The sequence below is a fragment of the Mesoplodon densirostris genome, chromosome 17, assembly GCF_025265405.1.
Source record: "Mesoplodon densirostris isolate mMesDen1 chromosome 17, mMesDen1 primary haplotype, whole genome shotgun sequence".
Classification (NCBI taxonomy): domain Eukaryota; kingdom Metazoa; phylum Chordata; class Mammalia; order Artiodactyla; family Ziphiidae; genus Mesoplodon; species Mesoplodon densirostris.
Genome location: NC_082677.1, coordinates 65201204 through 65454677, shown reverse-complemented (window position 1 = coordinate 65454677; position 253474 = coordinate 65201204). Strand labels below are relative to the sequence as shown.

General features: G+C 41.1%; 1 protein-coding gene across 7 annotated transcripts; it reads right to left on the bottom strand.

The window, feature by feature from the left end:
* Positions 1-44340: 44340 nt before the first annotated feature.
* On the bottom strand, positions 44341-197899 carry MBNL2 (muscleblind like splicing regulator 2). Of its 7 annotated transcripts, XM_060079564.1 has the most exons (10): positions 197678-197899; positions 145699-146475; positions 98304-98468; positions 89923-90123; positions 86521-86784; positions 79443-79496; positions 78658-78811; positions 70071-70165; positions 48986-49037; positions 44341-47130 (listed from the first exon to the last, which is right to left on the bottom strand). In XM_060079564.1, exons 2-10 carry the CDS (start codon positions 145870-145872, stop codon positions 47003-47005), a joined length of 1287 nt encoding a protein of 428 aa, XP_059935547.1. In that variant the 5' UTR covers positions 145873-146475; positions 197678-197899; the 3' UTR covers positions 44341-47002. The 7 variants fall into 7 exon arrangements, with proteins under 7 accessions (XP_059935547.1, XP_059935548.1, XP_059935550.1 ...); XM_060079565.1 differs by lacking the exon at positions 79443-79496 and having other exon boundaries at positions 197678-197897; XM_060079568.1 differs by lacking the exon at positions 48986-49037 and having other exon boundaries at positions 47017-47130.
* Between the last annotated feature and the right edge of the window lie 55575 nt (positions 197900-253474).

Below are 253474 nucleotides of genomic sequence, written 5' to 3'. Positions count from 1 at the left end.
TCTAGGAGCATGGACTTCAGTAGTTGCAGCACGTGGGCTCAGTAGTTGTGGCTCATGGGCTCTAGAGCCCAGGCTCACTAGTTGTGGCGCACGGGCTTAATTGCTCTGTGGCATGTGGGATCTTCCCAGACCAGGGCTTGAACCCGTGTCCCCTGCATTGGCAGGTGGATGCTTAACCACTGTGCCACTAGGGAACTCCCAAGAACAGAAATTTTTCAATAGGCAATTTTCAGCAGACAAAAAAAAAAAATCCATGAAGGAAAGGCTTAATGATTAAAATATAGGGGAGGAAAAAAAAAAGAAAAACCCTGAAGAATCTTAAGAGCTTGAAGGTCCTGAGGAAAATAGCTCTAGTGTAATTTTTTTAATATAGAAGACCAGGCACAATGTTGTTTGTATACCCTGCAGTTTCCCTTTACTTTTGGGAAAAAAAAAAGGGATGAATCAGGATTGATCATTGATGGTAGCACTTTCCGTTCTGTACATAGTTCAGAAGTAGGCACATGACTCAGTTCTTGCCATTGGTCTGGGAAGAAGGCTGCTAGGCTCGGGGATTTCTGGGATTCTGACAAGAATGAGTTAATATCCCCATTTTTGACATCATTTGCTTCCTGCTTAGCACACTGAAATATGAGTATGTGGCCACCACCTTTGGGCTGTGATACCTTATGTCTGAGTTTGAAAACCAGCAAGCTTTGGATGGCTAAGAAGGAAGGGAAGAACCTAGTCCTGGATGACAACATTGGAATGTCAAACCTATGCTGGAAATGCCCACCTTTGGACCATGGTGAAGTAAACAGCTAGTGTCCTTTGTTTTATGTTTGTTAGTTTAAGTCCACTAGGTTTTCTGCATCTTGCAGGCAAATACATCTCAAGTGTTACACAAAGTGTTGGGGATTTGAGACAAAATGGTGTTTAAAAAGATCAGCAAGGGGCTTCCCTGGTGGCACAGTGGTTGAGAGTCTGCCGGCCGATGCAGGGGACACGGGTTCGTGCCCCGGTCCGGGAAGATCCCACATGCCGCGGAGCGGCTAGGCCCGTGAGCCATGGCCGCTGAGCCTGCGCGTCCGGAGCCTGTGCTCCGCAACGGGAGAGGCCCACGTACCGCAAAAAAAAAAAAAAAAAAAAAAAGATCAGCAAGCGTTTATGAGCACTTTCATTCTACTAATGAACTGCATGGTATTTCCAAGACATTATAATATTTATTGAGCACTTACTGTGTTTATTATTCTAGGCCCCGAGGATACAACAATGGACAATTAGCCAAAAGAGCTTGAATTCTAGGAGGAGGTACAGACGTTATAAACAGAAGAGGCAGGTATTAAGCAACTGATTACACATTTACATTATATAATAACAGCTATAACTATTGCTAATAAGGAGGAAAAAATCAGGGATTACACGGTGTGTAATAAAATAAAATATAAATAATAGAATATTACAAAATATATAACTAAATAACTGAATAAAATTACAGAAACACTTTTCCAAGTACATGGTAATAGTATGTATCATTTATACATGAATTCCTAGAGGTCAAGAGAAACATAACAACCTGGAGTGGGTTTGGTCAGGGAAAGCTGTCTGAGAAAATTAATCTGGAGCCATGTTTTGAAGGAAGTGGCCAAAGAATAGACTAGGTGAGGCAGAAGATGAAAGAGCAAAAGAAGAAAGCAGGAATGAGGTAGAGTGAAATAAGGGGAATACAGGATCACTTGATTCCTTAACTCCCTGTAGCAACGCCATTCTAGGGACAACTATCGGGAAAAAATCAGAAGCCAGAAGTCTCAAAGCAACGTTATAAAAAGTATGAAAATAATATAGGAAGAAACAATACAGAAGAAAAAGTAGAAGAGTACAAAGGTACATATGAAATTAAGGCATTATTCAAAATAATGAATAATTTATAATGTGGGTGTCATGAAAAAATTGTCATAAGGGGTAATTATGGACTTGAGGACATCATGAAGGAGGGATTCACACTTTCACAAATAGAAGCAGGAAGAAAAATGAAGAGTAGCAAAAAATGAAAATAAACAGGAAAACAATTTTTGCTTATAGTTATTTTTTTCATGGTAGCTGTTATTGACATGCATTATGTAAAAATGAATGGAATTTGATTGAAAAGAAAAATTTCAACAGACCAGTAATATATAGAGATAGTCTTTTGGTAAATAATGTAACTTAAAATGTTTTTTGTAGAATGCCTTTTTGTACCTTGCCATAGAAAAATCTTTTCAATAAAGAAGCTGCAAGGAATAATAAATTATAGCTTAGTGATGCATTTTGGAAATAAAAAAACACATAGATGTACCAAATGTAATAGTATAGCAACAATAAATAACCTGTAATAAAAATCAGAAGTTTGTCAGACATTACATGGTTTTTGGTCAAATATAATTGTAGTAATTTTTCTAACACTATTTTCTGTACAAATACAAGAACATTTAAAAATTAAGCTATAGTAGGCATATGAATATCTTGATATTCATAATAATGTAACTAATTTTTTACATTAGTTACATTATTATGAATAATAAAAATGTTTTGCCATTTCCAAATCACTTTCCCACATATCCAAGAAGCTTTTTGTTTTTAATAAAAAATTTAAAAATAATTAGGAGCAACCCTACTAATATGTGACATGAAGATGCTGAACTAGCCTTACTGCTCCTTCCTCCTAGATGGCTGGAGTAACATGGAGGGTGAAACACCCTGCAATGAAGAGCACTATGGGAAAACCCAGGAATGAGGGTTTTTTTGTCATTTTTAAATTGTCTGGGACTAGAAGAGGGCAGTGGGGATGTGGGCCTGGGGCAGTAAGCAGCCATCCATGCTGTGGGAGGATAAAGCAGGAAAAGAACTGTTGAAAATCTGCTAGTGCTTCTCCTTACCGCTGCCTTGGGGAAATCAGTGCCTGCCCCTGCATGCATTGTGACTCTGAGCTCTGGGCCATGTAGACTCCATAAGGAAATCAGGGCTGCACAGAAGCCCTGTGCTTGTGAGGAGCCATGAAACTGCTTGGCTCCCAACCAACTTAGGGCAGTTGCCCACCAACACCTCCTTCTCTAACTTCCCTGGCAGCTGATGAATCACAGCCTAAGGACTGCTCCTCCTGAGGTTGCTTCTCTCTGGGGAAACAGAAGGTGAATTCTTGATCTAAGAAGTGATTGGCTGTGATTTTCTTGGGTTTAGGGTTCTTCACTGCAGAGCTCATTTACTCTCACCCCTGAGCAACTTGGCTTGTCTCAGACTGGGGTCCGGTAAAATGATGCACCATCCTTGTTTACCTAGGACTGCCCTGGTTTTAGTCCAGCATCCCAGAAAACCCCTAAGTGCCAGTGGGTCATCCTCGGCCTATCCTCAACACATTTCCAGAGGAAAATGAATGCATGTGCAAATTAGATTATTTTGAGAAGTACAGTTATTTCAAAAGACAAAAAAAATAGTAGATTATGGTTTCCATCAGAAGCATAAACATTAGAATGGACCACAATTTGTAAATTAGCCTGATAAACATATTAAAAAAAGATAAGGGATAATGTTAGCTGTATGAAAACAAACAAACAAAAAGGAACCAAATGGCCATATTACAAATGAAATATATCATAGGTGAAATAAAGAACAAGAGAGATAGGATAAGATAGCAGAAGAGACACAGTAAGGAGCATGTGAGAACCTTGGAAGACCAGAGTTCATGTCCCAAAAGGAAGAAGGGAAGTGCAGAGAAGTAGAAAAGGGATAATGGAGAGCAGACATAGAAGTGGCAGTGTACAGATAATCCCGAAAAGAAAGAGAAGGAAAAATAAATGGATGACTTTTTAGAGAAAGGAAAGTGTTAAATTTCCAATAAATGAATGGATGGATGAATGAACACATAAAATACTTCAGATGGAAGGGCCCATGCAGTATCAAAGGAGAATGATATGGAAAACCCACACTAACAGGTTATAGGGAAATTTGGGAGATCCAAGACAGAAAATTCTAAAAGTTTACAGTATGAAAAATTAATATCAAATTAATATTGAACATTTCAATAATAGCATAAGAAGCAAGAAGAACAATAACATAAGATTTTCAAAATATTGAAGGGGAAGGACTTAGAAACTGAAGTTTTATATTCAGCCAAAGTGCCATTCAGGTATGAGAACAGGAGACAGATAATCTCAGGTGTAGAAAACCTCAGAAATGTTGCAGCACAGAGATCCACACTGAAAACAGTGCATGAGTTCTTGAGGAAAAGGTGGTAAAAATCTAGATGATATTGCACGAGAAGAGATGATCAAATATTTTAGTAAAATCAGTTGTCTTTAAAAATATCTAAGATGAAAGAAATGTCTAAGAGAAAATACATCCATAAATTTTCAGAATTAAAAGTCTAGATAATATCAACCTGATGTGGGGTACACCAAGAAGTTTGAGAACTTGACAAAGGTGTTCCTGTCTTATTAAGGGGGATGTTTTATATATACATATATATATAAATGTAATTATACATATATAATGTGTAATATGTATATGTGTGTGTGTATTCACAAGAAGAAAAAAGGAAGAATAATATTAAAAAGTTAAAAATAATAGAATTTTCAAATATTGAAAAAATAAGATATTCAGAGTAGATCCTGAGATATCAATAATTATTAAAAAGCCAAACTCACCAGTTAAAAGGAAAAAAAAGGTCCATTTACATGCGGTTTACAGAAGGTACACCTAAAGGATAAGGACATACAAAAATTGAAGGAAAAGTATGTTAGAAGTCCTATCAGGCAAATTATTAAAACAGGCAAGGGAAAGCCAGTATAGTGATATTAATATCAGATTTAAACTCATTTAATTAATTAATTAATTTATTTTTGCTGCGTTGGGTCTTCGTTTCTGTGCGAGGGCTTTCTCTAGTTGCGGCGAGCGGGGGGCCACTCTTCATCGCGGTGGGAGGGCCTCTCATTATCGCGGCCTCTCTTGTTGCGGAGCACAGGCTCCAGACGCGCAGGCTCAGTAGTTGTGGCTCACGGGCCTAGTTGCTCCACGGCATGTGGGATCCTCCCAGACCAGGCCTCGGACCCGTGTCCCCTGCATTAGCAGGCAGATTCTCAACCACTGTGCCACCAGGGAAGCCCCTAAACTCATTTTAAGTCAAAAGTATTCTTAGGTATGGGAAGAATTACTATATGATGATAATAGATTCAATACACCAAGAATTTTTACCATTATTTTACTAATAAAATAGCATCAAATTATATAAAGCAAAAACTAATATAACCGTAGGGAAAAATGGAAAAATCCACTGTCATATTCCCTATAACCTAGCAATTCTAACTCGAGTTATATATCCAAATTCACTCTTGTGTGTGTTTAACCATAGCCATGTACAAGAATTTTTAGCAGCTTTGTTCATAATAACAAAAACAAAAAACAAAATAAAATCCTGGAAACAACTTAGATGCCAATCAATTGGAGAGTAAATTGATGTATCATGGTATGTTCACAGTAGAGAATTTTATATGATGGTCAAAACATGGATGATAGTAATATGCAACAATATAGATGACCTTGTACTATTTACTAAAAATAAAGTAAGCCCCAAAGGTTGCCCATAGCATGATGCCCTTTTAACAATGTTAAACAACTAAAGTTTTAAAAAATATACTTTTTAGAAATGCAGTTAGACTATGTAGAAACAAGAAAAAGGGAAATGGTGAACACATGCAAAATGATGAATGTATTGAGTAGAGGGAGGCAAGGCATTGAGATAATGGGGAAAATCTGGTAGTTTTTTGGAACATTTAGGGCTTTTATTTTGGGGGGTAAGTTCACAGGTACTTAATTCATTATTTAAAATGACTAAAGAAATAATAAAAGTAGATCATGCATGAGTCAATAATAAGAATGTGTCATGGATCAAAGATTATTAATCCATATTATATGCCAGAGTTAAAAACAAACTGTATATAATGACTCAAATTCTAGAGATTCTAATACTTTAAGCTAGGAGCGTTGGGAGCAGAACAATAAAAGACGTAGAACAATAGCCTTGCCTTTAAAGATGTGAGGTACACTTTTCTCTCTCTCACTGTGATTATTAAACCCGCCACTCCCCAAACTTGGCATTCTCAAAGCGTCTGTTCCAATGTGAATGAAAGTGGAGGGAGTGGGCAAAGGAAGAGGGGCTGGGAGGAGGAGATGGTATATAATTTATCCAAATAGCTCTAGTAACTTTTCTAAAAACAAAGTATTATATGTCCTGCTCTCTCCAGTGAATTCCTTTCTTATCTTCTCGGAGCTTCTGACTCTGACTCTTGACCTATCTCATGCCATCTTACCTTCTAGCACATACACATTCATTTCATTTCATACTCTTATACTTCGGAATGCAACTTAGAGGAATGCAAAAAAGAACCTGGCCTTTGACTTCATACAGACCTGGTTTCACATGCTGAGCTCCTCCACTTTACAGGGTGAGTTACTCAACCTCTGTGAGACTCAACTTATCTGTAAACTATAAGAACTGTGTTTATTAGTTTGTGTGGCATGTGATGCAGTAATCCCTAGGCATAAAAAAAAGTGAAGTTTTTGTCAAATCTATACATGCCTAAATGAGGAACCATATGAGTTCCATTCCAAAGTGTCATAATTAGTGATTTCTAGGCAATAGTGTCAGGAGACTTTCCATAATATCACATGTAAAGAGGAACATTAAACAGGGCCCTAAAAATGAGCTTTAGAACTGACATCTTCAGCACCACACTCAAGTGCCAGGGTGAAGAGGTTTCATAAGGCAGTATTCATTCAACAGATCTCTATCAAGTGCAAACTATAAAATAGGCACTGTTCTAAATGCTGGAGATACAGCAGTGAATAAAGTTGATTCAATGTCTTTCTCCCATGGAGTGCAACAGTCCAGTGGGGGAAGACAATGAAGAAGTAGATAAGTCAAAATAACCAGGTAAAATTAATGTTTACAATGTATTCTACTTAACCCAATCTATTTAAAATATTATAATTTAAATATATAATTAAGATAAAAATGATTAATAAGGTGTTTTACTTTTTTTTCATACAAAGCCTTTGAAATCCAGTGTGTATTTTACACTTAGAGCATTCAGACTAGACACATTTCAAATGATCGATAGCCGTATGTGGTTAGTGGCTACCATATTGGACAGAACCGTTCCAGGTGATAGACGATGGTGGACTGTTCAGGGGAGCAATGGAGAGATTTGAGACATTGTTTTGTGGTTGACGCTGACAAGCCTAGATGATGGTTTGGATGATGGGGTGATAGAGAAAAGAAATCAAGGAGAACTTTCAGATTCTTGGCCTGAACATACTGGTCTGTGTGGTTGGGTCAGATTTTCAGAATGACTTTGCTTTGGATCCTTCAGATTTTTACTTGGCTGATTCCTTCTCATTTCCCAGGTTTCTTCTCATATGTCACTTCTTTAGAAAGACCTTTCTTAACCACACAACCTAGAGTTATCTCCAACCCTAGAACATGCTTTTAGATTACTGTTTTCATTTTTGTATGCTCATCGTTACTACCTGAAACTGCCATTTTGATTATTTGTTTATTGTCTGTTTACTCCACCAGACTCTAAGCTCTTCTCTCTTTTTCATTGTAATCCTCGGTACCTAGATCAGTGCCTAGTACAAAGCTTAATACATGTCTCTTGAATAACTGAAAGGAATTTAGATAAACAAATTTTACTTTTTTACCACAAACTTACGAAGATCAAAATAGAATTAAGAAAATTCCAAAAGTCAAAAGAGAGTTAAGAAGATATCTGTGTTATAGAAAAAGCAAATTCTTATGACTTGACTTGCATTATGCTGTTTGGTTTCTAAGATTAGCATTCAAGACCACCTACTGTGTGCAAGGTGCTGTGCTGGGAATTAAAGGTGGCTTCTTCCTTGTCATATGCATATATAAACTAGCCATAATGTTAAAGATTAGTCTTTGCTTTGAAAAGGGACTTATAAAAAGTGTAGGTACAGGATTATTTAGGATACATTTCCATGTATGGTCTATTCTCTGACATCTTTTTTTTTCTGATTTATGTTTAGTTTGTGAGTTTCATAGTTCTTGTCACACTTGTGACAGTTGTGTGGTTAACCTGATGGCTTTGAGTTAGGACATAATTTTCCAAAATAACTTTTTCCATTTGAAGTAAGGGCAACTGCTAATCTCTTGCTGGGGGTTACAGTATTCTATCTTTTTACACAGTAGGTGAAATATTCTTTTGTCAGAGATTAGTCAGTTCATATAGACATGGATACTGGAGATAGAATTTCCCACTCACCGCTTGTGACCCTGAGTGTAACCCTGAGCAGACTTCTGTCTTAACATCAATAGCACATTATTGCAGTGTCTCCTCTGCTGACTGAGACAGGGACAGTGTTTTGTTCATTTGAATGTTAGTAGCGTTCAGCACATTGCATAAAACATCTCAGGAACTCATACAACATTTGCAAATACCTGTAACTGCACAATTGAACTCTAACTTTGCTTCTGAAAATCCTGTATTTAACATACAGAGAAGATGAAAACAGGGGGAAAAAATGGAGAGTTTCTCAATATCAAGGAGAGGGAGATATAAATATTTCTCTAAAGCTCACCTTATCCCCCAAAGAAACTTCCAGCTCAAAAGGAGAAAGTCCACAACAGGCGAGGTAGGCATCGATCTGTGGGTTTGAATGTAGAAGTGCCAGGAAAATTTGAAAAATCACCTCTTGTATCAGCTGACTGCTGCCTGAAATTCTACGCTTAGGGTTTTGGTCTTTTGATGGTTTTTTTTTTCAATTATAATATAAGTGGCAGATACGCAGTTAAATTGCACCATTGTCCTATAAACTTTAGGACATTCATCTATGCTTACCTGGCAGGAAGAGAAAACAGGGAGAATAAAATAGAAGAAAATAAGTTAAGTCAGTGCATAAGTCATGGCATGAATGTGTGCCCAGAGTGAGCATGAGCAGGCCATGGGAATCCATTGTATTGATATTTTGCATCATATGCTATTTTTTTAAATGAGAAGATTAATCTCTTCACATGGTATGACATGAACAATGCCAGCCTTAACAATTACTAGATTCTTAAATTTGATTCAAATGCTTTCTTTTTTTCAAGTGGATATGAGAATTTTCCAAACTTTGGAGCTGTATCTTTCATCTGATTCCATCAATTTCTCTTCTGCTTCTCACTCTATTGTGTTCAACAATAGTTTGGGGCACCTTGGGGAAGACAGATGAGAGCCACAGTGGAAGGTCCATCCAACTGTTCCTCTCAGCAGCCAGCCAGTTATCTTGTCAAGGAGAGTTATTCATCCTGCTTTCCAGGGTTATTGCCTCAAAACTCAGCTTCCTGCTTTTGCAGAACAGTATATCCTCTTTTTATTATTACCCTAATTAATGCTTCTCACACAGCTTCACAAAATATTAGCACTCAGTGAAAATGAACCACATCAATTGGCTGCACTAGTTGAAAAAGAAATCTTGCTACCTCTGCGCAATGGCGCTGATGGCCAAATTGATTCCAGTCTACAGTTGAGTGAGAGAATCTCAGGAAGACATTTCAGGGGTATTAAACCTTTTCATTTTCCTTGGCATACTGGGTAGTTGAACAAAGTTAAGCCATCCTATAATGCAGGTTGTTTTGATTCCATTCTGTTTGGGACCAGTCTCTGGCATTTATAGGGTTTTTTTTTTAAATAAAGATTTTGACTGTTTCTCATACAAACTAATATTGTTTCCAGTGAAAATATTTATATATGTAAATTATCTAAGAAATAATAATCTGTTGACATACTTAGATTATATGAACAACAATTAGCTCCAGGAATGAAATTAAGTCAGTTCTGCACTGCATACTGACAAACTAAAAGGAGCTACAGTGGGCAGTTTATGGTGTTGTCAGGTTATGATTATGGTGCTCAAAAGAAAGAAATCCATGTAAAATACTTGCAAAAGGAGACCAATCAATAGCATGTGTTACTAAAATTTTTATGCTAAAGGCGCAAAGTTTCAAAGGGCTCAATGCTGTCTGGATATCAGGACTGTAGACTGTTTTAAGCCAGGGGATGTTCTATCTGGATCTGTGACTGATGGGCTAGGGGTGGGGCTGAAGCTCAGTAAGACATTTAATCGTGGCTTGGTGAGTCACGTCTGTATGGGAGCTGGTCTGTATATAGTAATACCCCTCAAACCCTGGCTCTCCAAAAGTAGAAATAGAGAACACTAAGTCATTCAGGTCATCTACCTATTTCGTTTTTCCACTTCACTCGGTTTCGGAAAGCACTGAAGTACATTTCATAAATTCATAGAAGATAACCTTAAACAAAAATTAACTATAGTGATACATCTTCTAATTCCAAGAGTCAATGAGATCTTTCCGAGAAACCTTAACCTTATTTGTCCAAAAAAGTATTTATAGAAACTGTATTTCACATTGGAATACGTCTATGTAATAACTTTCATCATGGCAGTCATACTTTGTCTTGCTTCCTGTGTGAGTGTCTGTAGGCGAGGTGTGCCCAGGTCCCACCCAGGTCTCCCCAACTAAGAATCTGGGGGACAGAGGGGCAGGCATGTGCTTACTGGGAATACTATACACGTTGAACAAAATCCTCTAGATGATTCTGTCATGCCCTCATGGTGAAAATCAATGTAGCAATATTAGTTCTGCATTTTCGAAAGGAAAAATCACACGTTAAGAGATGATCCTGCAAATTGCTACTGAGGATATTGAATAAGAAGATTACCTACCCCAAATCCAGAGCCTAGTTTAAATTCCACGTCCCCATGTGTCCCTCAAACTAGAATTAATCTCTCTTTCTATATTCGCCAAACACTCCATACTTTTCTTTTGATACGTACTGTAATTTTTCTTGTATTATATTTATTTTATCTCCATCTGTCCTCTCAGCTAGTATGTGGACTCATGCATGTTTGCGGCAGGGGAGATAAAGGTGGAGAAGCTATAATTTTTTCCCTTATCTTTCTAATCTTTATATTGCTTTGGCTGGTCAATAGTATATATTCAATAAATGTTGATTGGATTGGATTAAATATGAAATATTAAGTGGTATTAAAATTATGATCAAGTTCAAAATTATTGAATTATTATATTGTCCTCTCTATTAAAAGATGTCATAGCACTAAAATCAATGGTGTTTTAAAATTTTGAACTTAAACTCTGAACCAGCTAAAATCATAACAGGATGGATTTTTAAACAATATAATTCTTCAAAAAGCAGTAAAATAGGCTTAATTCACAAGACTCATAACTGAGTCACATCCTTTAGGTAATCATTTGCTAATTTTCTAACCAAATCCTAGTACTTAAACACAAACAAACTCTGGATCTGACAGAATAGTGGAAAATACAGAAAAGCTCCCATTTTCTATCTCATTGCATGTAAAGTCATTCTTAAAAGGAATCACATCAGATTCTGTTTTAATAAAAAATAGCCAATAAGAAAATTCTAATTAGGTAAAAACATAAACAAGCAATTATAAAACAAATCAGCAAGGCAAATGAGTTTTAAAGATGTGAGTCATCAAGGTTAAAATAATATTAGGACAATTTATAAAAACTTGAACAGCCTTTGATATAGTTTTGTCTGTGTCCCTTAAAATTTCAGGATCTTTTATTGTTGTTTAGAGATCAAGGACATCTGAATAGTAGGACTTGGACAAGCTGCCTAAGGAAATATTTATTATGATTTTAATTCCTTTATTAAAGACCCCCTCTTTCTTTCCAGCCTGAGGTCTGGCGTAGACAGGATACGAAAGCTTAGTGGTGGTGCTGGGCACAGAAACTCCACAGGGACTCAGACTAGAATAGCCAGATGGAGAGTTCCCTGGCAGTCCATGGTTGGGACTCCGCGCTTTCACTGCTGAGGGCTAGGGTTCCGTCCCTGGTCGGGGAACTAAGATCCCCCAAAAATAGAATAGCCAGATGACAGCAGACAGGGTAGAGAAAAATGAAGGCCAGTTTCCTCATTGTGAGTGCACAGTGGGTGCCTTGGTTGGGGCCCTTGGCCCCATAACTCTCATGAATTACACAATCTGATCTTCTGCACAGAAGTTTTCAGAGGCACAGTTGAGTGTGCTAAAATGGCATCCCAGGATGTTTCTGTGCGCCCACAAGCCCAGCTTATTTCCAAATGTATTTGGGAAAAATCAAAAACAGGCTTCCTTAGTACTAGAGAGATATAGTAAAAATGCAAATGACCATCTTGTATCCATTTATATATTTCTTTGGGAATATTCGCTCAAGTCAGGCTCCTGAGGACCCATGTTTACAGCATATGAGTTCTCTGCTCGTAGCTCGTTGGCACACCATGTCTAGCTCAGAGGCAGTCAGATTTGTTTCCTCCTGGGACCTTAGAATTGGAATCTGCAGCTGGGCACTTGAACTAAGAAGTGATGGAAAGCTACACTGAGGAGACCTTTTTTGGGGGCTCTATATACAAATAAATCAGCAGAGAATGCCAATCTACAGAGAAAAGCCAAAGAATGAAGCAGATGCATAAAAAGAGGTAGAGAAAAAGCAGTGATGACCTGCTTAGTTCCAGAGGTGACAGCTCACTCAGTTTCTGAGAGGTTTCCTGCTTATGAGGAAATCCAGTCACATTTCCTGCCATTGCCATGTGAGATGCCTCTCCCACTCCAACGTTATACTAAATTTTCCTTTTCCTTAAGTTAATATCAGTGGCTTTCTATTGCTTATAACCCGAAGACTCCTGACAAAGACAAGATTATTCCATTAGGATGTGTTCCCTTAAGCCTCAATTAGGTTTACATTGGAAATGAACAGCATTCTGCTGTCAATTTGTCAGCATTAATTATATGTTATGGCCCAAGCACTGTTCAGAGCCTAATTGCATATAGCTTGTGACAGCGACTCTTGGAGCTGCTGCATGTTGGTTAGTTAGAAGTTCCAGCTATATTCCCTGGAGAATATAGCGTGTCCTTTCTGTAATGGAAATATTGTCTCTCATGCATGTTAGTTTTTGCATTAATAACAAAATGCAACACAAAAGCTCCAGGCAATAGCCAGGTCACGCAACTTGAGGCCTGGGATGCAGCTTATCTCACAGACCCAGGCATAGAGGCGGGGCGCCAGCTCTCCAAACGTGGATAGACGAGGCAGATTTGAGTATTTCCTGCAGCTATTTATATAGAGGAGGTGTTGTGCTTCAACTTAACCATTTGTTCATGTACTTGTCTTCTGGAGAAACTAAACAATAATATGAATTTATCTAGTTCCGCCGTAAGACAGCACCTGGCTTACCCAGAAAACACTTGTAGTGTCTCTTGTGAATACAGGGAATTCCTTGTTGTCCAACCTGAGGTGAAGGGCATGTAAGGCATGTAGGGTTATAGCCTAAGTCGTATTTGTAAACTTACCATCATCTCTAAAATAGCTTCATATTTAACTGTTAAATCAATTTGGAGGCGAAACTCTCAGACTATTCCATTCATCATCTAAATTTGAATACTTTTGAGAATAAAATGGGGTGCTGTTAATAATAAAGCTAGGACACCAAGCATAAATTGGGGCTGCCACAGGCAAACTGTATGATATAGTCACCCTACACTTGGCCTTTGTATTCAAATTTCTGAGTGACTTAATTTTAACATAGTCATGTTGGTAGCAATGATAAAAATCATCTAGCTAACATTATTACATTAGACATAGTGCTGTTTGTTTTATTTATTTTTATTTTCACAACTGGTACGTTTGTTTTTGTTTTGTTTTGTTTTTTGGCATGGTTTTTGAGCACATCAAATTTTAGCTGCCATTTTGGAGACTTGCCCATACTCCCACCACTGGTCACTATCTGTATAAATGGAGGCATCTCTGGGGCATCAGTTGCTTCACCTTTAAGATTAAGTGGATTATATTCCATAAACCTAAAGTTCCTCTCAGCTCTTAACAGTCTATAATACACTTTTTTTTTTTTTTTTTTTTTTTTAAATTTTTGGCTGCACCATGCGGCTTGTGGAATCTTAGTTCCCCGACCAGGGATCGAACCTGGGCCCTCGGCAGTGAAATCGCGGAGCCCTAAACACTGGACTGTCAGGGAATTCACACTTAACAGTCTATAATCAGTGATATATACATCTAAGAATTCTACTTTTTTTTGGAGACATTTTGATTATTTTGATTCAGGTCACTCCTTAATACAAAATAGAAACTATGTATATCCATGGATAATATTGTAAATATGTTTTATACACATATAGTTAGTATGAGAGTAATTTTTTTTTTTGGCTGCATAGGGTCCTAGTTGTGGGATCTTTGTTGAGGCATGTCGGATCTTTCATTGCAGCGTGTGGGCTCTTCGTTGCGGCATGCCAGCTCCAGGGTGCATGGGCTCTGTAATTGGGGCCCCCGGGCTTAGTTGCCCTGAGGCATGTGGGATCTTAGTTCCCCGACCAGGAATCAACCCCACGTCCCCTGCATTGGAAGGTGGATTCTTTACCACTGGAGCACCAGGGAAGTCCCTGAAAGTAATTTTAATGATGCATTTATGAAGTTGTACTGACAGCATGCTGTAGCATCAAGCCCCTGGACTAGGATCTAACCACTTATTTCCTCTGTGAAAGCTACTTAGCCATCTGGATCCTGAATACCTTCAACTATAAAATGGGAAGAAGAATAGCTACTTTTTAGTGATACTATGAGGATCAAATGATGTGTAGTACGTTAAAGTATCCTCTATATACCAGATAAATAGATGCATACAATCCGTAAAGGCAGTCCTTGTTCCTATTAGAATGTTATTGAATATTATTGAATATCTGTATCATTAATGTGGACTGCTAATGGACCTTTCTATTCTCAATATTGGCTTTTACTGTTAGAGGCATATTTACATTAGATAAAAGTACATCCATAATTATATACTTGATTAGAGTCAAACATTCCTGGGCCCAAATACCTTCTCTCACCTTCTCAATATATGACCTTGGAAAGGTTACTTAGGCTCACAGAGTCTCTGTATTCTATCTGCAAACGATGAATGAGTAATGTATATAAATCACATGGCACAAGGCCTAGTTTATAGTCAATAATGTGAACTATCATTATAGTTAAGATAATATTGGAGAATAGAAGTCAAGGTCTCCATTTAAGGTGGGGAACAGAGATGTTTCCATAAGAGGAACTTTATATAGTGCGTGTAGACTACGGAAGTGTTTAAACGTGAAGAATGACAGTTGAGACAACAAACCCACAGACACTTCGTCAGCACTGTTGTTCCCACTAGGCAGATCTCATTCACGGTCATCGTTGAGCCATCTGTCATGGACTGGCCACAATGCTATGACTCCTAAGAATTCAGATTTACAGTAGGGTTGCAATATGTTTTCCTATGCAGGGCTTCTGCCAGTGAAATCAAAGGCTTGGATTGATGAACTCTGCACACAGTGTTAAGTTGCTCTTAATCATTTTATTGATGAGGCAGAACAGTCTGATGAGTAATAAACCAATTTCACCTGAGCTCGACCTGCTCCTCTTGTAAACACTATTTTGGAGGAACCCACTCCTATAATTTGTTGATAAGAAATCAAGTACAGAGTGTTGATGATCGCATTTAGAGAATTATATCTGTGATATTAATGAGGACAGGCAACATGCATGATGATGATGATTTACCTAACATGCATCAGAAACAGACTTGACAACTTGATTTTACCCTCATTGTCTCAATTAATTCTAATTAAATAAATGCATGACTTAGACAAAGGTCAAAAGTTATCATTGCTTAGTAAAGATTCTGAATTTTCTGGTGCCAAGAAACACTTGCCTCCGGTTATTTTCAACTGAGTCTAAAGCTTGCTGTACAATTATTTTTGAGGAGAAGGATCTAGATTTAGTAGATTTTTGGCCAACTTCTGGTTCTTGATTTATGGATTTGGCAGTTTCTTAAGGTCCTTGGGTTTATCCCAGCTCTCCTCCTGCCTGAGGTGGATTAAAACCCCCACCTGCCTTCATTCCCCAGGACCCGGAGCTCTGTCAGGATCTGACTGCCCTGTGGACAACCCAAACCTCAATTCCTACCTTCCACTCTGGGTTTCAATTTCTTCTCTGTTTCTGTATCCAGTGATTTCCAATTCCATCTTCCAATTTTAGCTTTGGTGTAATTATATTTGATATATTTTATCCAACATTTATAAGTGTTTGGAATAAGACCAAGGACCCATCTGCTTAGTTTCCAGGTTTTGGTATAAAGAGGATTTGACTTCTCCTGATTTTCACATCTCCCAGAATGCCACATCTAATGTTTGTCATGAACAGAATTGGCATGAGGACACTAGAGCCAGGATCTAAAATCTCAGAGTCCATCGCAGTATGGCAGGTTATTTGAGAAAACAAAAGAAAACAAAACAGTCTCCTATCCTAAAATATCTAATATCTGGAATAAAAGGCATAAACCTTAAACTCTGATGGCGATGAGACTGCAAATTTTAAACTTTGAGGAGTAACTGGGATTATTTGTTTTACCAGGAATAAGCACAATAGGTCAGGTAGTATTTGAGGAAAGTTCAAGGTGAAACTTGTAGAGTGTTGACTTTTGAGTAGGACTGTGGTCACCCCAAGAAGTCATACCGACATCAGCGCAACCTTCCTGGACCCTGGAGCACAGTCAGGGTGGAGATGTATGTTCCCCCTTGCCATGTCAGGTTTCCTATCAGTAAGTCACACTGTTCTTAACTTCTTAGGTTCTACAGACTTTAAGCAAGCTTTTTATTGGATTACCTTAATTATAGTGCTTGGTACCTTAATTGTGTCTTCCAACAAAACATAAATTGGTGTAAAAGCATTTTGTTTCCTTAAACACAAACACTCACATTCGTACAGGGTTTTCCCATTCTCATTTTCCTGCAGGTTCCGGTTGGCTGCTTCTCCGAGGCTTGGTGACAGCGCTGGGCAGTCTGAGTAGGACTGTGCTCTGACAGGGACTGATGGGGCCCTGGCGCAGCAAGATGCGCACAGAGTAGCAATACTCTTTTCTTTTCTTTTTCACGTTCAAAAAGCGTCAGGTTGCATTGTGAATAAACGCATATTGGAAGGCTATTAAAGGAGGTGAGCACCGCTTTGCCCCAACCACGTCAGTTCACAGGCTCCCTAGAGGAAAGCTGGCTGAAGATGGTTTCCGGATGCTGAGACTTCCGGCTTAAGAGTCAGGCCTTTCTCTGTTCTGCTGCCTCTAAGAGCACCGAGAGAAGGGACTAGGGTAGACCACGGTGAGATCTTCAGACGCGGCCACTGTCCCCTACCCGCTAGTCCTCAGCACTACCTTGTCAAAGAGGCAAGTTAGGAGACAACCCAAGTGTTCATGGACAGATGAATGGATAAACAGAATACGGTAAATCCATGCAACGGAATATGACTCAGCCACGAAAAAGAACAAATTGTGACACATGCTAAAAAAGGGATGAACCTTAAAAGATTATGTTACATGAAATAAGCCAGACACAAAAGGACAAATATTGTACAGTTCCACTAACATGAAATACCTAGAGTAGGCAAATACATAGACATGGAAAGTAGACTAGAGGTTACCGGGGTTAGGGGAAGAAGAGAATAAGGAGTTGTTGTTCAGGGGGTACAGAGGTTCTGTTTGGAGTGTGAAACATTTTTGGAGATGGCTGGTGGTGATGGTTGCACAATATCGTGCAAGTAATTAGTGTCCCTGATCTGTACATGTAAAAATGGTTAACACAGGGGCTTCCCTGGTGGCACAGTGGTTGAGAGTCCACCTGCTGATGCAGGGGACATGGGTTTGTCCCCGGTCCGGGAAAATCCCACATGCAGCGGAACGGCTGGGCCCGTGAGCCATGGCCACTGGGCCTGCACGTCCAGAGCCTGTGCTCTGCAATGGGAGAGGCCACAACAGTGAGAGGCCTGCATACCGCAAAAAAAAAAAAAAAAAGGTTAACACAGCAAATGTTATATATATTTTAACACATATACACACAGAGGTAAGTAAAGGAGACCATCACTTCGGGAAAGATGTAGAAGGTATATTTTTCTCTATTTCTCTAAGTACAGCTGTATGTAGTTATATAAGCTGTAAGGACAAGATATATAAACCATAAGCCTCTGAATGGTAGAGAGAAAAAGGCAACCTCCTAGGGGTCTTGAGATCCAAGGAATGACACTGTTGTGAGTTCCGTGGGCTTTCTTTTTGCCTCATGTATCCCAGACTGGGTGCGGGAGAACTCAGAAGCTTGGGAACACCAACAGTTGCTGCCAAAAAAAAAAAAAAAAACCCAAAGAAAAGTCAACTTGTCATTGAAGATGCTAGTGCCAAATTTAACGTGGGGGTAGGGTGGGGTTGGAGCAGACAACGGGGTGACTCTGCGCCTGGACCTAAAGTTACCGTACGCTTACACATATAGATGGAATCTAAAAAAAAGGTCATGAAGAACCTAGGGGCAGGATGGGAATAAAGATGCAGACGTACTAGAGAATGGACTTGGGGACACGGGGAGGGGGAAGGGTAAGCTGGGACGAAGTGAGAGAGTGGCATGGACATCTATACACTACCAAATGCAAAATAGATAGCTAGTGGGAAGCAGCTGCACAGCACAGGGAGATCAGCTCGGTGCTTTGTGACCACCTAGAAGGGTGGGATAGGGAGATGCAAGAGGGAGGGGATATGGGGATATATGTATACGTATAGCTGATTCACTTTGCTATAAAGCAGAAACTAACACACCATTGTGAAGCAATTATACTCCAATAAAGATGTTATAAAAAAAATAATAATAATAAAAAAGAATAGCGCCTGGGATTGTTATGGCTACAAAACCTGCTGGAAGTTTGTCAAAGACAACATCAACTCCCCTAAACTCCCCCCTCACTGAGACAGTACAAAGCCTCTGCTTTAATCTGAATGTATTCAAAATGTTACCTCTTCACTCACTTCTAATTTTCCCAGAAAAGTTTCAAAGACTGGTTTGTTACCATATGCAGTGAGGGACTCCTTGGTTATCACAGCTCCATACAATGCCTGTAGAGACCTAGCAACCCATGTAATTATATCCAAAGTGAAATTGGTTACTGGGGAGAATTTACACCCAGAACTCTCAGGAGGCCAGTACTTTTAAACAAAGCCTCAGGAACTTCTAAAATTCAAACTATCATCCTTGATGAAGTTTTGCCAACTTTGGATCCCGTGAGAACAAAGTTCAACACAAAAGGGGACTCCAGACCCCACCTCTTTACTTCTCCGTGAACAGTAGGGTACAGAGTGAGCTCAAGTTGATCCTCATTTGTCTCCCGCATTGTCTTTGTTGCACTGGACAGATCACTGAACTCTGTGCTTTCGTCTTCTCATCTGTAAAATGGGAATGTTAATAATAATAAAGATTCTTCTAAAGAGTAAAAGTCAAGTTAGTTGCTTATAGCTCCCATTATATAAAAAAAAAAAACCTTGTAAACTCTTAGAAAGCAGGAACTGTCTTCATCTTTAGAATATTCCAGAAAAATCTGCTCTGCTGCCTTGTAGACACTCAAGGAAGACTTCAGTGACCAAAGCAGTGTTCAGCATGAACACTTAGCACCAGCACTAAGTACTCTCTGAGCTATTGAGTACCTGGAACTACTCATCTTCTCATCCCTGGGAGCTGGAGATCCACACTGCCTAGTCACAGATCCTAGTTTTGTCAGCAGTCTAGCCACTCTCTCATCCCAGGCTGGAATATCCCAGTGGCAGGGCCAGTGGGCACAGCTCTTCATTAAAGGCTCTGAAAAACAATTACATCATTCCTTATTTTTATATCTCCCTGGGAGGATATGAGGATTATCTTGGCTTCCTCAAATCTAATTAAACCATGAAACCACCTTATAGAATGGACTGTTTATCCTTATCTTGCAAATTATGAAACCTTAGGGGTTAAGTGATTATGTTAAGTTTACTAATTTAAGCATGGGGAAGTATAAACAATTCAACACTTACTCCACATTTTATCCACTGGGTTCTACTCTCCTGGCGCTGAAGAAGAATCTAGCACTCATATCCTTTATGCTTGTTTTTTTCTTCCTGTAGTTATCTGAGGGACTTTAATTCCCTAAATCACAAGGTGGTAGGTAGAATTTAGAGTAGTGTAAGAAACCTGTAAGCTAAGAGATCACTTTTTGAGGGGGGTCTAGATATTTAATTAAGAAAGCCTCTAGATAAGGACAGATAACAGAATTTCCTTAATCTATACACCAGTTTCAATTAGGCAGTGGTTAGTTCAAATGCATTTATAGGACAACCTAAGTCAAGAGTTAATGAAATTTGTCATTTATTTTGCCTGCTCTAAAATGAGAACCATACAACTTCATTCTTGGGTATCTTCTCTTGGTTATTTACATGAATTATTTATCTTATGTCTGGAAATTTAATACATGTCATAGTGCTGCAAATTACACAATCCATCTCAGGTTTTGTAGTTTGCTGTCTAAATGGGTAATCAATCTCAGCTATTAGTTTTATTTATTAAATCCAGCTCAGGAAGTAAAAGTTTGACCCCATTTTACACTGTGCTGAAAACATAGATATGGTTAGTCCAAGATGTTGGATGTGGTGAAGGTAAAAAGAAAACCAGTTGAAGTGAAAGGTGGATTGATAAATACCGTGCTGATTCTGCATGGCAGGATCCTGGGAGGAGATTCATCTACTGCTTCCTTTAAGGCAGAGACCAGAACACACTGGCTAGTAGGTAAAGCACTGAATTAAAATACGGCTTCAATCGTCATTCTGAATCAGTGAAACAAACTTGGGCAATTTTAAGAAACGAACTCTCAGAGGTACAAAACGGATCCGCTTCCTCTTATCTGATAATTAAAAAAAATAATATTGGTTTCTATCCCAGGATCCTTGAATAAAGTGTATTGGAATGTTATACTAGCTTAGTTACTAAGTCCGGTGACAGACTGCCACGACAAACAGATAGTGAAATCCTTTCTGAGTTGGTTTTTGTATGACTGCCTTTCATTTGAAGGGAAAAATGCAGAATAAAGGAAGGGAAGGTTTAGACCCCGTGACTATGCATCTGAGCTCAGGGAGGAAGAGGAAGGAGAATGGGTCACACACACAAAAAAACAATTCAGAAACTTCAGGACACACTCAGGTATTCACACCTCCCTGCAGCCCCTCACCCCTTCCGCTGCCTCATACGAGGACATGCTTTTCACTCAACTTTTTAAAACAGTCCGCAATTTTAAGCTTTCCAAACTGCTAAATAATTAACTTTTATTAAACAGAACATTATGTAGAATCCCATGAACTTGACCACTAGGTAGTATTGCAGACAGAGACAGGATGGAGGACCACGTTAGCTTTAAGGCTGTTTTTATCTCAGTGTTCATAAATGTCCTTTGTCAGGCAACAAGGCCTTTGTGTGCACTGCTTCACTCTGCCTAGAACATTCTCTTTCCTCATCCTCCCTGCGCTCTTCCTATTTAACTCATACTCAACTTTCAAATTTCAGTGTACAATCCTTTTCTAGGGAAACTCTGTAATTCTCCAGACTATCTCAGATTCCTTTGTCTCATACACTTTTCACAAGACCTTCTTTCACAGCAGTGAAATTTATATTTATCATGAAATTATTTTATTGATATCTGTCTCCTCTAAGGGAAAGTAAGCTCTATGAGGTCAGGGTCCATGCTTGCTATTTCTCATCATTTTGCCTCTAGTTTTTAGCACAGTGCTTAGAGCATAGCAAGAACTTGATTAATGTTTTGAATAAATGACCGAAAAGCAAGAGCAATTTTGCTTTTGGATGAAGTAAGAAAAGGAACTCAAAACACAACTTCTGTGTCTTTCAGAACCACTATGGGTTTTGAAGTTCTTGTGACCAGTATGAAGAGGCAAGTTCTCCATAGAACACTGGCTCAGGGATGACTGTGAACTTCACAATAAAAGTGTCTGGCTAATTTGGAAATAACTATGAAAGATGTTTGGATGGTTGGTTCATTATCATGTGACAAATAAATAACTGGCTTTAAAATTAACAATGATTTTTTTATTATTTGGTTGGAAGAAGGAAAGAAGAGAAAATTGAGATGGACCTACTGGGCATCTTGGCTAATTATAGTCACATCATTCCTGCTTTTTTCCACCACTGTAACATCTGCTGACCTTCCGTGACATATTTTATTGCTCTAGTGCAACAAGAGAAATCAGCAAGTCTACCGTCTTAGGGAGATTAGAAAATAGGACTTCCTTTTGTTCCATGACCTCAACCCCGCCTTGTGGCCTTTAGTTCCTCTTTCCTTTGTCAGGGAAGGTATTACCTTTGGGTTTCCTCTTCAAAACTGCGAAGGAAATTCAAGATTTAGTTCGTTTTCAGCTTGCTGCTTGGCTTAGTGACAAAACTCAGCTATAGTTTTATTTATTTATTTATTATTTTTTTCAGCTATTGTTTTAAAGATCAATATAAAGTTGAGAGTAAAAATTGAGATCTGAGTGAGAAGCTCTTTGTGTTTCCTTTTCATCTCATCTGCAGTTAATTCAATACATGTTTGTTGCAAAGCTATGATACAGAAGGCGCCATGATTTGTGTTAGCTGATTAAAAAAAAAGATTCGCAGTCCAATGGGAGAAGCAGAGCTGTAGCTAGCAATATAAGACAGATAGTGATAAGTATTAGAATAAGAGTACAGAGAAAGTTCTATGGGAATACAAGGGAGGACAGATTAATTTCAATTTAGGAATTTTTGGAAGACTTTGTGAAGAATTTGGACCTTGAAGATGGATCTTTAACGATGGGGAAGATTTCAGTGAGCTTAAAGAGAAAAAAGAGGATCTTTTAGGCAGAAGGACACAAGGGGAACCTAGACAAGAAGGTAGGAGAGCACAGGGAATGCTTTAGAAATATATGATAATACTGTGGGGCTAGAGTTCCCAATGTTTGGCGATATAATGAGTAGTAAGGTTATAAATGCAGATTGAATCTATAGAGTAGGCTTTGAATGTTATGCAAGACAGTTGCAACTTTATAGATAGTGTCTGTTCCAGAAAGGTTACCTTTATCAAAGTTTTAGTAAGTTTTAGTTTAGAATGGTTTAAGATAGCTGGAATTCTATTCTGATGAGGTAGTGAGAAATAAGGAGGCAGGTCAGCCCAATTTCTTACATCTTGTGTTAGTCTCTAGGGGTTTTTGGCTCTAATTTATCTGAGATGGGTACATGGGCTTTGTTGGTGGGAAGGGGGCATGGGTAAATGATACTCAGGTTGCATCAAAATGTATTATCTGCAAAAGAGGCTGGCTGCCCTGTGTCCTGGTTGGTAATGACTCTGGATCCTCCAGCCTCAAGGAGGGCGATGGAGGACGAACAATGCCTCTTTCCACTGACTTGCTGGCCTGCATGGCTTCTTTTTCAAGACTCAAAGCATGACTCAGCATCACCCATTGATTTTGAAGTTCATTTCAGCTTTGTAGATTTTGTTATTGGCATTTCCTCCCATAGTCTGGCAATAGGATGTGTGACAGTCTTTGTTTTCATTTCTTTTTCCCCCCCAGTGTCCTATATATATTAGTGTAAAGTTGAGAAAGGCTAAGTCTTAGGCTGCTATCCAGAAGTCATGTCCGACTGGAAATGAGCACATGATATTCTGAACTTCCTTTTGGTGATTTCATGGTTCAACAATAAGAGAAATAATAAGAAAATCTTGATATATTTCTTGTCTGTGATTATTTTCAAAAATCTGACAAGACCAAAGTGGAGTTGGAAGATCATCTGGGCCACTATTGTGGTATCCAGAGGGGAGGGATCAGGGAGCGAACTCAGGTCATCGTAGTAGAAATGGAGAAGAGAGGATGGACGTGAGATTTGTCAAAGGGGTAGAATAGGTAGAGGTTATTGTTGATTGGATGTAAGAGCTGAGAAAAAGGGCAAATTTGCAATATTACCCAGGTTTCTGGTTTCAGTGACTGAGCAGATAGGTGAAAGTGCCACTCAAAAAAATGGGGAATGTGAGAGAAAATAAAGACTTTTATGAGACCAGTCATGAACTCATTGTGGATATGCTGAAGTTGACATGCCTGTGAAGCTTTTCAGTGCATATACAAGCAGTGGGAGGAAAACACATGGGATTAGAGCTCAGAAGATATATCTGGCCTAGATTTGATGGTCATTAGTCTATTACAGTTTATACCAAGGAACTGAATGAATTTCCCAAGGGTTATGAAAATAAGAAAGCCAAGGGCAGAAGCTTTAAGACCATAGAAGGAAAGACCAGGACAGCTCCCATTTAGGAAAATTTAAAATGTTCAAAAGGCTAAAAGAAGGAACAGGGTTCCTACCTCAAGAACTGGACATTTCTGCAGAGAAAGAGCATCCAGATTTGAAAAAAGAAACATGCAGACATTTTAAGCAATGAAAGACATTGTCATTAGAATAAAAATCAACAGATAGATTAAAGAATAGACTAGATGCAGATGAAGAGAAAATTAGTGGATTGTCAAATATGCCTGATGAAACCACACAGAATGCAGAACTGAGAAATAAAGAGATGGGAAATACAGAAAAAGAAATGAAGAGACATAGAAAATGAAATGAGAAGCTTCAAGAAAATGAAATGAGAAGCTTCAATGAAGAGCTAATAGAAGTTCCAGAAGGAGGAGTTTAAGAGCATTATGGAGAAGCAATATTAAGAAGAATTATTAAAGATGTTTTAAAGTTAAACAAAAAAGAAGCCTGAGTTTGAAAAGGCACACAAGCTCAGTTAAGATAAATGCAACAAATCTGCATCTAGAAACATTATATTAAAATTATAGGACATCAAATGTAAAGAGGAAAAAATATAAAGCTACAAGAGGCAAGACAGATTATGTGTAAAGGAACAAATCAAATCGACAGTTGTAGGATCACTGTGATCATAGATAACAGAAGGCAATGAGATATTTTCAGAATGCTTGGGGCAATTACATTGTATAACCACTTAAATGTCATTCAAGAAAAGGCACATATTTTTATTCCTTTCTAAGGAAGATTACCACCTACCAACTCTTCTAGCAGGAACTTCTAAGGGATGATACACTTTAACTGAAAAGAGCTGAACCTAGAAGGAAGGAGTAGGAAACTCACATGCAGAAAATTGACCTTTGTCTGAGTTGGCATTGCAGACCAATGGGTAAAAGATACTTGACTCAATAAATGGGGCTGAGGCATTCCATTCTCCTCAAGGGAAAAATAAAAATAAATTTGGGTCCCTGCTTCACTCTGTATACAAAAATCAATTCTCAGTGGAGTAATTTGAAAGGCAAAATTATTATAGAAAAAATCTAGGAAAACATCTTTATGGCCTCAGGGTAAGGAAAAATTATTAAACCACAGAGAAAAGGCGTTAATAAATTTGACTATGTTAAAAATTAAAAACAAATCTGCCCCCACCCCAGTAAGATTGGTATGTAGAACAATTTTCAGAAAATTCACGTGGCTAGAAACTTATAAGAAAGTGGCTTAACTGTACTAGTAATTGGAGAAATGCAAATTAAATCCCGGTGGGATTAGCAGACTGTCAAAAAATGTAAATTGACAATATTAAAAGTTTTAGAAGTTTGGCATATAGAAATGTAGACAACTAATGTCCATTTGCAGTAATAAATGAATATTGACAGTATTCACTAACTCAGGACAAAAATTGTGGTGTATTTATACAGTGGAACATCATATAGGAGTGAAAATGAGTGAACATAAACTGTGTATATGCACAGATAATTCTCACACATAATGCTGAATGAATAAAGCAAGTTGCAGAATAATACATACTCTGGCACCGTTTACACAAAGTTAAAAAACTCAAAACAATGTTGCATGTGGCTAAGGATACATACATGATAAAATTATGGAGATGCATGGGAATGGTATAGTTCAAATTCAGGAGGGAGAGTTATGTGATCTAGAAGGGTTCACAGGGGTTTCACCTGTGCTGTAAATACGTTATTTATCAGGTTGTGAGGTAGGTACCTGGTCATTTGTTGTATTGTTCTGTTTGGCTTTTTATGCCTTAAATTTTGCATAATGCTTTTCTAAAATGAAAAGAGTAAATCAGAGGTGAGGAATTGGAGATGGCAAGTGAAGACCATTCTTTCTACTTCTCTTTTTTTTTTTTTTACTGGGAAGGAAAGAAGAAAAGAGATTGTGTTCTATTTCTTTCTTTCTTTTTTTTTTTTTTTTTGCGGTATGCGGGCCTCTCACTGTTGTGGCCTCTCCCGTTGCGGAGCACAGGCTCCGGACGCGCAGGCTCAGTGGCCATGGCTCACGGGCCCAGCCGCTCCGCGGCATGTGGGGTCTTCCCGGACCGGGGCACGAACCCGTGTGCCCCACATTGGCAGGCAGACTCTCAACCACTGCGCCACCAGGGAAGCCCTGTGTTCTATTTCTTGACACCAAGTGATTTGGAAGAATTCAAAAGTTTATGCTATTTTGTAGATAAACTGACATGTGAAACTGCAGAATTCTGAGCTCAAATTCAATATATTCAACTTTGTGAGGTAATTTTTATTATTTGGACCACACCGTGGTCTAATCATGCACAACTTGGAATTATGTTGAATTAAATCATTAGAAAGCAAAAAGCTCAAAATGATTTTTTTCTTTGTATTATTTCTTATTCTGTAACTAATACAACTTTTTGAGAAGAACCAATAGTATACATATAGAAAAATGATCCAAATTGAAAATACTAAATCATTGAAAATATGTATGAAGATCATTCTTTCAAAGAAGCTGAAATTTGATGATATGAAGGTCTCTTAAAACCTGTGCTCTAAGTGTAGATGGTTTGTGGTCAGATTTCTTTGTTTATGGTTTCAATTCCGGACACTAAACTAGGTATCTTTACATATTTTGTTTCATTTATTCATCGTAAACCTTTCAAAAACGAAAGAACTCACCAACAACATCCATATCTCTTTAATGAGATGGGATAGGTATTTTTAAATGTGTGTTAAAAATTATGTGCTTTAGTTGTGTCCTCTTTAGAACTAAATCAGACATTTTCTGAGTAGGGTACAGCATGTTCAGTACTAAAGGAAAACCCCTGCTTGGAACAAAGGTGTTACTGAATAGCTCTGCCAGAGACCTTTATTTCAAAGGCGGAATTTTATTTCACAGGAAATGTGAATATGAAAGTATTTTACGAGTAATTAGCTTTTAAAACAGCAGGAACTTCATTTTCTTCATTTATGCTTGGAAGCTAGACATGGAATTTGTGGGGGGTTTTGTGGCTTGTGTGAAATTGTTAGAAACATGCCATATTGTAGCTAAGAAACATACCAAACTTGGTCTTCACCTGAGACAGCCCCTGTAGCATGGTCTTGAGGAGGAAGTAAACCTGGAAGATGAGCAGCCGCCGTTCTCAGCAGGTGCTGTCCCAGTCTGGGCCCCCAGCCCCGCTCCCTGACACATTCATTCTCGTCTCCAGTGGAAAATTTAAAAGAATTAGCAATCATAATAGCATTCACTAACTGTTCGATCTTGCTGTCCCCATTTAGAGATGGTAAAACTGAGGCACAGAGAGGTTAAGGGTCTTAACAAAGGCTACAGTGAATGAGTGGCCAGAGTCAAGCTTTAAACTGAGGCAATCTGATTTCAAAGCTACTCACTTAACTGTCATGCTACATGTCTCACCGTATTTGAAGACATTGAACTTGGCCATTAATGTGAGTTACTATCTCACACTAGGAAGACTCTATCGTAGTTTCTGTTACCGCCCCTGGTAGCTGTTATCACTGGTAAGTTGGGGCTTAGATCTTTACCCTCAAGCGCTGTGCTGATGCACATATTCTGCTAGGTAATGCCAAATAGTTTTCTAAAATGATGATACCAATTGAAGTTCTCAACACTGTATGAGAGCACGTCTTGTTCTACATTTAAATTTTTTGCTGACCTGCTAGGTGTGAAATGGTATCTTGTGTTTTTAAATTGCATTTCCCCTAATTATTGATACAGTGGAGAATTTTTCACGTCTTTGGGACATTTGTATTTCCTCTTCTATGAAATGTCTGTTCATGTCTTTTGCTCATTTTCATAGTCTTTTTTTTCTCATATTGATTTATAGGAGTCCTTCACCTATTCCAGATACTAATCTTTTATCTCTTATATGTGTATCAAATGTCTTAGTTTGTGTCTTCTCACTGATCCCCTTGATATAGAAATTCTTAATTTTAAAGGAGTTAAATTGATCAATCTTTTTCCTTTATCATTTTTGAGCTTTTAATAAACATTTAATGTATCTTGCCCTACCCCCAAGATGGTAAAGGTATTCTTATGAATTTTCTTCTTAAAAACTTATAGATTTGCCCTTTACATTTAAGTCTTTAATTGGAATTGATAACTTTCATGATGGTGGGAGGTAGGGATCCAATTAAAAATTTTTTTTATCCATTGGATAACCAAATCTCCAAGTACCATTTACTGGGCAGTTTCCCTACTCACATTGATTTTCCAAGTCCCTCTGTCTCTCTGTCTTGAGTCAAGCTTTCTTATAAGTGTGGACTGTTTCTGGCCTTTCTATTTTGTTCCATGGGTCTACCTTGTATGATACTTTATCAGTTCCACCTTGTCTTAGTTGCTACAGTTTTATAACTAGTTCTGATGTGGATTGGGAAAGTCCTTTACCTTATTCTCCTTTGGGAGTGTTTTGGTATTTTTAGTCCTTTGCTTTTCCATATACATTTTAGAATCAGTTTGTCAGTTACCATAAACAATGTTAGTATTTTGATTGGATTGCATTAAAGCTATAGATTAATATGGGAAGGAGTGACATCTTAATGATATTGTTTCCCATTTGTGTACATGGGATATCCCTGTTTATTAAAGTCTTTCAAAAAAGTTGAAAATTTTTCTCAAAAAGTCTTTGTACATCTTTTGTTAGATTAATTCCTAGGTACTTTATGCTTTTGTTGCTATTGACACTGGTATCTTGCTTAAAAACTTATTTTCAAACTGCTGTTAGGTACAGTTATACAATTTTTGTTTATTGTGTGGCAGAGACAACCTTGCTTATCATTAAAGGTGTTTCCCTTTCTTTCTGGACACACATCTTTCTTCTTGGCCTTCCTTCCAATTAGGTGCGGCCATGTGACTGACTTCTGACAAATAGAACAGGGGGCAGCTATGCTATACCCCACACTGAGGTCTGGCCCATAGAAACTTCCTCTCTGCCCCCCCATCCCTTCCCTCTAAGCTGCTGGATGTTGGTGCCAGAAAGACTTGGGAAGCCGCATGTTGAAGAGGGTGGCATCTCTATCCGTTGGGTCCCCAAGTGACTGGGTAGCATGGAGGCTCATCTCTCATCTGCTCCAACTAAATGAGCTTTACATGATGAGAAACAATTATTTTGTGAAGCCACTGAGATGTATCCATTACAACAAATACGATTATCTTAATTAATGCATATTAATTCTAATCCCAGCAAGTCAATAAGGACATTTATTAATCTAAATATTTACCTGTTGATTCCTTAGTATTTTCCACATAAATATTACATCATTTGTAAATAACGAACTTTGCTTGCTTTCTTTCCTATTTTTTACAGATTTTATTCTCTTTCTTGTATTACAGTACTAGCTAAGACCTCCTATACAATGATGAATCAAAGCAACAGTGGTTTGTAAGTTGCCTTGCTCCTTATAGTCAAGGGAGTTCTTTTAACATTTTGCCATTAATTGTATGCCTGGTAAAATTTTGTATATATCCTTTATCAGGATATGGAAATTCCTTCTTATTACTAACATATCAAGAGATTTTTTTGGTCATAAATGGATGTTACTTCATTTAATGATATATTTGCATCTTTGGGAAGATCATATGTTTTTCTTCATTAAACTGATCATGTGCTGTTATATCTCTTTTCATGAGTGACATTCACCATAATTTTAGCTGAGGCTCAAAATTAATAAATCAACATCCATTTTAAGAAGAAGATTCTCTACATTATCTGTTGGTTTCTATTTTAGGGAAAATTTCTGTTACATTTATTATTCTCTTCTTTATACTTTTTTGGGACTTATGCTGCTTTTTTTAAAATTTAATTTAATTTTTTTTATACAGCAGGTTCTTATTAGTCATCAATTTTATACAGATCAGTGTATACATGTCAATCCCAATCACCCAATTCATCCCACCCACCCCCACCACCCCACTGCTTTCCCCCTTGGTATCCATACGTTTTTTCTCTACTTCTGTGTCTCAATTTCTGCTCTGCAAACCGGTTCATCTGTACCATTTTCTAGGTTCCACATATATGCATTAATATACGATATATTTTTTTCTCTTTCTGACTTACTTCACTCTGTTTGACAGTCTCTAGATGCATCCACGTCTCTACAAATGACCCAATTTCATTCCTTTTTATGGCTGAGTAATATTCCATTGTATATATGTACCACATCTTCTTTATCCATTTGTCTGTCGATGAACATTTAGCTTGCTTCCATGACTTTGCTATTGTAAATAGTGCTGCAGTGAACATTGTGGTGCATGTGTCTTTTTGAATTATGGTTTTCTCTGGGTATATGCCCAGTAGTGGGATTGCTAGGTCATATGGTAATTCTATTTTTAGTTTTTTAAGGAACCTCCATACTGTTCTCCATAGTGGCTATATCAATTGACATTCCCACCAGCAGTGCAAGAGGGTTCCCTTTTCTCCACACGCTCTCCAGCATTTGTTGTTTGTAGATTTTCTGATGATACCCATTCTAACTGGTGTGAGGTGATACCTCATTGTAGTTTTGATTTGCATTTCTCTAATAATTAGTGACGTTGAGCAGCTTTTCATGTGCTTCTTGGCCATCTGTATGTCTTTGGAGAAATGTCTATTTAGGTCTTTGCCCATTTTTGGATTGGGTTGTTTGTTTTTTTAATATTGAGCTGCATGAGCTGTTTATATATTTTGGAGATTAATCCTTTGTCTGTTGATTTGTTTGCAAATATTTTCTCCCATTCTGAGGGTTGTCTTTTCGTCTTGCTTATGGTTTCCTTTGTTGTGCAAAAGCTTTTAAGTTTCATTAGGTACCATTTGTTTTTATTTCCATTACTCTAGGAGATGTATCAAAAAATATCTTGCTGTGATTTATGTCAAAGAGTATTCTTCCTATGTTTTCCTCTAAGAGTTTTATAGTGCCTGGTCTTACATTTAGGTCTCTAATCCATTTTGAGTTTATTTTTGTGTATGGTGTTAGGGAGTGTTCTAGTTTCATTCTTTTCCATGTAGCTGTCCAGTTTTCCCAGCACCACTTATTGAAGAGACTGTCTTTTCTCCATTGTATATCCTTGCCTCATTTGTCATAGATTAATTGACCATAGGTGTGTGGGTTTATCTCTGGGCTTTCTATCCTGTTCCACTGATCTATATTTCTGGTTTTGTGCCAGTACTATATTGTCTTGATTACTGTAACTTTGTAGTATAGTCTGAAGTCAGGGAGTATGATTCCTCCAGCTCCGTTGTTTTCCCGCAAGACTGCTTTGGCTATTCGGGGTCTTTTGTGTCTCCATACAAATTTTAAGATTTTTTTGTTCTAGTTCTGTAAAAAATGCCATTGGTAATTTGATAGGGATTGCATTGAATCTGTAGATTGCTTTGGGTAGTGTAGTCATTTTCACAGTATTGATTCTTCCAATCCAAGAACATGACATATCTCTCCATCTGTTGGTATCATCTTTAATTTCTTTCATCAGTGTCTTATGGTTTTCTGCATACAGGTCTTTTGTCTCCCTAGGTAGGTTTATTCCTCGGTATTTTATTCTTTTTTGCAATGTAAATGGGAGTGTTTCCTTAATTTCTCTTTCAGATTTTTCATCATGAGGAATGCAAGAGATCTGTGTGCATTAATTTTGTATCCTGCTACTTTACCAAATTCCTTGATTAGCTCTAGTAGTTTTCTGGTGGCATCTTTAGGATTCTCTATGTATAGTATCATGTCATCTGCAAACAGTGACAGTTTTACTTCTTCTTTTCCAATTTGTATTCCTTTTCTTTCTTTTTCTTCTCTGATTGTCGTGGCTAGGACTTCCAAAACTATGTTGAATAATAGTGGTGAGAGTGGACATCCTTGTCTTGTTCCTGATCTTAGAGGAAATGGTTTCAGTTTTTCACCATTGAGAATGATGTTTGCTGTGGGTTTGTCATATATGGCCTTTATTATGCTGAGGTAGGTTCCCTCTGTGCCCACTTTCTGGAGAGTTTTTATTATAAATGGGTGTTGAATTTTGTCAAAAGCTTTTTTTTTTTTTTTTTTTTTTACTAACTCCTTAATGTGGATGTTGACTTATTAATTTTGAGGCTTTCTTTACTAATATAAACATTTAAGGCTATACATTTTCCTTTATCATTTTATTTACATCTTTAAAGTTTATATATATTTCATTATTGTTCAGTTCAATATTTTCTAATTTTCATTATTCTGTTATTCAGAGGACTGTTTTAAAATTACTAAACAAGTGGAGTTTCTAGTTATTTTATCATTAATTTCTAACAATTGCATTTTTTATCAGAAAAGTGTGATTGGATATGCATTATTTGCAATTTATTATTGAGGCTTGCATTAATGGCCTGGCAAAGAGTGAATTTTTAAAAATGTTTCTTATGTGCAAGAAAATAATGAATATTACTTAATTTTTTGAGTTCTCTGTTTATTAGGTCAAGCATGTTGATATGATCTTTAAGTATTTCAAATATTTCCTTATGTCACTCAGTTACTAAGCAGATGTATAAATTTTCTTTGATGAGGATTTCTCATAGTTCTATCAATTTTGCTTATATTCAATTTTTGCTTATGTGTTTTGCATTTATTTTGTTATGTGCATACCAGTACAGAATTGATTTTCTGATGAACTGATCATTTGACAAGTCCTTTTAAAATATCCAGTATTGCTCTTGGCTTTAAAATTTATTTTGTCTGGTATTAATGTGGTTATACCAGCTTTCTTTTGGTTAGTTTTTCCTAGTTTCTCCTCTTTCATGCTCTGACTTCCCAACTTTCTGTGTATTTATGTTTTAGAAATGCTTATAGTAAACATCACATACCTAGGCTTTTAAAAAAAATCCAGGCTGGCAATAATATAACAGAGAGTTCAGTGTATTTATATTTATTGTCATTAATGATATTTGCATTTATTTCTACTCTCCCGTTTTGTGACTTTTATGTATTCAATATTTTGGGGTTTTTTCCGTTTCTTTCTTTGTATTTCCCTTTTTCCACCTTCTTCTGGATGGGTTGAGTTTTTCTGTTTGTTTGTTAATTTTTTTTTTCCATTTGGTAGTTGTACTCGCCATGGTTACTTTAGTAGTTAACCTAAAACAGTGTTTTTAAAACTGTGAGTTGTGAAAATAATTCTGTGGTTATTGACCAGGACTTTAAAAAAGTACATAGAAGAGAATGGTAAATGGAATAGTAAATGTCTAATTAGGGAAAATGTTGTTTTCATGACAATATTGTTTCATATATATGTATATTTCATATATATGATTATTGCATATATACGTATATTGCCCTTAAAACAGGGCTTGTTATTACTGCCTCTGTTAGCCACACTGGTCCACTGGTTTTATTTTCAATCATTCTCACATAGCTGGACAGCAGGGCCCTGTAGAACCATACTGGAGTCTGAAGCAAAAGAAAAAATGTGTGCACTTTTCAGGATTTGTTCTCATATACAAAATATATATGCTTTTTAAAATATCCTCTCCTATTGTGGACCAAGTGACAAAAGTTAATGAAAGGTCAACAGTTTAAAAACAAGATTCTATAGAAAGCCCCACGTGGCCCAATCTGATGTCAGGCCACTGTCTCCCTTCTAAACCCACCCGGCAAGGACGTGCGGGCCGATGGGAAAGGCCAGTTCCCGCTGCAGAGTGACGCGGGGTGACATGTCAAACAAACAGCGACAGACAGTCTTGTTCACAATTTTGATATTTTGTTCATTATGAACTTTTCCCCATTAGTTTTGATTTTTAAAATATTACACTAACAATATTCTTTATCTGGATTACTGGGTCTTTTACTGGCCGCCTGAGGTGGGCGAGTAAACACGAATCCAGCCGTGCTGACGGTGCAGGCGCTGGGGCTCCAGCTGCAGGTGCACTCTGCCTGGGAAAGGTCCAATCTAGTTTTTGGTCTCCTGTGCCACGTGGAGACTCCAGTTTTCTGTAGTTGGGCACATGCCACCAGGCAAAGGGTAGAGTTGGAGCTAGCTCACGTTAAACTATTCCCATTTTAAAAAAAGAAAAATCTCTGAGCATTTCTTCCTTTCTTGATAGCTCCACAGTGCATTTAAAAGGATTTTCTTTAATATTTTATCCAGTTGTCTTGTTATTTTCCTCCAGAGGCTCATTCATTGTATTTATTCTATTGTACCCCCTCCCCCACAGAAATGGAAGTCTAGAAGGTTCATTACCACAAGATATAAAAAGATGAGCGGTCTGCTGAGTTCAACCAGTGTCTGCTGACTAGCCGCTGGTTTACCTCATTCCACTGGGAGGCAACCAGACTATCCCAGTTAACCTTGCCAGGAGCATGGCTGACAGGCTGTCCTCCTAGAAAAATGATACATATAGAGGAATTCCTTTTAAATGGCCAACTTTTCAAAGTCTGATTTTTTTTTTCAAAGGTGGTTAATGCTTTTATGTTCCAGGCACAGTTCTAAGAGTTCGGTGTATGTTAACTCACTTAATTCTCACAACTACCTTATGTGGTGGATACTATTACTGATCAGCTCCTTTTTACAGAGAAGGAAAACAGGACTAGAGGTTCACTCACTTGCCTGTGATCACACAGAAAGTGGAAAGTCAGGATTTGAACACAGCCAGCTTGGCTACCAGTGCCATACTCTTAACTTCTATGCTGTAGGGCCTTCACTTGTCACAGGATGTGGTGCGGTTAGCCCAGACCAAGGATCAGCAAAGGGCTCCCTGACTGCCCCAATTTCCTGTCTCCTACAGCGGCTCATGTGGGTAGAATATATGAAAGTGATAGTCCCTGTGTCCTCAGGTAGTCATCAACTCATGCACTAAATATGCTAATTGATTTCTGTAAAGATTTTTACCAGAGCAGAATCACCAAACATGTGGCTTTTATTCAAAACATATTGATGACTCTTGGAGGAGTTGAGATAATCTCAGTATTATGTGTATGTGTTTCTTAATTACTCCTTGCTGTCTTAATGGGTGCTTTGGTCAGTAATGCATGTGAACTGCACTAGTTTCCAAGTGTGACCCACTTCAACTTGTAAATGCCGTGACTGAGAGGGAGGAATCACTTCAATTATTTTGAAATGGCTCTGATGGGTGGAGTGGAGTTTTATACTCCTGTGCTTTATTTAGAGCCAAAACTGGCTCCAGGATCATATTTACCAAATGCACACTGAATACTCTTTGTTTTAACCTTATATGAAGATACTTGGCTTCCGTAAGAACCAATTTGATCATTTTTCTGGTTTCTTTTCAAAGAAATGCTGACAAAGAGCTCAGTAATATAAAAGACTAAGGGTGAAACTTTGGACCAAGTGAAACATGACTTTTCATGCCTTTTAAAGGCATGCTTTAAAATAAAAAATAAAAGCTATGTTTCCTCTGAAAGTATGTGAAAATCTGCCATTTTTGGAATCCACAATAAAAAAATACTTCAGTTTTGATTTCTTTCTTCCTCTTCTTTTTCTTCTATGATTAACTGAGTACTCTCTCAGGCGAGACACTTTTACAGGCAATTACTTTTCTTTATCAAAAGGAATCAAATTGCGACGTTGAATATATTTCTTGCATCAGTTTGAAAGGAACTCAGAGCTTGGGCAGTGGAATTAGTAAATGGTAGAGTTGCCTTTCTGTCTCAGTTTGGGTTTTCTGGGAGGCAGACTCTGAGGTGGCAAGTCCAATCCATGGAGAAGGGAAGGAAGCACGTTTGGGCCAAGGGAGAGGTTGGGCCATGATTCAGTCTCAACAAAAGCCTCAGCCCACGCCCTGGGGAGCTGGGGAGCCCGGTGCAGTATTTGCCCTGAGTTGGGCCAAGCTGGGGGCCTTTATACTCCTGTGTCAATCAACTGGACAAGGGCTGTGCTGGGGGAGGGAGCGAGACTTTGGACAAGGCAGTTCTCTTTAGTCAGTGCAATTCCAGAAGGAGGCTGGCAGGTGCACCTGACTGCTATCACCCCTGGACACTGGGGAGTGAGTGCCTCAGCCCGAACGGGGAGCTGACTGCAGGCTGCAGCAGCCACTTTTCATGCTTTGAGTTGTGGCTGTCTCGTAGAAGGCAATGCCTCTTCCGTTTTGTGTGCCTTTCATTCCTCCAAGTGTAGAACCCCTTTAAGGGTAGAATCTGCATTCATTCTAATCACAGGCCACTGTGTTTCCATTCCTGTTGCTTCTCATGCTTCTTGCTTTGCCAAATACTATATATACAACTCCTCAGCTTCCATCTCAAGAAACTCCTCCTTCAGGGAGCCTTCTGTGACATCTCCAGCTCTCAGTAATCTCCCATGGCAGTCACTGGCTATTTAATCATTTGGAATTTATCATGAAATACCTCAATACGTGTATTTTGTTTTCAGCCATATGTATCTCTAGCTAGATGGTAACTAGATTATGATGATTTCAGATTATTTATAATCTAATAAGAATATATGCTCTCTTTTTTTAATGTTTTCTAGCATTTTGTAATACAAAAATATTTGTTAAATGAGTGGATCTGCAGTTTGTTTAGTTCCTTAGCCAAGAATGTGGATCGGGTATAGGCAAAGTTTATGAGAAACTATTTGAATTTCATAATTCTATACTTTCACTTATGTCTGTCTCTTCTGACACCATGGTTTTACTAGTCATTCATTCAAACAAATACATATTGAGTTATGTTCTTAGACACTGTTCTAAGCAGAGGGGATATGGTGGTGAATAAGACAAGGGCCAGACATCACAGAGCTTAAATTCCAATGAGATAACTGATAATACAACTGAAACAGATGAACAAAATAACTACACAGTGTGACGGGTGTTATGATGGCAGTAAACATAGTGGTGAGATGGAATCAGCCACTTTAGATCAGGGCTGAGGTGATATTGTCTTCAGAAAGAAATGATTCTGCCATGGCCAGAGAGAGAAGACAAGCACCTAAGGCATAAGGAATAGGAATTCAGGAGGCAGAAAGGACTCCATGTATTTAAGAAACAAAAAAGAGGTCTGAGGGATTGGACGGTAGTTGGCACAGCAGAATACACTGGATGAAGTTGGAGATGTTGGCTAGGGTAAAACGTCTCAGATTTTATCATAAGAGCAGCGGAAAACTAGTGAATACTGTTTGTCTTGTTTTGTGTGTGTGTGTTTAACTAGGAGATAGAGGTGTTTGTAGGGCACACATCTGTAAGAGTATAATAAGCGGTATGTTTATGTATATGTGTGTGTGAATTGCACATAAATTATCAATTAAAAAAAAAGGCTAAAAAAATTTTGCCAACCATGCTAGAGGTGAGATTGAATTACCTTTCTGTTCTCTATATTAGAAATGGCATCACAAAAGTGTTATCATAAGACGATGGGGATACAGTCAAAAATGTAAACAAAACATAAGGCATGTCAAATGGTTAATTCATAAAATGGCATGTTTTTCATATTCTTTTTCTATGTATTCTCATATTTAATTCTATATTCATTTTTTTGGATTCTTTTTCTTTAAGACCCCTCTTCCCCAAGTTTTATAACCTTCAGACCCCACAAAACCTGGAGTGGATCCACCTTTGATTGGGACGATGCTGTGATCTGATTTTTATTTTATGAACGTACTGGCTGCCGTACAGAGAATGGATCAAGAAAGGACAGGAATAAAATCAGAGAGACTCCAATTTGTATCCAAACAATCACAATTCTTTGGAGTTTGGGTATTGAAGACGGCTATCAAAATGGTCAAGTGTTGGCAGTGGTTTTCCTTCATTGTTTTCTAGAGTCAACAGAGCCTTTAAGGGGGTGGCGCTGGTTAGCACCATGTCACTTCTCACACTCTAATGTGTGTATGAATCACCTGAGCGTCTGGTTAGAATGCAGGGTCTCCTTCATTTGGTCTGGGGTGGGGCCTGGGATTCTGCATTTCCAACAAATCCCCAGGTGCTCCTGTGGAAGTTCAAGGACCACATCTGGCGTAGTGAGGTAGTAAAGCACTGTGGATCCAGAGTCAGGCAGCCTGGGCTTCAACGCCCATTTTTCTACAAACTTTGTGACTTTGGTTAAGTTAGCTAATCTTTCCAGTCCTCAGTGTTCTTATCTATTAATGGGTGTGCTAATAATAGAATCAACCAGAGAGGGTCATTGTAAAGATTAAATGAGATGATCCAGACTAAGAGGCTATCACAGTATAAGGGCACAAAAATATTTGATATGATTATTCTTGATGTAGTTATAACACTTGGTCTTCTTAGCCAAGCTTGGCTAAGACTTCCTATGAATGATTACCGAAATTTCTCATGCATATAGAAAGAAAGGAAAAGCCTTTCTCTGCAGTATGGATTAAGAAAAAATTAATTCAATCAATAAAAACTTATAAACAATGAAATATATTTGCAAATCAAAATTACCAAGTAATGGACTTCCCTGGTGCTGCAGTGATTAAGAATCCACCTGCCAACACAGGGGACATGGGTTCAAGCCCTGGTCCGGGAAGATCCCACATGCTGCGGAGCAACTAAGCCCGTGCGCCACAACTACTGAGCCTGCGCTCTAGAGCCTGCGAGCCACAACTGCTGAGCCCATGTGCTACAACTACTGAAGCCTGTGTGCCTAGAGCCTGTGCTCCACAACAAGAGAAGCCACTGCAATGAGAAGCCCACACACCGCAACAAAGAGTAGCCTCCACTCGCTGCAACTAGAGAAAGCCCGCATGCAGCAACGAAGACCCAACGCAGCCAAAATAAATAAATAAATAAATAAAATAAAAAATTACCAAATAAAATAAATATTGAGACCAGTGAAGAGTGGGCTAAGCTGCTGATTAAATCATAGAATGTGGCATCTAGAATAGAAGTTAGAGATCTTATAGTCCAACTGGTTGATTCTACGGACAAAACCAAAACAAAGCAAATGGAAGAGACCTAAGGGGTCATGACTCTGGTCATCATTTATCATGTAGGTGGGATCTTCTTATTGAAAAGACAACAGAAACCCTTTCATTGATATTTTGATATCTATAGAAACCTATCTTTATTTAGGTTGTCATTGTTGTGACAGGTCGAACTGTGTCCCTCAAAAGGACATGTTGACATCCCAACCCCTGGTCCCTGTGAACGTGACCTTATAGGGTCTTTGCAGATGTCATCAAGTTAAGATGAGGTCATCAGGGTGGGTCCTAATCCAAGATGACTGGTGGCCTTATAAGAAGATAATGTGAAGACAGACACACGGGATGAGGCCCTGTGACGATGGAGACAGAGACTGGAGGGACGCAAGGGACGCAGCTGTGAGCTAAGGAACGCCAAGGATTGACGGCCCGCACCGGAAGCTAGGAAGAGGCAGGGAAGGATTCTCTCCATAGACCCAAAGGGATCTCAGCCCTGCCAACTCCATGATTTCAGACGTTAGTCTACAGAACTGGAGAGAATTCATTTCTGTTGCTGTAAGCTACCCTCTGTGCGGGGCTTGGTTCCAGCAGCCTTGGGAAACTATAGTACTCTTTATCCTTTCTCCATTTTTTCACACGTTTATTTTTCCTCTTCCGCCCCACAGAAAGCTCCTTGAGGGTAGGAACTGGATTTTGCCCATGTTCCTGTTCCTTGAACAGCTTAGCAGTGCTTAGTCAGGGTTCAGTGAGCATTTGTTGAATTGAAGTAATTGAAGGCTTCCCCAGAGATAATGCAGCTCATTATTTGTTATTATAAACCCCCTATAATTTGCCTGTCAGCTTTGGACACTGTCATCGAGGACATAGAAGAGGTGCCTCTTAGTTGCCAAGAGATATTTGGATGGAATGAGGAAATAAATACTGACAGGGAAACCCAGGAGTGTACTTTAATATTATTTTAAGAAGAGTTTCTAATATTCGCTGAGAGTTTGCTGTGTGTCAGACTCTGTTCTCGGTGGTCAGTGCACATTCTTTCATTGACTCATCATAATGTCTAGGTGAGAGAGATCCTGTTAGACCCAGCTTACCGATGAAAATCACTGAAGCTCAGAAGCTGTGAAAAGCAGAGTTGAGAGTCAAACTTGGGCCATAAGACTGTAAAATTTGCTCTTAACCACTAGACTATTGGGAAATGCAGACGCTGATCATTCCTTTCTGCAGAACTGAGAGATCCTCAGCTTTGTGTTTATGGACGATAATGTGTATAGATTGCTCTCCATATAAATGTGTGTGTGAGAGTGTTGCATGTATATTTATTCTGTGGTATGTTTGTTACCTCCATATATACAGGCCATCAGGTTCCTCAGACATATTTAGAACTTATGAGCCAGGTTTCCTAAGCTGCCACACTACCTTTTTTTTTAAAAGATTTTTTTGATGTGGACCATTTTTAAAGTCTTTATTGAATTTGTTACAATATTGCTTCTGTTTTATGTTTTGGTTTTTTGGCCTTGAGGCCTGTGGGATCTTAGCTCCCCGACCAGGGATCAAACCCACACCCCCTGCATTGGAAGGCAAAGTCTTAACCACTGGACTGCCAGGGAAATCCCTGCCATGCTACTTTGAGTATACTCTTCTCCCTCTGTAAAGCCACAGGTTTTATATTTAAGTGAGTGGGTTTCCACCTTTGTGTGCATTGCAGCACTTAGTAGAGGAATGCAGAGCCCCAGCAAGGAGAGCACTTTGCTCTTGTTTTGCTTTTGTACTTTTGTGGGGTGACCCTTTCATTGGAAAGAAAGTTTCTCTGGCGAAAGAAAAGTTAGATTCCCCTAATTTAGATCATTTTAGTTTACACAGGAGGATTGATAAATAAACTTCTCCCTTTGTTTATATAAGCCCAAGTCCTGAAAAGACCCAAGAGCAAAGTTATCAGAGAAAGGAATGACTGTCTGGACACAGTTGGATTTTAGGTGTGTGTGATCCATGTGTGACCTTTATCTAGGAAATCATTCTCTCTGGCTTATGTGACATGTTCATCTTTTTAGGGGCTGCTTCATCATGACTTAATGACATATGCCTATTGGGAAAAATTCAGTGACTTTCAATATTTTTTATTTCAAGAGAATCATATTGAAGTTTGATTTAAAAAACTGGATAACACTGGAGAGATGGTGCAATGTCACATTCCCTCCAGCTGCCTCTGGTCCTAATAAAGAATTAGGCTCTGTCCTAAACCTAGAATAGTACTTTGCAGCCCAGAGCTACGAAATATTTCATAAGTTGTATTCTTGCGATAGGGAAGAAAACCTGTTTATATATCCTATGAAAGGATTCTTATCATGGCTTCATCTTAAACCTGGATGAATGGTCTACTCTGAATTCTTTTCTGAAATTTGGGCCTGAAAGTTTGCCACAAATAAAGCTCACATCAACATGACCGTAGAGTTAGGACAAGCCAGGGCTTGAGAGTTCTGCTGCTCTATGTGATCTTAAACGAGTTACTTAATTTGTATGTGTCTTGATATCTCATGTACATTACAGGTATAATAACTCCTTCATGATGCTAAGGATTATGTCAAGTATATATGAACAAAACAAAGTTACTTACTTTTTTTTTTTTTTTTTTTGTGGTACGCGGGCCTCTCACTGTTGTGGCCTCTCCCATTGCGGAGCACAGGCTCCGGATGCACAAGCTCAGCGGCCATGGCTCACGGGCCCAGCTACTCCGCGGCATGTGGGATCCTCCCGGACTGGGGCATGAACCCGTGTCCCCTGCATCGGCAGGCAGACTTTCAACCACTGCGCCACCAGGGAAGCCCCAAAGTTACTTTCTGATTATACCCTATTTCATGAAAATAGCTATATGTTTTCACCAACTTTGGAGGGGATTTCTGAAATAGTTTTATTAAAATATAGGCCACGTAGCACATATGACATTTACATGGGGAACCTAAAAGGACACCTCAAATGGGTGGGCCATCATTCTTCCGAGTCGCTGAAGCAGAGGGAGAAAATCACATGACTGTTGGTCATGCATTTGAAATCCCCTGGACAGCTGTGGATCTAGTCACCCTGAGGGCAGACTCGGGAAGGTAGCGTTGATCTAGAATCAAGCTGCTTGTCACAGCAGAGCCTCTTGTGTATCTTGATTAAGACTCTCTGTAGCCATTAGAACTTACTTATTAGTTATTAGTACTTCTCCTCAACAACTGGGGTGAGTTTCTATATAGAAACCTATATGGACTATTTCGCACAGTGCTCGACACGTAGGCTAGTCCCTGGGGAATATTCTCAATCCCAGTCCTTCCCCATCCCTGCCACCCCCCCCCCCCACCAAAAGCATGGAGGGAAGTCGCTACTGTGTTCATTTTGTATGAATCGTTCTGATTCATAGTGACTCGGTCATTTCTATGGACATAGCCCAGTCCAACAGCAATGGTGGCCTAATATTTCCGAGACCCTAGGATATTTGGCAGGGAAGAAGAACTCATTCTTTAGCGAGCCAGTATTTCCTTCTCACGGACTCAGAATGTTGAACTATATTTTGGTTTGCCTGGCTGCCCCTTAAAGCTTTAAAGTATTGCAAAAGAACTGTGGTTAATAATAAACAGTATATTTCTGAGTCTGAGACATTATTTTTAGTTTGGGCTTCCTAAAATTAAAATAACACCTTCCTATTGGCAGATAATTATAGAATAATTGATTTTTTTTTTTTTTCTGTACGCGGGCCTCTCACTGTTGTGGCCTCCCCCATTGCGGACGCACAGGCCCAGCGGCCATGGCTCACGGGCCCAGCCTCTCCACGGCATGTGGGATCTTCCCAAACCGGGGCACGAACCCGTATCCCCTGCATCGGCAGGCGGACTCTCAACCACTGCGCCACCAGGGAAGCCCAATAATTGATATTTTATATTTAAATATTTTCTGTGCTGAAGAGGTGAGTTCGTTTTATCCTCTAAGGTTTAAATTTCTCTTTTGATTTTGATGTAGTAAGTACCGTAAAAAGTCAGTCTACTGATGAAAATTACACTTCATAAACCAGGTGTGAAAATTTTTGAGTACAGTTTGTCTTAGATTTTTCACTTAAAATAAAAACTTATTCTTGAAACTTGACACCTTGAACTAACTTAATAGAGAATGTTTTCTTGTCAGGAGTGACCGACGGAATAGCAACTTTTCTTCTGCTTTTACAGTAAAAGAAGTTGGTCTCCCAAACATATAGCCAAGTTTTCAAACATCCACAAAAGTGTGAAAGTATTTTTACCCTTGGAATTCCTGATGGCACTGTTTAAAAATACAAGTGCTTTATTTGTATATGCCTGGTCTGTTGAATGTTTGTGTTGTCTACCCTTATAAGGGGTTTCATAATCACTCAGAAGGCCTGAAGCTTTGAACCTGTCATGGAGAAAATCTTCTTCTCTCCGTGTTCCTGCCTTGGCCCATAGAGGAGGTGACTTCTGCCAACCTCTGCATGACAAGGACTGTTCCCACCTTCCCTGAGAAATATCATGGGCCCCAAAGGACAGAGAAAGGAGAAGACTGAGAAGGTGCCCCGCACCTCTCAGGAGGCCTCGCTTTGTTGAGCACCTGCCCTCAGGTGTGATGCTCAGCTCTTGTGCCCTCCTCAGTCCACCCAGCCAGGATGTCCACGTAGAACAGGTTTCATCATTCTGCTTCTATCTGCAGCCTAAGGTCTAAGACACGTTGCTCAATCAGGCTCTTACCTGAAAGCCTGTCTTATGGATTAATGGGCATTTTCTTGTCTGTTAATTAACTGCCGTTTTGTTCCCCATTTGGTTACTGATCTCTTCACATCTCTTCATATTCAGGCAGAATTCTGAAGATGAGGGCTGAGTGATGGGATTTATTTTTATTTCTAATTTCAAAGAATACTAGAAGTAGTTCAAAAATGAGCCTTGTACAGGGCTTCCCTGGTGGCGCAGTGGTTGGGTGTCCGCCTGCCAATGCAGGGGACGTGGGTTCGTGCCCCGGTTGGGGAGGATCCTATGTGCCGTGTGGCGGCTGGGCCCGTGGGCCGTGGCCGCTGAGCCTGCGCGTCCGGAGCCTGTGCTCCACGGCGAGAGAGGCCACAGCAGTGGGAGGCCCGCGTACCGCAAAAAAAAAAAAAAAAAAATGATCCTTGTAAATTGTTTTTCTTACTGTTAAAACCCCCAAAACTCCAAAGCCTGCTCTTCTTTGAAGCTGCGAAATGTTATCTGTATGAATGTAAAAACCATTTGGTTTGACTAATTATCAATCTGTCTCAACAACAAAAAAAAGGAGGATGACTAGAAATCCTTTTAAATGCTTCTTTTATTTCATTGGTTGTACATTGGGTGAGTGAACTGAATATTACAACCAAAACATAGAATTGATACAAATTAGACTCCTGTTTACACTGTAAGGTAATGAATGAGGGAATTCTTTAAGTGTTACAGAAAGATTTAGTAGAAATGTTACCAGTGATATGGCTCAAAGAATATGTAGGTGAAGTGCTGTTATATCCTGAAAACCAAGAGTGAAATGTAGTTCCCATACAAGTGGCGAGTTCATCTCTTAACTACAGTATTTGTTGAATTGCTATCATCATGTCTTGGATATTGGTGATTTTGTTCTGTAATTAAACAAAGCATTTAAGATTTATTCATCATAGTCAGACTTCTGAATATAAACAAACTTTTGGCAAATAATATTTATACAGAAAAATAGTTTTAGATCCTCTCAAATCCCAGAATTATTCTATAAAATTACATTATAAATAAATAAAAAGCAAAATCTGTTGTACATATATTTGTACATCTATGCATTTGCCTTGCCTCCTCCTTATTGTAAATGGCATATTTATGACTCTTTGCATATTACAATCACAATTCTGGAAAATGGATATCATAGTAAAAATACAGTCTTCTATATTCGCTTGGGGGGGTATAGGTGATGTTTTTGATGCTCCATTATTAAAGGGCTGAAAATAGTTGTGTGCTAAAAACTTTAAAAATCAAAATCATGAAACAAAAGAAAAAAAAGACAATGTTACAATAATTAGTCTACAAAAATATTTCAGTGATTCCCATAATTTACCTTTTAGTAATGTATACTATGTTTTCAATGAGTTTAAGTGAATTAACAAAGAAAAAAAGAAAAAAGAAAATAAGTTTGAATGTTTTAGGCAAGTTGTAGCATAACTACATTGTTATAGTTGAGAAAATTACAAATATCAATAATACATAAAGATGAAACTACCAAAGAAATACAAGTTAGATACAATAGTTTCCCACAAATTAAAACAAATGCAACAATACAAGCACTATGTAAGATTACACTTAGAATGTGATTTTTTTTTGATAGGGTTATCAAATCTACAATATAAGATAAATAGTCATTAGACTTTGACCAACATTAATTAAAATGGCAGATTTCTTTTTCCTCAAACAAAAATGATATGGTTGGTGCATCTAGTTTTCAGAACAGGCGGTGGTGCCAAAATTTAAAATATTTTACATTCAATCTCAAAAGTCAAAATACTTCAATCACTAATACGTTCACAAAGAAAATGGATGTTTTAAGCAATTACACATAATAGTAATTCATAACAGCTGTTTCGTTTTTTAAACAATAATTTAAAAACTATGTAGGTACTGTATAGGCTATGTGCAACATATAAAATGTGAAATATGAAATATTTGGTACGATAGTGCTTAAAATAAACTTTAAAACAAACTTTCTGAACAAAATTTAATTGTATCGCTATTACCTTGAAGATCAACCAAGTATTTAAAAAAGTAAACAACATTAAAATATGTTTCATCCATATATAGTATATATATATGTATGTGTATATATAATATGTATGTACTTGTATTAAAGTTTTTTATACTTTTGAGACATAAAATATGCTTTAAGGTGAAAGAATTAAAAGAACTATTTTTTTCCATGCTGTAGTCAGTTACAACCTTTTAATCCAACTTTTGAAATGCAAAACAGTAATGGATTTTTTAAAAAGTGAAACTATCTACTTTTTGTTTACATAGTAATTTAGATTAAAGTCACAGTCAAATTTTCAGTGACTAAACTCAAACTTACTTAAATTAGAATATTATACAGATCTCCTCACCTACAGCTTCCTTGTTTGTCTAGGTTTTTAGTTCAGAAGAGTTATTCTGTAACAGGCAACCGGATGGTGAGTTTGAAAGACTAATCCTTTTGATTAGACTGTTGGCATGGGCCTCTCATTCTTGTCAAGCTGGATGAAGTCTGGCAAAATCTAGGCACTTCTACAAAGTCTCTCTTATAAAACAATTTTAAAAATATACTTGTAAAATAATACCTTCAAGACTTTGTTTGGTGGGGTATGAAGATCATACCGTGCAAAGTTTCTTTTTCAATCTAGTTAATGTTATTCTAGAATCACATGATTCAATGCGGCATCTCCAGGCAAACCAAATACCACACTTTGATGTGTCCCCAGTACTTGTGCTTGAATTTCCATTCAAATTTTAGACCTGCAGGACAGGTAACGGTTTTACTTCACTTCTCATCTTTGCTGCAGCATTCGTGTTGTCAAGAAGTGAAACATAGCTTTGATCCAGTAGGTAAATGAAATGACAGTAATTGAAGTTAGAATCGAACCTGCCCTTGGAATAGGTTTTTTTTTTTAAACTAATGCTAATTGTTTATTGCTAACTTTGAAATATTCTGAGTCAAAATGAGTAAATTGGTTGGACTTTCTGCATCAGCTATAGTTATGGAGATAAGACAATATTCCTAGGACAGAAACTATGTTTAGAAACCCTTTAAAAGTAAACTTTATCCTTTATGTCTTTAAACATCACAGCTGGTCTCAGGTAGTTAACTATCTTAGGTTGGAATATACTAAGCATACCATATTTAATACTCATATATGATATAGCAGCACTAGCTTCTTAGAGTTGTGGTCTGTCCAGAAGAACTAAATCTTTATTTAGCATGCAGTTTGTGGCAATTCTATTGAGGAGGAAACAGGATAGTATGTACAGTAACAATGTTTAGTTATTCTCAATGCAGATTCTTGGCATTCCATTCCGTTTCTGCTGATTATTTCAGAATTATCTGTTAAAGAAAAAGACAAGTGTGATTTAAACATCCTTCTTGAGGGAAGATAGCTAGTTTAAGTTTTACTCTTTGAAGATAGACATTTAAAAATAGGAAATTTCTGCAATTTCTCATAGTTTTGATGCAATTATAATTTTGCACAATCCCCACCCTTCATGCCGAAAATGTTTACACTTAAGCACTTCTGCTATGTGGCCACTGTAAAGAATGATGATTCAAATGCACAGTATTTTCTGTAAAACTGTGACTGCATATATATGGGCATGCAGTGTGTTTAGACCTTAATCTCTTTTTTAAGTTTTGGCTTCATATCTCTTTATTATATGTTCAATTCTCATTCAATTAATATTTGCTAATGTGATCAGGAAGTCTAATCAAAGGATTAGTTTGTACGTGAAAGGTTCTTTGTAAAGATTAAATACAAATATTTAAAAATGTGTAACAAATTAAGTAATACTTATCTATTAACTTGCATTTATAATTCAAAGATATGTTCCCATCAAAAGTAATTTTGTTCCCAAGATACAATAACAATTAGTTTCAAATTCAGGAACCGTTTAAATGTCCCATATTAAAGAAAAAAGAAATAACATTCTAATAAAGCTGTTAAAACAGTCTTAATAATTCCAAAAGCACAGATAAAACTAAACTATCAAATGCAAGTTTGATATAAGTTCATTTCCAACTCCATGACTTTGCAAAGGACAGGGAGTTTGCCCTGTGGACCCAGTCAACTAAATGTCAAGCTTAAAAGCCAAACATTCTAACAAACATTCTAACAAAAATATTTATTCTTTGTGCGATGCTTTGACCAAACTTTGTGCAATTAATAAACAAAATGTTTTTTTATTAAATAGCCAAGAGTCTTTGTTTTCGAAATAACCAGTAAATATTCTTTATGGTCAAGGTCAGCCAATATTCCTACACACTGGGATCCAATTCCCAATAGAAGCCTCATTTCTACAAGTATGATTTCTTATCGCATTATGTTAGAATTTAAACATGTGGATATTTTTTACGTTAAGTGGGTATTTCTGCAGTTAATATAAAACAGTTTTAGTACGTACACTTAATTTCTCCCGTGAAATAAATATGAGTATGCTTTATTTTATTGGAATATACAGATATGTATGGAATTGATAAAAATAGAGGAAGAATTCATGTATGTTAAATATTTATACTAAATGGAAACTCAAAACTTTGGATAAGATCAGATCATTTTTTTGTTTTTCAAAAAGTTCTAGGAATTTAAAATTAATTGGGAAAAAATATCTCACATACTGATATACAAATAAAAATAATGAGATATAATGGTTTATATCTAAATATTATCATACTGTTTTTGAACAGTCATTGCAAATAGCTAACATTCAAATTCTTCAGATGGCTCTATTATAGCTTCATTTTTAGATTTAGATATTTGATTATTAAATAGGAATTATTCTATTTCATCCCTTAGCTTCAATCTTGTCTGTAAGTTTTCCAAATAAGAATGTTCCCTAGGACATCAGATCATGTTTTTCTTTTTTCTTTCTTTTCACTTTAGCAGAAGTCTCTCTAAAATATTTATGGAAAACAAACTTGCAATTTCCTAAATTGATATATATAATAATATATGTTTTAGAGCATATTCACATTCTTGCTTATTAACTGAAATGAAAATGCCATATAGGATGAAAATTCCCAACCACCTGGAAAGAAAAAGTATCCTACAGAGAGCCCAGCAATGGGCAAATCTGTATTACAGAAATTAGTTACAATGCTTCGGACTTGAATTTGACAAACAGACGTGTTCGACCACCCAGATGTAATTGAACTGTAAATCAGCCCTGAAGTTAACTAAAAGCATTACCTTGGCTCACCCAGACTGCTTTGGCCCTCTGCTTCAGCCTACACACCATCCGCTGTATGGATAAAGACGTAAATAAAAATGACCTCTGGTACTACTGAACTCTCAGCCGCACTGCCTCCTGGCATCTAGGCCAGAAAACTCTGGCCATACCCTGGTCTATGTGTTGGGCTATCTTGAGGACTGTATGTGTGATGTTAAAAAATGAATTACACCCCCGCCAGCTGTGCGCTTCAAGAGGTTTAAGAGATTTGATCTTAGATGGTAGGAAAGCTATGGGTGTTTTTTGGTGGTAGCATTTTTCTCAAAAATACCGTTTGATTATTAAATTTTTTCCTGAGAAATATAGCTTGTTGGTACAGTCTGAATTAAGTGTACTCTGGGGTGAAATATGTTTTGGAAGTAGAGACAGATCAGGAATGCAGATGAGGACCAGTTACCAACTGAGAGCCTCTTGATCACTCCTGCCCCTTTGATCGCTGCTTCTGATGTTAGAAGGCACATGATATTACAGGTCTTAGGGCCCACGGGGAGGGGAGGACAGTTTCCAGCAGGAAGGAACCTCTGGAGGGAAGAGGAGGGCCAAGTGGGCGTGTCAAGCGGGAAGGGTGTGGAGAAGCTGTTTTGAGGGAAAGAGGGCTCTTCTGTCTAGTTTTTTTTTTTTTTTTTTTTTTTTGCTGTACGCGGGCCTCTCACTGCTGTGGCCTCTCCCGTTGCGGAGCACAGGCTCCGGACACACAGGCTCCGCGGCCATGGCTTGCGGGCCCAGCCGCTCCGCGGCATGTGGGATCTTCCGGGATCGGGGCACGAACCCGTGTCCCCTGCATCAGCAGGCGGACTCTCAACCACTGCGCCACCAGGGAAGCCCTGTCTAGTTTTTGATACGGCTTTTCTTTAGTCAGATTATATTTTTAATTCACATCAAAAAACCATAATTTAAAATAAGATGAATAGGTAATCTTGTGTTTCCCTGTTGCTTCTCTTTGGAGATTCTCTTCCACACCCATTCAGTATGAACATATACAATAGGTTCTATATATGAAAACTTCTTCAGCCTCTATTGTAATTTCAATGGCCAGGAGGATCAAAAGCTTCAGGAGGTACCTGAATATTTCAATATAGACACAAAACATATATTCCTAAAAGAACAGGCTTACATGTGGTCCCAGAACATGGGCTCCAAGTCTGATATTGACAAGTCCTAGTCCTGAGCTGGTCTATTTTTAAAAAATGGTTAATTAAACCACAGTTCACCAAAGTGACCTCTATAGACTGGCTGTCAGTGGCATCCTTCCTGCCCTGCACTCATCAAAACTGAGGCTGATATCCAAAATTCCTTCCTCAACCTCCAGGCACTGCAGCCCATGCTTTTTTGGAAAGGTCAATGGAAAACTCCCCTGGGGACTGCTAGCATATGTAGAGGTCAGAGAAATAGCTACTACACTAGGTCCCCTAAAAGTCCCCTTCCTGAAGCATCGTTATTGTCTCTGTTTTAATTTTAATAGATACTCCCCTGATTTTCCAGGAGGTACTAAGAAATTTTTATCAAAGCCTTAAGAGCTATGTCAGTATTGCCAGTCATATTTCACAGACATGGAAAAGGCAGCATGAACAGTGTCAGCTGGCTTGCACAATATACCAAGTACTTGTGCAAACCAGCATGAGCTTAGAGATGTCAGCTCACTCTGCTCCCTGGCATGGGAATCCCCTCCAGGGTGTAGTGACGGTCTGCAATGGGACCAGGAGACAGTGATTCCAAAGAGCAGGGCTGTGCCTCTCAGGGTGCCAGTGGAGGTCAGTGCTCAGAACCCGTCTGGGAGCTTGGGAATCGGGAAAAGGCGAGGCCATGGGGTAGGGCCTAAAGCAAACAGAGCCTGGAGCACTGGATGAGAGTCAGCAATGACTGTGTGCAAGAACCAGGTGCAGAGCAATTGCTGATGGGCCTGTGGGCTGCTAGGCTCCCTGCTAAGTCATCCCTGCCTGGGTGGTCAACCACATCCTACCCTAGGCCTCCTCCAGACGGATGCTGCAAACATGTCTGCTTATGACAGCAGAACCCCCTACCCAATCAGAGTTCCACTGCTTCACCTTCTAAGGAGCCCTGGCAAGCTGTATCATAGGAAAGAAATTGAATACACTGAACAAGTTGTATTTCTGTTCATCTCTCTGATAGACTAGTCCCTCAAATAAGAATTATTTTCTATAACAGAATCATGATGAAGATGGGGATTAAATTATTAAAATAAGATTCTAGCTAACCTTTTATTGGTAAATCAAAATCTTGAACTGAAAGCATTATTTTCAATTTCTTTTTCCACTCAAAGGAGAACACACAAAAACGAGAATAGCTGATGCCCACCAAATCGGTGATTCTGTTTTTAAGACAAAGACACACTTGATCTCAAAAAATGACTGCGTTCATAAATCTTCCGCGGACCCTCTAGTTTTAACAAGAGTGTCTGCAGGCAAAAATATCAGTTGGCTGTGACAGAGTCTACCAAGCAATGAACATCTCCTTCAGGTGGTTGGATTTAAGAATGTAAAGATTCTGCTTAATCCACATGGGTAAATTATTCCCATATGAGCCCAGGACACAATGAGTCTCATTTTTATTTACTGAAGACAAAATATGAATGGCCCCAAAGAACATCAGATGGGTTGCTTCCCCACCAACTGTGTTATGAGCAGCCATTTAATAACCCCTGCATCCCCAGTGAAATGCCTACCGTTGACTCACAGTGCAATGGCAGTCAAGGTCATCGCAAAGAGGACCGGGTTAGGCACTGCCTGAATACTAAGCCTACTGGGGCCAGGCAGGAAATGTGCACAAGTGGGTGGATCAGCCTGGAAGTGTGGCAGATGGAAGGGCCCGTGCCTAGAAGGAATGGAGCAGCAGGTACTCAGCTCCAGCCACCTGTCACCTGCAGAAGCCTGGGCTCTATAGTGCCTGACCTTTCCATCTGCCAAAAGAAGCTGGAAATTCAGCTGCTGATTCACATTATGGAAAACAACTCTGTATGGGTCAGATATATCTTTGGGCTGAATTCAGCTATGAGCTGCCAGTTTGTGTTCTCCTTGAACCTTACTTTCTTGAAGGAGATATCCACTAAGCCTGGATTGCTAGCTTCCTGAGCCAGGCAGTAGCCAAGGCTGAAGGCATCATCCAGGGAGGCGGTGCTGGTGATGGTGGGCAGGGTCAAGAGAGCAGGTCTAATGGGGAGTCCATCCTGCAACTTTCAGACATTTGGCTTTCACCCAAAGGAAGAGGGTACTTGACCCACCGCTACCTTCTGCCTAAGAAGAAATTACTGACCCTCCCTTGACTGATTCACCAGATATGAAATATACATGTTGCCTTATCTTTTCCAAGATGATGATGGATTCAGAATGAGCCATCCATGTGCCCTTACCTTTGGTGTGCACTTGAAAAAGAGCCGACCAGAGTGAGAAATGGTTGAAAGCAAAATAGTCTGTGCAGAGGCTGAAACACTGAACTTGAAAGCATGAATACCACAAACTCAACAGCGGAACTAACTAGCGCTCATGCAAGAGGGTTCAAAGAAGACAAATCAACATATAATTTCCTCAGTGCTTCACAGGTATCAAGTATTAATACTTTCTGAGTTTTCTACCTTGTGGCTGATCTCCAGGAAATGTACATATAAATAATTTTGGAAATTGTGAGCTTCTAGATGACTTCTAGACATGTTCGCACTTCTTATGTAAATGTGTTCATTGCAGACATTCAGAGATGTCAGATGAGTTATCCTTTAAAATGCTAGTTCAGTAATAAATTCAGTAAGAACTCTTACTGCTTGGCTTAAATGATAGAAAAAAAAAACATTTCAGTGAAAAGACCAACTGTTTCTAGGGATCCAAACCACGAGAAACAGTTAGAAAAGAGGGCTAATGAATGTTTTAGTTAAACATTCAATACTAACTGTCTTTGTAACGTTGAGTTTGGAGAGGTAGATATAATATACCTTATCAAATATCTGTGTGGCCTTGCTGAAATCTGAAGGAATCTCAGTGGATCTGCATACCACTAGCATAAGAGCTCAAGCACACATTTCCAAGCAGGGCTGTTGCATTAACTGGGTCCACAGTACAACCTAATTTCGTAAGGACAGGGGCACTGTCTCATTCCTCTTTAGATCCCTAGTAAAAAGGATGGGACTGGCTATATAGGAGGCACTTCTTAATTACTGGTTGCATGGATGGCTGAATAAGTAAGAACTTACCGAGGCATAATGCCGCAATGTTGGCATCTACAGAAGACCAACAGACCTCTCACAAGCAAGAGGTTGCAATGGAGGCAGGAAAAGAACCCCTTGGAGAGTTTCCATCTCTTACCCTTTCAGAGCAGCTAAGGCTTCAGGAATATCCAAGAAAAAGAAACATTCATCCCCATCCCCCCACCCCATGCTCTATATAGATAAAAGGAAAAATATTACAGGCTGGGGGCAGAATTACTCAGAGGATGGAAACATGGCAGATAAACAAAAATGACCCCTGAAGAAAACTTCTGGACTTAGAATATTTCTTAGAAATCTCTTCGCATGGTGACAGGGACCTGTTTCCTCAGAAGGTAATTAAAGAAAGGGATGTTTCACTGTCTCCTTAAACAAAACTTATTATTAATCTAAAAATAGACAACTGGATGGAATTTCCTAAAAATATGGCCAAGCTAAGGAGGCCAGCCTGTTGCTCACCATCCCAGTATCTTTGTCTTTATTCACAGTATTCTTCTTGTTCTGTCACTCATGTGGCTCTTCGCTACTTTCCACTGGCGTTCCTCCGTCCTCCAGGCCCTGCGTTATTTAATATTCTCTGCATCTTCTCCCTAGCCCTCCACACGTCTTCTCCATGGAAGCCTCTACTGTCTGAAATTCCCTGGTTTTGTCTGAGAGGTGAAACTTGTATTTTGGTTGAAGCAAATTATACAAAAGCAGAAAGACATTTGTACATCTTTGGCTGCCAGAGAATTCTGTACTTAATCCTAGGGTAGATTACTATAGATTAGCATACTATGAATTATTAACATCGAAAGCAAATGCCTTTGGTTTCTTGGTGGACATATGTTATCAGAGTAATTCTCATGTGTTGATCAATGAACACTTTCAAGAACTTTGACTTATTTCATGCCTATTTGTAAATTTTGTTTTTGAAGATTTTTTTTGATGTGGACCTTTTTTAAAGTCTTTATTGAATTTGTTACAGTATTGCTTCTGTTTTCTGTTTTTGGTTTTTTGGCCATGAGGCCTGCGGGATCTTAGCTCCCAGACCAGGGATTGAACCCGCACCCCCTGCATTGCAAGGCAAAGTCTTAGCCAGGGGACCACCAAGGAAGTCCCAGTATTTGTAAATTTTAATTGTATGAAAAGTTCAAAGATAATTAGAGCTGCATGAAAAGACCCTTTGAAAACCAGTCACATTCATTATTTGAGCGGTATGTTTTTCCAGGGCAGGGCAGGGTCTTCTGCCTTATTTGACTTGTTTTTCAAGTGGAGTTTTATTTATACAGAAAAGGCATACACTGGGTTGTGGGAGAAAATTCTCAAGTGTGACAACCAGTTTCACTCTTGGGAAGAGCAACCTGAGCTTGGTGGGAAGGCCCACAATAGTTAGCAGCACTTAAAGAGTACTTCAGTCCAGATTATTGTTTTGCCTTCTGTCATTAATATAAAGTTTACACTTAAAACTCTAATTCTTCTATTTTCAATGACATATCACTTTGCTGATGACTCACGACTGTCTAATATTTTCCACTCTACGATATTTGAACAAAAAGATTTTTCAGATATACTTTCTAAGAATTATCATTTAATATACTACTAACTGAGTTTTTGTATAAAAGGCAATAACACTGGCCTCATTGAAAATTACTGACGAGGGTCCACACTGGCAATTTATATTATCTGGATAAAATACATATATGGAACTTCTTGATTTGGGAATCTACACCTCAGATCATCTAAAAATCCATACATCATTCATGGGTGACTCTTTCTCCAAAATGATATTTGTGAGGAAGAAAGGAAAGGCGTTTGAGAGGAGAGTTTTTATTCCTCATGCTTCCCCTTGTTGCTATAGCAATGTTGAAAAGAAAATCGCATTCAGGAGTTTTGTGTGCTCATTCAGGAAGAGAGGGGCTATGAGACCACGTTTGCTCTGCAGGTGCCGGAGCAGGTCGAAGTAAAACAAAATGCTAGATTGGAAGGGCCACACGACAGCCAGGAAAAAAGAAATTGGCAAATCAATTATAGCCTCCAAGGCAAATGAGAAAGAGGGTGGTGTGAATACATCTGGTGGCCACCCAGGACCAGGTTCCAGCGTTTATCTTCCTATTCATCCTCTGGCATTCTTGGCTCCACGCCACACATCCCATTCCTACTCCACACACCTTCCCCAACAAACATTCCAGTCACGCAATTAACCGTAGACTGTGGTTCCTCTACCCTCAGCTGGTGGAGAAGGTGAAGGACTTTCCTATCACACGCTGTCTGGGGCTTTGGGTTAAGCATATGCTTTTGGCATCTTTCTTGAATTCTAAAGATGTAGAAACATCCATGAACATGGTATTTAGCCTCTTTCATGCTGTGAGCACAATATTATCCTTGAGCAATGTCACCAGCTAAATAAACTGTTACAGGCCAGCCTGGGGACCTAACCATCAAATCCACCACTGTCTCCACAGGAAAATTACTTGAGTTCCAAACCAAGGGCAAAGGGAATTTTGAACAAACATTTTTAAAATTAGGGACTGTATGTATACTAAGGAAGGCTAAATTCCTCTACTACATCAAGAAATAATATATAATAATTGGGCCACACTATTTAAAAATACTGTAAAATATTATAGAAAAGATAATAAGATATTTTTCTAAAAATATTAAGTTTAGAATACGTGCAGTGAGACATGGAGCAAGCAAGGCTGTCTGGGATTAGACAGTCTGCCCACATCTGAGGCTACTTCAGGGAAGGTGACCTCTGGACATGAAGGGAGAATCTAAGAAAACATTTTTTATACCTTTAAAAACCAGTTTATGCAGCGACTGAAAAGAAATTTCAAAAGCATTCCTTTAAACCTGTTTTTTTCAATATGGGGTTTTGCTCCCAGTAATAAATTGGAGAATCAGGCCAAGAAAAATCACAGAAGCAAGATCCTGCTGGATTCAACATTAAGTCCCCAATCCTGCTCAGTGCCCTGCTTTTGTATCCACTACCATTATGTTAGACTTAGGATCCTGGGCACATCTTGGCTGTAGTATTCATTTTAACAGTGGAGCAGAATGTATAATTCAGTCTGCTAAGAACTGGCTTTTAAGACACCAAAGGCAGAAAAGTAACCAAATGCTGGGATTCGGTAAAAAGAAGGGTAAGTTAACGTCATGTGCAGGATATGAAGTGTGTCTTTGTGTATTGTAGTCATCTTACACATTTCTCAAATTGATAGGATGACACTGCCATTTAAAAAATTTCCAGCAAAAGTAATTTTGTTTTGTTTTCTTCCTTTTTAGTTCTATGCCTGGGTGTTTGTGTATGTGTGTCAGAGAGTGAGAGAAAGATGAACAAAACCACTCAATGTGTGTAAAATAATGGTGCAAAGGAAAAATCCAAGAGAGTCCTAGAGTGGAATTTCGGAAGGCTTGTTTGTGCCACCAACCAGCTTTGTGACCCTTCTGGGCCTTAGTTTCTCACTCTGCTTGTTGGCGCCTCTGCAGTGTGGTGGCTAGTTAACCAGGTTGCCATCTGTCCTCCCTAATAACTCCTCAGAAAGTGCCCTAAATATCCTGGTATAATAGATGGCAAAATAGAAACCAAAGGAAGAAAGACAGCTCCTCCATTCTCTCTTATTTCTCTATTACTAACTGTCCTCCCTCAGAGCTCAGTGCTTAGGCCCATTCTTTCAGCTTCTCTACTTTTTGAGATGATCCTTCTTATATAATAATTACTTTGACTGTAATTACTTACATGTTGGTTTATTGCCTGTCCCCTTGACAGTGTAAGAGCCACAAGAACAGGGACTGTTTTGTTCATTGCTGTATTCCCAGAATTTTGAATTTCACATGACACATAGTGGGCTCTTTATAACCATTTGTTGAGAAAAAGTATGAAGACGCATTGCACTGGGTTAACAGTGGGCTTTTGTTATGGCCTCAGAATAGACTCAGCTTCTAGCCTGCATGGTTCACTGAGGAAGAATTTGCATTTGCACTCAGTTACCTGTTTCATGAAAACAGAACTCTTAAAGGAAAACACAGCAACAATAAAGAATTTTTAATGTGAAAAGAATAATTTTATACTATGGATGAAAAGAAACAAAAACCTACGTATAATTAGGCATCCTTCTTTCCAATCCTAATTCTTTCTTCTTTGGAGAAATGTCTACTCAGATCCTTCACCCAATTAAAATATTGTGGTAAAATAGGCAGAGCATAAAATTGGCCATTTTAACTATTTTTAAGTGTAAGTGGCATTAAGTACGCTCACACTATTGTGCAACTGTCACCACCATCCATCTCCAGAACTTTTCATCATTCCAAACTGAAACTCTGTGCCCATTAAACAATAACTCCTTCTTCTCCTTTCTTGCCAATACTTAACCCCTCCTTCCTTCTTTCCCTCCCGTCCTTCTTTTTATCCTCCCCATTTTGGGCTTCACAATGGAATTTTCCTGTTTGCGTAGCTGAATCGTCATCGATTCCTTGGGATACTTTGGAATCGAGCTCTATGGTTTTACCTACAACTGAATTAACCTCTAGTCACTCCTTTCACAGTTGCCTCCTCCAGGCATCCCAAGACATTCCTTCTCAAGTAGAATGAATCAAGTAGTGATGTTCGTTTAACCTGAGATATATATGAGGGTAAGGTTCTGTGAAAACAGTAGAGAAAAACAGTATCTCTCTTTTAAAATTATCGTTTAGAAAAAAAAGAGTCCTGGATGAAAGGACTCCTCCTGGTAGACTCTTCTTTTACAGAAGTTTCTTGCCAGTTTACCACCCTTGGAAGGGTGAAATGGTGCCCTCATTCATCTACTTTCTAGCTCTTGTTTACTGGACTGAAATTTGAATTTCCTTGTTGGTCTCATCAACTAACCATATTTTCAGACATTTCTGGTATCGAACTTGGATTTTAAAAAGGTTTGCTTCTACTGGAACTTTCTTCTTAAATGGTGAAAACTTTGTAAACCAATAGTTAAACTCAGTAGTTAGCAGTTTTTAAGGGAACCATATAAAGAACTTCACCCCAGTCCTACACTGACCATAAGCTCCAATCTAATTCAAATATGGTGGAGACACAAGAGAACAGGATTTGGAGATCCGTGAACCTGAGTTCTAAATCTGTCCAGCCACTTCCAACCTGCTTGAATCTTAAGCACATTATTCTTTAAAATTTGCTCTCCTATGGAAAATGGATGAGACACTACACAGAGTTCTACTGAAATGTTAAATTAAATAATGTATATAAAGTGTCTGATATGTAGTAGTGTTTTTTGATAAATGTTGGTTCCCTTCCCTTGGTCTATTTATTTGAAAATTCATAATCCTCAATAAAATTTGGTTTCAGCTTCTACTTAAATAGGCATTCAAATAATAATTTTGGGCATATAAGTATTATATGATCTGTATGACACTCCATATGTGTTGATAATAGATTTGATTTTGATGAGATTAGGATTTTCTAAAATGTCAAATGCACTTCCCTTTCTGTGTATGTACATCTTGACCTGTCACTGACAACTCAATAAATATAGGCTGAACTTCTTTATTGTTCATGAAAGTCTTGACTGTCATTCATATTAACCATTTTTCAAACTAAAATCTTTTATTATAAAAGCATCAACATCCAGTACCATACAGTGATCAAAGTCTACTGCAATAGAAAGTTACATCCCTGGTGGTCCAGTGGTTAAGATGCCACGCTTCCACTGCAGGGGGCACGAGTTCAATCCCTGGTCTGGGAAGTTCCACATGCCACGGGGTGTGGCCAAATAGATAAATTAATTAATTAAATTAAATAATAAAGAAAGAATCCAGTTTTAAAAAAAGTTACATCCCATGGGAGGCAGCATCTCCCACTCTTTAAATTTAGATCCAGTTCAAACCCAGCTTCTAGACCTAATAACTGTGTCACCATGGGTAAGCGATTCAACATCTTTTATCCTTAGTATTCCTCTTCTCTGTAATGGGAATCAAACGTTGTCCCTAATGCATAAGTTGTTGTGAGCCTTAGATAATGTACTTAACAAGTGCTTGGTGGTAGTAAGCAGATGCTCCTGTTATCCTGTGGTAATAATTCACTGATTTTAATTTACTAGGCTATGCCACAAAACACGAATATGAATATTTTGACAAGGTATAGCATTTACTAATAATTCTTAGATCACTGGGCTTAGAGCAAACCACTATTTATGGCTGCTTCTGCACACCCAGTCTTGTCTAATAAACATCCATACTTCAATTTTCATACCTTCACCTCTTCTCAGATAGGTTCACATAACCAGCAGGAAAAATGAGGGGACTTAGGTTATGAGTTTATGTTAAAAAAAAAAAAAAGAAAGCAATTCTTAAACACAGTTTTCCAAGGCAAAGGAATACAGTGGGGTTTTCTTCTCATTCTTCACACACACCTTAGATCTCCCTATTTTAACTTCTTTCCTCGTTCAAGGCCATCCTTAATGTTACAGGGGTCAGAGAAGACCAAAGAAAAGAAGATGAACAATAGAAATTGATTCAAGCAATTCCTTTTCCCCTGGATCTTCATAACTAAAGTGGTTCTCTGGCCCTTTCAAATATATCGGGATAACAATGACAAGAATTGAAAGGATGACTAATGGAAGAGTTATGAACAATATTTTGAGAAAAAGAAGGAATTGAGTTTAACATCCTTGGGTATCTTTTTGATTCCTCCAAAACCTTTCTAAGTTTTAAGGAGGAAGAAAATCTGTTGACTGTTCAAAAAAATGTATAGCTAGCATATTCATGCTGGATTGTGGTTTGAGGGAGGGAAAAAGGACTAAGCATGGTGTTAGGAGATCAGTTTCTAATCCCTTATGTAACCTTGAATGAGTCACTTAACCATTGTAGGTCCTTTTCCTCATTATAAAATGGAAGGTTAGGAGCTTGGGGAAGTTGTATATCTGGTTTTGCTACTTAATAGATGACCTTGCACAAGTTTCTCAGCTTCTCAAAACTGCAGTTTCCTTATCTGTATATTAGGGAGAAGAATATTTCCTTACAGGGCCATTTTGGGTTTTAATGAGATAATTCGAATAAAAGCTTAGCATGATGTCTGGCACTTGGTAAGAGCTTACTAACGGAGAGATGCTTGCATTATCTTTGTGCTGTCTGTATGCTCTATAGTACTTTGGGGTCCCTTTAATGATCATTTAAAGCACTTTCTCAGGAAGGCAGTGTGGTGAAAGGGAAAAAACACTACCCTAGGCAGGACACAGACAGTTGGGTTCTAGTCCTGGTTCTCTTATTATTTATGTGACTTGGGTAAGCCACCTTACTGATCTGGGGTCTTGTTCCAATTTATAATGTAACTTGCATCATCATTTCCCTTCTCTCTTATTGTAGAAGTATGGCATGGTTGTAGTCAGTTTGCTCTTATGACTTATCGCCTTTCATAACTTTGATGTAGTTAATGCAGGTCTTGGGTCAGACCTTCAGTGCCTGAGGCAACAGTGACTATGGGAAAATGGGTGACATTTTACAGCATTCAGCTTAATGATGCTGCTTCCAGAAATGCATTGTGGTGAATACTGAAAAGTGTCTGTATTTGACTGTAGGAAGCTCATCGACATAAACTCTGAGAACTTTGGAAACTCCAGAGCAAGGAAAGTGATGATAATACTATAATTTGATCACTGAGAGTTAAAACAGACAGACCAAAGGTTTCAGCATATTAGACGTGATGCCGAGGCATGATGGAGTCTAAGTGCTAGACTAGCTGTAGTTTTTCATAAACCAGTGTCAGAAAATACCAGTCAACAAATTTCTCCTTTATAGTACAAATAAAAGTGAAGAAGTGTCAACAGGAGCCATTCTATTTGTGTAAGTCATCGGGAGAAATGTCTTGTAGAAGGTTGATGTGGTGGCGAGCAGAGAGCTGGTGAATCCACAGGTACTATAGAAACTGGCAAGAGCCACTGAGAGAGTAAAGGATCAAAATGCCTCCCTGAAGTTTCTTGATTTTCTTAGTTACAGTCTGTCCTGCTTCATATCTTCAGGTTCTGAATTCATGGATTCAACCAACCACGGATAGAAAATATTTGAAAAAAGAAATTCCAGAAAGTTCCAAAAAATAAAACTTGAATTTGTCATGCGCTGGCAGCTATTTACATAGCATTTACATTGTCTTAGGTAATGTAGAGATGATTTAAAGTATAAGAGAGGATGTGCGTAGGTTATATGCAAATGTGCCATTTTATGTAAGGGACTTGAGCATCCATGGATTTTGGTATCACTCGGGGTCCTGGAACCAATGCCCCACAGATACTGAGGGACGAATGTATTCATCCTCCCCTCCCCACATTTTCTCTTTTCTCTCTATCCCAGTTTTATCACTTCATCAACAAAGTAGATTCCTTACCAGTTACCCTGAGCCTGGCCTATGCCAGCTCACACCTACCCACTCACTTCCGGTAGATGAGTGTTTGCAAGTCTCGTTTCGCATTTTGCTGCCCTGCCCTCAGCCTGCCTTTTGACCTCCTCAGTAACCTAACCTCTCCTCACCTGCTCAAGGAGATTTTCTAGTCCTGCCCACGTGTGTCTTCCCTTCACTCCCTCACTCACTGCGGTGTGGCCTTTAGTGCGTGTGAGCTACACTGTCCCCCCCGCCCCACCTTTAGATCTGATGTAGTAATAGCTGCTCCGTCTGCATCTTTTGTGGGATAAAGTCCGAAACTTATTCTGAAACTCCTATCTGAGCCGTGAAGGCTACTGGGGAAGAAGGTGGGATAAGGGGGAAGTATTGACCTCGGGGTCAGAGTCTTGAGGTCAAATGCAGGCCTTTCTACTGATTCTAGCCATGGCCACATCTGAGCCTTGATGTCTTCACATGTTAAAGAGTGAGAATAGGGCCCATTTGGTAGGGTTAAGTGTGAGAACACACGTAAAGCATGATGCTGGTGCATTTATAATGCCAGGTTCCTTGCCCCTTACCCCACCCCCAGCTCCACCCCTTACCCCACCCCAGCTCCACCCCTTACATATCACTCTGGTCAGGAATGACCTCACCTGTTCCTTATCTAATTCCGACACATCCTTCAAGACCTGCCTCTGCATTTTTATACACAGTAGGGTGTATATGTTAGTCCCAAATTCCTAGTTTACTCCCCCCTCCCACTTAGGGGCAAGGCTCTGCTGTGGAGCTTACTTCCCATGCAATAATGTTTGAATCCTTGACTATTTCACTTTGTGACATTGTCTGATTGCCTCGCATCTCTTTGACTAGGCAGTTAACTCCTGGGTACCCTTAGCACCTCCCCACACTGGTGGCCTCTAGAATGTTCAGCAGACTCAGACAGGTCTGACCTTGGAAGCCACTGACTCCTGTGATGTGGCCCAGAGAGAATGCTGGAAGAGGCTGAGAGGCCAGACCTCACGCCAGTTTGTCTTTGACTCATCATGGCGTCATATCCAGTAAGTGAAGTGACAGGCCAGCTTTGTGTCAGGAGACGGCAAGGATCTCTCCTCTCCATCCACCCACACAGCAAGGCTGGCAACTTCCCCAAACATGCAGGTAGAAGTGTGGGAAGGCAGGCAGCAGTGGCCAAACTTGGGGAGATAGATGCCTATAGGTCAAAAATTTTCTCTGTTCATAGCAACTTTTTTAAAAAACGAGACCCCATTCATCTTTCAATCCTTGGCAATGGATCCAAATTCCTGCACTGTGCCTAGTCTCTCTTTCCTTACAAATCTAGAGCTGGAAATAAACACACATATAGGATGAACTGTATATTTATTCCTCTCAAAAGAGAAAACCTACAATTAGAAAAATGAGCATGATTTTATTATGGTCAACAAAAGCCAAAGTACTACTGGGAATATAACTTTTCAATCTAAAAAGATTCCCCCAAATTCCATCAAAATGCAAAAGAGGATGGGATTTGAAGTAAAATAAGTAGGACGATCCACCAGGCAGTCAAGTTCCACATAAGGACCCTTGACATTTTCTCTTCAACTGCACAAAATTGGAACTGATATTATGTCTTTAGGTGCTGTATACAAAAGAATTCTACCCAAGTTTCTCACCATGAGGTGTAAATTATTCATGAAAAATGAAAATGTACTAGATTGCAACACTTAACATAACTTAGCCTTTCCTTGGAGAATCTGCAAATACATATATTAATTAAACCTCATGGTAGTTCTGCAAAGCAGCTGCTTCTGAGGCAGGAAAATAAGAGGCCTTTTTTCTTCTTATTTTCTGCTTTCTTGAAGAGAAAAAATAATCTGCCTCTATATGGTTCTCACAGATCCAGCTCCACCTAAGACATACGGAGCGACCCTCCCACCTCTCCTCTCCACCTTAAATATCTTTTTTTTTTTTTTCACCAGACTAGCAAGACTGGATTCCAGTGCCCCAGCCATGTTGCACCATGGAATTTAGACTCAAATTGCCAAGAAGCTTTAACCAGTGGTGTTAACTGAATGCAAATGCCGCCATTTTTATCGTTTTGATTTTTTTTATTTGAAGAGATATACAGCAGGCTCCAGTTAATCTCCCTCTCTCCCCTCCTCTGTCCCTCCACCCCTCTTTCTCTACACACACACACACACACACACACACACACACACACACACTCCCTCTCTCCACAAAATATTTGATATGGCGATTCTGCCTCATTTGAGGCAACCAGATCCGTTACTGAAACGGAACCTTCCTCTATAGTTAGAATGTCAGCACAAAGTTAGAGAAGGCCGAACAACGTTAGCAGTATTATAATGCTGAGATGGATGTCTCAGCCCGAGCACTATTTACGGGCCCTGGATTTGGACAGTTGCTATCCAGGCCCTTTCAGAGCACAACATACTTGGGGCCCAGCTGCTTTCTGTCGACTGTTCTCAGGACCCAGCAAACTGCGAGAAAGGAGTGGTTCACAGTTTGATCATCCATACAGCGAGGCCAGTCGCTCTACTGTGTATCTCAGGGGAGGGAACTAACAGGGATCTATTCCTCCCACGCTGGAGCTTTGCAGAACCCATATTTTTCTTGTGAAAAAACACAGGCTCCAAATGGGTCAAGTGGTGAATAGTGGGGAATGTTTAATGCCTCCTACATTTGTCTGAATATAGTCCTAACAGATGGCTTTGAATAATAGATGTTTTAGAAAACTCTTTGAGATGAGAGATTAAGTAAAACATGACCTTACCTTTCTAGACTTCTTGGCTAGGATGGGGTGATTTACTGTAACTTTGTATATAGAAGTCCAAGAATCTATATACAAATAGCTTTGAAGTTGTGTTCATGTTTATATGTGAGAAATGAGTAAAATCTGATGCTCTTAAACTTTTCTCATCTCCCTTTAGTAATTTGTAGCAGGCCTGATAAAGCATAATATAGGTATCTGGTTGCATGTAATTATTTTGTCTGGTAAGATACCATTGAAATTGTTATTATATATATATATATATATATATATATATATACTAATCAGGTATGTCTGGAAAATGGGGATTTTCTGACTTACCAAATATCCCAATAAATGGAGGGCTAGGAATGTATAATATGTTATTAACTAATTTTCAATAAACTCTTCCTAAGGCCAGCTTTCTGTTGAATGGATTTAATCTTTGGAAGAGGATTCGGAAGATGTGATAAAACCTTGAGGTCATAATTAAACACCAATCAGCACTTTTTGGAGATGTAGTTAGTGTTGTTAACATATTGTCAGAATTATAATTGATTTCACCAGCTTTAAAGGCACTGCGTGGGATGCTCCATTAAAATATTCCTAATATCCAGTATGTAAGAATTTGCCTTCCTAGCAAGGACTCAGGACCCAGAATGAATCAGATGAATAACTGCCCTCCGCATCCACATAGCTCTAACTGTGCACACGTGGACAACGCGTATTCACTCCAAACCTGAAGGGACCCTTTCTTCCAGGCAAAGGCCTGGGGGTGTTTGAGCTTTTGTGGCTCTGATGTCTCATTCGGGTAGGGAGTGGGGAGCCGCATATTAGGCGCAAGCGCCCTGGAGGCATTTGCCCAGGGAGTCCACCCAAAGGCCATCCTTGAATTCATGTCCTACAGAGGCAACTTCCTGTGGTTAACCTTTCATGTCAGCCCAAATCTCTTCTTCTGCTACATGACATTTACTTGGACAGGTTTTGCCATAGTATGAAACCATTTTTATGTTTCTCTTTGGCTAAACGTGACCCTCCCTATGTAACAGGCAAAGGCAAGGCAAAGTCGGCCACTCGCTGGCTGCCACTTCCCCACTTCAGGCTCTTGTGAAAGCCTCTCCACAGTCTCCGCAGACTCTCCTGCCTTGACTCCATCTGCCTGCTCTTCTCAGAGTTGTATTCAGTCACTTTCCTGCTTGAAAACCTTCAGTGGCCAAATAAAGGCCAGTGAACCCTTTACCCTGTCATTTCAGGTCCTACACGCTCGGAATCAAACCTATGTTGTAGCCGCTCGCGAAAACTGGTGCTCTGGCCAACGGGATTGTTAGTTTTTCTCTGCTAAGCTTTACACTTCCCCACCTTTGTTGTGTATCAGCACTGTCATTCCATCTATCTAATGATGATGCTTTAAGGAACACACAGATAGAGTCCTTGTGGAATTCAGAGGATAGAAAAAAGAAATTCTAGCTGCAGGGTTCAGGGAAAGACTCAGAATACAAATTGTATTTCAATTGGGCCTTCAAGGATGTTATCAGGTAAGCTGAATAATCTCTGTATATAAATGAAGAAACTGTAAGATTTAAAATATATTTACTAGGAAATTATTTTCTCCCCTTTTGAAATAGAATGTACTTTTGAAGTAAAAATAATAAAGCAATGACAGGATAGAGTACCATAATAATTCAAGTTAGAGGGATTTCAATCTGCACTCTCATTTTATTAAATAAAATTTCTTATAATGTGAAAAAAAACTAGATAATCCATATACTAAGCTGCTGACCTCTCCTCTCTCACTGTACACTCTAAGATTAAATTGGCTTCGATATAGGCATCTATAGATGTATATATACATCCTGACCTTCTATTAGCGGACTGAAATTGACTGACTTATATAGTACCTGGGTTTTCATTTCTGATTTCCCTTGTCACGATGCTACTTGTGAGATGAGTGGCAGAGGCTGGGAGTAAAGTCCAGGGCCATGATTCACACAAAAGAAGCCCATGAATCTGCTTCACAGGACTAATGACTAATTCCTTTTCACTTCTCGTCTTAGTTCTCATCTTACTTGTACAGAAATTATTCATAATTTTCAGTCTACTCACTGGGTATAATATAACATAGACTATTAATAAATAGTTCTATATGATAACTAATATATATCAACTATGTATATGGTTTCTAAATGTGACCTGGCTATTACATAACTAGCCTGAAGCTCTGCTCAGATTCAGTTCATCTCCCTAGCTTGGAATTCACCTCAGTCTGAGCTGCATTAGCAGAACTCCTTCATTTTTCCCTAAAGCAACAGAGCTTGCTGCTATTGAGTTTCACTTTAAAGACAGTTTTACCTGTGGAAGAAGTGACTTCCGTTCATTTATAATTATAGAGAGAGGCAGTGTAGCATGGTGGTTAAGAGCAAGGCCTCTGGGATCAAACTGCCTGGGTTTAAATTCCAGCAAGACCATTTATTAGATGTTTAACTTTGGCTAAGATAGTTAACCTTCGTTTCAGTTTTACTGTCTATAAAATGGGGATGACAGTAATATTTATAACACTGTAGTAAGGATTGAGTGTATCCTATACATATGTACTCTTTCTCATATGATATATATGATATGATATATAAAAATATGTAATGTATTATATAAGAGAGAAACCATTTAGAATAGTATCTTGTATCTATAAGTAATTTGTTAATAATAATATTATTATTATTAGGTGTAACTTGTATATTAAGGCCCAAAGACCTTAATTGAAACAGGAGATAGCTGTTGGTAAATTTGTTGATTGTATTTTTGTTTATATATCTACTCCCAGAGCTAAATAACCAAAAAATAATTTTCTATTTCCCAAAAGTATTTGGATCTTGTCGTCATTTAATTTCAAACTGCAAGTCTAAGTTCAGTTAAAACTTTCATGGCTGTCACCTTGATTAAGCCCTGAGGGTAGAATTAATAGATTTATTTCTGGTTCAACTTGACTCACCATGGGGTAACATGTGAAGGAAACCTGGGCTGGAGGAGCTGTCATGGGATGTTTTGGTCTATGTTCGTTCTTCTCTGAGTGACTTGTATCTTATTACAAATACTTGTGAGATTTGAACTATTTGACAGTCTAAGTTGATCAAATGAACTGAAAAACTGTCAAAACCCTACCGCATTTTGTGATAAAGACAGATGGCTCAGTGACGGGGAAGAAGGGAGGATGCGTATCATGCACTGAACTCTGAAGTCATTAGCACCACTTTCTACTCTGTTTGTGTTTACCTTTATAATCTCATGCGCTGGGCTTAGCACAGCAGCTAAGGAGCCATAGGTTTGTTGAATCTTAGAGCTGGAAGGGACCTCGGAGGCCATCTAGTTATAATCTTCCTTTTACAAGTGAGGAAACAGATTCATTTTGTTTAAATGACATGTAATTCACATGGACATGATTCAGTGTGAGTTGAAAGGGCGAAATCTTAATAAGATGAAAACTTGTCATTTCACAGCCATCAGAAATCTCTCTGAATTCTGAACTCTTGGGCATTAAAAGAATTTCCAAGTTCTTTTGTAGCTGCTTTGCTCTTTGAAACTTGTTGAAAATACATTAAGAATGTCATATCTGAAAATTTATGTTTACTACTATTTCTTTTTCTGTTGTGTTCATGTGCAAGCAGACCTTCACTAAGAGTCATCACTGAAGTGCAGTCCAGCAACGATTACACCTGATAAACTGCAAAATGCCGAATCTAGGATTCTTGAAGCTACGGTCAGGTACTGCTGTAATTATACTTCTTTGAATTTAATTGAAGTTAACTTGTTAGTTCCTTTACCAATCACACTCTGCTGAAAAGTGATATATTTTAGCTTCTGAATAGTTATAATTCCCCTACCCACATACATAAACCTACGCATACGTATGCAATCTCAGTTTTTTCTACCACGTGGAGCCAAAGAATCATTAGGCTGGAAAAATATTTATGATACATGATCAAGAATTTATCATAATAAAGGGACTTATCCTAAAACTCCAAAATAGTTCTTTATCTTGACTTCCGTTCCATTCCCAGGAAAGAGCTCTCTGTATTAGAAGTGCTTAACTTGCCGTAAAGTATAACGTTACATTCCAATGTAACGAACACTCTGTTACGCTTGAAACTTGCTTTCTGATGAAGGGACTTCATATAAAACTTCTGCCCCAAATCACAAAAACATGGTTCAGGAAGACAGGGCTTAGACATAAAAGAAACCTTTCCAGTTTCCTTACTAAGAATGACCATGTGAAAAGGGGTGCTTTGAACCTAATGATGGCAGGACGCACACTGTCTCTCCCTTCTGCCATCCCATCATTTAAACAAATCTTCGCAGCTAAGAAAGTGATTTGCTGTTCTTTGTTCTATCTGTTTGGAAGCTGAGCTGGCTTTCCTTAGAGGGAAGCTGGCATGTTGAGGTGGCGAGTGAAGAGCTAAAGCGTTGTCAGCAGTTGGTATTGCCTCTGAGGGCCCGCTTGGCCTCTCCTCCCTCCCTCCCTCGATCTTTTCTGCTTTATCACACCTCAGAGGGCACAGGAGGAGCTCAACGGGATTTTACTTTTATTCCTTCATACAAGTGCACTCACGCCTATCTTTTCAGCAATGAAACCTATAGCTCTGGAATCACTTATTCACTAGAACTGGGAAAGAAGCGTGACTCAGCCCTTCTGCCTGCAGAATGTAGTTTGGAATCTGCTATTTATGCCCAGACATGATTTCTTCCAATTGATCCCGTTAGCTGGGACTTTCCCTCCACCTCCTCCTATATGTCTTGTCATCTTTTATCAGTACAGTTGATTTTATTAAAACAAAAATCAAAACAAAGCAAAACGGAAAAGAACCCACTACACTCACAGCAAAACCAGAATGGCTCTTCTGTGAAGGGAGAGCATGCGCAATTGAGTGTTTTTCCAGGCATGTGAGAGTTTATGCTTTTACACCTCTCCTGGGACCAGAAGCACACGTTTGCAGGTTGGTTGGCTGGGGTTAGGGTTACAGTCAGCCTGTGATGACAGGAAACAGCCAGCTGGCCCTCCCTAAGAAAGAGTCCATCCGAGGTCTCATTGGTACATGAGTTAAACCAAAAGAATTACACGCCCCTAATCAGTTATATCCAGCCTTTGTGAACTCGGTGGCCCGGTACTCTTCTTCCAGGACCGTTTGTCTCTCACTTGGGAACCAAGCGAGTTTGGGAGCACATAGGACCCAGGTGAAATGTTAACAAGAATCATTCAGACCTCAAATTTGACACTAAGGGAAAAGGGGAGACTTTTCTAAGAGGAGAGTTTTCTTTTCCTCCACAACTGATAATAGGGTCTCGGAATGAACTGAATCCAAATACAGCCAGGTCTGAAGCACTCCCAGGTGAGCTTTTCTGATTTTTCTGTGACAATTCACAAAGCCCTGGATGCGTAATGCTGCCCTGAAAGGAATGTAAGCCTGTCAGGTTAATCACACAATATTAGGTACGGAAACGAACAGCGCAACACGAAACACAGCTACATCATTATTTGCAGTAAATGTTAACTCTAAATAAGTGCAACCTGTCCACAAATGCTGGCCATAAACTAATCAAAAAATAAAATAAAATAAAATCTGATGGGTAAACATGAAAAAAAAAAATTCTCCCTGAGAATTTTTTTTTTTTTTTTTAACTATCAGCACTCATTTAGAGTTTGGGATTTGTGAAAGAAAAGCTTTAAAAGGAGCAAACCTGATTGGCTGTGGCTGCTGCTGCGAAGGGGGCACTTGTTGCAGGAGCTGTTGCCGCAGAGACAGTGGCTGACGTAGCGCTGTGCATCATGGGTACTTTCAGGAGGGGGACCATGGGAGCAATGAACAGGAGGGTGTAGCGTTACGGTAACAGAAGTGGCATTTTGGCATATGGTGAATATCAGAGCAGCAAGCCATCATGGGTTAAACCAGCAGATGGCATGCAATCACAATGCAAAGCAAGGAAGCATATGGGAGAGAAATAAAAAAAAGGGAAAATAGCTTATTACAAGTACAATTAAAGGAAGTTTTAAAACATCATCAGTGATTCCCAGAAAGGCCAAAGCAGATTACTTTGGTTGATGTATTTATAAACCCTTTTACCTCCAGCACTAGATCGTTCCCAAGTCAGAGTCTACAGTGCCTGTAATAAACGGTGCTCCCCAAAACGCGGAATTGTAATGTCCAAATGAAGTAAGACTATGCAATATTCACTTTTAATCATCATTCTAAAACATCAAAGCCTCGATAATGTAGGCCTAATTTGGGTTAGAATTTTCTTGGAATTAATTGCAGTTAAATTGAATGTTTTGGGTCGATTGGGGCCTGCCTGTTTGAACTGGAATTACTGGGGATTGTGGTTTATTTGGGTCAATAAACAGTAGAGCAGAAATCATGGCCTTGATGTAAATTGTAACACAGTCACTGTGAAACAGCCAGACAAATTTTGCCAATATTTATTTTTCTTTACTCTAAGTGGAACTAATCCATATGTCCTTAAGACAGACTTTTGTACCAAGGCACTGGAATGTGTGGGGATAGCTTATGTATGTACTATTAAAAGTTAACATCTAAGGGAATGGTAAGGTACAAATACTCATCACAAATAAATCAACACAAAATTAAAAAGGCAGTTGAGACATTTGTTTTCAAAATACATCCATTTATAATTTTTTAAAATAAATACTTCTGGGAAACTCTGATAACTCTAACACACAGCAAAGAGGAGATAAAGGCACACCACATGAAACTTTAAAACATTGATGAAATTAGCCTGCCTCTCTGATAAAGTAAGCTTTTTTTTTCTTATGCTAAACCATATAAACTATAAAGAGAAACAAAATACAGATCATTAAAAAGCAGACTCGTACTTGTGGTTTTATGTCTTGCAGTGGTTGTTCTAGTCACATTAAGATGGTCATTGTCTTCAGTATACAAGTACATTTTGAAACCTACACATTAACTCTAAAGCCAAATAAGCCTTCAGATCTACCAGTTCCTACAGCATTTCTACGATCTTTGAGATAAATCTCAATCAAGTGAAGGTATTGTACATAATATAAAAGACAAATAAAAAAAGGTTGGAACCTACCAATACTGGTAGCGGGTGTCATGCACAAAACTGACCCTGCATGTCATGCAATGGTAGGTGGAAAAAAGTGAATAAAGGGAAAGAAACAGGTTAGCGGTTTAGAGTTAACATTCAAAGTGAGATTGAAGCACAACCAGAAATAAGTAGGGTTAGTTAACACAGTCTTTTAGAGTCATTCACATGTTCAGTGTGGACACAAATATATCTGACTTATTTTAAGCCAATATTATTCATTACTTTTCACACTTTTGATTCATCTCCATCGACATGATTCTAGTAAGAATGACATGTGATAATGCAGCAGTCACCTTCCTCTAAGACCTCACAGTATCTTACAGACATTCTCAAGTTCATCCTCCAAGGTAGGAAGTGGGTATTTTACAGATGAAAAATCTGAGGCATAGTAACTACTCCAAGGTCATGCATCGTGGGAGTCAAGGCTAAGGCTAGAAATAGAATTCTGTTCCTAAATCCAGGTCAGGTTTTGTATTCACTAAATCACACTGACCTTATTGAATTAAAAGTTTGCTTGTTTGATTGTAAAATGTTTTGTGTCAATAACAATATGAAAATAAAAACAGTAATTAAGATTCCATATCCTCTAAATCAAAGGGTTGCAGGTCAGGTGAATTTTAGATTACTGCTTGAAAGCCCTCAACGTAGGAAGACTGAGGTTCCCGTGATGGGATGACCGGATGTGTATGTGACCTATTTTCTGTTATGAGATTCATTATGACAAAGGAGCGGTGGCTAGCAATAAAATCTAAACACTGTAGAGGCAAAACAGCACTGAACTGAGGCTGGGATAGGACCAGGGCTAGGGGTTTTTGGTGTGTAGGTGGGTAAGTGGGAGGGTGGGAAGGAGAGAGGGAGGGAGGGGGGTTTTCAGCCCTTCCTTGGGAATAGCTGCCTTACCTGTGGGTGGTCTTATTAATGTACTTGAATCAGAAAACTGACCATGAATATAACATATGTTGTGGAATACTGAAAAAAGAATTGTATTGAAAGGAATTAACTACTTCTGGTTCAGCTCCTTAGAGTGAAAATCAAGGTAATGTAAGGATTTAGATAACTGAAGATTGGATGTCATATGGGTGCCAGAGAAGTAGTCTTTAATGAAGGTAGGTGTACCCACTTAGGGTTTTAGAACTGCCTTCTGAGGTACTGGGTGAAGAATCTGAGATGTGTAGGTCTTTATTCTCTCTGCTGAACTGTTCATACCTGAGGGAGACTTTTTGCCTGATCTGCATTTTGATCAGGCCAACGTTAACTAGTCAGGAAAAGAGGCTATTTAACTGGGCCACTCCTGGATTCTTCAGCAAACATGTGCTAATATATCCAACTGAAAACACACACACAAACACCTCATGACACCCTATCTTTCTCCAGCCCTATGTTTCTAAACTTCTTCACAATCAAACTTCTGGAAAGTTACCTACACATAAATTTGCACTTCCTTGACCCCATTTATTCTTCAATCCTCTCCAATTTGGCTTTCATTTTCACCTCTCCACTCAAACTGCAAGTCATCAAAGAACTCCGTATTTCTGCAATCAGTAAGAACCCTTCCATTCTGAGTCATGGTAACATTTAGCACTTGTCTACTCTTTCCATAGTAAACCACTCTTTTCCCTTGGATTTTCTGATAACACAGACACATATGCAAACACAGACACACACATACACACACACATACACACACACTCTATCTCTATATACTAGAGATTTTCAGGGCTCAGTCTGCTTCCTTTTCATCTACTCTATACTTTTCTTCTGGTATATCATTCACTCCATGGTATTATTCAATTTAGGATTTAAATACTATCTACAAGCTCAAGGCTTCCAAATTTATGTATCCCACCCAGATAGCTCCTCTGAGCTCCAGGTTTTTCCATCTAACTGTTTATCTGGCCTTCCTACTTGGATTTCTCACAAGCATCTCAAATCGAACATGTCCAAGCATTGACCTTTCCCACAGCATCTGTTTCTCCACCTCAGGAAATGCTAGATGGACATCACCATTGATGTCGTAGCTCTAGCCCAAACTGAAAGTTCTCCCTGACACCACTTTCCCTCGTGAAATTCCCTGGTCCAACTCACCAATAAGACAAAGCAGTTCTGCTTCTAAAGTGCATCTTGTGTTTGTCTGTTGGCCCATCTTCACTGCCACTTCTTGTGGCCTGATCACCATTTTATGATCTGGGATCGGCTATGCAGTAACATCCTAAGTGGTCTTCCTGCCTCCATTCTCGTCCCCCCCCCCCTTTAGTCCATTCTCCATTCTGCTGGCAGAGTAAACCTTCTCCAATACGGGTCTGTTCACTTCTCTGCTGGAAATGATTCATTGCCTTCTCATTGCTTTTAGGATAAAGGTTCCCATGGTCTAGTCTCTGACTATCTCCCCAGCTCATCCTATACCCCTCCCCTGGCCCCCATGCACCAAGCTCCAGACAGATTAGCCTTTCATTTCTTTGAAATGAACTCATCACACTTTTGTCCTATGTTTGGGCTTCTCACAAGCTCTCCCCCCTGCCTAAAATCATCATTACCCCACTCTTCATTTTCCAGGTCTTGAGGTATATGTTGCTTCTTTAAAAAACTGTTCAATTGTTCTTTTACCTACCTTCACATGCCACTTAAATCAGTTTCCTATTTTAGACCTTACTGAACTCTCTACTTTTTCATTCATTATACTCATAAAAATGTTTAATTATATATTTCTATGGCTATTTATTGAAATCCACCTCTCCTCTTCCACTGTAAACTCTGGAGGGCAGGGTTCATGTCTGTCTACGTCTATGGGGCGCATGGTAAACAGTCAATTGTGTGAATGTTCTCAGCCACCAGTGAGAGTGTGTTGGGAGCAATTTGTTCCTAAAATTTATTAAAGTACCCAGTTTGTGAATGATTTCAAAGTCAACCATGGCTGGATTCAAAATTATCCCTATAAAAATTCCATGTTATTCTCTCGCATTCCAATGTGGATGGGCTATCTTGGAGCACTTTCCTTTCTTGGACACACCTGAATGTCACTGGGTTGCAGATCATCAACAGCAGCTCCTACAGCCACACTGGGCTAGGACTGGAACCGTCCTTTGGCTTCAGTTCAGGATGTGCCTGAAATGCTCAACCAAAGCAATGTGATGAGCATCTCTCTCTATGTGGCCTAAAAGTGATATGCATATCGGAAACACAGAAGTTTTGCAATGTGTGGCTGTCTTACTCAATGGCAGGGTCTGGTCCTGATCTTCTTTCTAAGCCCCATCTCTGCCTTTTCGCCCCACTCTCTCCTACCCCCCCCCCCAAACACAGCTCCTTCAGTACTTTACACTGAGCTACAACGGGCAACTTGTTATTCCTCAAGTACACTGTTCCCAATCCATGCTCTTCCCCCTGCCTGGGATGCTCTTCCTTCACTGGTAAAATTTTCCTTTCAAAGTCCTAAGCAAATTTCTCCTCCTTTGGAAAGTCTTTCTTTCTCCATATCCTTCGTCGCCACCACCTACTGCACGTCCGATGGCCAAATACATTGTCTCTTGCTTCCTCATTCTCAAATCTCTTTGCCCACTCCCTAAGGTAGCCCTTCACGCTTTGCATTATATTTGGTTTTTGCCATGTTTTGAACACCGTTGTATGCCCCTACTGGCTTTGGAACCCAGAACAGACTATGTGTTCAACAGTGGCTTGCTGAATTCAATAGGATAAATACATTTTGCTATGGTTATACAGATAGGGTTTCCACTAAACACTGACAAATCTTTCACCAAGGTGTGTGATAAACTTATGTAATAGTATGGTTTCTGATCATTAGGCAGTATTTTTGCTAGCACTTCCCTGTTCTCCTTACTCTGTATTTCCAATATAGTGAAATAAATCAAGGAGAGAGTCAGTAGGTCGTCTTTGCTCTGACCGGCAGAAGCATTTCACTAAGGCACTAATTCTATTAAAAAAGACTTCTCAAATGTTTTCTGCTTCAGTTGCACAAACATTTCAACTCTAGAATCTGCGAGTAGAATTATCTGGACAATTCCATGAATCATATATTCCACTTTACGGCAAAGGCACAGCCTCAGTTTTCCCATCTGCAAAATGCAAATAATTACGCCTGCCACTTGGCGGAACTATCTTGAAGGATAATGAGATAAGAACACTTAGAGGAACTCAGAATAAACCTGTCAGAGAAATGCCAAGAATTATTATGCTGCTATTTCTGTGTGTGTGGTTTTTGTCACTTTCCTAACATAGCAAAGAAAAAGTATAACCACTAGGTTAAAATAATGCCTATCAAAAAAGGAAAAATCCCACCCACTGCAAATGTGCTAGGGCATCAACCAGGGTGATAATTATATTAGCATGGGTTTGGAGAAGAATCCCATATTTTGCGTAATATTTTAAATTAATATCTCCACAGCCTGGAGGCAGAATTCCTGAAATTCAAAGTCACATTGTATCAATGGGAGAATTTTAGCAGCATATCAAAAGCTTCACTGTGAATGACCTTTCAATAAAGGGTAACTTCCAGGAGAACATAAAATGTTTTTTTGTTTCACATTTATGATAATTGTTAATGTAAAGTATTTAGAGAAAAATCAAAATCCGTCAGTTTAAAAGTAATGAGCTCCTCACTAAGTTAAAAAAATTATTTTTGAACATCATCACTTAATTTTCAGAGTTTAAAACAACAATGATTAACAAAGAATGATTATTATCATTATCATTTTAAATTAGGTTGAAAATGTGGCTTATGAGAAAGAGTGCCTGAAATAAAAACTAGAGCCAAAATAAACACTGAATTTTCTGTTATGGATTTAACTGGGGGAAGGACTATGCTAATTTCCTTTTAATAAAATTATCCTTTCATCATTTAAGAGAAACATGAAAACTTCATAGAAGTTGAAATACCATTTCAGAACATGAGATCCACATGTTTGTTCATTATGATATTTATGTCATGTTACAGATGGAAATACTTCTAATCCACAGAATTAAGGGGGCTAGGACCCACTTTTCCGCTCCCAAAGCCCACTCTATGGAGAGTTGCTGGACACACTTGAACAGTTCTTAAAGAGTCCAGCAGGGGGCGGAAGTGCACAACCACAGCACCCAGAGCAGCCTTTGGGTCCTCAATACAAGCATTTCATCAACTATAATCAGGCCATTGCAAATGGGACGTTATTCGTTCTTGCTTTGGAAGTCTTAAAATGGTTTCCTGGTGAAATATTTTTAAATGAGAATTCTTCCAGCGACTTAACAAGTCAGCCATTATTGAATTGAAGTGTTAAATATGAGTTAGAGGCCTTCAGCCTTTTGCATGGCTTAGCTCCAGGGTTTCAGAGGCATTCCCAGGAAATGGTAGTGGCATTACTACCCAGTCTTCAGAAACAGACTTGTCCTTTTCTGTTTTTCCTCTCAGTATATTCTTCCACGATTTTTTTCTCTTGAAATATCTAGTGACAAGGTCTATCAAATAAGACACTTGTAGAAATCACACAGGACCTTCAGATAAGTTTACCTTCTAGTAATTGTTTTATAAACATGCTATATCAAGTGGATTACAAGCACAATCACTGCTGTGCTATAACTGTACTGAAATGTCACTAATTAAGATTGTAATAGGACAAGATTGAAGCCCCAATAATTACTGATTTGGAGACACATTCTACAGGTCTATGAGTCTATTTATTTTAAGAGAAGAGCAGAACTAAAATAAGAAAACTATATACTAAGAACCACTTTACTAATGTAATTTACATTTTTTACTACAATATAAATATTGTTAGGTTAATAATTCATTTCAAAGTGTAGATTTTATATAAAGAATAGGATAGAAATATTTATTCAGCTCCCTCCTATGTTAATTCCTGATATGCTACAGGATTTAAGAAAATGGATAATAAACGTGAAAAGTCCACCCATGTGGATTGGGATCAGTATGCTTCTTTTTTTTGATAAAATTGTTATTCACCTATATTGACCTTCAAGTCACTGTCATGGGCTGAAAATTTTGACTTCAAACTAAGAACTCAATGGACAGCCTTCTCACTAAAGCCTAAGTCACTCCCTGGTTCTTTTTTATTTTTATTTTTGACACTCCAGCAAATTTTATTTTGCAAATATTATCCCTTCTTTCAGCTCAGACTAAAAGGTCAAAACCCCAGTCATTTATGGTGACTCTTTGTGTTTGTATATGGTGTATGTAGGTCTGTGGTCAGGGAGGTGGGTAAAAAAACAGAGGAGGGTTGGCGTGCATTGTACTTTTGTTTCTTCGCTTTTATCTGATGTTTTATGCCAAGCTCTAAAGGAGGACTCTGGCCTCCGCCTATGGAGGCTGGCTGGTGTCATGTCATGTACATCGAACTGGTCACAGGGAAACTGGGTTCTAGGTTTTTTTCTCTTTAGTAGTGCCACCTTGGGAAGTCACTGCACATTTAGGGGGCCTCAGCTTTCTCATCTGTAAAACAATCAATTGGATGAGGAGATCACTAAGAATCCTTTAAACGTCAAGGTTCTGTGATTAACAGAATTCATTTCTTAGTAGGATGACAGAGTTAAAGCACCCTAGCACCTAATATTATCAGGCATTGGCTTAGACACCTAATATTATCAGGCATTGGCTTAGACACCTAATATTATCAGGCATTGGCTTAGAAACCGAGGAGAAGCGTTCTCTATATTTGTGAACTTGGCGGAAGTTGAGAAGGATGGCAAAAGAGATAGAATGGATGTAAAAATATGAGTAGATGTTTGCTTTAATTTGAATAGCCTCTTGTTTTGTTTTGTTTTGTTTTGTTTAGTGCTCTGAATAGGAATAGGAAAAAAAAAAGGTTAGTATTTACTGGAATTGCTATTTTTAGGTCATTCAGGGTTAATGACAAATTTCCATTGTCACACATAAGAGGTCTTACTTACATAAACCATTTTTACACAGCTTGTGTAAATACAAGAAACCAAAAGCCCTAACTGCTGTTTGCTTCTCATGGGTTCAAACTGTCACTTAACTCTATAAAATATTTGGCTTTAGAATCCTAACAGTCTTTAGCTATTGTCCCAAGCAAGGTAAATTATCTAGATAGCTAGGACAATGATGAGTTTCAGGCTGTATTTATCGTACCTTTAAAAGCAAACTAGATGCCACCAAACAGCTTAAAGGAATGAGAAGAAAGCACATGACCGGAGGGCACACGGACACAGGACTCGGAACTGTCAGGGCACGTACCTGTCGGAATGAATGCTGTGTGTTGCTGCAGCTGTGCACTGGTGAGAGCCTGCTGGTAGTGCAAGACGCTGGGATTAAAGACGGTGCTGGCACCGTTGCTTTTTTCAAGTGCTTGTCTCTTTGGTAAAGGATGAAGAGCACCAGGAGGAAAGGCCTATAAGTGAAGAATTGGATAAGATATGTATAACTCAAAGTGAACACACCTTCAGCGTCCACAGAGATCATCAATTGCAACATACTTTAAAAAAATGACAGCTAAGGAGATGCGTCTGCCATGCACCTTAATTTAAACAGCGGCAAAGTCGAATGAGTGAGAGTTTGTTACCGAGAGCAAAGCATGATTTCTGTAATCCAAAACGGTAGCATCTTAACTAAGGAAAAGAAAAGCTATCAAGCAACAACAACGAAAAATGACTTCAGCTTTTAAAATGAGTTAAACTAGTCTAAGGGGGGAAGGAAGCATTTGTGTTATTATTAATACCTATTCTTTTCCTTAACAAAGTGGCAATTTCTTGAATTTAAAGGTTAATTAGAATTATAATGAGCATTTTTCCAAGCCAAGTAATTTAAATTTGCTTCACTCTTTTGGAAAAGGTATTAAAATTTGTTAGGATTAATTTATTCCACATATTACATATGAAAATGAGATGGCTAAACACCTTATTGAATTTTTTTCATTAATTAATAATAATGATTGTTTGCAACCAATATTTTACAAGTAATACAAATCTCAGATGGTTCTCTGAAAAGCTACATGCAAAGCGAAAGGTGAAAGGTCAAAGTACCAGGTCTACAGATGCTTCGAGAGGTCGCTTCATTGCTTTGGCAGTCGACTGAGTCTTTTAATAACAGGCAGCGAGCACATGATGGCAGTGGGCCAATGGGATTCAAGCGAATTAACATACAGGTAAACAGCAAGCAGAGGTGCATCATGGGAACGGCATTGCATTGTGGATAGGTGAGAAGGAAAAAAATATTCTGAATGCAATATACAACGTACAAAACACTAGGCATGCACAACAACAAAAATGTTCTCTAAAGAAATGAATATTACACCTTAAATTAGTATTGAAGCAAAAATGCATCTACTATACCTTAGTTAAAAGCATATAAGAGAGTAAAATATAGATGTTTGAAATTCAGGAAAGTTAATTAAAACAGCAGCTTGCATACACACCATAAGCATTTTTTACATTGCTTCAGGAAAAAATGCAAAACTTTTAAGGGCCACAGGATTGAAGAACTTCTGATAAGTTAGTTTTCAAATATAAAATAATGAATGCACTACGTATAACATCCAAGTTATAAGATCCAAGTTGAAAAAAAAGATAATATCTTTAACTATTACAAAAATAATTTTTAATGAAGATCTAGCCTAACAAAATGAAGCGGCAAACTGAGACAAACAATTCAGGCAAAAAAATATTCAAACACAAGATTATTTAGGCAAAACTGTTTGGGTTTGGATCTTAATTTTTTTGTCTGAATTATGTGGATGATTGTCTCAGTTTTTCTCTTCACTTTGCTAGTGTGGATCTGGTAACGTGGAATAAGGTTCCAAGCTTAACAAGTTTTGAATTTGCATAGTAGGTTTCTCAAATTTCCTGCTTTTATTCCATCATATGGTTTCTAATGACTAACTTATCATCCATTCTGTTTTCCACCACATTTGAAATTTTAATTCAATTTATCGCAAACAACTTACCAGATTACACTAAGAAAATACCCTTTAACGGGTATTTAGTGTCCTCAGGTATCAAAATAATTTATACTTAATGATTCTAGTCATACTTTTAAGTATAATCCGTGACTAACCCAGTTAATGAGATGTGGGAAACTCTTGGTTAGAACAAGTACAATAGCTAAAAATAGCAAACAGCTAAAAGATAGCAAAGAACTGCTTGGACTGTTAGAAGTCAGATAATATCTTTAACTTATAACCATACTTGTGGGCAGATAGTTTCATTTAAACAGCTGAAATAATAATAAATAGTGATTGATTTAGACCATGATGAAAAAATTTTCCTGTTCCTTGATAACTGTTGCAAAAGAAATCTAAAAAATTTATGATGGAATTCTATGAAAATAAAGAAATCCAAAGGAATAGCTCCAATGCAAACAAAAGAAATGAAATACCCATTTTCTATGTTTAGCACAATAGGTAAATCCCTAAGGTTTGCACAATAAATACAAAATGCTTTATTCTAAAGTTCCGAGTTACAGCTATGGCATTTGAAAGAAAATGGGATAGTATTTAACCCTCAAAATGGGAAACAATGAATCATATCTTCCTTGGCCAATAAAGAGCTGTTCATCATCATTTGAAGACTCGGGATTAAAAGTATGGAGGTGATAGGAGGTAAAGGAAGGAGCTAAGGGTGGAGCGGGGTGGAGACTAGCAATAAAGCGGAAAGGATTCTAGGTAGAGGAGAGGCTTAGAATGGCCAGTGGAGAAGCTGCTTTGGAAGGCAGTCTGGATAGAGGCCAACCCATAATATGAAATCATCGTTCTTCAGGTAGAATTGTGAACATTTTCAAAACCCAGCAAGCTTCACAATGAGAAAGGTTCTTTGAATATTCTTTCCTCAAGTGTCAGTTTGCCATGATGTAACTTTCATGACACCATTTTTGTTTAAAATCTTTCATTCCTGTATCATTTTACACTGCTAGGTAATGCAGTTTTTAAAAATTAAAAAAAAATTTTTTGCTTATATTAGTCTGTACTAACTACATAAAGCTGCATAGCCTGTTCTCATAGAGTCCACTAACAACGTTAACTGGATGGTTAAACTCAAAATCATTTTGGCCTCAACGTTCTGGTTTCAGTTCTTCCCTTCACTTTTCCAATCTTTGAGATTTATAGAACAAATCTGCTATCAGGTTGATCTTTTCTGATATGCTAACTAGAAGAGTGATTGTGTCTCCACAGGCTGGTATTTATGAACAAAATTTTGATTTAACAGAGCATCATTTAATGAAGTCTCCAAGTAGAAAAAAGAAATATTAAATATTTCTCCTTAGGATCGACACCTGAAAGGTTACTGTTCTCTTTCTTTTCAATCTTAGTTTGATGAAATACAATTTTGACAGAAATTATAATAAACTAGGAATTTAAAGAAGCTGAGAGCCCTAAACTGAGCTGGACAGTGACAGTGACAGCATTTCCCTGTCTACCACTCCTTATTTGGGGTTTTCTTTACTAAACGCAAATATCTTGTCTTTTCAAGGAAACACTAAGGTCTTGGAGGGTCGAGTGTACATGTTAATATCTTGCACACCTCACACTTTGAGGCACATGTGTAGAATGTTTTTAAAAAACTGTATGGATGAATAATCATGTTCTAATGTGGCTTTGTAGTACACAGATGTTCCGTTTTAGAGGGTATTATGTGGCTGCAGGCATATGTTTACCTATATTGAAAGATCTTCAGGCTTAAAATAGACCTGAGAGATCCCCAAGCCCAGTGCATCTTGGGAGCTTCCTTAGTCACCTATGCAGAGAACGAGGTTCTCTTTAATTGAGCCCCTACTGTGTGCCAGGCACTGGGCACCCTTTCTTGCTGGCTTCACCAACATTTCTGATCCTTTGCCCCTCCGGGCTTTCTCCAGCCTTATATACATTCAGCCAGGCTTTTCATTTTCTGGCTCAAGGAGCAAGCCAACTTCAAGCCAAGGCAAGCCAACCAAGGGCCCAGCATTAGAGGCAAAGACCAAACCTGAGGAGTCAGGAAATGCTGACGACGGTAATCAGACCTGCCACTCGAATGTGGAAGAAAAGGATGTGGACAAGTAGGATGGGATTCAAAGTTCCTGTACATGTTTTCTTGAACAACTGGAACTTATCTAGCTGATGGCAGCTGGTCCTGTTTCCTTTTACAAAATAAGTATCTCCTGGTGTAGCCCCATTTTGGTGTGTGTGTGAAGAAAGACTGCTGACTTGAAGGTCAGATACCCTTTGTGTTAAAATTACCAAAGAGAAGCTCGCTCTGGCTTATTTATTTATTTATTTATTTATTTTTGCGGTACGCGGGCCTCTCACTGTTGTGGCCTCTCCCGTTGCGGAGCACAGGCTCCGGACGCGCAGGCTCAGCGGCCATGGCTCACGGGCCCGGCCGCTCCACGGCATGTGGGATCTTCCCAGACCGGGGCCCGAACCCGTGTCCCCTGCATCGGCAGGCAGACTCTCAACCACTGGGCCACCAGGGAAGCCCTGTCTGGCTTATTTTTACATTTGAAAAATTCTGATGAGGATGATGCTCATGTTTTAAGAGGCAGTGCAAAAGAATAAGGCTCGAAAGGAAAGAGATGGCTCTTTTTCTGGAATCAAAGCTTTAAATTCCTTTTCAGGGTCCAATTAATCCAAAGAAGGGGAAATCCCGGCAATAATAAAAATTGCACTGCAGAAATTCTTGGTGTTCAGATATGGAACCCAGGGGAATGGAATACTAATATCTTCTGACTGCAATCATCACTCCCATTTGTTCTTTTAAATAAGGAAATAATCGTTTTTCTTCAGTGTACAGAGTAATCTTGCTACGAGAATAAGAATACTTTGACTTCATCCAACTGCAACTAGACTGGTTTCAAATGAGCCTCTCACTTCAACTAAAAAGACATGACAGATTCAGTAATTTTCATGTCACTGTCAGAAAGAAGCTGACGCTTTTGTTCTGAAACTACATTCCTTTGGGTTGTCTTTGACGGTGCTGCAAGATCACCTGAAGTATCAGAACTCCAAAGCTGGGCACAGGGTAACAATCTAGAAAACTATGGTAACTAAATATACTGACATCCACTGCAACAACGTCTGTGCATCTTGATGAAAATGATGTGAAAATGCACAGAAAGGCACATGGAGGAGTCGAATCTTGATTTAAAGATACTGGGCTGTTTGTGTAAATGGCCATTTCTTCTCTTATCTCCATCAACCCAGGTCATCTACCATTGACATACTCTAGGTGCACTGTTCCTTCGGTGATTGAAGAACATATTGACTGCAGATGTTAGAACTGGTACTTCTAGGTAACAGCCGGATAAATCAAGGCTCAGATAAATTCAGGGCTCAGCTGTAAAGGTCACTATTAGTACCAGTGTTTTTTTTTTTTTTAACAGGTATTTGAGGTATAGGGACTACGTTTTTCATAGTCCCAGAACCTCGTCTCATATCCCAGTGGCCAGAGATGGCCATCGTGATCCAGGCTGGGCCAATCATGGCATGCTATTACTCTCCCCACAGGACAACCACCAAAATGACCCTGGTGGCTCTTTTTTTTTTTTTTTTTCCTAATTAGAGATGGTATAGATACTATTTTTGTCTCTTGTCAGGAAATGTAAGAATGTGTCCCTACAGGTGTCCAAAGCCATGGTCAGTGTTGTCTGGAGAAGCTGATCTTAGAGAATGGAGCTGATACACCAAGAGAAGCAGAAAAAAAGAAAAGAGAGAGACCTACTGGTTTTCAAGTTTCTGGATCCATCTACCCCTGAGCCCTATTTTACCTCTCCTCTCTTGGAGGGCACTAAATGATCTAGTAAAGTTGTTGTCTCTTGCAACCAGAGTTCTGATTAGCCTTGGGGGTATCCTTGATACCTAGTTATGATTTATAACATTCGCTTGAGGTAAAAACGTGTTCTTTGTGCCCAACGATCAACACACCAGTTAGAATAAATCTGGGCTGGCCTGAAAGATTGATTACAATGAAAAACATTTTACTTCTCGGTCGGATGAGATCTTCACTAAGTGGATGGTAAGATGGATTCCACACTGCAGAAGTATATAGAAGACCTCATTTGCTCTCTAAAAGAATTCCTTTTTCATCAGCATTAAGTGACCAATTGATTCTCATCTCCCCTACAGGTCCCTCACCCCCTGCACCTAATTATAATCAGTTTTGAAAACCACTCTTTTATGAGAACAAAAAGGGGAGAATTTATCTATATTGTCCTGACTCTCTTATGTGGATGCATACATTCCCACATATATAGAAACTCACACACAGAAAAATTACTGTTATGTCCAGTGATGGAAAAACACTAAAGGGACAAGGACTCTGAGAAGAAACAGTGAGAGAGATGAAGGACTCAGTGCCCAAGATTCTTGGAAATAAGCTGAGATTGGAAAGGTGTGAATAAGCACACAGGCCACACTAAGTGGTGATGACGTTAAGGGCAGGCTCCGTGCCTTCCTCTCTGCATCCCTGTTGCTTATCACTGGGCCAGGCCTTATAAACATTTGTGGAGAGAATTCCCTGGAGGTCCGGTGTTTGGGACTCTGTGCTTTCATGCTGAGGGCCCAGGTTCAATCCCTGGTCAGGGAACTAAGGTCCTGCAAGCTGTGTGGTGTGGCCAAAAATAAAATAATAAAAAATAAAACGAATCGTTCTCTAAAAAAATAAAATAAAATGAATCATTCTCTAAAAAAAATTTTGTGGAAAGAATGTTGAGTAATATGAACTTGGTGTATAACAGCTACCCTTGCATTCTGATCAGGCATTAGTGTATGAAGTGGTGGTCGCTAGTTAGAACAATGTGTTTTAAACTATACCTTTCATCCCTGAAGCCGTATCTGTCTTTCTTGAGGGATGACTGGCCGCTGAGTCTTTCCTGCCCCTCCTCCACCCCGGACCCCATTATGCATTTCCCTTGTGTCATGGAGGAGCATTATCGCTTTGTCGCTAAACTCCAAGCTCCCCGAGGGCAAGGAAAGCTGCCTAATTTATTTTTTCCAGCCAGCAAGTGCCCGATGCACGGCAGGTCTCATTATATAATATGTTTTGAATGAATGGACGCCCAGTGCCTATCATGTATTAAAACAGATTTCTGTCAAGCTAGAGATCTCACATGAAAACAAATTAATTCTAAAGGCCAGTGCGATGGTTCTCAAACTTTGCTGCACACTGGGATCAACTGGGAGCTTCTAAATAAATAAAGGAAGAATAAAGAAAGAAAGCCCCTGCCCAGGCCACATCCAAACTAATTAAATAAGAAACTTGGGGGAAGGGACTGATGTTAGAACCTTTCAAGATCCCTCAGGTAATCCCAGAATACAGCTAAATTTAAGTGTTCTAGGGGCTTCTCAAAATGTTACTGTGTATACAAAACACCTGGGGATATTTTAAAATTCGAATCCAGAGCCCAAAGGTCTGGGGTGGGGCCTGAGACAGGACAGTGACTCAGGGACCTGAGGCTGGGTTCCAGGGCTTTTTTTTTTTTTTTTTGCCAAGCACCAGCCCTACAGCTCCATCTTCAGCTGTTTCATGACTTGATGTTCTGCATAAAATTTCATTTAGGGAGAGAGAGTTCGCAGCATGGCCTTTGTGAGAAGTGACAGAAGAGGGACAAAAGATGGGGGTAGGGAAAAGCCGGGCAGCTGGGGCCGCCAGCCGAGGGCTCCTGGCTCCCGACTGCTTCTCGGGAGCGCTGCGGGTGATGCGCAGCCGCCGCCGCAGGCCTCTCGCCCTGTTTCCCTCTCTCTCTATCTCTGTCTGTCTGTCTCTCTGTCTCTGTCTCTGGGCCGCCTCCCTGGTCCTTCCCGCTCTGCGAGGAGCCTGGGCCGGTCCCGCCCGTGTCAGGTCTCCGAGCAGATCTGGGCGTGGGGAAGGGCGCTCGCACCCGCCCCGCGTTCCCTGCGCCCGCCTGAGGGATTTACTTATTGTGCTGCAGAAGGGAAGGAGGGAGGGACAGAACAGAACAGAACAAAACAAAACAAAACGGGGGCAACCGAGACAGGACGTAGGCAGCGGAGCAGCGGGAACAGCAGCCGTCCCCCGCTCCCAGCGGTCTGGGGAGCGTGCGCGTCCCCGCGCGGAAGGCGCGGCTCCGGGCTCGCGGGCCGGGGTAGGTGCGCGGCGCGCGCGCCCCACTTACCATGACTGTGGCCGCGGCCGCGGCTGCCTGGGCGGCCACCGCGGCCTGGTTGGCTTGGTGCTGCGCAGCTTTGATTTTGGCCTGCAAGTGTGCAGGAGGGTGAAAATATTTGCATTTCTCCCTCATGCAACGCCCCTTTATGTAATCCATACAAACGGTTACGGTGTTGTCGTTTGTGTCGATCATGGTGCTGTCGGCGGGGTGTGCAAAGCGGCAGTCAGTCTCTCCCCGGGCACAGTTTCCTCGCTGGAACTCCCTGCAGACCTAGGACACGGGGAGAAGAGCACACGATGCAGAAGGAGGCCCCAGGGCCGCCGGGAACTACCTCTGCGAGCGCAGCCACGATGTAAAAAAAAAAAAAAAAAAAAAAAAAAGAAAAGGAATAAATGCCTTTCCTTTCTTTTAATGGTGGCTTTTGTGCCATTTACAATATAAACATTTGATTATCCAGGATTCAAGTAACTGGAATCCCGGGCAAAATAATTTGAGTTTTACTTCGCCCTCTCTTCTGGGGTGAGAATCTATATTAAGAAAGTCAAAATCTGCAGTTAAATCAACAAGGCCCCCATTGTTCTTGGGATTTATTTATTTAGAGAAGGAAAGGAGGGAGGGAGGGAAGGAAGGAAGAAAGGAAAGAAAGAATAGTTTATTATATATATATATATATAGTAATTTGGAGATTATCTATGTGTGTGTATATATATCTATACACACACACGTATATAAAATTTGGGCGTCTATATATAGCCACATCTTCTTCTACCATGACAACTCTGGGATTTTATAGGCTTTTTACATGGAGGGATTATTTCACCAAAGATCAAGCCACAAGGTCATTGCTGCACAACTGCTAAAAGAATAAGGCGACGTGACGAACTTGTTTCTCCTTTCTGAGGATGGGGAGTGGGGCTGGAGTGAACGTGAATACTCCCGTTTTCCCATAGGTCTATCCTGCTCCACAAAGATAACGTATGCTTATACTCATAAATTAGGAGAACTACGATATCTAAGACACCAAAACTTTCATTTAAGTCACAATATTATTATTTCTGACAGCACAGAAAGAAGGTAAAAATACAAAATAAAACGGAGAGAAATATGGGAAGAGATAAAGGGAAAGAAGTAAAAGGAGGGAAGTAGAATAGAGTTTGAAGTGTGATGTATGGTTTCTTTTTTTTTATTCCTTAATCCTTAATTATCCTAAAATCTCAAGTAACTGTGCAATGCTCCATCCTCTGGGAATTCTTGTGGTTCAGGAGTTTACTGTTTAAAGAAAATTTTCTTTGGAATTTAAAGAGTATTCTTAACCTTGCCCTAAATACCGATAATGTCAAGTAACACAAATAACATATATACATAATAGTTATATTTATAAATATCATTATCAGGGAAGAATTACTAGTAAAATTGTAAGTTATTTTCTTCTCAGGCTCCACATCCAAAGTTGATGTGCTCAAGCGGTGGTTCACATCTTTATCATTAGTGACATTACAGGAAGGGTCACTGACATGACATTCAAGCCTTGTGAGAGTCAAAAGTACTTGGGAAATACAGTTTCACTGACCAGTGACCAAGCGAGTGTAAAGGGTAAACAGATAAATCACAAAATTATTCATTGTTTCCTTCTACTTTGGATATTATCCAACATTCCATCTTTAGCTCATAAAATGTACAAAATAAAAATTACTAAACTGTTCCCACAGATCCTGAGTATGCCTCCCTCTGTAAGTGGAATGACTCCAGGCTAAGACTGCATTGGGGTGTAGAGTAGCCATCAGGCATTTACCAAGGGGCTCTGTGTGCAGCTGACTTCATTCCTGGTTTGAAATGAATTGCAAGCTGCTTTGCTAAAGTCCTCGTGAATCAGTTTTACATATGTCTTTGTCTACCAATCCTGTTGGGAACGACAACTTGTTCCCAACTCAGCTGATTTAATTTGTTTTCTAAACCACACGGTCACGTACTGAACACGAAACCTTCATGGGTCCACCAGGTGGAGCCCCAAACACTTTTCCAGTCCCATGAAAGGTCTGTTCAATATTCACAGGGTTAGTCTTGATCAAAACAGTAGCGATGGGAGTTTATTGTCTTTTCATTTGGGGATCTATATACTCCAGATGGAAGCTGGTATTAGGTGACATTTTATCATTTTCAATATTTATTGTGCAAATATTTAAACAAATGCACATTGAAAGAACATTGTCAAATGATCCAAGGCAAAGCACAGTGTACATCCTAACCATACATATATATCACCTAACAACTAACTGGTGGTTGAATGAAAGGAACTCTTTGAAAAATCTATCAGACTCTTTACACACCCATATAAAATGCTCTATTAAATGTCATAGGATACAGCAGTTAAGATAAATGGATGAATGCCCTAACTGATTAAAGAGAAATTTTACCTAGTAAAGTACAGGTGAGTTGGTTTGACTCATGACTTAAGAATTATGTTTTATAAATATATGAATTTTTTAACTTTTTATTTTATATTGGAGTATAGTTGATTAACAATGTTGTGACAGTTTCAGGTGTACAGCAAAGTGATTCAGTTATACATACACATGTATCTATTCTTTTTCAAATTCTTTCCCCATTTAGGTTGTTATATAATATTGAGCAGAGTTCCCTGTGCTCTGCAGTAGGTCCTTGTTGGTTATCCATTTTAAATATAGCAGTGCGTACCTGTCAATCCCAAACTCCCTAACTATCCCTTCCCCCCACCCTTCCCCCACCCAGTAACCATAAGTTTGTTCTCTAAGTCTGTGTTTTCTTGACTTTTGTAGATCACTTGAATTTAAGTTAAAGAAAATATCTCAAATCAATAATTAGATTTTCCCAGGCTCCAGTTCCCCCTGTTTACCTGTACATAACTGGGGCTGATATCCTGGAACATGCTAGAGCAGCCATACTAGTTCTTCAAAATACTGAAATATGATCATACCACTTGGTCAGTAGTCATAGTCCTACGTCCTCCCACCCCTGTCCCTGAGTGTCTCCCTTGTCCTGGCTGCTGGCCTCCTAACCTGCCCGTTACCAGACCTTTCTAGGATCCAGCAAAGGTTCATGCCTGGCACAGCTGGAGCCCTTGGGAGCCATCTTCGTGGCCTGCATAGTGATTGATTCAATGTTCCATTGGTTGTTACATATTTTGCCCCTGAACACACATTCCACACAACAGATTTTTTGTTTGTATTAAACTTATTCTTTTCCCACAGACTAATTTCCTTTATACTTGACCTTAAATTCAAACAATAGAATTACGAATGCATGGCTTTTAGGTGAATGTGTGTGCATGGCTGTTTTACAAGACTGAATTAATATCTTACAAGCATTCACTTACATAGAGGTATAGTTCTACCACAAATGCATCTCAAACCACAAATATAATTGAAGTACCTCCAGTTTGTCAGTCCTGAGAAGTTTCTGAGTTGCAGTTGAGCCCGGGACAGTGACAGGTGGACTTCCGGGAACAATAACAGGTGTGGTGGGTAGAATTTCCGTTGGGACTAACCCAACTCCAGGGGTTACCGGTGCTAGGTAAGGAGCAAAACTAATTGCCGTATTTGTCCCTATTGCGGGACCTACAGGAAAAGTGGGCTGTTAAAGGAAGATAACACAAGACAAAGGTTCCTTTAGAATAAAACTTTAAAAAATCACCAGCAAGTGTCATTTGAGCAAAATTCATTCATTGCATACAAGACTCTTTGTGTTAGTTGCATAGATCAGTGCTGAACTGTGAAAATTCATTAAGCTTCTCTGTTTTTTGCTTAATAGAAATGAAGTCCATACAGATCCTCTCCTCTCCTCCCCAAACCACACAAACACTTGGGAGAACATGATAGAAACCGAACTACAGGGACCAGGTTAAACTTTTATCCCCATGAAAGTGTTCTCTAGAAAAGGATAATTTCACTCTAATTGCTCATCATTCCAAACTACTGAGTGTTCCAACAAGAAGGCAGTAAAACTTAGGGAATGCTGACTCATAGTCTTTGATTTCTCCGACGTGTCTCTCAAAGGGAGAGGAAGAAAGAAAAACCCTTGACTATAGACTGATTTTCAGACTGACCAAGTTTATACACTCTCAAAAAGTGGGGATTATTTGGTATTTTATTTTGCTCAGATTTACCAGTATGTTTCCATATTCTATCACTAGCATATATAACCCCAAAATTCATAGGCAGCTTACATCTAGACCTGCTATTTCTTGCTCTAGCTCAACTATGTCTAGATCCAATCTTCCTTTCCTGAAAGGTTGGACAGAAGGGCTTGAACTTTTCCATTGGCCATTAAAAGTTGCTTTGGGGGCTTCCCTGGTGGCGCAGTGGTTGAGAGTCCGCCTGCCGATGCAGGGGACACGGGTTCGTGCCCCGGTCCGGGAAGATCCCATGTGCCGCGGAACGGCTAGGCCTGTGAGCCATGGCCTCTGGGCCTGCACGTCTGGAGCCTGTGCTCCACAACGGGAGAGGCCACAACAGTGAGAGGTCCGCGTACCGCAAAAAAAAAAAAAAAAAAAAAACAACAAAAAAAGTGGCTTTGGTTTCCTAGGTCACAAAATCAACACAGCAGTGATAAGGGCATAGAGTTCCTTACTAAACTTCTCTATCACTATACTCTTTGTCCAGGGATAAGAAGAAATATATTAGAGGGTTGAAGAGATGATTGTTTTCAAAAGCTTCACCTGAAAATATGCCTTTCAGAAAGGAAATAATGCACATTTAAGAGAACAACAAACTTGGCTTCACTTTTAAAGAGCCAATGTTAAAAATGTACATTTAAGAGAACAACAAACTTTTGCTTCACTTTCAAAGAACTGATGTTAAAAACTTAAGATGCTAAAGATTTTTCTTAGAATAAACTTTGCACTGAATTGGATCTGAAGAGTTTTTGTTTGTTTTGTTTTTAGTTATTGGATGACTTTTACCCTATTTATTTTTAGGATATTTTAGGTATTTGCAATCACATGTTAATGCAATTTTCTCATATTGAACTATGTGGTTGACCATGTCATGCTACTTCTCTATTTGTACATTATGGGTAACATTCTTGTTGTCTATTTATAGCTCTGAGTTGTTGAACATATGGGAAAAATAATAATCTGTGTGTATTAAGTTTTTTGTTGACAGCAATAATGGAAAAATATCTTTGACAAACGATGATGTTAGCAAGCAGTGAATTATTGATAGTTTGTGCGGGGAGTTCCTGGAGAGGCTGAAAGGCTTCACTGAAGTGGCTGGTCGGGGGAGGGACGGAAGAGGTGATTCTAATGGTCTTAGAGGGCTGCTGCTGCACCCTCACAAGGGGCTCTTAGATCTTTATGGCTCTGACATAAACTTCACTTTGGGGGAAAGTTGCTTCATGAGGTCTTAACATGGGAAATTGATGGCAGTTAGGATTTTTTTTCTTCCTTGACTTTCTACAGAGTTTTATACATGAATGTTTTCCATTTTCAACCTATTTGAGTCATAATTATAGAACGTTGTGGTTTTCAGTAACTGTAGCTTTTATAATTTAGTACTGTTGAAAAGAAGCCAAGTGATTTAAATGGTATAAGGGCTCTATAATGTTAGGATTTAAGAAAATCAATTCTGAAAGGTCATAAATCACAACAGATCAGTGATTCAAAGAACCAGCTATATCAGAAATGCCTGAGGGGAATTTCATAAATAGAGATATCACAAATTCTGACTCAATATGTCTGGGCAGGGTCCTTGAGATTTGCATTAAAAAAAAAACTTACTACATGATCTGATGTGGAGCCCAGTTTGGGGACAACTGTCATAGATGAGGAGTGAAAATAAATATTAGGAAAAACCAGTACGACTGGTGTCATTTAATCTAGAGGCTAATGATCGAAGTAAACATTTAGAAACTAGAGCTCTCCTCACATCTCCATTTTTGACTTTCTGTTGAAGCAAATTCCCAACCTCCTTCCCTTTTAGATAACTTGAAGCCCAGGTCAGTGTAGGGACACACATTCAGGTTGTACCTTGACTGTCAATGGGCTGTCAGAACCTCAAAACCCATTTCCCAAAACCTTTTTGGATATCAACAAATCTCTCGCCATTAGCCAAGTTTTGTTCCTTGTTCATCTAATTTAATGGTCAAAAATGAATGTTGCAGTTTGTTTTATTGATGTTAGCTGTACTATAGGTCACAGAGAGTATTATTTAAAAGTAAAAATACAAATATTAGACAAAGGGAGACAGGAATTCGAAATCCTGAGCTCGGCCAGTTATTAATCTTTACCCTGGGCAGGAAATCAACCTCTCTGAACTTTAGTTTTCTCATCTGCAGAAGGGAAGTAAAACTACTCAGCTTAAAGACTTGGGCTGAGCAAGGTGTTCGTTCTTTCTTAGAATACTTCGCATGGTTGGAACGCAAGAAATAGCACCTATCATTAGTAGTGTAAAAATCATTATTAATAAAGGTTTTTTTTCCCCCAAATTGTCCATTGATTCTATAACAGGAATGTAGTCAGGATAGCAATATAATACTAGAGGTATAAAATCTTACTAAATGATAGCAAATATCTTCTTTATTTTGAAATATAGGTTGGGAAAGTATATATTTTCTTTCATGTGAAAGTTAAAAGTTCATAAGCTTTATGAAGATAGATTCAATTAGATATTTTCTCTTTTTTTTATCTAGAGTGTTTTTTTGTTGAAGTTGAATAGTAAAAAAAATACAGTTATGGTAATTTTCAGAGATGGGCACTATATTATTTATTATTATTATCATTGACAGTAATACCTTACATCTGTGAAAGGTTCGGCTGTTTTCAAAGCATTCTCACACACAGTGTCTCCTTTAATCTTCTCAATACTCGCGAGAAGCAAGCGTGGCAGCGAGAGCTGCACAGTCTTCAGGTGAAAGCAATTTAGAGTAGAGACCACGTGGATTCCCCAAGGTCAGCACTGCCCAGGCAGAGTCAAGGCAAACTACCCAGCACCCCTGGCTCCCAGTCTGGGGCTGTTTTCACTCCTCTGCACTTACTAGATTTCGTTGGTCATTTCTTAAAACAGAAGAGGGAACAAAACCACGAGTTGCCCTTACAGACATAAGCATACAGAGTGAGCATTGGCGGGGAGCCGTGTCCCACAGTCAGCCAGGGCCTCCCGCAGGCAGGAGGTTAGGGCTGCCTGGAAAAGTGGGTCTCAGACCCTGGATTCAAATTAAGGTCTCCAGGTGGAGTTGAGGCTGGTGTCTGAACTTGAGTCTGAGTTGGTAGCTAAGTAAGAGAAGGGCAGGTGACTCTGCTTCTGGAAGGCCATGAGCTGGGGCTTGGGAGAAGCGGCCCTGCGGTTCCCGCAGGAGGGCTGTTGCCAGGTGGTCTGAGACGAGATCCATTTGGTCCTCCTCATCTCTCAGCACTAGCTGCAGTGAGAGAGGCCAGAGGACAAGAGCTGCAGAGAGTCTTCGGGAAGAAAATCGTGTCCGAAATGCCGGTCTTGCCACCTTCGCTCTGGGCTTCACCCCACCTGCCTGTGTTTCTCACTCTCCACTCTTCCTTATCAGTACCTTACAGCAGTGGGTCTGGGTTCAAAGATCACACACTCACATGTGCACACGTGCTCTTTAATATTTTGTAGTGGTGACGAAGGATCAGGGCTGGGGAGGAATGACTAAGTGGCCCGAGGTATTTTATGGCTCTAAAATGTAGTCAATTGACTTTTTAAAACAAGACCCTGAGAGCTCATACATTTAGAAAGCTCTGACTTCAAAGGGTAGGTATTTGGCACTCAAACTGAAAGGCCTAAAACATGGCATCTCTTAAGGCTTCTCCCTTTACTCCCGGAAGCACCTCTGGAGCACAGAATACTCAACGCTAGACCTCACCCCCAAGGACTGGATTGCATAGGCTCTTGCATAGTCCTACTAAAGGCTACCCACCTGCTGCTTTATCTTGAGTGTACGTGGGAAGGTTGTGTGGGAGGTGAGGGGTTGGGGGCAGTGTGCTGGGAAGGGAAGGGAAGGAAGAATTGCTGTTACACTCTGTTAGGAATTGGAGAAAGAAAAACTGCTAGGAGGAATAAGGTGAAGGAGACTTTTGAAATGTAATGAATTTGAGACAGAAGAGGAAAAAATAGATTGCATTTTCATTCATTCAGTAAATATTCATTGGTGGTACAGACATGGTGCCAGAACACTGTGTCTACATTTATTGAACTTAAACCCTAATGGGGAAGGACAAAGAAATAAAATGACAATTCATTTTTATGGATAAGCAGAAATGAGGAGGCCTCACTGGTAATGACAGAGATTGGTGGTGGGTCGCAGGGGATAGAGTTGGAGTCCTTATGAATAAGATGAAGTTAAAACGTGAAGAGTAGTAGGAAACTTCCGGCAAAAGCAAAGGCCTTGAGGCAAGCAAGAGCTCTGTGTGTTCATAGAACTGAAAGTTTGGTTTGGTCTCAGTGGATAAAGGAAGAGTGGCCCAGAATGAGTTGGTGAGCTGGGAAGGGACCTGATCACAGATGACACTATAGATCAAGTCAAGGTTACATGTTTAGGCTTTGTCTCCAGTGAAATGGGAAAGCATTGAAGGGTTGTAAGAAAGGGAGTGATATGATGCCTTTATGTGTTTAAAAGAGTCCTCCGGTTGCTATGTGCAGGATACATTGGAATAAAGCAAGAGTGGAACTTGAGAGATCAGGAGGGAACAGCTTATAAAGTATTTTGAAATACTTGATGGCGGCTCACACGAGGGTGCTGGGAGAAGAAGTAGATGGACTTGAAGGCACATATGACAGGATTTGCTGATGAACTGGATGTGAGAGAATCTGCTTGGTTTTGGTTTGAAACTGCTGGTTGCACATACTGAGATGGAAGTGTAGTAGAATAAAAAAATGGGTCTTGATCATGTCAAGTTCCTGTGAGAAATTTGAAGGTGAGTCCAGTAGGAAGCTGGATACCTGAACCTGGGACCCAGAGGAGAGGTTTGGACTGGGAACGTGCATTTGGGAGTTCTCAGCCTGTAGATGATTCAGAGCCACAGAAATGGAAGAGACTATGAAGGAGAGGGTAAATGAGAGAGGAGTCCAGCACTGGGCATATCAGTGTATAGCAGCCTCAACATATAATAGAGGAAAAGAATGGGCAATGGAGACAGAGGAGGAAGGAACGATCAGAGAGCGAGGGGTGCTCCGCAAAGGAGAGATGGATTGCATGTCACTAAGAGGTCGAAAGAGTACAATAAAAGCAGAAGTGCCCATTGGTTTAGCAACATGGAGGTCACTGGTGAGAGATGTCAGCGGATGGGTTCAGGGGAGATGGGAGATAAAGGGAGTGGAAAAACTATGCATTTCTCTTTAGAGAAGTTTACCTAAGAAGGAAACCTAAAAATGGAGGGATACTGGCTACTTTATGTTTATCAATTTCTTTGTCTTAAGCAATTTCTGCATGCATTAGTTTCCCGTGGCTGGTCTAACAAATTCACACAGACCTGGTGGCTTAAACAATATGCATTTATTCTTTCATAGTTCTGGAGGCTGTAAGTCTGAAATCAGTTTCACTGGGCCAAAGTCAAGGCTTTGGCAAGATCATATTCCCTCTGGAAGCTCTAGGGATGAATCCATTCTTTGTCTCTTCCATTTTCTGGTGGCTGCTGGCATCCCTTGGTTAGTGGCTACATCACTCCAGTCTCTGCCTGTAAGGCCACATTGCCTTTCTCCTCTTCCGTATGTGTGCCAACTCTCCCTCTGCCTCTCTTCTAAGGATGCTTGTGATTGCATTTAATCCAGGAGAATTTCCCCATCTCAAGATGCCTAGCTTAATCACATCTGCAAAGACCCTATTTCCTTGTAGGGTGACATTTACATTTCCAGGTACCTTTGAGGGCCATTATTTGGCCTACTACCTTGTATTAGGTCACTAATTCATTCCTGAGACTCTGAAGTGATTTGTTTGTAGAGTTAATGATTTTTAAGTTTATTACATTTTTTGTTCTAATTTTTCTTGCGATTTAAAAACCTCTATTAAAATACTTAAATGTAATATTCCTTCTTCATAGAGTAATCTGATTATTGTCTTCTAACTAATATATGAGACAATACATAAACATAACTTTCAAAGAAAATTCAACTAATAGTTTATAACAGGAATGGAATTTTCTTATTACCATTGCCATTATTGGCTACCAGGGTCAATCCTTACAAATTCTAAGTAAATAAAAAGTGAATGATTAAAATGATATAATGCACTGTTGCTGTGTTGACCTAGGTGGTTCTAAGTTTATTCCCATAGACGTCATTTAATATGTATAATTAAATTATTTTAGCATTTAGGTAATTTAATAAAATAATGTATATGTGTGTATCAATAAAGAGAACCATAAATTATACATGTGAATGGTTTTAAGTAGATCCACTTAAACGCCTGTATTTGGTGTTAAATGTGTGTTCAGAACTCTACCTGTGTTGTCCTTACATCTAGGATAACTCCTTCTCATCCTTTAGGCTGTACTTATTTAGGGCTTCCTCCAAGCAGCCTTTCCTGCCTCATCCAAAATCATAATTCCCTGGGCCTGAATCTTATGTTGCCTTTTCCTTGAGTCTCTCTACACCCACAAGACTGTAGCTGATTTATCTTGGAGTCCCCTGCACCTGCACTTTTTTTTTTTTTTTTTTTTTACTCCGAGCAGAGCTGGTTCCTGGCTACTTTGTGCCGCTATTCTTGGGCAGAAACCTGGAGACAAGCAGAATTGACAACAATCTGCCCAGATTCTCTCCCCTCTTCCTGGACCAACCCTACCTTCCCTATCTCATCTCATGGACGCACAACAAGAAAATGTAACTCCCTGGTAGCTATCCCTTTTCATTTAGCAGCTTTCAATGACATAGAATTTTCATACAATAAAGACTGATTTTTAAACAATCATCTCTTGTGTATGTACCTCTTTTTTAAAAAAGAGCAAATTTCACTCACTTCACTGGCTTTGTTTTTTAAAAAATTAGCTTGTTTTTGACAAAAAATTTACAAGTGCAAACAAAATTCACTAAAGCCAAAAAATGCACTCCTCTCCCTCAGGGCCTCATTCTTAGAGCAATTTCCAGACCTTTAAGGAAGTACTTTCAAACACTGTGAAATCACTGTGAAATATGACACAGTACGTATTCGTAGACTGAACTCCCTGGGCGTTTAATCCTGTGGGCCTTGTCTCAGCTCCTGCACCCTTTGCAGGCCTCTGAGACGGGAGGCGTGGGTGGCTCAGGCAGCTCTCCTTCAGGCCTCTGCCAGGCTCCAGGGGGAGCAGACTGCAGAAAGCGCCCTGGTCAAGATGTCTGAGGTCCAGGCTCAGCTCCACAACTGATTAGCTGCAGGACATTGGGTAAATCCGCTAACTTCTGTGGTTTCATTTTCCCCTTCCTTAAAATGATACCATTGAACTAAATAATCTATCTGTTGCATTGCTAATAATGTTTTAGGCATCAGAATCTCTTCTTTGCATAGATCGTCAATTCATACTCTAAATGAGAACGTAGAACTATTGCCCTTCTAAGATGGCTCAAATATGGAGGTTACTGGTGAGAAAGAGCTGGAGTGACACAGATTTCCCAGATATTGATTAGAAATTGTCTTTGCCTACAGTTTCTACATGCGTTTTTCCATTTAAATAATATAAAAAACCCTGTTTTCAGCATCTAGTTAGCTTCAAAGCTATTTGCCTTAATGGTAGCCAAAGAGACAAAGTAGGGGGACACCATTTTAGGTCAACCTGGCCTTGCTGGTACCAACACTTTAATCATCAAGCCCATCATGAGATGCAATGTACTCACCACTGGATGAAGTGGGGTTCCTGGAAACATAAATTGCATCTGCTGGGCAAGCATTGCTGCTGCAGTTTTTTGCTGGATCAAATTGTTCCTCCCGTTAATTTCGAGTTGAGTTTTTAAATGTGTTGGAGGGTGAAGATACTTGCAGTTCTCTCTTGAACAACGGCCCTGGAAGAAAGAGTTTGGGTCTTAGGACTGTCATAAGTAGCTTTCAACTCTGTTGTCAACCATTTCACAATCATTCCTTATATACGAAGGTGTGTATCTGTGTGTGCGCACATGTGTGCACATGTATGTTGGAACATACAAGGGGTGAATCAGGCATTCGATGATTATCAGCCTTGCTCAGACCTGTTGAACAGAGAAGCATCCTGAAATGTTGTTGTTTTTAGTGGATTCTAACTCTGACAAAAGACCCTAAGGAAACGTGACTGCTGAGAGTAAAGTCAGACCCTTCTAGGCAGTGTGGAAGGCCATCAGAGGAGCGTATTTATTGTGACTTATCAAAAGGAAGCTTTGAACTTGCTAAACGTTGGTTTGTGCTGGAGTGATGACAAAATGTGAATAATTATGCGCCACATTTGTGCAGCGGGGAAAGTAATCAGAAGGTCTTGAAATGTGTGCTCCAGGGTGGCTGAAGACACCCCTAAATCGAATGATTGAAGAAGAGGCGGTGGTAGAATAGGAGCGGACATTTCTTAGTAACTGATGCACAGGTGAAATTTCCAGGCATGAACTCAGATAATCACCTGCAACGGAGCAGTTTGCTATAATACATGAAAGCTGCAGCCCATGTCCCTGCCCCAATCCCGTGACAGTTGTATAAAATTAAATGTCACAATATGAGGTAGTGAAGAGTGTTTACAGCTAAAGTAACATCGGGATGTTAAAGTTGGCAAAGTGAAAAAAAAAATTAATTAGGTGACAGGTGTGCCTAAAACCAGTCTTGAAGAGTAATCACAAATGGTAGTGTTTATACTGAATTCCCAAGTTTTCAAAACTACCAATTGAGAGAATCATGTTGATGTGTGAATTATGCGATTTCTGGAGAAAGAATAACGAACTGTGTTAACCAGTATGGAGACTGTCATTCCCTAAAGAATTAGTCTTATTTGCAACCAAGAAAAGAGAATATGGGTTTGTTTACCAAATATAAAAGTAATTTTAAAAAGCAAGCTGGGTGGATCTGGGCAAACACATTTGTTTATAGTCAGCCTAATTCTAAACATCTGGAGTTCACATGCTGCCCCCTGCTCGTTTCAGCTGCACTTGTGGTGGCGCAGGCTCCCTCCCAAATGTCAGCCTCCTACACGGCCGCGGAGAAGGGCAGACAGGGGTCCTGGGCTCAGCCTCGTGCTCTGCACTCATCAACCCACGTTAGCAGCATGAGAGGCTGCGCCGCCCTCTGTAGGGAGGACACAGAGGCGGGCACCGGGGACCCCAGAAGGAATCGGTCACGTTTCTGCTAAAGTTATTCTGTAACAATGGGCAAGGTCAGCATGTCTCCTTAGGCTCAAGTTCATATTGTTGATGTTTCATTCAGCATCCTAAGGGAGGAAACAGACATCTTGGGTCAAGTACTGGAAGGTCCACTGTTAAAATCCTGGCAAACTGGACCCACAATTTAAAATAATCCACTTTGTTGTACACCTGAAACTAACACAACATTGTTAATCAACTGTACTCTAATATGAACTAAAAAGTTTTAAAAAAATAATCCAAGTCAAAGCAGTCTAGAAATCTCTTTCTCTCTCCATCTACTTCTGTCTACAGATTTTTAAGGTAAAGTTTTAATCCTAACTTTACTTTGCTCATTGTTTTGTGATGTCCTAGGGTCCCTCCAGCCCTACCAACCTGCTTCAGGCATGTCTTATTTTTACTTCTCTTTCTGTCTTCCCTTGACAATTGCCCAAGTCTCTGGATTTTCTAAAATAAAATGTCCAAGAAAGCATTCAGATTGGGCCAGCTCCTAGAGCACAGGAGTGTGACCAGTCTCTGGTCTGGCTGCCTTATGTCAGGTGTCCAAATACATTCTTATCATCTATTGTGGGAGCTGGTCACGGGACGTGGCTACTGCCCGTCATCAGGGGTGGAGGAGAATTGAACAGAGTGACATTTCTTGTGTAGAGGATAAGTCTCTCCAGGCTTCTCTCTGGCAAGCTCAGTTCAAACTCTCTTCAAACACAGTCAGTTCACTTGGAAGATGACACCCAGAAAGGCTCATGTATACAGGGTACACGTATGGGCCTATGTGTACAAATGTACAAAGGGCCTCATGCAGGGATTTGGGAAAGCAGAGTTCCATAGAATGGAGTTGGAATTTGTGAGACATCCACGCTTCTACCAGTTTGGCTATTATATTTTACTCGTTCATATAATTGTCAATTTGATCATTAGTCTTCTAATGTAATGCTTTGTAGCTTCAGGTAAAAATTTTGATTAGGCTAGAAAAATATGTTTTTTTTTGTTAATGCTGTCATCTCTTGATACAACTGGGACTCTTAAGGAACTACATAAACTATTTTCAGCCAATGGAACATGATTGACAACATCGAATTAGTAATTTATTGATGGAACCTTCTTTTCCATGAGAATTAATACAATTTCCTACTGTTCTTACTTACACACTTGGAGTGAGGTATATTATTGATTACCCATGTACCAGACAATTTATACATGGTTATCTCATTTTCTCCTTATAACAGCTGTAATGATCCCTATTTTACAAAACAGCAAATGTACTCAGAAAGATCAAGAAACTTTCCAAAGTTTATATAATTGGTAAGTGGTAGGGCTGGATTTTAAATCTAGGTTTATCTGACTCAATTACCTCACTGTACTAACCTATTTATTAGCAACAGTTAAAATCCAGGGAGGCTAAAAATCTAGCATTCTCCTTCATAGAATAATAGGCTACTTAACACAATTTAAAATATAATAGAATATATATGAGGACTTGGGAGTGGAAAAAGATCATTTGCCTGGGTCTGTCTGTCGGAAGGGGGTCAGAGGTGTGGTTAGGCTCACAGGCTCTGGAGGCAGATGCCTGGGCACATAAGTTGGCTCTGCTTTTTCCTACCTTTGTAACTTCGAGCAAATTACTTGAATTTCTTGTATATTGGTGTTTTCATCTATACAATGAAAATAATTATTGTGTTTCCCTCTAAAGGCTGTTGTAGGATTAGATGAGCTAATACAGGCACAAGGTGTAGAGAATGCCTGGCACGTAGTAAGCACTGGGGAAGTGTTGTCAGCATTACCAAAGAAAGGAAAGATATTCGTATGTCATTTTCTTTACAGTAAATGCAGGATTACAGATTTAGTTATGTTTTGATTGGCTTTTTGTTCCTTCTCTAGAGTAGCTTTTCATTTCAAAACATGATAAAAGCAATCAGTACTTAATTATACTTATTCAAATATCTTATATTTAAAATTATTTTCAAGTCTACAGGATATTTCTGCAAGTATCCATATTTGAGGAGAGAGCCCTGGAACATAGTTCAGTCTAGCATCAATATTTTGAAGGGTGTTGCAGCACAGATGTATGAGGCATACAAATTCAAAGCCTGGGAAACTCTAGGCAGCAGAATTTTAGTAAGGGATACTATAGGACTGTAAAATCCTAAAGGAAAAGTTACTGTCAAAATATAACTATTTGACACAGTAAACAATCGGTAAGGAAGTTTTTGTTAAGGCGTAAGATCTGTCGGGATACACATCATCGCACAAAAACTGTTGATTATCAAAGCAAGTTGTCATAACCCTATGGGAGAGGGCAGTGAGCAGAGATGTAAAGCATCTTTGTATACCATTGTGAAACAAAACAGAAGTGTCAAAAATAGCGTCTCCCAATTTTAGTCCAAGAAATGAAGATGAAAATGTCTTGGGAAAGTCTTCCTGTGGCTGCTAGGATTGTTCTTTGTTTTTTGGTTTTTTTTAACTCTTCCTCCCTTGGTTAAACACTGTTTCCGAGAGATAAGAGAGGTAGGGTCCAGCCCCTGGAGAAGGGGACTGGCACAGCTTCTGTGGGATGGAGTGGGAGGGCACCATTCCAGAGTCTTTGTGAAGAATCTTCTAGAACTGGAAAGTGGGAGCCCTGGAGGAGTCTAGGCAGATGGTCCCACACCAGGGTCTAATGTGGAGATTGCAGCCCTCAGGGGCTCCGCCCACTCTGGGTGGGATGCAGCAGGTTTAGAAACGACAGGTGGTCTGGATCACACTCACCATTGCTCTTGGTCTATTTCCAGGCTAGGGTCTCATTCCTTCCTTCATTCAACAACTATTTATTGAGACCTTGCTGTGTACCAGGCCTTGTGCTAAGTGCTAGTTAACCAAAGGTGCGTAAACACAAGATCTGCTACCTCCTGCCTGAAGCCTTCAATCAGGTGGTGAAGACGGATATTAGCCAAACAGTGACACAGATAAATGTAGAATTACAAACTGTGGTCCCTGCTCTGGAGGGGAAGGCTGAGGGAGAATGGTGGGAGAGGGTCAGAATCGAGACTGGTGGCAAAGGAGGGCTCTGAAGAAGTGACATATTTAAACTGAGACCTGAAGGATGAGAAGGAACTTGGCAAGAGAGTGAGTGAGGGCTAAAGTGTGTGTGTGTGTGTGTGTGTATTTGTGTGTTGAGGGGGAGAATACAAAATGAGGACAAAAGGAAGAGGATGTGCTAAGAGAACGTACCATCTGGGGGCCTTCTTGAACTTTCTCAAGGCTGGAATACGGAAGGGGGTGTGGGTTGCAGTGGGGGGATGATAAGAGATAAAACGGGAAGAAGTTGACTAGAACCAGATAACAAAGAACTTTGGGAGTCAAGTTAAGGGCTATGAACTTCATTGCCACTGAAAAAATTTTTTTTTAATGTCTCTCTCTCTGTTTGTTGCTTTTTTAAAAAAATTTTATTTATTTATTTATTTATTTTTGGCTGTGTTGGGTCTTCGTTTCTGTGCGAGGGCTTTCTCTAGTTGTGGCAAGTGGGGGCCCCTCTTCATCGCGGTGCGCGGGCCTCTCACTATCGGGGCCTCTCTTGTTGCGGAGCACAGGCTCCAGACACACAGGCTCAGTAGTTGTGGCTCACGGGCCTAGTTGCTCCGCGGCACGTGGGATCCTCCCAGACCAGGGCTCGATCCCGTGCCCCCTGCATCGGCAGGCAGACTCTCAACCACTGCGCCACCAGGGAAGCCCGCCACTGAAAGTTTTGAAGCAGGAGAGGAGCAAGATCAGATTTATGTTTTACGCTACGTATAAAATCTTACCCTGATTATTAGATTTTGTATCTCTAATGTTGTTATGGTTTGCATTGTTTGGAATCCGCTTATTTAAAAACAATAACAGAATTCTGATGTAGTTTACATAGGATTTGTGCACTTCATTCTGCTTCCCAAAATAATCTCTACTCCAGGAAAATTTAGTTTAGGGAGGATGGTTAGAAGCAAGTAAGAATTTCAAGCTGAATTAAGTTTATTAAAATAAGCGACCATGAAAGATTCTAATGCAGAATACCCATGTTGATTCTTAACAGGATGAGGAAAGATGCTGAATAACTGTAATATGTACTTGTCAGAACAACAGATCATAGCTATCAGAATTACATGGTCATTACATTGCACGATGTGGAAGAGAATAAATGCAGCTTTGGCTAAGAAAAAATTTCAGAATCAGGTTGGTGTGAGAAAGGAAAAGCATAATTGGAAAATGAGGTTTTCCAATTGCTTATTTTAAAACCAGGAATTTTTAGAGTCTTTCCCTAGTATGCTCCTAATTGAAAAAGCCAATTAAAATATGGAAGCAAAAAAGAAAACAGATTAATTAGGAGATTATTAAAGGGATTAACAATAGGAGTTTGGCCCATAGGAATAGCTAACAGACAACTATATCCCATTAGTTTAGCAAGGGAAAAGCAATAGATTTTATATGATCTGCAATTCAAACTGACAATAGGCCCCTGCTGTATGACTCGGGGATAATTTAAGTTGTTTCTTAGTGTGGGCCACGCCATTGATAGCAGACTGCAAATGCCCTTTTGGGAAATAATTCCAGTTGAGGCCCAGGGTCACAGCCTGATCCACTGAATTCCTCCTCTTCCCGTTGGGTCTTGTCTGCTCACTGCTTTCAGCATGTGATGGTGTTTTCAGGGAGCAGGCCTGGCTGTGGAATGGAGAATCTGACTCTAAGATTGGGGGCAAATGGTATGCATTCCCAAAGCGGCCTGCTGGGATGCTCTGAGTCCAGGAGCCTGCTTGGGAGGTCCACGGAAGCCACTGAAGAACCTCTCAGATTCCCTCGTGTTCCGCACACGTGAAACCAACTTAGCGAAATCCTGATGTCCTGGAGTCACATTCCTGAAGCCTGTTCTATCTTGGAACCTTTCCTGGAGAAGCAGTTTAAACCAGTGGTAAAGGGAACAGTCTCTGGAACTGGACTACTTGGGCTCAAAATCCAGCTCTGCTGTTCTTGCCATGGGACCTTGTGGCCTCCAGTTGCCACATCTGTAAAATGGGGATAACAGTAGCTCCCCCCTCATAGACTTTGGTAAGGATTAAGATTTAATGCATATACAGTGTTTGAACAGTTCCTGGCACATAGTAAGCCCTCTATAAGTTTTTTTTTGTTTTTTTTTGCGGTACGCGGGCCTCTCACTGCTGTGGCCTCTCCCGCTGTGGAGCACAGGCTCTGGATGCGCAGGCTCAGCGGCCATGGCTCAAGGGCCCAGCCGCTCTGCGGCATGTGGGATCTTCCCGGACCGGGACACGAACCTGTGTCCCCTGCATCGGTAGGCGGACTCTCAACCACTGCGCCACCAGGGGGACCCCAGCCCTCTATAAGTTTTTATTATTATCCTCTTCCTCTTCCTCATCATTATTAATATTACCAACACCCTCTCTGCAGAGTAGATAAAAATACATGGTATTAAAAACAACCTTCCTGGGGCTTCCCTGGTGGCGCAGTGGTTAAGAATCCACCTCGCAATGCAGGGGACATGGGTTTGATCCCTGTTCCGGGAAGATCCCATATGCCGTGGAGCAGCTAAGCCCATGCACCACAACTACTGAGCCTTCACTCTAGAGCCTGTGTGCTGCAACTACTGAGCCCACGTGCTGCAACTACTGAAGCCCGCACGCCTAGAGCCCATGCTCTGCAACAAGATAAGCCACCGCAATGAGCAGCCCACGCACTGCAACAAGGAGTAGACCCCGCTCACCACAGCTACCGAAAGCCTGCGCGCAGCAACGAAGACCCAATGCAGCCCAAAACCAAGCAAATAAATAGATAAATAAAATAAAAATAAAAACAATCCTCCTGATAACTAGTTCAGTTTCTGTATCACGGTGCTTCTCTCTGGCCTGTCTACCAAACTCTTTAACACTATTCTTGTTCTCACAATCAGCACCAGCCTTGGCCGTTTCTCTCTTCGGAAGAACCTCAGATCTGTTTCTCTTTGATATCTGTCCTACTGAAACTTGCCAGGCCTGATGAACATGGCATGACTAATCCAGAGTTTAAAGCAGCTATGCATTATAGTGGGAAAATCCTGGAATTCTGGTTGTGGCTTCATCCCTAAATGGTTAGATTAACTTTTGCAGATAATGTATAACATTCTGTGCCTCAATTTTCTTATCTGTCACATGGGGGTGATCATGTTCCCATATCTCAACTCTTTCCGATGTTTGTGAGAGCTCGAGAGACAGCCACAGTTGCTCTGAAAAAAATCATAATTTGCTGTACGTGGTCAATTCTACATCTATTTCCCCTTTGAATGTCCCTAATCTAGTAGAAGGAGAAAGCCACATAAAGCAACAGTTACAGTGGAGGGTGACACCTGGGAGGTATGTTGGCAGCAGTCCCAATATGTTATGAGAATTGTGAGCAGTCTGTGTGACAGGCGGGGCATGAAGTGTATCAGCAGACGTGGCAAATTAAGTCAAAATCGATTAAGTCTAGGAGGATTTATTAAGTACCTACAGTGGAAAAGTCAGTCAAATAGACCACTGCTTTGGTCCCTGTGACATGTAAAGTGTTTAGCAGATGTTTTCTAAGTGACTAAACTGGCTGGGGGGATCAGATGCCCACAGCCTCCGTTTCTCTAGTTTCAAAATCTCTCAAGGTTTTTGAAAGTGGGAAAAAGAAAACAAAACCCAGAGGCTTTGGTTTGAGCAGGTGAGGTCCAGCCCTCTTCCCCAAGGCTGGCGCTTTTCCCTTCCTTACAGGGAGCTGCGAATGCTTCTGAGTCTGCCCTCTCTAGGTTTGCATTTAGGGCAGCCTGTTATCCCCGGAGAGGCTGGAAGACCTTGGGGCCGTCACCAGTGCTCTAGGAGCAGATCTGTGACTCGTTATAGTCATGCCAATGTAATTGCTCTATTCCTTCAAGCACTATTGTGCTGTTAAGACCTAATTTGTGACCGTTTAAACAGACGAAACATAAAAATTAATAAATGGGGAGGAGAGGCAAAGAGGGTGAATTGTTTGCAGTTTGCCATTTCAAATCATGTTTCAATTTTTTAATGGATTTGGCTGCCTGAGAAGTTTAATTAATCAATCAATTAATTTATTAACATTAAGACTCAAGTTTATTTATTTATTTATTTATTTTTCAGTACGCGGGGCTCTCACTGTTGTGACCTCTCCTGTTGCGGAGCACAGGCTCCGGACGCACAGGCTCAGCGGCCATGGCTCACGGGCCCAGCCGCTCCGTGGCACGTGGGATCTTCCCAGACCGGGGCACGAACCCACGTCCCCTGCAGCAGCAGGCGGACTCTCAACCACTGCGCCACCAGGGAAGCCCTCAAGTTTATTTTTTTATATATGCTTCAAAATGTACTGAGCGTGTCTCCTTCCCTTGATTCTCCAATTATGTGAAGAATTCTTTTTCACTGTTTTTCTCTTCGACTTCTTTTCTCTGTCCTTGAGCCTGGGCAGTTTAAGTGTCTCAGACTACTTACGTGTCTTATGATGGGAAAGAGCTGTTTGTCAGTTTGACTGAGGCGCCAAGCCCTGTCTTTACTGGTAAGGACTATCCATCTTGTTATCTTTATATGTTAACTGAAAATGTGCCAGTTAAGAGAAATCAGTGAGACCAAAAATAGTCCCTCCATTTTCCAGAGGTTTAAGGAAACTGATTTCCAAGCATCAGATGCTTCATTTGAAAATTATTTTATTTAGCTAAAAGATTAATATCTTCTTCTTGTTGGTGTCAAGCTGGGAAAGGCTTCCAGGAGGAGGTGGGAGAAGGGGTGGGTGAGGTATGGATGGGGCATTGGGAAGGGGTGGACAGGAAAGGGAGCAAGATGGGGGAAAAAGACCAGGAAAACAGGGCCAATCAGGTGAAGAAGCGCTGGAAGGAGATGGAAGCGTAGAGTGTCCTTTCCAGGGTGCATTCAGTTTTAGTAACAAAGGAAAGCACATTCCTCTTGGGCTGGTGTGTCTGAGCAGCTGCCGGAGGAAGCTGCACTTGATTCAAGAAACACAGCCTGGGGAGGTACGGGCAGGCGTGGCCCCTGCGTCACTGCAGGGCCAGTTCTGCACGGCTTAGGGGAGGATCAGCTGAGCCGCATTACAGAGCAGAGGTGAGGGGGTTAGTGTCTGTCTCCTGAGGGCAGGAGCTGTGGGCCTCCATTCCTTTATTCATTCAGCAAACATTGTGGAGCATCTGCTCGAGGCCAGAAACTGGGGTGGAATTGCGCACAGGGTACTGAGATGTGATCTTACCCTCAATAAAAATAGCAAAGACTTATATAATAGTGCACATATCATGTACCAGGAGTTTCTAAGTGCTTTTGGTACATCACACTCTAATCTTCAATACAAGTGCTTAACAGAGGAACTGTTAATATTCTCACTTTATGGGATAAAAGGGAGGCACAGAGAGGGGAAGTGACTTCCCAGAGTCACACAAGTAGTCAGTGGCAGAGCTGGGCATCTGACCCAGGCCGGACGGCAGCCTGTGCTGTTCACCCTCTGAAGAGCCATTTTTAAGAAACTGAAAATCCCATGCAACGTTCCTAGTACACGTTAAAAAGCATTCTTCACACATAATATCTTATTACAGCTTCACAACATTCTTGTAATATATTACTCCAATTTAAAGGGAAGGAAAATGAAGCTCCGAGAGATCTGAAGATACTTTCCAAGGCCAAGTTGCCAGAGTCAACCAGGCTGAATTCTGGGCCCCCATTACTAAAAAATGTGCCCTCCCTTGCCTCTTGCTGTCAGTGGGGGGAAGCTGCAGGGTAACATACAAAAGATTTGTTCAGAGCAGAGTGGACCCCTTGCATAATAATGAACATTAGGGAGGTGACGCAGGACGATTGTGTTGTGGGTTGAATTGCGTCTTCCTGGAGAGACGTGTTGATGTCTTAAGCCCCAGTTCCTTGGAATGTGACCTTATTTGGAGATAGGGTCTTTTATAGAGGTAATTAGATTAAGATAAGGTCATCTAGGTGGGCTTTAATCCAACATGACTGGTGTCCTTATGAAAAGGGAAAATTTAGACCCAGGGACAGACAATGTGAAGAGACACAGGAAAAAGATGGCTATCTCCAACCCAAGGAACGTCTGCAGCTGCCAGAAGCTGGGAGAGAGGCCTGGAACAGTTCCTTCCCTAGACCTTTAGAGGAAGCACCGCCCTGTTGACACCTCGGTTTCAGACTTTGAGCTTCCAAAACTGTGAGAGAATAAACTTCTGTTGTTCTAAGCCACCCGGTTTGTGGTACTTGTTATAGCAGCCTTGGAAACAAGTACAATCACTTATAAGAAATGCTAGGTGATGTATTTTTTTTTCATGAGATTGGAGGCTACAACCAGCAAAACACTATGCTATCTTCTGACACAAAGATTTGGTTCTGCGAATGGGTATTCTAATTTTTTTCCCCGAACTCAAGTAACAAGATCCCCTTGTCTTATCAAAAACAAACTACAACAACTCCCAAATCCTTAACAAGTACAATGATTTTCTGCAAATGAAATTTGGTCAGCTTAAACACTATGAGATTTTTCACATGGTAGATTTAATAGGAGAGATTTATTTTAGTAAAAGACAAAATGTTTCACTAAAGAACTTATCAGTAATGCATAAAGGCCTACTGAGTCTCTGAAAATCCCATTTTCAAAGAGAAATGTTGGGATAATTTTTATGTCCTGATTACAGAGAAAGACTCGATGAAGATTGTCCTTGATATTAAATTTGTATGGAGGAGGCGGATGGGGGAAGGGGGGAGGAATCACTCAGTCAAGCAGGGGGGAAGTCAAAGAAAGTGTGTAAATTTGGCTAGCATTCTGAAGTTGCTTTTAAAAGGTTGATATGCGTCTCTGGGAAGTGAGGCCACCTTCACAGGTACTTGGACACACCAAGCGACGAGGTTAGATGCTCTGGGTGCAAGGACGAAGCCTGCCGACTTCAGCCCAGGTCTGCCCTACTCCCACCCTTCTGACCGCCTCACCTATTCAGTCCCTCCCGGGCTCCCAGGACAGATCCTAAACTGAGGCTGGCTGTTTGCCCCTGGCTGATACCAAGTCAGGCCCCCTGTTTTGATGGCTAGACGACTGCTCTGTGCTACGTCCCCACTTTCTGCTTACCTCTTCACCTTGTCTGCCTAGTGGGTGTCCCAGTGGGTACCACAGGGTTTCTCTCTTCACTTCCAAGTTCAAGGGCTGAGAAATTGCCTCACTCCAGGCTCCCTCCTCGGGTCAGAGCTCTGCTTGGCCTCTGCATCCAGAAAACCCTGCCCACAGGCTGGGCCCTGTGACCCACCTGCAGACCCATCAAGGATCATCTACCTGGATTTGTCCTCTCTGTCACCCACCCTCAGCTGACACTCTGCTTATTTTTCTCAGACTTCCTGCTGCTGAATATTTCTCCGGGATGCACCTAGGAGGGTGGACACACAGTCAGCGGCTCAGTCAGCGTCTCTTTGGTCCAGGGAGCAGAACTAGCTCCACACTCTGGAGCCCCTCTGGTCAGATTCAGCCAAGCACTGAGATATGACATTATTCCCTTTCCCTCTTAGGACTGTTTGTGGAGGAAGCGTTGTCCCTCAGCAAATCCCAGTGTTCCACATTAGTGGCTACAGGTTGGATACTTAAGCTCCTCATAGCCCAGCAACTGCGGTCAAATTTATTTATAAACTGAATCAATCCATTATTAGAGGGTCCAGTGTTTTGTGTTGTTGTTTTTTAAGAGAATTACATATATGGTAATAATACTTGGTAACATTGGTTGAGTACAAATAAATACTGATATTATTATTATTATTATTATTTTCTGTGGTACGCGGGCCTCTCACTGTTGTGGCCTCTCCCGTTGTGGAGCACATGCTCCGGACGCGCAGGCTCAGCAGCCATGGCTCACAGTCCCAGCCGCTCCGCGGCATGTGGGATCTTCCCGGACCGGGGCATGAACCCGTGTCCCTTGCATTAGCAGGCGGACTCTCAACCACTGCGCCACCAGGGAAGCCCTGACTACTTATTATTAAATACATACTAGGCACTGTGCTAAGTGTTTCACCTGCATTGTCTCAGGCAAACCTATCAGAAGGGGAGGTGCTATTAATATCTCCATTTGATACATGAGAGAACCGAGACCCGGCTAGATTAACCACCTTGTCCCAGGTCATACAAGGAGCAAAAGGCAGAACCAGGATTTCCACAGGGTTACTCCTGAGCCACTGCTCATAGTCCCTGTACTTCTTTCACATGCTCACATACAAGTGACATTTACTGAATGCTTATGATGTGCCAAGTATGGTGCTAAGAGCTTTACAGGAATGACCTTGTTAGTGTTCATTATAAGCCTCTAGGATAACTCTTATTTGAGTCCCCATTTTGCAGAAGTGGAAACCAAGGCTCAGAGAGGTTAAGTAACCTTCCCAAGGCCACACAGCAAGTAAGGGGAAGATCCAAGATTTGAACCGATCCAACCTGGCTCAGCCAAAACTGCCATCTCCGAGAATAGCAATTATTAATTCCAACGATATGCCTGGCACTGTGCTAGGCCCAAGTGGATACAAAGGTGAAAGATAAATTGTTCCTAACTTTAAGAAACTCTAGATACATAGATCTACAATGCATAGACACATGAATGGAAGAAAGGGAAGAAACCATAGTAACGAGTACTATTTGAGTTTAATATTAGCTGAAAGGATCCATGTAGTGTTTCATAAATCAGGCATTCTTACAAGTCCAATTCAAGTGATTGAGTACATTTAATAAATACGGTTGAATTTTAACACAGCGAACTAATCATTGAGGGGAACGATCAAAGTAGACCCCTGCCAGCACACCTGTAGGTCTTAGGGCAGAAGGAGGCACCACTACCAGCCCTAGCGGCCACCCTGTTTGGGGAGAGCACAGGATTTCAGCATCTGCAAGTGGCGCACCTGGATATCACGGAGATAAATGGATTATGCATATATCAAACCATAGTTCAAGACTAACACATGTACGTTTTAGGCACACGTCTGTGCTTTGCTTATTGAAAAGGCCTAAAGCCCTGGATGAGGCCAGTTCCCCAGGAATAGTCGGTGGAGGTTGGGGCACCCTGCACCTCCCTGGATGACCCCAGCGTGGAATGTCTGCCTGGCCTGGCGTGGCAGAGTTGAGCAGGGCAGAGTGGACACTTTGTGGGATCCACTGGGAGTGCATGCAGTTGTGAGCTGTTTTTATAGGACTGGTATTTTTTTCATTTTTATCTACTCAATTTCACCTGGTCACTTCTGTGATCCTAAGGACAGGGGAGCAGGGCGAGGCACACAGCCCAGGGACTCTCTCTCACAGGACCACCCGGGATTGAACCTGTGGCTGGTGCCTCATCTCTTCACAAAGCCCCACATCTCCCACGTGGAGTCATCTGGCCCTGGATACACATCCACTCCATCTCCTGCATTGTCCCTCCCTTTCCATCCCACTGCCTCCGTCAGGCCAGTGAAGCATCGGATGTGGCCCGATGCTGACATGAGACCACTCACCGACCTCCCTTCCTGCAGCGCCCTGCCCTTTGCTCACTTGGCAAACGCTTGTCTACTGTGTGCCAGGAAGCACTCTCGGAACAGAGGCTGTCTCAGTAACACAACTCACAGATACCCTGTCCTCATGGAACTCAGCTTCTACTTAGGGCAAACAGGCAATGAGCCGTATGTAGCATAAAAATGAGGAAGTTGCAGGGTTGAATGTGTCAGGTTCTGCGGGGGAAGAAAGGTGAGATAAGTAGGATGAGGGGGGCTGAAGTGGGGTGGATTGCCCTGTTAAGTTCAGTAGGCAGGGTCAGCCTTCCTGAGAAGGTAATTTTGGAGCAAAGACTTGAAGGAGGTAGACAGCTGGGCCTGGCCTGACTGAGGAAGCTCATTTCAGGTGCAGAGAACAACCAGTGCAAATCCCCCAGGAAGGAAGTGTGCCTGGAGTGTCTGAAGCTAATGCATCCGGAGGGGTGCCAGGAGGCCAGAGGCCCTGGGCACCCAGAGGCAGGGCAGAGTTGAAAAGGAGGTCAGAGATGCAACAGGGTCGTGCTGGGCCCTGTAGGCCACTTTAAGGCCTTTGTTTACTTTGAAGGAAATGGGGGTTTTGAGCGGAGGAGTGACATGAGCTGACCGCTATTTTCGAAGGGTTGCCCTGGCTACTGTGTTGAGGATAGACAGTGGGGGCCAGAGGCACAGTGAGACCAGTTATGCTGCACAGTCGTCCAGGGGAGGGACTGTGATGGTTTAGACCAGGCTGGTGGCAAAGGAGGTGGTGAGAAGTGGTGGCTTCTGGTGATATTTTGAAAGTAGATCCAACAGGATTTCCTGACATGCTGGATATAGAGATCAGGGTAGGGTTTTGGGATGATCCACCTTACCGGAAAGGTGGAACTGATGTCATCTGAGATGCAGAAAGCCATGGATCAAGCCAGTATTGGGGAAATCGCAGGAGCTGTGTTTTTGGACATACTGAGTTTGAGATGCTTAGAGCATATTGAAGTAGGCATGTCAAGGAGGCAACTGGATATAGGAATCTCAAGTTCAAGAGAGAGGTGTGGGGTGGAGATGTACATTTGGAAGGCCTGGGCATCTGAAAGGTATCGACAGCCATGAACACACCTCAGTTATGGCCCCGGGTGCATCAGTCTCCCTCTGAGAACCTCATGGAACACCATTCCTTCCTGAATCATGTCCAGATGTCCTTATCTGTGAGCAAGGCCTCCCATGTTGTCAGAGAGCGAGCTTCCTTTCCAGTCTCACCCCTGCTGCTGTCCCTCTTGCAGCCTAGAGCCACATCCAGCGGGAGCTGGGACACCCGAGTCCCCATTGCCTCCCTGGTTCCTCTGTGACTTTGCTGAAGCTCTGTCCATTCCTTTCTTTTCTTTCCTTTTTCAAATTGTTCAAATTCCACTTCCCCTCCAAGGCCCAGTTTAACTGACCTTCCTCCACGTGAATCATTCTCCAGCCTCTTTACTTTTGTGCGTTTTTGCCTGCCCTGGGCTGTTTTAGCAGCCTGCACCGCTCAGGGGTACATCACACCTTATGCCTGCTCTTATCATCAGGATTCTTGGGACCCAATCTCAGGTCTTATTGTAAGTTTCTCCTGAGCAGAAGTGCTCTCCTTTGCCTCAGAATAGCCAAAATGTAGAGCCCAGTGCCCCGCAGAGGTAGAGCTTGTACACCATCAATGTTTGCTTAACAAATGAACCTTGGGGAGACATGGATTTTTTCAAGACAAGACCCTGTATACCTTGCGGGATGAGATCTAGGGGACAAACAAGTATAAAACTTGAAGACGATTTTCACTGATTTAGAGGCCACTTTGTCCCACTTAAAGATTCTTAAATAGTACAAATACATCCTGGAATCTAATAAAAGCATATAGAGTAGGCTTTTTTTTTTCCCACAAGGACAAAAATACTATTGCAAGTTAGTTTTAAAATGACTGAATGTGTTTCCTAAAATGAAAATACCAAGAAGTATGTGAATTCTTACTTTTACCAATAACACAAACAACTACAAATTAATAGAAATGATTTACATATATAAAAATTTCACAAAGGTTGGCTATATTTCAGACATTTTACCTACGTTGACCCTGATTCTCACAACCCTGGAATTTTGTATCCTTACCTTCCTGTTACATATTGAGTGAATTGAGAGAAGTAACTCACCTACGTTACATAGCTTGTCGGTGGACACAGAGCTAGTAGGTGGTAGAATCAGGATTCTAACTTAACTGTCTTGAAAGCCAAGGGCAAAATTACTTGCGTCCTGTCATCTGGCCTCCTCCCTTCCACCTAGAAGCCCTCAGACCTACAGTTTCTGACCTCAGTGTCCAAGCTGCTGATTGCCTTAGTAGTGGAAAAGTATCATGGCATGATGCTTCCAATAATCACGTTCTTAGACAGAATTCACTACCATTTCCAGACATTCATTCACTCAATGCATATTTCATGAGCACCTCCCTCCTCTGTGTCAGCTACTGTTCTCAGCGAGGGAGAGAGAATAATGAGAAAAACAGGCAAAAGTTCCTACTGTCAATGGAGCTTACATTTAATGAGGGAAGACAGACACTAAACAAGATCAATAAGTAAAATCTATAGTGAGTGTGATGGGGATAAGGGCTATGCAGACAACGAAACCTAAGTGAGATAGGAAGTGTGTGGCTGGGGGACTTGGCGGCTTTTGTTAGAGTGACTGCAGGAGGTCTCAGTGAGAAGCTGCCAGTTGAGACCTGACAGAGGCAGGGGAACAAGCCTGGTAGATTCTGGTAAGAGGAGGCAGGAGTGTGCCTAGAGTATTCTAGAATAGCCACCAGGGCAATGTGGCTGGAGCAGAGTTTGTAAGAGCAGTAACTAAGATGGGAGACGTGAGGAGGGTGAAGTGACCAGAGCACGGTGACCAGGCTCATCAGAAGGACTTTGGCTTTTACTCTGATTGAGGTGCAAAATCAATGGTGGGTTAATGCACTGGGCGATATTACCAGAGGTTTCCACGTTCTTCACATATTTTTAGAATGTATTAGCAACTTTAATAAATTATGAGAAAGTGCATTATGTCAGCCTTCCAATCACTAAATATTGCTGAGCTCATGCAGAGCTCCATATAGCACTGCCCTTGTGACCGGGAGCAAGGCAGGGAAAGCACAGAAGGCTTAAATGCAAGAGGCCCAGATATGGGGCTGGTGGAGAGGGGGGACCTATCTCCAGCCCCCAGACCTTTCCCACTCTCTTCCTTGAAAGGAAATGGGTGGCGATCCCCGCAGCCTCCATCTCAGCCTTAACAGCCAAACTGCTGGGAACAGATCAGGCCGTCTTCACTCCCGGCTCTTGGAGCGGAGCTGCGGGGATAAAGCCATCCATCAGCAGCCTGCAGATGCACCTCTAAGAAGAACAGCAGTGACGTGCACCTATGCTTCTCTTCTATGAATCAATTTTTCAAGTTATTGCCAAGGATGGCTCATTTCTAGATTGTCCTCACGTGCCATAGGGATTTGAAAATTAAAAACTTTTCAATGATTCAACTCAACACTAAGGGCTAGTTCTTGGTCATAATTAGTTGGTTCCATTCAAATTAGTACTTGGTAGAAGCTCTCATCCTCTCTTCAGAGAAATGACACGATCAAGATCGGCACAGAGGAGAATGATCTGTAATGACCGATGGGGCAGGTTATGCAGAAGAACTGTTGGTGCCTGGGAGCTCACGGGAAGGGGCTTCACCGAGATGTGCGGGCCTAGGAAGGCACTGTGGGCGGAGGACGCATGGATCCCAACCCATCACTACCCGCCTAATAGCATCTCAGCACTGGCTGAATTCCGCCAGCTTTTCAGGAACATCAGAAGCAAACAAGGAGAGCTTCTGAGTGACCACCAACATACGCACGGTTAAAAAAGAGTCATTTCTAAGACACAAATGCCATTTCAAGAAATTGATCAACAGCTTTTTCCAAGTAATGCGATCTCAGGTTGCTATTTTTGCATTTCTGAAAACTTTTCCTTTCCTCTGAACTAAAAAATAAAATCTCATAAAGAATAGCTAGAAGTGGGAAGCAGCCGCATAGCACAGGGAGATCAGCTCCGTGCTTTGTGACCACCTAGAGAGGTGGGATAGGGAGGGAGATGCAAGAGGGAAGAGATATGGGAACATATGTATATGTATAACTGATTCACTTTGTTGTAAAGCAAAGACTAACACACCACTGTAAAGCAATTATACTCCAATAAAAATGTAAAACAAACAAACAAAAAATCCAAGAAGAGTCATGTACCAAAAAAAAAAAAAAAAAAAAGAATAGCTAGAAAGCAAAGCTTCAGTATGTGAACTGGCTTGTTCTCTTAAATTTAATTGTAAAATGTTATTAAAAAGTTGGGGGGCTTCCCTGGTGGCGCAGTGGTTGAGAGTCCGCCTGCCGATGCAGGGAACGCAGGTTTGTGCCCCGGTCCGGGAAGATCCCACATACCGCGGAGCGGCCCGCATACCGCAAAAAAAAAAAAAAAAAAAAAAAAAAAAAAGTAAAAAAAGTTGGGAAGTATGGGGGATGGGAATCCCTCTTGAGAGCACCATGCTCTCATAATTATTGCTGTCGGAGGACTCCCTTTGGATGTTTTCCCTATCTTTATATAGTTATAATCGCGCTGACCAAATCATTTCATATCCCGATTACGCTCACTGAGCCTATCCTTAGCGTGTTTGCTCCTCTCTGCTGATGCGGAGTTTCATTTACGATGCCTGCTCTGTATTACCCTGAAAGGACGTAGCACAATTAACTGAACTATTTCTCTCCTTTTGATTACAGTTTTGCACTTTCCTAAATAATCTTGTGACAAGCATTTTCACACGCATAGTCATCCTCCGTGCCCTGGTTTTCTTTCTTCAGATTAAGTGGAATTATTGGATGAAAGAGGATGGATTTTTGCATGGCTTACTATATCTTGAATCAGCGTATTTTTAAGTGAAATCTTATCTGAGCACTCAGCGTATCTAGATGTTTTTCTCAAGAACTAATCATATTACATTGATTTTTATCAGACAATGAGCATATGTTTTTCTTTTTGCCTCAACTGCCAGGAAACTCAGAGCTAAAGTTCAAATCCAGTAATGAGTTCATCTCAGGTGACCTGTAATAGTTTCTTTTGGATTGATAGTCTACTTTGTTGTCCCTTTTAAAAACAGTGATGCTGAATTCTTAAAGTTCCCTCAGGTTCCTTTTAGAAACAAGGTGGTTAGAAAGCTCACTCACGTACGCACGCAAACACACACAAACGTGCCTTTATTGTACCTGAACACAAAACTTCTTTATGTAATTAGCATCATAACATCCAAATTCTTGGAACTGGAATCTGTGAGATGATCTAGTGCAATCCCCTCCTTTTACAGTAGAGACACTGGGCTAGAGAGAGAACCTGACCGGTCTGGGATCACAGAACTCCCTGCAGCTAGAGCCAGGGTTAATGGGAACCCAGGCCTTTTCACGCCCAATCTGAGCCCTGAGCAAAGCGCGAGGAGCTGCCTACTGATTGGCTGTACCTTACACCTTGACGCTCTTGCCAGGGGCTCAGTCATAAGCGCCTCTCTCCATGTCACTTTCCATCTCTCTCTCTCCCTTTTGCCACCATTTCTCATCGCCACCATCCTCTGTGAGGCACATGCTATTCCATTCCTAGATCCCCGATTCTGCTCACTCTGGCCCATCTCACGCACTGTCACCGTATTAGTTTGCTACGGCTGCCTTAACAAAGTGCAGATGGGGAGGCTCACACCACAGAGATTCATTGTCTCACAGTTCCGGAGGCTAGAAGTCCGAAGCCAAGGTGTTGGCAGGGCCACGCTCCCTCTGAGGGCTCCAGGGGAGGATCTGTTCCAGGCCTCTCTCCTTGATTCGTAGATGCCTGTCTTCTCCCTGTGTCTCTGTGCATTGTCTTCCCTGTATGCATATCTCTGTGTCCAAATTTCCCCTTTTAATAAGAACACTAGTCACATTGAATTAGGGCCCACCCTAATGACCTTGCTTTCTCTTGATCACCACTGTGAGGACCTTCTCTCCAGACAAGGCCACATTCTGAGACACGGAGGGCTTGGACTTCAACATAGGACTTGGGCAGGAGTAGAGGTGGGGTGGAGTGGACGGGTGGAGGCGGGACGCCATCCAACCTGGAACAGTCGCAAAGGTCTTTTTTTCCCAAGTTTTCATCTCCCTGCTCAAAGTCCTTCATGGTCCTGACTTGCCAAATTAATTCTAAATTCCTCACTTTGGCGTTCCAGTTCTCCCTTGACCCAGTTTTGACATATCATTGTTATTTCATCTCTCCATATGCCCCATATTCCTCTACACTGCAGTCCAGCTGCATTACTCTCAGATTGCAAACACCCCACACTCTCCTGCCCCCAAGCTCACTCTCACGCAGCTCTTTCTGCCTCCAATGCCCTCTTCCCCCACCTTCCAGGCCCATCTCAGGTGCCCTCCCGTCCGCTGAGCCTTCCTAGTCCCCCTCAGCCATGTCTCTTCCTCCTACAGGGCTTTGCTTCATGTATCTTGGTGGCAGTTAAGGATTATGACTATTGTATTACAGTCACTTGTGTGTTCCCTCCTGTAACCTGTATCTCTCTTAAGTGTAGGAACGTATCCATCCTTGCATCCTTCCCAGTGTCTTTTCTTTTCCAACTTCCCCCACAGTGGTTGCTGGTACCTCTGATGAACACATAGATGGCAAAAGATATATGTACTCTTCTACAGAGGGCAATAGTGACGTGTCAGGTCACCTAAGACAGCTCCTCTGTAACAGTGTGCAGACTCAGCATGATGTATAGAATAGACAGTGGAATACATAAAATAAGGGTTGGATGTAAAATCTAAGATTGTTGGTATGTGGGCTTGGCTGGTGTTGAATGGGAGATTATTTTTATTAGGAAATTCCCTTTGTCCTCATCATTTTCCCCTCCCAACAGAAAATTCCATGAAGTTCATTTCTGAAGCAAAGTAAATATCCAGATGGCCAGAGCAATGACCTTTCTCTAACGGAGGGGATGGATTTGTTATCCGGCCAAATGTTTGAAATTCTTCCACCGGCATGCCTAATTGAGAGAGATGTGTTAATTACCCTTATGTGACAGCTGGTGGGCCTTCCTAGACAACTCTGCGAGGAGTATTGATCTGGAGTCGTTGTCAGTGACTGTGCTGTGGTGATATAAAGGTAAGGCCCTCACAACAGTTTCTGAATGGGCAGGTCAATGTGCAGGTTCTCTATGAAGTGGAGCCTGCAGGCATTAGGGCAGCTGGCCAGTGCTTGTCAGGAAACAAAAGCACCAGTGTAGCTCTTCAAATGACATCTGAATGAGTGGCACAGGCAAACTCCCAAAGATGTAATCCCTATTATTATAATAGCTCTATGGCTCAAAATGGGCTGTTCTCAAAGGGAAAGACAAATCCAGAAAGTGAAGATGAGAGTTTCTTTTTACCCCCTCCAGCTGTGAGTCAGCAGCGTCCACATCATCGACTGTTATTTAAGGGAACTGAGTGCACAGCTCTTGACTCAGCACTGTGGACACTTTGAAGAGGAAGCAGAAAATATGATCCTTGCCCTAGAGGAGTCACTGTCTTGGCATTGTGTGGAAAATAATTCAATTCTCCAAAGTCTTTTACAGATCCAAGATCTTGGGAGTCTATGATCAAGAAAGAGAACTATTTTATCTTTAAAAAGCAAAAATGTCATGAATGTTCTTTTGTCTAAAAGGCAATTCATATTCTCCAATATAATTTGCTGTGTTGCTTCTACATCAAATTGCTCAGTTTTTGTACCACAGATCTGCACAAGAGAGCTTTTGGATTTATTTTCCCCTTTCCTGTTGCCAACTAAGTATTTTTTTCTTTTACCTGGAGTCATGTGAAATATGGGATGACTTGACTTCTCTGAAATCAGATATAATGGCATGTCTGCTTCCAAAGTAACCATTTTGTTGTTCATTCATACGTTCCTGGAAAAACTATCTGATTTTGGTTTAGTCTAGGGAAAATACATTCAAGGTTTTTTTTTTCCTTAAAATGTGTAGAAGAAAAATATGCATCTCTTTTGAGCAACTGGAATCAATTTAAGGTTTTGGCACACACCATGGAAAAATCAATGGAAGTTAAAAGTTGACAGGCAAAGTTTGCCTCTGCAAGTGTCAATAAACTTGTGTCCACTAAGAAAAATTAAAAAAAGGATCTTTGACAACCAACTAGGATGGCAGGTCAAGTAATCAACCAATATAGTTTTATAGAAGATAATTATACACTGGATGCTGGGAGGTGGAACCCATAAAATTTAGGCTTCCTTTCTATCCCTCAAAAGAGTTTTCAATTTAACTAGGGAGATAACAAGAGCATTCACAGAACAATAAATAAATAAGATGTCATGTTGATAAAAAGAATCAAACATCTAAAGGACTAGGCATGCTGGAGGAACTCATGAACATTGAAGATCTAACCAAGGTTGAGTCTCCCTACAAAGTCCAGACATCCTGTTGAGAACCCATCCAAATCTGCTTCCCACCTAGACAAGAACTCATAGTCCTTGAGCCTTGTTCTTGTTGCTTGACAACTGACATCAGGCTCTACTGAGCCCCAGGAGACCAATGTCCAAGACTCTCTACTTCCCATGCATGTTTTTTTTTTTCCCACATGGAAGGTGAGCTAATAAGTAGGACACCTATTTTTCTCTTTTCCTTTCTGGTGCCGGGAATTCCTTCAGGTTTTTCTGGAAGCATTTGCTGCTTTGTTCCTTGCTCAGAGGGAGCAAGTTAAATAAGGATCACCAAAGGCTGAGCTTCCCATTTATGTCCCAGGCATTCACACTGGTGGCCCAGGGCCAGCCTCTCAATAATATCAACAAATCATGGCAATGTAATGTAATATGTGTCATGTAAGTTACAATGGTGGCAAGAGGCCATCATCAGTTTCGTCTCAGATGGTAATTAAAGGCTCCATAAATATGGGTCTTGGGGAAAGGAAAGAAAGGAGTGGTACTGGGGGAGAGAGTGAGAGTGCCCGGCAGTGTCAAGTACTGCGGAGAGGTCAGGTAAAATCCAGAGTTGCAAAAGTGATCTTTGGATATGGCAATTACATAGTTATTGGTGATCTCATCAAGGGCAGTTTTGGTGGGGCTTTGAGAACAAAAGTCAGATTGCAGTGCAGTGAGCAAGGCCTGGAAAACGGTGAGAAGTAAGGTTGGACAATTCTTTCACTGAAATATCCTAGTAGATTAGGTCCTTCTGGTCAGAGATGTCGGAGGAAGAGGAGACAAAATGATGTTTAATGTTATGGAAAATGTCTCTATTTCTCCACCCTCCTCTGTGTGAGTAGACAGAAAGGACCACACGCAGACTAGCCGTGGAAGGTGCCCAGCCAGGGCACTAACAATGCGCTCCATGCTTGGGGCAGAGAAAGCCCCACTGGAATCCTGTTTTGGTTTTGGTTTGTGTTGTTTTCCCTTAATCTCTGCGTGTGTGTGTGTGCGTGTGTGTGTGCGCACGTGTGCGTGTATGTGCGTGTGTGAGTGTGTGTGTGTGTGTGAGTGTGAGTGCATTTGTTCTATTCCTTTTCTGTCCCTTCTTCTCCCCCCACTCTTGCTCAGATCCTCTTAGAAATGTTAATTACTTTTGGGTAACTTTCTGTCAAATGTCTTGAACTTTTCATGAGAAATCCACCATAAGAATCTGACAAAAATATATAGAAAGCCTGCAAATACATGACTTGGGATTTTTGAGGTAATGATTTAGGCTTTTAAGCAGTTAACCTAAAATTATATCCACTTAGTATTACCTGAGCACTGGAGACTGATCCATTTTCTGATTTGCTCACTTTGCCTGGTACATGGGTAAGTCTCAGAGTTCACTCTTATTTCCAAGTAGTAGATTGTAATTAGCTAAGAAGGAGTTTTCCTATTATAGTAATTTCCTAATTATGCATAGGGACAGTAGAAAGAAAAGTTGGGAATAATAGTAATTCATCTAAAAACCTATTTTAACCATTAGCTTTAAACTCAACTGAAGAATTTAACCAAAATTCCTGATAAGAAGTAAAGGAAGGAAACTAACAGGAATTCTACCTTTTAAAAATGTCTGTGGAGGTGATAATGATCAGTTACTTGCTTAAGGGTGGGCTTGCAATTTAAGAGGCAAGAATATGGGCAGAAAGCCCAATAGACCACAGAACAGTGATTTTCAACCCCCCCTTTTTTAAGCAGCAGATTTCCAGTGAAGCCTTATGTAGAAAACCAATATATAAATCAGTTATGAGGCAGAAAAATCAAATAGAGTTTCTCTAAATTAGCAGAGCTGGAATCTCTCCCACTTTTCCTCTTCTTGGGGACTGTCCTGGAGGTGACTACATAGGGCTCTTTATTTTAATTCTCTATGGTAATGCATCGCATTTGTAAGCATTTAATCGTTTGCAAAGCACGGCCATTTTCATCACATCACTTCATTTTTATGAAAAGTCCATGAGCTAGGCAGACTAGACACTGGCATTATTATTGCCATTTTGCAAACAACTTGCTTAAGGTCATCTAGCTTCTCAATGGTAGATCTTCGATCAAAAACCAGGTCTTCAGAGCTCTTCTACTTTGGTACACTGTGAAATCCTTCACTTGTCAGCTCATGACACTCCTGTTCCAGGTCAGGGTATATTTAAGAATTTGGATAACATACTAAAGGACAATAGCAAATATTATTAAATTAAAAATTAATAAGTAAATACACCTGTTTTCATACGTTGGACCTATGTAAAACGGTACATACATTTTTTAATATAAGTTTTAAAATCATAGTTGGTATAGGCAATGAGCGAATAAACTCCTCCCTCCTTAGCCCCACTAGGTCAGTCCCTACAGAGGTTAGGTGAATAAAATATGTGACAAAGCTTTCCTCCCTGGTAACAGAACAGCATTTTCTAAATATGACTTTCCAACAGAATTAATCAGAGAACTTTTGGATTTTTATTTAAAAATTTTTGGGGGGCCGTGCAGCATGGCATGTGGGATCTTAGTTCCCCGACCAGGGCTCGAACCTGTGCCGCCTGCGGTGGAAGCGCGGAGTCTCAACCACTGGATCGCCAGGAAAGTCCCAGAGAACTTTTTGAAAATGCAAATTCCTGCCCCCTTGATCGAAAATATAAGTCAGTAGGTCCGGATTAGAGCCATTCTTCAGATGTGGGGTTAGGTTTGTAAAACACAGATAAAATCCTACAGTGGATTCAGCTTCCCCAGTTACTTCCAGAGAGTGGGCTAGAAGTTTTGGGAGAGGGCTTTTCAGGTCACAACGGTATCATTTATTCAATTATAGCATTAAATTCTATTCCAGTGACCTGAAAGAATGAGTGCATATCCAATTATGTCTAATTTATACCCTGGGACGTGCTGGCTCTGGCTCAATGTAAAATCCTGGCAGAATTGCAATTTAACAAGCTTGACAGGACACCAACATTGCTATGTCGTTTCCAAACCCCATTCAGTGGGAGCCTGCATGTTCCTATAATGTTCGGAGGCAGTATACACTATTCTTCTTCTTCTCTCTGTTTATGTAAGGCAAATGCTCAGCAAATACTTTACCGGAAAACAAGAACCGGTTAGAGGGAGCTCCTGTGCAAACAGGGCGCTTTGCCACCCAAAGCAGTGGCGCTGAGACAATAGATACCGCGTTGCCCTTTGTGGTTCCAGCATTTAATGGAATTTAATATGTTCTTAACAAATTTGACATGATTGAAAACATCACAGCAGCGGCCTGGGCAGGCTAGAGTGGACCATCGGCAGGCAGGCTGCGGTGCGCTTGGGCTGGAACTTTCTCTGCACGTCCTCCACACTGAGTCTCTGATCGTGGCATCCTCTGGTGCCAGCTGTCCCTTTTCCACCTCTTCTGGTGGCCCCTGTTTGTGGGCACGCCCCTCTTCTCACAGCAGAGCAGTGAGCTGCCGGACTGGGGTCCCGCAGGGTCCAGTTTGAATCCCTGCTCTGCTACTCAGGGGCCGTCCTTTCAAATCCCGGAACCCTTCTCTTCAACCACAAAATGGACAGAATAAGATCTCCTCCATAAAGTGATTGTGGAGCTGGCTGAGATAACCGCACGCATTTGCGGGGCACACAGCGTGTTCTCTCAGCGTCCTCTCCCTCTGGCCTTTGTTCCCCTTTTTACTCTCAGCCTGCCAGCCTTTCCTGCGGACGTCCGCTCCCTTCCTTTCCAGTCTATTCCCGAAGCCGGCAGAGTCCTGACCCTGAGACATTCAGGACTCACGCCAGCTTCCTGGGAATGCCCCTGTCTTCACTCTGGTGACGTTTTTGCACCTGTTGAATTTGGACTGAAGTTCTCAGCATCAGTCTCGACTCTGCCACGGACCAGCCATGGGACAAACGAAGCTCTCGAAGCTTCAGTTGCCACATCCACAAAATGGGCACAAGCTCATAGGGTTGGTTGTGAGGATTAAGTGAAATAATGCTTTTAAAGAGCTCAGCATGGTGCCAGGCATATAGCAATTCTCTGTCCCCATAGTGAGCCACAGTCTCTTTTTCACTTGAAATTAGTCTTACGCGCTATTACCAGATCACACGTCGTAAACTTCAACTTTATCCTATCCAGTTGTCTCCTGCTCAAGGAACTCCAAGTCTTTCCTCACCTGATCCCAGCCCACAACCAAAATATCTTTAGGGAAAACTATGAACCACTCCGTTTGACATTCAGACCCTCCATGGTACAGGACACCCCGCCATATCCAAGTGATTGAGATTCTTTTCCCCTCATTTGCCTGATCAGAACAATGAGGTACTTCTGGAGGAAAGCTCTTCATACAGCATTTGGGAATTGTCTGTGGCTTGGGTCAGAGACTGAAAGAAGGGGGAATGGCCTAAAAGGAGGACCTTTGCTTAGGCTTTCCAGTTGAGAGGGGCTTCGTGAGGAAGAAGCCAGTGGAGATGGCTGCGGTGCCAGGGAGAGACAAGCTGAGGATGGGCTGGGGAACGGCTGCAGGAATGTGGTGATGTCTCTAAGGCACCGCCTCGGAGAATACACTGCGTTACAGTCACCTCATGAAGAGCTGGAAAAGGTCCAACAGAAGAAACCTGAGAGGAGCAGGTGCAGCTTAGTGTTCTCCAGCCTCTGAAGAGGTAGGAAGAGCCTGCCTGCCCTCGTTTCTAGGGGACCACAAGTAACCTGGAGCAGCGCAGGGCTCATCACCATTTGCTGTTGATGAACTAGTACAGGCTGGGGGCGTTTTCTGCAAACTAAGCCCCTTTTCTAAACTGGTTACATTGTTAAATTGGCCAGTGGAGCTGGCTGACTCGTAGAGCTTCCTTCCCACAGGCCTGGGGGAGAAGTCAGTGCCAAGTGAAGCATGATACAGCGCTTCCTATAAGTAACTCAATCCTCTCACACTGGACACAGTGCTCAGACACCAGGGTGACCTCAACCCCGAGGCATCTGAACTGACATCCTGCCACTCAGGCAGCACCCCTCTCATACCTCAGGAGACCACACTCAGCCCCATTCCATTCCATCACTTCTGCTTTTCCTTCTGAAATGCCTGAAGTGCTCACACAATGAGGTAACGGGAAACCAGAGAGACCTAAATCTATCCAGAAAATAGAGGGATCTAGACCCAAATCCCACCTCTTCCACTTACTAGCTCCGGGATCCTGAATCGTTTATAGAAGCTCTCTTTGCCTCACTTACCTTATCTGTAAAATTAGGGTGTCTATCTTAACGATACGTTATAAGGATAAGTGCAATAATGAATGCAAAATGCCTGCACCGTACATAGCATGTTGCAGGTGTCAAGAAGGTTTCACTCTCTCCACCCAATACACATGTGAATGTTTTTATGTCTAGGCAAATATCACATGTGCCCGTGGGCCCGATTCCAGTCTCATCTCATTGAGGAATTGTCACTTAAACTTCCTTTCCCAGTCATCATTCTGAAGTCCTTCTTACTTTAATGGCTCCACCACTAACTTGGGCATATCAGCTGCTGCTGTTACTCATCTGCTCAGACACTGATGTCTTCTTTGGCCAGTTAGACAGACTTTCCTGAAGGGGAAGGCTAGTGTCAATGAAAATTCTGTCTCATCACTCCAACTTTCTCCTGTGTCTAGCATTGTTATAAGTGCTCAGTATATTTGTGTGAGTTACAGAGTGAAGGAGAAAATCCCAGGCAAGGATAAAGGCCAGTGGTGACCTGTCTTTTTAATAAATTACAATCCAGTAGGTGCTGAGCCACCACATTTTGGAAGCATTTCAATGGTGGTTGGTGTGGAGGGATAGTGGGGTAAAGATATCAGAGGTGAAGAATAAGTTGGAGAGAAAGGCAATTTTGCCAGTTATAAGAGGTCAGTTGGGAGGTCAAGTGAGATGCATGGAGCCCTCCCCCACTCAGGATTAGACAGCAGATTAGCCAACTGCCCTCGTTACTGGCTCCCAGGCAGTCATAATCTCTCCTACTCACATTAAACGATTCAAAGAATGCTGACGCAAAGATTTCCTTTGAGATGCTGCCCCGTCCTCACTTTAGAGCAAAACTTCACATTCCCCTTTGTTTTCTGTTTGTGTTCATGTTCTCTATATAATGGAGGAGACAACTATCTGTCTACCAAAATCTATTCCCTTCTTCTTCCACTGTAATAATCTGTGGTCGGGTGTGTGGTCATCTAGCCAGGGCTGTACATCCAACCTCCTTTGCTATAAGGGGTGGATGTTTGGCCAAGTTTTCACCAATAGATCGTGAGCAGAAGCGACGTGTGCTATCTCCAGGTTGGGACCCTTGAGATAGTAAGTGGGCTTCCTCCATATTTTCTCCTTTCCCTTAAGGCTGGTTGGAACTTGGATGTAGCAGTGATCCAGCCTTGCTCATGCAGATGCTAAGACTCTAAGGCCTAAAAATTGCAGAGCCATGATATGGAAGGAACCACAGCCCTGAATGACTGTGGAACACCCATCACATCCTTTATGAGAGAGAAATGTTTCTTGTTCACTGGTCTATGCCATGTGTTTAAAAGCTATATAATTGCTGGGTCTCTTATTACAGCTTAGCTGCAGCAACCCAATGGCAGCATATATATATTATACATTATAATATATATTGTATATAAATATAATCTGTAGATACTATACAACATGATATATTAATATAACGTGTGATATAATATATAATATATAATAGGTACATTATATATGTACTTATAGAAATATATCTCTTGGAATATATTTTAAATACAAATAGATAATAGTATATAAAATATTGCAACTAGCCTTTTTTCCTACTAAATAATCTGTTTTGGAGATTTTTCCAATTCAGATGTGTATGTGTTTGATATAGATGATAGACAGACACACTTCTGATGTATTTCTTAGTATCAGTGAGCCATAGTTTATTTAACCAATTTCTTTCCTGGATTACCCTATGGACTAGTTTTGTGATTGCTTTTACTTTTCACTATTATTACTACTGACATGAACACCCTTGAACATGCTTCTCTGTTCACATAGATAAATATTTCTCTAGTGTAAATATCTAGAAATGGGATATTGAATACTATGAACATTTAAGAATATAATTTATTATTGTCCTCTTAAAAGTCTAAGCTAATTTATACTTCCATAGCCTATGAGAGTGCATAATTCTCTATAACACTGTCAATGTTAGCAATCTTTAATTTTGCTCAGCTAATGGGGAAAAATAGGGAGAAAAGATTATTACAGAAAGAATAAAAAGATACCTAGAACAAGAAAGATAAAAGTAGCTGGAGTCTAGTATGATAAGCTACCAAAACATCCCATCAGTGATCACACTTTGTGGAATCCTGAACCACTTGTACTGTTTCAACGATCACAGCCATTGTCAGTCCTAATCCTGTAACTCCTAACATCCCACTGCTTTCCTGCTGCCTTTCTCCCAAACCAGCTAGGTTCACGACAAGTTACACACTTCACTCTGCTCTTATACTACACGCTAGGTTATCATGACCGTAGGTAATTATGAGGCTGAGCTGCAATGCATTAGTGTGTTTGTCCTAACATTTTAGCAATATAAATAAATGCTGAGGAGGACACTAAACTGCATCATCGCAATAGCTGAAGCCCCACTGCAGCTGTCAGGAACAGGCAAGCCATTCTGTATGTGTATTCCTCTAGTGCTTTTTCAGCCCAAGCAGGAGGAATAAAACTTTCCCATTTCTCTTCCCCAATCCCCAACTTTTTTTTAGAAAAGTTGATTATTGCCGCTATAATAGGTATTTGCTAAATATTTACCAATATATGCTATTGTGCTAAGTCCTTTAAACAAGACCTTATTGGTGAATTATAGACAGAAAACTATCTCTGGAATATAAGCAGGCCTGAGATAATTAGAGAATAATTGTGCAGAAGGAAAGGCCAGATTGGTGTGACGTGGAGGGAAGAAAAGCATGGGTTGACCTGAGAGCAAGTCCCAAATGGTCCCAGTTTATGTGATGATTTTATCTTATGTGATTTTGCGTAAGATACTGAATCGTGCTAAATCTCAGTTTCCTCGTGTTTTATTTTCTATTTTTAAAATTAATTTATGCATTTTTGGCTGTGTTGGGCCTTCATTGCTGCTCACGGGTTTTCTTTAGTTGCAGCGAGTGGGGGCTGCTCTTCGTTGCGGTGAGTGGGCTGCTCATTGCGGTGGCTTCTCTTTTGCGGAGCACGGGCTCTAGGCGAACGGGCTTCAGTAGTTGTGGCACGTGGGCTCAGTAGTTGTGGCTCGCAGGTTCTAGAGCACAGGCTCAGTAGTTGTGGCGCACAGGTTTAGTTGCTTCGCGGCATGTGGGATCTTCCCAGACCGGGGCTCGAACCCATGTCCCCTGCATTGGCAGGCAGATCCTTAACCACTGTGCCACCAGGGAAGTCCCTCCTTGTGTTTTAGAAGAGGCACATTTATTGAGTGCCTAGCATGTGCCAGCCTCCATTCTAGGTGCTTGGGATAAAGAAGAAGGCAAAATGAGGTTCCTGCCCTCAAAGAATTTACATTCTGGGGACGGGGGAGGGGAGAGAGACAGACGCCAAGCAAAGAGAAATATTGATCTATTCATTTATTTAAGAAATAGTTACTAAGCCCATACTTTGGCAAAAGACTGTTCCAGGACTTGCTTTAAGAATCTGCCTTCCGGGGACTTTCCTGGTGGTGCAGTGGTTAAGAATCCACCTACCAATGCAGGGGACACAGGTTCGATCCCTGGTCCGGGAAGATCCCACAAGCCACAGAGCAGCTAAGCCCGTGAGCCACAACTACTGAGCCTGCACTCTAGAGCCTGTGAGCCACAACTACTGAGCCCACGTGCCACAACTACTGAAGCCTGCATGCCTAGAGCCCGTGCTCTGCAACAAGAGAAGCCACCGCAATGGGAAGCCCACTCACTGCAACAAAGAGTAGTAGCCCCTGCTCGCCGCAATTAGAGAAAGCCCGCGGCAGCAATGAAGACCCAACACAGCCAAAAATAAATAAAATAAAATAAAATATTAAAAAAGGAATCTGCCTTCCAGATTTACATATAGCAAATTTAAGAATTACATATAATATATTGAAAATGGCTGGTACAGTTGACGATGTATATTGATTATGCTCAGTAAATGGCAGCTATGATTGTTACTATTTTCTTTCATTTGTCTGCTTTTTTCCTTTCTAGAAACATTTGGTTTATTTTTTCTATACATTCATTTATTTATTTCTGAGTGCATGTATGTATTTATTGCTGCTCCCTCTACAGTTTAGTATTTTGTCTTTGCATCTTGTTTTTGGCAGGTATCTCTTCTTTGGAATGGCAAGCAGAGCCTGTTTTAACTTCACCTGCACCAGATCTTTCGGAATTGGGAGGCAGGGCACTATAGGAGAATTCTCAGCTTGCAGCCTTCTCCAACCTGCAGCAGGGCCTTTAGGCAGTGTCTTATTCTTTATTGTTACATAATGGTTTGATGGATGGTTCTCACAGGGTCTACTCTTTAAGCAGAGAATGATCCAATAGGGAGACATGGAAGATGGAGACATATGAAATGAGGCAAAAGGACAGGGAGGGGGGTGAGTGAGAAAACAGGTGGCTTCATGGAGTTAGACAAGGAAGATTCAGAGAAGGTGTGTTCTGCCCTCTCATCCACCACCACCACCTCCATTCTCCTGGTCAAGTCTGATGAGAAGCTTCCCTGATCTTCCCCAGTGCCCAGTCTGAGTTGGCTACCCTACAGTGCACTTCCAGGGCGCATATCCTAGAGTTTATTGTGCTCTAGAGCACACAGTCACCCTTCCTGGTATGTAACATCCTGTATGGAAGTTGCCTGACACTCATCTCTGACTCCTTCCCACCCCCACTAAACTCTCAGCAACTTGAAGGCAGGATAGCATCTTCACTGCTGGATCCTCTATGCCAAAGACAGAGCCTGGGACATATCAGGCTTTAATAAATACATTTGATGAATGAATGAAGGCAGAGATAGAAAGAGAAGGTAGAAAAGTTAACAGGGCAAAGGTCTAGAGGTAAGGCACAGGTACAAAATGAATCTCTAGAAGGCGTGAAAAGCAACTTTGACCTTCAAATAGTAACACTCATTCAACAGTGTTAGATAGAAAGGCCAAACAGAAGCTCAAAGAAAGCAGGTCTACAGAGAAGATCCTCAGAGTGAGATGCCCTTTCCTACCAGAGAAAATGAAATTGGACTCTTGGCCTCCGAGATCTAGTTATTTGTCTCTTCATCTAGTTTATGTTTAACTGTTTCAATGGACCTACTGTTTAAATGACAATGGGTCAGGTTCACACCATGCCTTATCCAAAAGCCTATTTTGGCTCCATGAAGTCAGACTTGATGTTTGGGGCAAAAGACCTGGAAATCTTCTGTAGGTCTAGCCTTCCTCATTTTCTAGTATATATATTGAAATGTTCAAATAGGCCATCTCAACTAATAATAGTCTTTTTTTCCTCTTTTCAGCACCTTTTGCAACTACCTCCAAATTTAAATGATAGAGAAAAACTGATGGAATCATCTCTACTATCTTATTAAACCAGGCTTCTATTAATGATGATTCACTGAAGTGTCAAGAATAGATACACTGAAAACTTCTCGAGCATATTAATGTGTTAAGCATCATACCACACTTAGCTGCTGATATAATTTTGAGTTTCCTCTGGAGGAAAAAACAGTTCTTTTGGATTCTTTTCATAAACAGCACCTTGAAAAAAGCTTTCAGATACTCAAAGACATGAATCTTGCTTCGTTCCCTTGTGTATATCTGATTTAAAGGTTAATAAGTAATTAGGGAACACAGTCATCCAAAAATTACCAATTAATATGCCATAATTTTCATTAAAAATGCTATTAATTATATTTTTGTACAAATGTCCTGAACTAATAAAAAGTTACCTAAAGCGATTCTGAACCTTTCAGGGAGAAAGAGAAATTAATCCATATCAATCGCTTTTTAAAGTTGTGTTTTGGGCTTGAGAGATCAAACAAAGGAGTGTCTTAGTTATTTAGTGTGGATAGAATCTGACAGGGTTCCATTGTTTATTTTGTATTGAGTCATTATTGCTCAGAAAACCTAATAAGATATCTCGGCAGATGTTTAATGTGGAAGTTTGACAAATAACAGTTCTTGGGGTCTTATAACGTAAAGCAACCCTTTATAAATGAGATCAAACTTTTAAACTATCCAGATATATTTTGTTGGTTTCCTAGGAGACTGTGAATGGAAAGTTATGGTTAACTGATTAAAGCATGTTATATATTTAAAATTTGTTCTATACTTTAAATGATGGTATCAGTCACTTATGAAAAATCCACGGAATTCCAAAGTTGAAGAGTTCGTGATAAAACTTCTACCATCACTCTAAGGACGCAACTAGATTTAACTTTAACAGTTTTACAGATCCCCAAATTCTTCTGTTCTCACCGTCTTATCGCGTCACCTCCTGTCTGAATGCAACATCTATTTCCATTGTGTGCATTATGACCGGCTAGTGTTTGATAAACATTAGAATTGGGCAAGTTGCAGCTCTACACCATTTTGGTACATAACAAATTGTAGTGGGAATATTTATCGTCAATGAAATGAACCAAGTGTGGTGTTAGGAACTATACCATCAACTCAGACACAAACTGTTGATATTCCATTGCATCATAGATATTTACTGGTTGTTAGGCAACCAAATATTCCAGCACTGACACCGGGGAAAATTTCTCTTGCTGGGCTTGGCCATTTTAGTAATTAGTTCAGCATGGGACTGTCTCATAGTATCTCTGGCATATAAAAGAACTTTTTAAAGGACATTTACTACAAATCCCAGGCTTGCATTATTTGAGCAGTTCCTGAGATGGGAACTCTTATCCTACCAGGCACGTTTATTAATTTTTTCCTCATACTAAACGAATACCTGTCTCTCTACAGACCTTATACATTGGCTCCACTCTTTACCTAGAGCAAGTTTACTTCCTCTTCAACATGCCAGCTATAATATTTGGAGAAGGCTATCATGTCTTCTCTGAATCTTTCTTTCTGCAGAGTAAATATATCCGATTCATTCCCTTATTCAGAATTCCCCATTATCTCACATGCTGGCTGTTCTCCCCTCTCAATGGCACCATAATATTTTAAACTGGGACTAACTAGGATTGGTTGTTGTTTTATAGTTTACAGTTATGACTAATGATTTATAGGCTGTTGTGTGGTTGAACATTGCAATTAAAATTGGCACAGGAATAAGAGGTCAAGGCTATAGAACAGGTGCCTGTTTTTATTTTTTTTAAAATCCTGACTTGGAAAATGCTACCAGTGAGAAATCACAGCATTTGTGCCTTATTGGAACCTTGGAAGACAAATGGAAACTTTAAGTAAGACCTTCAGGGATGCCTAATAGATTTATGCAGCATAAGAACAGTTTCAGAGTGTGGGATGAGATCATTTAAAGTAATATTTTCTAAATTTGGCCGTGCATATGAATCACTGGAGAGCTTCTAAAAATACGGATTCTTGGGATCTGTACCCAGACCTACCGAACAGGTGCCTCTAAAAGTTCCCAAGGGAAAAGCATTTGGGAGCCATGGATGTAGGGTACGCAACATGAAGATCAGTCCTTCCTTTGAGCTAATTCTACCTACCCTATAAAGCTGTCTTCTGTGACACGTTTTCGCTGCCTACTACAGCCAATTACTCTCTCTCTTTTCTAAAAAAGCCTCTTCTTCTAATAATTGGTACCAAATAGTTTGGTATTTAATTGTTAATTTTGCATGGCTTTTTGTCTCCGTTATTTTATAAAATCCCTCAGGGCAAGAACTCCCAAGGAATATGGCACAATATTGAACAGAGCCATTGATTGACTGGTGAGGAGTTCTGGAGGTAGCAGAAGAAGTTAGAGACAAAAGGGAGACAGATACTGCAGGGGTCTAGCTGGAAAAGTTTAAGATTAGGGAGATTAAAGTCTTTCTCTTTTGAAAGAAGTATCTTCTGCACTGTGCTGTGGCCTGCTCCCAGATGTAAGTGATAGAGTACACAGATGTTGCTTGATGTCTCCACCTCCATCAAACCTGATCTTTGGAGATGTCAGACAGTAACCCACAAGACTATATTATTATTATATAAATATGGCCAGAAGGCCTATTATTTCCAGTGTTTCTAGTCCATCTGGAACACCAGACATAAATGAGTTCTATCTCTTTTGGTGCAATTCTATCATCTGACAAAGTCAATAGTGAGGGTACAGTAGGTCCTGATAAAAGTTTCAAAATAAAGATGAAGGGGTTCCTTAGATAGTTACATAGGCTTTTTTTTCTTTTTTAAATATCAAAGACATGTAAGACTTCAAAATTCATTCAAATTAAAAATCAAATTTGAAGAAATGATGCTTACATGAGATAAATACATAATACAATTAAAAATAAAAGAATGACAAGCTATATTTGGAAAGCATGAAGAAAAAAAGCAGGGGTGGTACATTTGTATTAAAGAATAAATTTGACAGAAGGTCAACTGCATATTGATACAAGTAAAACCATAAAAAAGCCACAAGTCATGGAACACTAGGCACAGAATAGCATAGTGTCAGGCCATGAAAAGCAAAAGTTGCTAGAAATATAAGGAAACACATGAGTTGTATTAAAATTTCAAAATTACATAACTCTCTGGTAGGTCAAGGAGACAAAAATAAGCAATTAAGGACATAAAGCACATGAATTATTGAATGTTTGTATAAATATCTATACACTGATATAACTTTGCACCTAAAAACAGAAAATGAATCTTACAAACACTGATCATGATCTGAACCATAAGATATTTCAGTGCATTTTTAAAGTAAAAATTGCACAACTCCATTATCTTAATAATAAAATATTACTAGAAATTAATATCAGAACTTTAAAGGAAAAAAACCTCAAATTACTTGGACATTTTAGAAATAGTCACATAAATAATAAACGAGTTAATAAGCAAACTAGAAAATAACAAATGTGAGAACGTTGTTGAACAAAAACCTATGAGATGGAGGCAAAGCTATTTTATGTAGTGATTCACAGCTCTAAATGCTTTTTGAAGAAAAGAATTATGAGAAGACACCTAAACAGTCTACATGGGAATTTAGAAAAAAAAAAGATAAAAGAAATTAAGGAAAGCTAGTGAGAAAGGAAATAATAAAGTAGAAATAAAAAAAATGAAACATAATAATGAGAAAAAAATAAGCCTATCTTTTGTAGGATTGATAGCTAAAACCAAGAACATGTTCTTCAAATAAAACAGATGAATCTCTGGCAAATCTGGCAAATTTAATCAAAGAAAAAACTAGAAAGAAAAAATATAATAACATTTATAAATAAATTATTTAAACTATTTAATAATAGAGATAAAATTAAGGCTTATAACAGAGTAAAATAAATTAGTGATTAAATTGAAAACTTGAGTAAAATAAATAATTGAGAAAAATATAAATTAAGATGAACTTAATGAGAAGAAAATCTATAAAGAAAGAAGAAATTGAACCACTTATCAAAAAGTTACTTTTACTTCAATTAGAGATTTTAGAAATTTGGGGGACATAGGGCTCTCTGAGAAAGGAACACTTTCTGCAATGTAGTTAAAGAACTGGGTTTAAACGCCATGTAAAAATAACCTAAGTTTTTAAATTTAGGATTGAAATTGGTAATAAAAAATAATTCTGAAAAACAAATGATCCAATAGAACTTTCTGTGTAAAACGTCTAAGAAAAAGTTCATGAAATTCAGGCCAATCTCAAGACTTGACCAAAAGAAAACCAAAAGTAATAGGAACTTCAATCATACAAGGCACATTTAGAAGGGTTTTCCAGATAAGCAGCCTGATTTTGCATAGCAGCACCGCTACTCAGATAATAAACTAGCTTCTCCCGGGAGCTCTGGTTCCCACCCAGCTCCTGAGTGACCACATAGAGAATATCCTTAGAGAACATTAAGAATAAAATAGCCAGCAGGGCAAACAGGACCAGGAGAAATGAACTCTCCAGAGGGAACGGTAACTTCCCTCTCCAAACCATCAGTTCCACGTGCCATAAAGGAACAAACGAGGCTACGATGCATATTCATTGGCCCTTTTAATACGCCATCAGGATGCATCTTTCCTAATAATATCTACCTCCAAAATTTATTTTAAGTTTACTCTTCTCTATCACTGCCGCCACCACCCACCTGGGTGGCATTGGCAGTGACCGGGACAATGCAAAGTTTCACGCACTGAGCTCCCGGCCCAGCCTCCTCCTGCAATTCCTTGTCCAGGCAGAGGACCTTCTCACAAGGCAAAACATCCTCTCGCTCAAATCTTAGTATGGGGCATAAAATCCAAACTCCTACACAGTCTCTCTCTTACTCCTTGTCTCAGGTGCGTCTCCCCCTGGCCGATGGGTCATGCTCTAGTCGCCCTCACCTCTTGTTTCCAGAAGTTGACTAAGTGCTTTTCTCTCCAGGCTTTAGGGCTCTCTTTTCCCTGTGCCGGGGGAAGCTCTTCTCTCCTCACGTGGCTGCTTCCTTTTCACCCTTCAGGTCTCTGCTCAGAAAGCACCTCCTTGGGGAAAGCATCCCAGGCCATCCTTTCTGTTTAAATTCTTCCTCAATCGCATTGTTTTCTATCCACATACCTTGTATTTCCTTTCCAGCACTTCTCACAACTTAAAAATAATTACTTTTTGCAGGGGCAGTGTTTCTACCCATTTGTTTTCTGTCACTCCCATTAGACTGAAAACCCCATGGGGTCAAGAACGCTGTGGGCTTTTACATGGTGCTGTATTGCAAGTGCCTGGCCGAATGCCTGCAGTCTGTGGGCACTCAGCATTTCGTGAAGGAATAACAGTCTTGATAAATTGTGATGATTTGATTAGTTTGTTTACTTTTCTCTTGTTGTTGTTTCCTGCACTTGACTGTGAGTTCCACGGGAACAAGGTTCCTGTGCCTTTTTTAGGCACCAAACGTCGTGCTTGGCACTTAGGGGTAGCTCAGTGGCTATTTGTAGAATACGTAAATGAATAAAGATATTGAAGTTCTCTAGGATATGAAATTTCTTCTGCCTCAGCTTTATACAGCACTCAGAACGTCTGGATCTACTAGAATCCTTCATTAAGTATTCTGCTATCCCAATATTTTCCAGTATCACTGTTTCTGTTAACAACTCAGGCACCCAACGGGAATAGAAGAGAAGCAATGGGAATTAAATCACTCAAATGAGGCTGCTGCTGGTTAATTTTAGATCCTGAGCATCTGGGTCAGTGCTTAGTTTCATAGCAGGTGTGGAAATGATATCTTCAGTGTCATTTTTAATGATTTTACTAAGGGCTGGGAGCACTTGAAATATTCTTCCGAATGAGATTTGAGAAGTGGACCAGATGGGCATTTTTAAGCAGGCTATATTAACTGTATTCTACTTTTCAGCAAATAAGTCTTCATATTAAGATTGATTACAAATGTACCTTAGTGTCCATATCATATTCAATCAAAAATTATAAGCAATGATTTTTAGAAGAATATGAAATACTCCAGTAAGATGATAGGAATCTAAATGAAATATATAAACATGCCTCAAGTTGACTCTAGTCATTTTGTTTTGCTTTAACCAGGTTAAAGCCTCGGAGTCACGTTCTTTTCCTCTTTCTCCTGGCAGTATCTCATCTTCTACAGGGCTTAATATTCATTATGGATACATGACCTCAGTCTATAAGTAAACGGTCTTATCAGTCATATCCCCAAAATGCTGGTTGGTCAGGCAGGATGGCTAGGTAAGGTTGATCACAAATAAACATGTCAGCATCCACTTACTCCCTGAATCCCAAGGGTGGGTGCTCAGGGGAGTATTTGTCCTCTATCAGTTTTATCCTTCTTGGTCAAAACAGAGCTGAGAAAGAGTAGTACATACTAGACTATAATCTTTGAGCCAGAGGAAATTGAACCAAACCAAGTGGAAAGAATATTCTATTTAGCATTAGCAGGTCAGTTCATGGGGAAACTGTAAAACAGGTGAAGTTCATTATTGGTGAAGCTCCCCTAGAGCAACCCTGGTCTCCCCAGCCCCAGAGGTGAGCCCCTGCCATGGTTTAGACCTTGACACTGAATGCCAGCTGTCTTTGGCTTCCTAGAGACTTGCTCTTGTGCAATGAAACAAGTATGTTCTAGGTCTCATAGTCTCTGGTCAGGCTCTTTTCCCCACCAAAGATGAAAATTAGCTTATTTGATAGATCAAGCTGTCCTCATTTGCTAACAGAAAAAAGTTCGAGAGTCCTCTCAGGTAATGCGGACTCAACAGTGACTTTCTAATGATGAAGACGTTCCTGTGTGACTCAAAGAAGCGAGTCTGATGGTGGGAATTTCAGACCAAGTGGTATATATTTTTATGAATTTTATGGAGCAGTAATATTTCATAAGAGAGGGGAACTGACATAGAGTTGCCCACTTTTTTTGCTGAGTAAGGACATTAAGGAAAACAGAACAACAAAACACATCCATTGACAATCATTTTAGAAAAGAAAGGAATATTATGATAATCAGGAAAAAACAAGAAGCAAACAATCTCAGAATAAAAAAGCAACCTTTAAAGAATTTACCTTTATGAAAAAATGTACTTCATACAGTTTCAGTTATGCTAGATGCTGTACAATGTCATGCCTGAGATAGCAATACTGTATTGTGCACTTGAAAATGTGTTGAGAGTGTAGATCTCCTGTTGTGTTCTCATCACAATAAAAACAAAACCAAACCAAAAAAAGATACACAAATGTATTTCAATGTCCTAATTTTGTAGAAGACTAGTGAAAATGTTGTCCAATGCCAGCATCAGTCTATGGCCAGGCTTTGGGTAGGGCTGAGGTGGGTGCCCACAGTGGCCCAACAAGCCAATCCAGGAATTTTAATAGCTGACACTTGTGGGCAAGTCTCCATATGACCTGCCTATCAGTGCAGTCAAAACCATGAACATGATCCAGAAACACCTTCTGGATTGTAAATCAAAGAACTTGTTTGTACAAAGCCTTTAACTTTGAGGGGTTTTCTGTCTGTAGATTAACAGAAAAAAATGAATAATAGGTAGCCAAAAAAGTGATCTGCATTTTGTTGGAACAGTGATACTTTAAAGTGTAAGATTTAAGGATATACTTATTCACTGTTAAATATAATTGCACACCCAGCAGCTGCCAGGTACAAGGAAAGAGCAATGAGACCCCTGCCTTACAGCCTTAACTTCTAGAAGTGGACACGGGCAAGCAGGACATACGTAGGCAGATAACATCCCTTAAGGACAAGTTCTGAGGTTGCTTTTGTGGATGGATGTGTGATATTTAAGCGAAGTCCAGACTAAAGTGAAGAACTGAGGCTTATAGTAACCTGCGGAAAGAGCATTCCAGGTAGAGGCAACATCCAGTGCAAAGGCCTGAGGAGCAAAGAGGCCAATTTGACGGGAGCACAGTGGGACCAGGAATGCAGCAGGGGGCAGACCACGTGGGGCCTTAGGGACTTCAGGTTTCATAAATGAAATGGGCAGCTATTGGAAGGTTTTGAGCAAGAGAGTGACATGACTTATGGGTCACTAGAGTAGGAAGTGGCAAAAGTGAAAGCTACAGTAGACTATTATAACAATCCATTTGAGACACGATGGTCGTTTGGGCCAAGGCAGTCGTCATAGAAGTGCTGAAAAATGCTCAGATTTAGGATATCTTTTGAAGGCAGAGAGAATAGGACTTACTGATAGAATAGACTGAGAGATTGGATATGGTGGTAATGGTGAGAGAAGATTCAGGCTGGGTTTCAAGATGTTTTATTTGATCAACTGAATAAATGGTGCCATCTACTGAGAATAGGTACCATGGGAACAGCAGGTTGAAGGGGGAATCAGGAACTTATTAGTGGATATATTAAATTTGAGATGTCACTTGAACATCCAGGTAGAGATGTCAGGTTGGCAATTGGATACATGAGTCTAGAGTTCAGGGGAGAAATCAAGCCTAGAGGTAGAAATTTTTAAAAAATTCAGTATATAGAAAACGATTACAGCCTTTGGGTTGGATAAGGTCATCTAGGGAAGTCCAGTTTTCTGGGCAGAAAGTACAAAGCTCCTGAGGCAAGAACATGCTTGGTGAGTTACCAGAAGAGTCAGGTAACTGTCCACTGTGGATGTGAGCAAATGCAGAGAAGACGCTCAAGGATCAAGCCTGGAGAAATGCCAGTATTTAGAGGTCAGGACGAGGCAGAAGATTCAGGAAGGGAGACAGAGACGGAGTGGCCAATGAGGTAAGGGGAAAACCAGAGAGTGAGTCACCAAAGCAGTGTGAATCAAGTCTTTCAAGAATGATTAAGAGCAGTTTATAAATTTACTCTGCCCTCAATTAGCTCTACTGATGGAAGAAGCTGTAGATGCTGTTCTGTTCCCAGTGTTTAGTGGCACCTGTCACAGGATCAGTATTGGTTTGTTTATTTCAGACGTTAAATGTGCCAGTCTTCAGGCTGAATGCATCCTGTAGGTGTGTTTTATTTGAACTTTGGGGTTTAAAGATATTTTAATTGGTTGCCAAGATTTAGAAATTGGGAAACTTCACATCAAAACTTGTATCTCTGGTTCTTTTTAAAAAAATCTCCAGGATTCTCACCAGGCAAGCCACAGCTGTTTGTGGCTGGGTGGCAGCTGCCATCTTTAGAGGGGTTGTGTGCTCTTCAGCTAAATTCCCGCTGTCTCCAGCGAGCCCTGGGTCTCCCCAGCCATGAGTGCTGAGTCATTCATTCATATTACTTGCTGGTTCCTGCAGATTTTGAGTTTGTACCTCTTGTTTAGTTAAAGAGGGGATGAATGAATAAACAAACGAATGAATGAATGTTTACTGACGAGTCACCTGGAGCTGAGAGAGGTGAAATGATGTAAGCTTACATGCAGAAATGCCAGGGCTCAGCTATAGATTCTCAGGCCAGGACTTTTACCTAAAATCTTTGCTTCCAATGTCATTGTATTAAAAACATCCTAAAATAAAAACAAGAGTTTGAATGAAAGAAGTGTACTGACAAAATGCTATTTCCATGTTTGGAAAAAATAGAATATTAAACAAATCGTTTATTAGGATAAATGTAAAGAAATGGCTTCCTAAGAACTGCTACACAGACTAGCAGAAGTTAACATCACTGCCCAAGCAAAGTGAATAACAAACAAATGTAATTATTGAACAATATAATTAAGGTTAAAATTAGTATTTTACTCCATTAGTTTTTTTTTGGAGAAGTAAGTTATGCCATTTTTCTCTGTGAATTATTTTTATCTATTCTTACGTGTTTTAAACACAGACTATTATAATCATAGAATGACAGTTTATCATCATCCCTTCTTTTACTCACTATCAAAAACTGGAGTTTTTTAAGCCTCCTCTCTTTTGCCAGCTCCGGTGATGGCTAGTGGCTATTCAGGGCAGTGCGTGGAGATGGACTCTGAAACCCAATTTGGGATCATTGAATGAGACCACAGTGTTTGATTTCTGATCTTCGGACATGATTGTTATGCATTGAATTCTGTTGTCCCCCTCCACGCCTCCACCCCCACCAAAAGATATATTGAAATCTTAAATAGAATTATCCCTGTCCCTCAGAATGTGACTTGATTTGAAAATAGGGTCATTGTGGATATAATTAGCTAAGATGAGGTCATATTGGAGAAGCAGGGGGCCCTAACCTAATATAACTGGTGTCCTTGTAAGAAGGGGAAATTTGGACACAGACTCAGAGGGAAGATGAGGCAAAAAGTGACACACAGAAAGACAGACACCTGCAGCTGGGGGCAGAGATCAGAGTAATGCTACCATAAGTCAAGGAACGCATGCACGACAAGAAACTGGAAGAGGCAAGGAAGGATCCTCCTGTAGGAGCTGCAGAGGGAGAGTGATCCTGAGGACACTTTGATCAAACTTCCAGCCCCATAACTGGGAGATAATAAATTCCTGTTGTTTTAAGCCACCCAGTCTGTGGTGATTTGTTACTATGGCCCTAGGAAACTAACATAGAGATTATCTTGTCTGACTCTTCATTTTATTTATTTTTTAATATTTAAAAATATTTTTAAAAAATTTATTTATCTATTTATGTTGGCTGCATTGGGTCTTTGTTGCTGCGTGCAGGCTTTCTCTAGTTGCAATGAGCGGGGGCTACTCTTCACTGCAGTGCACGGGCTTCTCATTGCAGTGGCTTCTCTTGTTGCGGAGCACGGGCTCTAGGCATGCAGGCTTCAGTAGTTGTGGCACGTGGGCTCAGTAGTTGTGGCTTGTGGGCTCTAGAGCGAAGTTTTTCCACAGCATGTGGGATCTTCCTGGCCCAGGACTTGAACCCGTGTCCCCTGCATTGGCAGGTGGATTCTTAACCACTGTGCCACCAGGGGAGTCCCTGACTCTTCATTTTAAACTGTGTTAGAATGTAGGTATCTCACTGGCGGAAGCTGTGTCCCTAGGAAAGTGGCATCAGCCATAAATGCCACAGATGTGCTATCCCTAAGGAAGACATTTAGGCAGATGCTGCATTGCTTGAGAATCCTCATTCCTTTGCTTACTGAAGGCATTGAAGCTGATTCCACCTGCTCTTAGACAGGGAGTAATGGCCCTCCTTTTGTCCTGGAAGCTAAAGGTATATCATTCCTTAGCAGAGAATATCTTGAGCATTAGGAAGAATTTGGCGCTAATCTTGGCTCTAGGAAAACTTGGAAAATAATCAAAAAGTATCTTTAATGACCCTCTGGTCTTCTTGTGCCCACCTTAATGTGTCAGACTTCTCCATGAATGAGAGTTCCTTAACTCACAGTCCAGAGATAGCTCTTAGAAGCCAACACAAAACCTTTGAGATCTTGAGATTGTTTTCAGTAGCCTGAGGGTATGACCACTTTTCTGGGTAAAGATTCCATAGTTTTGATTAATTCTTAAAGATGTATACTTCCCTACAACCAGAACATCAGAAAAAAAACAAACAAAACTAAGGGTGCTTGGCATGACGGTCAGGATCAACCTAAGATTTTGTGCCTGGGGAACAAGGCATAAGGATGGAGTGGGATGATGGCTCAGGGTGGAGACAGGATGAAGAATGTGGATTTAGATATGTTGAACTGCAGGGGACAATGGACCATTCACATGGGGTGTTCAGTAGGCATTCGGAGCCACAAAGTTGGCAAGGAAAGGGCACACACGCAGAATTGGGATTGAACAGCACAGAGGTGGGAACTGAATATTTGAGTGCAGGTCCGCTTTCAGAACTGATCACTGAACCTGACCTAGAAAGGACCAACACTGAGTCTCGGAGAGCATCTACGTTAGGGAGCAAGGGGAGGAAGAGGTGGTGTTAGAGGTAAAATAGGCAGGCAGTTTAGACTGCTAAAAGAACGAGGAGCATGCCCTGGGGGAAAAGAGCAGGAGAGACTTCAAAGGAGAGGCTGTAAAAGGAAATATTTAAAGAAAATGGTGAACTCTCATGCAGAGAAGTTCTGTGTCTGAAGTTCACCAATGGCATCAATGATCCCTTTTGAAAAATTGTGGGGATTCTTTCTTAGTTTATGCATACTTTGAATGGTTATGATTGCATTTCTGCTATGTGCCAGGTACCACGTTAGGTGCTGGGGCACAAAGATGAATAAGACACAATCCTGCCTTTGGGAAGCTTACCTGCTTGTACAAGGACACATACTTAGAGGAATCAACTGTATATGGAGGTCTGAATAGTGTCAAGGGAGGCCACAAAGGGGAAGCAGTTGATTTACAAGGGAGAGTAGAAGTCATGATAGGGAAATGGATCTCTTATGCAGGAAGTATAATTGGTGGGTCCAAGAATTCTTAAAGTGTGAAGCTGTCCTGTACATTATCACATCATAATATCTGAAATCGTGCATTTCAGAATCACGTGGGCACACACACACTCCAACACCTTGAACCAAAACCATTTAAAAAATATTTATTTTATTATTTATTTATTTTTGGCTGTGTTGGTCTTTGTTGCTGCATGCGGGCTTTCTCTAGTTGAGGTGAGCGGGGGCTACTCTTCATTGCGGTGCAGGGGCTTCTCATTGCAGTGGCTTCTCTTGTTGCCGAGCACGGGCTCTAGGCGTGCAGGCTTCAGTAGTTGTGGCACAAGGCTTCAGTAATTGTGGCGTGCTCAGTAGCTGTGGCTCATGGACTCTAGAGCGAAGGCTCAGTAGTTGTGGCGCACAGGCTTAGTTGCTCTGAGGCATGTGGGATCTTCCTGGACCCCCAGGGCTCAAACCCATGTCCCCTGCATTGGCAGGCAGATTCTTAACCACTGCGCCACCAGGGAAGTCGAAGAATTAAAAGTTTTAAGAAACTTGCTAAAATCTCAGTTTAATAGTAAATATCTAACCAGAGAAGGGTTGGATTAATAAAATGAAGAGATTGGGGATGACCTGGAAGATGAATTTCTCATCTCTGACCTGATTCCCTATCTTAAAGTTCTTATGTTCTAGTTTTCAATCTACACTGCTTTTTATAGTGAATGCTTCCATTGGTGATAATCATAGAAGCAAATACATACTTTGTTTACTTTTTTGACTACAAACAAAATAAATACTAATATAAAATGTGCTTATGCTGTTATAGTTTATATGAATTGTGATTTATCCATCTATTCATTTCTGTGTAGACAAAATGATTTATAATTTTAAAGTCTAATCTAATAAACTTAGATTAGACAAAAAAGATAAAAAAGAAAGAAAATGGGGTAGTTATTGAGGTAAATCACATATCTATAATTTTTCAAATTTTAATCCTTAAAATAATTCTATTGAGCTATAAATGAATTCTTCTGCTTTTAGTCTATAGACACATTTTCCCTTTAATATATGATTTGAAGTCTTGTATTTCAATTTTCACTTAAAAGTCTTTTTACTTTAAGATGATTTTTTTCCAAAAAACATACCCAGTCCCTTCATACTCAAGAAAAGACTAAGGTCACTATTTTGTAAACTCACAGCACTATGATTTCCCAAATCTTTTTTTAAGTTAAGCTATGTATCTTACCTATATCCATTGATATTAGAACTATCCTAGACAGTTAGGGATTGATAGAATCCATAATCTTAGGGCAAAATCAACCTCAAAGCATTATGGGCTAAGGCATCCCCATTTCCTTCAATTAGATCTTTCATTATAATTCTCCCATTTCTTCAAGCCCAGGCTCCACCAAACTCAGTATTCAGCTCAGGTGCCACAACCTCCAAAAACATTTCTTGAAACAATCAGCTGGAAGCCAGCTCTGCCATCTATGGATCCCCATAGAAGTCTGCCCTCTATCCTTCTCTTAGGGCATGTGTCCCTTTCTGTCTTGCATTGTAGCCATTTGCTGTATTTTCCCTACCAGACAGTGAGATCACCAAGGATACCATCTTGAATCACATTCATTTCTTCTCTGATGTGCTATGTGTTAACTTGCACATAGTAGGTTCTCAAGAAGTACTGCGTGTGTACTTAATAATTTCTGTTAGCCATGACAAATTGTCAAAGAGAGTGAAAAACCTATTAAGTAAAGTATTTTAGGAAACCCTTGGTCAAGAAAGAAAGCCACAAGAGTAGAAAATTCTTCAAGAGGTGAATCAGAATAACTGGCACATAAAAGTGACACATTCAATTTCTTCACCTTTGTATAACCTCCAGAAGATCAAACGTTAATAAAATATTTATCCTCAGTTGTCACAAGCCAGACTTTGATTTAAAACTCTTGGGTACATGAATGTCATGCCAGACCAAAAATACAGCACCATGTATTTTTAATTTAAACATGGATCCGTGAAACATTTATATATATATCTGATATGAAAAAAATTTGAGTGCAAATATCCCAATAGGCACCACAAATAAGAAAACAGGATCTAAAATCGATTGTCAAACGTCTGTAAAAGTACAATGAAAAATATTCCATTTGAAAGTCCAATGTGGCATTGATGTGACACGTAAAATGCATTCTCTTACCTTTAGGGAATCAAAGCAGGCAATTACTCTTCCATTTTCAACCTGGCAACTTTTGGGGGGGTGAGCAAATTTGCATTCTTCATCAGAGCGGGAGCACGTTCCTCTCTGGAACTGTCTGCAGACTTCCAAGGTCAGCCATTTTGTATCTCTGACCGGGGCAACATTCAAAGCCATGATGAGAAAATAATTTGGATCCTGTTCGTTTCTGTTAAATGATGAAATCAAATCAAGTTCCAATGATTCCAAAACTATTGCTGTGAAAAATCCCACATGTAAGTCTGAAGGTAAGTGACAAATTGCTTAAAGAAGCCCAATCCAGGAAACAGGGTGAGGAGAGAATTTATTGGCAGGCGGTCACTCATCAATCAATATGCCCCACTCGAAGACTGCGGGCTGCAATGAAAGCATGCTCAGTGTCATCTCTGGCCACAAACGTCTGAGTCACCTGATCGTTTTGCAGACACAATTGTTTTTAATAAAGTGACTTCAATATCATGGCACTCCTTGGGAGACTATTTAGTTCTGATGCTCGCAGCTATTGATGATGCTGGAAAATAAGCCACTTAGATGTTCAGATCTTAGCAGAATTTTCTCTTTCCTTTCACCTTTTAAAATTCCGAAATCAAGCAATTGGCAAAGCCAGACAATTGAGGTATCTTCATCCACTCGTAAGGTCAGGGTAATGTGTATTTGATAGCAAAACACGGTAACACAAAAGCTCCCGGGCTGTGGTTTCCTGCAAAAGTGACTTCACACAGGCACTTTTAAATCTTGAGCCTGCAAAACACAAATAAAATATCAACTTACACCCAAACTCAATGGAATCAACACTTTAACAAACTATTTGGCTCTTATCTAGAATTCGCGAAAGTGCAGTTTAGAGCTTTGAGCTTTGAATATAGTGAGGAAAGTTATGCATTAAAAAAGAGAGAAAAGAATGCGAAACTGCAACTGTACTGCAGAAATGATCTAGGCAGCAGTCCAAAAGTTAGGAATGACTCAAACAGATGAGTGTGGCAGACACAATAATTAGGCATTCTAAACAATTCAATCTAATGTGCCTAATCGCCAAAACAGTGTATTAGAACTGTGACTTCCAATTAATTTCACATTTAGGCCATTGATTTTATTGTTGGAATTGCTATAACCAATCATTTGGGATGTGACTCTCCTAAATAATAAGGATATTGTCATTCTGGATGAAGTGTGGGCTCCTTACCCTTTACACCCTTTTCTAGTTTACAGAGATTTGAACTTAGAGAGGGAAAGGTAGATCTGATATTTATTCTCAGATCTCTTATACTTTCTCTCTACCTTTTTTTTTTTTTTTTTTTTTTAGCGGTACGCGGGCCTCTCACTGTTGTGGCCTCTCCCACTGCGGAGCACAGGCTCCGGACGCGCAGGCTCAGCGGCCATGGCTCAGGGGCCCAGCCGCTCCGCGGCATGTGGGATCTTCCTGGACCGGGGCTCAAACCCGCGTCCCCTGCATCGGCAGGCGGACTCTCAACCACTGCTCCACCAGGGAAGCCCCTCTCTACCTTTCATACTTGCGTGACGTTAGTGTTCCTTTCTAGGCTGTAAGCACTCAGAGGGTAAGGGCAGTTTGTATATTCCATTTCTGTTTCCCTAGGGCCTTAGTTCATGGCTATTTGGTCCTCAAAAAATATTTCTCGACTGATTTAACTGATGACTGACTCACTGACTAAGTGGATGAATGCCTTTTAGCTGAGTCCAGTTTAGATTTTAATGGAGTCACAATCTGAGAATGTACTGTTCTGTGGAATGCTGCAGCTGAATCACATATCTAACACAACAACAATATAACAAGTCAGTTCAGATTTCTAAGATCAGCACAATTAGTTTCTTTTAATATCTCCAAGGATTATGAAATTATTAAAACATTAAAAATTTAACATTACTGAGTCAAGCATGAATGAAGGATAAATATCAGAAGTTGGTCATTTTTATATATTGGATATGCCATGGGCTACCTTGGATACTGGCTTAGCCTTGATGGCCTTCTAAAAAATTTATAACTAAAAACTTAATGGAGGCTGGAAGTAGGTTATTTAAAATCGTCATGTACCATAGAAATTCAGAGAGCAATAATTCTTGAGCGATTCACAAGTGTTCCCTGAAAAAGTAAGTCTCACAATCAATTCAGTTTAGTTAACTCCAGGCAAACCAAGCTGAACAGGCATCCTTGCAAGAGGGCTTTTTTCGGCCTTGAATGAGTCTCTGATAGGGGAAGAGAAGCAGTGGCGTCTCTCAAGCTTATCTGATTGTGGATCATTTATTTAGCTGGACATCTCCCGGGACTAGTGGGAAATGCTTCTTCATCCCAATACTTCTCTGACTTGTTAGTAGAAGTGTTTGAATGAGTTATAATTGTATGTGCATTTAAGGAAATTGGCAACCTGGAAAGCTATGACACATTCCTAGCTTCCCATTGTGAAATATTTGAGGGGCCAGACAGGCTCCTGCTTGACTTTTTGGCAGGATTGCATTCCCAGCAGCTAACATCAACTATCTTAACTTCAAGAGTTTAAGAAGATGACTTTAATAACCAAATTGCCTCTGGGTCGGGTTTCACCGACCAGCCTGGACCTGCACCCTCATTACCTCAACCCTTACCTCTAAACCCCGTGAGAACAAAGCAAGGGAAGCAAGGGACAAGGAAACATTTCTGCTTGTGTGTTCAGTGGAACTGAGGTGCCAATGATGTGGAGACAAAATGAGGGGCTGGACACCCATAGTTCATATTTGCCAAATATTTTGCAGCGTCCCCGAGTCCCAAGGACCTGGGTCCAATGGGGTCACAGAACAACAAAGATGCAGGAGATGCTCTTCCTCAAAGCAGCACAGTCTTGGCCGATGCTTCACGTGTAGGAAAAGAAACAGGCAAACACATATTCATGCACAGATGGCAAATGAATCATTACTCAAGTCTTCCTAAAAACCACACAGGAACAATGCTCTTAACTCAATCCAGTGAATGTGGTACACTTTTGCTTATACTTTCAGATAAGAAGACATTTTTTTCCCCCCTGGGAGAAACGGAGTGCCATTTCTACTACTATGAAAATCCAACCAGAATTTAGATGGTCAGACCCTATCAAGATGGACTTGCTTTTGAAAACAGAGGAACCAAGTTTCTGACGGCCAGAGTCCTGTGTAAGTCAAAGATGTTCCACAAGGCTCCTCAGGTTGCACCTAGATATATTGCTGTCCTAACCGTTCATGAATCCACTCTTTCTCCCAGCTTCTTCTCTGTTTCTATCCTAAAAGTTACCGAGCTACTGTTACAAAGATATCACCTCTCTTGGGCCATGACAGCCTCCATCTTCTGGAGTGGGTGCAGCAAGCAGCTGTGGGAATGAGGAAGTGAGAATAGATTTAATTTAGGTCAGGGGAGGCCACCGCAAGAGATGGGCAATGATGGGCAAGGATGGAGAAGACCAACCTTTAACATGGTTATCAAGGGACAAGGCTAAATTAACTGACACATAGAGCAAATTACGTATTGGGTCTACTAGACTGGAGGCTCCTGGGAGGCCCACTAGCCACACGTGGCTATTGAGCACTTGAAATACGGCTAGGATCACTGAGGGACTAAATTTAAAATTTTTATTTATTCTTAATTAATGTAAATTTAACTTAAAAACTTATCCTCAGTTTACTTATCGGAAAACTTTTAAGTATGCTTGGACCAACTTGAGTATATGAATCTACTTTTCAGTTGTAAATTTTATGAAATCTAAATACAGATCAAGTATTTCTAATAAAAATCCAGCATCCTAATTGAGATGTGTTCTAAGTATAAAATACACACTGATTTCAAAGACTTAGTGTGAAAAAAAAACCATGAAAACACCTCATTAATATTGCTTCATATTTACTACATGGTGAATTGATAATATTTTTAACCAACTGGATTAAATATTCTTATTAAAATTAAACTCACTTGCTTCTTTTTAGCTCCCCTCCAAAAAATTCAGAATTCTATATGTAGCTTACATTATATTTCTGCTGATGGCGCTGTTGTAGGGGCTTTTGCATTTCTTCTATTAGCCACAGCACTTTCTGGAATGGTGGAAAGTACCCTGTCCTAAGAGCCCGGTTCCAGCCCTTGTTTTGCCAAGCCTCCTTCATATGACCTTAGTAAGTCAATTTCTCTGAGATCCAGTTTCTTCATCTGTAAAATGTTAATGATAGTTCCTACCTACTTTACATGGTTGCCGCCATGGAGGACTGATTACAGAAGAAACATAAAAACACTCTGTGAACAGTCAAGAGCTGTCCCAAAGCAAGGTGATGAAAGGATGAGCCGCTCTATAAATATTTATTGAATAAATCCACTTCCAGGCTTCCTCTCCGCAGTCGTTCCCTATCAATGACTGGGGTCATGCCTGGGGTGGATCTGCTCCAGCCACAGATTCTGAGAGCAGGACGGTACCTTGCAGATTAAAGAGCTGACTGCACGGAGCGCTCGCTCAGGGCCTCTTATCCGGAGCACCCCTCATTTCTCAGACCATCTTATTCTGCAGCCAAAGGGAACCCACAGAGAAGTTTCCCCAAGTACACATCCCACGGTGTCACTACAAAGGCCTGAGCCTGCTGTCTTCCTCCAGCTGCTACCAACCCAGAAGTAGATGAAACACTTTTAGGGCCCGGCGGTCACCCTGGGTGTGATGCCGAGTCCCAATACGCTGGTCGCAGTGATGGGGAGTCCATGTGGCTCGAGGCCTTAGTTGGGGCACAGCTGCTGAGTAAGCTCCCAGCGTCCTGGGCGAGGCGGGAGCAGGGGGGTGGCACTTTCTAGTTCACCTGCCCAGAGGGGTCCCTGTTAAAATGTGTCTGTGTGGAGAGGGCACGTCTTTCTAATTCTCACAAAGCGGCCACGGGTGTCAGCTTTGGACCCATGCGATGCCGGGCACCATTTGCCTTTCCTGGAAGTTTCTGCGCTGCTCTGGGAAGCAAGGTCTCTTGCTCCCATTATTTTCCAGTGTTTTCTGTTTAAGTTTCTCCCAGTGCTTTGCTTTTTTTTTTTTTTTTTTTTTTTTGCGGTATGCGGGCCTCTCACTGTTGTGGCCTCCCCCGTTGCGGAGCACAGGCTCCGGACGCGCAGGCTCCGGACGCGCAGGCTCAGCGGCCATGGCTCATGGGCCCAGCCGCTCCGCGGCATATGGGATCCTCCCAGACCGGGGCACGAACCTGTATCCCCTGCATCGGCAGGCGGACTCTCAACTACTTGCGCCACCAGGGAGGCCCTCCCAGTGCTTTGCTTTTGCTTCTGTTTGCTTCGCTCCTTTTCAGTTGTGCTTCAGCTTTATTTCCAGCTTCACAATCAATCCCATCCCATGAGCTCCTTCCCAGGCAGGACCTGGGCCGAATTCTGAAGCACTTGTTCCCAGTTATTTCTCTGGCCGTTGTAGGTATTCCCTTCCCCTGTCCTCTCCAGGCATTCAGGCACCCCACGATATCTCCCCGTCCTGCCTTTCTAAGCCCCCTCACAGAGGAGGGCATGATCTTGCCCTTGAGGCTCTGCTGGGTCACCAGGCTGGTAGCCCTCACCGGCCCTGCACCCTGGAGCGGGGCTCCGGCCTGACCTCCTTCATTTCCATTTTTAAAATTAATTTTATTTATTTATTTCTTAAATTTTTTGGCCACACCGTGTGGCATGTGGGATCCTACTTCCCCCGACCAGGGATGGAACCCGTGCCCCCTGCACTGGAAGCCGAGAGTCTTAACCACTGGACCGCCAGGGAAGGTCCCTTCATCCCCCTTTTGATGGCCTCTCTGTAGTCCATCTTTTGACACTGCCTGGTAATTATTTTTAAGTAGACATCATTATTCCTTAATTCATGAGAACTGTGAATATTGATTTATCCAACTGTCTCCCCCCAGTATAAGCTCCTGTGTATCTGATAAACTGTTTTTATTTTCAAATCCTCAGGGTTCAGTTCAGTGCTTGGTATCTAGAATATGCTCAACGAATATTTGTCCAATAAATTCCTGACCCTCCTCCAAAGAGCATTTGCATTTTAATATGGACCAAAGTCTAACCTAAAGGAATAAGGCTCTGAATAGAGAGTTTCAGTATTATCCTGTAGGAAAATTCCAGCAAGTGCCAGCGGCTTACCCTGTTGTTGCCAAGTAAGTTGGGGGTGTGGGTAAGGAGCTGACCCAGAGATAAATTATTTGAGCTTCAGAACCCTGAATCTTTAGGCCAGAGGTTTTCAAAGTGTAGTATACATGGGCCAGCAGGCCCAGCAGCCCCTGGGAGCTTATTAAAAATGCAGGTTCTCAGGCCCCAGCCCAGAGGTCCTGGGTCCGAAGTCTTGGGGGTAGGGCCCAGCAATCTGTGTTTTGACAAGCCCTCCAGGGCTGACTCTGAAGCACTCTCAAGTTTGAGAAGCACTGTGGTAAGCATTGCTTGCCGCCCTCCTGCGTGCCAGGCATCCTTTGGGTTGCTGAGGGAACCAAGATGTCTGCCCTGAGTCGATCACAGGGTCTTGGGGTCACCGATTCCCACACAAACAGTTGCGGGAGGGCTGGCCGAGGATTTCTCCCAGTGGCTCTGTTTCCGATCAGCCAAAACAAAATAAAACTAGATGACACAGGAAACACCTGAGAGATTTGTCCCCGCTAAGACTTGACTCTATGAGAATTTGAAAAATAGATTGTCTCATAGCTTGCAGATTTTGTTCAGGATGAAGCAGGCCTTTGATGGGTGTAAATAGGGCTTTGTTTCTAGGGCCCTTGTCTGAGAGAGGACCGTCTTAGGGGGCTGGCGGTCCTTGGTGGCCAGCAGCTTGGTCCTCAGCCGCATGACGCCAGAACTCTCCACAGAGGGGCTGCTGTGTAAAGCCCCAGCGCCAGATATGACCAATATGGAGGTTCGCTGCTGGACTCACCTTCAAAGGAAAGGCAAGATTTAAGTTCAAGGATAAAGAAAGGAGGCTCTGTAGTATTTCCTGAAATGCCAAAGGACTTGCTGTTCAACAGTACAAAATAATCCCAAGCTTTTTTTTTAGGGTCTTCACTTACGTGACACTTCATCTTTCAAAACATATTGAAAACTCTTCTAGGTGTTAGATTTTCAGAAAGCTGTGACTTTTGACTGCAGGAAAGAATTCGCTGTGCACGTTCCTTCCTTGCAGTCACTCTGTGATATCGCAGGGTGAGTTTGGAAAGCACAGTCCTCCACTCTACCACCCTGGCGACCTGCCCCAGGCCACGCCCCTCAGACAAGCCCGGGCTGTGGACCCCAGGTGTCCTCGCCTTGCCAATGCTTTGTAGCCAGTTTGTACATTTCTGAAGGGAAACACATCAATCATGTCCAATCTTGAGACTGAGACTGATTAAAACGTTAAGACCGCCTTAAGGAAAATAGTTGTGCAGCACACAGCTCCTCCAGCCAACTCTTGGTCATCTAAGGTATTTTAGCTGTCTGCCAGACAGCGGCCTCCTAGAGAGCTGATTAAAGGATCCTTGCAAAACAAACCTATTTCTGAGTCAGACAGTCAAGGACTTATTATCCATTAAGTAAGTTATGGGATGCCTTTAATTTTATTTTGCATAAATCTAATTACATAAAGAAACTATGTCTCCTTGAGTTTCCTAACTTCCAATTTGGAGAATCTTGGATTTCCTATTTTTAATCCTTTATTTATTTATTTAATTTTGGTAATTCATTTTCATGAATTTTTCCCTTTTTACATATATATATATATTTTAACATCTTTATTGGAGTATAATTGCTTTACAATGGTAGGTTAGTTTCCGCTTTATAACAAAGTGAATCAGTTATACATATACATATGTTCCCGTATCTCTTCCCTCTTGCGTCTCCCTCCCTCCCACCCTCCCTATCCCACCCCTCTAAGTGGTCACAAAGCACCAAGCTGATCTCCCTGTGCTACACGGCTGCTTCCCACTAGCTATCTATTTTACGTTTGGTAGTGTATATATGTCCATGCCACTCTCTCACTTCGTCCCAGCTTACCCATGTGAATTGGTGTAGCCACTATGGAGAACAGTATGGAGGTTCCTTAAAAAACTCAAAATAGGGCTTCCCTGGTGGCGCAGTGGTTGAGAGTCTGCCTGCCGTTGCAGGGGACGCGGGTTCGTGCCCCGGTCCGGGAAGATCCCACATGCTGCAGAGCGGCTGGGCCCGTGAGCCATGGCCGCTGAGCTTGCGCGTCCAGAGCCTGTGCTCCGCAACGGGAGAGGCCACAGCAGTGAGAGGCCCACGTACCGCAAAAAAAAAAAAAAAAAAAAACCTCAAAATAGAACTACCATACGACCCTGCAATCCCACTACTGGGCATATACCCTGAGAAAACCATAATTCAAGAAGAGTCATGTACCACAGTGTTCATTGCAGCTGTATTTACAATAGCCAGGACATGGAAGCAACCTAAGTGTCCATCGACAGATGAGTGGATAAAGAAGCTGTGGCACATATATACAATGGAATATTAGCCATAGAAAGAAGCGAAATTGAGTTATTTGTAGTGAGGTGGATGGACCTAGAGTCTGTCATACAGAGTGAAGTAAGTCAGAAAGAGAAAAACAAGCACTGTATTTTTAATCTTTCAATTCTTAAAACACATTGTTGAAAAATGATTCTTCCTTCCTGTGAGTGGCTTGACGTCTCCAGCTCTATTTCTGGAGCTTAATTTAAAATATCTCTCCACATGCTCTCTCCCTTGGTCCTTGACTCCCCGTATCCTGCGTGTCAGATGCAAACGCCCGGGCTGGAGAGGGACCCAGAGCAGCACCGGCTGGAGCACTGGGCTAAAAGCCACTTGACCTCCAGGAGTGGGTGTAATCCTGCTCTGTAATCACAGCCACGGAGAAGAGGTCCCCGACTGGGACCTTCCCATGGGAACCCCAGAGGACCAATAGAAATACAGAAATGAAAGCAGTCCCAACGGCCAAGGCAATACAGAACCTCCTTGACTTTTCCAAGAAAAAAAGTGAAGGGAGCAGCAAAAGTGATTGTCCTTAAACAGATTTTTCTTTCTAGACACCTTAAGATTTTTTTTAAATTTATTGGAAATATAAATGAAATAGTGCTTTGCAACTTTGGCATGGGTTAGGGGTAAGAAGAAAGTTTTCTACTCTGGATTCCAGTCAGTCATTCCTCTGTCCCCAATAGCTGTGAAATGTCACCTAAGCTCTCTGAGTCTCAGTTTCCTTGTTTGGAATCATGGAGACTGGAAATACCTAAACCATGAATTGATGTATTGCAACCAAAATATAATTAGTAGTGTATTATAAGGACTCTCTATTTGGTGTCTAACCCTTATCAGCATTAGATAAGGCATCACCTTTCCTTAAATTTGTGTTCATGTACACACACACTCATACACATATACACACACAGGTGGAAATGACTCCTACTCACTGAGCGTTATACATTTCTGTAAAGCAAATGAAGTGTAACTTAAAGAAAGTAGAAAGTCTCTTTCTTTGATGGTGGTACAAAGTACGAAGTCCTTCAGAGAATGTTAGACAAAACTTTGATAGATGCTCTTCAAAAACTAATTCCAAACACTCATTCATTCTAAGCAGGGAAAGAACCACGGCTACCAAGCCTGTCTTCATTTCACATGGTACTTGTTCTTTTGAATATACTTCCAAATACATTTCTATAGAGGAAATTAAACACTGGGGCACCCAAGTCACACAGTAAGTCAGATAAGCCAATGTTTCATGATAACAGAAATAAAAGGAGAAATTCCCCCACTAAAAATTTTCCTCTTGGACCTTGTCTCTTCAAGTACAAGTGAAAATTTCATAAAATCCAGAAATCATTTTAATGCATGAAAATTTCCAGCCCATTTTCATTGTAGTTTCCAGGAACGGGCAGAAAAAGAAATCCCTTCTTCAATTAGAAGAGGAGAGATTTCTAAACATACTCCTGAAACGACATCCAGACATAAATATATTCAACACATATTTGTATTCAGATTATGTTTTTTCACTGCACCTGTGTTTTCTATCTAAACATTTATCATTCAGTTAGGAGCTGCTCTTATTAGAATAAAAGCAATTGTATTAGATACCATTTAAGACTGACAGCACTTACCGGTTTCCTGGATGTCCAGGACCCAGTGGCTGCAGTGAGAACAATTATCGAGCTGCAGGCTGCAACCTAGGCCTGAATGCTAGAGAATTCTTCCCAGAGCTTCCATTTCCTTCCCAGCCACAGCTGCTGGTGGACAGGACTGCTTTTCAGCTGACCTTTTCCCTTTTCTCTCTCTCTCTGTTATCACCAGCCAAATGCCTAGTTCATCTGCCTGTACACATACAAAGACCAATGCCCCCTTCTTTGACAAAATTTTTGTAACATAACTTTTATTACCACCAGATGAAAATCGTAAATAATCTAGCCAACATGTACACATTGAAGAAAACTCAATATATTGTCATAATTGAAATATAACTAAGATATCAAAGGAAGTCGTTATTTATAAAATAAATAATGTGTATTTTAAAATGTCCATGCTTAGGCACAAATATGTTAGAAGACAGAATGAAGTGGTCGGATGTTCACACCTTATTTTGTGTGGCGGGCACAATGCAGACTGACATGGGTGAGACAGGTGACGTGGCTTTTAAAGATGCCAATCAATTCCTGTTAAAGTTCCTAACAAGTTAAAGAACAATCTTGACTCAATTTACACAGTTGTTGTTGTATTCTTGAAAAATTCAGTTATGTTGACTGTCCAAAAAATAAAAAATAAATCAGAAAAACACTCCACGCAAATACATGAAACAGTTAAGATCTTGACCCAGATCCCCCAGAACAGGATTTTTATTCATGTGAATGTCCAGGAGGACACTCAGAACTCATGAGATACAGACGAGTTCTTTACTCCCAGGGAGTCATATTCATTGCAAGATGTCAAAATCCTTTACTTCAGCCCATTATGTTCCAGAGATGTTGCCTGGTCATTAGGACAATGGGGGGGAAAATGCTCCTTTAAATTTCCAAAGTTCTCTGTAAGGAGTGGTGTTGTCCCCATTGAGATATTCTCTGTAGGGTCTTAGGCTGAGTTAGTCTGAGGAAGTAGGCTCAGTTATAAAATATCAGGATCTTTACTCTGGTAGATATTGGGGAGAACTTGAGCTCTAGACAGGACCCCAACTGGAGGATCACTTAGGATGCACTAGAATTAGAAGAGCTCGCAGGTGGTGAAATTGGTTGGCGATTCCAGCAATGGTCCAGGAGCAAAGGAGTGATCCAGGCCCAAAGTTATACTGCAGGGGTGGGAAGGAAAAAGTCGAGGGTGATTCCATATCATGGCTGGGGTAAAATCATCAGAAAAAGATAGATTGGGGGGACTGGGAGTGAGGAGTGCAGGAAAGAGATGTGTCAAAGAGGACCTCAAAATGTGGGTCCTGTGTGGGCAGAAGAACACTGATGCTTTGCCCAGGAGGAAGGATGCTGGGGAGTGGAGGCAAATTGGAAACGGGCCATAGAAGTCGTGGTCATGGATCCATGGTTGGAGTTAATGTTCATGGAAATGATAGCTAAAACCACAGACTGGCTAAAATGGGAGAGAGAGAAAAAAGAGAGAGAGAGAGAAATACATATCAATATTTACATCTGTGTGTATATCTAGGAGAGAAAAAAAGAGTTGGACAGGGTCATGGACATGTTGTTCAGTTATTTCGAGGTGACAGGTGACGCCCCAGGAAAAGAGTAACGAGAGACAAAAGAGCCTCCGAATAGCGCTGCATCCAGGTGCTGGGAGAGAGATTCAGAGTTTCAAGGAGGACCCAGCAGCCAAAAATGTTCAGTGCCACAAGATCAAGGGCATGTGGACAAGTGGTGGTGGCTAGATGCCACAACAAGGAGGTCACCGCTGACTTTCCAGGTGCCAGTTTCTGTGGTACTTGCCCAGGGGGAGGAGGGTGCCCAACCCTGGAGTGTCTGAGGTCGCAAGAACACCGTAGAGCAGCCAGAAGAGTTTTGAAGCCCCTGTGCTCTGCAGGCAGGTGGCCCCCGATCACCTGTGCGCTCCTGGGGAAGTGACCTTTGTGAACCCAAGGTTTGTGCACAGAATTGTAAGAGACCCAGGAGAGTGGCGAGAACCTGCTTCTCCATCATTCTCCCTCCTTTGCTTTCTCTTCTCAGTGGAAGGAGAGAAACACAACAGGAACGTGGGAAAATGCCAGGATGGGGGTGTGGGCCAGAGGAGGCACCAAAGGTAGGGGGGGGATGAGGGCGCTGGCTCCAGGGGAGGCTCTGAGACCCGGGCCGGCAGAAGGCGGGGAGCGGCGGCAACCGCGTGCTTTCCCGTCGGAGGGCAGGCAGGACGGATGGGGCCGCTCTGGTGGCCCCTACGTCTCAGCCGGGGAGGAGATGTTCCACCTGCTGAGACAGGCTGAGGCGGGACCTGGGCTGTTGCCCACAGGAAGAGAGGGAAAGCCGAGGAGTGTCAAGCGGCCCAGGAGGCACCGCCTGAGTGGGACAGCGTGAACCTGTCCTGAAGTGAATGATTTCCCCGTCTATCCTTGGCAACCTGAGAGCAGGGGCAGAGAAAGGACGCAACCGAATTCAAAGGTCCAGGCCTCGGAGGTGGGACAACTTAAAGCAACACAAAGGGTGGAATTCTAACAAGAGGACGTGCAGAGGTGGCTGAAGCCGAGGAGGTGGGTGAAAGGGCCATTCTTGTCTCCTTGCGGAAATTGTATCTGTTATCCTGTGACTGTGTCTGAGTGCATCATGAAGTATCTGTGTGTGTGTGTGTGTGTGTGTGTGTGTGCACGCGCGCGCACGCAGGCATGAGTGATGTCAGAAGTGCGCACGGCTGGACTCCCCAACCAAGAGGTCCTGGATCAGTCGTGGGCTCAGCACATAATAATCACATGTGATCTGCGAGTGAGTGAAAGACCAGTGACTTCCCTTGGGTGCGAGCGAATAGCTGCAGAAGGTGCCGTAGGAAGTGCGCACGTGTCAAGAAGAAAGAGGCAGGTGTTGGAAGAGGCCGGTGGGCAGAGGCAGCTGATAGCTTCCCAGGTTGACAGCACTAACCTGGGGGTGAACAGTGAGATGAGACCCAGGGACTAACTTAAAACAAATATTTATGGAGAAGCATTTGAGATAATGGCTTTCAGGTGAAAGGTAGTAACGATGAGAGCATTCAAAGAGTTTATGCCTCGTGGCCAGTGTTACTTGGAGGAGGAGGCTGCAGATCTGTGGATGGTGAATGGTGGCGGTGAGGAAAGGGCTAGAACACAGGCAGTTTGGCTGCAAAATCCACCAGGCCTCTGCTTCACCATTCTCTCCTCCAGTTTAGAGCTTTCAGCCCACTGGGTGGTGATGACTCCCAAATGTGTATCCCTTCTCTCTCTCTCCTCCTCCTCCCCTCCCTCCCTCCCTCCCTGTCTCTGCTAGCCCACCTCCCATCCATTAGGAAGTTCCACTGGCCCTACCTTTCTAATAGATCCAGAACCTAGGCCTTTCTCTCCACCTCCCCTGCGGGCACCTTCAACTACACCATCATCTCTCCTGTAAGTTGATGCAGTAACCTCCTAACGCTTGCCTCCTGCAGGCCCATCTCATATTATTCTGACGAATCCCTTGCAAACGTAATCAGATCACATCACTTCTCCGCTCAGACGCCTCCAGTGGCTCCCCCCCTCCCGCGTGTGAGAGCCAAGAGCCTTGCGATAGCCCGTACTCACCTCCCGGACCTGCCCACACCTTCGCTGACCTCCTTTCCCCTTGTCCACTCCCCCTGAGCCACCCTTGCCTTTGGCTGGGCTTTGAGCGGCCAAACATGGGCCTGCCTGGGGCTTTGACCTGCTCTTCCCCTGCTGAGAATGTGCCTCTCCCAGATGTTCAGATAGTAGCCTGGGGTAGGCCATTCCTGATGTGATATTGGTTCAGTCCTACCTCCTCACTCCAGCTCACCCTGCTTTATTTCCCTCCAGAGTCCTGATCATTATTTTACACCCACATATTTACCTACTTATCTGTTCACGTTCTCCCCCAACCACAGGGTGATGTCCGTGAGGGCGGGGTCTGTCTGTATCCCTGACATCTAGCGCAACACCAGAAGTTTAGGACATGGTAAGCACACAATCAATATTTGCTGAATGAGTGAGTGGCTGAATGCACAAATACGTGAAAGAATACACTTCACGGCTCACGGTTTGTACTGCCTTTATGGTTTGCTTTGTTCCGTCTTCATGATGTGATTTGTAATATTCCTCACCCATTGTTCTTGTGGTTAGCTCTCTGGGACTCTGATTTCTTAGCTTTAAAAATGGAGAGGGTGCCACCATTTCTAAGGCCACTGCTGTCCTTCAAGTTCTGTGATTGTGCAGTGATTGGCAAGGCTGCTTTAAGGAGAAATGTATTTTTAGGAACTCTTCTGGAAATCTTATCAGCTCGGCTGGGTTTGGCCTAGATTTGTTAGCCGGCTGTTCGAGCCGGGGGATCTAACAGGAACATCAGTGCGGGGGTTGGGGGGGGGCCTCTGGGGAGCTCGTTGTGTTCCTGCGCCAGAGTTCAGATCCAAGGGGGCGTCCAGGCGGGGTGGAGAGGTGGTAGCTCTGTACTCAATACCCGGCAAGGAGCAGCTGTTGAATACTTCAGCCCCAGGCTGCAAAAAGGACACCGATCTAGGTCTTGGGACCCCAGAGGTTTAATTGTTCTTCTTTACATGTTCTCTTCTGAGAAAAGAACAGCACACAGAATGCTATACTGCGCACCCAGAACTCAGCCACACCCCAGCCCTGTCTTCACGGTGTGGTGGTGGGAGCCGCTCTGCTCTCAGACCTCCAGGAGGCTCTCGAATTTTCTGAATGGAAGCAATACTGGCTCCTGAAGGCTGTCAGCCAAAAAAGGTGGCTAAAAGTGGACGTGAATTTATTTCTTGATAAGACTGGGCTCCAAGAGGCCCTGCCCCAGCCGTGGTATTCTCCAGCAAGTTAAGGCACAGTTTGTGAGCCACACGGACCCTCAACACAGGGTACCCTGGGGGGGGTTAACGTATCTCTGAAGGCAAACCAGAGAGAGTGGGTTTTCCTCCTCCCTGGTCCCCTGAGCCAATGGCCATTGCTAGGTCCCATTCTTCTCGAGATTTGTAAGCTGGTGTTGCATACATCACAGAGAGGTTCTGCTGGGAAGAACCTTCCAGCTTTCCATTTTCTTTTCACATCCAACCCCACCCCACTAACTATGGGGAACACAATCATTCTGTCACAGAACCAGATATGGGGTATGTGGATTGGAAGCTCCCAGGGTTCAGAAGACCCCAGAAGGATGCAGAGTGCTACTTGTTTGTTTGAACACTGTGGGAAAGATACCAGCAGGGTCAGGCATGCAGGTGATGGTATTTCATTAATATTTAACCAAATAAAAATTTCCCTGTAGCGTACCATTTGACTTCAGCAGAAAAACAGAGCCCAGGAATTCAGGATCAGGGAGAGGTCAATCTATTAAAAGAGGATTTTAGTTTTGTTGTCATTTCACTGACGCTAGAAGTTAAAAAAAAAATCAACTTCCTGCCACACTTTTAAAAATCGCCATTGACAAGGCACGACTCAAGTCGCAAGTACAAAGCAGGCTACAAAGATGGTGTGTCAACAGTTCCTCTTATCTTTCAGGAGATGGAGCTAGAATCGAGATCAACAACAAATATTTACTGCACTTAAACCGGGAGCTCTGAGTAATAAAGAAGGACAAATCTGGCAACCAAAGGGATATTCTGTAAAAATGTACAGCACTCTGACACAGGGTGTTATCAGGTCCCGTGATTCCTAATTGCTGGAGGCAGGTAGCATCCGCTCACGATTTGTTAAATCAAGCTCAGCCCTCCCGTTCCTTCCTTCTTTTGTTGCCTCTCCGCCCAGACACAGCGCTCCTCCGAGGCTAATCACCACTCTGGCTCTGCTTCCCCGCTGTCGCCAGTTGTCATTATTTCTAAGCGACGTCACCCTGTGCTGTGTCACCATGGCAACAGCGGGCCACCACTTTGAGGCGTGCAACAGGGAAATGAGAAAAGGAAAAATAGTCACGGGCTGAACCGCTCCTGGTCACGAGCAACTTCTGAGGTGGCAAACGTGTTTCTTCCCATTTTATGGAAGGGGAGACTGAGGAAGGGCTCAGGCTCTCCCGCATTCCTGTGAATGGAGGAGCAAAGTGTAAAACCTGATGCCCACACCCATGGAGGTCACTCAGCCATTTCCACAAACCAACGAAAGACAACAGAGAGGGTGGGTGCTTTGGTATTTTGTAGATGAACCAAATGATCCACAGACATCTATTTTAATGTACAAAACACTGTTCTCTTAACTACATCTGTTGCACATTTTTTTCAAACACACAATTCTTATTTAAATGTAAGTAGTATTGCTTTCCCGGGTCTACCGACCTGTGGACTCACTCAGCCAACTGCATTTCTCCTCTGCCAACTGCATTTCTTTCAAAAACATCCATTTTCCTTTAAGAGTTTTTTGAGAGACGTACTGCTGAGTCAGAAAACTAATAACCTGGTATAACCTGTCATACCACCCTCAGGACAAGCTCTCAAGTTACCTGTTCATTATTTTTCAAAATGATTTTATCATCTGCGTTCCCATGTGCATGCTTCAATTGCTCTTCTAATGCTGCTTATTCCTGAAACTGGTCTGTCTTCCTTTTCTAAGAGAACCAATAGCTTTGAATCAAACCAAATCTGACAAGATAAAGTGAGAGAGAGGAAAAAAGGTAGAATCTGAAAAACACCTTCTCTGGTATGCAGATCATCCCATGGTTACCCCCTTATGCTCTTTGCCTATTCCAGTACCTGAAATCTTTTTTTTGGTCATTAACACTATGTATGAAAAAGCAACTTGTCCATGAAGTAATGCTTTTACATTTAAAGTATGATTTTCCTAATGCAGTCTCTTTTTAACAGGGATGAACTTGGAAATAATTTTTATGATGCCAATAAAACTTTATGTGTAGAGGTAAATGATGTTTTGCTTATTGGAATGGGTCTTCTTGGCAGCAATCAGAATGACTTTCTTAGAATTTAACAGAAGTGTGCATCTAAATGAGACATGGATGGTTGACTTAAATCCAGGCTTCTTTTTTTTTTTTAATGATTTTGAAAATCCAGGCTTCTGAGAGTCAAGAGATGCAGCCTACAAAACCATGTGCCCTTGAGCCAGCCTTTAAACTTGAGAGTTCCTTTGCCCCATCAATAGTACGTTGTTTCTAAAACTCTACTGGTCAGCTGTCTATGAAAGCATTGGAAGACTTAACACAGAACACTAGTGTGAAGATTTCATCCCTGGGGTCCTTCCGGAGCCATGGCAGGAAGACGGCAACTGACGGTGAAAACCTTGGTGAAGGCCAGTGATAACCCTGCAGCCCTTGGCAGAGATGATCCTGTTTGCATCGCTTTTCCCAGGAAGAATGACTCAGCAGCAAACATCTATTAGGCCTGGCTCCGCCCTCTTCACTGGGCCCGACACTATAGCCAACTCCCCATCACCTCTGCTAACAGGTATTCCCAGGTCTCATCCAGCTTCGCAAATGCTAGTTCTGATATGTTCAAAGAAAACTGATAATGAAGATCCCTGTCCCCAAGCCAGCAGTTTTAAGAGTTCACTCATATTTGTCTTAAGGTGATGCTTTAGGCTACTCAAAGGTGGCCTTCAGAAAGAGCAGCACTCTGCTCACAAGAGCAGAAAGAAGACGGAGTGTTTGAATGCACAAGGCCATGGGTAGAGTATGGACAAGTTGTGGATAACTGGCTCAGCTCTCCTCATTCCCCACCAAAAAAAAAGTTAGCTCCTCAGGTTCCAGGCAGTTTCCAGAAGGAAAGGGCAACCAGTATTTCTTTTTCCAAAGTGGAAAAGTATAAAAGGTAAAGACCCTCTGAAATGTACCTGACTGCCCTTGGGGGTAGCCTGATTGCCTAATTGTCAGAAAATGCGTAGGGCTGGGAGTCAGAAGAGATGCTAGTTTTTGCACAGTGACACGCTTGCCAGGAGATTTGGGGTGAGTCACAATCCCTCTGCAGGCCTCAGTTTATTCAGTCATAAAAAAAAAGGACCAAGCAGTGGTTTTCCAACTTGGGTGTGAGCAGCTACAGGGCCAAAGGTAAACATATAGCGTAGTTTATGGAAGCATCAGTTTTACTTAAAAAGTTTTAGGGTAAAAGGGGTATGTAATTTAAAATTTTTTATACTAGAGCAGACATATATAGCAGATAGAAGGCAAGATTTAGAAGACTTTAGATAAGTAAGGGGACCTGGTCCGTCAGTCCTTCTAAGCTTCAGGAGACCAACTCCTCTCTCCTCTGCTATCAGGATGCCTCAGTGGAAAAACTTGAGAAATTCTGAACGACAGGGTCTCCAGGGCTGCTTCTACCTTTTACATCTAGGGATTGTGTTTCTTGCCTAGTAGTGAGAGGGATCTTTAGGGAGATACCTGTCGTCTATTGGGGTTTGGTTTGTTACCTGCAGCAGAAACACAAAGTTCATTATAGCTAAAGATTTCATCTGAATCACTAACCCTCCTCAAAGAAAATAATGCTTCTTCCAGCCATTCGCTTGCCTAAAATGAGCATGGGGTATACTCTGGACTTAATGTTACCTTTGGGGCCGGGAAATCTAATATACCAATTAATTTACTACAGCATCAGGTTCAGCCAAAAGCACCTGGGCTGTTCATGTTGCTGAAAAGTGATGTACATTGCATTTCAGTTGTATTTGCTCACATTGGACAAGAGTCAATCTTGTTTTAAGAAATCCATCAAATTAATTATTTTCTTAATGATTTGCACTATGACCAAGGATAATTTGGGAATTAAAAAGAAGATCTGGAATTGCAGATCATTTTATATGCCTACATGTATAAGAATCAAATATTAGGGCTTCCCTGGTGGCGCAGTGGTTGAGAGTCCGCCTGCTGATGCGGGGAACACGGGTTCGTGCCCCGGTCCGGGAAGATCCCACATGCCGTGGAGCAGCTGGGCCCGTGAGCCATGGCTGCTGAGCCTGCGCGTCCGGAGCCTGTGCTCCGCAGCGGGAGGGGCCCCAGCAGTGAGAGGCCCGTGTACCACAAAAAAAAAAAAAAAAAAAAAAGAATCAAATATTAGAGGAAGGAGAGGACTAGGTTTGAAGTCAAAAGAAGTCAAAATGCGAAAGTTCAAATCAAATGTTTAGACTGAAAAAAATATTTTCAAAATAGAGGCCAATGTTTTTCAGAGGGTATTGTGGAAATAAGTTAGAGTAAGAGTGTTACCTAGTTAATAATATTAGTTTTTGTTTTGTTTTGTTTTTCTGTGTGTGGGCCTCTCACTGTCGTGGCCTCTCCCGTTGCAGAGCACAGGCTCTGGACGCGCAGGCCCAGCGGCCATGGCTCACGGGCCCAGCCACTCCGCGGCATGTGGGATCCTCCCGGACCGGGGCATGAACCCGCGTCCCCTGCATCGGCAGGCGGACTCTCAACCACTGTGCCACCAGGGAAGCCCTAGTTTTTCTTCTAATTTAAACTTTTACAACCAAAATTTTCATGAGCTACTTACTCCTTGGTAATTGCTAAGTGTCTTCCTTTTCAATCATAATGTAACAAATTCCTCCATCATGCTTCACAAATTGGAATTAATTTTTTTTAGATTTCTAAGTGTGAATTGTGGTTTATTTTTCAAAGGGAAATCATAAATATTAACAAATTTGGAAATGATTCCGTGTGGTAATAGTTTAATCTAAATATCTAGATGCTACTTACTCAGCAACATTTATCAGCCAAAATTCTATATGCTTGAAAACATTGTATTGGAAAACTCCTAAGAAAATAAGTAGCACATTTTCTAGAATGTAAACTTCCAAAGAACACTATAGGATAATGTCTGTGATAAGTATAATAAGTACGATGTTACTATAAAAAGAAAATTTTTGTGTATCATTATTTCTTAAAGGGAGAATTAGCTAAAGGATTCTTTTTTTTTTAATGAGTGTGAAAATTGGTAGACTTGGAGCACATTTAATTTCCTTGCATTTACTCATATAGCGCCAGTCTTTTCCCGACTGACAGACCTTGATGAGGATATAAGAAAATGGAGAGGGGGAAAGAGGCCTCTGGTAACGAATGAACAAGATCCACAAGTGATGTTTGCTTTTACTCACGTGTCACGGGTGTTTCTATCTCAAAAGATGAAGTTTTAACTCATAAGCATATCATTAGAATGTAATAAGAACTTAATAACTATATACATTTCCACTTGACATCATTTAATCAAGTCATGTACTTTTGGGGGTACACTTATGTGAACAGAACTACACATTCCTAATAATTCTAGGCTGAGACTCTCTAGGGTTGGGATGAGACTTTCATTTCTTTGCTTTAAGCACAGGGTTCAATGAACATTTGTTGAGTAGATAAATGGATGGATGGGTGGAGGGATGAATGAATGGGACAAAACAAAACAAAAATTTTTGGTTCTCCTTATTTTGAATGTATATATCAGTTATATTTTCTATAAAGCAGGAAACTTTTGTGCAATCAGTCTAAATGTACTAGCATGAATTTTGTTTTTAATATCATAAAACTAATATTTATGAGATGTGTAAGGGTCTTAGATTTCAGCTAGCAAGATGACATATCTACTGCTGGTTGTATTATTAGTTGAAAATTCTCTGGGGAAGCTTGCATTCATAGCAGGATATAAAATAAAGAGAAACCTCTGTCACTAACTATTTGTTTCTGAGAATTTTCACAAGATGAGCTGTTCATAATTTTCAGAAAGTCAAGAAATGGTGCAGCCGATACATTAATATGTAACAGGAATATATGGCATAACTATTGGAAAAGAGGAGAAAATGTTATCATCTTCAGATGATGTGACTATATACCCAGAAAATTCAAGAGAATTAAATTTACTTCTCACAAGGAAAAAGTGAGTTCTGTTAAACTGCCAGAAATGAGACAACTAAATAGAGTTAAATGGAACCAATAGTTTTCTTGTTCTCTAGCATAGCAATAATCAGGTAGAACAGAAAAATATATCATTTATAATAGCTACATAAAACATAAAACACCTGCAAATAATGCTAACTGAAAATGTTTTAGACAGACATAAAAATTAACAAACTTACCTGGAGTTGTAAAGTAATATTTGAATGAAATTGAGAGATATTTCTAGATTAGTATTCTTATCATTTAAAAATATTAGTTCTTACAAAATTATAGATTCAACACAATTTTAATAAAATATTAAAAGGATTTTTTGTTGCTGGAAGAGGTCATTATGAGTATGAGAAAGAACTTTAAAATGATTTTGAAATTTGAAGAAGAAATAGATGAGGGCAGACCAGAAATTTCTGAATAAGAATCATAATATATAGAACTGGCCTTAGTAGATGGATACATACACTATTAATCTAAAACTATCAAAAGAGTTTGTTACTGATGAAGAAATAGATAGATAAATCAATGAAATTGACTAAAAGTATCTTTAAAGAGATCCCAGTATACCTAAGAACTTAGGATCCAAGATAATAAGTATACACATGGGAAAAGATGCCTTATTCATATTGAATAAGACTCGTTTAGAAAAATTGAAAAAAACAAGAAAAAAATTAATTTGTAAACTCAACTTGTACTGTCCATCAAAATAAATTCCATGTTGATTTGATTAAAAAAGATAATCTACAAAAAGGCAAAAGAAAATATAGCTGAATCTTTAATCAAGAACAGGCATGCATGCCTTTCTAAGAATAAAACAACCCAACAACAATATATACAAAGAAAACAAAGAAGAACAACAAAAAGGTCGATCTTTAACGGCTTTAATAGGCTATCACTCGAAGCTTCTGACTTCTTAGTTCAGTGTCAGCTTGAGCACAAGTAGCTATCTAACTTCCCCCGCAAAATCCCCAGTGAAATGACTAAAGGTTGGTTTAAAAAATATGGAAAAAAAAAACAACTTTAAGCAGAGTTAGAAATAAGGAAAGTGTGTCAGCCACATGTTTTGAAGCCTGTGCTACTACTAGTTATACTGAAAAACCCCAAATTATGCCCAGGAGCTATAATAAACCAAAAAACAACAGTTCACTGATTTGTCTCCTTTGTGCAGCAGAAATAGCAACAGCAGTGGGGCTTGGCTGAGTTGGATACTTGGCATACAGGCGGAGCAATGGAAAAGTTGGGTAGAGAGAAGTAACCCCTATGACAAGAACCTGAGCAGAGGTGGCATATCCCCGGTGGGCACCCCCGGCCACAACTCTCTCTACCCTATACTGAAGCTGTGCCGCCACTGAACTCTACCAAACTGACATCAAGGCATTTTCTACTTAATATTTGACGAGAGAGTCTATCTACAGTCAGCTGGCAAGGGAGAAACTATACAAAGATTCCTCTGCCCTGTTTGAATAAAAAGAACCAAGCCTGGACAGACTTCTTTTCATTCAAGACGAATAAATGAATTTTTTAAAAAAAGCAAAAATCTAGATATGCAACATAGATCCAATATGAGACCAAAGGAAAGATTCTGCAAACTAAAAAGAGGATCAAGATTGAGCACTCAAGATTTATCATAAAAAAGTGGGAAATATTAAAACAGCATCTTGCTTTGTGTTTTCAGTAAAGTTCAGTAACGCTCCTCCTCTCTTCATGGACTTATGACATAGGAAAGGAAAGATGAGAAGCAAAGACAACAGACTGAATTGGAAAGGGACTGAGAGATATCCAGAAATAAAAATGGTAGTTGATTGACATAAGAAAGGAATCTGAGTAAACCAACATTTCAATAGCAGATTACAAATCTTAATTTTATGCAGTAAAGAGCACTGTCGGTGTACAAAATGTAATCAATGAGGTGGAGAGAACGTAGAGAAACGTACACAACATAGACACAACGTACACAACGTAGACACAACGTACACAACGTAGAGAAAAAGGAAAAAGATTAAAATGATCAGAGCGCTAGTGACGGATATGGAGGTCAGAAAACAAAGATCCAGCTTAAGAATTATTAATGCACCTGGTTGGGGGGGCGGTGCTGGGAGAGAGAGAGGGAGGGAGGGAAACAAAATAGAAGCAATAATTAAAAGATATAGGTAAGAAAGTCTTGGGAGGTTCAAAAAAGAACTGAGAAAGAAGATCCAAAGAGAATTCAGTGTCCTAGGCAAAGCAATGAAAAGTCTGTGAACATCCTGGCAATTGTGAAGATAAAGGAAGATTTCTAAAATGATTACCCTTTCTGCTCAGAAAAGAGTTACCTACAAATGAACCGATTGGCTTCTGACTTCTCCTTTGCAGTACAAAACACTAAAAGTCAGTAGAAACATCTCTGTTGAACTTTGAGGGACAAATTTATTATTCCAAATAATATACTCAATCATATTATATTTCTTGCATGAAAGTGAAAAATATTCTCAAATATGCAAGGGATCAAAAACTACAGCAGTTCCCAGGAATACCACTTTAAGGGATATATCCTAAAGGAACAAAATCAGGCACTGGGATTAAATATTTATGTATCAGGATGTTAATCACAGCATGATTTATGAACACAAACAATTAGAACCAATGTAAATGTTAAGTGATGGGAAATGCTAAATAAATTATGGTACCTTCATATTATTGGACATTAAGCAGCTCTTAAAAAAAACATGTTTTCTAACAATGTAGAATGTCAGGTCCAAACACTTAATCGTGTGATATAAATATTTTATATTTTCTTTTTTAGGAAGCAAATATTTTATTATCAGAAAACAAAACAAAAAACATTCTGAGACAAAAATTCTAAAAATGCCCCCTGGGCTTTTTTGCTTGCAAACATGTCACTTCCTCATTTAAAACTGAAGAATAGGGGCTTCCCTGGTGGCGCAGTGGTTGACAGTCTGCCTGCCGACTCAGGGGACACGGGTTCGTGCCCCGGTCTGGGAAGATCCCACATGCCACGGAGCAACTGGGCCCGTGAGCCAAAATTACTGAGCCTGTGCGTCTGGAGCCTGTGCTCCGCAACAAGAGAGGCCGCGATAGTGAGAGGCCCGCGCACCGCGATGAAGAGTGGCCCCCGCTCGCCACAACTAGAGAAAGCCCTCGCACAGAAACGAAGACCCAACACAGCCAAAAATAAATAAATAAATAAATAAAGCAAACTGTCAACAAGTAAAAATAAACACTAAAACTGAACAATAGGTCAAATGTTACAAGATCTAGGGACAATCATTTAGAAAGTGTGGATACACTTTCCAGCCTGAATAGCCTCAAATGCAAGATAGCAGCAAGATAGGGAAATCACATTATTTTGCTAAGTCTAGACATATTTTCATGATTGTGAACTTTGCCCAGTTAGATGAGATAATAAGCATATCATATGTCATAGTCTGTCGTCCAAGTTGCTCAGCAGAAATTATAATAAGTGTTACTGAAAAATAAGTCACAAAGTAAAATACGGTTTAATATTTAAACAACTTGAGGTTAATTTGAATAATTCAAACTCACAGTGAGTGGGTCATGGTGGAGGAGGCTGGCCAAATGAAAGAATGAACAGAGTGACAATGGCTTGCAAATTGTAGCTTTCTAATAATAGTAAAATTTGCATAACACTTTTCACAGAACTTGGAATAAAAATGTTAACTTATAACTGCTTGTTATTACTTCTAATAACAAGACATAACTAATGCAAAATTAACCACTAAGGCACCAAATGAGACAGTTTTAACATTACATTTAGGCTATGGCTCCATGTTCTCGTCACCTCCTTTGATTTTATAAGATTTTAGAAAAAAAGAGAGGGGATTCTAAGAAAAAAAGAAAGGTATCTGAATTTTATTATTCTTAACAGCAATAATGAACATAGGGTTTCCTTTTGTGTTTTAAATGGTTAAAGATATTAGGCTATGGTTTGGTCTCTTTGGGAACTCATAGCACATATTTTTAGAAGGGTTGGCTAAGGTTTGGAATGAAGCGTGAGTCTGTGGTACGGGGGACCCATAATCACTGTCTCATGCTTTAATCAACTATGCTATTCAACCAGTACAAGAACCTCAAACATGACTATGAAATATTATGAAGAGTAAATTGTTCTGTAAAGAATAAATAATTACACGTTAAATTCAGCAGTAATAAATATGGGAAGGAATATTTGCCGAGAAACATCGTTTCTAGTGCCACATAAAAACATTAAACTAGAATGCGACTGTCTGATGATAAAATATTTTAAGTTGAGAAAGTGTGTTGCAGGATTTGCCATATATGCTTTGATTCAAACTAAATGTGTCCTAGATGTGGGTACACTTAGAGTTTAGGGTAAAAGTTACAAGTAGAGCAATTGGTCAGCAGATCCAAATATTAACTGCTTATAAACTATTAAAAATAAAAATAATGCAACTAAATCAAAATGTGATTAAAATATAGGGGTAAGTGACATTGGCTTTTCTAAAGCTATCTGACTAATGAATGAACCAAAGAAATCATCTAGAGTTCTAAACAGTTTTCATATAAGCAACACCACTGCCTCAAAAACCACGACATTTTACATTTGAATCCACAGATGAGTATCCCAGATTGATTAACTTCAACCGATCAACAAGAGGAACAGATATGAGAGAGATGACGCCTTCCCCGAGAGCTCTGAGAAGAACCATAGTCACGTTTTTCTAGAATGAAAAGCTAGTGGTTTTCTGTCCTAGACCTTAGAACGTATCTCTTCTCTTGTCCCTCTTTCAAAAGACAATTCAATCAAAAGACAATTTCGATTTTTTTTTTTTTGCGGTACGCGGGCCTCTCACTGTTGTGGCCTCTCCTGTTGCGGAGCACAGGCTCCAGATGCGCAGGCTCAGCGGCCATGGCTCACGGGCCCAGCCGCTCCACGGCACGTGGGATCTTCCCGGACCGGGGCACGAACCCACGTCCCCTGCATCGGCAGGCGGACTCTCAACCACTGCGCCACCAGGGAAGCCCGACAATTTCGAATTTTAAAAATCAAGGCAGCATACCATTTTAAAGAAAAAAAAATCTGCCTGTCTTCTGAGGGCTTTTGTATTATTAACATAGAGCCAAGATTCAGGCGCCTGTCCCTCCTGATACTTTTGGACATAAAGAAACGAGTAAAGAGACTGCAGTCTTTAATGAATCCTCTTTTTGAAGAAACATGGTGGGCAATCTTAGAGCTCTCTTCATGTCTTAGTTAAAAGCTTCAATATAATTATTCTCATTAATATCATCAGCTGTCATTTACACAGAATTTTATACAGTGAATAAAGTGCTTCCAGCATGCACTATCTCATTAAATTTCAGACATGGACAATAGGTACTCAAAGGGTTGGTCTGGAGGTTGTGAGCCTGCACAATAAGGAAGATTTCCAATTACTAGTTTCATTATTTAGGCTACTCAACACTTTCTTCCCCAGATTACCAGTAGCAATCTCATTGTGACCCCATAAGTGATTCAGATTCATGATTGCTCCTGTGCTATTTACAGAACAGCAATAAGTATATTAAGAAAATCTACTGGCTTTGCGATAAAGCTGATGGTAACCAGCTCATAAAGTTGATATCTGTGTCCTTCAGCAGGAAGGAAAAATCCCGTCTGGGGGAGCCTGTCCTGTGGTGTGGTTCAGTACAATAGCTCTCTTTTTCTTTACAGGGTCAAAAATTCAGGAAAAGAAATTAATAAAAAGCCTTCTCAGAGGAAAAAAAAAAAAGCCTCTCTCCCTATCACCAAAGCCACTGCCCCCTCCCACCAAAAGACAGAGACAGTGAATTTTAGAAACAGGAGTTTATTCACAGTGCTTAACTAACAGCAGACTTCTTCTGGATTAGAACTGCAACTTACATACTGTATAAAATGTCAGGAGGATATTCTAGTTCCTTACACACGCTGTTGATTTTATTGTATTCTTTACAGTCTCTATCATCCTATAAAAATTTCCCCTTTCTAGGTTTAGATAATTTTCTAACACAAAGAGTAAGCATTTACGTTTTCTTTTTGAAATAAGAAGGCAAAGGGGTTTGCAATAAACATTTGAAGTTCAACAGGGCATTAGCCCACAAATATAGATGTATATATATGAATATGTGTATGTATATGGAGAGAGAAATAATAGTAACCAACATTTACTGAGGGCTCTCAAAATGCTAAAGTTATAAAACTCTTATTAGTCAATACATTAAAACATCACTGCTAAAGTCCTGTTTAAAAGTTAGGATGAGTGGTTATGTTTAGATTCTGAACTCCAAACAGAAATTTCGGCCAGCTTTAGAGGCTGGCTCCAATTTAAGCTGCACATTGAACTAACAGTCTAAATGTTCTAAACCTCACTTTTCTTATCTATAAAATGAGGCAGTATTATGAAGCTCTCAGGGCAGTGAGGAACATTAAATTAGAAAAAAAATTTACGATTTTGAAAGTAATTGTCAAAGTGCCTAGAACATAGCAGGAGCTTTAAAAGAGTTGGTTCCTTGCCTCTGTTCTGTTCATTATGTTACTTAACCTAGAAATGAAAGAAAATTGTGCTGCGCTGTGGACCCGGCCGTGAGTTTCCGATTTTAGTGGAGGGAAATAAGCACTTGTTCACTTTCTTTCAAAAACTGCAAGAGTAATGACTACAAATTAAACTATAACAAAATATCAGACTGTCATTTCAAAGTGTTCATTCCTGAGTTAACTGCTCCTGACCCTACCCCTAATATCACATTCAGGAGAAAGGAGTGAAAGAAGAGTTGCAGAATAATTCTGTTTCCTCAAACTTAGTAAAAATAAAAATGCATTTTACAGAGCCACATTTAGTGAATGCAACTTAATTTTCTTAGAGTTTCAGTGAGTTAGGATTGTTCAATGGCTACCACCCTTGCAGAAAGAACCTTCGATGGCTGGAATTTGGAGACACACAGAAACTGTGTCACCTGCAGCATGGAAGTTACTACCGTTTTGCGGTCTATTCCGGAGCTGACTGTTGTGAGAATTCCAACTTTCTAGCACTTCGGAAGGGCCTACGCCAGGCTAGCAAATGGACGTCACTCAGGTTCCTTTTGGCCACCTTTCCCATCCACAGCAGGCATGACCAATTGATCCCATCCACAGCAGGCATGACCAATTGATCCCAGTGCTTTCCCCTGTGGATCTACACTTGGCACTCAAGAATTTCTCAAAACAAGTTTCTAGGCAGGCAGCCACCACCAACTGATTAGAGTTCCCTTGTGAGTTGGAACCACCCCAAGACTAGGTTAAAGGTTACCTTTGAACTACTTATGAAAAATGGGGGCAGAGGGTGCATGCTTGCTGAATAAATTAACTGTCTTAACGTAATTCTAATGGGAATATTTACCCTACTTAGGAGACCAAACTTCTCAGGCATTTCATTACCATTCATTTAGATATAAATACCTGTAATACTACTTATAAATCATTCTTATCTCTTCATTAATAAGAGCTTCTTAAGAGCCATTATGAGATAAAATAGTCTTGGCCAGTTCACGTTGCTGTATGTCGCCGTAATTAATAAAAGGGTACATCTTTATGAATAGTCTGTAATTCAGGCTCTTCCATAATGAGACTGAAATGAAGTTTTATTATATTTCAATTTCATTTTCTATAGTAGTGGAGAAATGTAAGCCTACCCCAGCGCAGACCTGGGGTGTCTTTCACCCAGATAAGCCTCTGTTTTTATGAGCAGTGTAAAGATGTACCGAGAGCTGATTTCTTCAAAACAAACGCTGTGAAACAAACGTCTGATTCTTTGGCCAGTGTGCATTAGTGGCAAAACAAACAGGCCATTATATCTGTGGCAAAGAATGAGATTGCAAAGTCAATGAGGAACAAGGCACATTATCAGCTGGTCTACATTGTAAAACAAAAGGCACAAAAGCGCTGTTAATACATGAAAAAGCCAAAGTTTCACGGTTCTCAGTGAACTTCAATGGTTGGGGGGATCATCCTGAATTCAAGTTGACTTGTCTCTATTTAGTTTCCATATTTTCCTTACCAGAGGACACGTTTCCCTTTCTGATCATGATCTACTCAGCAGTATTATTGGGTACTGGCCTCTTTTTCTCTTTGTATCTCTCAATTGGTTGCTCTTAAAATTATAGCCTGTGTTTATTCAGGACAGCTAAAAAAAAAGTCAACATGTTTGAAACGCAAGCAAACAAATTCACTGCAAATATTTTTGCAGTGCGGGTTTTTCTTTGGGCATGTGGTAATATTTGAAATAAATTAAACACAACTAAAGAATCACATTGGGGCCTCCCTGGTGGCGCAAGTGGTTGAGAGTCCGCCTGCCGATGCAGGGGATACGGGTTCGTGCCCCGGTCTGGGAGGATCCCATATGCCGCGGAGCGGCTGGGCCCGTGAGCCATGGCCGCTGAGCCTGCGCGTCCGGAGCCTGCGCGTCCGGAGCCTGTGCTCCGCAACGGGGGAGGCCACAACAGTGAGAGGCCCGCATACCGCAAAAAAAAAAAAAAAAAAAGAACCACATTGGAATTTTGCAAGCATTTCCATGACCTAACCTTGTAATGCTAATGCCTTTAAACTATGAGGAATTTTGAAACCACCATTATCCAATGTCATGTGAGATGAATTGTTTGGTTTTTTTATTTCGTCATTTTTAGCCAGTGGGGAGGGCAGGAGATGGTCCACGCTGTGGCCAAAAAGAAGGGTGCGGTTCCTTTTCTTGCCTTTTTGATGGTGTGGGAGACGGTGGTATAGGGAGAACAAGCAGGAATCTGCGGCGAAGTTTTACTTCGACCCTTTTCCCTGCTGTTTCTGATGAATGATAACAAAACAAGATCTAGGCTGGAGGACAAAAATCTCCCTAAATATCTAGCCCTATCCATGCTGAATAAAATAGTCTCGTTTCCGTGCATCTACATCATGCTATGTGCTACCATATTAACTCTTTTTTTTTTTACATCTTTATTGGAGTATAATTGCTTTACAATGGTGTGTTAGTTTCTGCTGTAAAACAAAGTGAAGCAGTTATACCTATACATCTGTTCCCATATCTCTTCCCTCTTGCGTCTCCCTCCCTCCCACCCTCCCTATCCCACCCCTCTAGGTGGTCACAAAGCACCAAGCTGATCTCCCTGTGCTATGCGGCTGCTTCCCACTAGCTATCTATTTTACATTTGGTAGCGTACATATGTCCATGCCACTCTCTCACTTCGTCCCAGCTTACCCTTCCCCCCTCCCCACATTCTCAAGTCCATGCTCTAGTAGGTCTGTGTCTTTATTCCTGTCCTACCCCTAGGTTCTTCATGACAATTTTTTTTCTTAAATTCCATATATATGTGTTAGCATAATTCAAAAAGAGTCATGTACCAAAATGTTCGTTGCAGCTCTATTTACAATAGCCAGGACATGGAAGCAACCTAAGTGCCATATTAACTCTTAATTCATGTGTTTTTCCCTTGAAGGTTAGGAGGAAAGAGGCAAAAACAAAAAAACAAAAAAAACCCCTAAGTGCCTAGTAGTTTTAGTTTATAGATGAGACTTGATAAGCCTCAGAAGCCACGAATTAGAAGGAGCATGCTAATTAGGAGATTGTGACAGCCTTCTCCCCTTTCTTTGCTGGCTGTCATTTGGTGCATCCTACAAGGTCCCTGATCAAATGTCCCTTCTTGGAAAGTCATTCCCTACCCTGTCCCCCATCCCCACGGCCCCAGAGAGCCACTCCCACTCTCCCTGACCACTGTGACCCCCTCTCATGTCCTTGAAGTTGACCTTGTTGTTGTTGAGTCTGGCTTGAACCTGAGCCAACTGAGCCCAGGTGCCAGGCTAACCCATCTTTCTAGCTCAGCACCCAGAACAGCGTCTGGGTACTCACCTAGGGTCTGTTGACAGATTGACTGACTAAATAAATAAATGATCCAAGAGCAGTTCCTAAGAAAATTTAAGGGCCTTAATTTTCCACCCTCCAGAGTGAACTGAAAATCAGTTTCCCTAAGCTGCAGTGAAATTGATGTGTTCAAGGAGCACTGTCTTGTGATCAACTTTCTCTCCTACATCCACTGTCCATGCCTGCTGCTGGCCACTGCTGCAGACAGTCACGTGGGGGAGGATGGAGGAGAGGAGGATTGGGGTGGTGACACTCTGAGCTTGCGCCTAATCTCTGGGGGTCGAGGCGGAAACGGATGGAGACTCCACCACGGGAGCGCATCCACTCAGGCAGGGGGAGGGGGACAGGCCGTGTGTTGGGTGTGGAGCCCTTAGTCTTAGACTAAGAAGACTTAGTCTTCTCTCATTGCTCCTTCCACCAGCACCCTTTCAGAAGATGACGTCAGTGGAAAATGACTCCATAATACATGCCACATAGAGTAGCATCCCCACAGACCCAAGCTTAACTGTACTCAAGCTGTCAATCAAATAACACAAAGGTGAAAAAAAATAACAAGTTCTGCTCATTCCATGCTTTTTAAACAACTCTTAGGTGCCCCACCCCAGGGGCTCCAGGGGCCAGGGAAATTCCTATTTCTTATTATGTTTACTGGAATGAATTATCCTCTTCTAGACCTTGAAGTCCTTGGGAACTGGGAATGTCATATATGTTTCTATGTTCTCTGTGGGGCCCGGGACAAACACCAGGCAGGGCACCAGGCTGTATCCTGCAAAATCAAAAGCTCATGGTCAGGATTGTATTTTGGTTAGAAGACGGCAGGAAGCAAGTCTGTTGATGTTACTATTGTCTAACTGAGGGGCGTGGATGTAAAATCCCTCTGAGCTGATCAAGGGGCCTCATCCTGGTTGGCCTGACCCACCCCAGGGAGCCAACAAGGGCCCCGTAGAGAGGTGGCCCCGCAGGGCACGGGCTATGTCTCAGATGGCTGATGGACCCTGAAGAATGAAGGAACTTTACCCACGTGCCTGCTCCCTGCTCTTTCCTATCTCCAAACGCCCCAAAGCACAAGGAGGACCATAAGAAAATGTCTTTTAGGTTCCCAAGGATACTTTTTGTAATCGAAGTCTCTGGAGGTCCAGGAAAGCGGCTGGTTTTACTAAAGTCCTACCCATTTCACTGCAGCCAACCCTGGGTTGAGAAAGACACCTTCTCCAGGTTGTGGGAACGCAGGCCTTTCCTTGTAGCTTCAGCAGGCATCGGAAGTGTCCTGAATCAGGCAATTTCCTTTCTGTGGAGCCCCATGTGTGTGCACAATAAGAGCTCATTTCCTCCTATTGGCTTTTGTTTAAATGGTTGCCTTTGATATGGGATGTGTTCCGCTCTCCTTCGAAATTATCTAAATCCAGGCATCCTTCTCAACTCAGGAGCCACTCCAGTTGGAGTCAGGCCCAACTGGTTTAACTCTAATGGCCTTTCCCTCCCTCCTGCCTTAGATTAAGCAGTTAAGTGCCTGGGGCCCTTAATCCTAACAGAATTACAGTTAGGGTTCTCCATTGTGTGTGCGTGTGCGTGTGTGTGTGTGTGTGTGTGTGTGTGTATTTTCAAGATAGGCATGCACGTGTATGTCTTAACACCTCAGTGCAATTGCTAGCCACCAATCCTCTTCATTTTGCTTGCTTTCTATAGCATCTGCGGACAGGCACACAGTTGGGTTTTAATCAGTACATTCTGAATGGAGGGAATGAGTCTTTTGAAAATGATTCACAATGAATTTGAAGATTTGCAGATATACTGAGCTGAAACTAAGACTTTTCTATCCCAGAGTATCATAAATTTCTCTTTGCACTCCAACCTCTGTTTTTGAATTTCTTTTTCACTTTTCTGTTATTTCTCCCTGTGTGTTGATCAAATGGACTCTGTACCACACTTCTTTCCTCCTGTTTGTGTGTGACCCAGATCTCATGACCTGGAGCACCAGCAAGCATCTAACTTGTGAGAATACTTCTGCTGTTGATGGCTTCTCAGTGGGGAAAAAAAAAAGGACATGTGACGTTGAGCCTTCCAACACAGGCAACTGGGTTACTACATCCAGGAAGGAAGGAGCAGATGCTTGCAGGAAACACCTTGGAGCAGTCCTTGCTTATTTATTCTCTAAGCAACAAAGAGTCAACCTTTCCTCAGGGACCAAAGGGCCAGAATGGACTGGCAGATGTCAGGAGTGTATCCGGGCCTCAGAGGAAATTCATTCATTCATTCATTCATTCATTTCCAAAAGTTTAAGTTCAGGAATTTAGTCTCCACGTGAGCCAGTTACCATCTGCTTCAATGACCTAAAAGCAGCCTGAGTGGGGACAGAATCAACTTTATCTTTGCCAAAACAGCTCAATGCACGGGCAATCACAGAGCTGGGCTAAGGGCTCCACTTTCACACACATGCTGTGTGAAACTTCTTGAAAGTGGCTCAGTCCTCCTGTTTTCAAAAGCAACAGCATTCCTTCAGTCCAGGGTAACATGCTCCAGTGTCTTACCATCGTTACCAAATATAAGCCTTCCCCAAAGTCTGGTATAGCATTATTTTGTAAACTATAAAGGCTTCTTGCATTTTGCTGAGAAAACAGTGCAGTCTGTGAGTGATAACAAGACTTTAAGAAATTGCAGAAATAGTCATGGTGAAGCCGCTACCCTTTCTGGAATTGTTTAGAGGTTATGTAGCATTAATTGGGGATTAGTCCTCAGTAGCTTCATGTTCACCCAAAGAAAGATACCCAAATATTCTGTATTGAGTGTTTATTCTGTGCTGCAGAGAAAGTTCTTTATATGGGTAGTCTCATGCAATCCTAACCATCACCCCAAGAAGTGAGTATTACTACCCTCATTTTAAAGATGAGAAAGCTGAGATTCAAATACATTTTGTAATTTGCCTGAAGTTGTGCATCTAGTGGCCCAGCCATAATCTGAATGCAGGGTTTGAACTGTCTCTTAACCTCTGTGCCAGGAGGTCTGTTAGTCATTTGTGTTCAAATCACTCTGTGGTTTTACAATCAATGTAGATTCCTGGGCCCTACCCCAGACGTCCCAAGTCAGAATCTCAGAGGCTGAGGCCTAGGAATCTGTCATCAGTTTTATTTTTTTAACAAGCTTCCCAAAAGTTTGTGCAGCCAATGAAACCAGGGTTTGGAGTAACTGGTAAGGGCTTTTGAAACGGGTTCAGAAAGAAAACACAACTTCTTTCTTCTCCTGAGGTTCGAGTTGGGTGGGGCAGCGAATGTAGTGCAGACATACGACCTTGTCCCAGTGGCTACAAGAGCTCATTGTGGCCTGGACTGTGGGCATGTTTATTTTTTACTTAGTTTTCAAGTGGCCCCCAAGCGCAAGTAAATAGGCCAATCCGTTTTGTGAGATGTGCTGTACATTTTGTGCAGCTGAGCATAATCAGAAGTATCTGTCCTACAGCAACTAAGCAACTAAAACTTATTTGCAAAGTCAGGGCCCTCCGGATAACTCCGCAGTTGATGCATTTCACCCTTCGTCTCTCTCTGCCCGTTGCCTTCATCAGCAAAACTTCTGCTGTGAAGTTTCAGTGAAAAAAGAGCCCTAGCTGAAGGGGTCAAGGTTTAGCTGGCCCCCCTCCAGAACTAAATGACAACTTCATACAAATGTGCACAATCTCTGGGGGGAAATGCATTCTCTCTGTGTCTGTGATAGAAACTTCTGGGTGTATTTGGGGGGATGATGGACTATGTATTTCTGTTACTATGACTCGTGGCTAATAATCATCTCTAGAAAGGCCTGCCTCAATTATAAAATACTTTAATCATTCAATCGTGTCCCACAAACATTTATCGAACACCTACTTCTTACCGGACATTGGTTCAAGTTTAAATTGCACAAGGATTACTAAAATAAGGCCTTTAAAAATATTCCACATGTGATATCTCTATTGACAGATTGTTATTTCAGAAAAGAGTGCTAGGCCCCTCTTTTTGCTGAACCCAGTGAGATGAAGGAAAAAGCTAAGGAGAAGGAGTAAATAACAAAGCAACAACCAAATAACATTGCTGTAGCACTTTAGAAAGAAGTGGCAGTCACTGCATTTTAGTTAAGCCTGCAGTGATGCAAAGCTCATCTTTAATTAATAATTGGGGATCAATGCAGTATATTGGCCTCACCCCACGGTGGTTATTTTGAATAGAGCAGGATTCATTTCAAGGCAAAGGCCTCTCGGAGTCTCCCTGGAGAAGCATTTAGACCTCAACTTACACCTTCCTTCAAATATGTCTGACATTTCCCCCTTTTCCTTTTACAGCAGAATCAGACCTGTTCCCTACAGATTTTCACAAATGATTTCTCCCTGGTGGTCTCAGCCCATCTATCCCCTGCAGCCTCTTTGGGCTTCAAGCAGCACCAGGTGCCAACAGCCAGCCCAGCCCACCTTCCGACAAACCTACACAGTCTTATCTTAACCCTGCTTCTCTTCCACTTACTTCATCTCTCCTTTGATTGCTCTAAATATTCCACACCCCCTCCCGGAAGATTTTGACTTTCCACCCTCCTGGTACCTGGCTGTTCAGCTGCCCAGTCACCACTCTCTGGCATTATTTTCCATTATCACCTGGTTTTAGGAAACCGTAATTCAAAACACATTCATACTGTACCATTGATCGGTGTTATTTCTAGGACATAGTAAGTCCCCTACACACGAACCTTCAAGTTGCGAACTTTCAAAGATGCAAACGTGTGCCATCAGCGTCAGGCGTGAGTGACGTTGCAGCTTGCCCTCCATCTCCTGTTGCTGACGATCCTTCAGCTCTACCGTCTCCCACCTCCTCTCCCTCCTCCAGTCAGTAACTCTTCTTGCCTGTGCACTCGATGCCAGCCCCTGGATGCCAGCTGTTGTACTGGACTACTGCAGTTTTCAAGGTGCTGTACTGTAAGATTTTAAATGTTTTATTTTTTGTGTTTGTTTGTGTTTTATGTATTATTTGTGTGAAAAGTATTATAAACCTGTTACAGTACAGCACTATATAGCCAATCGTGTTAGTTGGGTACCCAGGCTACTTTGTTGGACTTATGAATGTGCTCTCAGCACGGAGCTCGTTCGTATGTAGGGGACTTACTGTAGTGAATAGACCGATCTCTTCTCACAGATCCAAAGGCAAAGGGAGACGCCCTGAGGCCCACACACCTGTTCCAAGGAGCACCTGCCCTCTGAAATGCTCTTGACGTTGGATTTCTTTGCCAGAGGGAGTGTGCCTAGGAAATCCCGTTAAATGTAAACCTCCCCCAAGCCTGTGCCATCGACTCTTTTCTAGATCACACTTGCTTCCTTAGGGATCTCAACGCCTTTTATGAGTGCAGATACCGCTCCTCTGTGGATGCATCCCAAATGTACATTTCGCTCTGCACTCCACGGAAGCCACGACCCACACTTCCACGAGGACATTCCAACTTCACTTCAAGCTTCTGATGACCAGAACCAATCTGATTCCCTCCCCCACGCCTTCTGGGGAGCTTCTGTCCTTGGCATCGTGAATGTTCCTGCAATCTCACTTCATGGACTCCCCTCGGCTTCCACAAGTCCTGCCCACGATCTTAGGACGCTGCCCCTGTACCGGTGCATCGCCTCCCGCGACTCTGCATCGCCACTATTCCAGCTCACGCCTCCGTGACTCCTGGGTGCCTGTGGCTCTCGGCTCTAAACTGCGCTCACAGAATCATCTCCCTCAGGCAGTGTCTGACGCCATCACTTATCTGCCCACAAACATTTGGTGGCTCTCGGCTGCACTCTGAATAAAGTTCAAAATCTAGAGCTTGGCATTCAGGGTCCTCCACGCATTTTAGCTCTGCCCCTGCGAGTACTCCCTAGACTTCGCCCCCTGCTCCGCGGACACCTGCACGGGTGCCCCCAAGTGCGTGCACCGTGGTCCTGCCCTGCCTTCACTCGCTGGGTCAGAGGCTGTATCTTCCAGGAAGCCCTCCTTGTCTCACCTGAACAGCAGTTAACCTTCTGCAAAGACACCTTACACCCCGCCCCCCACCTTGTGGCATGGATTACCTTCACCAGGGCGATTTATTTGTACATTTTATCTGTTATTCTAGAGCACAAATTCCATGAGAAAAAAAGGAAATGAGGAAAACTGAAGACCGTGACCTTTCACACAGCATTCTTTTTCTCTGCAAACTTTTCTGTAGCCAAGAAAACTTCACTAAGTAGAACACATTTGCTCTGGCCAAGCAGGTGAAGATAAAATTAACAATGATTCTGTCTCTCCCACGGACACTGGGGCTTTCACAGTGTGCAGGGCACTTCCGGTACCTTGTTTCACCAAATCATCACAAAAAGCCTGAGACGTGTCACGATGATCTTGATTTGTGCCAACCAGGAGATCAAAGTTCCAAGTGTCTTGGTAACTTTTGTTCATCCTAAGCAGGGGAGGCCAGGATTCAAATCCATGTCAACAATGCGCAAGCTGTGGCTTCTGGCCATCCTCAGCCACCCTTATTTATCTTTTGAGACCTGCAGTCCCCCGAAAGGGCAAAGGGCACTGTCATCTGTGGTCTCCAGGGTGTCCCATCCTCCCACTAGTCTTGACTGCCAAATAGGATAAAAAAAACCCCAAAACCTTTTAAGCAAAAGTTTCATATGTTCGTAAAACATAAAAACAGGGAGAGAAAAGTAGATGTTTTGTACACCATGACCAGTGACCTTATTATTACTATCATGATTACCATCATCATTATTATTTAACACTGATGATTTCCTTTCAAGTTTGCATCTGAAGCATGAACTTCCACTGGCCCGGGGGTAGGACGTTATAGGGCTTCATGGTTCCTGTTTTTAGTGGGAATGGGGCCCCACTTCGGAAGCCCGGAAGTTTAGGAGAGAGACAGATAAGGTGGGGCGACGTGAGTGGAAATAAAAGAAGGAAACAGGGGTACCTTCCGACTAGTTCTTCGTTTATCTGATAACAGGCAGTGCCCGGCGGCCAGCTACATTTAAACATTTTTTCTTACAGGCAGGAAAGACTAAAAGACCTAGCCCCTTATCCTAAGGGTCCAGCTCGCTGGATTCCACCAAGCGAACACAGTGGGTAACCCACACCCAGACTGAGAGGTCACGTCTTAGCAGGAACCTGGCTCCCCCGACCCCGGCTCCCCCGACCCCCGGCGTCTCTCTGGGTCATAACCTCCCTTTCCGCAAAGGGTGAGCCCTCTCCTTAGCTAGCCACTACGTCTAACCAGCTGGCTCCAGTTGAAGTTAACCCTTTGTTCTGGCCAGGACAGCGTGTGTGTTTTGAGAAGACTTTTCTGGCAGCCATTGCCATTTCAAAGCGGGAAGAAAAAAACAACAAAGTGTGTGTGAGGGAGTAGTTTTGTGTGTAGGAGAGAAGTGTTTCTAATTTTCAATCCTGAAGACGTGAGGGGAAGAAGGGAGATGTGAAGGAGGGAAATAAGTCAGTAAACGCAGGCTCGCTCTGCTTTCCCCATTCGAAGCTGGAAGCATTCCAGCGACATGCCATTTCCAGAAAGGAAGCAAACGGAATCGCCCTTCCCTACCTGCCTCGGCTTGGCTGGAGCAGGCCGGCTCCTTTTTCCCAAGCCTCCGGATACGGGGCTAGGTCTCTGATGATTATTTCATAGCACAGTGTTCACTAGAAGCCTGATACCGTACTGAACATATGGTTTTGATTTCTTGTTTTTTTGTTTTTTTTTTTCAGTTTTGAACCAGAGAGCAAGATGGAGAGTGTCACAACCCTAACTCCAGGATTTGCTGGTCTTGCCAAACTGTAAGGCGAAACTAACTCCAGACCGATGCCATCCTGCTGTAGCAGCTGCGGTGGGTCGGGGCGGGGCGGGGCGGGGCGGGGGACCCACTGAGGACCAGGGGCTAAAACGCGGCGGCACTGACGCCGGACTGCTGACCTGACAAAGCACGCAGGCCATGTCCGAGCTTCTCTGTTACTTTCCGCACTCATTCTCAAGCTGGAAGGATGGGATCAGAGCATCAAATAAAAATCCACAGCCGCAGAGCAATTAACTCAGGATGCAGCATGCATCTGGCTAAGGGGACGATTGTTAACTCAGGGATCCACAGTGTTTGAACCGCAACCTTCTCCAACTTCACCTCTTGGGTTGTCGGCCCAGCAGTGTTTCCCCAGATCATCACTCCTCTCAATTATTTTTTCTGATCAATTATTTAGTGTGGTCTGGGTTATGGGACATCAATTTTACCCTGAGGGGGAAAAAGTTTCTTGCTCCCTAGTGGTCAGCTGGAAAATGTGTAGGTTTAATTAAAAAGGCAAATTTTCAACAAGGCAAAGAGTGCTGGCTGGGTTTAGAGGACATTAGTGAAACTAGCAGTAAAGAAAAAAAAAAAGGCAGTTTGTGAGAGGGTAGGGGGGCCTGGGGACCTTCAGGTTAATGATCAACCTGGGAATTTTCCTAAGAAAAACTGGAGGCTTATCTCAACTCAAGTTTTAAAGCCTTAGAACAGGCTTTCTCCAGGCTTTCTCTAGATGAAACCCGGCCAGTTAGTCGGGAAATGGTTTACCAGCCTTCCCTGCCTCCCTTTGTTTGCTCAGGGAGGCCCTGAGTAGGCCCCTGCAGAACTGAGGGAGCAAATCCTTCCTGGTTTCTTTCTCCCACTCAGAGGAAGGAGGGCAGGTTAGTGCAGCCTGCTGTTGACTGGAGCTGGGATTAATTAGTTCCTTCGGTGACCTTGGCATCTACTGATGGCAGAGTGTGTCTCTAAGCTGCTGAGGACTGTGCTGAGAGCCACAGAGAAACTCTGGAAGACTCAGAGCTACTGCTAAAACGATTGCCCTTTTGTCGTGCCAGAAGACAAACGCAACAAAACAAAAAGAAACACAAAACGCGTACTTTACTTCTGAAAACTGCCTTAATGTGGTATTCAAATTGTGTGAACATTATCATTTATCTATCTTTCTATCATCTATCTATCAATCAATCTACATCTGTGTATATATACTAATCTATATAGCTATCTATCTGTGTATACATTTATCTATATCTTTATCTACCTATCTCTATCTGTATATATAAATATTAATCTGTCTCTATAACCATCTATTTATACAGTAATCTAAATCTATATCTATAAGTGTATCTTTATTAATCTCTATCTATGCGAGTGTATTATATAGATACATATATATTAATCTATATCTATTTATCTATTTCTTATCTATCTCCCATCTATCTATCCATCTATCCACCTATCTATCATCTATCAATCATCTATCTATCTATCTACCAATCATCTATCTATCTATTTCTTATCTATCTCCCATCTATCTATCCATCTATCCACCTATGTATCTATCTATGTATCTATCTATGTATCTATCTATCTATCTATCTATGGGTGGTTTTGCAAGTCAATGCCCAGGAACTTGCCAGGCATTTCCAGAGGTGCCTAGAGCCTATTGTTGGAACGGAAGACAATTTTCAACCCTTCTGTGCAGTTGGGGAAGCTGTCTGTCCCTCCCTCAATTCACCTCCATCCATCACCTTTTCCCCACTGTGCTCAGGCCTGAACAGAGCTGAGGGAAAATGGAGAACCCCACCCCCTTCTCTACCACAGCTGGTTCAAGGTTCAAGTACAGTAACAATATGGGTTAGCAACGTGACAAAGCTGCCCGAAAAACTGAGTGTCCTCGGTTGCATAAATAAAGTATTTTTTCCTGAAAATAATAGGCAGTGCCAGCTGCTCCTATCAGAGGAAGCTTGTTTGCTATCTTTAAACATGTGAAGGGGCTCGTCTGCCGAAGGGGCATTTGACTTGCTTAGGGGTCAATCCAAAGGCCTGAACAAGGGCTGAGCAGTGAAGGTCATGGGGAGTCACATCTCGTTTCAGCACAGGGAAGAATTCTATAACACAGTGTTATGGTTTGTATGCATCATGGGGTCGTGATTGGCCGGCACATAGAGACGGATGAGCGGCAGTTAGAGTCTGCTTGGCAGGACCGTGGCGGAGGGTAGACACGATTGTGCCAGATAATCTCGCCAATTCCTTCCATCTTGGGATTCCCTTCTGCTTTTCGGCGTCCATTTGTGGGTTTTGTCAGTTGGGTGGCTCTCAGAGGGGCGATCAGAAGCTGGTGGGGTGTGCAAAGCTCCTCTGCCGACCCCGATGGCTCCCCACAGCTCACCCTCCCGATACCGGAGCACCCAGAGGGACAGAGACGCAGCAGGTCACAGGAAGCAAAGAGTTAAAAAGGCCAAAGCTCTGCGTGGGTCCCGGCAGCCCCAGAGGCAGCGAGTCCCTTTGAGCCTGCCTCTTAATTGCAGCTTAGCTGCAACAGGGAACTTTGAAGAAAAGAAACAGGGAAACTCTAGAGATAGGGTTTGTTTTGTTTCCTGAGGGGACGGTCTTTGTGGTGGATGCCAGGAAGCTGATACTTTAGGGTTCAAATGATGGGCTTCCTCAGGAGGCAAATAAAGAGTCCTTTCTACCAGGGAAGAGTAGGGTGTGACTAGAACCCCAGAGACATGGGGCATCTGTGTGCCATTTAGGAGGGGTGCCAGGTACAGCCTTGGCAGAGAGAAGAGAACCCGGGGAAAGAGGTCATGGGTCAGCTCAGGAGCCAGCAGAGCAAGGGAGAAGGAGAGCCTGCAGCGTGATGATGGTCAGGAGATGCAGCCAGAGAGGAGGACCACGCGCCCCTGCAGGAGAATGGGTGACACGCGCGAGCGTAGACGGCCCTGCACGAGAACAGGGAAGTCGATGGCAGGGAAAAGGGATTTCTAAGTCCTCCTAGAGGGTAGCAAACCACAGCCACGCAAAGCATCTCACTTTCGCACAAGCCTCACAGCTGATAATGAGCGTGTTATCAGTTGAAAGTATCTAGAAGACACCTCGGATGAGGTCTTTCTTTAAGCATCTTCCTGCGCACCTAGACACACACACACACACACAGACACACGCACACAGACACAAAGGAGACTCAGGAGTAAGGAAAAGGCCCACTAATCACAACAAATAATGAAGATGATGCTCTAGCTGTCCCTGGAGATTTCCCAGGTCCCTTTGGGAGGAGAAACTCACGGCTAAAACTGAACTCATGCCTGCCCAGGCTGCCAGGAATTGCTTGTTTGTGTTCTATTTAACCGTTTAGTGAATTCTGCTAATAGTACGTGCAAATGAGAGAGAAGTTTTCCTGAAGCAAGCCCCTTTTGTTGCTACCCCCAAGTAAGCACCGTTGGAAAAGGTCTGGGTGTTCGGAGACCTGCCAACTGGAGTTTCACCCCCTGTCACTTGTTCATGTGTGACCCTGGCAAGGAACTCAGCCTCCTGGGACTTTATTTTCTTCGTAGAAAGGTTTAACTGAGTTGATGTACATAAAGCTCTCAGCAGAGGGCTTGGTATATAGTAGACACTCAATAAATACTTGTTTCCTTTCAGTCCTAAAAGGTTATTGGTAAATTAAAAATGCATAAAAATACCAGTCGTCTTGTGTGTGGGCTAAAAGGGCATCTGGGCAGGGAAGACTTTCTCTAAATCCGGTTAGCAGGACCCCTGGTTCTAGGAAAGAGGGGGCCACATGCTGGACATAGAGAAAAATGGAGCTCTCGAGGGCAGGGAAGGCAGACGGACATGAAACAAGATCTAAGACTGTCCACAGTTTCACTGAAGCCACCACCTGAGACAGCTGTCGTTTCTCTTAACGTCTTCACTCATAGCATGAGACTTTAAAACTAGCATGTTTAAACAAATGTGATTTTAATTGCACATAACACTTCCTCTACACCCTTCCTATTATTTGGGGGGAATGAGGGGGAGAATGGCAGTATCCTAAGGGAAATGCCGGGTTTGTCAGAGTTCCCCAAAGTAACCTGCTGAGGCTGTCAGACTCGCAGGCTCCAGCTCTGACCACTGTCTAGAGGGAAAAGTCTATGGCTGATTTTGAACACATATATTTGGTAGGAAAAAATATCTCTGGAGCAGACGTGGAAACAGACACACTAGCCTTCCCTGGAGGCAGTGAGCAAATCTTTTTGGGAATTGGTGAGAGTCTGTGTCCACAGAGAAAACGGCCGTCGCGGGCACGGGGCGCCATCCACAGACCTGCTGCTGTGGCCACAGAGCTGCTGGAAACTGCTGGAAGGCTCACCTTCGTGGCCTCCACCACAGCAGCTTCGGTGCAAGGCTTGCAGGATACGTCGGCTCGACCTCTGTTCCACTCTTGAGCCCGGGAAGCCTGGAAAGGCCTCCTGGATGGAGGAAGCAGGTCCTGGCCCTCAGCCCCACAGAGTCTCCTTTAAAATCATCTCAGACCCAGAGACCCACCGCCATCTACGTTTACACCAGCAAAGCCTCCAGGGCAAGCAACAAGCATCATCTTCATCCAGGAGGAATGCAGAATCTCGGACCCTGCTCCAGATCTACCGAATCAAGACCCTACAGTTTTAATTCGATCCCCAATGGTCTGCTGTACACACGAAAGTTTGAGGAGTGCTGTTCTGGCTTGCTCACTGTAGGCCTGAGGGTACTTTCTCATTTCCTTCAAAGTAGCCCTTACAGCTGAGCTCAGCTGAGACCTGCTAGAGCCAGCAATGAGTGAACCCTAGGTCTTTGACAACAGGTGGACTAGTGTCCAGCAATATCTCCAATCACTCTGGAATGACTGTCCTAACCACTTATATCCTTAAAATGTATATTTTGAGATACAGATGCATACAGCTTTTTTTTTTTTTTTTTTTTTTTTTTTTTTTTTTTTTTTTTTTTTTTGCAGTACGCGGGCCTCTCACTGCTGTGGCCTCTCCCGTTGCGGAGCACAGGCTCCGGACGCGCAGGCTCAGCGGCCATGGCTCACGGGCCCAGCCGCACCACGGCATGTGGGATCTTCCCGGACCAGGGCACGAACCCATGTCCCCTGCATTGGCAGGCGGACTCTCAACCACTGTGCCATCAGGGAAGCCCCAGATGCATACATCTTGATCAACAATTATTGTTGGTTTTAAATGCTTTCTTTAGGTTATTAGTGAAGATTTACTTTTTAAATAGTCAAATATCTGTATCTGTATTTACATGAAAGATCCAGGCAGGAAATTCTCTTTATCTGCCGATACTCTGTGGCTCTCACCATGGCAGTGAGCTGATATTTGCTTCCACGAGGACCACGGACTGAGCACTCATGTCAGAGAGGGTAAGCCCCGGGGGAACCATGCAGCACAGGAGCCATGGAGGCTGTGGCATGGTGTGCAACAGTCTTGGTTACTTATTTCTTGACAGTTTTGCTCCTTTGTGGGTATTTGTTTTCCTGATTCTTTGCTAGCTCTTATTCTCTTCTGGGCCCAGGCAGTCTTCCCCAAGGCTCATCCTTGGTCATCTCCCTGTCTGCATCTATGTTCCCTTCTTCTTGGAGGCAGTGAGCACTCCTGGCCTCAACAATGGCTTCAACACAGGTGTGTCTCAGTTTACATTTGCAGCCTGGTGCCTAAGCTGTTCTCCATTTCATGTTGTCAAATGTCTACGGATGACCCACTTCGATGACCCATCGTTAGCTAAAACACCATTACCAGGACTCAAAGCTCAAAACTCACCCTCCCTCCCTCCCCTGACCCCATTCCCACGATGGGCCCCTTTTTCCATCTACCCCCATTTTCTGTTAGGGTCCCACAGATATTTCTCCTGCCAGAAACTCCAATGTCCTTTTGGCTCTTCTGAGCTCTCACTAGCCCCTATTATTTTTCCTTCAAGACATCTTTTAGATTTGCCCTTATCTCCTCCATCCTCACACGGCCATTCTAAGCCAACTCCTTCCCACACGATGCCTGAAATATTGCAAAAGTTTTCCGGCCAGTGGCATCGCTTGTTACACATTTCCTAACCTCTAACCTGATCTCACAAGTTCAATTCAATCCTTATAAAGCATTAGACATGATGCGGTAGGTGACAAATTAAACTCTTCCACATGGCTCTTTACTTCTTCCATATTCTCACTTCCCCACTCTGTCTAAACTTATTTCCATACTGAAAAAATGCTTATTTTCCAGCATTTAATCCCTATTCTTCAAAGTTCCACACTGGCCCCTACATTACATCATGCTGTTCCTCCCTTCTAGAGATAATCTTCCCTCCTCTATTTTTGACTATTGTCCTCTCCAAACTTTTCAGATCATATATCCTCATCAGGAAAATACTTTCATGCAGGAACAACCATTATAAGCTTAGTTACTTATTTATAAATGTTATACTTGCATAATAATACTAATATGCTACATACATTATCAAACATGTGAAAAGTGACATTTTAAAAGGACGGGTTAAATAACATATAAGATGTAATTTCAACTATTTCCTTTCCTCATGGAAATGATGACCTTGCCCTAGGCTTGGGGTGTCAACATCCCATTGTAGAAACACTGATCTAGAGAAAGTATATCCATAGAGAGCTAGAGGAAGTATCTCTTCCTCTTTGAGGCCTTATCTAGTAGTACTCCAACCCAAAAGGAGTTCCACTTTCCTGAACTCCCAGAGCATTGAAAACTACAAGCAGTAAATCACTGACATAATATATACTTCACCAATACTTTTTAGTTGATTCGGTGAAGCTCGCATCTAGGATGCCCGAAATTGATAGATTTTTAAAAAATAATTCAATATCTTAATTAAAAACATACTGTCTTCCCAAAATTGCTTGGGTTGAGCTCTAGTCCACTATGCAACATCCACTGCAAGAAAACTCCAAGTCAGGCTGCAGTCTCATTTCATTTAAAGACTATTGGATCTCGTTGAATATCATATGCACAGATTCCCACAGTTTGGAGGACCAGCTTTTCCGCTTTTTGGCTAGTGAGGGTTTTTTTTTGTTTGTTTGTTTGTTTGTTTTTTGCGGTTCACGGGCCTCTCAGTGTTGTGGCCTCTCCTGTTGTGCAGCACAGTCTCCGGACGCGCAGGCTCAGCGGCCATGGCTCATGGACCCAGCCACTCTGCGGCATGTGGGATCTTCCCGGACCGGGTCACGAACCCGTGTCCCCTGCATCAGCAGGTGGACTCTCAACCACTGCGCCACCAGGGAAGCCCTGGCTAGAGAGATTTTGAACACATTTCTTAACCTCACTCAAATTTGGTTTTTATTTAATTTATCAGATGGGGACAAATAGGGGACTTTGTGGCCATTAAAAGAGACGATAAGCATAAAAACAGAAATGATATATGAAGTAAGATACTAGTGTTATTACATTCAGTATTTATGTATCATAATGTAAAGTATACAAAGTACATCTGAGATTTCTAAAATAAGCGGCCTCCTACCTTCACCTTGAGCTTTCTTTCTGCAAATAAATTATTTTTATTTTCTCTATTTTATTTGCTCAGCTGAAAACATGGTGCCGCCTCCCTATAGGATTTGGAGGTACGATCGGGCCTGAGTTTAAATCCTGGCTCTGCCAAATACCAGCTGTGGGATCACGGGTGTGTTCCGGAAACTTTCAGAACTTCTATTGACCAGCATTAACTTTGCGGGGCTAACATTAACGTCATGAAGTTCTTTTAAGGTTCGAAATACACAAGATATGTGTGTTAAGCACCTAGTTTATAACACATGCCACTAAAATATTAATTTCTGCCCCAACCCCTTTAACGGGCTTAAGAGAACTCAATGAGGTGCTCTAATGGGTAAATGGACTACTTTGAATTTTGGGTTCCATGTTGACTATGGTTTTTCCCTGACCCGTGAGCCTTTTACAACCCTTTATGAATTTTATGTTCTAGAAGCACCTCCTTGCCAGTCATAGCCAGACTCACATTGCCACTGTGTGCCTGGGTTGGGGCATGAAGCCAGTGTAGGTTGTGTCCCCTAATGACTTCTGAGCAGTCAGAGCTGGGAAAGCGAAGCCAACCAACCTCTCCTGCTCTGCTGCTCCATCCGGACTGCCCACTGTACTAGTTTTTAAGTGTAGCTGTCCAAGAAAGCATCTGGGGACAGGAGAAGGTGACACGCATACGTGTACCAGGAGCACTTGTGTCTCCTGGTTTTCTAAATTCAAATCCAACACTGAAAAAAAAATCAATGAATAAAAGTTTTAAAAATCCGGGTTATAACTCATCTCCGCCAGAAGCTTTACCTAGTACATCCTCACAGGCGTGCTCTAATTTTAGGCTCCCAGGTTTTAACCCTCTGTTTGAACTGTTAATTGAGATAAAGTCTTTGAAAGCCCTCTGTAGAGGGTACAGAACTATACATATGCTAATTATCCTTCTGAAGGCATTTGTGTGCTGAGCTGCTCTTATCTTGTTTGTAAGTGTCTCGTGCCCCAGCTAGTGTGGATTGCAAACAGCTCAGGCCCAGGGACCTGCAGCGTCTTCCGTGCCTCCTCCCTCCTTCTGCTGTCTTCTGAGATGGCTCACTCCCCCAGAGCTCTTCTCTGGCAACCAGCTCGCCTCGATGCTCCTAGACCTTAGAACCTGCCCATCTGCCTGCCAGGACCCATCGCTGAAAAGAATCCTTGAGGCTCCCGTACACCCTCCGTCTCCCCTCCCAGCTCTTCCCAAACTTGGCTCCTTCCCCTGTGGCTTGTCTGTGCCCAGAGAACACACATTAATTTTGATGTTAGGGTGAAAAACAAAGCAAAACAAAAACTTTGTGTTTAAAAAGGGAAATAGAGTTTTTTAAAAAGTAACTGTGCTTTTTAAAAATAGGTGTGTGTGTGGGGGTGGAGTTTAACCCTCCAGGGTCAGGAATCAGGTTTCCTTGCTGGGATGGGGACGGTGAGATCTCAGCCACCCCAAGGCTCAGAAGTGTGGGACAGGGTCTAGGATTTCCTTTTGTTGATTGATGGGTAAGATTTTTTGGACGATGCACTCATATTCCCCAGTCATTTCGGGGCTCTCTCTCAGCTTGCTGAGATGGGGGGGGGGAATGCTCTCAATAGCCTCATATTTTGGATTTGTGGAGGCAGCATTCTCATACGTCTGTTGCTGATCTTACATCATTATATGTTATTTAAACAGTATTATGCTGAGAAATATAGTAGAGGTGAAGAAATTACAGAGTTAAAACTCAAAATTCCTTCTCTTATACCTCCCCCAAACACCAAAACTGTCTCAAACCTAATGTTTGATGGTCAACAATGTTAAATTAATGTTAGCTAATAAAGTGATTATTAAAGTCTTTGAAACTTACAATTCTGCATTGTTTCTTTCTGTCCTACATTTTGCACATACTCAAAGTTAGCTATTAGGTAATTGACTTGTTCTAACCAAATGGCAAAAGCCAGGGGGCCAAGAGGTGTTTAATAAACACTTGTCGACTGATTGATGGAATATACCGACCTAGGATCTCGGAGACAGTGCAGTCTTTGTCAGAGCACTAAGGTAAATCGGTGGGTCCACTTTTATTACCAAGCGTTTCTGCCATTTTGAGGGGGAGCAGCCCAGCCGAAAACTTATCCATCAGCACTGTGGCTCCGGATCACAGAAGAAACCCTGTGGCCTTGCCTTTCACACCTGTGTTCACCCTCAGCAACAGAGCGGGGACCAGCTTCAACTCAACGAAGCTGAGCAATTGGAGGCACGGCCTGATGCAGACCAGCCACGACGCCACCTTGAGCCCCTTGCTATGAATATCATCACAGCTGCAACTAACAGTTTGTGCCCATTAAACAAAACAAAACAAAACCCAAAAAACAACTGAGCCGAGTAAAACTCTGGAGGTAAAAACCAGTATTGCAACTAATTTACAAAGCCCAGCTAAGTCTTCCTGCATCATTCTTCTGAAATAAAGCAAAGCATGAAGCACCAAGTTCCTTGCTCCACCCGGCAGGGGACATCTGTGCCCATCTGGTTTTTTCCAGAAAGTGTGCCTGGGCACATGACATCTTTACTTCTCTTCACAGCCACTTCCTCTCTTTCTTTGCTGGGCCTTCAGGTTGGGCCTCAGGCAGGTTTTATGAGAGGAGCTAACCCCCGGGGGCTTCCGTGCTCACCTGGCCTGCCTTTGGACCTACAGCTTTCTCGACTTTGCTACGGGCTGACATTGATGCCTCACACCTCCTTATCTTTCCATAACGCCCCTCGCCCCCTGCCCACCTGCTCCCCAGAGATACCAGCTTTCTCTGCCTGACACGGCAGTCACAACTGTTTCTGACCTACCAGCTCTCTTGTGCAGCTGTACCTGGAACTACTCAAGACCCCAAACCATGTTTTCACAACCAACATGTCCTGCAGGTGTCCCACTTCTTCATTAATCAGAATCCTTTGCCACTTGCCACGTGGCCAGCCTCCTTCTATGTTGATAATACGTTTTGTCATCTTGGAAAATGTAAACAAATCGGTAGGCCGTCCCCTTTTTTTTTTCTTATTGACGTCTCGTTGACATACAATGCCCAGCTTTTCTCGTTACCGGTAGGGAAATGCAGGAAGAAAGGAAAAGAAAATGCATGCACGCCTGAGCCTTATCAGTCTCCCATAAGGAAATCCCTCAAACTCAACATCTAAATCCGCTTCTCCCAATTCTTGCTTGGAAGCGTGAGTACCTGATCTTGAATCTCTGTGGCACTCCCGGAGCGGGACTGGCTGGTAGCCCTGTGATATTGATTTGTTTTTACCATAGCAACAGCAAATTAAAACAACTAGCAGGGAGAAGGCAGGCTGTTAACCAGTAACGCTACACAACCAGTAGATTTCACAAGCGTATTTGTCTCCTTTCCTCTCATTTTCTCTCTCATTCACTCCACTTGCACCCATGTAATACCAAAGTCAAAGAAAAATAGCACTAAATGCTTTGGGCGCTGCAAGGCCTGTGTCTGAAGGGTCTGGTTTGCACAGTTTCTAGTATATTGCACAAGATCAACGGAGAAAATGCACACAGCTCTGATTTCCTTGGAAATTGTATGCGTTGGTCTAAGGATAAATATCCCTAGAAAACGTACATGAACATGAAGTTGATTGAAGGGTTCTGTATATGTGACTATGTATCTTAACACCCTAAGGCATTTACCAGTTTCATGAACAGGGAGGTTTTATCCCTTTGTACTTTAACTAGCTCACTGTGTCAAGAGACAAACAACTTTTTTTTTTTTTTGGATGCAAGGTCGAGATCTCTCAAAATGCTAGAAGTATGAAGGAAAGTGTAGCAAGTATTATTCAGTTCTATTAAGAGAGAGAAAAATTGAGATGGGTGCTTGCCCAAGGCTACACAACACAAGCAGTCCTAAAGAGGATGCAGACTAGAACTGGGAACTCCCTAGAACTCCAAGCTGTTCTAATGGAAATTCTTTCTGAAAAGGCTCCTTATGAAAAACTAACCATCCCCTGATCGCGACGACCAAGGTTGCCACTTGTGACACGGGATGAACAGCCTGCAGTCCTGGACTGCCCATCCCTGGGTCCATCTGCACGAGGACACGGTGCTCTTTCTATCAGAGCGGCTGTTCCCACCATCACGACCAGCCGCGAACTTGGTGGCATAACCTGGGTCCTACAAAGTGGCTCTGGGGGAGCTGGGAATGGGGCCACGGGGACTGTCCGCCCAGGGGCAGTGCTGGGCTGCACTGAGGGGAAGTGGGACCAGAAGCAGAGCCGTGCTCCACACTCCCTGCCGCTTCCAGTCAGCGCAGCCAGGGTCCTGCAGAAAAACCGCCCTGACCTGCCCGACATGAGGAAGCAGGTAGGAGAAGATGCCCTATTTCTGCTGGAGGTCGGTTTAGAGTTTAGAAAGGACGGGAATATGAAGACCTAACTCAAGACCTGCCAAGTGAGAGTTAGAACGTTCCTGGCCAGGACATAAAAACATATTCCTCTCCACGAGCTTGAATAAAAGAACACACAGCAGAAATAGTTGGGAGATGACGTCAGAAGTTCTGGGCTAGTGTCCTGCACTTCTCCTTGAAAGTAAAAACAGTGGGTCTGGAAGAATCTACGTGGCATTGCCCTTATTTAAATGAGTACTTCTACGGCTTCTTACAAAACAGGCAAGCTAGCTGAAGAAACTTCATCTTATGTACAGGTTATAAGAACCTCTTTATCTTTTTACTTTATTAGCCTCAAAATGCACATATTACTCAATTAACAAATATCTTTCCACGTAACCTTTGTCTTTTCAAAGGCCAGTGATGTTTCCTGAATAACATTCACGGTGGTGATGGTTAGGCAAGTCAGATTTTTTTTTCTTTGCTTCAGTGCTTGCTAACTATTCTAAAAATGTTACACATTTATTGTAAACATATGCTTCTGAGGCCTAACAAAAAAGCACAGTTTCCTCATGCCTGGCAGAAATTTAAAACGGAAAAGGGCAGAAAGAATTCTTTAACAAATATATCCTTTCCTTCTCTTGGGCCAAGTGTGTTAAAAATAAATCTTCTCCATCATTTCTCACTGCTGCTTCTCGGCAAGAAAGTTGATATGGTTCCGGCACAGTGAAAACACAGCTTTAAAAGCTAGCCTGCCCTCATTAAATTATTCTGCTGGCTGTGTGTTCTCATTAAAAATGCATAAAGATCAGATAATTGCAGTAAGCATTATTAACCCAGCTTTACTTTTGAATATAATGGTTCCACTTTTAAGCTGGAAACAAAGGCTCAGACATGCCAGAAAAAGAAATGTAAACATTGAACTACAGTATCAAAAACTTGTCAGAAAGCTACCTCTGGCTGGCTTGTTAAAAAGGTGCTTTTGATACTCAGTTAAAGCCGTGGCATTGTAGAGCTAGGTAGGTCCCTAATTTACAATAAGTAGACCTTTTTTTTTTTTTTGGCTAAACGTCCAATTGATCATTATTTACCATGAAGTTTTTTTTCTTTTTCTTAATTACGAGTCTGTTTTCAAATAATAGGATCAACATAAACTTTATTTATTCGGGAGGTAAGTACGACAGTATGAAAATTTTCTAGAACAAGAAAATAAGAATGCTCCCAAGAATCCAAATGGTTTTTGTTGAGTAACCAATGGATCTATTCTTTGAATAAAAACTCGTTTTATGCCTCACCCCCAAACAGGCAGCATAGATTCACGCTTTGCCATTTCTCTTTCTCGAATCAAAATGTTACGTAAAAACTCCAGGGTCCCCCCTGCAAGTATTACATTTGAACTAGTGGAATCCGGTTTCCCTGGCTTCCCTAAGCAACATACACGGAATGCAGCATACTGCAGCAAACTCTTTAAACATTCAGGAAAAAAAAAAAAGGGGGGGGGATGATTTCCCTACCTTGTTTAGCTGTGCCTCTCCTTTCCTTTTACAGTAACCCCAGGAACATCTGGCGAAATCAAGTGGCCGAGGCTTCTCCGCTGCATCATGAGGAAGAAATTTCCATGTAAATAGTTCTCATTCCCTGTTTATTGTACTCTGAGAGCCGTCTGCCGTATCTGGAAAATTTTGCCTTCAGATGATGAAGCAAAGACAGTCTAAACTCTGTTGCTGTAAAAGCTGCAGCCTTTCCTTCCGACAAAACCCTCCCAGCTGTGAGCAGCCAATCCCCAGCAAGTTCGTCAGCCCTACTCGTCTGAAACTGGCCCTAATAGGATGACTGACACAGCAACACAGCACTTGCAGTGTGTGAAAACAGTGCATCCATACTGATGAAAGAGGAATTTCCCTCTCAGAAGAAAGCAATCAGAGCACCAAGACAAAGTGGCACATAATTGGCAGAGCAGAGAGAGGGGTAGCTCCAGAAAACACCCTTTAAGACAGCCAGCCCAAGGCTTGTGGCTGCATTGTCAATACTTTGGAAAATAGAAAACTCTGCAGATTTAGGAAAAATCCAGGTTGTACATGAAACTGAAGTGGTTACCCCATTGGACAAAGCATGTATTTTTTGAAAAGGAAAACAATTCACTGTCTGCCATGGAAATGAATATACCTTACCAAACGTTTGCATATGATTTCCATCAGTGAGGAAGGACGTGTTAGCCCAAGTGCGTAGTCAAAGTCAAAACACGCTTAAATCTCTCGCACAGTTTTCCTGTATAACATCTGTTACTGCAGTGGTTAATTACTGTAGCCCATATATCTTTCCTCTTAAGTTTTCAGACTCCCCGGGACTTCAGTTAAGGAATTCGGAACAATAAAATTGATATCTGTACTTTACCCTATGTGCTCTTGGCAAGCTCCCCTGAGAGGATTAGGTGTGCCTTAACCTCACCTGAGGTTCCTTGGTACCACTTGATAAATACTGTGCATTGGTCCATATTGTCATTAATGAAGCAACCAGCACAGGAGGATGTTTACTGCTGAACACACACGGCACGTGACCCAAGGGGCGCCATCAGGTGCGACTCCACAAAGGATGGTCTGGAGGTGCTGAAGTTCCCTGAGATAAAGCAGAAGAGGAATGGAAAGCTTAGTAAGGGTTATTTACTTCTTTCCCAGTCAATGGTACTCCGTTTTGAAAAAGTATAAATGGCATTTAGAAAACACAAAAAAGCATACATTTTCCTTCCACTAAACACAATATTTTGAATTTAAAAAAAACTGTGTTATGATTACATGGCTAGACCAAGGTGGGAACAAAGGCCCATTCATCTGAAAGGTTGAACCCAATGCACTGTTGTTTATAAGCGACGGTTTGATGCATCTGTAATGAAGTAACAGTTGGGGTGGAATGTAATGGTTTCTTTTGATTTTGGCAATTGCATTTAAAAGTCACAATGTTTCATATGATTTGTAGGCTCTTTCTTTAATAGAATACCATACTTTATTCCCCTTGAATCTTATACTTACAATTTTTTTTTCATCCCAGTGTAAATCCAAGATATACCTAACTTAGAGTCTTTCATCTACTATAATTTTTCTGGAAATTTAAATGATCTCTGTGGTCAAACAGGTAAACAATTATTTTTAAATATTCTTAATATTATACTGCATGTAAATGGGATATCACAGGTTTATGAATATCCTCTCCCTGATCCCCCTCTGATTATGACTTTAAAACTACCTTTCCCTTAATTTCAATCCTGAAATTTTAGTCTTCTTTGACTCATTCTTCTGTTTCCTTTTTTTTTTAAGCTTAAAATTTTTTTTGTTTATTTTATTTATTTTTGGCTGCATTGGGTCTTTATTGCTGCGTGGGCTTTCTCTAGTTGTGGCGAGCGGGGGCTACTCTTTGTTGCGGTGTACTGTCTTCTCATTGCGGTGGCTTCTCTTGTTGCGGAGCATGGGCTCTAGGCGTGCAAGCTTCAGTAATGGCGGCGCACAGGCTCAGTAGTTGTGGTGCACAGGCTTAGTTGCCCTGCGGCATGTGGGATCTTCCCGGACCAGGGCTTGAACCTGTGTCCTCTGCGTTGGCAGGTGGATTCTTAAACACTGTGCCCCCAGGGAAGCCCATTCTTCTATTTTCATACAGTGAAACTAAATCTGGTTGATTTTTTTCCTTCTAGCTAGTTCACATATCTGACCTATTACCTGACTAATGCAAATGCTAATAAGCTGGCTTCTGGGACTCAAGCCTCCCGTGTTCAAGCTCCCCTGTTGCCAGACAGGTTTTCCTAAGTCATGTACTGTCATGTTCCTTTCATATTCAATTCTTTTCTCTTAAAATCCAAACTACCAACTTACAATGCCCTTCATAATCTGGGCCCTCCCTTTCCACTCAACTTTTTCTACTCTGTTTTTCTAAGTGAACTTTGTGAGGGAGCCTTGCCTGAGTCTCCAGGACCTGGCTCCTACAGCCCATCTTCAGACCTGACTCCCAAGAGCTTCACTGAATAAAGTATTATCCAACCTTTACACCTCAGCTTGCATCCTCTTTCTTCTGCGTTGGCTTCCCTGTTCACATTGTCTTCTCTGATCTTCTCCTTTAAAAGCATTCTGTGCTGTTCATTTTAGCAGACCATTAAACCCTTAGCAATGAGTTGATCTTCCCATCTCAGAAGGCTAGGCTTGCATAGTATATTAAAGAAGGTAATGTATGTAAAGTGTCTACACAGTGGCTGGCACATGATAAATGCTCACTAAATGATGGCTATTCTTATCTTAATTTCTATATTGTTCATTGCATTTAGCAAGATGCCATGCACAAACTTGCTGATTTCATGACTCCTATCTCAAGAATTGATATCATATCCACCCAACTGCACCAGCTAAGAATCTGGCAGTCATTCTTGGCCCTCCTCTCCACAACCACCATATGAAATCTATTATCAGAGCCTGTCAAGCTTAGCACCTAAATAGTTTGAAATGTTTCATTCTGCTCCACCTCCACCAGTGCAACTTTGTCCAAGCTCTCAGTGTCATTCACCATGACTATTGAAATAGCCTCCTGGCTGGTGTCCTACATATATTCTTGATCCTTCCAGTCCCTTTCCTGCACATCAGCCAGAATAATAATTCAAAAACAGAATTTTGAATACTCCACATACATTTGCTATGGACTGAGTTGTGTCCCACCAAATTCATATGTTGAAGCCCTAAGCCCCTATGTGATGGCAGTTGCTGATGAGGCCTTTGGGAGGTAATGAGGTCATGAAGATGGGGCCCACATGATGGGATTAGTGTCCTTAAAAGAAAAGACACCAGGGAGAGAGATCTTTTTGCTCCCTCTCAGCCAAGTGAGCGCACAGCAAGAAGGCAGCCAGGAAGAGGGCGATCACCAGAACCCAACCATGCTGGCATGGTGATTTCAGACTTCCAGCCTCTAGAACCATGAGAAAATAAACTTCTGTTGTTTAAGCCACCCAGTCTATGTGGTATTTTGCTATGGCTGCTTGAGCTGATGAACCTAACCTTTAAACATCTTTGAGTTGCTATTAGGAAGAGATGACAGTTTTCAAAATAGCCTACAAGGTCTTGTGCTACCCAGCCCCTGCCTACCTCTCTAGCCAACCAGAGGCCATTTCTTCAGGGAATGCTTCCCTAACCCCCAAGAGGAGTTCTGGTCCACCTGTTGTTTTCTCTCACAGCCCCATACTCTCTAGAGCAGTGCTTCTCAAATTTAATATGCATGTAAACTCCCCCCACCCAGGGATCTTGTTAAAATGCACATTCTACCTCAGTAGTTCTTAGGTAGATACTGAGCTTTACTAACAAGCTCCCAGGTGATGCTGATGCTGCTGGTCCATGGACTATTCTTTGAGTAGCAAGATTTTATAGATGTTGTTCATTTTGTAGCACTTTTTAACAGGATATAGGGATACATTTCTTTGGTTAATTACTTAAGATCTAGCTTCTCAACCAGCTAGCTTGTCAGTGTCAGTCACCACTGCCTCTTCAACATCTAATCTAGGATGTGCCTGGCACATAAAAAGAGATTCTCAATAACAAATGTGTGTTGAATTAATGAATTGATCAATACAATGCACTGCAGATCCAAGCTGGACTTTTTTCTTTTCCTCCTCCTTCTCCTCCCCTTTTGCTTTGTCGCTAATTCAAACATCCATCCTCTTTTGTCTATTCCTCACCTCTCTGCCTCCAATCTTGCCCCTTACTTCTCACTCTATTCACAACACCACAGCCAAACTCATCCTTTAAAAACACAAATCTTATGGTGCCATGACCTGCACAAAGTCACTTAGTGACTCCCTATTACCTTCAGAATACATCTCTTGCCTAAGACCTGAGTATATTCTCTCACCACTCCTCTTGAACTCACTTCCCTCCTACTTCACATCTAATATTACTAAACTAATTTTAGTTTTATTTCCTAGAATGTATTATGCCCTTTCTAATTTAGAGCCTGGATTCCTTCTGCATGAAACATCTTTTATTCCTTTTACATCCACCTAACGTATTTCCATCCAGCAACATTTAAGGTACACATCACCTCTCCCAGGAAGCCTTCCCTGACCACCAAAGCTTCCCTGGCAATTTGACATTTTATTCTTTATAGCAATTATCACATATCAATTAGCAATTAAATATGTCTTACTTGTTTATGTACCTCACTAGTCTCTATAACAGAAGTGACCATGTCTTTCTTGCCCATCAGTTTATTCCAGTACCTAGAACATACAGTGATATAATAGACATTTGTTAAACAGTTGTTGAATGGTTAATGGATAACTTGAAAATAGCACTAGTAATAAAGTGGCAAAGACAAATTCAGGGTTCAAGAAAAAAAAAACTGATAATGAAGTCAAAGAGACAATGGATTTGGTCTATATATTAAAAAAGTGTTTCTCTAGAGAAGGGAAAGGAGAAATACTACAAAAGCCAAAAAGCACATGGAATTATGATTGTCTCCTTTGTTGGATATACCAAAGTTAGCAAACTTACAGGCAAGAGGAAAATTAATCTTTGATGATGTTTAAAATGGAAGTGATTTCCATAGAAACAAAGCCTTCCTTCAAATGGAAATGGATAGGTGTCCTAGAACAGATGCAAGTGTTGACTTTCCAGAAGAGATGGCTAGAAAGGAGAAGTTTGTTTACAGCAAAAGAGAAATGAGACAGGAAGGCAAGGTGCAGATGGGCCAGGTCTGTGACAATTCAATCTCAGGGTGCATTCCTCTCTCAATAGAATATCTCTACCCTACACTTCCCCACCTAGTTCTTTAGTAGATACTGTTTTTTATTTTCCTCTAGTTATTTTATGTATAAATCGTATTGGAAGTCCTTTGAGGACACAGATCATGCATTTAAGTCCTTTTGCATTTTCTACACTGCCTAGCATGGAGCAATGCTGAATTAATTTTGGTTGGTGGATTTTTATTTATGAATCTGCAGAAAATTTGCATACTTAGAAGGGACTGGTAGTTTTTTTTTTAATACGTGGATTGTCAAAAATGCAGTAGGAAAGAGAAAATTTGTTTATAGTGTTTTCAATCAAATTTATTACAAAAAGTTCAACTGGTTCCTAAATTTTCTCTGTAGGTCCAGGGGCAGTAGACTTGGGGAATAATTAAGACTAACATTTCTGGGTTAAAAAAAATAAATTGCATAAAGCATATAAATAAAATACTGTCTGAGAAATCCTTTGCATAGACATGGCACATAATAAATGCTCAATATATGTTAACTACGACTGTTATTACTGCTGCTGTTATCATCATCGGCATCATCATTTTTAGTTTCTAGAACTCTAGCAAGATTTCACTGAGGAGTCTATGTGGTAATGGACTAAAGTAGAGATTTTCAAACTTGCTTGGTTTGTAGCAGTATTTTTTTCACCATGCTCCTAGGCCAAAAGAAACACCTAATTGTTCTATTTATTAACTAGATCCTAACAACTTAATAAGAGTTTATGTTTTCACAAATTTGTAGCTGATTGAAAAGTTAATACAAAAAGTTTAAAAGAAAAAACAGTATTTTTACTTCATTCTTAAATAACCTTAATTAGTTATTAATGAATTGTGAGTGCCTATTGGGCACTGCCTACAATTCTCAAAGCTTGAAATAAGAGTGAAACACTGCCCTCGTTTCCTGATCCACATTGATTTTTGTGTTGCACTTGCTTTTCTTCTTAGCAATTGCTGAAAGTCCAACTTTGCAAAAATATATGATACCATTGAAAGGAATGTAGTATGTTTCTAATATTGGAATTACATTACTTTGAATTAGTAGTTTGCAGTTTCTGACAAATGTTAAATATTTCTGTGTTTCCCCTGGAAATATAAAATATTCCATGGAACCCCTGTGTGTTCACCGCAGTCTCCCAGGGTGACTCATGGTTCAATTTGGGAACCATGGCACTAAGGCAAGGGTCACGACACGTTGGTCAACATCACCTGTCCCAGTGTTTTTTTCTGGTGTGATGGCTGCATCAGGCTTCCTGTCCTGAGGCCCAAGGGCATTTGGAGTTGCAAAGACAGGGTCAGGACATGTCCAGCCCTGAAACTGAGGTCATCTGAAAACAAGCTTCTGAGTAGTAGGTGAACCTTATGGTCCTCAGAATTTCAGATGCTTGTGGGTCAAATAGAGAAGAACGTGATGGGACAAAGAGGATGCTGATGCTGCCAGCTGTTCATGGGGAGAACTTGCCAGTGACCATTTGCCTTTCAAAATGGTGAATTCTGAAAATAAGTGCAAAGAGGAAGAGACAATGAGTCTTTTTCCTATAATTCCTCTTCATTAAGACCACACACATCTTTTGCAGCTCATCTCCATTGTTCTTCTAGGCTAGCTGGTGGATCACCATGCTTCCCTCGTATTTCCTGTTGTGGCCACCATAACTTGACCCTTCACCTATAAGAAAGGGTGACTAGTCTTAGACCCCGTCTCCACCTCCTTATAGTAAAGTGGTGTGTATGACAGAGAATCCTCCAAACCTGAAATGCTAGAGGGAGCTGGCATGCTCCCCTTGTTGGATTACCTGAAAGACTTTCCCATCCATTGCCTCCTGACCATCTTCTGACTGAAGGGTCAAGCTGGACTGGGGTCTAATAGCAACTGGATGGAAGGAGATCTACTCACTTTGTTCTATTTTCCTTTCTCTTCCATAGCACCTGTCACCTTTCATCATAATATATAATGTACTTGATATTTATTCTTTGTTGTCCATTTCCTCCACTACGATGTAGGCACCCATGGGCAGGGGGCTTTTCCTGTTTTGTTCATTGGTATAGTCCAAGCGCCTACCATATACTTGACATGTGGGACTGATGATAAATATTCATTAAGTAAATGAATAAAATATGAGAGGACTGAAATGTGGCACAGGGTGAGTAGGAAATTGTGCTTGAGACACAGGAAACCATCAAAGCTGGAGTGGCACTTCCTAAGGGCCTTCCAAGGGTCATTAGAGCCACACGTGTGCAAACCAGGGACGAGTCAAGACCAGCTATTGAGGGTGCAACTTTGTGCCACCTGACAGCGTGAGCTCTGGCAGAGTTGGGATGTCATGTTTCTTATGTTCAATGAGCAGCCCAGATCCCTAGAAAGGGTCTTGAATGGAATGGGAATAACCTCCTTTCCAAAAGGCTGAGAAGTGGGTGGTGAGTTTGAGAAAAAGATCTTGGTGAGTTCTTGGGTGAGCCTCTGTGACAGCAGGAGAATGTGAGCTTGTTGACTAGAGAAGACAACGTCGTCCCAGAGCGCCAGTATGGACTAGTTGTGGGAAATGAAGGGTGGCATGTGTGTAAGTGCAGCTTTGATTGCAAGCTTGATTTTAAAAATAAATACAACTGGTTTTGATATAGTACAGTATGACGTTCCTTGATGGAACGCTTTTCAAGGCTCTCATTCCCATCTCCGTCTCTTTCAGTTTCTCCCAGGATAGCCACTCTACTTAGATTCGCTTTTTCACTCATCTGATTAGGATTTATGAAATACTTGCTATACGTTGGTTCCAACTGAGATATGGAAGATATAAAGATGAGGAGGACCTGACCCCAAGGAGCTTGAAGAATTACACAGAGGTTCCCTAAAGCAAGATCTACGGATCTCAAAATGACCCTGAAGAAAAGGGTCACAGCCAAGTAAGTTCAGGAAATGTTGGAATAACTAGTTAAGCATGTGCTTTCATCAAAGGACTTCTCAGAGGTTTAATTCTAGGAATATGCTTTGTGAATCTCCAAGGAAGGATATGTAGTTTGCCATGTTTGAAAATTTATTTTACCACAGACCCTTTTAATTAAAAAACATCTAACTAGTATGGTGTAACATCTAACTATATGGGTGATGCATTTTGGGGAACATTGGCCTAGATAAATCTTTTTTAATTTTTCTTGTCCTGTTCTTTGGGCCATGCCCATATCTGCTTACCTCATTCACCTCAACGTCTTTTATCTGATGCCAGATCTTCCTACTCTATCGAGGTCCTCAACTTTGCTGACAACTTGTGAGGCATCTACCATGTCTCCAGTGCTACTTTTTACTCATTTCTTGGGACCACAGCTACCTGGAAGTCCCTGTGGCTCCAGGATGTCTTGGCTGGACCAGACCTTCACAACCGTCCTTCTTGGTCAAATCTTGGAGACCATCTGCCCAGGCTTTTCTGGCCAGCAGAGGGCCCCTGGTGGCTGTCCAGTGACCTACAGGCAGAACTACCCTTCCAAATCGTAACCCCACCTAAATTCTATGTTTCAACGAAAACACCAGTTTCTGGAAAATGTGTTATTCATCTCTCTCCTCCATCAAATGTCACTCATGACAAGTGCTTCTCAGGATTTCCCATAGTCTCGGGGGCTTGGAGCGGGTAGATACAATTTATTTACATAGCAAATATCAAATATTAACATAATATTTAATATTGTTAATTAACAATATTAATATTGTAATGCTGTTAAATATTTACATAGCAATTACTACGTTGAGCACAACACTATGAAATACATGCTACTATTATCCCAGCCTTACCTTACAGAGGAGAAAAGTCACCTGTGCAGTTAAGGAACCTTTCCGGGGCCACACAGCGAGTCAGTGGTGGAGCCCATTTGTCCCAAGCAGGCTGGCTTCAGAGTGCATTTTCTTTGCCACTACAGCATGCTGCTCTAAGATTAACAGAAAAAAAAAATCATACAGTAAATTAGAAGGTGTCAAGTGTTGTTAAAAAAAGAAAATAAAAAGAAAAAGGAAAAGGAAAAGTAGGACACGGTACAGGGGACCAGACCATCTTACAATAAGTAGGCAGGACAGGCCTCCTTGAGAAAGTGTCCCTTCAGCCAAGATTTGCAGGGTTGGGGGAGTCTGTCATGGATCCCTGGAGAAACCTGCTCCAGCAGAAGATGCAAACTCCAGGGAGAACTCTGGAAGACCTTCATGTAGGAGGGACTTCTGTGTTCACCTGCTCTGGCCTCCACTTGTCGCTGAATCCCACCCCTTGTTTTTTCATAGGTTTTCTGGGCTCTGCCCTGTTCTCTCCGTACTAATGGCATAATCCGTTATTCAGTTGGGCTCAGTCCACAGCCTTAAAACGGTGTCTTCTGTCTCTCTGTCTTCCAACCCAGGACTCCCCTTGCTGCCTTCCCTCTGTCAACAATCTGAAGGTGACAGATCTTTCTTTTCCCTTCTAGATGTTTCCCTATTTTCACTAAATTTAGGTTGATTCATCAAATCATCATCTCATTCAGATAATCCATTTAGATCTCAGTATATATTCTTGATCATCAAAATTTCAAACCTATATAAAGTGTTCCAAATTTTCTTTGAAGAACAGGTGGTATGTTTTGTAATAAAAATTTTGTCTTTAAGAAATAATTTGTGCAAAGAGAAAGCATCTGGCTTTGTTTCATCTGCTACAGAAAAGGGATCATGCCATGGATAGATTCTTTACCAGAAATGGGCAATTATTTAGCCTTCCATCTGGATCAGAGAGAAAAATAGGTTCACCTTAGCAACAGCATTCTGATGATGATGTCATCACCTTACATCATTCCAGTCTCATGTCACTGTGTTCTTTCTCTAAAATCTCAGACCTTTAAATCTCAATGCTTTATAGATCTCTGCACCCAAAAGGCTTAATGAGAAAGGAAGAAATAACCACATTTAAATATTCACTGAGTCATAATCCTGAACTCTGTTAGCAGGTCTCTCGTCTACAGCCAAACAAAATAAGAATTGTTCCTTTTCGACTCACTCCTTTTCGACTCACTCCAATTTTTGCTACAGCTTTGCCTAAGATACCCTTGTATCTCCCGAGTTGTGCTGATGACCACAAGCTCCCTCTCTGTGCCTCCCAGCCTGTTGGATTGCCAGCCTCCCCAACAAGCCTGATCATTTACAAATGGAATTATTTTATTTTGCAAAGGAGCCCAGTCCTGAGGCGACTATGGTGCGATTACAATCATGGATCCTAAGGGCTGGAAGATATCTTACTGTTCATCTAGATCCTAGCCCCTTATTTGAAGGCAAGGAAACACAACGCTTGGCTTTTATTAAAGCAGAAGAGATTTTAACCCACTGGAAGTTTGTATTTCCTCAAAATTTCAGTGAGGATGATTACAGGGTGTCATATTATGCACTGGGTGCATACTTGGCCCCCATTCCCTGCATCTCTGCCCCAGGCGCCTCCCCATGGTCTCCTTCATACACAAAAATTCCTTACACCCAACTGGCTGAATTACAGCAGCCAGAAATCCTTCCTGTACCAGAAACTGGTCTGAGACTCCTCCACTTAGAGTTTAAATATTCACTGTGGTCTCAAAATAAATAACATTTAAAAATTCGCAGTCATGTAGGATCATTTAAGCTATGTTTATTTACAGTCATAAATATTTGTATATATCTACAGGAAAAATTTGCTATCAATGAGTAGAAAACTATCCACATACATGCAACACCTTGGCCAAAGCAGGTGCTCAGCTTTCAAAACCACAAGCTCTGCTACAAACAAAGACTTCCTTCATGAGTTCTCATCACGTATTAACCGTCACGTTCCAGAAGTAATTTCCAAAGTTCTCAGTTTGCTGGATCCCTGACTAAGAAGCACAGATGATATTTTTAATCTATTTTAATCTTAGAGCGTAAACATTTTTAACATAATTAAACATTTATAACTTTGCTTTATATGTACTTTGAGTTACATAACATGGCTGAGCTAATAATTTGGGCCGTCCTTTTAAAAACTCTCTATTCTCGAGATTTCACATTTAAATATAATGAGGAAACCGCCTTTTGGTTAGAAATCAACATTTTCCTTGGAAAGGACTTTTTAACATTGAAAATAGAGAAACAAAAGATTCCCAAACTTCAAGAAAAATGTAAATTTCACCAAATGGGCAATTAGAGCATATTTTTCATCCCGAGTCAACTAATAAGTACTTATTGCCCTAATTATTCTGACACCCAAATACGGATTCTATCGTTCTCAGAGGAGAAAAAAGGGCTGCCTAATTTATCTTTATGTCTTCAATATTGGAAAGATTCTTATTAAGCACTCATTGTACACTCTCTTTTGAAAAGCACTTTACAATCATTTTTCACTTCATACTTGTACTCAATCTGGGAGGTAGGTCACTTTCTTTACCTTCATTTTACAAGTAGAGAAACTGAGATGCCGAAGGTTGCAGGCTTCATCCTCGGTCTCTAAAGAACCTAGTGGCTGAGGTGGGTGGTGAACCCAGATTCTGTATAAAATTTAGGCCCTTCAGTGGCACAAACACTCAGACACGGTCTAATCCTGAAACTTGAGCAAAGATTCATACTCAATTGCCATGTTTTAGCAGGGAGTTTGCAAGTGAAATTTTGGTGGGTTCTCTTGCTCATGAAGAGGAAAATAATAAGGAAAGGGATTGTCTTGAAAACATGAAAATATAGAGTACTTCCTGAAATGTTCTAAATGAAATACCAAGGTTTAATTTTTAAATTCACAATTAAATTACTCAAATCGTATCTTTATGGTATTTTGAATTCATTTCTTGTGTACTTCTAGCTGCTTGGGTAGCTGTTTGATTTTACTGCCCCCAACTTTAAGAACTCTGCTTAATGGACAAACCAGCTACAGCTTGACAAACCAAATAAATATTTTGCAAGAACACATTTTCAGTTAGTTTACTTAGTCCCTGAGGTTAATGTCCAGGGCCACTGTGTATGACCAAAGAGGTTATGCATGGCAGATCTCCAGGGCATTATTCAGGCTGTAGTCAACATTCTGCAGTCGCCATTCATAAAATATGTGCTCCCCTGGAGTTATGCGGTACACAACCTGCTCAACCGTACGTGTCTGCCCAGTTAACATCTTCAGATTAAGACTGGGGTGGTAGACACTAATAGGAGCTGGTCACAGATTTACCACTTTTAGGTAATCTTTGTGTTTCTCCCCTCACTCTTCTAGTCTTCTGTAAATCTTGTGATTATTATTATTATTATTTTTGTGGTACGTGGGCCTCTCACTGTTGTGGCCTCTCCTGTAGCAGAACACAGGCTCCGGACGCGCAGGCTCAGCAGCCATGGCTCACGGGCCCAGCAGCTCCGCGGCATGTGGGATCTTCCCGGACCGGGGCACGAGCCCGTGTCCCCTGCATCGTCAGGCGGACTCTCAACCACTGTGCCACCAGGGAAGCCCTCTTGTCATTATTTTTTCAAATCTTTCTTAAGCCCCTGACCCATATACATCTACAACTGAGACTTCTCTACACTGCTCCTAATAGCCTAAGGACTAATATCTAGGGTTTCTAAATCCCAGGAGATTGATAAAATAAATCCATGAATCAGCTTTTACTTCTACAGTCCTAGGAACAATCTAGTTCTGTTGTACAATCTGGGCCAGGCTGCAGCTTCCTCAAAAAGCTTGAGTTCCAGCTCTACAAAGGGATCAGCGGTATAGGGTTAGTCTCACTGCTCCACTCCCTAAGTCACAGAAACAATCCTCAGCATTGAGTTCTACATCTATTCGTTGGTGCCACCAAAGCCCAAAACTTTCCCCAGTTTTTTCCTGCTCAATACTGGTCTTGTAAGATGATCTGGGGAAATAAAAATGGATTCCTTTTTAGATTTGTTTGAGAAACACTGCACACTACATTGTCCACTTGGAGATTCACATAGTGTGTTAGCATATCAAAGGCTTTGAGAAGTTCTGCAAGAAATAAATCTGTTTAATTTTGTTTATCCCCAAGTTTACTTATTTATTTTTGGTGACTCCTATTAATAACAAAAATGCACTTTGGGAAATATTAGTCTACAGAAGAACAAGTTCTGCAAACATTGCTTCTCAGCATGATTTAAGACTCTTCCCTGGTTTCACCCTCATTGGCTAGCTAGGTTTTAGCATCCATAATAATGTACACAGCACAACCTTGACCATTTACAGGTTCTCCCAAGCACCTCACAGGATTTCACTGTATAATGAGTTGAGCTTCGCAACAGCCTGCATACAAGAAAGAGAAGGAGGGATCTGGGGGCCTAGGGAGACAGCAAGGTAGAGGGAAAGGAACCACAGACAGGTGACCAAGGGAATTCAGGGAAGATCAGCCTGTTACCTGGCCCTGTTTTATTAAATCCATCTTGCATATGGGGAAATTGAGGCTTAGAGAAGTTATATAGCTTGCATTAGCTCACGCTATTTATTCGGTAAACAGTTTTCTCCTGAACCCATATGTCTGACTCCAAACCCCTTGCTCTTCCATTTCATTACCTCTGGTATCATCTTACACTTGCTCATATCGCTACTGTGGAAAAGGCACCATGGTACAGTGGGGAGTGCAGGCTCCAACCAGTCTTCAAGTCCACGTCCCATCCCTCCCACTGATTGGCATGTGACTTTGCCAGGGGTCCCCTGTGCCTCCGATTCGATTCCTCATCTCTGCAATAGGAAATAGTAATCCACATGGGGTTGTTGAGAGGATTAAAGGAATTGGTGTTCAGAAAATACTTTGAATGCTTCCCATCACTATTTGAGTAAATAACAGATGTTGCCAGTTGTTTTTATTATCACTATTCACAGCTTAATTCTCAAATTTTACAAGTTTCATAGCCAAGGCTATGTCAGGAGCTGCTGGAATCAAATGTAAAATAGAGTCCCTCTCTCCTCCCTCTCCCCTGAAGCTGAAGGGGGGCTCAGAGATCTTAATATGTGAAAAATCGCATACTTGTTAGGTGGACTATATGATACCCTCAGTCACTGTGTGGTGAAGAGTGAGAACATTGAGCATTCAACTAGAAAATAGAAAATATCCAAGTGGCTTGTGCTCCGAGGCTCAGAATTGTTATGGATCACGATTCAGACATAGGGGTGAGTTTTGCTGGGTCAAATGCTTTCTTGCTGACTCATGACTGTGGATACAGCTGAGCGAGACAAGGGGATGCTTACTGAGAGCTAAAGCTGTTCTCTAGCTACTCACTGGCTTTTATATTGATTGATCTAATAGCTTTGATCTATAATCTCTAAAATAACTCAGGTTTTTTTTTTCCATACGAATGGAAATGCTATTAATACTTTCCTGACGAGGTAGACGGAGCAATTTATATGGGTTAAAAACAAAGGAAAATACATGTGAACTATTTCCAATATTTCTCCCTTTGTGTTGTCCTTCATCATAAAGGTTGATTACATTTAGAATTAAAATTTAACATTGGCAGTGCATTTACTACATTAATATATTTTGATGACACTTTACTGCAGCAGAGAGATGAATGTCATATTCTATTCGGGTCAGCTATGTAAATCAGCCACATTAATGAGCTTTATTAAATCATCTTAGTAAAAAGCTCCACTGTCTTAACTGTTTACTTAAATCCACATCCAACAAAAAACAGCTGTCACCTTCTGGCAAATCTTATTCTGAGGGAGAGTTTTCTTCTTACAAGAGGGAAATTGATATAAGTTGTAATCCAACCTAAATGTCAGATGTAGTCTTTTAAGAGGATACTCTGTTATCAGATGCAAGACTCATAGATCTCAACTCATTGTTACAGAAGAACATTGACAAAGGGGAGAGTTCAAGGGGAACGCTGGGCTTCTGTCATTTACTTTATATGCAGAACATTACAGAAAGCACTGAATTGCTGTACAGGCAACGGCGTGGACTTGGGGTGTCGACATGTAGCACGTGTGCGAGCTGGTTGAGCTGCAATCCCCTTCCTCCTCCTTCAGAAGAAGAGATTTCCTAAATAAGTTGATACATCATTCAACTGCTACATAATTTAAAAAGTTTTTTTCAACATTCTTAAGAAAGTATAGCTTTTTTTCTTCCTTAAACAGTATATTTAAACAGTTTATGCAAATAAATGCTTCCATAATAAATGTACTTTACATGTTCAGAGAAACAAAGCTAGGAGCTCCTCATGTTGGTAATACTTTGTTAACAGTTTGAGTTGCTTCTATGTACTTAGAATAACAAACTTGTATTCTTTTGATTTTTTTTTTTTGGTTGCGCTGTGTGACTTGTGGGATCTTAGTCCCCCGACCAGGGATCGAACCCATGCCCTTGGCAGTGAAAGCGAGGAGTTCTAACCACTGGACTACCAGGGAATTACCAAAATTGCCTTCTTTTGAATGTATTTTGAAAAATATTTAAATGGATGTTTAATTATTTCAGATAAGCCTTTTCCTAAGATATTTAATAACTGGTCAAGGCATTAAATCCAAGCATAGACCTTAAAACTCTCTCTGCTTACGCTCTGTGACCATGTAACTCACTGCAGCCTGTACTCCACATGTGGAAGAGTAGGGCTTACTGAAGTGAGATGGTTTCATGTTGTGGGCTGTAGGAGGTGGTGATATGGCAGTTCTCTTAGAAAGGGGACATCTGTCACTGCTGTGACTGTCTGGGGTAAATGAGATCCTCAGGCAGGTAGCTGAGACTCAGGAGACAGATGTAGGTAGGCAGAAGAGGGAACTGGTCTTTGCCAGTGAAAAATGAATGAGCAACACCTTGTAGTGACAACTTTTACAGTTTTTTTTAGCATTTCTTTCCCTTATTTATTCACTCAATTAAACAATGACTATGTGTCAGGCAGTGTTCTAGGCACTGGCGATCCATAAAACAAGAAAGCAGACACAAATATATACACACCTTCATAGGGTGGGGGGAGATCCATCATTTTCTAAATAAGTAAGTAAATTACATAATGTGTTAAAAGATGATAAATGCTACGTACAACAGTAAAGCACAGAAAAGGGATAATGAATGCAGATTCAGGTGGTGGTTTACTGTATTGATGGGTTGTCAGGGGAGGCAACCCCAAGCAGGTTGTATTTGATTAGACACTAAGGAAGCAAGCCATAGAGACCCCTAAGAGGTCAGTTTTCAAGGTGGAGGAAAAACAAGCACAAACAGCTTGAAGTAGGGGTGTGCTTACCTGGAGCACATTGGGCTGGCAATGGAAGCTGTCGAGAAGAGATTAGGCTAGTTACAATGTGGGGTTGGGGGGTGACGGCCAGTGGTGCTCCAGTGTAGAGACTCCTATGATATTCTAAAGACTTTGGCTTCTATCATAGAATTATTGAACTGTTTTGCATTTGACAATGTATATGTGAATAACAAGGACCTCTACCCTTAACAATGAAAAAATACCAGGTTTTTGTTTCCAGATCCCTACACTTAGCAGTGTTTAAAATGGGCACTGGCTAAGTACTGACGACGACCCTGAAACCCCGATCTCCCGCCAAAGTTGTCTGCAAAGCAATAGGTCTTGACCTTTTTATGGAAAATGGTCTATATTAAGAATAAAGTACAGCTTCCTTGATTCTGGTTAAAGGCATCTTTCCTAGAGCTTTCCCATCTCCAGAACAGCCCTGGCAGACAAATCCTTCTGGTCTACCCATCACTCTAAGCATGTCACTTCTCCATAAAAAAAAAAAGACAAGAAAATCAGTGGTGGACGAAGTGAGGAAGGAAGACAAGCACAGAAGGAGAAGAGAAGCCAAAGGGAGTCTGCACCAAGCGATTCCTTTGGCGATGAATGGAATCTGCTGGCCACAACAGACCACACATCCAGCCCCAGGCCAAAACCACCTGTGGTGCTCACTTCTCAGCTGAGTGTAAGGTATACAATTGCTCTGATTTTGGTAAAGATTCATCTTTATAATCGAGAACATTTCTTTTCTTTTCCTTTCTGCAGTCAGCAATTGAACCTTTCGACTTCTCTGCCACTCGTCATCTAAAAACTTCAGTGAGTAACTCTTTCTATCTCAGAACCTAGGATAATGGTATTCACATCTTTTATTCATGTCACATTTCTTTTTTAACCGTTGCAGTAGGTGTGGAAGAACAGAAAGCCATGCAGATAAGGCAGCTTTTCAAATAACAACAATCACAGCAATAATATACTAGGTAAAATTTGAGGGATTACAAATGTGCTGGGGTTGTTTTAAGGGTTTTATATGTATTATCTCATTTAATTTTCATAACCCTATGAGGAAGCTACTTGACATGCATTCTATAAATGGAGAGGTAGTAAGTGGCAGATCTGGAATTGAAATCTCCCTCATTTGACTCCCCTCCAGAGCCTATGCTCATCACCTCAATGCTCCAGTGACAGTGTTTTTTCTTTTTCCTAAGTTAACTTTTTGTTGTGAAAACATTCAAACATGAACAGAAGTAGAAGGAATAGTATAATGAGCTCCTAGGTATGCATCACCCAGTTTCGATAATGACCAAATAAGGCTAGTCTTGTTTCATCTATTTTTCCCCCAACACTATTTTACTTTGAAGCAAGTCCAAGACATCCAGATCATTTCATCAATAAACATCTCATTATGTATTTCTAAAAGAGAACTTATAAAAACTATAACCACAATATCATTATCACACCTAAAAGTATTAACAATAATTCATTAAAAACAACAAATACCCAGTCTCAAGCTGTAGTTTAACTACAAGGCCATAATCTTATAAGTATGACAAGATTTGGTACAGATGAAGGAATAAATCCACCAAACCCCTAATGGCATCATTTGTATTCCAGCATTGACACTTACATGTGTTTGAGCAAATGAGGCTACTTTACATGCAAGTTGCTGAGGCCATGTATTTCTCCAAGTGGCATAGCAGAAAGCAACAGGATTTAGAAAATCTAGTTCTCAAGTTTTGGCTCCATGTTTAAGTTTACTACTTATACTCTTAGGGCCTCAGTTTCTTACATATGAAATGAGGAATTTGAACTATCAGTGACTTATAATTTGGAATTCTCAAATTCTAGAACTTTCTGAAGGTTATTTTACATATATATATTCCAAAAGGATTTTATTTCATAAATATGATTTCCTTAGTGGACTGTCTTTCTAAACTTGGGAAGTGGAGTCGTTGGTGTTAAAAAGGAATAATAGGTAAATGACTTCAAATAGCCTCTTCCTCTCTGACACTCAGTATATTTATCTAACTACCCATTCATTTATGCATCCTTCAATCAATGTGCCTACCTATATATCTAGCAAGACATATGTCTAAAAGTAGTCTTTTAATAATATGTAAAATGAAACTATTATTTTTCACAGAACCCAAAACATAGGCAAGCAGGTGAATTATAACATTGTAAGTATGATTGCTTTGTTATGTAATATGGGAAAAAAAGAAATAATTGCAAACTCAGATGAGACTCAGACAGGAGGGCTTATGTGTTTCTAAAGATAAGATGGTCTTTGAAGTTTCACTTTTCTTCTAATGCGCAGATGACTCTGACCGCCCCCAGCCTTGCTTTACTAAGAAGAAAGTGATAGATCATTAAAAGCTCATCACTCAAGGGCTTCAAGGAAGAAGAGGCTTTCAAAGAACTTTCTTTTTTTTTTCTCTTTCTAGTCTATTAGCTTAATGAGCAAGAGAGAGGAAATAATTTCAGAGAGAGAAGAGAGTCTGAGGTCAAAAGTAGGGGGAAAGGGCTAGGGTGGATGAAGAATAATGAACTTCCGTAAACAAAGGTAGAGTTTAAATGAAACAAGTACGGGCATATAGTACTGCAGGACCTTGGGCGGGGGGCTGGGCAGCCTAGGTTCTGGAAGGAACCCACCTCCCTAACGCATCTGGAACTTGTCTCTAGGAACAGAGGGCAGAGAAAAGTGCTTCTTTAGCATGCAGTGATTCAATATGTCTACTTAGTTTAAAACCCTCCACAGCTGCTTCATTCATCTTTAAGTGCTGTCTGCAGGTGCTAGAATATTAAACAAGATACTCAAATACAAGTCATGTTTGAAGGATAAGTAACTTGCAAATTTTAGGGAGATCTGGCCAAAATTTATTTAAAACTCTTTACAGTCAGAATCATAAAAAAATGCACTCCAAGAGGACTTTTTGTTGTTGTCCAATGCCTATTAATATTCTATACAGAGAGATAACATACAAAGCGCAAATATTTTGAGTAGAAATTCTTACAACTGTGGTGGGTCAGCTTGGCTCAGCCGGAACTGTGTTTTCCCAGATTCCTTTGCTTGTACGGTTCTGGGTTAGCGCTGGTCACCGGAGACATTTGATGTGAGAAGGGGAAGTGCAGCTGCAGCCATATTCCCTACACTCTGGAAGTCAGGGCCAGGCTCCAGGCCCCGCGGTAGACCTTGCACATCACTGCTGACCCGCTAGCCAGAGGCAGGGCTGGTGTAGCACAGCATCCGGACTCACCGGACCTCCAGCTCCCGCGAGATCTGCTCCTTCTACTTTTCCGAGGCATGGAGCAGGTGCACGTGCACCTCTGTGCTGAGACACCCTCTTCTCCCGCCACGGCATCGGGGTCGCAGGGGTTGAGACACAGGTGCAGGCCCCAACTGGTCTCAAAGGTTACGGTTGACTTCATAGGGCTCCAGTTCCTCAGTGTCAGCTCCCTGCTCTCAGCCACAACCAGCTTTCTTCCCCACTTGCCAATCTGGCTGATCCCAAGGCTCCATGTTTTTGGCTTAACATGCCAACAGCAGTGAGGGACTGCACCACCAGCCCCCACACTTGCAGACAGGTCTAACCCCTACAACAAATCCCTTATGTCTTACCACGTGTAGCAATTCTGCTTCTTGATCAAACCTTGACTGATGCACTAACCATATGAGGTAGAAAAACAATTCAGAAACGAAAATTCATTCAGTGGTTGAAAGAAAAAATATCCTCCAGAATTCATGTAAAGTCCCCCAAATTGGCAAACCATATAAATATTGCATATAAAATTGTAACTCATATTTCTTCATTCACCAAGATACTTATTAATCAATATTCTGTTCATTAACACTAAAAGATCAAAACCTAAATAATTTAAAATAATAAATCATTCTAATAATTATTATGTAATAATAATTAGTTAATTTAATAAAATAACAAAATAGTTAATTTAATAACTAAATGAATTGTAAATAATAATTCTAGATTACATTATATACTTAATTATATATGCAAACATAAATAATCCTAATAAAAAATTGAACAATTCATTAAATAATTGTTGAATTAAATAATTATTTGACCATTACAGAACTTACAGGAAGATAAATTTGTCAGTTAATGAAATCCAACAATGTAGATTTTTGAGCTTCACTGTATATTTTCACTTTATCAACTATAAATAAATTCTCAGAATTCAAGAAACAAAATCATGGAGAAGTGTCCAGAAACCACCCATTAAGAGTTTAGCAATTTCATGAACTTGCATTGCTTTAGCAATCTCCACTTTGGGATGATATTCCCCATAATGCCATTCTGAATTCCAAATCCACATCCAATGTCTGCTAGATGTATTCCGACAAATAATCCAGTGGAATCTCAACCCCAAACTCAATTTTTCAGCATCTCCTTTCCCCTAGAAAATACACACTTTCTCCTGACTTCCTAATTTCTGTTAACAGCAGAAATTGACATTTGTCATGATTTGTGGCCTCCAAGTATCTTTTAAAAACATTTCCTATGTCTGGGGAATTTTGCACGTGGTTAGTCTCATCCTAGGAGACTCTCTTTCCCCACCTTCCTTGCAGGTCTGGTAAGGTGTCTGACATAATCTATACCCATCAGTTGTAGCCAGGCAAGACTTCCACTTGAAGGAGACTAATGGGACAGAGTAGGTGCCATTTGGAATTCGCTTTCTAGCAAGAGTGGCGGTTGGATGCTTTTGGCTTTCCAGGACAGCAAGGGTAGAGGTTCCGGTTTCTGTTGCCCAGTTCTGAGGTGGGAATTGTGGTATCTTCTCCCCATGGCAATGGTAGGGACTTTGTGGCATGCTTTGTGCACTGTTCCTGTTAAATAGTCTCCAAGCCTGTTTCTTTGTATATTCTGAAGAGTTTACAAGCTAGGTAGGCAGGATTAAACGCTTAATCCAATTAGAGGAGATTCACTTACTTGCAACTAGGAACAACTGGCTGACGCAGACACATAAGAGCAAAACATCAGGGCCTCCCTGGTGGCGCAAGTGGTTGAGAGTCCGCCTGCCGATGCAGGGGATACGGGTTCGTGCCCCGGTCTGGGAGGATCCCATATGCCGCGGAGCGGCTGGGCCTGTGAGCCTGCGCGTCCGGAGCCTGTGCTCCGCAACGGGGGAGGCCACAACAGTGAGAGGCCCGCATACCGCAAAAAAAAAAAAAAAAAAAAAAAAAAAAAAGAGCAAAACATCAGAATCCTCTTCATTTCTAAGCAGTTGCAAGATCTGTGTCCTTTGGCATCTATCTGCAAAATGTCTTTAGAATTTGTCCTCTTCTTTCTCTCCCAAAGTCACTACCCAGTAAGGCTCCGTAAATAGCTAGCAGGGTGTTTCCCATATATCAGAAGAGTCTAAGCTTTTTTTTTTTTTTTTTTTTTGCGGTATGCGGGCCTCTCACTGTTGTGGCCTCTCCCGTTGCGGAGCACAGGCTCCGGATGCGCAGGCCCAGCGGCCATGGCTCACGGGCCCAGCCGCTCCGCAGCATATGGGATCCTTCCAGACCGGGGCACGAACCCGTATCCCCTGCATCGGCAGGCGGACTCTCAACCACTGCGCCACCAGGGAGGCCCGAGTCTAAGCTTTTTATGTGCATCAACTCATTGAAGCTTCATATCGGCTGTGCGATATATGCACCATTTAATGCCTGCGTGAAGCAGGCAAAGAGACTGAGGTCTCAGAGAGATTAACTTGCTAGAATGTTGCAGAGTGTGGTCTGGGAGCCAGATTTATCTCATTCTAAATTCCGTGCTACAGAGGCAACTTGCACGCGGATATCTCAATCCTTCCTTCACACTGATTAGAATGGGTTTGTTCGGATCATCTCATTCCAGCTGCGCCCCTATGCAATGTCTTCAATGATTCCTTGGTGCCTTCAGATAAAGTTCACAGGTATGGCTGCCATATAAGATCCTCAACGGTCTGCTACAACCATCTCCTCTTCATCTTTATCTCACGTTCCCCATGTGTGGCCCTCATGTTCAGAGAGATCAGACCATCCTACTTTTCGCCAGCCACATCCTGTGCTTCCCCACCTCTTATGACTCCTTTCCAGGTCTCTATACCTAGAATGCTTTCTCCAGTTTTTGCTTCTCTAAAAGTGACCACGTGTTGAGATGTGCTTTTCGTGCCTGTGAAACATGACCTATATTCACCCCTTCAAGTCTTCACATTAACTCTAGGAAACAGGCCTTATTACTCATTTCCAGTTAAGAAAATGGAGGGTGAGAAAGGTGAAGAGATTTGCCAAAGGTCACCAAGGCTGTAAGCGGCAAGGTCGGAGTTTGAATCCAGGGATGTCTGATAGGAAGCCTGAGCTTTTAACCGAGGGCCCATCAGCCTTCCATCCTATCTGAATGTGGATCAGAGGTTCCTCAGGCATGAGCCTTCTTCGGTCTTTCCCATCAGAGGTCATCTCTCATCTCCACATGCACAGCTCTTGTCTCATGAGTCTTGGATAGCAGTTACACATTCAGCATTCAACAGTGGTCATCCATGCCCATGCTTAGTTTTTCAGCCAACTCCTATTTCTTAAGTATCTATATGGGGGCAGGCACTGATCTTCATGCTAGGATGCAGCATAATATGCAAACACCTTGCCCCCAATGGAGCTTCTATTCTAGTGGGAAGACATCAGATTAAAGAGTGTATATAATATATGTGAGGAGGCGATAGTTGCTACAGAGAAAAATAAGATCAATTACAATTGTCAAGCAGAGAGGGTTGCTCTTTCCAATAGGAAGAGAAGGGTTTTCTGACAAGGTGCTACTTGAGTAGACATGTGGAAGAGGTAAGGAAGCCAGCTGTCGGAGCTCTGGAGGACAAGTATTCTAGGAAGGGAGACCAGTGCGTACAAAGGCCTGAATCAGAAGGAGGTTTGGCATGTTGTTCCGGGAATAGCAGAGAGACCAGTAGGACCAGTACGCATGAGCAAAGGGGAAAGGGGAGGTCGACAAACCCGAGAGGTAGCAAGGGCAAATCATGTTGGATCTTATGCCAGCAATTTGTAAGGTCTTTTGCTTTTACTCTGAGTCAAAAGGGAAGCCACTGGAAGGTTTTTGAGCAGAGGAGTGATGTGATCTGAGTCCTGCATTGAGGGCCGATGATGGGGGCAGTGGTGGGAGCAGTGGGGTTGATTAGGAAGCTATTGCTGATTGCGGGAGGTGAGAGACAATGATGGCTTGGATCAGGGTGGAGGGTCTGCATATGCTTAGAAGATAAAACCAATGGGTCTTTCTGAAGGATTGTTGTGGAATGTGGTAGAAAAAGAGAAGCCTGGGATGGCTCCAGGGATTTGGGCCCGAGCACCTGGAAGGATGCAGTTGCCATTTACTGAGGAATGGAAGACTGTGGGAGAAGCAGGAGAGCCAAGGGAAGTGAAGGGTTTGGTTAGAGACACGCTCGATGTGAGATACCCATTAGACATTCGGGAGAAGGCAGCTGAACACGAGTCTGAAGTTCCGTGGACAGGGCTGGGCGGGAGATCCCATCTTGGGAGTCTTGTGTGTACTAAGTCTTCCTGACAGCAGGATCTGTGTTTGTTTATCATTTGTATCCAGGTTAGAAGTAGAGGCTCAATACATAGCCACAGTGGAAAAAAAAGAGAAAGAAGAATTAAGGATAAAAAATCAGGCAAATGTTTAAGGAGTTAAAAAAAAACTTAACTAGTTTAATTGGATCTCAATATAATCCAAAGACCCATTAATATTATTCTCTAGAGGAACATTACATTACTGAAATCAAAATTAGGGGAATTATAAATACTTCAAATAAAGTAGTAGTGCATTTGTAGATCAAAGAACGCAAACATATCGTTCATGTGATTTTTATCAAGAGAGTTGAGTATGAGAAAGCAGAGAGAATGAGCACAACAGGCTGGAGAAAAAATGGCTAAACAAAACAAAACGAAAAATATTGCCTGAACAAATGAAAAACTATCTCTAGGGTAAATGAAAAGAAACCACTGTAGCAGCAAACTTTCAAGAGATTAACAATACTATTTTGGGAAAATGAATAAACATAAAGCTGAGCTTGACACACTAATGGAATAAATGTAGAAACTCAAGAACTAGGAATACCAGAATTCATGTTTTAACCAGGGATGGGTAATGGATAATTTCACTTATAAAAACATGAATCTATTGCAGAGGTTATGAATTCATTCTTCAGTTTGTTCTGATTTAGTAAAAGTGTAGGGTATAAGGCAGAATGATTGTGCATGCCAAGAACAATCAGTTTTTTAATAAAAGTTGAAGCATGATATCAAGACCATTTATCTACATGAGAAATATAGTCTATTTGTTACTCAAACTAGAGAAAAACCTCTCGCCAAGCTTACAGATGGGAGAGTTAATACGGGAGGTATCTGACCTCCCAGTCAAGTAGCAGGCTGGATAATCAATGCCTTTTGAGGTTCTGTGACTCTGCTTTTTAATTTGCAGTATCACAAAGCAATTTCCTGGCATTCCACAATCTAGCTCTAGGGGCAAAGTAATTGGTGACCCTTGGTCTGTGCAAACAACCTTAATAACAAAGATCACAAAAGGCACATTAGAGAGACATTCAATTTAAATCGCAAGTTTCTAGGCTGCTGGTTCTCAAAGACGGAGCTTCAGAACCATATGGTGGCCAAGAATATCTTGGAAATGGGTAAGGTTCAGAAGAAAGTATGTGGGCAGGGATCATGGTCATTAGAATTGTAGAATTTAGCTGGTTATTCTGCTTTTGTCTCCCCCGCATCCGCACCTTTCTGTGCCCTGGAATTAATTCTCTATGGACACCCAGGAGGAGGTATCTTCCTGCCTCGTTTTGAGTTGCATTTCTGGAAGTGACTGTGACCCGCCATGGCACCAGCTGCTGTCGTGGGCCCCTCCTCCGTGGCCCCAGCAACACTGTCCCTCGCTTCTCCCCTTCAGACCTGAAGGTGGTAATGGCTTCCCACTGTTGATAATCCCTGGGTGCCTCGACATCTCTTATAGGTTGCTTTTACCCTGCCTTTCTTTACCTTTGTGGACAGTCCCTTCTTTAATAAGTCTTTTGAACCATTTAAATTGGATTCTGCTCCCCTGAATAACACAAGAGTGCTAGGTAATTTCTAAGTGGCAACAAAAAATTGAAGGGTAGGGACTGTAGAGTCTTATAATTCCCAAAACACCTTCTATGGCACTTCAAATGCAACACAATCTTAATATTTCTGTTCAGAGGTTCTTGATGAATTATAGGCTCTGCGCAGGGCTGTCCGCATCCTATGTCAATTGGATCCACCTCCCCCTTAAGACAGTCATTTCTCAGTCTTTGAGGTTTCCCGTCATGTCCACAGGGGATGCACAGAGGAGGAACAGAGTTTCAACCTTGCAAAGCACAAAAAGGTGGTTTATATTTGTTATTGTTTTATGGGACTGATACAGGACACAGGGAGGGAAAGATTAAGGTCAAAATTATTTGAAAATGAATGTTCTCTAGGCTGAAACAAATGAAGCCACTTGTACACGTTTGTCTTGCTGGGACTATGGAATTCCTTGGAGATTATCCTCCACTTACCTTTGACTGATGCTGCCCAGTGTAATGAATCTATAAAATTACATTTGCTGTACCATTAGTGAGAAAAACAACATGCCGCAGATATGAGGCTCTCACAACTAAAATGGATTGTCACCAAGCTACATGTCAATTGGCAATATCAAAAATGTCCAGGATTACCAAGAGTCAACCATTAGTGAAAATGTACCTAAAACATTTTAGTCACTTATCACATCTAATTATCTGATACCAGGTATAATTATGCTATAACGTATCATTTTAGTACCATGACCTACATCATGCTAATTCACCCTATATGCCATATTGAATTTCTAGTCTAAAATTATCAACTTCAGTAAGACTAATAAATGAGTAGTCTAATACAGTTGTTCTAAGAACCTTCCAAGAGGGATATTTATTTATTCATTCATTTACTTATTTGACAGTTTTTTTCTGAGCGCCAATTAGGTGCTATGTAAGGTGCTAGGTTCTGGCAATACAGTGACAAATAATATGTCCCTGAGGCACACACAGTCCAAAGGAGAGCAGGGTTGGAAAGAGACAAATAATTCCAAATAGGGAGCCATGCATAGTGGAAAGTGTGAGCTGACATCTTTGGGGTGGGCTAGGAGGTAACCGAAATCATAGAGGAGATAATGCCTGAGTTCTCTAGGAGGACAAGGACAAGGCAAAATCTTCCAGGTAGAAGTACCATCCTGAGATAGGATGTTCCATTTAGAGGCTGCCTAGAGATTGCTCTGGCTGTTCCTCCAGTAATGGAGAGAGATGTCAGGAGAAGGGCGTGGATGGGTGGGCAGGGGCCTCATGTGTCAAGGGCTTTGATCTGTGCTGTGTAATCTCTGGCGATCACTGAGGTTTGTAATCAGTTTAATTAGTCTGGTCATTTAATTAACAAGTATTTAAGGAACCTACCTGTATACGGGGTATGATGCTAGGCCTTGAGGATATAGGCACGAGCCAAATGGAAAGGGTCCCTAATCCTCATGGAACTTAGATTCTAAAGGAGGTATGGTAGGGCGAACATTGAAAGGAAAACAATTTTAATGGATAAAATAGGTACAAATTGTTATTAACGCTACAGAGGAAATGAGGTGCATGTTGAGAATTGTGGGCCAGAGGAATGGACTTTGGGCGGGGCGTTCAGAGAAGACCTCTCTAAGGAGCTGTTATGGAAGGAAAGGCCTAAAAGCTGAGAAAGAAGCAGTCACACACAGAGCTGGGTGAACGTTCCAGGCAGAAGGATATGATAGGATATTCAGGTAATGTTATGCCCTGAGGTAGGCGAGGAACTGGCACTACTCCAGAAATTAAAAGACCAGTAAGGCTGGAGCATAGCAAGAGAGGACAGGGATCCGAGATAATGTTGGAGGGGTTTCCAGGAGTCAGACCACGGAAGGCCCGAAGTCCAGGGCTAAAGGGCTGGAGGTTCATGGAACATGTCCTAGGAAGGCATTTAAAGGCCGTGAGCAGTGAGGTGACATGATAGAGCCCTGGCTACTAGGTAGAGAGTGGGCTGCAGGCAGACAAGAGGGGAAGCAAGAAAACCAAGCATACGGCAGTTGTTCAGGAAGGAAGTCATGGTGGCTGGGACTTGGGATGGTGGCAGGGGAGACAAGACCTGGGTATACTTTGGAAGTAGCACTGCTCTGTCTTCTGACAACATTGCCGTGCAATATGGTGGCCAGCATTTCATCACAGACGTCTCCTAGCTTTATGACCTGGACGGCCATGTCACTGATGAAGCCATTTACTGAAATGTAAATATGGCTTCGGGCCTTCAGTGGTCTGACTCCTGGTAACCCCTCCAACATCACCTAGGATCACTGTCCTCTCTCGCTATGCTCCAGCCTTACTGGTCTTTTAATTTCTGGAGACTCTGGGTGGAGTGGAAGAGGAAACATAAGACATTTACACTCTAGAAATAAAATCTTACTTGTGGTCTGGTGGATGTACTAAGCTTTGCTGGGTGTGTGGGACTTGGGGGAAGGTAAGGAGACTTCTAGTCACTAGAAGATTTTACGTTCTGAGGTTAAGAAGGCTGAAATAAAACACTGGGGAAATGACTGCCATGGGGACAAAGGCTGCTGAGAAGTGAGGACAGCCAGGGCAAGCAGTGGAAGTGTGGTACCACGGAGGGAGAGCTTCGGGACCTGAGAAGGTATGACGATAGCTCATGAAATGGAGAAACGGTTGAGCCTGGGAGAATGGCCAGCAAGGAGGGAGGGACGCCCAAGGAGGAAGGAGTGGGTGAGTGCCAGGGGTGGCCAGGAGCCCTAGACACAACCTTCTGAGAGGTACCTACAGATTTGGCCATCATCTCATCAGGGACGCTGGCAAGAGCAGCTGAAGGGGGCTGGGTGAAGGCAAAAGTGAACGGTTGGTGAGGAAATGACAGAGTATAGCTGAATCCTTCAAGCAGCCTCATTTTAAAGCCAGCTTGAGTTGGAGTGTTCAAACGTGGAACAAATTGCTGTGTTTGTATATGCTAAGAGGAATGAGCCAGTGGTCAGGGAGCACATGAAAAGCAGGAGGGTTGATTGACAGAGAAAGGCCAAGAAGACAAAGAACTTCTTAATATAGCAACATCCCTCATGGGGAGCATCTACCCTGTAATTTCTAGTCACTTTACCTTGTTAACACATTTAATCCTCACAAGAACCCAAGAGGTAGAAACTGTAATTATCTACATTTTACTGATAAAATAGTTGAAATTCAAATATCTTGCCCACGGTTTCTGAAGCCAAAAAGCACTAAACACCAAGATGCAAACTCCACTCAGCTGCAGGAGCTGCCTCTTAAAACCCTGCACTGTGCTTCCTTCCCACTCTGTCAGCTTTAATCCCAGCAGAAACCAACAAACCCATGTGTTCCTACCAGCTCAATGTCCATCAAACATACCTTTCAGGGTCCTGCCTTCCCACTGTTCCACATCTTGCCCTCAACCATCCCAGGGGCCCTCAGGGTGTGAACCACACCTGGTAGAACCAAATCCAGCTGATTGGGTAGATCTTTCCCCAGGGCTGGCTTGTCTTAAGGAAGACAGTGCTTAGGAGAACTTGTCCATCCCCTGGACAATGGTGCTGCTGTTCCTTTTTAACCCGCTGGGTTCCCCTTCCCTTGCTACCTCTTCCTGACCATCTATGTTCTGTCCAGCCCTCCACACCAGGTGCCTCCCTGCAGCCTTCTCTCAAAGAAGGTCCTGTCCTCTATGTAACCATCCACCTGAAAACCTGTCAGGGCTCTTCAGACTTGGATGGGAAATGGGCGGCAGAGTTATCCCATCCAAATATCCACCAAGTCCCTCTTGATTAAGCTGTCTTGGGACCAAAGCCCAGAATGGTTCTAGTGTTTATTCTTCATCTGCTGGCTTCACCCATGGCTTGTGTCAAGCTTCATGTGAACCTGCTCATTGATACTGGGCATCCATATACACTTTGACTTCACCTCATCTTTATCTTAATTTACTCACTTACCAGTGTCACAGATGACCTACTTGTTTTGGGGTGAAATCTAATAGTATTCCCTAGTACAGTGTTTGCCAAAGTGTGACCCACAGGTTCCTGGGTCTGCCAAAAATCAACTGAATCAGAATCTCTGCAGGCAGAGTAATTCTAACCTCTGGGTAATTCCAACCTCTGGTGTATAATGACTTCCTGGCCCCTTCTCAGGATCCTGGGTTTCCTGCTTACCAAGCCATGGACAGTAAATAGGGCAGCTCATCTGAGCAGGTGCCCATGAGCCTGTTCAGATTCAGCTATTCTTGGGCGCCCTTGTCTATGCTGACGGGCTCAATTCCATCTGTTTTCCAACTGGCCTAACCTTGGGAGTATTAATTATTTTCTTAAGCTCTAGTGTACACCAAGCCTTCAATTCCAAGTTATTTAGTCTCACTTCTGCCTCTCATTGTTTGCACTTGACATCTGCCATGTGAGCCAGGTCTGAGCTTATTTTCTCTAGTGACAGTTCAGGTCCAACCCAGGGTCATATCCATACCAGTAGCAAAAATTATGCTGGAAAAATACGGATGGGGTCAGATCAAAGCTAAATTAAGCAGTTGGTACATTGTGAAAGCATGAACAATGAAGATTTCTTTTCCTGAATAAATATCAGGTCTGCCTCCGTTACTGAAGATGTTAATTTCTCATATTGTTTTCTTTCATTTGAGAATGTGAATGTTAAGCTTGAAAAGGCCAACCAAGCTGTCATAGTAACGAGGTTAACCATGGGCCAGGTGATTTCTGGTTTTTCGATCTTATAGTTAAGGACTGCCCGTCTTACATGTCTATAGCAGGGAATAAAACTTAGGAAATGCATCATAGTCACTCCCTGACCCATAAACACTTAAATTATGAATGTTCTATATATAGGAACATCCTGTGCTGAGTCCCAAAGCGTGGGTAGAACATTTTCTTCTTCTCCTTTGAGACGCCATGGCAGATGCATCGAGGAAGGTCCCTTCTCATCCTGTGCCAGGTGCCCAGCACAGCTGCAGAGGGAGTCCCCTTCCCCAGGGGACTCTTCTCATTGGCAGGGGGGTGTCTTTTGCAACTGTTCTGAAAATGAGAATGTGTACTCACAGCATCTTGAGTTCCCATTCATGAGTACGTTTTCCCACAAGAATGGTGAATAGATTAAAACCGTGCTAGTCCACGAGATTCCTTTTAATCCAAAACATAGCAGAATTATTCCTCTTACATTTTGCCCACACTGTGATTCAATAGGCGTTGGTGGGCTGACTGACACATATAACATGTTTTTCTGTGGGACTTGAATTATAAATTTCAATCAGTAGAAACTTATACGTGAACTTCTAGAACACAATCTTCATGTAAACTGAAAAATGCTCCTACAGAGGGTTCAGGTGACAACTCTTTTATCAGAGCTAGTCATTCCATTGTGCCATATACAATAGCATGACTTGATTTTAGGCATTTTGATTCCCAAGTAAACAAAAAAATTTTTCAATTTCATCTGACTTATTTTTAATGAAAGTACACATCTCTCATTAAAACTTTGTGTTACTCTCCATAATCAAAGCAACAGATATTTTAACCAAGAGATGATAAGTTACAGTAAAAGATGAAACCAGTCTGTGATTTATGAATGTGTAATCTGTTTGCAAAGGGATGTTAGGAGCAGAAGTATTCTAGTGACACCATAAATTCAGATTCAGGCTGCAGACTCTGTCAGATGGGCCTCTGAAGACCAACAATCAGTGCAGATGATAAGCATTCACCACATTGGTTGTCACCCCCGTATAGGAGTCAGTCCTTCGTAACTCATAACGTCCTTTCATACACACCATCTCCTTGGACATGCAAAAGGCAGATGTTTCCTTTCTAGTGGTGAGAACATCAGTCCCAGAGAAAGCAAATGACTCGCCCAAATCCAGTAGATGTATGTGGACAAACTCAAAGCTCTTCTACCTGTAAGCCCATTGTTCTTTTACTCTTTTGAACTTTTGTTTTAGGATAAATAAATATGTGATACAAAATAAACATGACTTTTCAAGGCTTATCATGAGCAATTACGGGAAATTAACTTTACTTCACTATTTTCATTATCTTCATTTAAAAAACTCACATTCTGTCTTCTTTCCTCTATTATTCTAGAGAACAAACAAAATGATAGATATGAAACAATGAACAAACTGTGAAGTGCCATCCAAAGGAAAGGGAGGATAATTATGCTGGTCTTCATAAAATGTCTTTATTTCACTGCTGGTGATTGTTTCTTTTTTTTTTTTCATTTATTTGCACAGGACAAGGGAACTGGAAAATTTATTCAGAACATTCTCAGGATCAGCGAGGCCACAGGTTGGTTTCAGGAAGGACTGAGCTTCAGCTCCTGTCACCTACTGTGGCCAGTTGGATTTGCTTTCTGTCATGCTACAGAGCACATGGAAACCAAGCAAGGGATCTGCTGCGGCAGGTGGCCAGAGCCCCAGGCCATCGTATATACTGCTGACATGCGTGGTTTGAACTCCTTTGCCCAAACACAGACTAAATGATAAAATACATAGCAGCCTGGGCTATCTGGTAATTTTCTCCGTCATCTTTGTAATCAAGCATGATTGAAGAAGCACGAGGGAGCAGGTGGCCCACACAGCATCACCAGCTGCACCTGCTGTGCATGTGGTTTCAAAGGTAAACATCGATAACCATTTGCTGAAAATTGGCTAAAAGTCCTTATCTGTCCCCTTAAGTTGTGATCATCTTAATTTCATTTTGCATACGTGGGTTGTGTAGATATGCTGCTAGCTGATCCAGGAAGACTAGAATAAGTATATATGTATGCTTGCATGCATCCATGCATACATATGTGCATGCATGCATACAGACACACTTGCAGACATACAGATACATATATACACACACGTATATACATATAAATATATGTACATGCATATGTGTACACATTTCTGCTGATACATGTATACATATATGTATGTGTGTATACACACCCATATAGAGACGTGTGTCCTTCCCCACAGAAACAAAGAACTATTCTGTTTCTTCTACCAAGATATTCAGTTTCATCTTAACAAAGCCAAACTGCTCTGATTCCACCTTGAACTAACTTCCACCCTCCCTCCCTCCTTCTTTCCTTCCTTCCTTCCTTCCTTGCCTCCTTCCTTCCTTTTCCTCTGCAATAGGTATTGACTGAGTTCTATCATGTACCAAGTACCTGTAAAACAAGATAGAAAGCACAATCCCTTCCTGCAACAGTGAGAGACCCAGGCAACTAAACTGACCCCTGGAATTCAGTGGATGGAGTTTTGATGAGGTGAGTACAAGGGGCTTGGAGCACATTGCCTACTTTGGAGTGTTAAAATATGGCTTCCTAGGTCAAGGAGTGCAGCAGTTGTTTAAAGGACAAGATTCATTAGCAGACGGCGATAGGAGAGTCCCAGAGGGAGAGATGAGCCTGTGTGGGCAATGGTGTGGAGGCCTGGGACAGCACGGCTTTTTCAGCAATTTCAGGTGATGTTGGCTGAGAGTGAAGAAGTCAGTGAGGCCTGGGTTGGGGGAAGTGGGATGGGGTGAGACACTGAGAGACAGCCAGAGAGACTGACAGGAATCGAGCAATGGAGAACTTTGGGTGCCACAATGAGGAGATTAGAATGCGTGCTCAAGGAAGCCCTGGTCCACGGCCCAAAGGAAATCAGGGTGTGTTTAGTGAAAAATAAGGCGTCAAAGATATGTATTATGTTTGCCTCCCTTTTCTTTTTCTTTTGGCTTGGTTTTCACATGTATTCGTGTTCTGGGGAAATTATACGTGCATCAGCTGCATGCAGATGCTTGGTTCCCTCAATCAGTTGATTCAGAAAGCTATAAGAAACAGTGGATCCAGTTAAGGAGAAACCATTGTACATTTCAATGTGTGTGTAGCAGATGTGAATTCTGTGATCTAAACAGAATACAGGAGGAGAGAAAAGTGTGTGTGTCCCCCAGTAAATTTCACCACTCGGAGTTGATGGGTATGATTATGGCCCCAGGAGTGATGATAATTCCCGATATTTGAGCATGACTCTAGTCATCTTAGAGTGCACTTATGTCCACTGTCAGGACGTTATTTGGGGAAGCATCCTGTGAGGAGTCTTGAACATAGGTTTCCAGCCCCACCAGGCAGGGAAGAGAGCCGGGATCTGGTGAGGTGATGGAATTACGCTGTCTCTTTGAGGATGGTTGCAGGGGAGCCATTTGTCAGCCCAAGTGACTCCTAAGGATCCTCTCACCTTTTGTAGTTTCATTTTAAGGACAATTACTCTGTGGGTGAATTTAGGGAAAATATTCCCTCTGCAACCTAAAGCAGCCTTGCTCTAAGCATGAATCTGTCAGAGGTGGCAAAGAAAAACAAAATTGTTCCCCAGAAGATCTAGTAAATCAAGGGCTACATCAATTCTCCACGGACTAGGGACAAATATCTTCGTCCTGTGTGCATTTAAGGAAAGATATTGTGTCAGTTTCCTTTTTTTTTTTTTTTTTAAGCTGCATACTGCATGGTGTGAGGGTTCCTAAAGCCAGAAGGAGACAGATAGGTTTGGCTTTCTAATTACATTAGGGAGTCTTATGCGTGGCTCTGGGCTCTGATTCCTTATGTTTGCTGTCACAGCACAAATAGGAGATTGCTTCTCCTATTTTTGAACCTTTTAGCTTCTCTGTTTCATTTCTCCCCCTCTGGCACAGACCAAAGCCTTTGAGTTACTTGCTACTTAGACAAAATCCTGAAAGAATATGAACCAAATGTAAACAGTAACTAAATCTCAGGGGTGGATTTAAGATGGCACTTATTTTATATATCTTAGTTTATACTTACCTTCACTTTTTGGCAATGAGAACGTATATTTTTATAAAGAGAAAAACAATAAGGCTGGAGCCAATTTGGAAACATAAAAATTATAAACCTTCTAGTCTACACTCCAAAAAGCACATGGCTTGTACATCTCCATGTCACTTGCACTTTCTAAGCAGTCATCTGTTAGTAAAAATTTGATAGGATCTCTAAGACTGTCATCCCCAGTAGGACAAAATGCACAGGACAGGGAATCCTTTGGAGATTGACTTCTCAGTCTTCCAACTGAGCGTGAAAATAAGGCAGTGGAGGTCAATGGGTCTCTACAAGATGAAGGCACTGAGAGAACACTTGGGGAGCCCCTGGGATCCAATTTCAATACATCTATATCTTAACCCAGAAGCCCTTTCTGAGCACGGGCAATGTCAAGTGTGGTATGCTACCCCTGCCCGCATATGATCAAAATATCAATGCCTATATCATGATGTACAATGATCATTTTAAATGCTATTATCAGGGTAAACTGAAAACAGGAATAACCTCTTTCTATAATACAAACCTAATTTGCTGTGACCTCCAGAAGAATTTAGAAGTACCCATAGTTGGCGAAGAAAGAGCCTGCTATTATACTGCTAAAGACCCTGTGCAGTTTTCTAGTTAGTAAGGGGAACATGCATTGCCTATGGGGAGATATTCACTCTGGCCTGTTTTATTAATTGACAAACCAGTTTTCATACTATATTTGTTTTTATATTCATATTATATGCATTTTTTATTAATGGCTAATGATAGCTAAATTATACTAAAATAATAAAGTCTACTATAATTATGGTCCTTGATGAATGTTAAGCTATAAGTATTCCAAAGTAAACAACTGACGAGCTCTCTACATTGGGGCATAGGGTGGCATACACTTCATAGGGAGAAGGAGGAATCCACAATAGCTTTGAGGTTTGAGGATGAGATGATTGGGTGTTGCCAATAACCAGGACTAGGAATGCAAGAGAAGGGTTAGGACTTGGGGAAATTGTGAGTTCACTTTTTGACATATTGAGTTTAAGTATCTATGGGTACATCCTGGTAGACATGCCCAATAAGTTATTGAACATATGAGTCCAGAGCTAGGACTAGGAATAACCAGGACTAGGAATGCAAGAGAAGGGTTAGGACTTGGGGAAATAGTGAGTTCACTTTTTGACATATTGAGTTTAAGTATCTATGGGTACATCCTGGTAGACATGCCCAATAATTTATTGAATATATGAGTCCAGAGCTCAGGAAAGTTCTGGGATAATGATAAATTGTCCATGTCTTATGGATCTGAAAACCCTTTTCTAATCTCCCCTTTTAGACAAGTGTTGACCTCAGAGTGCTATTCTCAGCCTAGGATTTTAGATACTGAGGCCAGACACTGAAGAGATGAAAGTTGACTTATCAAGAGGGAGCATCCAGGTAAAAAGTCAACCCAGTTCACTAATCCAAATCCAAAGGGGCAGGGTAGAGAGGAAAAACCCAAGACCTGGGCAAAAGTAGCAAAATGAGGAGAACCAGTGAACTTGCAGGTGGGTGGTAGAGTTTAGAAGGAGACCCTCAGTCACTAGAACAAAGCCATGGTATTTTGTATGGAGCTCCTGGAGTTCGGGCCTTGAGTATGGAAGGGGACTGTATTAGTTTCCTATGGCTGCTGTAACAAACGACCACAAACTTAGTGGCTTAAAACAACACAAATTTATTACCTTACAATTCTGGAGGTTGGAAGTCCAAAATGGGTTTTGCACACTAAAATCAAGGTGTTGGCAGATCTGCATTCCTTCTGGAGGTTCCAGGGGAAAAGTCTCTCTCCTTGCCTTTTCCAGCTTCTAAAAGCTGCCCACCTTCTTGGTTCATGGCCCATTCCATCTTCAAAGTACATTACCCCAATCTCTGCTCTCATGATTAAAAGCATGAAAGACAGGCAGGAACACAGAAAATAATTGAGATAACACATATGAAATGCGAAAATAGACCAAAAGGAAATACATCAAATGGGTAATTGTTTCATTAGAAGCATGGGAATACAGATCGTACTTTTGTCCTTTAATTCTCAAGCATTCTGTAATAAAACATTAATTTAAAACTGCTTTTAAAAAGTGACATACCAAAGAATTCTGAACAGTCTGACTCAGGGAAGAGATGGAGGAATAAGTCATTAATGCCAAATACAGAAAAGAGGTGAAATGCGGGCAATGGAGGAATTACAGAATTGGGGAGTCAGACGGTCACTGGTGATGGCTGGGGGAGAGCAGTTCCCAGGTGAGGTGGGAATGCAGACAAGACGGTGAGGGATTCTATTGGAGACCATCAGGGCAGCAGCTGGAGGTCACTGGTTAAGGAGGGAAAGATGACAGCAAAACTTCTTGGAAGCCAGGGACCAGGAAAGCAAGTTGTTTTGTTTTGGTTTTGGTTGTTTTTGTTGTCATCGTTTTTAAGAGAAGAGAGGAGATTCTCAATTCTGACCAAAGCACCAGGCAGAGCCGTGTAACAAGAGCTAGGCTATATTGAATGTACACTTTAAATTTTCCTAGATGACACTCTCTATATCTTGCAGGACAGAGAAGCAGTGCCTGGTAGTGTTATGAATAGGAGAATAGTCTTTTCTCTCTCTAACTATGGGAAAGATATTTCCATTTGATGAGCCTTGGTTTCTTCATTTTAACCTGCATGGTTTGGATCAGATGGTCTCTAATGATCATTTAAGCTGTAATATTTTATATCCATCTCTGAAATCTCTAGCTCATTTAAAAAGCCTTAGTTTCACCCTCTTATGAGAATGATTAGGCACAATAGTGAAGAAAAGAGACTGGGGGTTTGATTTCATATCAAACTGTCTGATTCCTATACAGTCCAAACAATTAGTTCAGTCACCTAGAAGCACTTTTATGCAAGCAATTCAACAACTGAAAAAAAATGGTAACGCCAGAAAGGGTAAGACAGTAAATTCTCCCTCTTACCAACATCAGAAGGCAGGTAAACACAATCCACCTAGGCAAGGATCAGAAATTACCATTAAAATTTCAATATTTTTCCTTTCACATCCTTAAAAAAATACCATTAAGAGGAAAATTAAAGGGGGAAAGGAAGGCATGCACTAGAGAATGCACAGTTACCTTCCAGTCAGATCAGGCCAAGGTGCTTTCTGAGAGGTACCCAACTGCGGGTGTGAAATTGTCAAACACCAGGTGTTTGCCACTATGTATTTAGGAGAAACACAAATGGGTATCTGAGCAGAGAGGGAATCCCACTGGGTATTTGGCAGGGTATGATGGCAGATTGAGAAGGGCTCAGAAAAAGGTAGAAGGAGAGATCAGTGAGGTGATGAGAAGGCATTTGCCAACATGCATCTCCCAAATAGAAAAAGGCTAGTCTCAGGCAATAAATAAAGGGAAGGAATTTTACAGGTACACTGGAAACAGAAAGAATCTTCTTAAGTTTTGTGTACGTAAGAATAGAGGTAACTAGAGCTCAAGGACATAGTTGCTGAATTTTGAGTACCTTCCTTCCTGAGGGCTGTCATGCATACTCTTTGCCTGGACAAGCAGGAGCCAGATTCTCTGGCCCAGGCAGCAGTCTTAGAAGGTGGGGCTTTGCAGAATAGTGAGCAAAAGGCTCTGAGATTCAGGGCATCCTTCAAGGGAACCTGGTGACCTCATATCTGATGACAGCAGGTGAGGAAGCAAGCAAATCTGGAAGCAGGGAGAAGACGTTCTGCTTAAGGGTCAGTCCAGAGAGGAACCTAAGAAATAACCTGGAAATTGAGTTACAGGGACTGAGAGAGGTTTTCTGAACACATTTGCATGTCAAATAGAAAAAGCAGAAGCTCTGGAGGGATGAGGAGATAAGGAGCGACCAGAGGGACACAGAGAGTAGGAGGAATTGTGGTAGGTAAGCCAAAAGAGAAGTCGGTAGCATGGTCAAACAAGGAAAATAAATTCATGGGGTTGAGCAAGAGATCAGGAAGGCCGGGGGATGATGAAGTGGCCAGTGAGAAATGGAGACAGTGAGAACAATCACTGCTAAAGAAGCTGGTCTGTGAAGAAAGGGAAATGGAGCAGAAAGGAAGAAGCCAAAATGTCAAGGGAGGTTTATGGTGTTTTTTGTTTTAAGATGGGAGAGACTGGTACATGCTTAAATGTTTGTGAATCACTGATTGCTCTTCCTTATTGTGTAAGTGATTAGGTCTTAAATTATATATAGGGGGAAGGGTAAGCTGTGACAAAGCGAAAAGCGGCATGGACATATATACACTACCAAACGTAAGGTAGATAACTAGTGGGAAGCAGTCGCATAGCACAGGGAGATCAGCTCGGTGCTTTGTGACCGCCTGGAGGGGTGGGATAGGGAGGGTGGGAGGGAGACGCAAAAGGGAGGGGATATGGGAACATATGTATATGTATAACTGATTAAATTTGTTATAAAGAAAAAAAAAGAATAGCCTTCAACCAAAAAAATTATATATATATATATATGTATTCAAAACAATACATGTACAAAATTTTAAAAAGTCAGATGGCTCAAAGGTTAATAAAATGACTATAATTCCCCTGTCTCAACCTTGATCTCCAAGACTTACTTCATAGAAACATGCTCAGTGTTTTTAGCTGTTCATGTTGATATTTGCCATTGTATTTCTAAGTAATGATCGTTTTGGACATTTCTATTGACTTCCTACTATGAAAGATGAGGTGGAAGTACTCTTAGAGAAAACCTATGTACCCACAGACATATGTTTTTCCCTTATTTTCCCAAAATGGTTATATAACAATTTTTTATTTAAATATTCAGTGTTTACTATATAATTATTATTCATGTTGAGCCACAAAGTACACTATTATTGCTTTTTCTTTCTTGTACAGTTTGTTTTTCATTAAATTTCTTTGTGCTGATCATTAATTCTTCCCCAACCTCTCCAAGAGAATTGTACATTCCTCCTAGTATAGTCAAACACATAAATAAATCAGGTCCATTTTCATAGCTGTTATTGTTACTGAAACCTCTCTTACTGTCAACCTCTGTTTTTCTGCTCCAATCCACCCCACTTGCTGTCATCCTGGCATTTTCTTTGTCAGAATCCTGTGGATCAATTTCCACAGCCTCTTCCTCTGTCGGAGCCCCTTGTTTCCTAGATTCTATGTCTTTGGCTTTCTTGGTTTACTCTGTCATTTTGGTAGTGCAAATTCTCCAGTATCTTTCTAAGAACAAATGCACAAGAGGTAACTTTTTGAGATTTCAAATGTCTGGAAGTGGGAGTAATCTGTGCTTATACTTAATTAATAGTTTGTCTTGGAGAATTCTAGGTGGAAAATCATTTTCCACCAGAATTTGGACCTTGTTCCATTTTCTTCTAGCTCTCACTATTGTAAATGGGAATTCTGATGCCATTCCAATTCTTGATCCTTGATATGTAACATATTTTATCTTTATGGAAGTTTTTAATTTTTTTATTTTATTTTTGGCTCGTTGGGTCTTCGTTGCTGCACGCAGGCTTTTCTCTAGTTGCAGCAAGCGGGGGCTATTCTTCGCTGTGGTGTGCAGGCTTCTCATTGTGGTGGCTTCTCTTGTTGGGAGCACGGGCTCTAGGAGTGTGGGCTTCAGTAGTTGTGGCTCATGGGCTCTAGAGTGCAGGCTCAGTAGTTGTGGTGCACGGGCTTAGTTGCTCCTTGGCATGTGGGATCTTCCTGGACCAGGGCTCGAACCCGTGTCTCCTGCATTGGCAGGTGGATTCTTAACCACTGCACCACCAGAGAAGCCCCTATGGAAGTTTTTGAGATTATCTTTTTATCCTTAGTATTCTGAGGTTTAATGATAATGTGTCTTGTTTATATTTTCAATCCTTGTGTTCTTTCAGGAATATTCTACAAACACTTTTTTTAATTTTGGAAAAATATTTGTTATTTCTTTGACAATTTTTTTCTCTTCTTTCTTTGTCTCCTATTTCTGAAACATTGGACCTAATGAATTGATCCTCTATTTTCTTATTTTCTTTTCAATTTTCCTTTTCTTTTTCACCTTTTTGTTCTACTTTACCTTGAACTTTATCCTCCAAACCTTCTGAGTTATTGATTTATATTTTAGAATATATATTTTAGAAATAATGATTTCTAAGTTTCAAAAGCTTCTACTTATTCTTCAGATGTTCCATTTTGATGATATCCTGTTGTTTTTTCATGGCTGCAATAGCTTCTCTTATTTCTCTGATAAGTATACTACATATTTTTATTTTTTTTGCCCCCTGCTCCACATGCATCTCTCAAAGTTTGTTTATTCTTTATTGTTTTTTTGTATCTGCCTCTCAAGTTAGTCAATTTTCTCAATTGTCTGGAGATCTGACTTTTGGTACATTTTCATTATTGATTGATTACTGGTTCGTACTCATTATTTATGGGCTTATATTCATATTTAGGTATAAAAACCTAAATACCTAAAAAAGCTGGAGGGATGTCTACTTCTGTAGTGGCAGAGTAGTTCATTGCAGAATAATCCTCTATAAAATACAACTAAAAACATATGACAATATACATAAAACATCTGATGACAGGTATCACAAGGCTACCAAATCATCCAGGACTTGAGAGACCAAGATCTGTGAGAGAAGAGGAACAGTTTGAGGTGGGTCTTACATTCTTTGGGACTTTTCCCTTCAAAACACTTGCAAATTCTTATGCAGCACAAGCTGAACTTCTTACTGATGCTGTTTACTCTCTTGCCAGTGCATTCCTGATGGCATAGGTGACTGTTGTATCCTCTGAACCCTCTTGAGGATTCTCCTCAAGAGGGACTTTGGGCCTCATGTAGTATGTCTATTCCAGCAGGCCTACCTTTCTCCACCTTTTATGCCTTCCTCTGCCATCTGCCAGAGAAATCCAGGCATTTCAATTTTCCTCAGTGTGAGGCAAGCATGTACAGACTTGCCTAACAGTGAGTTTGCTCCAACCCCTGGGATCCTAGCCAGAGTATTTAATCCCATGTTCTAAGAAAGTGCCCTCAAATCAATGTATTCTTGCTTATACACCTTTATATTCTGGCCCCCTTGATCAATTACTCTTAAAATCTAATCCCAGGGGTACACTGCTAGTTCCTCCTAGTACATACTAGCTAATTCTTTCAGTTTCTTAGTGAGTAATCTCTTTCCTCCTTTATCAGACACAGTACATTCCCAGCAAAGTTATGTTGGGATTTAACTCTAGTTATCCACCTGCACTTCTTTGGCTGCTACAGAGAGTCCTTTTCTCGACAGAAGAATTCTATAGTCTACTTCCTGAAGACCCACATCTTGTTACCAGTAATCTGTGAGTTGACGGGAGAAGGGACTGAGAATATCATTATCAGTTTATGGACTTTCACTGAATTTTCTTGTTTTCAAGGTGAATGACTCACTACCTCTTTCCACTGGTTGCAGTGTTTCTGAGACTGGAGAGTCTCTGCTTCCAAAAGTGTTCCAAAACACAAACCTTCTAATGTGAGCTAGGGGAGGGTGATTAATTGGTTGCAAAGTGGGTGGTGAGATTTAGGAGTTTGCTTCTTCTATAACCAATCCTGTTTTCAACCATACCTTATAAACCTGCCTTCTGAGTTACCATACCTCACACCTCCTATCCCTCAGTGTGTGCTGGGGTTTACAGCACAAATCAATCTGCTTCTTGTTGGTATTTCTCTATGTAGACACACAGTTTTCAGCTATTTTTCCTTTGCTAAGTCAATGACCATTTATACATCCTCTTTCCAGCTTCAAAACTTGCTTAACATTTCTCATCCACTGTAGATTTCTGTCCTGCTTTTCTTTGTCCTATTGGGTCTACACAATTTATGTTCCTTTATTCTTATAGATTTAGGGACGAGAGTGGAGGTAAAGAATATATGAAACTTACTTTCTTTACCTAGAAGCGCTAAGACCAGAGCATGTGTAAATTCTGATGGAAGGCCTCAATCAGTCGAGAATTCAAGAGTTAAGAGGGATAATCAATGACCTGAGAGCCTTCAGGAGGAAGGAGAGAACGGGATCTAGAGATGAAGTGATAATTTTAGTCCAGGGAAGGGCCAACTCTTCCACGTGACCAGAAGAAAATCAGAAAGAACTGGGTACAGACTGTGATAGCTCTTTGACTATAGAGTTGGGATATGAGGCTGTTCCCCACTGAATGCCCTCCTGTTTGTTTCCTCTTATAAACCTATCTTCTTTCATGCCCGCTGCCCACCCACCAGTATTATTCCGGGAGCAATTTAGATTAATCACATTTCCACTCTATCTAAGACAAATCTCCCTTTTCTATGTGTTTTATACATAATAGAGAAAAGCAAATTTTTAAAATTTACTTTCTTAAAGGCACTGCCTCTAAAGCCCCATGTGTACAAAAACATGCAGCATTTGGCCCTTGTCTTTAAAGAATTTTAAACTAGTGAGATAGATGATATAGAAAGGCAATTTTAACATACTGTGGTAAATTTTTATGGCACAGGCATATAGAGAATGCTCTGGAAGCATACAGGAGGGCCCCTAAATCAACTTGGAAATCAGGCAAGATCTCTGGAGGAATTGAGGTCTCAGCTAAGTGTCAGATGATGTTAGACCAGCCAGGCACAGATGGGAGGGGCAGACGTTCCAGAAATAGGTGATGGAATAGCTAGTGTATGGTGGTGAGGAATATCCAGCTGCATGTAGGGAAACTATAAGGCAGGGGGGCAAGTGAGAGGCTGAGGGTGACCTGAGAGGATGCTAGAAGGTGCAAGGGCCAGATTGTGGGGTCCTTTGGTGCTGCTTCAAGGAATTAAAGAAGAGCAACATGGTCTGACTTGGATATTGACACAATCTGATTAGGCCGTAAGGACTAAGGAGAGAGCAGGGCAGGCTGGCCATTGGCAGTGAGGGCCTGAACCAGGTGGGTGAGCGCAGGAATTGAGAAGAATAAAGGGCAGTAACCGCAGCCAAAAGACGAGGCTGGAATTGTTACTCTGCCAATCATTTGTACATGATGTCATTCAGCCCCATTCCTGCAGAGCAGAGCCACACTCTGCCCTGTGGTTAATTCTGAGCTCTAGAGAGGATGGTCCCGTGAAGCACCTGACGTGCTGCTTGGCACACAGAACGTGGTTTCATCCCCTTTCCTCACTCTGTGTTTTTAAGTAACCTCCAGTTTTCCCTACTGTCTTGCTTTTGGTAGCTATCTGAGGCCAATTGTCATGATAAGTAAACATGCCCAGTGGACCCTCTTGCTTTAAACTAGTATGCGCCCCGGCCCATCCATCCATTGTGACATTGCTTTTATAGACAGGGGCATGCATGCACACGCGCACACGCACACACACACACACACACACACACACCCCGCATCCCTCTCCTCCCTCACTTCTCTACCATAGTCACCATCTCCCATGGCTCCCATCCTCCATTTGCTGGGCCAAGAATCCCAAAGAGTTTTGAGGATATGAGGAAGTTCAAGATGTATCAAAGAGTTCATGAAATGTATTTGAGTGCCTAGTCTGTGATACCCAACAAGAAAACTCCTTGCCTCTCGGCAGGTTTGGAAGAGGTGAGAGAGTTGGAAGGCTTTTAGTCACACACTGACCTTCTCAACCATTTGGAGGCAGCATGTTCCAGGGCTCTTAACTGACGGCAGTGAGGTAACTAACAGGTGTGAGAGTCATTGTTTTATTTTGCCGATGGAATAGCATGGCGATCTCATTTCTCATTCTCATGGTGCAGCCCTAGGAAAAATTGACAACAAATTCTGCTTTGATCATGCTGTCTTCGTGTATGTCACCTTCCCTGATGCCTCAGGAGCATGAGCTCCTAAGCCACGTCTGGTGGAAAATTTGCCATCTCTTCTAGATTCGATGCAGATCCAAGAATCCATCTTCCCCCAGTGGGACAGGTGTTCTCACAAATATCTGGGATTTATGGGTACTCTTCTGCAGCAGAAATCATTTCACCTTTTGAGGTAACCTTTACAGAATCATAAAATCAATCCGTTTTATTTGACATCCAAATCAGAGCTCTGCCCTAAATAAATTGCTAACACTTTATGTAGAGAACAGAACAGAGACTAGGACTGTGTTCAGGGCTAGGCAGAAAGGCACTGAAACAGCAGCAGGACGATTTAGAGTTCACAGCTGACCAAGTGTCAGGCAGTGCCCTGAGCGCCCCACGCCTTGGGTTTCTGTCTGTGATGCTGGATGCCACCAAAATAAGCTCTCCTCCTTCATCCTGGAATGGACCAATGAAAGTGAAACGCCCGCAGGTTGATTCTTTTTCCTGTCCTGTTTGGCTTGGTGTCCAAGAAATCTGTATAGATTTGTCTGGTGGGGAAAAAAGGGGACAATTCTCGATGTGTTCTCTGTCGGCAGGATCTATTTGACATGGTAAATTTTCAAACTGTAAATGATTCATATGGTGAAGAAAGGGTTTTAAGGATACAAATTGTGTATGGGTGTAGTGTACAGTATGTACACGTGGATACATTTATGTAGCTTCAATGAAAATTTTTACACTTCTAATGATTTTGCAAAAGTATCTTCAAAGGTATTTGTTAAGCTGAGAAGCTAATATAATGTAGTGGTTATCAGCAAGGCCTCTGGTAGGTTGTCATATTTCAAATTCTGACTCTATAAGTTGCAAGCTGTGTGCAAAGATCTTTGGGCAAGATCCTTAACCACTGTAGGTTTCAGGTTCCCCAACTATAATAATGGCACCTACCTTATTCATGAGTATTAAATGAGATAATATATAAGCAGTACTAGTGCCTGCCTCATGATGAGTGTAAGTGCTATGTATTTACTATTATTATAATTAAGTGAGCATGGTTGGACCCTTTTAAAAATCCTAGAATTGGAGTGAAGAGACAGTCCTATGTAATGTTTGAGATCAGACGAACCTGTTTGGGTTTCAGCATTTCCACTGTGCAACCTTGAGCAAGTTCCTCACTCTCTCCAGTGATAATTATGTCCTATAATGATTACTGGGAGTTTTATTTATTTATTTATTTTTAAAATTTATTTATTATTTAATTTTGGCTGCGCTGGGTCTTCATTGCTGCACGCGGGCCCTCCCCAGCTGCGGCGAGCGGGGGCCACTCCTCGTCGTGGTGCGCGGGCTTCTCACTGCGGTGGCCTCTCTTGTTGAGGAGCACGGGCTCTAGGAGCGCAGGCTTCAGTAGTTGTGGCACTCAGGCTCAGTCGTTGTGGCTCGTGGGCTCTGGAGTGCAGGCCCAGTAGTTGCAGTGCACAGGCCTAGTTGTTCCGCGGCATGTGGGATCCTCCCGGACTAGGGCTCGAACCCACGTCTCCTGCATCGGCAGGCGGATTCCCAACCACTGCGCCACCAGGGAAGTCCCTACTGGGCGTTTTAAATGAGATAGCACGTGTACCGCACCGAGCATAATGACTGGTTCGTGGTTGGTTCTCAATAAATGGGAGTGATAATCATAATTCACACACACACAGGCTTTAAATATCATCACAAAGCCACGTGTAACTCTTAACGGTCTCCTAGTACATAGGATTTAGGATTTAGGCTGATCTCAGGTAAATAAGGAAATTGACATCCTAGTCACAGAAAAGTATCCCAGATGAAAGGGGTCAGGATAACCCTATAATGTATAGCGTCCGAATGACCAGAAGAGCCACTGTTAAAATTACGAGAACTTGAGCCTTGGAGTTCTAATGATTTAGGTAGTCGTGGTTAGGATGTGGTTGCAGTGGAAGTAAAGAACAATCAGACGCTTCTTTTTTACTTTTTAATAAAAATTTATTTATTTAATTAATTTAAAAAAATTTTTTGGCTGCGTTGGGTCTTCATTGCTGCACACAGGCTTTCTCTAGTTGTGGCGAGCGGGGGCTACTCTTCGTCACAGTGTGCGGGCTTCTCATTGCGGTGGCTTCTCTTGTTGCAGAGCACGGGTTCTAGGCGCGCGGGCTTCAGTAGTTGTGGCACGTGGGCTCAGTAGTTGTGGCTCGTGGGCTCTAGAGTGCAGGCTCAGTAGTTGTGGCACACAGGCTTAGTTGCTCTGCGGCGTGTGGGATCTTCCTGGACCAGGGCTTGAACCTGTGTCTCCAGCATTGGCAGGCAGATTCTTAACCACTGCACCACCAGGGAAGCCCAGACACTTCTTATATTAGCAATCGGATTTCTTTTCCAAAACGTGCTCAATTGAAATCGTCTCTTTGGGATTAAAGTCATGAAACTGAATGCACCATGTGAGCTTCACGCTGAAGGGCCACATCAATGTAGCAGCACTGTAGGGAAACAACCTTCCAGAACACCGCAAAGTCAGGGCCGAGTACACTGGGGAGCATCTTTTAAGCCTCTGCTCTGGATGAGATTTGGGAAGAGTGGCCCCAGTCGTAACTGGGAGGAGGGCAGGCTGAAGGAGTAGTGTGAAAGGAAGACCGTTAGGCCTGTTATTAGGAGTTCTCACTTGACCTTTGCACATACACAACTATAAAAGCCAGGAAAGATGGAGAACTTTAAATGCAAAAGACAATTGCAGGGTCATTTTGCATTCATGATTTCATTTAGGGACACAAGCTTTCAAAATACAATAAAAAGTTTGGCTTTGGCCAGGTTGAGTTTTCTCAGAAAACGATGAAAGCAGGGAAATCTTGTTTTTGCAAAATCTCCAACCTAATTTATCTCTTCTTGAGGACATTTGAGGAAGCACACAAACATTGATAGGCAGACATGAAGCCATCAGGCTCTGTGTGTATGTGTGTGTGTGTGTGTGTGTGTGTGTGTGTGTATTAAGCCTTTACTATTTTTTTTTTCAGAGCAGTTTTAGGTTCACAGTAAAATTAAAGGGAAAGTACAGAGACTTCCCATATACTCCCTACCCCTAAACATGTATAGCCTCCCCCATTATCAACATCCTCCAGAAGAGCGGTGCATTTGTTGTAGCTGATGAACTTAACACTGACACATCATTATCTCCCAAAGTACATAGTTTACATTAGGGTTCCCTCTTGGTGTTGTGTATGCGACAGGTTTTGACAAATGTATAATGACTGTACCCACCATTATGGTATCATACACGGTAGTTTACTGCCCTAAAAATCCTCTGTGCTCACCTATTTATCCCTCCCCTGTCACCAACCCTTGGCAACTACTGAACTTTTTACTGTCTTCATAATTTTGCCTTTTCTAGAGTGTCATATTGTTGAAATCATACAGTATACAGCCTTTTCAGATTGACTACTTTCACTTAGTAATATGCACTTAACTTTCAAGTCTTTTAATGGCTTGATGGCTTATTTCTTTTTAGCACTGGATAATATTCCATTGGCTGGATGTACCACAGATTATCTACTCACCTATTGAAGGATATCTTGGCTGCTTGCAAGTTTTTGCAATTATGAATAAAGCTGCTATACACGTTCACGTGCAGGTTTTTATGTGGACGTAAGTTTTCAACTCCTTCAGGTAAATACCGAGGAGTACAATTGTGGATTTTATGGTAAGAGTATGTTTAGTTTTGTCAAGAAAGCACCAAATTGTCTGCCCAAGTGTCTGCAGCATTTTGTACTCCCCACCAGCCATGTATGAAAGCTTCTGTCGCTCCACACCCTTGTCCACATCTGCTCACACCAGTGTTTTAGATTTTGGTCATTCTAATAGGAAAAAAAAAAAGAGTTCTTTGTATGTTTTGGATAACAGTCCTTTATCAGATGTGCTTTTGCAGATATTTTCTCCCGTTCTGTGGCTTGTCTTCTCATTCTCTTGACATAGTCTTAAGCAGAACAGTAATTTTATTGAAGTCCAGCTTATGAATTATTTCTTTCATAGATTGTGTTTTTGGTGTTGTAGCTGAAAAGGCATCACCATACTCAAGGTCATCAAGGTTTTCTCCTATGCTACCTTCTAGGAGTTTTATAGGTTTTCATTTTACATTTAGGTGTGTGATACATTCTGTTAATTTTTGTAAGGGGTTTAAAATCTGTGTCTACATACATATTTTTGCATGTGCATGTCTAGTTGCTCCAGCATCATTTGTTGAAAAGACTATCTTTGCCCCATTTATTGCCTGTTGGTCCTTTGTCAAATATCAGATGGCTGTATTTATGAGGGTCAATTTCTTTTTTTTCCAGAAAAACAATGTATTTTTATTAATTTACTGCTTGATAGTCATCTATAATACTTTTTTAAAACATCTTTATTGGACTATAATTGCTTTACAATCGTGTGCTAGCTTCTGCTTTATAACAAAGTGAATCAGTTATACATATACATATATCCCCATATCTCTTCCCTCTTGCGTCTCCTCCCTCCCACCCTCCTTATCCCACCCCTCTAGGTGGTCACAAAGCACCGAGCTGATCTCCCTGTGCTATGCAGCTGCTTCCCACTAGCTATCTATTTTACGTTTGGTAGTGTATATATGTCCATGCCACTCTCTCACTTTGTCACAGCTTACCCTTCCCCCTCCCCATATCCTCAAGTCTATTCTCTAGTAGGTCTGCATCTTTATTCCCGTCTTGCCCCTAGGTTCTTCATGACCATTTTTTGTTTGTTTTTTAGATTCCATATATATATGTGTTAGCATACGGTATTTGTTTTTCTCTTTCTGACTTACTTCACTCTGTATGACAGACTCTAGGTCCATCCACCTCACTACAAATAACTCAGTTTCGTTTCTTTTTATGGCTGAGTAATATTCCATTGTATATATGTGCCACGTCTTCTTTATCCATTCATCTGTCAATGGACACTTACATTAATTCCATGTCCTGGCTATTGTAAATTGAGCTGCAATGAACATTGTGGTACATGACTCTTTTTGAATTATGGTTTGCTCAGAGTATATGCCCACTAGTGGGATTTCTGGGTCTTATGGTAGTTCTATTTTTATTTTCTTAAGGAACCTCCATACTGTTCTCCATAGTGGCTGTATCCATTTACATTCCCACCAACAGTGCAAGAAGGTTCCCTTTTCTGCACACCCTCTCCAGCATTTATTGTTTGTAGATATTTTGATGATGGCCAGTCTGACTGGTGTGAGATGATACCTCACTGTAGTTTTCACTTACATTTCTCTAATGATTAGTGATGTTGAGCATCCTTTCATGTGTTTGTTGGCAATCTGTATATCTTCTTTGGAGAAATGTCTATTTAGGTCTTCTGCCCATTTTTGGATTGGGTTGTTTGTTTTTTTGATATTGAGCTGCATGAGCTGCTTATAAATTTTGGAGATTAATACTTTGTCAGTTGCTTCATTTGCAAATATTTTCTCCCATTCGGAGGGTTGTCTTTTCATCTTGTTTATGGTTTCCTTTGCTGTGCAAAAGCTTTTAAGTTTCATTAGGTCCCATTTGTTTATTTTTGTTTTTATTTGCATTTCTCTAGGAGGTGGGTCAAAAAGGATCTTGCTGTGATTTATGTCATAGTGTGTTCTGCCTATGTTTTCCTCTAAGAGTTTGATAGTGTCTGGCCTTACATTTAGGTCTTTAATCCATTTTGAGTTTACTTTATAATACTTTTTGATTCCAGTGTTGTTGGCAGCATAGTTTTTGATGATGTCTTTATATGGCAATGATTTTGTCATAATTTCTACAGAGAAAAGAAAGACGACCAGTCTCTCTTTTAACATAGTTGGTTGGAATTTATTTTCTATTATTTTGGTTGGGATATATAATGCATATGACTTTACAAAGATATATACTTACTATTTGTAATAATGCACAGGTTTTATCCTATAACCTTAAAATTCATAAATTTCTGTTTTGTGCAATTCCCAGGCAAAAAAAAAAAGGATGGCATAGTGTATTTCTCATTGTCAAAAAAAAATGCATTATCAATATATTTCTGAGAGGAGGGAATTTCTGTGTTTTGTTTTTTTTTCTGCATTGGGTCTTTGTGTTGTGTGTGGGCTTTCTCTAGTTATGGCGAGCAGGGTCTACTCTTCATTGTGGTGAGCGGGCTTCTCATTGTGGTGGCTTCTCTTGTTGTGGAGCACTGGCTCTAGGTGCATGGGCTTCAGTAGTTGTGGCAAGTGGGCTCAGCAGTTGTGGCTCCCGGGCTCTAGAGCACAGGCTCACTAGCTGTGGTGCATGGGCTTAGTTGCTCTGTGGCATGTGGGATCTTCCTGGACCAGAGCTCAAACCCATGCCCCCTGCATTGGCAGGTGGATTCTTAACCACTGTGCCACCAGTGAAGCCCAGAATTTCTGTTTAAAGTAGGTATTAATGAGAATCTTTTACTAGAAATTGTATATATGTAATTACTGATAGAATCGTCCTCAAACAAGCTTCCAGCTCTTCTCAAACCTTGTTTCTCCTCCATTATCCACATATTTCAAGTGCTGGATGCCGTTGGACATGCTGATATCACAATATTACCTCTGGCCTCGTGATGATAATGATAGGCTGTCACAGTGAGTGGTAAGAACATACATAGAAGCCATTTTTACACTAGAACAGCTAGCAATAATAGCCCTACATCAACTGAGTTTGAATTGTATAAATTTTTCTCACTAAACCCAAACTAAATGTATCACCAACTCAGTTTCCCCTTTGGATCACAAAATTCCCAAGGCCACTTTATTTATTTTTATTAGGTAAATACTATTTTAAAAAATTTTTATTGGAGTATAGTTGATTTACAATGTTGTGTTAGTTTCAAGTGTACAGCAAAGTGAATCCGTTATACATACACATATATCCACACTTATTCAGATTCCTTTCCCACATACACCATTACAGAGTATTGAGTAGAATTCCCTGTGTTATACAGTAGGTCCTTATTGGTTATCTATTTTATATATAATAGTGTGTATATGTCAATCCCAATCTCCCAATTTATCCCCCTCCTTCCCCCTTGGTAACTATAAGTTTGTTTTCTACATCTGTAACTCTATTTCTGTTTTGTAGGTAAGTTATGAGGGTCTATTTCTGAGCTCTATATTCTGCTCCATTAATCTGTTTGTCTACTCTTTTACCAGTACCACCCTGTCCTGATACTGTAGATTTACAGTAAGTCTTGAAGCTGGGTAGCATCAGTCTTCTGACTTTGTGCTTCTCCTTCAATATTGTTTTAGTTACTCTGAGTCTTTTGCCTTTCCATATAAACTTTAGAATCAGTTGTCAATACCCACAAAATAACTTGCTGGGATTTTGATTGGGATTGCAATGAATCTATAGACAAAATTGAGAAAAATTGACAATATTGAGTCTTCCTATCCACGAACATGGAATATCTATCAATTTATTCAATTCTTTGATTTTGCTCATCAGAGTTTCATACTTTTCCTCATATAGATTTTAAACATATTTTGCTAGGTTTACATCTAAGTATTTCATTTGGGGGGATGCTAATGTAAATAGTATTATGTTTTTAATTTCAAATTTCACTTGTTTTTTGCTTCTCTATAGGAAAGTGATGAGCTTTAACTTTGTATCTTGCAACCCTGCTATAACTGTTTATTAGTTCCAGGAGATTTTTATTTATGCTTTTGGATATTCCACATAGACAACCACGTCATCCATGAACAGAGCCAGTTTTATATTTTTCTTCCCAATTGGCATAAGTTTTATTTCCTTTTCTTCTCTTGTTGCAGTAGCTAGAACTTCTAGTATGATGTTGAAAAGGAGTGGTGAAAGGGGACATCCTTGCCTTGTACCTTATCTAAGTGGGAAATCTTCCAGTCTTTCACCATCAAGTATGATAATAGCTGTAGGATTTTTGTAGATATTCTGTATCAAGTTGAGGAAGTTCCCCTCTGTTCTTAGTTTACTGAGAGTTTTTATCATGGAAACCATCATTTTCTGAAGCCCTTTTTGCTCACTACTGAATCTCTAGTGTCCAGCAGAGTGTGTGACACCTTACTGCATTATATCAATAGTTGACCCTTGAACAATGCAGGAGTTGGGGTGCTGACCCCCTCCCAGCATAGCTGAAAATCTGCATATAACTTTACAGTTGACTCTCTGTACACCTGGTTCCATATCCACTGCTTCAGCTAACTGTGGATGATGTAGTACTGGAGTGCTATTTATTGAAAAAAATCTGTGTGTAAGTGGACACGCAGAGTTCAAAATCTGTGTTATTCAAGTGTCAACTGTATTTTGTTTACAATTAATTAGGGGATAGGAATGAAAGGAAATGAAACCACCTTAGATAATTACCCTCTCTGTTTCATTTGACAAAATAGTGTCTCATAATAACTACAAGAACACGGTTGTCAAGTAAGAGTTATCTGCAATTATGGAGCATTCAGCAATCTGACCTGGATACATTTACGACAAGTCATTGGTTGCTGAAATGGCCATTTACAGGGATGCTGCATGGAGGGCAGCTTGAGAAGAATCCAGAAATAAGAAGTCATGTGGCTGAAGGGAGAGTAGATAAACTTTGCCTTCTCAGGATGCAGCTTACCTCTAAGCTCCAGCACTTTCTGTGTTTGGTGATTTAGGACAAATCCTTTCACCTGTCCGAGCTTCAGTAACCTCCTTTGTGACATGGTAAGAATGGAAAAAAGCTCCCCAAGAGGCTGCTGGGAAATCAAATGAGACAGTGCAAGAGAAAGAACTTTGCAAATTGCTTGAGTGCCATAGAAATGTTGTTTAGTTTATTGTTTCTGTAAAGTATGACCTGGTAGTCCTTGAGAAAACACTGTACCACATACTGTTCTAAATAAATGTTGATAGAAAATTGGGGCTCTGAGCTGCATGTGTTGGCATGATATTTGTAGTCCTGCATTAGGTTTATGCAATTCATAAAATGCTTATGATGTGCCTACTATGTGCCAGTCACTGTCTAAGCACAGTTTAAGTCACTGTTTAAGCACAGGGGATGCATCAGAAAATAAAACATACAAAAGTCCAGACCTCGTGGAGCTTACTTTCTGCACAGGCAGAGGAAAACAAACAAAGTTAAAAATCATATAGAATATTAGAAAATGGCAAGTTCAGTGGGGGAAAAATAAAGTAGGAAAGGGAGCTAGGGATGGGGAATGCAATATTTATATAACACTTCTAGTCTCTTTCATTTACATAATATCTGTTCTTTCTTTGTTGTTCTTCATTTGTTGACAATTCTGGAAAGCCACAGGGGAAATAAAAGTTAATTGGGGAATTATTTGCGTTTGATGAGTTTTGAAGCTGCTCTTTTTAAGCTTCTGGACCACAGTTGTTGTTTTTCTTTTATTTAAAGTATACACCAACAAAAAATTTGGGCCATCTTTTTCCCCGTGCCACAATGTATGCTAATGTGGCAAGAAATTAGTCAATTTAAAATTTGACAAATATATAGGTTAAGGGACGAAGAAAACATACACTTTTGGGGACATGATAGAAGGCGTTCATTCCTCAGACCTCATGTTCTATTTTCAAAATGATCTCTACACATAGGAATACAAGGAACTCTAGAAGTATAGGAAAAATGTTGCTCCCAAGGTCATGTTTATGATCCATGTAGAATGAAGACCTTTAAGTTGAATACCCAGCTTTATGATTAAGTATAAAATTTGTCTATAACTTGTCTAAATATATTAAATAAGCTGATTTATGAAAATATAAAATATAATAAGAGAGTCTAATTTGAAAACAGTGAAGTACAGCCTCATAAATAAATAAAAAGAGTTCATTCTCTAGAGGTTTTTGTTTTGGTTTGGGTTTTTTTTTCTTTTCTTTTCCCTCTCGTTTTGGTGTTTGTTTGTTTGTTTTCATTTTAATGCTTTATTCCCTTTACTTTGTAGGTTTTCCTATAAGAATTTCTACTTTCTGTTTCCCATTTCTAAGATCCACCTTTTAAAAAAAAAGCAACTCATTAACTGGTCTTCCCATGTTTGGACAATGATGTGGAGCATGTAGGTGAATTGTGGAGCATGTAGGTGAATGCTACAATTTAGAGGTAAATCTGAGAGCAATTCAACTGGCTTATCTCTTTCAACATGCTCCTACGCCCATGTGTACTCCCCTACACATGTTCTGTTTGATTTGTCTTGTTATTTTGGTTATTGACCTCAATTCCTGGGATTTCAAACTGAATGATTCTTTGCTGTTTTATTCCATTAATTATTATTTTTAATACAGGGAGGTAGCCCCCCCAATATTTTAATACTCATTTATTCATTGGTTCCACAAATGTTATTGGGCATTTGCTTTGTGCTGTGTAGCATTCAAGGCATTCCTCTTATCTAAACTTTGTAATGGGAATGGAGTCCAATGGGTAGATCTGAGTAGAAGAAGACCCTTAGGTTGTTGAGGTACCCCCACTCTTGCTGCTGCAGAGTCAGAATTAACCAGAAGAGGAAAGAATTGAGGCACATGTGTGTCCTAAGCCTTATCTACCTGCATCGTTCACACCTGAAATTAAGATGGAGAGGAAAGGCATCCACTACTGTAAGAATATGAACACATTAAAAGACCCTCTGAAAGGCTTTTCTGAGTTCGTGTGATTCACGTGCTGCCCGATAGCTTATTTAATTTGGGAGGAAACATCCTAAACAATACATCTCCTAAGTTAAAAAAAAAAACAACATGCCTGCCCCTCTCTTTAACCAACATGGAGTACCATTTTCACACTCTAAAGATATTCATGTCTTGCACTGTGTCTTCTCCACTCCCCTTAGATCTTTAACAAACTGTTACTTTGTGTTTACCTGGCAACTATCCACTAGGATTAGAAAGGGTTGCTAATTACTTGTCTTAAAACATTGATAAACAGTAGCCATAGAGGGGGCAAAGCACATTTTTAAGGATGGAGGAATTCTACCCCAAATAATAAGTTACAGCTCCCAGGTTTGGGAACAGACTTCAGGGCTCTTGATACCCAAAGGTGGACTCCAAATGTCATGGACAGTGTGAATTATATGAAGAGAAAATACAAAATTAGACAGGGTGGTATATTTTTAAAAGCATAAATGTATTACTAGGTGTTCAAGTTCAAGATTCTGATAAGATCATCCCTCCTGGGGCAGTGTCTTGGTGCTGGTGAGTTGCTGGTACGCAGATGAATGTCTTTTATGTGTCCCTACTAGCGAGGATTTGTCACCCATTACTTCCTATAGTTTGTATCATCAAAACATTTTTTAAATTTTTCTAGAAATAAATCTATATTACAATGTTGAATATGCTTTTCAAAACTACTCATGCCCCAAAACCTTCCAACTGAAGTTCTGATTCACCCTCCTTTCTTCTGAATAATTAATTCAGAACCAAAGGACTCACAAAAGACATTAGAAAAATGATGTCAGGAAGATTTTTTTTTTTTTTGAGAAAAAGTAGCTCATCTTGGGTCAGTGCTTTAGATAATAGAGTTTAACTGTGTCACAGATAGAGAAGAAATGTAATAGCAAAGCCCCAATTAAATTAAAGTGACATTTCCCCTTTTAAGGGATTATTATAAAAAACATTCATTTCTCCTCATTTCCCTCAGACTATATTTTTGCATAGGCCCTTAGCATTTGTTTTGGAAATAGAGTTTATTTTCTTTTTCTAAGTCTGGTAACATAAAGAGAATGATTCTCCCCCGGAGGCCTGCGCTAGACCTTTGTTTGTGGCCCAGGAGACACAGTCATTGGTGGTA

What these genes read in the sequence shown, in the direction of transcription:
- MBNL2 (XM_060079564.1), bottom strand. Translation starts at nt 145,872, where the DNA reads ATGGCTTTGAATGTTGCCCCGGTCAGAGATACAAAATGGCTGACCTTG. An exon ending in TCAGGACTGACAAACTGGAG is followed by an intron (nt 86,785 to 89,922) that starts GTACTTCAATTA and finishes CCCGTGTCCTAG; the next exon opens with GTCTGCAGGGAGTTCCAGCG. An exon ending in AGCAGTCTGGGTGAGCCAAG is followed by an intron (nt 47,131 to 48,985) that starts GTAATGCTTTTA and finishes TTTCTTTAACAG; the next exon opens with ATAATTCTGAAATAATCAGC.